This window comes from Triturus cristatus, chromosome 4_2 (genome assembly GCF_964204655.1).
Source record: "Triturus cristatus chromosome 4_2, aTriCri1.1, whole genome shotgun sequence".
Taxonomy (NCBI): domain Eukaryota; kingdom Metazoa; phylum Chordata; class Amphibia; order Caudata; family Salamandridae; genus Triturus; species Triturus cristatus.
Window position 1 is genome coordinate 851,752,777 of NC_140586.1, and position 288,358 is coordinate 852,041,134.

Consider the following 288,358-nt stretch of genomic DNA (forward strand, 5'->3'; position numbering starts at 1 on the left):
GAAACAATGTCAGTTCATAACCGGTAAGTCTTGCTATGGTCAAGTGTTGTGTTTGTGTTCGGTTCACAAGAACTTCTACTGCATGTGGTACTTGTACTGTCAATGGATGTCCTAACACTATGGCATCGCTTTGTCTGATTGCTAAAGCTGTTGCTGCCACTGATTTCAGGCACGCGGGCAAAGCCTGAGCTACGGGATCTAATGTACTGGAAAAATAAGCACATGGCTTGCGTGATCCTGCTTGATCCTGAGTGAGTACTGACAAAGCAGTACCTTCGCGTTCTGTAACAAAGAGTGTAAAATGTTTGCTATAACATGGTGTTGCTAAAACAGGTGCTTGGCATAAAGCTTCCTTTAGGCTTTCAAAAGCGTGTGTATGTTCCTGAGTCCAAGGGAGAACAGTCGATGTGGCTGCCTCCTGTGTGGTTAACTGAATGAGTGGTTTTGCTAGAAATGCGTACTGAGGGATCCACTGCCTACAATATGAAGTGAGGCCTATGAAAGCCCGCACCTCCTTTTGTGTCTGGGGTATTGACATGTTAGCAATTAACTGGATGCGATCTGGTGTAAGCTGCCTTCCCTCCTTGGACAGCGAGTGACCAAGATAAATAACTCGCTGGACACAGAATTGCAGCTTAGAAGGAGACACCTTGTGCCCCTTGTCGGCTAGAAAATGTAAAACTGTCAGAGAAGCCTTTTCACATTCAGGTTCGCTTCTCGCGGTGATCAGCAGATCATCGACATATTGAAGCAGTGCAGTGTTGACTGGCATGTGGATACTGTCAAGTTCTCGTTTCAGTGCTTGGCTGTAGATGCTGGGGCTTTCTGTGAATCCTTGGGGAGCGCGTGAGAATTTAAAGCTGCGCCCATTTAAACTGAATCCGAACAAATATTGGCTTTCCGGATCTATTGGGACGCTGAAAAAGGCATTCTTGAGATCAATTACAGTAAAGAATGTTGCTTCGGAATCAATTGCTGTCAATAATGATGATATATCGGGGACCACAGGAAATTGTGGCACAATGCACTTGTTTAGTTCACGCAAATCAATAACCAATCGGTATACTGGCGGAGCAGTAGGGTCAGTTCGTTTAAGAATCGGAATTATCGGCGAATTACATACATTGGAGTCTGTTTCTACAACTACTCCTTGGGCAATTAACTCATCAATGATTTTCAGCAAAGCCACTACAGCATCTTGCGGTAACTTGTATTGTCGCAATCGTGGTAATACCACTCCTGCCTTGAGTGTAACTCGGTATGGTGTAATGTTCATGCAACCAACATCAGTAGGGCCTTGTGCCCATAGATGTGCTGGTAAAGTCTGTAGTCGGGGATCCATGTCTCTAGACACATAGTGACCTTTAAAATCACGTAAAAACAACCTTACTCCTTCCGGAGAACAACATATTATGGCTCCTAGGGCTTTCAGAGTTTTAATTCCTAACAGATTTTCTGGGCATGATTTAGTAAGCAATAAATCTGTAGTTCGTGTCAAAGGTCCTATCGTAAGGGGAAGAGGCTGTGATACTTCATTAACAATAGGTTTTCCTGAAAAACCAAGGGAAACATTTTGAGAGCCTGAGAGGGGTGCCCCTGGAACTTCACTACGTTTTATAGTTGTTCGACTTGCCCCTGTATCGAGTAAGAATTTTCTATCTTGACCTAATAATTCACTATGTACATAAGGTCCTTCTTGATCTACAGGAATCTCGATAAGCGGTAAGTCAACTTCCCTCTCTAGGCTGGTTCATGCGTAACGCTGATACTCAGGATATTCATACTGTGCAGTCTGATACATTTGTCGTGTTGTGGTTTGTGTGGCAGTAACAGGCAACGGTGGTGCAGCTGGCACAAACTGTATTGGCTGTTGTGCGGCTGGCATGGCCTGGGAATGCGGCATAGCTCCTTGTTCATTCTGATCTTGTCTGAGTGGCCGTGATCTTTCTTGTGTTTTACCTATGGCGATATTATGTTTTAAAACTGGACAATCGTGTACGTAATGACCTGGCTTTTTGCAATAATTGCATGTCCCTTTTACCGGTCCTGCTGAATCGGACTGTGTCATACCCTTTTTATGTCCTTCAGCCGGTACTGTCTGAGACACTAGCATTTTCATTTTTGTATCTTTCATACGTCTTTGTTCGTGTTCTTGTTCATCTCTAATTCTATTGTGATGATACTGTAACATTTGTAGCATTTGTGACGGAGTGTTACTTTGCCAGGTACTCTCGAATTTCAATATTCTATTCTTTACTGGAGGTAAAGCATTTTCTACTAATTTTGTCACAAATAAATGTGGATACGACTCACTACTTGTTTTTATACCACTATTTATTCCAAAACATTTTTCAAATCGGGCATAATAGTCACTTGTGTCTTCATCATGCTTTTGTTTACAGGCCGTGATTGCACCCCAATCTTCCTTTTTCGTAGTTAATAAACGTGGCAGTACTTGTACTAGTAAACCTGGTAATGCTTTGACTTTATCCCCGAGCCCTGAACCTGCAGCTCGGGCCTTTTCTTCCGTTTCTAATGCTGTCCAATCTATCTTTTGGTCTCCCACTTCCCACTCTTTTTCTTTCAGTTTTTCATAAATGCCAGCAGGTAAGAGCACCTTTAATATCGTCATAATATCAGGATAGGTATACTCTCCCATCAGCAACATGTCCTTAATTTCTCGGTGGAAACCCGCTGGGTCTTTGTCATGACTGGGTACTACTTTCTTCATTTCTAACAATTCAATTTTTGATATGGGTGTGTATACAAATACACGGTGAAACTGATTGTCTTCGCCTTTTATTGGGTGCACTTCTCGTAAGGGATTTTGTCTATCCATATAATACGGTGTTCTTTCTCTGCGGGGCAGCGGGAAAGAATCCGGACTTACAAAAAGGACATACTGTTTACGTGACACTAATATTTCTTTAATTAACTTGTTACTAGAACCTCTCCATCTGTTCATGAGTAGTTCCGTTAATATATCAGGTAAAGGACCAGGGTCAGCATGTTGGCTCTTATATAGTATAAGGAGTTGCTGAATCATATAGATTCCAGCTAAACGTTGTTCATCTGCACTAAGGTTAAAAAAACGTGTGTGCTACGGTCTCATCACCGTATTTTTCAGGACTGTCAATCCAGTGAACGGCTGATCTGGCCAATTCTTGCTCATCCATGGAATCGAGGAGGTGGTAACCCCTTCGTTCTCGTAGTAGTTTATCTGCGGCTTGGAACAAATGTTCAGGAGACTTTAAATTTATTACAGGCGTCGGATACGTTCTGCTATTATTTGGACATTCTGAGTGTATGGGATCAGAAAAGCATCTAGTATTATCACAGGATCTTCCTCTGCCTACGTATGCTATGGTTTCTGACTGTCTTGCGGAATTCCCTGATTCGGATACTTCATCTTGCTCGAACTCGTCTGTTTCCAATCTTTCTTCGTGAATACGTTCTATTTCTCTACGGATTTTTCGGCACATGGCTATTATACAGTTTTTCTTATCGCGTCTCCCTTCTGATATATTCTGGCTCCATCTTGTAAGAATAAGCATTGTATTCGGGTCTACCCCCGGACGGTCTTGATTTCTGATCACGCAGTTTATGAGGAAACGTAACAGTTCCCCCTGTATCTCTACTTTCTGGAATTCCATAGCTCTGTTAATACATTCTGGGTCTCGCCCTGTTTGGACAAAATGATATATTTTATCTAGATGCGTAATCATTCCTGGTAACCTCGCTAAATACTCTGCGGCTCGTCTGATACGTAATGATGCCAGGACCATTTCGTCCTCTTTACCGACCACCGGGTCATATCTACAATCTATAAGGAGTTCCTTAAGCGTACGTTCACTTACGAATTTGGGTGTACGTGAATGCGCTGATTCTTGAAAAACAAGTTTATTTATTCTAGGTGGCGTAAAAGTATTGCTTGCACCTCCCGTGGCCCCTTCAGGGGCGTCGGGTGTGAATGGATTCGTCGAACGTGATACAGCAACTATAGGTGTCGATACCACTGTAGAATCGATTGCGGGGACAGATGCGGAAACAGATGTGCTTGCCGGAGCTCGTGTCCGGACTTGCTGTTGCACGGGGACAGATACCTGATCCTGACGTTGAACCCCTCCGCCAGACGGTCTATGTGGTGTGGGGTTAGCATACTCGGGAGCTGCGTCATCTAGATATGAGGAAAGAAAAACATCTTCTGCGGTTCTGGGATGCCCTTTTGGATGTACCTTAATTGGAAATAATGGGGGTGGCAAGTCTTTTGGCATCTCTGGAACAGCCTTAGGTAGTCCTTCGGCTAGGAGGGGATACATACCACTCATAAGAGCGTTTCTTTGTCTATCTACTTGTTCTGATTTCACTCGGATACCTTCCTCAATTAATATATTTTCTTGAACTTCCTTTGAACTCTCTTTACTCCTCTCTTCTTGTCTACGTGCTTTTTCTGTACGTCTATGAGATTCTTTACGCCATAACTCAACAGCGTCTTTCTGTGACTGTCTGACTTTTCTTTTCCATAACTCTTCCTCCACTTTCATGATGCACTCTGCATCCCAGGTTCCCGCTGCGGGCCACCTTTGACTTTCCGGCAATCCCTTGGTATAATCTACCCATAGATCAAGAAACAATATGGCATCTAAGCCATGCTTGTGATACATAAAATGCCCTGGAGTGTCCCTAGGAGGAATAGGAACTGCTTCTTCAAGCACCCCTTTTCTAGTAGTAATCTGTCTTAACTTCGAGAAGAGCGGCATCTTGACAACTGATCTGATACTTACTCTTGAACTCACTTAATACGAAAAAACACAATAATGAACAGTGAACAATGAACAATCATTCATACCACAATATGCAAGGCGTTTGAACAATTTAAACATTAAACATTAAACATTAAAAAAATGACCGACAATGATGACAGTCTGCATAACTAATCACCAAGCTGAATTCTTGACAGTAACTGAATACTTCGGAATACTTGATATACTGCTAAACAGTACATATACACTGCTAAACAGTGCAGACCGGATTTGTGTACCCAAATCCGTCTTGACCGGCACAACCTATGTGCGCGTCAACACGCCTCCCCGGCGATGGTACTCACCGAGTAGCTCCTTGAAACGGAAGGCCTCAGAGAATGGACGGGACTCGATGACTGCGGATAGCGGACCCTCTGGACATCGGGATTTCGAAAACCTGGTGGGCCTCTGTATACCTCGGATCTTGCTCTCTCAGCTAGGCTCTGGTCGGGATACTTCGCACTTCTCACCGCCTCGTCTGGGTTGATCGCAGCCTCAGTCGCCCCCGCTTGACCGGAGGGAGCTACAGGAAATCCTGCTGGTACGCGTTTATGGTCCGTCCAGCTGTGGCAGGAGACCGGGCCTGCAACGCACCGCCGGCGCGTGAGATGAGAAAGTGTCCCTGTTCGGGCGCCATTATGTGGTAAATATTCTTTTTACCTTGACTGAATTTCATACGGAATCTAAAATAAAGTAGAATAGCTCAGAATAACAAGAGGCAGAATCCGTGGTATAAGAGATTTTCTGAATGGGCTTTATTCCAAAATGGCCGACTCGAGTGGCGGCCTTCAGGTTCCGTCACCACGAGGGTTCAGGAAGTGAAGTACAATACTTTATTGACAAGAAGTAACTTTTATAAGTCATACATTACAATGAAACGAATGCAAAAGGCGTAACGATTGATAAGAGAAATGACATAGTGGTACGTAATCGAAACTAGGCGTAATAAGGAGCAGAAAGAAACATGATTGGCTCTGATTATCATGCATAGGTGGATCTATAAGATAATACTTAACATAGATGCGCGCGCAGCAGCATGACGTGTGATTGACGTGCAACTAGGGGGTGAAGGGGACTTGACATTTAGCTCTACATGTGGAGACGAGAAGTCTGGGGGGTCAAGTCAACCTAATCCCAAATCATATCTAACATCCTATGTTTAGAGAACTATGTTATCCACAAGAAAAGGACTCTCGGACAGAATCTATTCTATACTGACTGTGTGTGCGTGTACAAGCGTCTAAGTGTCTATATGAGATGCGAGGGGCAGAAAACTTTCCATGGCAACAGGGCTATGAATTACTTGCAGGAGGACGGAAAGGCCGAGTCCTTTGCTTGTGAGCTAAAGGAAATGTTTACCTAAATCACTAGACAGGAATGCATCGGCTGAAGAGCAAAGTAGATAATTCGAAGGTGAAATACAGCTTCTTGGCAGGCAGGCAAAACTGGCCGAGGCAGGCACCGTTAGCTGCACAGGGAGTAGGACAAAGTTCATGGATACAGATGCGAGCTCAAGCTGAAGCTGTCAGAGACAGAGAGCAGGGAAGGCTTTGAGGACAGAATCGGGCCTACTTGCCTGAACTGTAAAAATGGAGTAACTTAGCCATATAAAGTCGGTGGCCTTTCATACTTAGGAATCGAATATCCAGCCCATTGATGGCGGATCTGACAGAGAACATGTTGACGGTGGACGCACATATGTTTGCGTTTTGGAAACTGGAACTGGAGGGAACATACATGTACTTGTGACATGCACATAGAACCGTTGGGGTCCAAGATAGGGGACATAACTGATCAGGAAAATCCACATTTCCACAGGGTCCTATATTATTTTACAAACTTGCCCGCGTATGTCCCTGCCTCCTTCTTCACTGGCTTGGAAAGACAACTCAGAGACTTCATCTGGGGTAACGCCAGACACAGATTGGCATTGAATAAATGATATCTGCTCATAGACCAGGGCGGGCTGGCGGCCTCCTGTCTAGAGCACTACTACCTAGCTTCTCAATTGCAATGGATGGCACTCAGGCTTTCCGATCGCAACTGCGCAGACACAGCAACCACACAGCCGCCCTACTCCCTGGAATAATAATCCGGTTGTTCTACCCTGGGGCGCGCCAACGATCACCGGAGTCTCTGCACCTCGCGGTAGCTTAAAAATGTTTCCGTAGGAGTTTGCATCTAACACACAGTGTTACCCCCTATGCACCAGCGGTGCCCTTAGTGGGTGCCCCCAGCAGACAATCAGTACTGACAGCGCGCACACTCAGGAACTGGCACGATAAAGGTATCTACAGCCTAGGGGATCTGTATCGGATGGGGTACACACACCCCACGAGGTCCTAGTGGAGGAGGAGGAGCTTCCTCCTGGGAAATTCTTTACACACCGCACACTGGTGGCCTCCCTCACAGCACAATGAGGAGACATCACGTCGGAACTGCACACGCACCTCACAATACAGTACCTACATGTCATGGGGCGAGGCAGGCACCTGACACGCTGGATCGCGGCCTCACTCCACACACATGCAGCGATCAACCTAAACAGACTACGTCACAAGTGGGAGGAAGACCTAGGTAGCCAACTAACTGACAAAGAATGGACTGGAGTGCTTGAGAGCCCCACACGTATCCCCAGAAATATGCGCTTCCGGCAGATACAGCTTTACATTATTTAAAGGGCGTACCTCACACCTGTGAAAATCAATCAGTACTTTAACCGCAGTGATGCAACGTGCCCGCGGTGTGAGGAAAATGGGGCTGACCTGCTGCACATGTTCTGGACCTGACCCCGGATGGGAGAATACTGGAAAGCTGGGGCAGCTAAGCTACAGAAGTGCACAGCGCTGCCATTCACCTGGCCCACATACTTACTACATAATTTCCGCAGAACCGCCCACACAAAGGTCACGTCCAGGTTCATAGATCTGGGGATGATAGTGGCTAAACGCCTGATTAGTAGAAGATGGAAAGCGCCAGATCCCCCGCATATACAGGCCTGGTGTCACTCCATGCTCGCCTGGGCCAAAGCGGAGAGCCTTGCTATTAAATAGGAGAAAACATTAGGATTGCGTACTGTCCCCATTGCCACATATTCGAACACAATCTACCTTACTCTGCAGCATAGCCCAGATGCGCGGACCCCCCATGCCACGCCAGCCCACAATAACACTTAGCCTTGCTAACGCAACAACAAAGACGCACACACTACGCCGACCATTTTCAGATGCGCACAATACGCCCATGAAACTTAGTCGCCACACGCCTTAGGCAAGGCGTAGCAGTCAGACACTGTTCAATACATGCTGCTATGAGTCATGATATACATAGAAGGGAAAGGTCATGGGGGGGAGTCTACGGGTCATTTAGTTGGTTTACTTACACTGTGCATCCCTCCCCTTGGTTTTTCTATCCTCCACCTATTCTTTGAAGTGCACAGTATTTAGTTTTATTGTTAGCAGTGAATCTCTAATTAGAACTTCTTCCCAACTGAGCGCCAAAGCCCCTGCTCACATCATAGGACAATATCCGCACTTGAGTGCAACAACAGACATTAGTCGATATGCATGGCAAAGCAAGAGCCAAACCAGAGGACGGAGATGTGATCGAACCATCATCCCACCACCCTCCTTCCCTGCTCTTGTTCCTTACCTCACCTACACCACATGCCGTGCAAACACCAGTCTGATGTATGTCCGATTGTAACTGTACATCATTCTGCGCGTACGCTGTACATACATTATATGACGTTGCTGAACCTTACATGATACAAGCGATGCCTAACATTGTCAGTTGTTTATCATGCCTTCCGCTGTACCAATATCAAAATTCTAATAAAAACAGATTCACAAGTATAGACCAGCTAGCTCACAGTGCCATGAGAAGACCCAGCCGTAACCTGACCAGGGAGCGAATGGACTCTGTCATCCACTGAAACTGACAACCCTGATGCTTTAGGTTTTGTGGAAACAGTACAGAACATTTCGCTCAGTCACTCGTGCTTACTTACACTCAGAGAAGTATACGGAGAATACACAGTGGGGCGTTTTCAATATATTTATTGAACCAGCGTTATTGTTGTATAGAATACATGTGCTACAATGATCAAGAGAGAGAAGCAAATGAAAGTGATTACAAGCACCAAAAGAGTGAAGAGTAGATACATTTCTACCATGATGCTGAAGCAGTGAATATATGCCGACATATGTGCAAAATGGTAACTAGCATACTCCTACAATGCGGATCCTACTCTAAGTGCACCTAAAGTGTGGGTAGGTGTAAAGCCAAGTATCCCCCCAAGGGACGATCCAACCCCATAACCTGATGGGAGAGAGTAAAGGACCTTGTCCTGATCACGAGTTGAACACAGCTCACGGAGCTTCGGTGTCAGCAGAAGAACGTCCTCCACCAATCTATCCGGATGCTCATTATTTAAACTAAAAAGCAGCCTTGCGATATGCGCATTAGATTGGTGATGTTATGGATACGTAGATGCATAGTCTCCCCGTGGATGAAGATAGGACGACTTTTGTACCCAGTGCGTAGAGAGGCCTAGTATATGCAGTTTGAGGCATCATGATTATGTTGTGCAAAGCTGAATGGGTAAACAAAGTAGTTTCAGAGAAACTAATGCAACATTGTCGTGAATGAAAATGTGTGCAAAAGTTCACAGCTGAAATGCGATTTTTAGGGTACTGTAAGAAATAAGCTGCTTTGCTACATGGGCCTAACTCGTGTATATAACGCCCACTCCTCATACTAAGAGTTGATGTATGAAAGCTATCGAAAAAGCCAGCAGACCATAATGGAATTTTGTTTTTAAAAAAGTTAAGAAATAGTTTTTTAAATCATCTAAAACCAAGCTTCCCTTTAAAATATTCATTTAAAAAGTCTTAAAGTGATTATACTATTTGAAATCCCAAAAGAAAAACAAAAACTGTTTTGAATCATTTTATTTTTAAAAACCAAGCCGAATTGTTCCCTCTCGGAAAAAGGCCAATTATTTTATGTGTTCTGAATTGTCGACGTAACATTGCTGTTGTGCACAACCGCAGACGACAATCCCAGAGGCACACATCGAAGCAGGTTTATAGGGCAGAGGTGCTTTTATCTAGTTCCCACAGCAGACGCAGAGGGAGAGACGGCATCCTGTAGGCGTATCATAGAGCTGATGTCCAAGTCACTAGGAGCCAAAGCATCCCAGGGTGGCTCAAGAAATGCATTCATCAACAATGGAATACGCAGGTGACAACAATACCCATGGGCCGTTAAGGGGTCTATCAGTACTTCAATGTTCAATGACGCAACCAATTGTGATCCTAGGCATAGATACAATACGCATTCATGGCTGCAAAGCAGGCAGCGGAATACAGATTGTATGCAGTGAAGCCAGACAGGCCTGAAGGACAAGAAGCAGTGCTCGTCCAGTTCTCGAAGCCATGGTGCCAAAACTGTGTACCATGCGCTCACGGCATTGCAGCACAAGCAGTGCTGTCTCCATTCCGTTCCAACTCAACCTATTTCCCTCAAATGACAGAGGGGAGAAGTGATATTTTGGATCTGCCCCCCCGAGTTAGCCACCCTAGTGGACATTCTGACAGGTGCCACCAGTTAAGCGGGGTACTAGGGAGTCTACGATAGATCTGCTACATATAGTGATCCACTGGTGTGGCAACATGTTAGAAAACGGAAAGTGATCCACTGGTGTGACAACACGTTAGTAAACAGTCGTTACTTATCACCACGTCATCATGGCCAGAAGAGTGGAATGGGTTGGATCCACCATAAAAAAAGACCGAGGGGTGGACTGCATTGTGGTTAATCTAACGCACCCGACACACACAAAAGCCATGATTCACAGCCTTTGTAGACAAGGGTCTAAAACAGGAATTAAAGTTGTCCCTGAAATAGGAATTAAGGTTGTCCCGCTCCATTTTTTCTATCCTACAGGGGAAACATGTCAAAGGACTCTGAATGTAAATTCGGATCTTTTACCGGCAAAGTTATTCAAATGCCAAAATGTAAATACAACTGTTCCCCTTGCAAACAGATTTGCCTCACTGAGAGACCTAAACAGTAATGATTGACAATCAACTGTAACTGAGAATGGGGAAAATATTGGGAGCATTCCTTCACTAGTAGAGATCATTAATAAACCACGGGCAACAAATTCCACTCAGAGTTAACTACTGTACCCACAACCCTTTGATAAAACAATTTCACCTTTACATTGCTAAAAAGCATATACCCAATTCACAAAAGTGAACTTTGAAAATCATTAGGCAATGAGAGAGGTGATGATTTTGGGGTCACCCCTAACCTAGGGGGAGGACCAAGTAGATGCCTTGAACACAAAGAGCATTTAATGCTGAACGATTCGGTGGTGGTCCCAATCTCACATACCTTTAGTTAAACAACAATTAACTATCTTTACATGCTAAACTGCATATAGTCATTTTGCAAAAGTGAAAATGCAAATATAGCAAGCAGTACCTTTACATGTTAAAGCCTTAAGGGCCCGATGTAGGTAAATATGAAATACCGATTCCTAAATACCGAATTTTACCGATTCGGGATTTAGGAATCGGTATGTCATATGTAGCTAAAAATTTGGTCAAAAATACCGAATCGGTAATATTCGTTATTACCGAATCGGTAATACCGATTCGATAATAAGGAATCACCTTCCCATTCATTCCTATGAGCCTAGAGGCCCATAGGAATGAATGGGAAGCCATTCACTATTACTGATTCGGTAAATACCGAATCGGTAATAGGGAGAGCATATTCAAGGGTGGCAGGGTGTCACATTGACACCCTGTTGCACCCCTGAATCGTGCATTTGTGCACATGTGGCGCACATACATGCCCTAAGGGCATTTATGTCTGCCACATGGCACCGTGAAAAAAGCAAATTATTGCTTTTTTAAAGGTATTCGGTATTTACCACCAACTTGTAGTTGGTGGTAAATAACGAATCCTGAATGCAAAAATGCACTCACTTGAGGGCCTCCTACATAGCTTTTAAGGATTCAGTATTTTACCGATTCCTTAAAATAAGAAATCGGTAAATTACCGAATCCTTAAAACCTGCCTCCTACATTAGAAAGGGCTAAATAACGGTCGGTAACGGGAAAATTACCGATTATCAGCTGTTACCGACCGGTATTTAGCTATCTACATATGGCCCATAATCATTTTCCATAATGCTTTGCAGGGCATTTGGTTGGGATTGTATTTTTTCCCATAACTGTGCTTGGGGTGGTCCTAGGAGAATAGGACCACCACCGAATCATTCAGCATGACGTGCTCTTTGTGTTCAAGACATCTGCTTGGTTCTCACCCTAGGTTAGGGCGGACCCCAAAATCATCACCTATCTCACTGCGTGCTGTAAATTCATTTTCACTTTTGTGAGATGACTATTTACTCAAAGGTGTGTGAGGTTTCTCTTCTATTAACTGACATAGGCAATGTTTTTGATCAACTCTACAGAATTCTTAATCTACCAATGAGCAGGTGGTTCACTGTTCTCATGATCTACAGCAGTTATCTTACCTATTTTTTAAAATGGGCTAGGGATGACCCTGCCTGTTATCGCCCGCCGATTTCTCTGCCTGATTTCTCTATTTGACTCGCCGATTTCTCTGCCTGATTTCTCTACTTGACTCTGCAGCTAAAATCATGTGGAAGGTGATTTTGGATAGCTTAACAATATGGTTAGATGCACACAACATAGTTTCAGACCTACAATACAGTTTTGGAAAAGGGATGAGGATGGGGACAGTGGACCAATGCATAAATTTACTTATGATGATTGGCAAATATACATACGGCAAAAGCGGACGTATGTACATGGCATTCATGGACTTAACATCAGACATTGACATGGATGCCGATCTAGTGGCTATTTTGCACTGGTCCCATTCAAATCTGTCTGCCTCGGCCACGTACAATGAAAATGGCTTGCTTACAGAATCCTGGGTTGTTAAGCGGGGGTGAGGCACGGATGAATTTGAGCCCCGGTTTATTTACCCTATATATTAACAAGTTAGGGGCTGCCCTGTCATCTGCGAGCAAAGACATCCCTACAGCAGGTTCTAAACTCATCCCAGCTCTCTTATATGCAAACGATGCAGTTCTACTTGCTAGGACACCTGTGGCGCTGCAAATTCTTTTAAATACATTTATGGTTTCACTTGACCTTTCCACAAATTTTTCCAAGTCTCACTTAATGTCGTCCGGTAACACAAAGCGTGGCAATCGTACGTTCATATGCAAAGATGGAAAACTGACAAATGTTGCAACATTTCCCTATTTGAGTGTTTTGTTTGATGAAAAAGGGTCATGGGTAGCACATCGAATACTAAAAAAAAATCATTCTGTCTAGAGCAGCAGGAGCGACCATGAGGTGCAATACACTACGACCATTACTGAAAGTCTATAAAGAGGAATATATAGCAATGGCCACATATGCATGACCTCCTCTACCATTTATCACACATTCCTAATGTTCCTTTTTGTAAAAATTGCATTCCAGCCCATTGATTCCACTTTATCCGTCCTGAGCCGGAGATTACGGCTCAAGCCAGAGAGTACGGCCCTAACCGGAGAGTACGGCCCTAACCGGAGAGTACGGTCTGGGTGTCGAGATTCCGGCCTGACTGCAGACGTAAAGATAGGAGTTGTAAGTGATTTCTGTGAATACCAAAAATCGAAAGTGCCTTCTGTGAATATCAGAAGTAGTAATTTTAGGATTTTGTCTCAGATTAGTTCTGTGAATCGGCCCCTCCGTAATGGGGTAAGTACTTTTTGAGTTATCAATTTTTACTGTCAAGCAAAAATGTCACACAAATGCTCTTTTACGTGGTAATGCTTTCCTATAGAGAAAGACATATATCCTGCATAAAAGTATTTGCAATCATATTTCGGGGGTCCTCTTTAGAACTTAAGGTGCTATGGGGTCAAGTTAACAAGATTCACCAGCAGTTCGGGCTTACCTGCCCTGGAGTGTTTCGGTGCAGTGGTGCTAGACGGCTTGGTAGACTTACGCGCTACACTGTTGACAAAGTAGGGGAGGACCTAGAAAAAGGCTGTTTTGGAAGGGGACTTGGGGAGAAGTCTAGGAGCTCCCAACAGGGATCTCAGTTTAAAAACAAGTCCAAAGAAGAAGGAAGGTGCACTCTATCGCAAATCATGCAAAGGCCAACACTTGTAGTAAAAAAAAGTTTCTTCTTTATTCATAGTCTTGGTTAAAAGACAGGCACACAGCCAACGCGTTTCGTTCCCCTGTGCCTTGGGAACTTCGTCAGGGCTGTAATAATTATAGAAACACCCACATAAATACACATATAAAATACATATAAAAAGCACAATCTACAACGAATAAACGTCACTGACAATTATATAGAGAATAAAACGGAAATTTTAAAAAAACCATGAAAGGCTAAGGATTTGTACAATAGACACAAACAACAAACGAATCCAGTTTGGGCAGGTCTTGAAGAGGGGGCACAATCGGTGCTCGAGGACCTGGGCCAGGGAGCTCGGGTGCAGAAAGTTTTGGAAGGCTGTTCCCGTGCTTTTAAGGTGCTCACAGCTCTTGGTCAGACCTGCAGATGGAGACAAAACAGGATAGCAGGGCCACTCTCAGTGATGGCCTCTCTGCTGCAGGAGTCCCATGTAGGTAGGTCAGCCTTTTGCTGGACACTAAGCAAGCCTTGGTTACTGCAAGGCGTCTGGTACCCCAGGTATTGGTGCTGGGCAGCTCCTGGGGGCCCTGGCATCTCCCAACTTGCAAGCAAAGCGACCTCCTCCTGGTTGGCTGCTGCATTGTTGGACCTAGTGATCTGCAGAACGTTGAACCGGACGTTCACTCCAAGTGAGATGCTGGCTGGTGCTGGCTGGTTGGCAAAATGCTGGCAGCCCTCAGAGGCTTTTGGAGGATGCACAGCTGCAGGACTAGTCGGGTCTTTGCAATTGTTGGGACAGGATCAGTGTCGGGTTCTCGGCGATTGCCGTTTCCCGACATCCCACGAAGCACGCACAACATTGCCGGGATCCTCACTTCCGGCTGGAAGCTGAGCCCCGGTCTAGTTCTTCTCCTGCCACAGGCTGGTCCTGGAAGCACTTCCGGGGTAAACGCCTTATCTCCGCGTTTCCCGCCGGCTCGGTGCTTTGAATTCCAGTTCCGAGGCTTCAGCGACGGAGGAGAGTTTCTGTCCGCTACCAACACGAAGGTACTTACGGTGTTGGGGGTTCCCGCGCAGGAGCGCTCTCGTTCTGGCACCATTGCTGAAGTGCTACAGCTGTAGCATTTCGATCGGCAAAGAAGCAGCGCAGCAGCGTTGTTGAACTTGTTTCTGTGGGTGAGCAGCGCAGGAGCGCCTTACTCACATTTCTTTGTTTTGTTAGCAGCGCAGGAGTTCTTGACTGGGTATTCGGAGAGCGGCGCAGGAGCGCCTTACGTGCTATTTGATACACCGCGCAGGAGCGCTTGTTTGTTTGTTTTGATATACCGCGCAGGAGCGCTTTACGTGCTATTTGATACACCGCGCAGGAGCGCTTTGTTTGTTTGTTTTGATATACCGCGCAGGAGCGCTTTGTTTGTTTATTTTGGGACTACCGCGCAGGAGCGCTTTACTTGTTTACTTTGGGGGAGCCGCGCAGGAGCGCTTTACTTGTTTACTTTGGGGGAGCCGTGCAGGAGCGCTATTATTTGGTTACAGTTAGGGCTTCTGCTGAATCACCTTTAGTAGGAGAGTCTCGCTGGATTCCGGAAACAGAAGCACTGGTGAGTCCCGGCAAGAGAACAGTTGTGTGTGTTTTAGGGATAGTCTGGAATAGCCTGGGGTTAGGTTACCAATCCTGTTATTGTTTGTTTTCCAGCTACCCCGGGATACCCTGCACGCTCCATTCCCATACCACCGCCCTACGTCCTTAATCGGCTCCCATCCTTGTGTCCATCTCATCCCTGTTGAGTTTCCTATCCAAGGGGGGTCAGGTTGGTACACGGACGGGCGCTCTTGTCGTCTCTGCGGAATTACTTCACAAGCAAAGGTGAGTCTTGTGGGGTACCTGACAGAATTCAAAGCCCACGTTTACTATTCCACCCAGACGACATGGGCGACCCGGAAGTCACCTTGCAGGACATAGCAGTCATGTTGGCTGCCATGCAAGCCGAGAACCTTAGTCTACGCCATGATGTAACGTCCATCCAGAGTCACATGGCATCCGGGGTTTCCAGTCCTTGGGGCACTACCCCTAGTTCCAGAGTCATACAAGAAGGGCTGTTGAGGCCGCCTACCTTCACCTTTGGGGGGGCCCCCGCAGCTCCCACTCAGAGCTCCGCCATTCAAGTCGTAACACCTCATCAGGTACAACTGGCACCACCGGAACGCTTCTACGGCGATAGTACCAAGTATGGGATATTCCTCCATCAATGTCACCTACATTTCATGGCCAGAAATACGGCTTTTCCTGATGATGCCTCCAAGGTCGCCTACATCTTATCATACATGGGAGGTGACGCCGCTCAGTGGTCCATTTCGTTTGTAGAAAACGACGATCCCATGCTCCACCACTTACCGACGTTCACAGAAGCCATGCGGCGGATGTTCGCTCGCCACACCTTTGTGCAGGCCGCAGATAACGAGTTGCTTGGCTTAAAACAAGGCAACCAAGATCTCCTGCATTACATCACCCGTTTCAGCCGGCTGGTCATCGAGGCTAATTGGCCAGAGGACAAGAAGGTGTCAGTCTTCTATCGAGGATTACGTGATGACCTGAAGGACCTCATCGCACAGTTACCCGACCCGCCTGAGGAAATAGGTCCTTTCATCGACTTGGTGGTGAAGATGAATTTTCGTCTCCAGGAAAGAAAGACCGAGAAAGGGAAGGGCAGTGAAAACCGGTTCTTATCCTTTGGAGAAAAAAGCGTTGAGAAAACAAAGGACGAAGCTTCCCCCCAGGGTGAAGCGTCAGAACCCATGCAGATCGGGGGCATACGAGGGCCGTTGACCGCTCACGAGCGAGAAAAGAGAAGGAAGCAGAACCAATGTCTGTATTGTGGGAAAAGCGGACACTTCGTCAGGGAGTGTCCAGTGAAACCCTCTAAATCAAGGGGCAGACGGCCGTTTGCGTTGCCCATCACAAAAGGCGATCAGATGGGAAACGAGACAACCCAGTAGACAAGGGGATCCGTCCTCTGGGTTCTTCGTATCACACTTCAGTGATCCCCGCAGTATTCGATGGCAGTCATCATGTAGGCATCGAAGTCTCCTTACAGAATCAGGCGGGCAGAACCTGGTTGGTAACCGCCATGCTGGATTCCGGTGCGACAGGCAGCTTCATTGACACCGGTTATTCGAGTGCCTTGGGTATACAAACCGTGGCAAAAGAACAACCCGAAGCAGTCAAGGCTGTTGATGGAACGGACTTGACCTCTGGCCCAATCCGACATCAAACCGAAAAGATGTCCATGCTTCTTGCCAACCAACATGCTGAGTCCATCAGTTTTGATGTTATCGACGCTCCGCAATTCAAGGTTATATTGGGGTTGCCGTGGTTGGTGAAGCACAATCCCCGAATCGATTGGGCGGCCAGAATAATTCACCTGGATTCGGAATACTGCTGTGAGACCTGTTATACGAGGGACAATCGTCTGGGGGCTCGCTCGGTGCAGGCGAGATCACTACCCGTTGATGGCATGGGGTCGGTTTCCCACACAACCATACCAGAGGAATATCAGGATCTGGCAGAGGTGTTCGATAAAAAAGGAGCCAACACCCTGCCACCACACCGGTCGTTTGACTGCCGCATAGATTTAATCCCTGGCTCCACGTTGCCATGCAGCAGAATTTATTCTCTCACAGAAAAGGAGAACATCCACCTTCGATCCTATTTGGATGAGTACCTGGATAACGGGTTTATTCGCCATTCCAGGTCTCCGGTTTCCTCTCCTCTTTTCTTCGTGTCGAAGAAGGAAGGTGATCTGAGGACCTGCATTGACTTTCGGGCGATGAACGCCATCACGGTGAAAAACCGGTACCCCCTGCCTTTGATCACCAATCTACTGGATCAAGTAAAAGACGCCTCCATTTATACCAAACTCGACCTGCGGGGTGCCTACCATCTAGTAAGAGTCCGGAAGGGGGACGAATGGAAGACCGCGTTCCGGACGAAGTTCGGTCTCTTCGAATACCAGGTTATGCCTTTCGGACTCTGTAACGCCCCCGCAGCTTTCCAGTACTTCATCGACGAGGTATTGAGGGACTTTATAGATGTCTTCTGTATCGTCTATATAGACGATATCCTGATTTATTCCCGTAACATCGCTGAACACGTGCAGCATGTGCGTTCTGTCCTCCAACAGCTAGGAAGACATCGTTTGTACGTCAAACTGGAGAAGAGCGTCTTTCATGTCACCTCTGTGGAGTTCCTGGGACACATCATAACACCTGAAGGTATCCACATGGACAACAAAAAGGTAGAAGCCATCTTGTCTTGGCCTTCTCCGGAATCCGTAAAAGGGGTTCAGCGGTTCCTAGGCTTTGCCAACTACTACCGCAGGTTCATCACCGGTTTCTCCGCACTGGTAGCTCCCATAACACGCTTGTTGCGAAAAGGTGTGCCATTCGGGTGGGAGCAGAACGCTGAGAGGGCCTTCCAAGAACTAAAAAGACGTTTCACCATAGCCCCCGTGCTGGTGCATCCGGACACGGAGCAACCTTTCATCGTGGAAGCAGACGCCTCGAAGGACGCTATAGGAGGGGTGTTGTCCCAACGAAGCACCAACACAGGACAACTACATCCGGTAGCTTTTTATTCCAAAAAATTACAACCAGCGGAACGCAACTACACTGTGTCTGACCGGGAGCTGCTAGCCATCAAAACGGCGTTCGAGGAATGGCGCCACTTCTTGAAGGACGCCAAACACATAGTGACCATCTACACCGACCATCGGAACCTCCAGTTCCTGCGTTCAGCCCGTGCCCTCACAGCCCGACAGTTGCGATGGACCTTATTCTTTAACGAATATAACTTCGTGATTACGTTCCGACCTGGAAAGGACAACGCCAAGGCCGATGCCCTCTCACGGCTGGACGACCATGACGAACCTGCTGAAAACCCCGAGCCGGTTCCCATCATATCTGAAAAACATTTCCAGGGCGTTATAGCATCTACAGACTTCCTAGCTCAAGTAAAGAGGGACGTGAAGCGGTCCGATCCGATAGGCCTGGCCACAGACAGCGATGAGGTGACTTGTGTGGACGGATTGCTGTTCAAAGGGGAACGGTTGTGCTTACCTGGGGTACCAAGTCAACAAAAAGCAGTCCGTATGTGCCATGATCATGTCCTTGCCGGTCATCCTGGCTATCACAAGACACTCGAACTAATACAAAGACAATTTTGGTGGCCAACACTGGTGTCCGACACAAGAACGCATGTAACGAACTGTACCATCTGTCTGTTAGGCAAGAACAGCTCTGAGCCGTCGGTTGGTCTGCTGCGTCCCATTCCGGTGCCACCGTTTCCCTGGCACACCGTCTCCATGGACTTCGTGGTTGACCTTCCCATCACCAAGACTGGACACACCACGGTTCTCACCATAGTCGACCACCTCTCCAAAATGGCGCACTTCGTACCCTTGTTGAAAGTACCCACGGCGAAGGACCTGGCCCTGGTTTTCGTGCACGAGGTGGTTCGCCTCCATGGCATTCCATCTGTGGTCATAACGGACAGGGGCTCGCAGTTCGTATCCCGTTTCTGGAAAGAAGTATGCAGACTCCTCGAGATGGACGTGCGCTTATCCTCAGCGTACCATCCCCAGACCGATGGTCAGGCCGAGAGAACAAACCACACTATGGAGCAGTATCTCCGATGTCTGTTGCTGATGGTAGAGAAGGAATGGTCTGCGGTACTATGGTTAGCAGAATATGCATACAACAACAGCAAGCATTCGGCCATTGGCATGTCCCCCTTCTTTTGTCTCCATGGTCGTCACCCTCGCACATCTGCTTGGGAAGTCCCCCGGGACAGCCAGTTGCCTACGGTGCGCGCCTATCATGAGACTCTACATAGACTATGGCAGCAGGCGCGCTTTGAGTTGGCCAAGGCGAAGGACGCCTACAAGGCGCATGCGGACGCCCACAGACAGAAGGAGCCTGAATACAGAGTGGGTGACAGTGTGTGGCTTTCGATTCGGCACATCAATGTGCATGGTCCCAAGAAACTGTTGCCCCGTTTTGTGGGTCCCTTTGCCATCGACAAGGTGGTTAACCCTGTGGCCATGAGGCTCTCGCTCCCATCACACATGCGGATTCACCCTGTATTCCATGTGTCCCTTCTGCGGGCGGTCCGCTCTGACAACCCAATCCCCTCTCCTCCTTCTCCTGTGGTGGTGGCGGGCCATGTTGAATATGAGGTCAGGGCCATCTTGGGGTCTCGCCGGGTGCGAGGTAAGCTTTTCTATCTGGTGGACTGGAAGGGTTACGGTCCGGACGAGCGGTCTTGGGAGCCCTTGTCCCATGTGCGCCATGCTCCCGTTCTGATCCGTGCTTTTCATCTCAGTCACCCCCTGTGCCCTCGCCCTGCTTGTCCCTTCTAGGTCCGGGGGGTTCGGGGGGGGGGGAAGTCTTTTGGGAGGGGGTTCTGTCGGGTTCTCGGCGATTGCCGTTTCCCGACATCCCACGAAGCACGCACAACATTGCCGGGATCCTCACTTCCGGCTGGAAGCTGAGCCCCGGTCTAGTTCTTCTCCTGCCACAGGCTGGTCCTGGAAGCACTTCCGGGGTAAACGCCTTATCTCCGCGTTTCCCGCCGGCTCGGTGCTTTGAATTCCAGTTCCGAGGCTTCAGCGACGGAGGAGAGTTTCTGTCCGCTACCAACACGAAGGTACTTACGGTGTTGGGGGTTCCCACGCAGGAGCGCTCTCGTTCTGGCACCATTGCTGAAGTGCTACAGCTGTAGCATTTCGATCGGCAAAGAAGCAGCGCAGCAGCGTTGTTGAACTTGTTTCTGTGGGTGAGCAGCGCAGGAGCGCCTTACTCACATTTCTTTGTTTTGTTAGCAGCGCAGGAGTTCTTGACTGGGTATTCGGAGAGCGGCGCAGGAGCGCCTTACGTGCTATTTGATACACCGCGCAGGAGCGCTTGTTTGTTTGTTTTGATATACCGCGCAGGAGCGCTTTACGTGCTATTTGATACACCGCGCAGGAGCGCTTTGTTTGTTTGTTTTGATATACCGCGCAGGAGCGCTTTGTTTGTTTATTTTGGGACTACCGCGCAGGAGCGCTTTACTTGTTTACTTTGGGGGAGCCGCGCAGGAGCGCTTTACTTGTTTACTTTGGGGGAGCCGTGCAGGAGCGCTATTATTTGGTTACAGTTAGGGCTTCTGCTGAATCACCTTTAGTAGGAGAGTCTCGCTGGATTCCGGAAACAGAAGCACTGGTGAGTCCCGGCAAGAGAACAGTTGTGTGTGTTTTAGGGATAGTCTGGAATAGCCTGGGGTTAGGTTACCAATCCTGTTATTGTTTGTTTTCCAGCTACCCCGGGATACCCTGCACGCTCCATTCCCATACCACCGCCCTACGTCCTTAATCGGCTCCCATCCTTGTGTCCATCTCATCCCTGTTGAGTTTCCTATCCAAGGGGGGTCAGGTTGGTACACGGACGGGCGCTCTTGTCGTCTCTGCGGAATTACTTCACAAGCAAAGGTGAGTCTTGTGGGGTACCTGACAATCAGGCAGGCAGGGTTTGGTGCCAAAGTCCACAGGTAGTCCACAGTTCTCCATTCTTCGGCTCTTCCTTGTCCTTCTTCTTCAGTCAGGTAAATCTGGGTTCCTGGTGTCAGGTGGCCTCATAAATACTGAATTTAGGGGCAATAAGGGGAGTGAAGGGTAGTAGGCAATGGGCTACTTACCCTTAGCCTCACTATGTCACAGTAGAGAGTGGGCATAACCCCGTCCCAGAGTCCCTAATTCCACTAAAAACAAAATGGCGGAATCCTGCTTTCCTGGAGCACATCAGGCAGCCCACTTTGGGGTATGACTAGCCTGATGGTGCAACACACCTAATTGCATAGCTAACTTCCCACCTATCCTGGTGCCTAATGGGCCTCAGGGCAGGGCGTGGCATCTCCCAGGTCAGGGGAAAGCCAGGGTCGCATATCAATGGCGGCAGGGCCTTTGAAGCCCATGACCTTGATATACTAAATTATTAGCCATCCTGTGGGGAAGGTGTGAACACCTTCTTCCGGGGCATGCGTTGGTTCTGGCCTCAGAGAGCATGGGCTCTCACCTGCGGGGGGTGCAAAACATTTCTGTGCTGGCAGGCTGGGTGAGACCAGTCAGCCAACACACTGAGAGGCTGGTAGGTTTTCAAGGGACTCCTCTAAGGTGCCCTCTTGGTTCATATCCACTACTGGCATCAGTATGGATTTATGAAGACAAGGAGCTTGATACAAAACACAATAGGTTGCAGTGAAGCCATCATGTAGCTAGGGAACTCGTAATGACCAGTGCCCAGTATGTATACTTAAGATGGCTTCCCTGTTGACTTCTACTATCTAACAATTGGACTCAACAGGGGCCTATCTGCTCATGGAGATATGTCCTCACATGGAATATATTGCACACTGCCGTAGGGCTACAAGGCCTGCTGTAGAGGTGACTTACTTATATTGAATGCAGTGTCTGTGGGCATGGCACACAGGGTGTGTGCCATGTGGTGGTTTCACATTTGCTTACATCATTTTATGCAGCCTGCATTGGTAGTCTGCGTGAGTTCAGTGGTGGTTTAGGGTGGCCCAATTAATGCTGAAGCCCTTAGGGACCCTCTTTAGAACCCATGCCCTAGGTACCAGAAGTACAATTTACTTGGTGCCAAAGTTCTTGCCAATTGGGGTGGACACAATTGAACAGTTACCTTACTTTAGGGGAAGAGCGCTGGTACTGGGGATGTGGTTAGCAGGAACTGAGTGCACTTCTATCAAAATTGCATCAAAATCTAGGCAAAAGGTGGCGGTGACCATGTCAAAAAGGGGCACTTTCCTACACTAAGGTCTGCTGCTGATCTAAGTGCTTTTATGATTTTGGAAAGGGGATGGAGCATTCCTGTGTCATGCACACATCACATTAATGGCTAGCAACAATGCTCCAAGTGCTAGCACATCTGCACTTGTCTCTGAGACTTCTGACATTCATGAAAAATAAAGAAATAGCAGTGATTAATTTGTGTTTTTGAGTTTAACTTAAAATTAATTATCAAGTCAAAGCAATTGGCTGCAAATACACTCCTGGATCTCTGTTGCTGAGTCATCTGTTGCGGCGCTGTTTTTTTGCCGTTGCTCTAGGCTTGACTCACACTCTTCACTTCTCCTGAACTCTTCTGCCTCTGGGATGAGGGGCAATCCTTTTTCTTCATCCTCTGTGGACGTCTCTCTGTATTGAACTGTTGATCCTACTGGGGATGGGGAAGCCTCCATGATGCTTGCTAGCTGCCTCATCTCCCTTAGTTTAGTCACCTGGGTGTGTTTGACGTCCGGGCTTCCCATCTCTTCTTCTGACTCCTTGAGCACGGATTAGGGGTTGCAGGTGCTCAGGAGTTTCTTGTGGGTTTATTCGATGTGTGGGAGTTGCTTTGCCTCTTTTTCCTGAGCTCCTGCGTAGACCAAGGGCCTTCTCCCTGGTTCGTCGGGGAAGGTTGGGGGACCACTTTTATTGGCTCACAGGGCTATTTGATGGCAGGTGAGGCATCCTCGGACAACTGTGATTCTGAGGCCCGGATGGCACCCTGGTTGGGTTTGTCCGCTTGGGGCCTTTTCCTCCCCCGGTTTCCTTCACCTTCCTGAGTTCACGGATTGGAGGCCTTGATGAGGGGGCCCCCTCCTCTCTCTCTCTCTCCAGGGTTGTTTCTCCGCCTGAGACTAGGACCGGTCTCTGTGGAAGCAGTCTTTGAAACAGTGGCCTACTTCTCTGCAGAGTTGCAGGCTACCTCAGCTTTGCCGATCCTGTACATGTGCCCCTCCTGCTTGCAGTTCTTGCAAATTTCCACTTTGCAGTTCTTGGTGGTGTGGCCCAGTTTGATGCATTTGTTTCACAGTTTGGCCTGCCCTGGGTAGTACAGATAACCTGAGTCTCACCCTAGGATGAAGCTAGAGGGCGGTGATGGATTCCTTTCCGGTCCAACGGGTCCTCTTCCAGCTTCAACATGACTCTTCTCTTCCCATCCCAGATACCGTCAGTGTCTAGGTTGCGGGAGGGGTATTTTGTCACTGTGCAGTGGCTTCTTAGAAAGGTCTTGTACATTGACATGCTGGTTGTAGACAGGCACGGTCATTTTCATGAGTTCAACTTCTATCACAAGTTGGCATTCCAGGTGGAAGTTGAAGAAGGGATTTTCATCTCACCTTGACCAGCAAATCACCCAGTATCTTCTGCAAATTTGCTCAGACATAAATGTTACCAGGTAGGTGCCCTTTGGTGAGCCGACATTATGCACCAGACCTCTACTGTTGTGAATACCTGTTAGACGGTGACCTCAGAGGAGCCCGGAAAGGGGTCCTGACTTCCCTGAGTCCCACCCGTGCTGTATCGTAGCCGGGCACTGGCGAGAGATTCCCCAGGGGGAGGAATCTCGCAACTAGGATCGTACTTCTGGCACCACACGACACAGAGAGACCACACTGGGTATTCTCAGAAACAAGCTTTATCAAATAGGTATCACTGCAAATATGTACAAGGTGAGCACGGGCTCAAGAGTCTCGGAAAGGTAGGGGGTAGCGGGACAGTCTCTGGTAACGGTTCAAAGCAGGGACGTATCCGGCGCACAGCTCACAATCCTCGAGCTGGGGGATACGTGGTCGGAGTCGGGGTCCGGCGGGACCGTGAGAGTCTGGGGGAGCCGCGAGTCACTCAGCAGGGCTCAGGTACAAGTTCGGAGGTCTTACGATCTTCAGGGAGCCGCGAGTCACTCAGCAGGGCTCAGGTACAAGTTCGGAGGTCTTACGATCTTCAGGGAGCCGCGAGTCACTCAGCAGGGCTCAGGTACAAGTTCGGAGGTCTTACGATCTTCAGGGAGCCGCGAGTCACTCAGCAGGGCTCAGGTACAAGTTCGGAGGTCTTACGATCTTCAGGGAGCCGCGAGTCACTCAGCAGGGCTCAGGTACAAGTTCGGAGGTCTTACGATCTTCAGGGAGCCGCGAGTCACTCAGCAGGGCTCAGGTAGGTTCCAGTTCCAGGAGCCGCGACCACGTCAGCAGGCTCTCGTTGTTCCAGCGTCGAATCTGCCGGACAGTCTCAGAGCACCCCTTGTTATAGGTCGACCCCGCTTTGATGTCCGGAGTCTGCGCAGGCAGGGGTCTTGTCACCTGGGGGCCGCTTGTCGAGGTTTCCTGCTATTGTCTTTTGATCCTTTCAGGGCCGGGTCGGGAGGAGTCCCAGACACCCAGCAGGCACGGAGCCAGCCCGCAGGGAGGCCGGAGGGCCGATCGAAACCCATCGTCCCAGGGGAGTTCAGAGGTGCGATAGAAACTGCTCCTCCCTCTCTCATCCCCTGGAAGCGTGATGTCCTCCAGCCGGAGTGGCGCCTCGAGGCCCGGGTCGCGCTGGGGCCGGGCGGCCATCTTGTTGCAGGGAGTGGGCACGCGGGCCCGGGGTGGCCGAAAGGAGGGAGGCCATGGACGGGGATGTCCGGGGTTGGTGCAGGTGTCCTGGTGGGAAAGGTCGGCTGGGCCGCGTGCTTGGGCTGCAGGCACCAGGTTTCGGTGGTGCGGGGGCACGGAGGGCCTTTCTACGAGGCCGGGTCCAACACGCGTCCCCCCCAGCTGAAAGCCGGAGAGAACTGCCCATCACCTTGGGGGGTTCTCTTCGCTGAGGCGGAAGAACCGGGAGAGGCCGTCAGCGTTGGCGTGGTCCGTACCAGGGCGGTGTTCTACGGTGAAGTCCATTCCCTGGAGGGAGATTGACCACCGCAGTAGCTTGGGGTTTTCTCCTCGCATCTGCATGAGCCATCGCAAGGGCCGATGGTCAGTTTGGACCCTGAAATGAGTGCCGAACAGGTAGGGTCGTAGTTTTTTGAGTGCCCAGACCACGGCAAAGGCTTCGCGCTCTATGGTGCTCCACTTCTGTTCTCGGGGTAGCAGCCGCCGACTGAGGAAGGCGACGGGCTGGTCTAGGCCTTGATCATTCACTTGGGACAGGACGGCCCCAATGCCATGCTCGGAGGCATCGGTCTGGACTATGAACTCCTTGGTGTAGTCGGGAGCCTGGAGGACGGGGGCCGTGCACATGGCCTTTTTTAGAGCATCGAAAGCTTCCTGGCAGGCAGCCGTCCATTGCACCTTCTTTGGCTGTTTTTTAGACGTGAGTTCCGTGAGAGGGCCGACCAGGCTGCCATACCCCTGAATGAATCGGCGGTAGTAGCCCGTGAGTCCCAGAAAGGCTCGGACTTCCGTTTGGGTGATGGGTGGGTCCCAGGCCAGGATGGCGTCGATCTTCGGCTGTAGAGGAGCGACCTGGCCACTCCCGACTTGGTGCCCCAGGTAGACTACGGATCCTTGCCCGATCTGGCACTTGCTGGCTTTTATGGTGAGGCCTGCCTGGCGCAGGGCGGTTAGCACTCTCCGGAGGTGCTGGAGGTGCTCACTCCACTCTGAACTGAAGACAGCGATGTCGTCCAGATAGGCCGCGCTGAACTGTTCTAGCCCGGCCAGGACCCTATTTACCAGTCTCTGGAAAGTGGCCGGGGCATTTTTCATCCCGAAGGGCATCACGCGGAAGTGGTAGTGCCCATCGGGGGTGGAGAAAGCAGACCTCTCCTTGGCCCCTTCGGTGAGCGCAATCTGCCAGTAGCCGCAGGTGAGGTCGAAAGTGCTGAGGAACCGGGCGGCCCCTAGTCGGTCAATGAGCTCGTCGGCTCGTGGAATGGGGTGGGCATCGGCTCGGGTAACGTCATTGAGCCCCCGGTAATCCACGCAGAACCGGAGCTCGGGGGCGACGCCGGGGGCTGCTGCCTTCGGAACCAGGACCACGGGGCTGGCCCAGGGACTGTCAGAGGGCTCGATCACCCCCAGGGTCAACATCTTCGAGACTTCGGCTTGAATACAGGACCGGACCCGGTCAGGAACCCGGTAGGCTCGGTGTCTCACCGGCGGGCTGTCCCCGGTGTCCACATCGTGAACACACCAGTTGGTGACCCGGGGGGTCAGGGAGAAGAGGTCAGAAAATTGTCTGAGGAGTTGGCGGCAGTCCGCTTGTTGCTGGGCAGTGAGGGCTGGGGAGAGGTTCACTCCCTCCACGGAGCCATCCTGCTCCTTGACACACAGGAGGTCCGGGAGGGGATCCGACTCATCTTCGGCCCCGTCATCGGTGGCCAGCAGGAGGCTCAGTTCTGTCCGCACGAAGTGAGGCTTGAGGCGGTTCACGTGCAGGACCCGGAGGGGATCCCGAGGCGACTGGACGTCCACCAAGTAGGTGACTTGGCTCTTCCTCTCAACCACTTTGTAGGGCCCAGTCCATCGGTCCTGGAGAGCGCCAGGCTTCACGGGGGCCATGACCCACACCTGCTGGCCCGGCTGGAACTCGACCAGAGTAGCATTCTGGTCGTACCAGCGCTTCATTTCTTCTTGACTCGCCTCCAGGTTGGCTTCGGCCAGTTCTCGGAACCTCCTGGTCTGGTTCCGGAGGGCCAGGACATATTGGAACACATCTCGGGGGGTGGTCTGGGGTGCTGCCTCCCACCCTTCCTTAACCAAACTGAGGGGACCTCGGACGGGGTGCCCATAGAGTAATTCAAACGGGCTGAACCCTAAGGACTTCTGGGGGACCTCCCGGTAAGCGAACAAGAGGCAGGGGAGCAGGACGTCCCACTTACGCCGGAGGGGCTCTTCTAGGCCAGCGATCATCCCTTTCAAAGTCCTATTAAACCTCTCTACTAGGCCGTTCCCTTGGGGATGGTAAGGGGTGGTGAACTTATAGGACACCCCACATTGTTGCCACAGGGACGTCATATACCTTGATATAAAATTAGTGCCGCGATCGCTCACGACCTCGCGGGGGAAACCCACCCTGGAAAAGATCCCCATCAGGGCCCGGCCAACCACGGGGGCCGTAATGGTGCGCAGGGGAATAGCCTCTGGATAGCGGGTGGCGTGGTCTACTAGGACCAAGATGAAACGGTGACCTTGGGAGGTGGGGGGGTCCAGTGGCCCCACGATGTCGATTCCGACTCGTTCGAAGGGGGTACTGACGACCGGGAAGGGTTGGAGGGGAGCCTGGCGCTTCCCCCCACTCTTCCCACTGGCTTGGCACGTGGGGCAGGACTTGCAGTGTGCCTCTACCGCTGCTTTCATCTTAGGCCAATAAAAATGGGTCACGAGACGGCTGTAGGTCTTGTCCTGACCGAGGTGACCGGCGAGGGGGACATCGTGGGCTAAGCCCAGGAGGAAATCCCGGAAGCGGAGGGGTACCACCAGTACCCGTCCGGATCCCAGCTCCACTGATTTCTGCTCACTATAAAGGATGTTATTTTCCCAATAGATTCGGTGCGTTCCGGTCTGGTCACCTGCGGCTTGGCCCTCGGCCTGGCGCCGCAGCCCGACCAGGGAAGGACAGGTGGCTTGCTCCCGGCAAAATTCTTCCCGGGTGGGCCCGCCCTCGTGGCGCCAATGGGCCAACTCGGGTAGATCCCCCAACTCGGGGACCGGGGCGGGGTCGGATGGTGCGGGTTCGTCGCTGGCGACGGACCCTTCTGATGGGGGAACGGGAGGACCCTCGGCGGGGACGGTACGGGCTTCTTCGACCGGGGTGCTCTCGACTTCTCTCCGGGGAGTGAGTCGGGCGGTCATAGATCGGGTGGTGGCACACACCCACTCGGGGAGTCCCATCATTCCTAGGTGGGCCTTGCGCTCTACGTGCTTCCAGGGAGAACTCTCCAGGTCGTTCCCTAAGAGGCAGTCGACCGGCTGGGAGGTTCTTACGGCCACCTTGAGTTTACCTATCACCCCTCCCCACTCAAATGGCACCAGGGCTACCTGACACATACTTTCCCTATTGTCTGCAGAGATTACGGGGCAAAAGACATTGGGGAGGATCTGCTCCTCGGGAACTAGGTGCCTGAGGACACCGGTGATACTGGCCCCGGTGTCCCGCAGGGCCTCTACCTGGTGGCCATTGATCTTGACGAGCTGCCCATATTTCTGTGTGTTGGACGGTAGGAGGCTACCAGGGATCATTTCCCTATCTCCCAGGGATACTAGGGCCATAGCGGCGGGTTCCCACTCCTCGGCTTCCTCAACCTCCTCCCCCAGGGCTACGTTGGCTATCTGTCTCGCAGGGGTGACTTGGGTGGCCATGGGGCACTCTGGGTCATTGGCGTAGTGCCCGGGTTTCTGGCAACGAAAACATGTAACGGTCACCCGGTGTCCTCGTCTCCCAGGGGGCCCTGTTACTGGTGGGGGGGCGCCGGGAAAGGTGGAGGTGGTGTCTTCGGGGGGCTAGGCTGGGACTCTCTCGGCCCTCCCTGGTTCCCTCCCCCTCTCTGGCGGGGTGGTCCCTGACTGGTTCGGGGGTACTCTCCTACCATGCCCCGGGAGACCCGGGTGTTGGTCCAGCGGTCGGCCTCCACAGCCAGCTTCCGGGGATCTGTGAGCTTGCTATCCAGCAGATGTTGACGAAGCTCTACGAAGCAGTTCGCAGCCAGATGTTCCCATAACATGAGGTCAGTGAGTTCGGCAAGGGTGGTGACCTTGCTGCCCTTGACCCACCCATCGAAGGCCCGACTAAAAAAGTTTACATACTCCACCCAGGTGGTGCCCGGGAACTTCCGGCAGTCCCGGAACCGTTGGCGGTACATTTCTGGGGTGAGGCCGTATCTTGTGAGGAGAGCCTCTTTCATGTGGCTGTAGGAGGTCTGCAGGGAGAGGGGTAGGTCGAGCAGGGTGTCCCTTCCTTCGCTCAGAAACCGCCCCCACAACCCCGCCCCCCAGTCCTTCTGTGGAATCCGATGGGAGGTCATGGCGACCTCGTAGGCCCGAAACCATTGCTGAATGTCATCGTTTTTATAATATTCTTTGACCACATCCTTGGGGATGTGGACCTTCTGTTCCGCTGGGGGGGCCGTCTCTCGGTTCCCCGAGGGCCTCCCGTCCTCATTTCGGGCCTTGAGCTCGAGTTCTTTTAAGCTGCGTTCGTGCTCTAGTTGGAGCTTTCTTCCTTCGTGCTCCCGTTGGAGCTTCTTTTCTTCCAGTTCGCCTTGTACGCGCATTTGCTCTACCGCTAGCTTTTTCTCCGCTAACTTCAATTCGCCCTCGATTTTGAGTTTAGCTAACTCGAGTTCATGACTGCGGCGTCTCTCTCTGTCCGCGAGTTCTCCCGGGGATAGGCCCCCGTCTGGTACAATGCCTTGCACCTGATTGTCGCTGCTTTCACTTGGAGGGGGTTCGGCTTCGTCGGGGCGCTCCCCCGTGCCTTCCGGGCGGGATGCCCCGGTCTCCACCCAAGTTTTCAGTGCTTTCTGCAAGTCTTCCTTAGTGTTGAGGCCAGTGGTAGCTATTTTAAGTTCTTTGCAAATTTTTTTAGCTCTTTGTGTGTGTATTCTTCCAGATGCTCCACCTGGAACACTCTGTTGGCGTTGGTTTCTGCGGAGCTCATGGCGCTTCCTTCTGCCATCTCTGTTGGTCGTGCGTCCGTTGTTCACTGTACGATCTCTAGGTGATGGGCCCGAATCCCGTCGCTTGCCACCAATGTTAGACGGTGACCTCAGAGGAGCCCGGAAAGGGGTCCTGACTTCCCTGAGTCCCACCCGTGCTGTATCGTAGCCGGGCACTGGCGAGAGATTCCCCAGGGGGAGGAATCTCGCAACTAGGATCGTACTTCTGGCACCACACGACACAGAGAGACCACACTGGGTATTCTCAGAAACAAGGTTTATCAAATAGGTATCACTGCAAATATGTACAAGGTGAGCACGGGCTCAAGAGTCTCGGAAAGGTAGGGGGTAGCGGGACAGTCTCTGGTAACGGTTCAAAGCAGGGACGTATCCGGCGCACAGCTCACAATCCTCGAGCTGGGGGATACGTGGTCGGAGTCGGGGTCCGGCGGGACCGTGAGAGTCTGGGGGAGCCGCGAGTCACTCAGCAGGGCTCAGGTACAAGTTCGGAGGTCTTACGATCTTCAGGGAGCCGCGAGTCACTCAGCAGGGCTCAGGTACAAGTTCGGAGGTCTTACGATCTTCAGGGAGCCGCGAGTCACTCAGCAGGGCTCAGGTACAAGTCCGGAGGTCTTACGATCTTCAGGGAGCAGCGAGTCACTCAGCAGGGCTCAGGTACAAGTTCGGAGGTCTTACGATCTTCAGGGAGCCGCGAGTCACTCAGCAGGGCTCAGGTACAAGTTCGGAGGTCTTACGATCTTCAGGGAGCCGCGAGTCACTCAGCAGGGCTCAGGTAGGTTCCAGTTCCAGGAGCCGCGACCACGTCAGCAGGCTCTCGTTGTTCCAGCGTCGAATCTGCCGGACAGTCTCAGAGCACCCCTTGTTATAGGTCGACCCCGCTTTGATGTCCGGAGTCTGCGCAGGCAGGGGTCTTGTCACCTGGGGGCCGCTTGTCGGGGTTTCCTGCTATTGTCTTTTGATCCTTTCAGGGCCGGGTCGGGAGGAGTCCCAGACACCCAGCAGGCACGGAGCCAGCCCGCAGGGAGGCCGGAGGGCCGATCGAAACCCATCGTCCCAGGGGAGTTCAGAGGTGCGATAGAAACTGCTCCTCCCTCTCTCATCCCCTGGAAGCGTGATGTCCTCCAGCCGGAGTGGCGCCTCGAGGCCCGGGTCGCGCTGGGGCCGGGCGGCCATCTTGTTGCAGGGAGTGGGCACGCGGGCCCGGGGTGGCCGAAAGGAGGGAGGCCATGGACGGGGATGTCCGGGGTTGGTGCAGGTGTCCTGGTGGGAAAGGTCGGCTGGGCCGCGTGCTTGGGCTGCAGGCACCAGGTTTCGGTGGTGCGGGGGCACGGAGGGCTTTTCTACGAGGCCGGGTCCAACAATACCATCTTGGTCACCAGGAGGCTGGTGTAGGTCTTCCTGCTCCGGTGTGGTGTGGAACCATCCGGCTCCACCTACCTCTGCAGTTTCACTGTGTTATAGAACTACAGGCTGAGGGGCCTGCTCATAGTGACTTCTGATTATGGCACATCCAGGAGAAAGGAGCCCTTGATGAGACCCAGCGAGCAGGTAATCCTCAGCAGTTAACCAGAGGTTTGCTTCATTTGCAGCCCTGCCAACTACCATGCATTAGGCGTTAGACTAACGCATTTAAGTGTGGTGATACGCATCACCGCATTCAAATGCGAGGTCACACATATTAGCCTATGCCAAAACGCTGTGGCCCGAGCGCTGGCAGCTCATTTTAATTACTCTAAATTTGAGTGGTACAGGCAGGCAGCGCGCGGTGCACACTTCTGCGCAGACTTCTCTGTACTGACTTCATGGGGGCTAAATGAGATGCTTAATGTATATAAGCATGTTTATTGTATGCAATTATGTAGCACTGGATTCAATCACAGCACGGCATACATTACAAAAACTCAAGTAGTGCCTGCTATAATGGCTACTAGAGAGACATTGAGGAGACAGTGTGAATTCTGTCAGACTCACAGTTAAAGGGCGAGTGGGTAGTTATTTAGCCTAGGCTGGCTCCTGGCACGCGAGCGGGCAGCAGTTAAATTCAGAAAAGTGGTTGCTGCCTGATGACTCATGAGCTAATGAATACCTCGGCTCGACTGACCCGATTCAGCTGGGCCACCACGGCTGCCAACAACACTCAGACTCGCACTGTGGTGGCAGGAGTGGGGCCGGAAAGTGCCACACCCTGTACATCGCTTCGTCCACCCGGCCCGCCCTCCTGGTGTTCCTTCGACCTGCCACAAAAGCCTGAGGTAGGATTGCTAAAGTCACCTGAGATGCGGTGCTGCCTCAGAGTCTGGACTAGTGAACTGCCTGTCACAGATCATCCCTGGCAGCCCCCTTACGATTATTCGCATGGTGCTGCCTTGCCTCTTGTCCATGTTTCTTTTCAGCAACTGGCACTGCCCAACAGGTGTAGTGTCAGTGACACTGACACTTTCTGTGGCGGACAGATTTTTGCCTTTAAAACTCACCACTATCCTCCTGCTTGAGTCAAACGTTTAGCATAGTTGAAAGCAAAGGTATGTGTATGTCATGAGATTCATTTTGTAGGTCACTACAGCCACGTGAATCCCCACTGTCCGCATGCTTAGTGTCACAAGTAACTCAATCCCCAAATCTGATTTAGATTCATGAATGCCAGCAGATCCTCCTTCTGTTCACTTTCTGTAGCTTTTCTCATATGACCATCCTAAATTTATCGAACACTGATTCACCCAATGAATGGATGAGTCACATATTAAACAAGCATTGGCATAGCCAATAGGTCTCGCTTTTGGGACCTTCTAAGTATTTAGTTATGCAGCACAATATCCTTGGTGCAGCCACATCAACTGTTGTGTGGCTAAACACTTATAAGGTCCCAAAGGCGAGACCTATTGGCTATGCCAATGCTTGGTGTGGTTGTGTGTGTGGTTGTGAGTGTGAATGTGTGTGTGTGTGGTTGTGTGTGTGGTTGTGTGTGTGTGTGGTTGTGTGTGTGTGGTTGTGTGTGTGGGTGTGGTTGTGGGTATGGGTGTGGTTGTGGGTGCGGTTGTGGGGGTGGTTGTGGGGGTGTGTGTGGTTGTGTGTGTGGTTGTGTGTGTCTGGTTGTGTGTCTGGTTGTGTGTGTGGTTGTGTGTGTGGTTGTGTGTGTGCGGTTGTGTGTGGTTGTGTGTGTGTGTGGTTGTGTGTATGGTTGTGGTTGTGTGTGGTTATGTGTGTGCTTGTGTGTGTGGTTGTGTGTGTGCTTGTGTGTGTGGTTGTGTGTGTGCGGTTGTGTGTGGTTGTGTGTGTGTGTGGTTGTGTGTATGGTTGTGGTTGTGTGTGCTTATGTGTGTGCTTGTGTGTGTGGTTGTGTGTGTGCTTGTGTGTGTGGTTGTGTGTGTGGTTGCATGTGGGTGCGGTTGTGGGTGCGGGTGTGGTTGTGGCTGTGTGTGTATGTGTGGTTGGGAGTGGTTGGGTGTGGTTGTGTGAGTGGTTGTGTGTGTGGCTGTGTGTGGTCGTGTATGTGGTTGTGTGTGGTAGTGTGGTTGTGGGTGTGGTTGTGTGTGTGTTTGTGGTTGTGTGTGTGGCTGTGTGTGGTTGTGTGTGGTTGTGTGTGTGGTTGTGTGTGTGGTTGTGTGTGTGGTTGTGTGTGTGGTGTTGTGTTAATGTGGTTGCGTATTTGTGTGGTTGTGTGTGTAGTTGTGTGTGGTTGTGTGTGTGGTGTGTGGTTGTGTGTGTGGTTGTGTGTGGTTGTGTGTGGTTGTGTGTGTGGTTGTGTGTGGTTGTGTGTGTGTGTGGCTGTGTGTGGTTCTGTGTGTGGTTGTGTGTGTGTGTGTGGTTGTGTGTGTGGCTGTGTGTGTGGGTGTGGTTGTGTGTGTGGTTGTGTGAGTGTGTGGTTGTGTGGTTGTATGTGTGGGTGTGTGAGTAGTTGGGTGTGGTTGTGGTTATGTGGTTGTGGTAGTGTGTATGTGGTTGTGGGTGTGGTTGTGGTTGTTTGTGTGGTTGTGTGTATGTGGTTGGGGTTGTGAGTGTGGTTTTGTGTGTGTGTTTGTGGTTGTGTGTATTTCTGTGTGGTTGGGTGTGGATGTGTGTGGTTGTGTGTGTGGTTGTGGTTGTGTGTGTGGTTGTGTGGTTGGGTGTGGTTATGTGTGGTTGACCCCCTGTGCCTCCACAGCCGGTCGCTCCTCTCCCCTGCTCTGCCGCTTCCTACCCCCTGCCTGCTACCGCCGCTCACCACTGTCACTGCTGCTGACCTTCGCCTCCCGGTAGGTGCCGCCTCCTGCTCCCTGCCGGCCGCTGCCCCTTGTTTTCGCCCTTTTTACCGCCGCTGCTGCCCCTGGCTAGTTTCTCTCGCTTTTCCCGCCGCTGACCCCACTGACCCGCCTCCCCTCGCAGCCCATTGGCCACCCCGCTCCCGCCTCCCAGCTGACCCCCCCTCCCGGCTCCTTACTTATGACGCCCCCAGAGCGACCCGTCTGCGCCCGTCCGCGCCTGGACCGCGCCCAGCACCAGACCCCCTGGTGCCCGCATCCGCCACCCCCCCCCGTAGGACCTACGATGCCGCCACACTCAACGCACTCAACACCGGCCGAACCCCCGGATGCTACCGAGCATCCCCGCCACGCACCCATGGACCCTTCGTCTGCCAATCCTGCAACTTCTCCTGCCTCCGACCTGGCACCGCGCCCACCAAGACGGACAACATCAACCACCTCAAGTGCATCTTGCTCAACACCCGCTCCGTCCACAGACACGCCGTGGAACTCTGGAACCTCCTCGACACCGCATCTCCAGACGTCGCCTTCCTCACGAAAACCTGGATGAACGCCTCCTCAGCCCCCGACATCGCCATAGCCATCCCGGACGGGTACAAGATCATCAGGAAGGATCGCATCAACCAGACCGGAGGAGGCATCGCCATCGTACACAAAAGCACCATTCGCCGAGTACCTGCACTTCCAGATCCACACCGACCCCAAGACTACCCTCAGAGGCACCCTCATCTACAGACCCCCGGGACCGCGTACACAGTTCTGTGAAGACATCACAGACTTCATCAGCCCACACGCCCTCCCCTCCACCGACTACATCCTCCTCGGGGACCTCAACTTCCACCTGGAGAACAACAACGACCGCAACACCACCGCCCTGCTGGACAACCTCGCCAACCTCGGACTCAAGCAACTGGTCAACACCCCCACCCTACTACGCCGGCCACACGCTCGATCCCGTCTTCTCATCCAGCAAGCACATCACCTTCAGCCACTCCACCGGACTTCACTGGACTGACCACAGCTGCATCCACTTCAGCTTCAAGAAAGTACACGATCCACCACCACCCTAAGCAGGTTCCCCACAGAAACTGGAGCAAGATCACCACCGACCAGCTTGCCACCTCCCTCAGCCAGAGCCCACCTGTCAGGACAACGGACCCCAATGCAGCAGCCCGCAACCTCACGCAGTGGCTTACCTCCTGCGCCGACGACCTCGCCCCACTGAAGAACCCACCCACCAAGCCCAGAAGCAAGAAGGCCCCCTGGTTCACCGACGAACTCAAGGACTCCAAGAAGGCCTGCCGCTCCCTCGAGAAGGTCTGGCTCCTCGACAAGACCGCCGACAAGATGATCGCCCTCAAACTCGCCACCCGCAGACATCACCAGCTCATCCGCACCACCAAGAAGAAATCTCTGAAGGAACGACTGGACAACAACGCCCATGACAGCAAGGAGCTCTTCAACAGGGAAGGTGCCTCCTTCCCTGAACTCGGTAGGAGTCCTGAGGTACCGACGGACAGGTCAGTGTATGCAAATCAATGGGTGATGATTTACTGAGCCTAGGACACGTATTTCCAGCAGTTGGTCCTTGTATCCAGCAGGCTTAAAAAATAATTTAACATAGCTGCAATTGTGATAGTTGCTATTGTATAGTAGTGAAGTATTTTGACACGGAGTGAACGAAAATATGTTAAATCTGTGATTAAGATCGTAGCGGAGTCCTTTGGGCCATAATATAATACAACCTATAGGAGAGCCATGAGGTCTGAGTATTACATCAGAGGCGCATAGCAAGGAGATTTTATGACTGCGCCTCCATTGTACAATATGAGTAGACTCGATCCAGGTGGGTCTATGACATCCAACAGGATTTTGTTCTTCTGAATAAGAGGGTAAAGCTGAGAAGTATAATTAGATATCCTACTTTAACGGACCCTATACTTTGGATGGGGGTTTCCTTGGTTTTTTAAGCCTGATCTTGGCTAAAGAGCCTACACTTTTTCTTTTATTTCCCCCTGTTTCACTGTAGAGCGGGGCCTCATCTATACCCGAGGAAGGTTCCTGGGAGGTGAGGTTTGGACCTTGAATTATCAGGGTAAGCTGACACATCTGAGTAATCAAGGACGTAATAATATGCCTGTTGTTCTCTGATGTCCCACATAGCACAAATTATGATAATTGGTTTATCTCCTTGTAGGTGATGATTGCATCCTGAATATGAAGGCTTCGCACCAGGCGAGGTTGTATGGTTTCTTACAGTTTTGAGAATTTCTCTTTAATTATTATGCAGTAGCTTTTGTGTTTGGTCCTGATGAAAGCCTGGATCACTTCCATTTAGGCTGAAACATGTTGACCTCAAAGAAGAAGTTATAGAGCTCTACTATGAAGCAATAGCAGGAGCCAGATCTAACTCCTTCAGGTTTTAATAGGTGTGAGGAAAGAGACATTGCTTCTACATCTTTTCTCATAATCTTTTTATTATTTACCGCACTGCACCACATAGTTTTTTCATGGTTTTTCTATGTTATTTGCTGGCATGAATTGTTTGCCTGGGTGGGGAATGGCATCCACTGTGAGCACTTGAGCTCGCCACGGAGGAGACCCTTACGTTCTAACGGTCATCCTCAAGGATGTGGCAGATTACCACGTGATAACAATGACTCACAGGGCTTAACATTTAGCTCTATCACTTTAAATAATTTGATGGCAATCATGCTCAGCTCGGATTGCCAGGGATAACACAAGGCCTTCAGTTTGCAGACACATCACTTACTGTGCTTTTGTTAGACCCCCGGTCCTTTTGTATTGTTGCATTAGTTGGATTAGGGGATTTGGATCTGGGTGGTCTTTAAATTATTCTCCCTTAGACCCTCCCTTACCTGTTGTATGAATGTTCTTGAGCAGCTTTATGGCTGCGGGTCTGTTTCTTAAACTACACTAATTGGTAGTTTCACTTTACACAAGGTCATTTGTGACCTTTTTTCTTTGCTCTCACTTTTTTGCCTTCTCTTTAGACCTTTTTCCTGTTTGAGTGTCTTTGGACGCGCTTTTTTTGACCTAGAATAATGGCAGAATTTAGTGGCTTAGCATACGATGATGCAGTATATCAGTCGATTCTAGACAACATGCCAAGTATTTTGGACATAGCTAGCACTTCCGTGCCGGACACTAGCAATGACTGGGGAAAAGTTTTGTTTCTAAAAAAATCTCACTCACGGGCCTCTATACATGGCGCAATAATGGCGGAGTATTTGCGAGCAAACTGTGCCCCTCCAGGCTTGATAGTTAACAATGCACCAAGACTGTTTCTAGAGGACAAATCCTTTCGAAAGGATTGGTCACTGATAGCCTGGCGGTGCACCAGAGATTGGCTCATTTTAATAATCAGTACCGCTAAACGAGTTGCAGACTCTATCCTTGTAGAGATACAGATATTGGAGGCGCAAATTAAAACTACTGTGACAGCAACTCTCTTTAAAAAGAACCTGGAAGAATCGAATAAGAATAATAAAGAGTTCAAAGATTCTATATTAATGGCCAAAATAGAAAAGTTCAAAAAGGACTTAGCTAAATTTAAACATGAGAGAGTATACCCTTATACGAGTGAAGACTATTCACCACCAGAATTCAGGAGTACTGGTAAAAGATATGGATCAACTTACTCTGGATCCAGCTCTGAGGATCTCTCGAGTGATGGTGAGGAACCCACTAATCTCCGCCCCAGAATGAGAGGTAGAGGGCGAGGTCCGCGACCATTTAATCAACGAGGTCCGTACAATCCACACTTTCAACAATGGTGGCAACCACCACCTCCTTGGGGTTTTCAAACACCTATGTTCCCTACTCCCATGACACCATACCAAACGACATATGAGGACCAGTCTTTTTTAGGCTATGGCCCCCCAAGGCCAAGGGGCAAAAGAAGAAACCCACAGGCCCAGGTCCATTGGGAGCCAAGCACTGGCCCACACACAGGGACCAGGAGCAACACCAGAAGAAACTCCGCTCAGACAGGCCCATAACAGGACCTAGTCTAGTAGTGAATTTGAGCAGACGCACCCTATCCGAAGATGAAGAACGGGTGCTAAATAGAGGTTTAGGTTTCGTCATAACATCTGACGGCGATCCTTTCCAAATACAATGCGAGCTCGCTAAGTTTTTCCGGAAAATCCGGCTGCATTACTTCTTCCATGGTAAAGAGACGATAACAACAGAGGAGAGTGAACGGAACACTGGCTTAAGAACCAAATCAACGTTCAATCCTCCTAGTCATGTGGTCCCACCACAAGTCTTAGTTTTTGAGAACACAGTCAGAAGTGAGATCAGTGACTTATGCACTCAACGCAACCACAGTTACAAGAACTTACCACGATCAGAACAGCGGGCTCTCCAAACCCTAGCTAAAGATGAAGACATTATCATCAAGCCGGCGGACAAGGGCGGGGCTATAGTCATCTTAAATACTGATGACTATAGAACTGAATGCCTTCGCCAAGTACAAGATTCCAATTCTTACAGGCTATTGCATGATGACCCTACGATTAGATTAAAGACAACCATTCTTGAATGTATTGAAGAGGCGCTCCACGAGGGATGGATTACAGCACAGGAAGCTCAATTTCTAACAACTGCTTTTCCAGTCATTCCCTATTTTTATATCCTCCCGAAGATACATAAGGAGCAAAGACCCCCGCCCGGAAGACCTATTATCTCGGGCCAAGGCTCTATCCTAGAGCCTTTGTCAACTTTTGTTGACTTTTTCTTGAGGCCCATAGTACAACAGATGCCGACGTATCTTCAGGATACTAAGGATGTACTGAGACTTTTACCAACAATTGAATTTGATGAGGAAAAGGACTACTTGGTCTCTTTTGACGTAGAGTCCCTTTATACTTCGATTCCTCAGGATGAAACTCTGGAGACCATCATGTCTATTCTAGAGAGCACTGATTTACATTCTATAACCCCAGTTCATTTCATTATGACACTGGCACGCCTAGCCATGAAAGAAAATTTCTTTAAATTTGAAGACTCCCTATACTTGCAAACCTCCGGGACAAGTATGGGAAGTGTCTTTGCGCCTAGTCTGGCTAATCTTTATGTACATGCATTTGAACAGGAACATGTCCTAGCTCCCACAAATCCATTTCGTGCATCAATTCGCTTGTGGAAGCGGTACATTGACGATGTCCTGGTTGTTTGGCGTGGAGACCTCGCCTCCATTTCTGAATTTCACCAATGGTTAAATGCACAAAACGCTTTCCTCAATTTCACAGTGGAAGCGAGCAAAACCAGATTGTCATTCCTGGACTTGTCCATTTTTCCAACTTCTCATGGGCTAGAGAGTGAGATTTATAGGAAACCGATGGCGAGAAACTCGCTCCTTAGATATGATAGTCAACACCCTAAGGCACTTAGAGATAATTTACCTTACGGGCAATTTCTTCGAGTGCGGAGAAACTGTTCCACAACGGAGGGTTTCGAAATACATACTAAGTTGTTGACTACCAATCTTCTGGAAAGACATTACCCTCAGGGGTTGGTCAGACGCGCCCGCAAGAGAGCTGCTAATAATCATCGTGAGTCTCTTCTAGAGTTTTCAACGCAAAAACCCCAGGCAGATAGACTCACTTTTGTACACACCTTTAGTACACTCTCAAATCAAGTACAGAAGTGTATCAGACATCACTGGCGCTTACTGAATTCAAGCAAAGACAAGATCCCTCCTCCCTTGTTTGCTTTTAAAAGAGGGAGTAACATCAAGGACAAATTGGTCCATACACGCCCTAAGACACCGTTACCCAGACAATTGGGCACGCTCTGGGGCCTACCGGCGGCCACCGGCCACCATCCTTGTGGCGAATGCTCAATCTGTCCGCAAACCTCACACTCAACAACTATCGACATAGGTACTGACAAACCTTGGATTCAGTATTGCTTTACTAATTGTAATAGCAGCAATCTGATCTATTTGATCACTTGTCCGTGTAAAACTAACTATGTCGGGATGACAACTCGAAAGGTCAAGGCACGGATGTTGGAGCACAAAAGCACCTTTAGATGCAAGAAACTCTCCACCAAACTCATGAGACATTTCAATGAACATCATGAACCTGAAGAGTTTAAGTGGACAGTTCTTGAGAAACCGATTATACCTTCATCGGTTAGCGACATATCAAGATATTTATTTGTGAAAGAGCAGAAATGGGTGTACAGACTACACAGTGACACTCTAGGTTTAAATGACGACATTCCTTGGGTTAATTTATAGTCAGGCCCAATTGATTCTGAGAACCCTTCACTAATCTGTCTGTGATCAAGAACACTTGGGGACATCATTTGTATAGAAGGCTCACACCAGGCGTAGTCTTTCATTCCTTTTACTATCCCCTGTTTCAGTGCTTTTTCACTTCGGTGATGATTAAGGTCGTTTTACACTGACCTAGTGTTAATCTCTCACCTTTTTGACACACTTAATGATTATTGCAGATTTACAAGTATGATTACGCAGATAGTTCCCCTAAATAAGATCTGAAGTCTAGGGTAGCTTCTAATGCAATAAGAATCTAAAAAAGAAAACGCCCGCTTTATCATTAATAGTTTACCAGGGGCGCTTTATTATACCTTCCTGCCTACTAGCATAACTTAATGTGAATTGGGTGAGATGCGCGTACTATTACCGTTCGTCAATATACCTTTGCGACAACACTGCACTTTAAAACCTAACGTTAGGCTTTTACGCGGTGATAAACTACAGAGCGAACACGTGTGACGTCACTCTGTAGTTCAGCGGCGCCGCTCTGAGTGTCACTGAGCGCGCGCCGCTTTCAAACTACAGATGGGACGCGTATGACATCATTTTGTAGTTCGGCGCGGTTGCGCCGTTACCTACAGGAGCGCGCGTTTTTTAGAAACCGGATGTGGTTTCATCATAACACGGGGTATTTAAATCTTGACTGTTCGAGACTCCGGTGCCTCCTTCCCTGAACTCGGTAGGAGTCCTGAGGTACCGACGGACAGGTCAGTGTATGCAAATCAATGGGTGATGATTTACTGAGCCTAGGACACGTATTTCCAGCAGTTGGTCCTTGTATCCAGCAGGCTTAAAAAATAATTTAACATAGCTGCAATTGTGATAGTTGCTATTGTATAGTAGTGAAGTATTTTGACACGGAGTGAACGAAAATATGTTAAATCTGTGATTAAGATCGTAGCGGAGTCCTTTGGGCCATAATATAATACAACCTATAGGAGAGCCATGAGGTCTGAGTATTACATCAGAGGCGCATAGCAAGGAGATTTTATGACTGCGCCTCCATTGTACAATATGAGTAGACTCGATCCAGGTGGGTCTATGACATCCAACAGGATTTTGTTCTTCTGAATAAGAGGGTAAAGCTGAGAAGTATAATTAGATATCCTACTTTAACGGACCCTATACTTTGGATGGGGGTTTCCTTGGTTTTTTAAGCCTGATCTTGGCTAAAGAGCCTACACTTTTTCTTTTATTTCCCCCTGTTTCACTGTAGAGCGGGGCCTCATCTATACCCGAGGAAGGTTCCTGGGAGGTGAGGTTTGGACCTTGAATTATCAGGGTAAGCTGACACATCTGAGTAATCAAGGACGTAATAATATGCCTGTTGTTCTCTGATGTCCCACATAGCACAAATTATGATAATTGGTTTATCTCCTTGTAGGTGATGATTGCATCCTGAATATGAAGGCTTCGCACCAGGCGAGGTTGTATGGTTTCTTACAGTTTTGAGAATTTCTCTTTAATTATTATGCAGTAGCTTTTGTGTTTGGTCCTGATGAAAGCCTGGATCACTTCCATTTAGGCTGAAACATGTTGACCTCAAAGAAGAAGTTATAGAGCTCTACTATGAAGCAATAGCAGGAGCCAGATCTAACTCCTTCAGGTTTTAATAGGTGTGAGGAAAGAGACATTGCTTCTACATCTTTTCTCATAATCTTTTTATTATTTACCGCACTGCACCACATAGTTTTTTCATGGTTTTTCTATGTTATTTGCTGGCATGAATTGTTTGCCTGGGTGGGGAATGGCATCCACTGTGAGCACTTGAGCTCGCCACGGAGGAGACCCTTACGTTCTAACGGTCATCCTCAAGGATGTGGCAGATTACCACGTGATAACAATGACTCACAGGGCTTAACATTTAGCTCTATCACTTTAAATAATTTGATGGCAATCATGCTCAGCTCGGATTGCCAGGGATAACACAAGGCCTTCAGTTTGCAGACACATCACTTACTGTGCTTTTGTTAGACCCCCGGTCCTTTTGTATTGTTGCAGTAGCTCTTCAACATCGTCAAGGAGTTCTCCAACCCCAGCACCGGCAACAACGACATCACTCCCTCACAGGACCTCTGCGACTCCCTCGCCTCGTACTTCCACCGCAAGATTGCCGACATCCACAATAGTTTCGGCGCTCCACCCCCGCACCCATCGGTCGAACCTACGCACCCCGCCGCCACCCTCCAGACATGGGCCAAAGTGACCCCCGAAGACACGGCCCGCATGATGAACACCATCCACTCCGGATCTCCGACCGACCCGTGCCCCCACCATGTCTTCAACAAGGCAACCTCCACCATCGCACCCCACCTCCGAGACATCATCAACACCTCCTTCGACACAGCCACCTTCCCGGAAAGCTGGAAGCATGCCGAGCTCAGCGCACTGCTGAAGAAACCAACAGCGAACCCGACCGACCTCAAGAACTTCCGCCCCATCTCGCTCCTTCCTTTCCCTGCCAAAGTCATCGAGAAGGTCGTCACCAAGCAACTGGCTGCCTTCCTCGAGACAAACGACTCCCTCGACCCATCGCAATCCGGATTCAGAACCAACCACAGCACCGAGACCGCCCTCATCGCAGCCACCGACGACATCCGAGCCCTGCTCGACAACGGTGAAACAGCGGCACTCATCCTCCTAGACCTCTCCGCAGCATTTGACACTGTCTGCCACCGCACCCTAGTCCAATGCCTCAACGACACCGGCATCCAAGGGAAGGCTCTGGAATGGATCACCTCATACCTCGTCGGCAGAACACAGAGAGTACGCCTCCCTCCGTTACGTTCTGAGGCCACCGAAGTCATCTGCGGCGTCCCACAAGGATCGTCGCTCAGCCCCACCCTCTTCAACGTCTACATGAAACCCCTCACTGCCATCGCACGCCAACACAACCTCAACATCATCTCCTACGCCGACGACACCCAGCTGATCCTCTCCCTCACCAGAGACCCCGACACCGCCAAAGCCAGCCTACACGAAGGGATGAAAGACGTCGCCGAATGGATGAACATCAGCCGCCTGAAACTGAACACGGACAAGACAGAAGTCCTCATCCTTGGACCATCACCCTCCGCATGGGACGACTCCTGGTGGCCCCCGGCTCTAGGCACCGCATCCAAGCCAACGGACCACGCACGCAACTTGGGCTTCATGCTGGACTCCTCCCTATCGATGACCAGACAAGTCAACGCCGTCTCCTCATCATGCTTCCACACCCTCCGCATGCTCCGCAAGATCTTCCGATGGATCCCGACCGAAACCCGGAAGACGGTCACCCAGGCCCTCGTCACCAGCAGACTGGACTACGGAAACACCCTCTACGCCGGAACAACAGCCAAGCTTCAGAAAAGACTTCAGCGTATCCAGAACGCCTCGGCCCGACTCATCCTGGACGTCCCCCGATGCAGCCACATCTCGGGCCACCTGAGAGACCTGCACTGGCTCCCTGTCGACAAGAGGATCACGTTCAGACTCCTCACCCACGCACACAAATCCCTCCACGACCTGGGCCCAAGGTACCTCAACGACCGCCTGACCTTCTACACGCCCACCTGCCAGCTACGATCCGCGTACCTCGCCGCCGTTTCTCGCATCCAGAGAGCCACCGCCGGTGGAAGATCCTTCTCCTACCTGGCGGCTAAGACATGGAACTCCCTGCCCATCCACCTGCGGCTGACCCAGGACCACCTCGCCTTCAGGAAACAGCTCAAGACCTGGCTGTTCGAGCAGTAGCAGACCCCCTCCCCCAAGCGCCTTGAGACCCTTCCGGGTGAGTAGTGCGCGATATAAGTTCCATGATTGATTGATTGGTTGTGTGTGTGTGGTTGTGGGTGTGGTTGTGTGGTTGTGTGTATGGTTGTGTTTGTGTGTGTGTGTGGTTGTGTGTGTGGTTATGTGTGTGTGGTTGTGTGTGTGGTTGTGTGGTTGTGTGTGTGTGTGGTTATGTGTATGGTTGTGTATATGTATGTGGTTGTGGTTGTGTGTGTGGTTGTGTGTGTGTGTGGTTGTTGTGTGTGTGTGTGGTTGTGTGTGGTTGTGGTTGTGTGTGTGGTTGTGTGTGTGTGGTTGTGTGTGTGGTTGTGTGGTTGTGGTAGTGTGTGTGGTTGTGTGTGTTTGTATGTGGTTTTGTGTGGTTGTGTGTGTGGTTGTGTGCATGTGTGGTTTTGTGTGTGGTTGTGTGTGTGTGTGGTTGTTTGTGTGGTTGTGGTTGTGTGTGGTTGTTTGTGTGGTTGTGTGTGTGGTTGTGTTTATGGTTGTGGTTGTGTATGTTGTGTGTATGGTTGTTTTTGGTTGAGTGTGTGTGGTTGGGTATGGTTGTATGTGTGTGTGGTTGTATGTATGGTTGTGGTTGGGTGTGGTTATGTGTGTGGTTGTGTGTGTGGGTGTGGTTGTGTGGTTGGGTATGGTTGTGGGTGTGGTTGTAGGTGTGGCTGTGTGGGTGTGGTTGTGTGTGTGGTTGTGTGTGTGGTTGTGTGTAGTTGTGTGTGTGTGGTTGTGTGTGAGTGGTTGTGTGTGTGGTTGTGTGTAGTTGTGTGTGGTTGTTTGTGGTTTTGTGTGGTTGTATGTGTGGTTGTGGGTGTGGTTGTGTGTGTGGTGTGGTTGTGTGTGTGTTTGTGTGTGTGTGATTGTGGTTGTGTGTGTGGTGTGGTTGTGTGTGTGTTTGTGTGTGTGTGGTTGTGTGTGTGTGGTTTTGTGTGTGGTTGTAGTTGTGTGTCTGTGTGGTTGTGTGTGTGTGGTTGTGTGTGTGGTTGTGTGTGGTTGTGGTTGTGTGTGTGGTTGTGTGTGTATGGGTGTGGTTGTGTGTGTGGTTGTGTGTGTGGTTGAGTGTGTGTGGTTGTGGGTGTAGTTGTGTGTGGTTGTGTGTGTGTGGTTGTGTGTGTGGTTGTGGGTGGGGTTGTGTTTGTGTGTGGTTGTGAGTGGTTGGGTGTGTGGTTGTGTGTGTAGTTGTGGTTGTGTGGTTGTGTGTGGTTGTGTGGTTGTGTGTGGTTGTGTGTATGTGGTTGTGGGTGTGGTTGTGTGGTTGTGCGTGTGGTTGTGTGTGTGGTTGTGTGTGTGGTTGTGTGTGTGGTTGTGTTTGGGGTTGTATGTGGGGCTGTGTGTGGTTGTGTGTGTGTGGTTGTGTGTGTGGTTGTGAGTGGTTGTGGGTGTGGTTGTGTGTGTGTGTGGTTGTGTGTATGTGTGTGGTTGTGTGTGTGTGGTTGTGTGTGTGGTTGTGTCTGTGGTTGTGGTTTTGTGTGTGTGGTTGTGTGTGTGGTTGTGTGTGTGTGGTTGTGTGTGTATGGTTGTGTGTGTGTGGTTGTGTGGATGGTTGTGGTTGTGTGTGTTTGTGTGTGTGGTTGCGTGTGTGCTTGTGTGTGTGGTTGTTTGCATGGTTGTGAGTGTGGTTGTGTGTGTGGTTATGTGTGTGCAGTTGTGTGTGGTTGTGTGTGTGTGTGGTTGTGTGTATGGTTGTGTGTGGTGGTGTGTGTGCTTGTGTGTATGGCTGTTTGTGTGGTTGTGTGTGTGTCTGTGTGTAGTTCCCCAAAACGTCTCCCGGCTCATCCCCAGGGTTCCAACTCAACCTATTTCCCTCAAATGACAGAGGGGGGAAGTGATCTTTTGGATCTGCCCCCCCGAGTTAGCCACCCTAGTGGACATTCTGACAGGTGCCACCAGTTAAGCGGGGTACTAGGGAGTCTACGATAGATCTGCTACATATAGTGATCCACTGGTGTGGCAACATGTTAGAAAACGGAAAGTGATCCACTGGTGTGACAACACGTTAGTAAACAGTCGTTACTTATCACCACGTCATCATGGCCAGAAGAGTGGAATGGGTTGGATCCACCATAAAAAAAGACCGAGGGGTGGACTGCATTGTGGTTAATCTAACGCACCCGACACACACAAAAGCCATGATTCACAGCCTTTGTAGACAAGGGTCTAAAACAGGAATTAAAGTTGTCCCTGAAATAGGAATTAAGGTTGTCCCGCTCCATTTTTTCTATCCTACAGGGGAAACATGTCAAAGGACTCTGAATGCAAATTCGGGTCTTTTACCGGCAAAGTTATTCAAATGCCAAAATGTAAATACAACTGTTCCCCTTGCAAACAGATTTGCCTCACTGAGAGACCTAAACAGTAATGATTGACAATCAACTGTAACTGAGAATGGGGAAAATATTGGGTGCATTCCTTCACTAGTAGAGATCATTAATAAACCACGGGCAACAAATTCCACTCAGAGTTAACTACTGTACCCACAACCCTTTGATAAAACAATTTCACCTTTACATTGCTAAAAAGCATATACCCAATTCACAAAAGTGAACTTTGAAAATCATTAGGCAATGAGAGAGGTGATGATTTTGGGGTCACCCCTAACCTAGGGGGAGGACCAAGTAGATGCCTTGAACACAAAGAGCATTTCATGCTGAACGATTCGGTGGTGGTCCCAATCTCACATACCTTTAGTTAAACAACAATTAACTATCTTTACATGCTAAACTGCATATAGTCATTTTGCAAAAGTGAAAATGCAAATATAGTAAGCAGTACTTTTACATGTTAAAGCCTTAAGGGCCGATGTAGGTAAATATGAAATACCGATTCCTAAATACCGAATTTTACCGATTCGGTATTTAGGAATCAGTATGTCATATGTAGCTAAAAATTTGGTCAAAAATACCGAATCGGTAATATTCGTTATTGCCGAATCGGTAATACCGATTCGATAATAAGGAATCACCTTCCCCTTCATTCCTATGGGCCTCCAGGCCCATAGGAATGAATGGGAAGCCATTCACTATTACTGATTCGGTAAATACCGAATCGGTAATAGGGAGAGCATATTCAAGGGTGGCAGGGTGTCACATTGACACCCTGTTGCACCCCTGAATCGTGCATTTGTGCACATGTGGCGCACATACATCCCCTAAGGGCATTTATGCCTGCCACATGGCACCTTGAAAAAAGCAAATTATTGCTTTTTTAAAGGTATTCGGTATTTACCACCAACTTGTAGTTGGTGGTAAATAACGAATCCTGAATGCAAAAATGCACTCACTTGAGGGCCTCCTACATAGCTTTTAAGGATTCAGTATTTTACCGATTCCTTAAAATAAGAAATCGGTAAATTACCGAATCCTTAAAACCTGCCTCCTACATTAGAAAGGGCTAAATACCGGTCTGTAACGGGAAAATTACCGATTTTCGGCCGTTACCGACCGGTATTTAGCTATCTACATATGGCCCATAATCATTTTCCATAATGCTTTGCAGGGCATTTCGTTGGGATTGTATTTTTTCCCATAACTGTGCTTGGGGTGGTCCTAGGAGAATGGGACCACCACCGAATCATTCAGCATGACGTGCTCTTTGTGTTCAAGACATCTGCTTGGTTCTAACCCTAGGTTAGGGAGGACACCAAAATCATCACCTCTCTCACTGCGTGCTGTAATTTCGTTTTCACTTTTGTGAGATGACTATTTACTCAAAGGTGTGTGAGGTTTCTCTTCTATTAACTGACATAGGCAAAGTTTTTGATCAACTCTACAGAATTCTTAATCTACCAATGAGCAGGTGGCTCACTGTTCTCATGATCTACAGAAGTTATCTTACCTATTTTTTAAAATGGGCTAGGGATGACCCTGCCTGTTATCGCCCGCCGATTTCTCTGTCTGATTTCTCTATTTGACTCGCCGATTTCTCTGCCTGATTTCTCTACTTGACTCTGCAGCTAAAATCATGTGGAAGGTGATTTTGGATAGCTTAACAATATGGTTAGATGCAAACAACATAGTTTCAGACCTACAATACAGTTTTGGAAAAAGGATGAGGATGGGGACAGTGGACCAATGCATAAATTTACTTATGATGATTGGCAAATATACATACGCCAAAAGCGTACATGGCATTCATGGACTTAACATCAGACATTGACATGGATGCCGATCTAGTGGCTATTTTGCACTGGTCCCATTCAAATCTGTCTGCCTCGGCCACGTACAATGAAAATGGCTTGCTTACAGAATCCTGGGTTGTTAAGCGGGGGTGAGGCACGGATGAATTTGAGCCCCGGTTTATTTACCCTATATATTAACAAGTTAGGGGCTGCCCTGTCATCTGCGAGCAAAGACATCCCTACAGCAGGTTCTAAACTCATCCCAACTTTCCTATATTCAAACGATGCAGTTCTACTTGCTAGGACACCTGTGGCGCTGCAAATTCTTTTAAATACATTTATGGTTTCACTTGACCTTTCCACAAATTTTTCCAAGTCTCACTTAATGTCATCCGGTAACACAAAGCGTGGCAATCGTACGTTCATATGCAAAGATGGAAAACTGACAAATGTTGCAACATTTCCCTATTTGAGTGTTTTGTTTGATGAAAAAGGGTCATGGGTAGCACAGCGAATACTAAAAAAAACTCATTCTGTCTATAGCAGCAGGAGCGACCATGGCCTTTGCAAGGAGAATGAGGTGCAATACACTACGACCATTACTGAAAGTCTATAAAGAGGAATATATACCAATGGCCACATATGCATGACCTCCTCTACCTTTTATCACACATTCCTAATGTTCGTTTTTGTAAAAATTGCATTCCAGCCCATTGATTCCATTTTATCCGGCCTGAGCCGGAGATTACGGCTCAAGCCGGAGAGTACGGCCCTAACCGGAGAGTACGGCCCTAACCGGAGAGTACGGTCTGGGTGCCGAGATTCCGGCCTGACTGCAGACGTAAAGATAGGAGTTGTAAGTGCTTTCTGTGAATACCAAAAATCGTAAGTGCCTTCTGTGAATATCAGAAGTAGTAAGTTTAGGATTTTGTCTCAGATTAGTTCTGTGAATCGGCCCCTCCGTAATGGGGTAAGTACTTTTTGAGTTATCAATTTTTACTGTCAAGCAAAAATGTCACACAAATGCTCTTTTACGTGGTAATGCTTTCCTATAGAGAAAGACATATATCCTGCATAAAAGTATTTGCAATCATATTTCGGGGGTCCTCTTTAGAACTTAAGGTGCTATGGGGTCAAGTTAACAAGATTCACCAGCAGTTCGGGCTTACCTGCCCTGGAGTGTCTCGGTGCAGTGGTGCTAGACGGCTTGGTAGACTTACGCGCTACACTGTTGACAAAGTAGGGGAGGACCTAGAAAAAGGCTGTTTTGGAAGGGGACTTGGGGAGAAGTCTAGGAGCTCCCAACAGGGATCTCAGTTTAAAAACAAGTCCAAAAAAGAAGGAAGGTGCATTCTATCGCAAATCATGCAAAGGCCAACACTTGTAGTAGAAAAAAGTTTCTTCTTTATTCGTAGTCTTGGTTAAAAGACAGGCACACAGCCAACGCGTTTCGTTCCCCTGTGCCTTGGGAACTTCGTCAGGGCTGTAATAATTATAGAAACACCCACATAAATACACATATAAAATACATATAAAAAGCACAATCTACAACGTATAAACGTCACTGACAATTATATAAGGAATAAAACGGAAATTTTAAAAAAAACATGAAAGGCTCAGGATTTGTACAATAGACACAAACAACAAACGAATCCAGTTTGGGCAGGTCTTGAAGAGGGGGCACAATCGGTGCTCGAGGACCTGGGCCAGGGAGCTCGGGTGCAGAAAGTTTTGGAAGGCTGTTCGCGTGCTTTTAAGGTGCTCACAGCTCTTGGTCAGACCTGCAGATGGAGACAAAACAGGATAGCAGGGCCACTCTCAGTGATGGCCTCTTTGCTGCAGGAGTCCCATGTAGGTAGGTCGGCCTTTTGCTGGACACTAAGCAAGCCTTGGTTACTGCAAGGCGTCTGGTACCCCAGGTATTGGTGTTGGGCAGCTCCTGGGGGCCCTGGCATCTCCCAACTTGCAAGCAAAGTGACCTCCTCCTGGTTGGCTGCTGCATTGTTGGACCTAGTGATCTGCAGAACGTTCACTCCAAGTGAGATGCTGGCTGGTGCTGGCTGGTTGGCAAATTGCTGGCAGCCCTCAGAGGCTTTTGGAGGATGCACAGCTGCAGGACCAGTCGGGTCTTTGCAATTGTTGGGACAGGATCAGGCAGGCAGGGTTTGGTGCCAAAGTCCACAGGTAGTCCACAGTTCTCCATTCTTCGGCTCTTCCTTGTCCTTCTTCTTCAGTCAGGTAAATCTGGGTTCCTGGTGCCAGGTGGCCTCATAAATACTGAATTTAGGGGCAATAAGGGGAGTGAAGGGTAGTAGGCAATGGGCTACTTACCCTTAGCCTCACTACGTCACAGTAGAGAGTGGGCATAACCCCGTCCCAGAGTCCCTAATTCCACTAAAAACAAAATGGCGGAATCCTGCTTTCCTGGAGCACATCAGGCAGCCCACTTTGGGGTATGACTAGCCTGATGGTGCAACACACCTAATTGCATAGCTAACTTTCCACCTATCCTGGTGCCTAATGGGCCTCAGGGCAGGGCGTGGCAGCTCCCAGGTCAGGGGAAAGCCAGGGTCGCATATCAATGGCGGCAGGGCCTTTGAAGCCCATGACCTTGATATACTAAATTACTAGCCATCCTGTGGGGAAGGTGTGAACACCTTCTTCCGGGGCATGCGTTGGTTCTGGCCTCAGAGAGCATGGGCTCTCACCTTCGGGGGGTGCAAAACATTTCTGTGCTGGCAGGCTGGGTGAGACCAGTCAGCCAACACACTGAGAGGCTGGTAGGTTTTCAAGGGACTCCTCTAAGGTGCCCTCTTGGTTCATATCCACTACTGGCATCAGTATGGATTTATGAAGACAAGGAGCTTGATACAAAACACAATAGGTTGCAGTGAAGCCATCATGTAGCTAGGGAACTCGTAATGACCAGTGCCCAGTATGTATACTTAAGATGGCTTCCCTGTTGACTTCTACTATCTAACAATTGGACTCAACAGGGGCCTATCTGCTCATGGAGATATGTCCTCACATGGAATATATTGCACATTGCCGTAGGGCTACAAGGCCTGCTGTAGAGGTGACTTACTTATATTGAATGCAGTGTCTGTGGGCATGGCACACAGGGTGTGTGCCATGTGGTGGTTTCACATTTGTTTACATCATTTTATGCAGCCTGCATTGGTAGTCTGCGTGAGTTCAGTGGTGGTTTAGGGTGGCCCAATTAATGCTGAAGCCCTTAGGGACCCTCTTTAGAACCAATGTCCTACGTACCAGAAGTACAATTTACTTGGTGCCAAAGTTCTTGCCAATTGGGGTGGGCACAATTGAACAGTTACCTTACTTTAGGGGAAGAGCGCTGGTACTGGGGACCTGGTTAGCAGGAACTGAGTGCACTTCTATCAAAATTGCATCAAAATCTAGGCAAAAGGTGGCGGTGACCATGTCAAAAAGGGGCACTTTCCTACACTAAGGTCTGCTGCTGATCTAAGTGCTTTTATGATTTTGGAAAGGGGATGGAGCATTCCTGTGTCATGCACACATCACATTAATGGCTAGCAACAATGCTACAAGTGCTAGCACATCTGCACTTGTCTCTGAGACTTCTGACATTCATGAAAAATAAAGAAATAGCAGTGATTAATTTGTGTTTTTGAGTTTAACTTAAAATTAATTATCAAGTCAAAGCAATTGGCTGCAAATACACTCCTGGATCTCTGTTGCTGAGTCATCTGTTGCGGCCGCTGTTTTTTTGCCGTTGCTCTAGGCTTGACTCACACTCTTCACTTCTCCTGAACTCTTCTGCCTCTGGGATGAGGGGCAATCCTTTTTCTTCATCCTCTGTGGACGTCTCTCTGTATTGAACTGTTGATCCTACTGGGGATGGGGAAGCCTCCATGATGCTTGCTAGCTGCCTCATCTCCCTTAGTTTAGTCACCTGGGTGTGTTTGACACCGGGCTTCCCATCTCTTCTTCTGACTCCTTGAGCACGGATTAGGGGTTGCAGGTGCTCAGGAGTTTCTTGTGGGTTTATTCGATGTGTGGGAGTTGCTTTGCCTCTTTTTCCTGAGCTCCTGCGTAGACCAAGGGCCTTCTCCCTGGTTCGTCGGGGCAGGTTGGGGGACCACTTTTATTGGCTCACAGGGCTATTTGATGGCAGGTGAGGCATCCTCGGACAACTGTGATTCTGAGGCCCGGATGGCACCCTGGTTGTGTTTGTCCGCTTGGGGCCTTTTCCTCCCCCGGTTTCCTTCACCTTCCTGAGTTCACGGATTGGAGGCCTTGATGAGGGGGCCCCCTCCTCTCTCTCTCTCTCCAGGGTTGTTTCTCCGCCTGAGACTAGGACCGGTCTCTGTGGAAGCAGTCTTTGAAACAGTGGCCTACTTCTCTGCAGAGTTGCAGGCTACCTCAGCTTTGCCGATCCTGTACATGTGCCCCTCCTGCTTGCAGTTCTTGCAAATCTCCACTTTGCAGTTCTGGGTGGTGTGGCCCAGTTTGATGCATTTGTTTCACAGTTTGGCCTGCCCTGGGTAGTACAGATAACCTGAGTCTCACCCTAGGATGAAGCTAGAGGGCGGTGGTGGATTCCTTTCCGGTCCAACGGGTCCTCTTTCAGCTTCAACATGACTCTTCTCTTACCATCCCAGATACCGTCAGTGTCTAGGTTGCGGGAGGGGTATTTTGTCACTGTGCAGTGGCTTCTTAGAAAGGTCTTGTACATTGACATGCTGGTTGTAGACAGGCACGGTCATTTTCATGAGTTCAACTTCTATGACTAGTTGGCATTCCAGGTGGAAGTTGAAGAAGGGATTTTCATCTCACCTTGACCAGCAAATCTCCCAGTATCTTCTGCAAATTTGCTCAGACATAAATGTTACCAGGTAGGTGCCCTTTGGTGAGCCGACATTATGCACCAGACCTCTACTGTTGTGAATACCATCTTGGTCACCAGGAGGCTGGTGTAGGTCTTCCTGCTCCGGTGTGGTGTGGAACCATCCGGCTCCACCTACCTCTGCGGTTTCACTGTGTTATAGAACTACAGGCTGAGGGGCCTGCTCATAGTGATTTCTGATTATGGCACATCCAGGAGAAAGGAGCCCTTGATGAGACCCAGCGAGCAGGTAATCCTCAGCAGTTAACCAGAGGTTTGCTTCATTTGCAGCCCTGCCAACTACCATGCATTAGGCGTTAGACTAACGCATTTAAGTGTGGTGATACGCATCACCGCATTCAAATGCGAGGTCACACATATTAGCCTATGCCAAAACGCTGTGGCCCGAGCGCTGGCAGCTCATTTTAATTACTCTAAATTTGAGTGGTACAGGCAGGCAGCGTGCGGTGCACACTTCTGTGCAGACTTCTCTGTACTGACTTCATGGGGGCTAAATGAGATGCTTAATGTATATAAGCATGTTTATTGTATGCAATTATGTAGCACTGGATTCAATCACAGCACGGCATACATTACACAAACGTCAAGTAGTGCCTGCTATAATGGCTACTAGAGAGACATTGAGGAGACAGTGTGAATTCTGTCAGACTCACAGTTAAAGGGCGAGTGGGTAGTTATTTAGCCTAGGCTGGCTCCTGGCACGCGAGCGGGCAGCAGTTAAATTCAGAAAAGTGGTTGCTGCCTGATGACTCATGAGCTAATGAATACCTCGGCTCGACTGACCCGATTTAGCTGGGCCACCACGGCTGCCAACAACACTCAGACTCGCACTGTGGTGGCAGGAGTGGGGCCGGAAAGTGCCACACCCTGTACATCGCTTCGTCCACCCGGCCCGCCCTCCTGGTGTTCCTTCGACCTGCCACAGAAGCCTGAGGTAGGATTGCTAAAGTCACCTGAGATGCGGTGCTGCCTCAGAGTCTGGACTAGTGAACTGCCTGTCACAGATCATCCCTGGCAGCCCCCTTACGATTATTCGCATGGTGCTGCCTTGTCACTTGTTCATGTTGCTTTTCAGCAACTGGCACTGCCCAACAGGTGTAGTGTCAGTGACACTGACACTTTCTGTCGTGGACAGATTTTTGCCTTTAAAGTAATTAAAACTCACCACGATCCTCCTGCTTGAGTCAAACGTTTAGCATAGTTGAAAGCAAAGGTATGTGTACGTCATGAGATTCATTTTGTAGGTCACTACAGCCACGTGATTCCCCACTGTCCGCATGCTTAGTGTCACAAGTAACTCAATCCCCAAATCTGATTTAGATTCATGAATGCCAGCAGATCCTCCTTCTGTTCACTTTCTGTAGCTTTTCTCATATGACCATCCTAAATTTATCGAACACTGATTCACCCAATGAATGGATGAGTCACATATTAAAAAAGCTGTGAGACCGGCCTCACGGCGTATGCCCTCTCGATCATCCAGCCAACCTACAACCACCCCCAAGACACGGCATCTCCGACTCCGTCCGCCCCAGCCACACAGACCCGAGGGCCGGCCAGAGCCCCCGACAGACTCAACACCCTACCACGCATGTCCGACCGAGGGAGCGGGAACCCCCGAGCCAGACCAAGAGGCGCCAGCCCAGTCACACCTCGGATCGCCTTCCCCCGGGAGGACTCGATCGGCCACCAGGCCCCTGGGGAGCAGGCGCCTCACCTGCCGAGCGTCTGGGGTCCCTCCCAGACCCACCTGAAAAGACCAAAGAAACGAGCGGCAGGAAATCCCGCCGAACCCCCTCAGTCACCAAAGGCCCCTCTCTGCGAGGACTCCGGACTTCAAAGGGCAGGGGGAGTATAATAAGGGGTGCTGGAGGGACGAATGGCAGAGAAGACCTGGAACCATCGAAGCCTGCTGACACTGTCGCGGCTCCCGAATACCGAACCACCTGGGCCTGCTGAGTGACTCGCGGCCACCAGCCATTTGAACCATCTGAGCCCTGCTGATGCGGTCGCGGCTCCTGAACTCCGAACCACCTATGCCTGCTGAGTGACTCGCGGCCTCCGACCCTCGAACCACCTGAGCCCTGCTGACAAGGTCGCGGCTCCTGAACTCCGACTACCTGTGCCTGCTGAGTGACTCGCGGCTCTCCCCTCGAGGAAGAATTGGCAAAAGATCGCCAAGAGAAACAACACCCTCCAGCTCGAGGATTGTGAGCTATCCGCAGGGACCCTTGCAGAGACACTACATTCAAAGACTGTCCCGCTACCCCCATTCCCCTATCACCGATTTGTAGTCTCTTGTACCGCTGATGTACTACTTATAACTTGGATCATAAAGATCCCTTGAAACCTTCGATAAAGAACCTATCGTCCTACGAAGAATACGTGTGGTGTTCCTCTGTTCGTAGTGTAAGCTCAGGGTGTGCGCGCCTGGTTCGGCCTACTTAGGAGAGGTGGGTCAAAGGAGTGGGCAAGACGTGTATCGAACCCCCCTCCGGCGAACGCCTTTCCAACATTTGGTGGCAGACGACGGGATCCGAGCCGACACCGAAAGAGAGCGTGCAGTGAACGACTGACGCACTACCAAACAGAGATGGAAGGAGAAATCTCCCTGGGTGCCGCAGGTACCGAAATGAGCTTGACGTTCCGAGAGGATCAATTGGACTATTATACGCATAGAGAATTAAAACAATTTTGCAAAGACCTTGGAATCGCTACCACCGGATTAAGCACAAAGGAAGACTTCCAGAAATTATTGAAGACCTGGGTCGAGACGGGGGCGCCCCCGACCCAAACGGAAGGAGACTCCGCCCATAAACCACAAAGCATCCCGGTGAGAAACAGCGGGCCAGAGGGGAACCTGTCCCCCGAGGAACTAGCAGACCGAGAGAGAGGCCGCAACCACGAACATGAACTGGCCAAGCTGAAAATCGAGGGAGAAATAAAACTGGCCGAGAAAAAGTTAGCCGTCGAGCAGTTACGGCTACAAGGGGAACTCGAGGAAAAGAGACACCAAAGAGAGCACAACGAAAAGAAACTCCAGCTGGAACATGAACGCAGCCTGAAAGAGATCGAGTTGAGGGCTAAAAGCGAAGAGTCACGACCCGCCGGGAATCTACCATCCGCTCCCACCGTGGAAGCCAAAGTCCACATCCCCAAGGATGTGGTAAAGGAGTATTACAAAAACGACGATATCCAGCAGTGGTTTAAGGCCTACAAAGTCGCCATGACCTCTCACCGAGTCCCGCAGAAGGATTGGGGGGCTGGGCTATGGGGCCGGTTCTTAAGCAAAGGAAGAGATACCCTGCTGGATCTGCCCTCCATGGTCATGAACTCCTACAGCCACATGAAAGAAGCCCTCGTGGGCCGGTATGGACTCACCCCCGAGATGTACCGGCAACGGTTCCGAGATTGCAAAAAGATACCGGGCACCACATGGGTAGAATACGTGAACTTTTACAGCCGGGCCTTGGACGGGTGGATCAAGGGCAGCAAGGTCTCCACCTTCGAAGAGCTGTTTGATCTGATCGCCTGGGAACATTTAGCGGCCAATTGCTTTGTAGAACTGCGCCAACATCTCCTGGACAGTAAACTCACCGACCCTCGAAAGCTGGCCGCCGAGGCTGACCGTTGGGTGAACACCCGGGCCACCCGAGGCCCCGTGGGAGACTACGGTCGCCACAGTCAAGGACCCCCCCGCCAGAAGGGTGGAGGAAACCACGGCCGACCGAGAGACTTCCAAGGGGGGCCCCCGCACAGCCCTCCCAGCAGCCCACCTGCGGCAGGTCCAGCCCCGCCCCCAGCCAGCACCGGAGCCCCGGGGCGGCTAGGGCCTCGAACCAGGATCACCTGCTTCCGCTGCCAGCAGCCCGGACACTACGCCAATGACCCCCAGTGTCCCCAGTATCAACGAACCGCAACGACCAACCCCCCGGCCCGGCAGATGGCCTCCGTGGCCCTAGGGGAAGAGATAGAGGACTCCGAAGAGTGGGAACCAGCTGCCATGGCCCTGGTCTCCCTGGGGGATCGAGAAATGGTCCCCGGGACACCCTTGCCCGCCAACACGAAGAAGTACCGACAGCAGGTGACCATCAACGGCCACCGAGTCGAGGGCCTCCGCGATACCGGGGCAAGTGTCACCGCGGTCCACCGCAACCTAATCTCTGAAGACCAGATCCTACCCGGTGCCCTCTGTCCGGTCATATCCTCCGCCAATTCCGAGAGCCTTTGCCAGATGGCTCTGGTGCCTTTCGAGTGGGGAGGAGTCTCCGGAGAATTGAAGGTAGCCGTCCGAACATCACAGCCCGTAGACTGCCTCCTGGGCAACGACCTTGAGAGTTCCCCGTGGGGGCAAGTGGAACGAAGAGCCCATCTCGAGATGATGGGCCTACCCGAATGGGTCTGCGCCACCACGCGCTCCATGACCGCGCGATTGCCTCTCTCCGAGGGCGGTGGGGCCCTCCCACTGAACACTGTCCCCGAGAGCCGGGACACCCTACCAGAAACGGACAACCCTCCTCCAGAAGGAGAAGAAGACACTAACCCGGGAGAAGGGCCGGAACCTTCCGCCCCTGAGGCACTGACTGAGCTCGGAGAACTGCCCGAGATGGCCCAGTGGCGCTGTGAGGGAGGTCCCTCCCGTGAAGAGTTCTGCCAGGAACAGGCCACCTGCCCTTCCCTCGTGGGACTCCGACAACAAGCCGAAGCCCAGACCGCCGGTGACCGGTCCGGAACCCACTGGGTCTATTGGGACAATGGCCTCCTATACAGCGAACAAAAGTCAGCCGAGCTAGGTGCAGCCCGAGTACTGGTAGTACCCCTGCGCTTCCGAAGCCTCCTCCTGGGCCTGGCCCACGATGTACCCTTGGCAGGACACTTAGGCCAAGACAAAACATATCAGCGATTAGTTACCCACTTCTATTGGCCCAAGATGCGAGCAAATCTAGAAGTCCACTGTAAATCCTGCCTCACGTGCCAGGGCAGTGGGAAAAGTGGCGGAAAACGCAAGGCTCCATTACAACCCTTTCCCGTTGTGAGTACCCCGTTCGAGCGGGTTGGCATCGACATCGTGGGACCCCTGGATCCGAAGACCGCCCAGGGCCACAGATTCATCCTCGTCCTGGTGGACCATGCCACCCGCTACCCCGAGGCCATTCCCCTCCGCACCGTGACGGCTCCCGTGGTGGGCCGGGCTCTCATGGGGATCTTCTCCCGTGTCGGATTCCCTCGCGAGGTTGTGAGTGATCGCGGCACTAACTTCATATCCCGCTACATGAAGTCCCTGTGGCAGCAGTGCGGAGTAACATACAAGTTCACGACCCCCTACCACCCCCAGGGCAACGGCCTGGTGGAACGCTTCAACCGAACCCTGAAGGGGATGATCCTGGGCCTCGAGGAGCCCCTGCGCCGAAGATGGGACGTCCTCCTCCCTTGCCTCCTGTTCGCGTACCGGGAAGTTCCCCAAAAGTCCCTGGGGTTCAGCCTATTCGAACTACTATACGGACACCCCGTCCGGGGGCCCCTGAGCCTGGTCAAAGAGGGCTGGGAGACAAGCCCCGGGGGGACCCCCCCTGATGTGTTCCGCTACATCCTGGCGCTCCGCAACCGGACCCGGAAGTTCAGAGAACTCGCAGAGGCTAACCTCGAGGCCAGCCAAGAAGAAATGAAGCGCTGGTATGACCAGAACGCAACTCTGGTCGAGTTCCAGCCGGGCCAGCAGGTTTGGGTCATGGCCCCGGTGAAACCCTGCGCCCTACAAGACAAATGGACTGGCCCCTTCAAGGTGATCGAGAGGAAGAGTCAGGTCAAGTACCTGATCGATGTACAGTCCCCACGGAACCCCCTCCGGGTTCTCCACGTGAACCGTCTCAAGCCCCACTTTGTGAGAACGGAGTTGAGTTTGCTCCTGGCCACCGACGATGGGGCGGAAGAAGACACTGAACCCCTGCCCGACCCCCTGTGCGCTAAAGAACTGGATGGTTCCGTGGAGGGAGTGAACCTGTCTACCACCCTCACTCCCCAACAGTCCGACGACTGTCGCCAGCTGCTCAGACAATTCGCAGACCTCTTCTCCCTCATCCCAAGGGTCACCGACTGGTGTGTCCACGACGTGGACACCGGCGACAGCCCACCTGTGAAACACCGAGCCTACCGGGTGCCTGACCGGGTCCGCACCTGCATCAAGACCGAAGTACAGAAGATGTTGACCCTTGGAGTGATCGAACCCTCCGATAGCCCCTGGGCCAGCCCGGTAGTCCTGGTCCCGAAAGCGGCTGCCCCTGGGGTCGCCCCCGAACTAAGATTCTGTGTGGACTACCGGGGGCTCAATGCGGTCACCCGAGCGGACGCTCATCCTATCCCCCGCGCCGACGAGCTCATCGACCGCCTTGGGGCCGCTCGTTTCCTCAGCACCTTCGACCTGACCTGCGGTTACTGGCAGATTGCGCTCACGGAGGGAGCAAAAGAGCGCTCCGCCTTCTCCACACCCGATGGACACTACCGCTTCAGGGTCATGCCGTTCGGGATGAAAAATGCCCCGGCCACCTTCCAGCGGTTGGTAAACAAGGTCCTGGCCGGATTCGAGGAGTTCAGCGCAGCGTACCTTGACGACATAGCCGTATTCAGCTCTCAATGGCACGAGCATCTCCAGCACCTCCGGCAAGTACTGCTGGCCCTGCGCCAAGCCGGCCTAACAGTGAAGGCCAGCAAATGTCAGCTCGGGCAAGGCTCCGTGGTCTATCTGGGGCATCAGGTGGGCAGCGGGCAGGTCGCCCCCCTCCAACCAAAGATCGACACCATCAAGTCCTGGGAGCCCCCCGCCACTCAGACGGAAGTCCGGGCCTTCCTGGGCCTCACAGGATACTACCGGAGGTTCATTAAAAAGTATGGTAGCCTCGCAGGGCCTCTCACGGAGTTGACCTCCAAAAAGCTCCCGAAGAAGGTGCAGTGGACCCCCCCGTGCCAGCAGGCGTTCGACGCCTTGAAAACCGCCATGTGCACCGCCCCAGTACTCAAGGCCCCCGACTACTCCCAAGAGTTCGTGGTCCAGACCGATGCATCCAAACACGGCATCGGAGCCGTCCTCTCGCAGTTCGACGACAAGGGCATAGATCAGCCCATAGCCTTCATCAGCCGAAGGCTGCTGCCTCGAGAACAGCGTTGGAGTACCATAGAACGAGAGACCTTCGCCGTAGTCTGGGCCCTCAAGAAACTACGGCCCTACTTGTTCGGAACCCACTTCCGAGTGCAGACGGACCACCGGCCCTTGCGGTGGCTGATGCAGATGAGGGGAGAGAACCCCAAGCTATTACGATGGTCAATCTCCCTCCAAGGGATGGACTTCACTGTCGAGCATCGCCCCGGGACGGATCATGCCAACGCCGACGGCCTGTCCCGGTTCTTCCGCTTCGGCGAGGAGAACCCCCCAGTGGATGGGTAGTTCTCCACGCCTTTCAGCTGGGGGGGACGCGTGTGAGACCGGCCTCACGGCGTATGCCCTCCCGATCATCCAGCCAACCTACAACCACCCCCAAGACACGGCATCTCCGACTCCGGCCGCCCCAGCCACACAGACCCGAGGGCTGGCCAGAGCCCCCGACAGACTCGACACCCTACCACGCATGTCCGACCGAGGGAGCGGGAACCCCCGAGCCAGACCAAGAGGCGCCAGCCCAGTCACACCTCGGATCGCCTTCCCCCGGGAGGACTCGATCGGCCACCAGGCCCCTGGGGAGCAGGCGCCTCGCCTGCCGAGCGTCTGGGGTCCCTCCCAGACCCACCTGAAAAGACCAAAGAAACGAGCGGCAGGAAATCCCGCCGAACCCCCTCAGTCACCAAAGGCCCCTCTCTGCGAGGACTCCGGACTTCAAAGGGCAGGAGGAGTATAATAAGGGGTGCCGGAGGGACGAATGGCAGAGAAGACCTGGAACCATCGAAGCCTGCTGACGCTGTCGCGGCTCCCGAATACCGAACCACCTGGGCCTGCTGAGTGACTCGCGGCCACCAGCCATTTGAACCATCTGAGCCCTGCTGATGCGGTCGCGGCTCCCGAACTCCGAACCACCTATGCCTGCTGAGTGACTCGCGGCCTCCGACCCTCGAACCACCTGAGCCCTGCTGACAAGGTCGCGGCTCCCGAACTCCGACTACCTGTGCCTGCTGAGTGACTCGCGGCTCTCCCCTCGAGGAAGAATTGGCAAAAGATCGCCAAGAGAAACAACACCCTCCAGCTCGAGGATTGTGAGCTATCCGCAGGGACCCTTGCAGAGACACTACATTCAAAGACTGTCCCGCTACCCCCATTCCCCTATCACCGATTTGTAGTCTCTTGTGCCGCTGATGTACTACTTATGACTTGGATCATAAAGATCCCTTGAAACCTTCGATAAAGAACATATCGTCCTACGAAGAATACGTGTGGTGTTCCTCTGTTCGTAGTGTAAGCTCAGGGTGTGCGCGCCTGGTTCGGCCTACTTAGGAGAGGTGGGTCAAAGGAGTGGGCAAGACGTGTATCGAACCCCCCTCCAGCGAACGCCTTTCCAACACAAGCATTGGCATAGCCAATAGGTTTCGCTTTTGGGACCTTCTAAGTATTTAGTTATGCAGCACAATATCCTTGGTGCAGCCACATCAACTGTTGTGTGGCTAAACACTTATAAGGTCCCAAAGGCGAGACCTATTGGCTATGCCAATGCTTGGTGTGGTTGTGTGTGTGGTTGTGTGTGTGAATGTGTGTGTCATTGTGTGTGTGTGTGTGTGTGTGGTTGTGTGTGGTAGTGTGTGTGTGTGTGGTTGTGTGAGTGTGTGGTTGTGTGTGTGGTTGTGTGTGTGTGTGGTTGTGTGTGTGGTTGTGTGTGTGTGTGTGTGTGGTTGTGTGTGTGGGTGTGGTTGTGGGTATGGGTGTGGTTGTGGGTGTGGTTCTGGGTGCGGTTGTGGGTGTGGTTGTGGGGGTGTGTGTGGTTGTGTGTGTGGTTGTGTGTGTCTGGTTGTGTGTGTGGTTGTGTGTGAGGTTGTGTGTGTGCGGTTGTGTGTGGTTGTGTGTGTGTGTGGTTGTGTGTATGGTTGTGGTTGTGTGTGGGTATGTGTGTGCTTGTGTGTGTGGTTGTGTGTGTGCTTGTGTGTGTGTTTGTGTGTGTGGTTGCACGTGGGTACGGTTGTGGGTGCGGGTGTGGTTGTGGCTGTGTGTGTGTATGTGTGGTTGGGAGTGGTTGTGTGTGGTTGTGTGAGTGGTTGTGTGTGGTCGTGTATGTGGTTGTGTGTGGTAGTGTGTGTGCATGTGGTTGTGTGTGTGTGGTTGCGGGTGTGGTTGTGTGTGTGTTTGTGGTTGTGTGTGTGGCTGTGTGTGGTTGTATGTGGTTGTGTGTGTGTGTGTGGTTGTGTGTGTGTGTGGTTGTGTGTGTGGTTGTGTGTGTGGTGTTGTGTTAATGTGGTTGCGTATTTGTGTGGTTGTGTGTGTGGTTGTGTGTGTAGTTGTGTGTGGTTGTGTGTGTGGTTGTGTGTGGTTGTGTGTGTGGTTGTGTGTGGTTGTGTGTGTGTGTGGCTGTGTGTGGTTCTGTGTGTGGTTGTGTGTGTGTGGTTGTGTGTGTGGCTGTGTGTGTGGGTGTGGTTGTGTGTGTGGCTGTGTGAGTGTGTGGTTGTATGTGTGTGTGTGTGAGAAGTTGGGTGTGGTTGTGGTTATGTGGTTGTGGTTGTGTGTATGTGGTTGTGGGTGTGGTTGTGGTTGTTTGTGTGGTTGTGTGTATGTGGTTGGGGTTGTGAGTGTTGTTTTGTGTGTGTGTGTGTGTGGTTATGTGTATTTGTGTGTGGTTGGGTGTGGATGTGTGTGGTTGTGTGTGTGGTTGTGTGTGTGGTTGTGTGGTTGGGTGTGGTTGTGTGTGGTTGACCCCCTGTGCCTCCACAGCCAGTCGCTCCTCTCCCCTGCTCTGCCGCTTCCTGCCGCCTGCCTGCTACCGCTGACGCCGCTCACCACTGTCACTGCTGCTGACCTTCGCCTCCCGGTAGGTGCCGCCTCCTGCTCCCTGCCGGCCGCTGCCCCTTGTTTTCGCCCTTTTTACCGCCGCCGCTGCCCCTGGCTAGTTTCCCTCGCTTTTCCCGCCGCTGACCCGCCTCCCCTCGCAGCCCATTGGCCACCCCGCTCCCGCCTCCCAGCTGACCCCCCCTCCTGGCTCCTTACTTATGACGCCCCCAGAGCAACCGCGCAGCGGATGCACGCAGCGGGAGCGCCGATTGAGCGCCGAAGGTGCGCCAAAGGTAAGCCCGTCTGTGCCCGTCCACGCCTGGACCGCGCCCAGCGCCAGACCCCCTGGTCCCCGCGTCCGCCACCCTCCCCGTAGGACCTACGATGCCGCCACACTCAACGCACTCAACACCGGCCAAACCCCCGGATGCTACCGAGCATCCCCGCGACGCACCCATGGACCCTTCGTCTGCCGATCCTGCAACTTCTCCTGCCTCCGACCCGGCACCGCGCCCACGAAGACGGACAACAACAACCACCTCAAGTGCATCTTGCTCAACACCCGCTCTGTCCACAGACACGCCGTGGAACTCTGGAACCTCCTCGACACCGCATCTCCAGACGTCACCTTCCTCACGGAAACCTGGATGAACGCCTCCTCAGCCCCCGACATCGCCATAGCCATCCCGGACGGGTACAAGATCATCAGTAAGGATCGCATCAACCAGACCGGAGGAGGCATCGCCATCGTACACAAAAGCACCATTCGCATCTCGACCGACTCCATCGACGCATTCAACGCCGCCGAGTACCTGCACTTCCAGATCCACACCGACCCCAAGACTACCCTGAGAGGCACCCTCATCTACAGACACCCGGGACCGCGTACACAGTTCTGCGAAGACATCACGGACTTCATCAGCCCACACGCCCTCCCCTCCACCGACTACATCCTCCTCGGGGACCTCAACTTCCACCTGGAGAACAACAACGACCGCAACACCACCGCCCTGCTGGACAACCTCACCAACCTCGGACTCAAGCAACTGGTCAACACCCCCTCCCACTACGCCGGCCACACGCTCGATCCCGTCTTCTCATCCAGCAAGCACATCACCTTCAGCCACTCCACCGGACTTCACTGGACTGACCACAGCTGCGTCCACTTCAGCTTCAGAAAGTACATGATCCACCACCACCCTAAGCAGGTTCCCCACAGAAACTGTAACAAGATCACCGCCGACCAGCTCGCCACCTCCCTCAGCCAGAGCCCACCAGTCAGGACAACGGACCCCAACGCAGCAGCCCGCAACCTCACGCAGTGGCTGACCTCCTGCGCCGACGACCTCGCCCCACTGAAGAACCCACCCACCAAGCCCAGAAGCAAGAAGACACCCTGGTTCACCGACGAACTCAAGGACTCCAAGAAGGCCTGCCGCTCCCTCGAGAAGGCCTGGCTCCTCGACAAGACCGCCGACAACATGACCGCCCTCAAACTCGCCACCCGCAGACATCACCAGCTCATCCGCACCACCAAGAAGAAATCTCTGAAGGAACGACTGGACAACAACGCCCATGACAGCAAGGAGCTCTTCAACATCGTCAAGGAGTTCTCCAACCCCAGCACCGGCAACAACGACATCACTCCCTCACAGGACCTATGCGACTCCCTCGCCTCGTACTTCCACCTCAAGATTGCCGACATCCACAATAGTTTCGGTGCTCCACCCCCGCACCCATCGGTCGAACCTACGCACCCCACCGCCACCCTCCAGACATGGGCCAAGGTGACCCCCGAAGACACGGCCCGCATGATGAACACCATCCACTCCGGATCTCCGACCGACCCGTGCTCCCACCATGTCTTCAACAAGGCAACCTCCACCATCGCACCCCACCTCCGAGACATCATCAACACCTCCTTGGACACAGCCACCTTCCCAGAAAGCTGGAAGCATGCCGAGCTCAGCGCACTGCTGAAGAAACCAACAGCGAACCCGACCGACCTCAAGAACTTCCGCCCCATCTCGCTCCTTCCTTTCCCTGCCAAAGTCATCGAGAAGGTCGTCAACAAGCAACTGGCTGCCTTCCTCAAGACAAGCGAATCCCTCGACCCATCGCAATCCGGATTCAGAACCAACCACAGCACCGAGACCGCCCTCATCGCAGCCACCGACGACATCCGAGCCCTGCTCGACAACGGTGAAACAGCGGCACTCATCCTCCTAGACCTCTCCGCAGCATTTGACACTGTCTGCCACCGCACCCTAGTCCAACGCCTCAATGACACCGGCATCCAAGGGAAGGCTCTGGAATGGATCACCTCATACCTTGCCTGCAGAACACAGAGAGTACGTGTTGGAAGGCGGAAAATGTTGGAAGGCGGACCCCGAGGAGTCGGCGAGACCACCAAGGGGGGGGGCCCTCACACTGCATGAAGTAGCCGAGCGCTGCAGAGAAGCCTCCTGAGAGATCCTTCCCCTATCACGTACTAGCACAGTAACACCACCACACAGGACTCAAGGAGGTTGTCTCAAGACGAGCAATTCTTTAACAGCACTTAAAGGTTACGGGATCAATATTTACACGAAAGGGATCGAGGGATCCACCAAAAGTCTCAGTGTCTCTTTTGAAGGGTAGGGGTAGCGGGACAGTCTTTGGCAGGAGCTCGGTACGAGGGTACCTGGGGCCCAGTTCTTATCCTCAAGCTGGAGGACCTCTGGATCTCGAAGGGGTCGAGCCGCGACGGCGTCAGCAGGGCTCTGGCGTTCAGTTCGTGGGGAGCCGCGATCAGGTCAGCAGGGCTCTCAAGATGGTTTCTGCTCAGCTCGAGCCGCGACGTCGTCAGCAGGGCTCCGAGGGAGGTTTCAGCGAGGTTGGGCCGCGACAGCGTCAGCAGGGTCCCGATGTTCCGGGGGGCTTCAAGGTTTCCACAAGAAGGAGCCGCGACGCAGTCTGCAGGGCTCGTGGTAGTTCAAGCAAGAGTTCTTCTCCGTAGGGTCGGCCGCGATTTGATCAGCAGGGCTCTCGACTCCGGGATACAACTGCCGATCTGTGGCGGGGTCGCCCCAGATATAGGTCTGGAGCCCTTTGATGTCCGGACCCTTGCGCCCGGGGGGGCGGAGAGGCCGGGTGGAGGTGGCCAGACGCCCAGCAGGAGAGGCGCCAGGCCCAAGAGAGTTGCAGGGCGATCACACCTAGGGATGGGAGGACAGTTGGGGGTCTCATCGATACTGCCCTCTGCCGGGGGCGGTGAATGGTTCATGTGGCACCCCCTGGCCAGTTCTTGGTGCCTCGATGTCGGGGCTTCGCTGGGGTCGAGGCCGGGTTGAGCGGGGTCGCGCCGGCGGGCGCACAGAGTCACGTGGATGCCAACAAGATGGCGGAGCCCCGAAGGGTATGCGACCTCGTGCGGCTCGGGATGAGGGGTCTCGGTGCAGTTCGGAAGGGTGGCCCGTGAAGGCCGGGGCGGGGAATGGGCACAATCCACGGGGGTAAGGACCACGCCACGAGGCCGGGTCCAACAGGCGTCCCCCCCAGCCGAAGGCATGGAGAGTCACCCATCTCCTTGGGGATTCTCCTCGTCAAGGCGGAAGAAGCGGGACAGGCCGTCGGCGTTGGCGTGGTCATTGCCGGGCCGGTGTTCAACAGCAAAGTCCATCCCTTGCAGCGAGATGGACCACCGCAGCAGCTTGGGGTTCTCGCCCCGCATTTGCATTAACCACCGCAGGGGCCGGTGGTCGGTCTGGACCCGGAAGTGGGTACCGAAGAGATAGGGCCGGAGCTTCTTAAGGGCCCACACTACAGCGAAGGCTTCACGCTCGATGGTGCTCCATCGCTGCTCCCGGGGCAGTAGCCGTCGGCTGATGAAGGCCCCTGGGCGGTCGAGCCCCTTTTCATCGGCCTGGGACAGGACGGCCCCGATCCCATACTCGGAGGCGTCCGTCTGCACCACGAACTCCTTACTGTAGTCAGGGGCCTGTAGCACAGGGGCAGTGCACATCGCTGTCTTGAGGGTTTCGAAGGCTGCTTGGCAGCGGGGTGTCCAGTGCACCTTCTTGGGCTGTTTCTTGGACGTGAGCTCTGTGAGGGGGCCAACAATGCTCCCATAGTCCCGGATGAACCGCCGGTAGTATCCGGTGAGGCCCAGGAAGGCCCGGACAGCTGTCTGGGTAGTGGGGGGTTCCCAGGCCTGGATGGCATCGATTTTTGGCTGGAGGGGGGCCACCTGCCCGCTTCCCACTTGATGGCCCAGGTACGTCACTGATCCTTGGCCGATCTGGCATTTGCTGGCCTTGATCGTGAGCCCGGCCCGCTGGAGGGCGGCCAGGACGGCTTTGAGGTGAAGGAGGTGCTCCGCCCAGTGGTTGCTGTACCCGGCAATGTCATCCAGGTAGGCCGCGCTGAAGGCCTCGAGCCCGGCCAAAACCTTGTTTACAAGTCTCTGGAAAGTGGCCGGGGCGTTCTTCATTCCGAAGGGCATCACCCGAAAGTGGTAATGCCCATCAGGGGTAGAAAAGGCGGATCTTTCTCGGGCGCCGGGGGTGAGCTGGATCTGCCAGTACCCGGCGGTGAGGTCCAGCGTGCTCAGGTAGCGGGTGGCCCCTAAGCGGTCGATGAGTTCGTCGGCCTGGGGTATAGGATGGGCGTCCGTCTTGGTCACCGCATTCAGGGCTCGGTAGTCTACGCAGAATCGTAACTCCGGGGGGTGGCCGGGGGCTGCGGCCTTTGGTACCAGGACGACAGGGCTGGCCCACGGGCTGTCGGAGGGTTCGATGCATCTTCGCTACTTCGGCCTGGATGCATGCCCGCACTCGGTCGGGTACCCTGTAGGCTCGGTGTCGCACGGGGGGGCTCTCCCCGGTGTCGACGTCGTGGACGCACCAGTGGGTCACCCCCGGGGTGAGGGAGAAGAGGGCTGCGTAGTCCTGCAGCAGTTGTTGACAGTCGTCACGCTGTTCCGGGGTCAGGGAAGAGGCGAGTTGGACACCTTTGATGGATCCGTCGTGGACGTTGGACTGCAAGAGGTCGGGCAGGGGCTCGGAGTCGTCCTCGCCCCCCTCGTCGGTCGCCAGTAGCAGGCTCAGTTCGGTCCGGGCAAAGTGGGGTTTGAGCCTGTTAGCATGTAGAACCCGGAGGGGGTTCCGGGGGGACTCCAGGTCGACTAGGTAGGTGACGGGGCTTTTCTTCTCCACCACCTTGAAGGGCCCGGTCCACTTGTCCTGGAGGGCGCCGGGTTCAACCGGGGCCATGACCCAGACTCTCTGGCCTGGCTCGAATTCGATGGTAGATGAGTTCCGATCGTACCACCGCTTCATGTCCTCCTGGCTGGCCTCGAGGTTGGCTTCGGCCATGGCTCGGAACTTGCGGGTCTGGTTTCGGAGGGTCAGGAGGTATCGGTAGACGTCAGGAGGGGCGCCTTGGAGCTTCGTCTCCCAGCCCTCCTTGACCAGGCTGAGCGGTCCGCGGACCGGATGTCCGTACAATAGTTCAAACGGGCTGAACCCCAGGGACTTCTGCGGGACCTCCCGATAGGCAAACAGGAGGCACGGCAGCAGGACATCCCATCTCCGCCTTAGGGGCTCTTCCAGGCCCTGGATCATTCCCTTTAAGGTTCTGTTGAACCGCTCAACCAGTCCGTTCCCCTGAGGGTGATAGGGTGTTGTGAACTTGTACGTGACCCCGCACTGCTGCCACAGGGACCGCATGTATTTGGAAATGAAGTTCGTGCCCCTGTCGCTCACCACTTCGCGAGGAAATCCCACTCGGGAGAAAATCCCCATCAAGGCCCGGCCTACCACGGGGGCCGTTATAGTTCTTAGCGGGACCGCCTCCGGGTACCTGGTGGCGTGGTCCACGAGGACCAGGATGAAGCGGTGGCCCAGGGCGGTCTGGGGGTCCAGGGGCCCCACGATGTCGATTCCGACCCGTTCGAACGGGGTGCTGACGGCTGGAAAGGGCTGGAGGGGGGCCTTGACCCAACCCCCCGTCTTCCCGCTGGCTTGGCAGGTCTGGCAGGACCGGCAGTGGTTGTCCACGTCTCTCCGCATCCGGGGCCAGTAGAAGTGGGTCACCAGATGGCTGTAAGTTTTGTCTTGCCCCAAGTGTCCGGCGAGGGGCACGTCATGTGCCAGGTTGAGCAGGAACTCCCGGAAGCGGAGGGGGACCACCAACACGCGGCTGGCCCCAAGTTCTGCCACTTTTTGCTCACTGTACAACAGGCCCTCGGCCCAGTAGACCCAGTGGGTGCCGGTCTGGTCCCCGTTGGTTTGTGTGGATGCTTGTTGTCGGACCCCTTCGAGAGAGGGACAGGACTGCTGCTCTTGCTGGAACTGCTCCCGGGTGGGGCCCCCTTCGTGTCGCCATTGTGCAAGTTCTGGTAGGGCGCACGGGGAAGCAATCTCCTCGTGGGAGGATTCACTAGGTCCAGGGTCGGTGTCCGCCTCCCCCTCCCCGCCGGCGGGGGGGGCCAAGGACGAGCGGGGGGCCGGGGCGGTCATGGACCGGGTGATGGCGCAGGCCCATTCTGATAGTCCCAGCATTCGGAGGTGCTCTCGTCGCTCTACTTGAGCCCAGGGGGAACTCTCCAAGTCGTTCCCCAGGAGGCAGGCTACAGGTGCGTCGTCGCGGACCGTCACCTTTAGCAGGCCTGTCACCCCTCCCCACTCGAAGGGGACCAGGGCCATCTGGCACAGGCTTTCGCTGTTGTCGGCCGTCCGGACGGGGCACAGCACATTGGGTAGGATCTGTTCGGGGGTCACCAGGTGGCAGCGGACAGCGGTGACGCTGGCGCCGGTGTCACGAAGGGCTTCGGCCCGTTGTCCATTGATGGTGACCTGCTGCCTGTACTTCTGGGTGTTGCTTGGGATGGGGGTGCGGGGCACCATTTCTCGGCTACCCAGGCAGACCAGGGACATGGCTGCCGGCTCCCATTCGGTGGTCCCTCGGTCGAGGGTTTCTTCTTCCTCTTCTCCCTCTCCCAGGGCGGCGGCCGCCAGCTGTCGGGGCGGGGGCCCGCCGGCCCCGCTTCTTTGGTTCAGGGGGCAGACCGGGTCGCTGGCATAGTGTCCGGTTTGTTGGCAGCCGTAGCATGTTACTGGTGGCCGTGGTCCGGGTCTGGCCGGGGTCGCCCCCCTTCGGGCTAGGCTCGGGGAGAGGTGTTGCTGCGGTGGCCCTCGAGGGGGGCTCCTGGGGGCCCCGGCGGGGGGGTCCCGGTTCCTGTTCGGCCCTCCCCCTCCACCGCGTTGGCGGGGGGGTCCGGTGGGGTTCCTCTGGTACTCCCCCATTGAGTTCCGGGGGACTCGGGAGTTGACCCATCGATCGGCCTTGACGGCGAGTTTTCGTGGGTCGGTCATCTTGCTGTCGAGGAGGTTTTGCCTTAGCTCCACGAAGCAATTGTTGGAGAGATGTTCCCACACGATGAGGTCGACCAGCTGCCCGTAGGTGGTGACTTTGCTACCCTTGATCCATCCTTCTAGGGCCCGGCTGAAAAAGTCCACATATTCCACCCAGGTAGTACCCGGGATCTTTTTGCAGTCTCTGAACCGCTGGCGGTACATTTCTGCGGTTAGCCCGTAGCGGGTGAGCAGGGCCTCCTTCATGTGGTCGTAGGAGGTCATCACCTCCTCCGGCAGCTGGAGCAGTGTGTCTCGACCCTCACTCAGGAACCGCCCCCACAGGCCGGCGCCCCAGTCCTTTCGGGGCACCCGATGAGAGGCCATGGCCACCTCGTAGGCCTTGAACCATTGTTGGATGTCGTCATTCTTATAGTACTCCTTGACGACCTCTTTCGGGATATGTACCTTGGCCTCGGCAGGCGGTAGGGTGTCTCTAGTACTGGGGGTGTTGGTCCCCCCGTTCTTGGCCTTGATTTCGAGCTCTTTGAGACTTCGCTTGTGCTCAAGGGTCAGTTTTTTTTCCTCCAACTCTCGGTGCCGTCTCTTCTCTTCTATCTCCTCTTGAAGCCGTAGCTGCTCTAGGGCCAGTTTCTTTTCCGCCAGCTGGAGTTCGCCGTCCAGCTGCAGTCGTGCGAGCTCTAGTTCGTGGTTCCGGACCTTCTCCCGCACTCGTATTTCTTCTTCGGAGAGGCAGGTTTCTAGGCTCTTTCTTCCTCCGGTTACCGGAGTCAGTGCGGTTGATGTGGCCTCAGTCAGGGGCCAGGGACCTTCTTCCTGGGAGTGGCCTGCCTCGGCCTCCAGCCAGGTCCTCAGGGCTTTCTGCATCTCCTCTTTGGTACCTAGGCCGGTGGTTGCAATGCCTTTGTCCTTGCAGAACTGTTTCAATTCCTTGTGCGTATATTCCTCCAACCGTTCGGGCTGGAACTCCATGGTCGCGTTATTTTCCTGGTTGCTCGTGATTACTGTTTTGACTGGATGGGTAGCCAGTGGGTACTGACTGGTACGTACTGCGTTCGGCTCGGATCCCGTCGCTGGCCACCAAATGTTGGAAGGCGGACCCCGAGGAGTCGGCGAGACCACCAAGGGGGGGGGGCCCTCACACTGCACGAAGTAGCCGAGCGCTGCAGAGAAGCCTCCTGAGAGATCCTTCCCCTATCACGTACTAGCACAGTGACACCACCACACAGGACTCAAGGAGGTTGTCTCAAGACGAGCAATTCTTTATCAGCACTTAAAGGTTACGGGATAAATATTTACACGAAAGGGATCGAGGGATCCACCAAAAGTCTCAGTGTCTCTTTTGAAGGGTAGGGGTAGCAGGAGAGTCTTTGGCAGGAGCTCGGTACGAGGGTACCTGGGGCCCAGTTCTTATCCTCAAGCTGGAGGACCTCCGGATCTCGAAGGGGTCGAGCCGCGACGGCGTCAGCAGGGCTCTGGCGTTCAGTTCGTGGGGAGCCGCGATCAGGTCAGCAGGGCTCTCAAGATGGTTTCTGCTCAGCTCGAGCCGCGACGTCGTCAGCAGGGCTCCGAGGGAGGTTTCAGCGAGGTTGGGCCGCGACAGCGTCAGCAGGGCCCCGATGTTCCGGGGGGCTTCAAGGTTTCCACAAGAAGGAGCCGCGACGCAGTCTGCAGGGCTCGTGGTAGTTCAAGCAAGAGATCTTCTCCGTAGGGTCGGCCGCGATTCGATCAGCAGGGCTCTCGACTCCGGGATACAACTGCCGATCTGTGGCGGGGTCGCCCCAGATATAGGTCTGGAGCCCTTTGATGTCCGGACCCTTGCGCCCGGGTGGAGGTGCCCAGACGCCCAGCAGGAGAGGCGCCAGGCCCAAGAGAGTTGCAGGGCGATCACACCTAGGGATGGGAGGACAGTTGGGGGTCTCATCGATACTGCCCTCCGCCGGGGGCGGTGAATGGTTCATGTGGCACCCCCTGGCCAGTTCTTGGTGCCTCGATGTCGGGGCTTCGCTGGGGCCGAGGCCGGGTTGAGCGGGGTCACGCCGGCTGGCGCACAGAGTCACGTGGATGCCAACAAGATGGCGGAGCCCCGAGGGGTATGCGACCTCGTGCGGCTCGGGATGAGGGGTCTCGGTGCAGTTCGGAAGGGTGGCCCGTGAAGGCCGGGGTGGGGAACGGGCACAATCCACGGGGGTAAGGACCACGCCACGAGGCCGGGTCCAACAGTACGCCTCCCTCCGTTCCGTTCTGAGGCCACCGAAGTCATCTGCGGCGTCCCACAAGGATCGTCGCTCAGCCCCACCCTCTTCAACATCTACATGAAACCCCTCGCTGCCATCGCACATCAACACAACCTCAACATCATCTCCTATGCCGACGACACCCAGCTGATCCTCTCCCTCACCAGAGACCCCAACACCGCCAAAGCCAGCCTACACGAAGGGATGAAAGACGTCGCCGAATGGATGAACATCAGCCGCCTGAAACTGAACAGGTACAAGACAGAAGTCCTCATCCTTGGACCATCACCCTCTGCATGGGACGACTCCTGGTGGCCCCCGGCTCTAGGCACCGCACCCAAGCCAACGGACCACGCACGCAACTTGGGCTTCATACTGGACTCCTCCCTATCGATGACCAGACAAGTCAACGCCGTCTCCTCATCATGCTTCCACACTCTCCGAATGCTCCGCAAGATCTTCCGATGGATCCCGACCGAAACCAGGAAGACGGTCACCCAGGCCCTCGTCACCAGCAGACTGGACTACGGAAACACCCTCTACGCCGGAACAACAGCCAAGCTTCAGAAAAGACTTCAGCGTATCCAGAACGCCTCGGCCCGACTCATCCTGGACGTCCCCCGATGCAGCCACATCTCGGGCCACCTGAGAGACCTGCACTGGCTCCCTGTCGACAAGAGGATCACGTTCAGACTCCTCACCCATGCACACAAATCCCTCCACGACCTGGGCCCAAGCTACCTCAACGACCGCCTGACCTTCTACACGCCCACCCGCCAGCTACGATCCACGTACCTCACCCTCGCCGCCGTTTCTCGCATCCAGAGAGCCACCGCCGGTGGAAGATCCTTCTCCTACCTGGCGGCTAAGACATGGAACTCCCTGCCCATCCACCTGCGGCTGACCCAGGACCACCTCGCCTTCAGGAAACAGCTCAAGACCTGGCAGTTCGAGCAGTAGCAGACCCCCTCCCCCAAGCGCCTTAAGAACCTTCCGGGTGAGTAGTGCGTGATATAAGTTCCATGATTGATTGATTGATTGTGTGTGTGTGGTTGTGGGTGTGGTTGTGTGTGTGGTTGTGTTTGTGTGTGTGTGTGGTTGTGTGTGTGGTTGTGCGTGTGTGGTTTTGTGTGTGGTTGTGTGGTTGTGTGTGTGTGTGGTTATGTGTATGTGTGTGGTTGTGTGTATGGTTGTATATATGTATGTGGTTGTGGTTGTGTATGTGGTTGTGTGTGTGTGTGGTTGTTGTGTGTGTGTGTGGTTGTGTGTGGTTGTGGTTGTGTGTGTGGTTGTTGTGTGTGTGTGTGGCTGTGTGTGTGGTTGTGTGTGTGGTTGTGTGGTTGTGGTAGTGTGTGTGGTTGTGTGTGTCTGTGAGTGGTTTTGTGTGGTTGTGTGTGTGGTTGTGTGCATGTGTGGTTGTGTGTGTGGTTGTGTGTGTGGATGTTTGTGTGGTTGTGTGTGGTTGTTTGTGTGGTTGTGTGTGTGGTTGTGTTTGTGGTTGTGGTTGTGTATGTTGTGTGTATGGTTGTGTGTGGTTGAGTGTGTGTGGTTGGGTATGGTTGTATGTGTGTGTGGTTGTATGTATGGTTGTGGTTGGGTGTGGTTATGTGTGTGGTTGTGTGTGTGGGTGTGGTTGTGTGGTTGGGTATGGTTGTGGGTGTGGTTGTAGGTGTGGCTGTGTGGGTGTGGTTGTGTGTGTGGTTGTGTGTGTGGTTGTGTGTAGTTGTGTGTGTGTGGTTGTGTGTGAGTGGTTGTGTGTGTGGTTGTGTGTGGTTGTGTGTGGTTGTGTGTGGTTGTATGTGTGGTTGTGGGTGTGGTTGTGTGTGTGGTGTGATTGTGTGTGTGTGTATGTGGTTGTGGTTGTGTGTGTAGTGTGGTTGTGTGTGTGTTTGTGTGTGTGTGGTTGTGTGTGTGTGTGGTTTTGTGTGTGGCTGTAGTTGTGTGCCTGTGTGGTTGTGTGTGTGTGGTTGTGTGTGTGGTTGTGTGTGGTTGTGGTTGTGTGTGTGGTTGTGTGTGTGTGGGTGTGGTTGTGTGTGTGGTTGTGTGTGTGGTTGTGTGTGTGTGGTTGTGGGTGTGGTTGGGTGTGGTTGTGTGTGTGTGGTTGTGTGTGTGGTTGTGGGTGGGGTTGTGTTTGTGTGTGGTTGTGAGTGGTTGTGTGTGTGGTTGTGTGTGTAGTTGTGGTTGTGTGGTTGTGTGTGGTTGTGTGGTTGTGTGTGGTTGAGTGTGTGGTTGTGTATGTGGTTGTGCGTGTGGTTGTGTTTGGGGTTGTATGTGGGGCTGTGTGTGGTTGTGTGTGTGTGGTTGTGTGTGTGGTTGTGTGTGTGGTTGTGTGGTTGTGAGTGGTTGTGGGTGTGGTTGTGTGTGTGTGTGGTTGTGTGTATGTGTGTGGTTGTGTGTGTGTGTGGTTGTGTGTGTGTGGTTGTGTCTGTGGTTGTGGTTTTGTGTGTGTGGTTGTGTGTGTGGTTGTGTGTGTGTGGTTGTATGTGTATGGTTGTGTGTGTGTGGTTGTGTGGTTGTTTGTGGTTGTGTGGATGGTTGTGTGTGTTTGTGTGTGTGGTTGTGTGTGTGCTTGTGTGTGTGGTTGTTTGTATGGTTGTGAGTGTGGTTGTGTGTGTGGTTATGTGTGTGCAGTTGTGTGTGGTTGTGTGTGTGTGTGGTTGTGTGTATGGTTGTGTGTGGTTGTGTGTGTACTTGTGTGTATGGCTCTTTGTGTGGTTGTGTGGTGTCTGTGTGTAGTTGTGTGTGATTGTGTGTGGTTGTATGTGTGGTTGTGTGTGCGGTTGTGTGTGGTTGTTGTGTGTGTGGTTCTGTGTGTAGTTGTGTGTGGTTATGTGTGTGTGGTTGTGGGTGTGTGTGGTTGTGTGTTTGGTTGTGTGTGTGTGGCTGTGTTTGGTTGTGTATGTGGTTTTGGTTGTGTATGTGGTTGTGTGTGTTGTGTGATGTGGGGAAGGGCCGAACGTATCCCATCCTTGGCCCCTACAGTGCAACCACAAACACCCACCTGCAGGCGCTAGGGCCCGGAGTTCTGAGAGGCACCAGGCGCCCTTCAGAAAATTAAACGCCTCCTTCCATGTTCCGCCCCTACAGGAACCACTCGCGCAGGACATCGCGAGAGGAGACGGGAGGAACCCCGGAAGCAATTGTGGAGACGAGATGAAAACGGACCAATCCCAGGAAGGCGGGCACGAAGAAGCCGGAGGAAGGAGGAAGCCAGTATACGACGAGACGGCGAGAGAGGAAGACACGGAGTCCGGAGAAGACGTGGAACTGGGAGATAACCGGAATGAAGAGGAAGACAAAGGCGAGAGGTGGTACGAAGACTTGTGTTCACCACAGGAGAAGGCTGGGGAGCGGGGGAGCCGGTGAGTGATTCGGGACCGGAAAGGGGAGGAGAGGGGCAGACAGAGAAAGGGGGAGGAGGGGACGGTGATAGGGACTAAGAATAACCACGAGGGCAAGTTTTAGGGTCATGAGAGCACCTTCTCCACTTGCACTACCCCCTTCCTGTGAATAGAGCGCTAAAAGTAGTAAGACAGCCTGAAAGAGAAGCTCCTGTCACGAGTAATCACCATATATTGTTCACGCATATTTCCAAGTTCCCCAACCCCAAGAGTAACCCTTCACGGTCACAGAGACGTATAAATCCAGCACTTGGGTACGGTGAAGGGACTATCCTAAAATAAAGCGGGCATATATACTGACGGCTCCCTTTTCTTTTGTTTGCTCATGAGCCTCCGTGGGGGAACCACACCCAGAGAAGAAGACGCTCCGAGAGAAGACACGACGGAAAACGACACCTCCCAGGAGAACAAAAAGAAATCCGAGGACGTCAAGGAAACACCAACCCCTTCGAGCCCTTTAAGTGAAGCCTTAAATAAAAGTCGCCGACGGGCATCCTATATACTGCCTCCCCATCTGTTTATTCGGCCCGCGCTCCCACAAGTGGTGTCAGAAGTGGGATCGGCTGTAGACATGGAGGCTGTACTCGCCAAAATGGCTGAAAACCAAGAAAGCCTGGGAAAGGTCATGGAGAAATTCCTGTCGGTGGTAGAAGAGGACAGAGACAAGTTGCACCAGGTATTGTCTGAACAAGGACAATCACATGATACTGCCATGGGGAAACTCGCGGACGCTATCAGACAACAGAGGACCCGAAGCACCTTACCGTCGGTCATCCTACAAAAATACGTGACCGGAGAAGATCCGGACTATTTTTTTAACAATTTCGAGAGAATGGCGCTAGCAGCAGCATGGCCTGTAGATAAATGGGGACAATACCTAGGTCCTTTACTGTCGGGAGAACTACAAGCGTCCTACCAAGCAGCCAGCATTCAAGGTACTACCCCATACGCCGAAATCAAACGATGCATCCTAGAAAGGCTAGGCGTAGATGACGAAACCTATAGGATGCGGTTCAGACAAATAAAGGAGGGTCCCCAAGAAACCCCCAGAGACTTGTATTTCCGTATAAAAGATATGGCTGATCGGTGGCTGAAGCCAACCACCACCACCAAAGAAGAGATCATGGCTAAAGTATATCTGGAACAATATCTAACCTCGCTCCATCCACCCATACAGAAATGGGTAAGACAACACGCCCATCTCACCTTGGAGACCGCAGTGGAGATCGCAAGCGCTTATAGTAGAGCCCAAGAAGCACAAAAAGTACGGGAAGAAACCCCTTGGAAAACCGGGGTTAGCGGGCTACATCGTCCATCTCGACCACCCTTGGTTCGAAAACCAGAGCCGGCGACTGTCGTTCCGGGACCCCCAGTGTTCAGAGTACCCGGTCCCCCTGTGCTAAGAGCCCCTGTGCCTGGACCTCAATGTTTCAATTGCGGGGTATTGGGACACATACCACGCTTCTGTCCACAAAAAGAGGAACCTATGGAAATAGGGGTAGCGAGGAACTTCTGTTGTCTGTCACAAACAGAATGCTCCCCAACCTATCGTTGTGGTATAACTGTGAATGGACGAACCATGACAGCCTTAGCCGACACCGGATGTCGACAGAGTGTGATCCGTCCTCAACAGTTGGGGCCTGAACTAGTTGCATCTGAGGGAATAGTGAATATACGATGTGTCCATGGGGACACTAAGCAGTATCCTACTGTATATGTACGTATACAACACGCCACCGATCCTGGGTCTCAATTGAAAGTCGGTCTCATTCCAAGGCTACCAGAACAGGTCATATTGGGAAATGACTATCCACAATTGTCTCAATTGCTCAAAAACACAAAACCGGATGATACAGACTGGTGGGCCGATGCCCCCTTCTCCCAGGATGACCACCCTGAGTGGCCCCCTTCCAAGCCTAGGAAAACAAAAACCCAAAGGTGAAAAGAATAAAAAAAAAAACGCCATAGCACTGCCAGTCCAACTGGAAGATAGCCCCTGGGGAGATGACAGGAATTTTCATGCGGCACAAAGAGAAGATCCCGTCTTACAAGAAGCCTGGAATCAGGCCCTGCCAAACGAGGACCCTTTACATGTATGTCCCTATTTTTTTATTAACCGAGGACTATTGTATCGAAAGGCTGGTGCCAACATAGTGCCTCAGTTGCTGGTTCCCGGCCCTTTTCGGGGTAAAGTCCTATACATGGCCCATAGTCATCTATTGGGGGGGTTACTTTAGTGATGAAAAAACCAAACGCTCGATCACAGAAAGGTTCTACTGGCCAGGGATATACAGACATGTGAAACAATATTGCCAGGAATGCCCCATTTGCCAAAAGAATAGCCGATACAGACCCCCTAAAGCTCCGCTCCATCCCCTACCTATTATAGACAAACCCATCCATAGAGTTGGGATGGACATTATCGGTCCTCTTCTGCCCTCTCGTAGTGGAAGTCGCTACGTATTAGTCCTAGTGGACTATGCTACGCGGTTTCCGGAGGCCATCGCCTTAAGACGCCCAGACGCCTCTAACATAGCCAAAGCCATGATCACCGTCTTTTCCCGAGTAGGTTTTCCAAAAGAGATCTTAACCGATCAAGGGACCCCGTTCGTATCAAAATTAATGAAACAAGTGTGTACCCAATTAGGTATCAAGCAGATACGAACGGCGGCCTATCACCCCCAAACGGATGGTCTGGTCGAGTGTTATAACGCTACCCTTAAGCTCACGTTGAAAAAACTCCTGGCACTAGAATCAAGACGGTGGGAAGATTTACTGCCCTTGGCTTTGTATGCTGTTCGTTGTAAACCTCAAAAGAGCACGGGGTATTCCCCGTTTGAGCTGCTTTATGGCCACCAACCCCGCTCTCTGTTAGATATGACACTTGAGAAATGGGAAACTGAACCGAATAACACTACCCCCCTCATAGAATATGTAAGCAACCTAAAAACACATCTACACCAAATACGTGCTATAGTCAGGAACAATATGGAGAGAGCACAAGAGGCCCAAAAAGCCCACTATGACAGAAAAGCCAAGACCAGAGTCTTCGCAGTAGGAGACGCAGTGTTATTAATGATGGCATCATCCGATCATAAACTTATAGGGCAATGGCAGGGACCCTATATGGTGTTAGAACAGGTAACTCCTGTTACCTATAGACTAGAGCTCGACAAAACCCGAGGGACATCACAAGTATACCATGTTAACCTTCTAAAAAAATGGGAGGGACCCCTCCCGACCCTCGTGGGGACCTCTGGAGCTTTTACGCCCTATATGATCAATGTATCGATTCTGAGCTACCAAACCCCTTTAAAACCGTACTAGTCAGTGTCTTATCACCCTTACAAGAAATCTTTTCCCTAACCCCTGGGAGAACCACCCTGCTAGAGCACTCCATTAGAACCCTTCCAGGAAAAAAAGTACGTCTCCAGCCATATCGGGTTCCTGAGGCCCGTAGAAATACCATCCGGGAAGAGGTACAACAAATGCTCCACATGGACATAATAGAACCCTCTACGAGTGAGTGGAATTCCCCTATCGTTCTGGTGCCTAAACCGGACGGTTCCGTACGTTTTTGTATTGATTTTAGGAAAGTAAACAAAATCTCAGAGTTCGATACTTACCCTCTTCCAAGAGTGGATGAAATGATCGAACGGATAGGGAAAGCTAAATACATCAGCACCCTTGATTGGTTGTGTGTGTGTGGTTGAGTGTGTGTGTGGTTATGTCTGTGGTTGTGGTTTTGTGTGTGTGGTTGTGTGTGTGGTTGTGTGTGGTTGTGTGTGTGGTTGTGTGTGTGTGGTTGTGTGTGTGTGGTTGTGTGTGTGGTTGTGTGGTTGTGTGTGGTTGTGTGTGTGGTTGTGTGTTTGTGGTTGTGTGGATGGTTGTGGTTGTGTGTGGTTGTGTGTGTGCTTGTGTGTGTGGTTATTTGTATGGTTGTGAGTGTGGTTGTGTGTGTGGTTATGTGTGTGTGGTTGTGTGTGTGTGTGGCTGTGTGTATGGTTGTGTGTGGTTGTGTGTGCGCTTGTGTGTGTGGCTGTTTATGTGGTTGTGGGTGTGGTTGGGGTTATGTGTGTGTGTGGTTATGGGTGTGGTTGTTTGGGTGTGGTTGGGTGTGTGGTTGTGTGTGTGGATGTGTGTGTGTGTGGTTGTGTGAGTGTGTGGTTGTGTGTGTTTGTGTGGTTGTGTGTGTGGTTGTGTGTGTGTGTGGTTGTGTGTATGGTTGTGGTTGTGTGTGGTTATGTGTGTGGTTGTGTGTGTGTGTGTGTGTGCTTGTGTGTGTGGTTGTGTATGTGGTTGCATGTGGGTGCGGTTGTGGGTGCGGGTGTGGTTGTGGGTGTGTGTGTGTATGTGTGGTTGGGAGTGGTTGGGTGTGGTTGTGTGTGTGGTTGTGTGTGGTCGTGTATGTGGTTGTGTGTGGTAGTGTGTGTGTGTGTGGTTGTGTGTGTGTGGTTCTGTGTGTGTGGTTGTGTGTGTGTGGTTGTGGGTGTAGTTGTGTATGTGTTTGTGGTTGTGTGTGTGGTTGTGTGTGGTTGTGTGTGTGTGTGTGTGGTTGTGTGTGTGTGTGGTTGTGTGTATGGTTGTGTGTGGTTGTGTGTGTGGTGTTGTGTTAGTGTGGTTGCGTATTTGTGTGGTTGTGTGTGTGGTTGTGGTTGTGTGTGTGGTTGTGTGTGTAGTTGTGTGTGGTCCCAGTCCACCCACGACCAAATGATAATGGGCCATAAAGGTGTGTGGTTCACTCCAAGTAGCGGCCTTGCAGATCTCAGCTATAGATGCCCACTGAAAACAAGCACAGGAAGCAGTCATACCCCGAGTCGATCTCCCCTGAACCGACCCAAGCACATGTACTCCACTGGGCTCATCATAAGCCGCCCTAATAGCCCATCTCAGCCACCTACTGAGAGTAGCACCAGAAGGCTTCAGACCCAGGCCAGTCAGGCCAAAAGTCACAAAAGGAAAATCCATCTTATGAAACGGCCGGGTACAAACCAAGTACACCCCTAGAGCGTGCTTAACAACAAAACTGTGCAGCCGCACCTCATCCTCAGACTGCGGATCAGGACACAACACGGGCAGAACAAGATCCTCCGAGCAGTGAAACAAGGAAGGAACCTTGGGAACAATGGAAGGATCAGTTCGGAGAACCACTCCGATCTGGAAAGAACCTCAAAAAGGGCTCAAAGCAACAAGCCTAACTCCCCAACCCTTCTGTCTGAGGACATAGCGACCAGGAAAAGCATCTTGATCATCAACAAATGCAGAGACACCTCCTCAAAGAGGCTCAAAAGGAGAAGACTGCAAAAGCCCTCAGCACCAATGGAAGATCCCAACCCAGCGCCAAGGACTTAATCATTGGTTTCTTGAGAAAACAACTCCTCAACAGCCGGGACACTAAAGGCACAACAGACTCACAGGCCAGTCCCTTAAAGGCCCTCACTGCAGCCCACTGAGACCGCAAAGAGGAAACAACCAGAACCAACTCTAACCCATCCTTGAGGAAATCCAAGACAGGCACAGATTCCACCTCCGAGGCAGACCAGCCCCTATATGCACACCAACCCTGAAAAGACACCCAATGCCGGGCATAACATTTAAGGGTAGAAGGGCGACAGGACTGTTGGATGAACTGAGCCACCTCAGGAGAACATCTCATAGTCACGAGGTTCATTCTGTCAACAGCCAGATGTAACCGGACCAGACAATCCCAGGACAAAGGAGGAAATGACAGGGGACAGGGATCTATCGGCAACAGCCAGCGAAGCCCCACCACCAACTTTAACACAGAGGAAACCAAGGCCTCCTGCTCCAGGCTGGTGCCACCATAATCACCAATGCCTGGTCCAACTTGACCTTCAGACGGACCCTCTAAATCACAGCAATCGGAGGGAACGCATACATCAAGCACCCCTCCCCCCCCCCCGCAAGGATAGAGCCTCCAAACTGAGTCAGACTTACTCAAAGCGCAAAACTTCTCCCTCAAGGCGTTCTCCGGGATCGCAAACAGGTCCACCACTGGTACCTCAAATGTCCTCATGAGCACTCCAAACACCCCCTGATCCAATCACATCTCCGACAGGTAGGGAAACAAAAGGCTCAAATGATCAGCCTCTCAGTTCAATACCTCTGGCAGATGTAACACCCTCAGAAACAAGTTCAACTCTGCCCACTGATAAATCTGCTGTGCTAACAAGTTGAGGGAAGCCACCTTCGCACTCCCCTGGTGTTTGACATAACATACCACCACCATGTTGTCCATTCACAACAGTATACCCTGCTGCAGGGCCCAAGGAAGAAAATGCACCCAAAAATAAAAGTCCTGGGGTGACCCCCAACATGACCCCACTCTGGAAACGTCATATAGTCATTATTTTGACGGACCTAGAGCTCCCGAGAGTCTCTGCTGACCCCGGGATTTGTGGAAGGAAGGGACACCCTGGCCACGTCCCATACCACGAAAGGGATGAGCGGCCATCTTAGACTGAAAACCTACTCAAATGCCGGTTTATATGCAGCAAATTTTCCCTTCTGCGACAAGCGGACCGGAGCCAACAACTTTTTGTCCTCTGCCATTTTCTTTATCAAAGCCTCCAACGGTTCCCGAAACAGTTTGCAGCCCATGAAAGGAATCTTCATGAGCGCAGTCTTCTGCGCCGCTTTAGCCTTCCAAGGTTTAAGCCACAATTGTCTCCTAGTTGCCACCAAGGCACCAGCCGCCACAGCTGAAGCACTAAGGGAATCAAAGGATAAGTCAGCCAAGAAATGCAACTGCTGTTCCAACATTGTCAGGGACTCAGAGGGATCCTCCTCCTGCGACAGTTGCTCTGAAACAAACTGAGAGTTCTTCAGCAGAGACTGAACCAGAAAACTAGTGTAAGCGGCTGAACTAACAGAGAGGTTGGAAGCCGCCAAGGACCTTTCAAAGGCCCTTCAACCTTCTTGTCCCCAATATCAGGAGGTATTTCATCCTCTGAAACCACCAGGGTTTGCAACGCCAGTCCAGCCAATAGAGAATCCACCTTTACCACTGAAGGGAATTCCTCTGAAAATCCCTGCAAAGGATATATTTTAGCCTGAAACCTGGGAAAGGCATGTTTATCCATATCCTTCCATTCTCCTTCTAGTACATTGCGTACTGATTTATGAACAGGAGACATTCAGGTTCCTGCCTCTGATAATTGGCGAAGAAGTCCTTTGACTCCTCACCCTCTAAGGGATCAGGGAACCCCAAACTGTCCCGCACATGTTGAAGGATATTGTAAAGGTCCGCCCCATGAATAAACCAACCCTTCACTTCCTCATCCGAATTCTCGTCAGGATCAGGGGCAACAGGGGCATCCAACTTCTGCCTTTTAGGCCCTTTGGACACCCTAGCCAGAAATGCCGCAGCCACAGCGGCCTCAATCATCTTTTGAACGTCAGCCAAGGAAGGTGCAGTGGAGGATCCAGCAACCACCTCCTCTTCCTCCAAGTGCTTACACTTCTCTGACCGTTTAACATCATCCATGATGAGTCAAACCCAGAGGCAGCCCCTCCAATACCTATAGCCAGACCACTCATTATCAGAAAAACCAAGACCAATCAAAACCATCCACCCAGATGTCCAACCAATTAAAATAAGGCAGGAGAAAAAACCCCAGGCGGCAGCCAATCACAGAATCTAAAAATTCCAGAAAGCAAGTGGACTTTCAAAACCCCTTGTCCCCTCCATGTACGTGGCAGAGTTCAGGAAGAACAGTAATGCGCAGACACTCCATCAAGTAAGCAGACTGCCAAACATGACAAGATCCTACAATGCCCATTTTCTAATGTAACGCCTCAGACCACCGGCATCTCACCACTCAGTCAGAGTGGGAGGGCCAAGAACGTCAGCCACCCCCTCCCCTCGAACCAATCTGTTGTGATGTACCAGACTTAGCCGAGGAGTATCTTTGTAGTTTCTTGTAGTTTTTTGTAGTTTCTTTATTAAGTATAAGTTACAGGTTGGTGTCCATGTAAAGCAGCCCCACCAGGAGCACTTTGCCTGCTGCTCAGCCTGTTTTCAACTGTCACACTTCACACCTCACCACCTCACCACATACACACCCAAACATTCCATGCATCTCCATCACATCAACATTCCCCTCAGAACACTCACATTGGCTGAGCAGCTAGGAGCAAGGTAACCTAGGAGAAAGATTAGTACATAGGCAGGATATAACACAATCACAAACAAGTGAGCCCCTTGCTCCCCGAGCCCCGGCCTTGATAAACCGGCCACTCTCTTAAGCAGCCGCGAACTACCGCCACCGGAGATAGACTTCACCTCCAATCTGAAAACTCAGCGATCCCGCTCATACTGGACTCTTGCCTCCTACCCCCACTGTAAGTGGCTGACGCCCAGTGCCCCTCTACTTCGAAGAGGGGCCTCCCCGCCAGGCCCCAGGCGGGCTGTTACAGTGCTGCTAAAACAAATCCACACTACGCCACACCAGGAAGTCCCGCTGAAGCAGGGACCTCACCAGCAAGCACGCTCAGGGCTCTTAGCCACCTCCCCCCAGGAACACCTTAGGTGACCGGAAGGGGAAAAGGGGAGTCATACCCATACTTGAGAATTGAACAGTCCTGCTACATCACAGACTCCTATTAACCCAGAAAATAACAGTTGCTACAGCAAACCGTTCACACTTACCCAATTCAACGAACCGGAGATTAACAGAGAGTTCACCTGTTGGACCTGGCCTCGTAGCCTGGCTCTACTTGTCCCCGCACCACCTAACCTGGTACCTGCAGCCCCGAGCACACGGCCTAGCCGTGCCTTCCCACCAGAACACACGCACCCGACCCGGACATCCTTGTCCATGGCCTCTCTCCTTTCGGCCACCCCGGGCCCGCGTGCCCACTTCATACACCAAGATGGCCGCCCGGCCCCAGCGCGACCCGGGCCTAGAGGCGCCACTCCGGCTGGAGGACATCACGCTTCCAGGGGATGAGAGAGGGAGGAGCAGTTTCTATCGCACCTCTGAACTCCCCTGGGACGATGGGTTTCGATCGGCCCTCCGGCCTCCCTGAGGGCTGGCTCCACGCCTGCTGGGTGTCTGGGACTCCTCCCGACCCGGCCCTGAAAGGATCAAAAGACAATGGCAGGAAACCCCGACAAGCGACCCCCAGGTGACAAGACCCCTGCCTGCACAGACTCCGGACATCAAAGAGGGGTCGACCTATAACAAGGGGTGCTCTGGTACTGTCCGGCAGATTCGACGCTGGAACAACGAGAGCCCTGCTGACGTGGTCGCGGCTCCTGGAACTTGTACCTGAGCCCTGCTGAGTGACTCGCGGCTCCCTGAAGATCATAAGACCTCCGAACTTGTACCTGAGCCCTGCTGAGTGACTCGCGGCTCCCTGAAGATCGTAAGACCTCCGAACTTGTATCTGAGCCCTGCTGAGTGACTCGCGGCTCCTTGAAGATCGTAAGACCTCCGAACTTGTACCTGAGCCCTGCTGAGTGACTCGCGGCTCCCACGGACTCTCACGGTCCCGCCGGACCCCAACTACAACAAGCGTATCCCCCAGCTCGAGGATTGTGAGCTGTGCGCCGGGTACGTCCCTGCCTTGAACCTTTGCCAGAGACTGTCCCGCTACCCCCTATCCCTGCCGAGACTCATTGAGCCCACGCTCTCCTTGTACATATTTGCAGTGCTAATCTGATTGATAAAGATTGATTCCTAAGAACGCACGGTGTGGTGTCTCTGTGTCGTGTGGTGCCAGGGGTACGATCCTAGATACGAGATTCCTCCCCCTGAGGAGTCTCCCGCCAGTGCCCGGCTACGAGACTTCGAGGGTTGGTCTCAGGGTAGTCAGGACCCCTTTCCGGGCTCCTCTGAGGTCGCCATCTAACATCACCACTCGCCTAAACTGCAGAAAAAAACAACAGGATGTGGTTCAGTAGGTCTGGTGTTATGTGCCACAGGATGTGAGAGTGGCCTGGAGGGCAGGGATGGGACCATGGGAGATTTTTCGCTTGGGATTTCTGTGGGGAGGAGCTATTGCTCATATGTTAACGACTGTGACAGGGAGGTCTGATGAGGAGGTAATAAGAATGGACACGAAGCGTTTGAGAGCCAGATCTGGTTTGTTCTTTACAGGGGGCTTGGGTCTCATTAACAGATGAGTAACAGCACTGCTTTTATGGTTGTGTCTGCCTTTCAAAGGTGATTGCGGTAACATGCGTGCACAGGCCTATTTATCTACCGGTGACGACCCCTAGACATAAAAAGGGATCGCCATGAATACATCCGAAAGGCCTCACAGGGACCCCATGGAGAGGGCAGCGGAGACTGAGACAGGGTGAGATAGAGGCATGTGGCGATGCAGCATTTAACTGGCCAGAACGTCACTTCCTGTTACCGTGGGGTGTCTCCAGCTCTGCCTGAGTCGTGCAGCAGCCCTCAGTGCTTACTGGAATGTTACTTTTTGGTATATCATAGATGTGTTTTCTTCATAGAAAGGGGCTGGTCAGCTTACAGATGACCCAGTTTCAACATTTTTAACCAAACAAAGTTTTATTAAAAAAACCCAGATTTTACTGTGCTGATAAAAGCAACTTGTGTAGCTTTTGCTGCTACGATTTAATACTTTAGGATTGATATGTATGTTTCCTGCTGGTGTGTTAAACCACCATCAAATCACAAACGTGTCACATTCCCACATCCTTTAGGTCAAGGTCAATGGTGGGCACCCCCTTCTTAATGCCCCCTGTCTGGGCCATTCTCAAGGCTAAGGAAATGAGGGTGTTGTCTAAGGAGGTCAGACTTCAAGTGTATCTAATGGCCTTGCTACAATGATGGGGCACAACAATCAAGGTGATGCAACAAGTCTTCAGTCTGCCTTCAAAGGGACACATCCAAGCTGTCCGTTGGCTCCCGGTCAAGGGGACGAATCCCCTCTGTTAAAAAACAAGGGGTACTCCATGCACCCATGTCCTTCTCTTGATCCCCCAGGAAGTCTTCACATTTCCCCAAACCCCCATGCACCCGCTGTACAAACACACACATGGACTTCACTGACCCATTTTACCAGTTTTTCGGCAGTTCCGCGTGAAGGGCCTACATTCTCCTGTGGCATCTACAGGCTGCACTATGGAGACCAGGGACTTGCGTAAGAAGCAATTAATAGTTTGGGGGGAGTATATATTCTTAGCGCTGTGCAAGATGAAACTCCACAATTATACATTCTTCCCCAATATCGCGTTTAGTACTGACAGACAGAATAGCTGGTTTTGCTGTCTGTCGAAGTGTTCGGTGTAACTCTGTGGGATCTCCCTGCCCACGAGCAAGTAAGACCGCAGCATTTTATTTTTAACTCCATTAGGCTGTCTAGCACCTGTCAATGTGTTTGTGACAGAGAAAAGGCAGCCCCTCTGTTCTTGAAGGAGCACCTCTGTCCTAAAAGATAGATATAGAAAACTAACACAGACCCGAGACACAGGAGACAGTCCAGTAGATTGGACTGAAGAAGAAAGATTTCATAGAGCCAAAGGGAGTTATGGTCCTATAGTGTTGGACAAGGAGCAGAGAGGGAAGTTGTGTGTGAGACGTTATCAGACTTATTATGAAAAGGGTACGGTGGGACAGAGTACGTGTGATCATGTCTTCACCATGGAAGATTCTGCTAAGAACTTTTTGCAAGGCTCTGTACAAGTGATTCCAACTGTGTATTATGTATGTGGAAAGAATGCCTATGTCAGGTTTTTAATTATTTTGTATTTTTATTTTATAAAATTTTATATAGCGCGAACCAGATCCCGAGGGATATCAGAGCACTTTACAAAAGGAAGGAAGGGAGAGTACTATTCCGGTAACGATATCAAGTAAAAATGCCAACCAGTAGTAGTCAAAAAAAAAAAAAATCACATACAAGTGATACACAACAGAAGGGAGGGAGAATACAGCTCCCGTAACGATATCAGATAAGAATACCAAACAATTAAAGTCACAATAATCACAGGCAGGTGGTACCTAGCGAGTAGTGAAATAAACAGAGCAATAACAGGCTGCTACGGGGGCAAGCCTTACATCTGAAGGGGCAGAGAGCAGAAACACAGGATGGTAAAAAGGATGTAGAGTCAATAAACATCTGTTGTAGGATCAGTGGTTGCGCGCGAATGCACATCGCCCAAATTAAGGTAAGAATTTGTTCATTAGGAATCTTTTGGCTTCAAGTTTGAAAGCGGTTATTGATGATATTCTGCGCAAATCCGGTGGAAGAGAGCTCCAGATCTTTGGTGCAGCACCTGAAAAAGCTCGACGACAGGTACTCTTTTTATTCATGATAAGTGTTTTCAGGAGGAAGTTGTTAGTGCTTCTTGAAGGTTGCCTGCGAATTGGTATGGTACGTGTTACTTGGGAATTATTTTCCCAAAGATTCATCATGCAGAGGATTTGGAGCTTTTGGAGGAAGGACAGCACTCAAGAGTGAAAAGAGCTGAGAGTAGTGATTGGAGATGTCTTTGGAGCAATGATACCGAGTTTGGGTGTGGTTTTGAATGATGTGAAGATCGGACGATTGGCGACTGTAGTTGATGAGTTGTCGATGAATACAGCAAAGTCCCTGTTACTTGTGGATGGAGAGATGTTATCAATAAGGACAATGGTTTTGCAGAACCGCCTTGCTTTAGATGTATTATTAGCAAAAGAGGGCGGGGTCTGTAAATTACTGAAGGTCCAGGAATGTTGCACGTATATTCCAGACAGCAGCAAGGATCTGGAGAAATATATAAGCAACATTACTACGATCCATCATGAGATAGAGGACTTGACTCAAGAGGGTGTGTGCCTGTGGGAAAAAGTTGGTAAAGAATTTAGGGGCATATTATCAAGCACGGCGTTAAAATTATCACTGCTTTAGCAGCAGAAAACTGCCGCTAAAGAGGCAATAAAGGGCTTGATAATATGACGCAGAGAATTCCAATAGAAGCCCATGTTGACACCAGAAAATGGGCTTCTATGGAAATTCTCAAGGGCATATTATCAAGCCCATTGTCGCTTTAGCAGCAGTTTTCTGCCGCTAAAGAGGCGATAATTTTAACGCCGTGTTTTGATAATATGCCCCTTAGTCGAGTTTGAAGTTGGTTTGCCAATCTCGGGAAAGGGTTCCTTGGCTTTGTGTTAAGACCACTCATTATTGTTGTGGTTTGTGTGGTTTGTTTGTGGGGATTCATCAGAGCCTATAAGTTGTATAAAGGAAACAGAGTTGAGAGAGCTCCTAGAGCGAGTGAAGTGCGAATGGCCAGACTGCAGGACAGTCACTATCAGAGGCTTAAGAATATGGAGAGACTCCGACGGGGGAGGATGGCAACAAGTACTGTTTAGGTCGGTTCTTTCTCCAAGGGAATTGTGAAATGGTGTGATGACAATAGTCATCAAAGGGGGGAACTGATAGAGCGCCATGTTATTCTGAAATTTGTAGGGGTGCACCATAATCACTGTTAGTCCGCACCCATATATTTAATGGAATTATATTAACGTGTGACTTAGAAATGTATTACTAAAATCTGCTTATAATAGTACAAATAGGAATGTAATCATGCCATTTATGAAGTTCAATGTAGTGTTTAAATGAAAATGTATTTTAGATAACGCATAATGATTGGTTTTTGTATAATGTGATGTATTAGGTTTAAGCGTGCACCATATTAAAGTCTGCACGTGTAGTTGCTTATTCATATATGCGGTATAATGAAATCAATGCTTATAGTGTGGAATTAGAAGAGTGTTTAAATTGTGTAAAGGCCTGATCGCATGCACATTTAAGAGAAAGGCCTGTTTGTTTCTTATGTTAGGTAAATATTGTAGGTCGAAATGTTTCCCTTGGTAAGGCTCTGGATTTCAGAGGTGTAGAGAGTCTCAGAGAAGTGGAGAGTTTCTCGTTCCCATGTTTCTGTTGCAGGTGCAAGAACACCTAGCTTGTTAGTGAACTAACTCTTTGTTTCAGGAGTTAGGATGGCATGAGAAGCCAACATGGGAGTATACCGGAATGCAGGGATGATACTTTCGGCGGGGAAAGTGCCTGGGACCCAAGGACGAGTAAAGTTTCAGTGGAAAACTACTGAGAGAAGACCTGGCTGGAGAGGTGTGCCGGAGGGCGAGTTCTAAGTTTTTGGGATTTTAAATTAGGGACAATGCCCCGTGGGTTGAGCAGTTGAGGATTAGATGGGAAGCTAGACGGAGCATCTTAGGACGAGCTCTGACAAAGTGAGTGTACTTCTAAGGAAGTCTTCACTTCTGACACCTTTTATCCTATTGCCTGGGAAAAATACTAAGTAGGGATGTCACCTTAGAAATAGAGTAGGGATAGACTAATTGATTTCTTTTTAGGTTAATGACTTCTGACATAGAGATTGGAGCCATTATTGCTTGTCTAATGATACTAGAACTGACTATTCTTCTTAATCTGAGTCGGTTGAGACTCCTACGTAGACTCTTTTTTGTATTAGTGCCCCTTTATTTTCTTAACCTCGTGCTGAGGTGCTTGTATGTGCAATTATTTTTAGCTTTGTAATAAATCCCTAAAATTTGAGATTCGGAGTCAGTGGCCCTTTAGAGTCCAAATTCTATTTCCTTTGATTATGTGTTAAATATTGGATTTCCTCCCCTCTACACTATTTGGAAGATAAAAAGATCCTGTCAACCTGAGAGGATTCTTGATGATGGTAAGACAGATAAGAATCCGGCTTTAGCAAGATCTTTCATAATTTGTTAGGAGCTTTGCATGACCTAGCGAAGCATTCCCTAAAATGTTTACTGTCATTGGGGTCTTATAAAAAATTACACACATATAATAGGGCAACTTTAAATTATAATCCGTTGCCTCTGTTTTATCAAGATAGTGTACTCACAACCTTAGTTACTCCTTCTAGTGCCATGTGAATGATTGTAATTACCCTGTATCGTTGACAATTTTTTTAATTGAAATGCAGTGGCTTCTGGGTCTTCAGATTGCCAGATGCGAACTGTTTGTAGCCAGACAGCCTGCCAGTGCCCTCTAATAACAAGCACCGGTAATGCATCGGTTTCTCCTACGGACGAATAATAAGCTGTTTTGGTCGAGCCTAGAGCAGCGCGTGGAGGCATCTTGTACCCAGGGTATGGATATTCAGCACGCCCATCGCTTTTGATTGGCTTCTTCCTGTGTTTTTCAAAAATCCTTTATTTCCATTGGCTTACAGCTGTCCCACTTTCTGCTAGTTTAGTGACACTTTGGCGACTAGCCCTGTTTCATGCATTATTATTATTTTAATGCAGATTTATTGAGCGCAAACTAAACCCGAAGGTATTGAAGCACCGGTTACGTTACACAAGGATACATTCAGGCACAGTGAAATTAAGTGATTTGTCCAGAATCACATGATGTGGACGCGGGGCTCGAACCTTGGTTTAAAGCACCAAAGTCGGCAATCTAGCTGACAGACCACATCCTCTCCCGATATATGGCCCGTCATGCATTAGTGCATGATGGACCATATAGGTTAGTATCACGCACTACTTTTTTCCTGCTGGGTGGTGCCCACTCCCTGCAGCCTCATCATGATGCATGTCCATTCGTGCGTCAAACAAACTCAACAACTGAGGTGACATCGGGGCGCACTTCCTGCAGCAGTTACGGTTATTCCTCCTGCTGTGGGCGCATGCATGCGTTGAAGGTGAAGGGGAGTTTTATATCCCAGATTATGTTCCTTTTTCTCTTACAATGTGCTAACTCTCTTAAGGTTCCAAATAGAATTAACTTTCCCCAGCAGTGTTTTCACGGTACAACAGTTAAGAATTAATGTTATTTTAAATGCTTTATGTTTTAAATCTCTGTGTTTTACATCAGATCTTTGCAGATTCGGGAGCTCCGTTGCACAATAGGGATTTCCTGGAAGTCCGCGTCTCAGAACATACTCGCTCTCCCATTGGGTGTCAGCTGTGTCACGTGACATCCTCAAGACGTAGCCCTAGCCCTAAGCTTTATTCTCATAGGCAGCTGAAACCAGCTAGGAATGCTCCATGTTGACGGTGAAGCCCAGGCGGCCCTGAGACCATTGCCTGGCAGACATGTAACGTTAATCCCAATAGAAGTGTTTTTTTTTCAATTTTATAGTTGCTTCTCAGTTACATGGTTTGATGTGATGTAATTGTAAATATTAAGAGGCAGATTTACAAGCCCCTGGCAACACTTTTGCGCTGCCGATGCGTCACTTTTGTGATGCAGCATCAGTCTAAAAATGCAGGCAATTTACAACGGGACGCATCTAGGGAGATGCGTCACGTTGTAAGGCCCTGTGTCACATTTTACCTGCATCAGGTATAATGTATGCAGGGTGGGCGTTCCCACACAAGAAAAGCTTGTAAAAGTGACGCAGTGAAATCTACAAGATTTCACTGCTTCACTTCTAGGATGCCACTGCGTCAGAACCTTACGCCTGCTTTAAGCAGGTGTAAGGAGTGACGCAGTGTAGTGGGATTAGGCCTCAAAATGCATTTGCGTTGTGCTTGCGACATGACTCCAGCAATGCGTGACTTTTTCCCCAACCGATGCGCCAGAATTTCTGAGACATCTGTCAATCCTTGCGCCACGGTGCATCGTATTGTTAATACGACACACCCATGGTGGCGCAAGGGTTTCTCAGGGTGGCGCTGGGAAAGTGACACATCTCTACAGATGCATCACTTTCTGTAAATCTGCCCCTGAGAACGAAGGAAGGCAGGTACATACTGCATACACACACCAAGTTGATGTCGAAGCCCTGGCAGCCCCAAGGCTACTGTTCTGCATGGAGACTTCTCTTACCCACCCCACTAAAAGCTGCACCGTCCCTCCCCCACCACTCAAATCACAGACACTGCTGTGAGTAATGTGGTAATAGCTGCCATCAGCCGTAGACGCAGCCAGGGCCTTGAATTGTACTTTCCCCGGTGCCCTTCCTGCAGGCCCTTCCTGTGTTTTCTACCAGACCTGTGCTTCTCTTTCTCTCAAAGCCCTCGCTGTCTGGCAATGAACGGTTTATCTGCTTAAATATGGGTAAACCAAGCCCTATTTACAGCTGCTTTCCTTGCTTCTTGTGCACGGACATAATATCGAGGATTTTTTCGACCTACAGAAATATTGAGTTTTAAATATTGTAGGGATAAAATATCGACATCAAGAATATCGGTGACTAAAATACCGACCATAAGGTAAGAAATAGAGGGGCATATTATCAACGGCCAGCGATAATTATTGCTGGCCGTGCTTAGCGATAAATGTATTATTGTAGGCTATCTCTGGAATTTATCACCATAGTAGCGCATTATTAACAACACGTTTCTCCAGGGCGATAAAAATTCCAGAGATAGTGAGGTTATCGACGTTTTGCAGGGAACATCGCTGGTTTTGCAGCGATGTTCCCTGCAAAACGGCGATAACATTGCTGATACGACCCTGTGATCGTATCAGCATCATCCACCCCTATGTCAAACATAGGTGTCAGGATTTTAGCAGACGTTAGATTTTGGCGAAAAATCTGAGGTCTGCTAAAATCCCGTGGGCTGCCTTGTAAATATTGCGATGTGAACATCAGCGATATTTGCAAGGTAGTCCATCCGGGGTACGCCCAGTGATGCCCACTTTGCATCTCATTAGAGATGCAAAGGGAGGCGTTGGGAAAACGGGTGCTAACATGCGATTATGCATGTTTGCACTCTCTTGTAATTAGGGCGTTAGTTTTATCTCCGCTTTTTAACCCAAAAAAGCAGAGATAAAGCCCTTGTAAATATGCCACATAGTTTTTGTTACTATCGAAGTTAGTAATATCGTTAGGAAAAATATTGTTGTTAATAATATCGATGTTTATGTTAGTGTTATGTATTTTAGCATGTATTTTATATGTATGTTTTCCACATTTTTTGTTATGTTTTGTATATTTTTTTAAATATATGTATTAAATGTTTAGAAGTAAATTTAGCATTTTAGTTCCGTAGCGGGTTGTGGGTTTATAGGGGAATAGGGTGGGAAGTAATTTAACTGTAATTAAGTAATTACTAATTTTTAATTATTGGTATTGATAATTAATTTATTGTTAAATAATTATCAATTGGTAATTAATTGTTATGAATTTATTTATTGATAATTATATTAATTGTGTTAATTTTTAGTTGGAGCGGGTTATGGGTTTATAGGGGAATAGGGTGGGAATAAAATTAACTGTAATAAAGTAATTAGCATAAAATATTTGGCATTGATAATTAATTTATTGTTTATTAATTGGTAATTAATTTTGTTTTTTAAATATTCATTGGTAATTAATTTTTATTAATTGATTAGTTGAGAAAGATATTGTGTTAATTAAGTTTAGGAGTGAGTTGTGTGTTTATGGGGAAATAGGGTGGGAAGTAATTTTTTATAATTAAGTAATTATTAATTTTTATTTATTGGTATTGATAATTATTTTATTAATGATTGATGATTAATTTGTATTAATTGATTAATTGATAATTATATTAATTGTGTTAATTTGTATGTGGAGCAGTTGTGGATTTATAGGGGAATAGGGTGGAAAGTAATTTAGGTGTCGATTCCGATCCTGTAAAACCCGGGTACGAATCGTCGTATGGAGCGTTTTCTCCATACGACTCGTACCCGGGAAAACCACCTTACAAACAAGCAAGTACGATTCGTACAGAAATAACATTTCTGTACGAATCGTAAAAAATTACGAGCGTGGAAAAAATACCCACAATTCTGATCCGGGACATCGCGGACGTGACGTCTGGACGGAGTCAGGCAGCGTTTTACGAACCAGCAAGTACGATTCGTGCCCACGTCACTCCGCACGGCTAATATTTTACGGCAGCCAAAAACTGCCGGGAAATCGAGGACGACGCGAAGAAGGAGCACTGGTACGTGACGGACAGCCATGGCCCCATCCTACGTGTCATCCCGGCCCTCATAGCCTACGACCTGGTGCACAGAAACCCACGCAGACGCCGCAGAAGGTCAGCACAACACCCAGGGGCAAAGGGGGGGCGATGGGCCGGAAACATAACCCCCACCCAAGTAAAAATGTCACAATGACCTGTACATACATGACCTCCAGGCTCTGGTCACTTCGGGGGGGCGTGTCCACAAATTCCCACGTACCATCACAACGGAAGTGGACGTGGACGCGTACCCGTCACCACGATGATGGTGGTACGGACCGTACCCACGCCCCCAGAGCGAGGGTACAGCCCGTACCACCATTGCAGTGGTGATGTAGGGGTACACGCCGTACCCACGCCCCCAGAGCGTGGGTACGGCGCGTACCCATACATCACCACTACAATGCTGGTACGGGCCGTACCCACGCTCTGGGGCATGGGTACGGCGCGTACCCCTACATTACCACTACAATGCTGGTACGGGCCGTACCCACGCTCCGGGGGCGTGGGTACGGCGCGTACCCCCACATCACCACTACAATGCTGGTACGGGCCATACCCACGCTCTGGGGGCGTGGGTACGGCACGTACCCCTACATCAACACCTCAAAGGTGGTACACTTCAATGGTGGTACGGGCCGTACCCACACCATGGACCCCATCCTATGTGTCATCCCGACCCTCATAGCCTACGACCTGGTGCACAGAAACCCACGCAGACACTGCAGAAGGTCAGCACAACACCCAGGGGCAAAGGGGGGGGCGAGGGGCAGGAAACAACCCCCACCCAAGTAAAAATGTCACAATGACCTGTACATACATGACCTTCAGGCTCTGGTCACTATGAGGGGGCGTGTCCACAAATTCCCACGTACCGTCACAACGGAAGTGGACGTGGACGCGTACCCATCACCACGATGATGGTGGTACGGACCGTACCCACGCCCCCAGAGCGTGGGTACGGCCTGTACCACCATTGCAGTGGTGATGTAGGGGTACGTGCCGTACCCACGCCCCCAGAGCGTGGGTACGGCGCGTACCCATACATCACCACTACAATGCTGGTACGGGCCGTACCCACGCTCTGGGAGTGTGGGTACGGCGCGTACCCCTACATCACCACTACAATGCTGGTACGGGCCGTACCCACGCTCTGGGGGCGTGGGTACGGCGCGTACCCCTACATCAACACCTCAAAGGTGGTGCACTTCAATGGTGGTACGGGCCCAACACACGCCGTCAGAGTGTGGGTACGGCCCGTACCACCATTGTAGTGGCAATGTAGGGGTACGCGCCGTACCCACGCCCCCAGAGCATGGGTACGGCCCGTACCAGCATTGTAGTGGTGATGTAGGGGTACGCGACGTACCCACGCCCCCGGAGCATGGGTCAGCTCAACAACTGTGCAACTCCCTGCAGGGAAGATGTCAGGTGCCACAGAGGAAGGGACATTCCTTGAAACAATGTCTCCAAACACTAAGAGCATACACGACCAAAGAATCATTGCAGAGACCTTGTGATGGCACGCAGAAACCAGCCTCCACCCCATGAGCGCCAGACTCAAACATTTCCCATACACCTAACCCATGATCACTACCACAACTCATGGAGCATCAGCACCAACATCAATACCTGAAAAGAAATTGTGTTCAAAGGAAAAACAAAATGCTTTATTCAGCAGTAAATAAAAAGTGGCAAAGGGTAATATTTACAAAGGCCATAGGCCAGTCCAGTTCATAAGTCCTGGGGGGGACACATCGCAACGTGTCTCCCCTAGCTTGCCTGCACATTTGAAACCTCTGGTTCATCCACTAGGGTGGGGGCATCCTGTGGGGAAGGACCAGGCACCGCAGGGACAGGAGGGGGAAGGGTAGGTGTTGTGGGTGCAGGGACGGATGACTCCACCACAGGGGGTGGGGCAGCGCCAAAGGTGGATTCAAGCACGGCGCTGCACACTACTGCCAGGTTGGCCAGCGTCTCCCCTGCACCCGAATAAACCACAGGCCCCAAGGAGGGGGGGGTTGGAGGGATGGGGTGCAGCGCCACTGGGGGAGGGAGTGGACAGGGGGGGAGACTCAACTCCCCTACCCGTGGAGTGCCTTGCCCGTTTGCTCGCTGGTGAGCCAGTGGGGCTGAGGCCCAGCCCAGCCAAGTAGCTCTCCTTCTCCGATAGTGGGGCAGGGGAGCCGAGGGGAGTGCGATAGGAGGGACTGGGTGGTGAGGCATGCGGAGTCGGAATGTGGCTGCGTGTCTGCCTGTGTGCCCTAGACCCAGTGGGTGTGCCTACTTCCCCCTGAGTGTGCGTGACAGGAGGTGTGCGCTTTCCCTTCCCTGTTGGTGTGCTGCCTGTGTCTGGTGGGGTGCCTGCCGTGGAATGTGTGTGTGTGCCTGGGACAGGCATGGGAGTGGGAAGTGTGGATGGTGCAGTGGTAGGTGGGGGGACGAAGCGCTGCAGTAGACTCACTGCTGCCGTCAGTGACGAGTCCATGGACCTCAGCAACATCCGTTGGTCAGACATCGCTGATGACATGCCCTCCATGTACGACACCATCTGTGTCAGCAGTCTGGTGTGGCCATGGAGGACAGTCAGGATCGATGTCTGCCCAACCTGCAACTGCCGCTGAATGTCCACAGACTCGGCAGTGAGGGCAGCAGGGGGGACAGGGGCAAGGGGTGCGGTGCCTGTCACGAAGGAGACACGGTGTTGCCTAGCACGGACAGAAGGGACCGGAGCAACTGGGAGGGTGGTGATGGGAATGGAGGGGGCGGTGACAGGTGTAGTGCTGCTGCCAGCTGTTGGAGCAGCCTCCGCCCCCTCAGGGAGTTCAGCCTCGGACCCGTCTGCGTCGTAGTCGGTGTTGGTACTACCCAGGTCCTCCTCCGCACTCCCCTCGCCCTCCGTGCCACTTGATGCTGACGACTCGCCAGGAGTGGTGGCACTGGTGCTGGATCTCTCCTCCATGTCCGTGCAGGTGTCTCCCTCGGTGTCCCCCGATGATGCTGTGGGCAAAGTGAAAAGACACGAAATAATCAGTCACCTGTGTACATCTGACACATGAGTACAAACTAAATAGGTCACAGTGCATATCAGGTAATGCATCATGAGTAACATCTAGAATACTCCGCACATATGTAAGCCCTGCACTCCCCAGTTGTTTCACCCACCATGCCAACTCAAATAATGAAAATCAGGACACAAGAGCAAAACACTTGAGATCCAATTATACAGAGCAGCCAGTGTCTGTGAACAGTGGAGCACAGCCAGACTATGAAGGCATGCCACCTCTTGGTCGCTGTGAACGAAACAGTATTATTGCACCCAATGCCAAATAACAGACGCCAATGCTGAAGGGGTCCCCACACTCAGAGACCTGTGAGTACCTTAGAGAAACCAATTAAACACTTTCTGAACCATTGGGAATCACAAAACTTTACCCAATTGACATGTTTGGAATGTGTGAATGTTCCACTTGTGGAATAGAACACACATGTGCATGAATATCAGAAGTCACACAAGGAGGTGCACACAGAACTACATTTACACAGTCATTAAATGAGCTGCCAGCCTAATGCCAAGAAGCCATTGTTAAGAAGAAATGTGGAATCAGGAAGTACATATACATGGCACCACGGTGGGCCGGATGACTTGACACCGCTAAGTTGGCATCAGCAAAAACCAAGGACTAACCCAAATGCTAACACACTGTGGGAACATGGATATGTCTAATACAACAAGAAATTATTGTCAGAACAGTGCCTTTGTTTGAAATGTGCCAGCGTCTTCCCCCAAAGTGTAAAGGTGGTCTCTTGTGCACTTCCTTGGGAGACATCTTCATGCAGGCACATAATTGTCCTTCAGAAATATCAAAGGGAAGCATATAAACTATTGGGACATGTTGACAAATGTAGTGAGAGCCAAGGTACAAGACTTCATGAATAACAACTTAAAACATGCCATCTGTCACATGGCCATCCGTACCATGATGACACAGTTGGCAACACATCTGACACACTACCTGTCATGTGGATTGGCACACATGTCCAGACACAGGACAATGCATTAGCCAATGGCCCTGAAATAGTGTTGGAATAAGGAGCACCTGCACCGAGGAGACACCCTCATGGGAAAGAAGAATGTCCACACAGATGTCAGCACGCACAGACAAAACTACATAGCATCTGGAGCACCCACCAATGATGGATGAGCAGGAAACATGTCTTTTGACTTTTGACACATGCTGCAAAGCACAAACATTACGCCCTGCACAACATGCCTGGGTCACTGCACCTTGAGTGTCTGGCCAGAAAATGTCCCATACAGGTCAGACCTGGCAAGGAGACATAAGGTTTGGACATGTAGGCCGTCCATGCACAAACCCCCACACATGAGACAATGTGAATGAGACAGAGCAAGTAGGTACACCTCTGAATCTGTGTTTACTAAAAGGGGAATCAAGACCTCCTAAATGGACTCAACATCATTCGTGAGGTTGACCACACATATTTGTGACAAACAACCATCAACTGATAGTTGTACATAGACACACAGGCACTGCCCAGTGTGAGTATGCACAAGCATAATGGGGTCACCCTGTACAGTGGACACATGTCGCACACTTTACGTAAATACAAATTAGGGCAGGGAACAATGCCACAGAGGCCAAGCTACGCTGAACACACAGAGACTGGCCACAGTGTGTGATTCCACAAATGATTCCTAGGATAAGGTGTCTCAGGGGACAGTAGTGGGCACACAGCTCCATGGTCCTGGAATGATCTGACTGTAACAGGAGCTACCGTCCCGGCCCTATGCACATCTCCCACTCATGCACACCATGTCTGATGCCACTACATTGGTCATGCATGCTGCAAGTCTGTGTATTTTAAACCTCACACTCCTATGTGGACCCTCAGGCCAGTGCCAACACTTATGGACACCCAAATTAGTGGACAGGACAGGGCACAGGCAAGGTACCAACAGATGTCACAGACCACCCCCACACATGATGCAGAAAGCATAGTGCACCTTAATGACCTTGCAGCCTAGATGACCATGTGCAAAAGTGAGTACACACAGACCAGGGAACACATGCAAGGAGGGGAAGGGAGGAAGAACAGCAGCGGTTTACTTTGGGGAACAGGATATGCACTGCACATATAAACCCTCGCAGTGCATCCATGCGACTGAGCACTTCCAAAAGCTGGTGACACACAACAAACACACATCTACCTACCCCCTTCCTGCTACTGCTTCTCCTGTAACCGCCTATCCAAGTCAGGGAAGACCACCGCCAGGACACGCTTCATGTGGTGGGTCAGGCGCCGACGCCCGCCGTGGGGGCGTGGAGGTGAGTCCCCCAGCAGGACCCGGGCGATCCTCCTGGTCCAGCACCGGATGTCCTGCCAGTGTTTCCTCACCTGGGCCAGGCGCCGACTGCGACCCTCAATGGAGATCGGCCCTGACGGCCTGCTTCCAGATCTTGCCCTTCTCGTAGGCGGTTACCTGTGAGGAAGACAAAGTGAGAATAGATCACTACACCTGTTCCATGTCACAGAGACACACATTAGAACATCTTTGATTTGTTGAACAGGGCATCGGATGCTGCTAACTAATAGCACCTTTGTCATAGGGACATTTGCCTTTGTGTAAGCCCCAATGCACTACATGGCACTGAAAGTACACAGGTGGCATGAGGGGTGCGACACACTCCCCGATCATGGCACACACTGTACATCACAGGCAACACAAGGTTGATGGACAGCACCTCCAAGCAATCACATGCCCCAGGCCACTGACCCAACCTCAGCAGAGTACACAGACACACACAGGCACAGATCATTCACCTGCCAGTGGCAACAGGGGCAAAAGAATCTCACTCTGCACATGTGCCACTTGCCTGGGGGGTGTCACAGGTGTGGGGCTAGCCCACCAAGTCAGACACACAGCACGGCTTCCTTCACACGTCAGATGGGTAGAGCAGTTGGCCCCTCCATGCAGCTGTGGTGCAACACTCCACATAGACACTCACCCACATGACAAGGAACATTCACACACATCAATGTCCAGGGGGCGTACACATCATTTGGACACTCTCACCACAGCTCCACTCAACTCACACACATCTGTGGGTACAGTCACCTGTCACACCGGGGGGAACACAGATTCACCTGAGGACTATAGAACTAGAATGGGCAAGAGGATTAGCCATGCTGAATGTGCCATGCACCATGCAGTGAATGTCACAGTAAGCACAATGCAAGTGAGGAGTGCAGACATTATCCACATCATGCTCTGCATGACAGACATGAGCCATTCACCCCCCCCCCCTGAAACCCACTCTAGACTACATTGCATGTCTCTCACACCTGGGCACAATGCCAGAAGTGCCAGTCAGAACAAGAAGTGGCACAGTCTAAGCTAGCGGAGTCAGCACTCACCTGCTCCCCTGGTCGACCATACAGGCAGGGGTACTGTGGGAGGATGAGGTCCAGCAATGCCTGATTCTCTTCCACAGTCCGCGACATGGTGCCAGAGGTAGCCAAGACAGCAGCAGTGGTGTTGAATCAAAGGTTGTGCAGGCAAGTGCCCTCTCATGGGTTCTGGCTGACTTATATCTGCCGTGCTGCCCTATTTCATGTACAGGAGAACAGAGTGATTGGTCAGACTCATTTGCATCCTACGTTTCCTTCAATCCCTTTGAAAATACACCAGTGACAGCATTAGTATTTTTTCAAATTTTCAGCATCATGTCAGGTCAACAACCACTTTCTAACAATGTATAATGTGGCCAACTGCTTTTTCCAGGCCACATGATGGAAAAATTTGAACTTGGAACTGGGTATCTATGATAACCAGCATGCATTTAGGCCCTAATACTTGTCCCTTATGTGTCCCCTTTGTAATTTTAAAATCCACACACAGGTACGGTGCGTTTCACACGTACCCCTAGGGCAACACTACTCCAGTGATACGGGCCGTACACGTGCGTGTAGGGGTCGTATCCCTATTGTAGTGTAGCCGTAGGCGTACGCCATAGTGATACGGGCCGTACATGCGTGTGTAGGGGCCGTATCACTATGGCGTACGCCTACACTACCATAGGGATACGACCCCTACACACGCGTGTACGGCCCGTATCACTATGGCGTATGCCTACGGCTACACTACCATAGGGATACGACCCCTACACATGCGTGTATGGCCCATATCACTATGGCGTACGCCTACGGCTACGCTACCATAGGGATATGACCCCACACACGTGTGTACGGCCTGTATCACTATGGCGTATGCCTACGGCTACACTACCATAGGGATACGACCCCTACACATGCGTGTACGGCCCGTATCACTATGGCGTACGCCTACGGCTACACTACCATAGGGATAGGACCAGTGTGTACAGGTACGTGTACTATGGTAGTACATGTACGTGCACACACTGCTCGTACACGTACGTGTGTTTGGTCCGTACACACACGCGTACCCCTACCCAACCCAAATACAGTGATACGACCGTACACACGCACTCAGGGCGTGTGTACGGTGCGTTTCAGAGCTCACACTGGTGATAGGAGGTGCACAGGAAAGGAATGGAGATGTCATACTCGCACAAGGCTGGACATCAAGTCATTGTCAGTGCTGTCCTTCATGTTTAGGGCCTAGGTGTGTCAAGCAGTGATGTGGCACATCTCTCCTCATGTGTCAACCCAATAGATGTGTGATGACCTGTGTACACATGTCATGTGTGATGGGGCACTATGTGGCACACTTCCCCTTCACACCTTTAACATGTGTGCATGTAGTACGAACTTGTCAAGCACTGCATCACTGGTATGGCACAGTGACCAACACCCGCAACTGTCCCCGATGCCAGATTCACGGATAATGACACCAGACATCTAACCACCAGCGTGCCACGATGTGACTATGTCATGTGTGTGTCATGTGTTCCCATGAGCATGCTGTTGGTGTTCCGTCAACTGCAGATGCTGTTGCTGCATCCAACATGTGTCTGTGTGCAGATGGCCATGGCACACAATTACGCACACCAGGGCACATGTGGAATCACATGTAACGTGTGTCTGCATGCATAGAACATGGACTTTTTAGCAGAGGACAAATCTGCGTAGTCTCAATGTATGTGTGATCAATTTTGACATGTACCCCTTCATGGCAAGGTGTGTGGTCTGAATTTTTTGAGGACATGTGACCTGTGCGTGTAGCTTGCCACCAGCTGTCTGTATGAGATGACATCCTTCTAATGCACATATGTGGATGTATGTCACTCCTGTAATGTGGCTGGCTGTTCACTTACACTGGCCCACAGCTAGTTTCATGGCATGGCATGTGGACGTTGAGAATCCACGTTTGTGGCTGGCTCTTGGTAGGAGTATCACCTGGCTGGCATACGTGTCCAGGATGTATAGCACAGACCAGACTCTGTATGTGGCATATGTGTATCAGCTGTTGAACATGTGCTCAGTTCATTGCCATTGGTGTTGTAATGTACTCACTCTTCGTTATCCCTTCCATATATCTGCAGGGCACCGCCCCTCCCCCGACCAATGCCAGACTTGGCTGCCCTGAGGGAACGTGACTGCATACGCCGCTACCGCTTCTCGCAACAGTTGATTGAGAACTTGACCGCAAAGCTGGCGCCACACCTCCAACCGCTACACAGGTATCCTACTGCGCTGACCCCCAAGATGAAGGTGATGGCAGCCCTACATTTTTTTGCCACCGGTACGTTCCAATTCACCATAGCTGATGTTGGTGGCATGTCCCAGACCATGTTCAGCCGTGTCCTGCATGATGTTTTAGAAGCCATGTTGGTTCACCTGGATGAATTCATACATTTTACAACTCGTGAGCAGGTGTCACGGGTGAGTTCTATGCCCTGGGAGGGATGCCCCATGTAATTGGGTCTATTGATGAGACACATGTGGCTTTGGTACCACCACAGGCACAGGAGGTAGCCTATAGAAACCGCAAACATTATCACTCCATTAATGCCCTTATGGTGTGTCTTGCTAACATGCTGATTTCCCATGTCTGTGCACGTTTTCCAGGGTCAGCACACGATGCCTACATCATGAGGCGTAGCAGGGTGCCCGAAATGATGCTGCAGCTGTGCAACGACCGAGCATGTCTTGTTGGTGGGTATACTCTGTTTGCCCTGTACTTAGCGGTATCTTTGTATCTAACAGCTTCTCCTGACCCACTACTGTACATGATGTTTCCATGTAGGGGACTCTGGCTATCCCAACATGCCATGGCTGATTACGCCTCTCCGCAACCCCAGAACAGCTGCAGATCAACGTTACAACAACACCCATGGCCAGACCAGGCGAGTGATTGAGAGGGCGTTTGGCCTCCTGAAGAGCTGCTTCAGGTGCCTCCACAAGACAGGCGGCTCCCTCCCATATGCACCGGTCAAGGTCTGCAAAATCTTCATCGTGTGCTGCATGCTGCACAACATGGCAGTGGAGAAAGCTGTGCCACTCCTCCTGGATCCGGATGAGCAGGAACATCCACCCATGGAGGATGAAGAGCTTGGTCACGAGGCAAGTGATGATGAGGAGGAGGACATCTGGAGTCAGCTCATACGCAACTTCTTCTCATGATGGTGAGTCCCTGGATCTGAGTGTGCAGGCTTGGGGCCTTGTGTGGCATGTGTTGCAATGTGTGTGTCCAGCTGCATGTATGCTAAGTGACTTAGAGGTATGTTCTGATGTGTCACTCGAGTGATGATGTAATTCCGCGACTTTTCGCAGAGACACTCAATTTTCAACTAGCATGGTGACAACCTTATACATGTAGAGTAACTGACCATGCGTGCAGATGAGCATCTTTTAGCTGACTTCTTGTGTGTCTTTCATCCCCAGGTATTTGCGCATGCTGTCTGCTCGTGGCATCGTTGGGCTCCTGCTATTCCTCATGAGTATTGCAACGTGTGCAGAATCAGCGTTACATGCACGGACATGGTGAAAAGTCTCCTTTGGGTAAGGATTTCGGCACGGCATTTTGGGTGTGGTAGTTGTTTAGAATGTGTGTGCACTGCTCCTGTGCATGTTTTGTTACTATGCATACATGTTGACTCACCATGGGGCACATGACATGGAGCATGACTCACATGAATTGATAGTCACACTTGGTGACAGTCATCTTTAATGGGCTTGTGGAATGTGATGAAGGCATCAATGTGTGTGGAACTCCCCTCTGAAACATACGGGATGCTTTGGGTTGACATATAGTGTGAGACATCCCCATTAGAGGCTCAATGGGGAATAGCGGCCTCTCCGTGTGCAGAAGGGTGTGTTTGGCTGACCCCCGTCACTTGTGTGGCAGTTCAATGGATTTACAGCATCTGTGGTGCAAAGGGGGGGGCCAGTGTAGGTCCCACATGTTAATCCACATGACCTGTGCCTCAGTTCATATTGATGCATTTGCCTAGGTGTGAGCCTGAGTAATAAAGGTGTTCCTCGCCATCCAAGGTGCCTCGTCTCTGTCGATGCAGGTCTCTTGCCACTGTGCATGCAGCATCTCTGGCATATTTGTCAGAGATTTAGCATATGAGTCTATGTGTAGATTAGCAACATGCATACTGTTCTTCATGGATTTGATTCTCTATGGTGCATGGAGTCCATGGCTGAGTATGTATTTTGGCATCTCTGTCCACACAACGGGCCCTCAACACCTGCTGAGGGTGTGTTTCCTGTGCGCAGCTCGGCCTTCAGTTTCCTGATCCACTGTCAGTCATATTTGTTGATTGTGCATCCATTGTCTCTGTGTGTGCCATGGTGAACCGGACACTCCTTCCTTTACATACACCTGTTGCAGTTGTCCTTTCTGACATCCTTGTATTTGTGTGCAACTTGTGGCATGGTTTCAAGGACATGCCGCCTGCTGCAGCAGGCCCTGCAGCAAGGGGACACAAAATTTCCGGATTTGGCAACACACACGCCTCTAAGATGCTCCTCCCTTCCTCCCTCCACCCATTAATTTGGGTGTCATCAGCTTGTCAGTGACACAGTTGCGGCCACACGGTGCCAACGGCTGTACCATCTGCACATGCAACGTGCACATTGCACGACCCTCATGTCCTTGCATGTCCCACATCACACTACAGTCTGATGTTGCAGCCACCCACCAAGCAATGTCCATCCGAAAAATCTACCGCCTGCACTCAGGCATACACTAAGCGCGCACACAACACCTTTGCATGATGAGTGTGCATCTCCAACTGCCAGGCCCTGTCACTCCAACCAGGTCATGTCCCTCCTACTCCCCACCGGCTCTGTACCCCAGCAAGGCCATGGGAGTGGTACTCAAGGCCTCTGCATGTAGTATGGTGTCGTTGTCTGGCACATGGCAGAGGTATCATCTCTCAGCGTGTCAATCTACAATGTGTCCATGAACCCCCTCTACAACATCACATGCGCACAGCACCTCATCATCATCTTGTGTGCCATTGCCAGCCAGGTGCTCCTCACACTCAGCAAAGATGCAGAACTTGCCAGTTCGCATATTCAATGATGCATGAGGTCCAATGGCGGATGGCTGGACATCAGCCACCTGATGCTGGACTTGCACAGGACTGAGGTCAGCATCTGAGAATTGACCCCTTACAGCTGGCTCACATGCTTGTGTCCCACCCGCAAGAGCCCTGCACAAACACCCAGTGGCTACGCACACGAGCTGGTGTGCATCATGTTTTGGTCGCTCACATTTGCCATGCTAATCACCAGCATCTGTACCTCAGGCTGCAACACCCTCTGCATTATGCACATGATCCCCAGATCGATCCACTCCAAGGCAAGACAGACCATCCACCATGTCCACGACGACATCCGTGTCAAATACTGCCCTGCCCTCTACGGAGCAAGTACATTAGGACTCCAAGGATACTTGTCCACATCCAGGGTGCATCTGCACAGCTCAGCTTCAACATCCAGCGCCCCAGCCACATCACCGTCCAGCAGAGATAGCTGCAATGGATCACTGTCTGCTGCAGGATGGCCTTCAGACTCCACAACCACACTCAGGAGGCAGGCCACGACCCGACCCCAAACCAACCTTGTACCACTGCCATCCAAGACCCCATTGGGCCATCTCCGTGCATCCAACCTTGCCCTGGCCACCATTCTTCACATCCACCTTACTCCAGCATGCAGGACATAGTTCTCCCACCTGGCCAAACATACCTGGGACTCCCTCCCCATGAAACTCCACATCAGCCATGATCTCTGCGCCTTCATGATACTCTTCCACATAGGTCTGTCCGCACAGTATTGCAAGCCCCCCCTCAGCAGGTTGAGCCCATCACGGGTGAGTATTGTGTTCCATGTCTGTATTGAATGATACATTGTGACCCATGTGTGTCCTGTGCCAGACTCAGATCCCAGGGTATGGATGGGTGGAGTTAGTTCAACACTCAGGCATAGTTTGACATTTACACACACAGATGTTGTGGACTAATGCAAACTCACTGCAACATCTCATGACTTAAATAAGAATTTATTTGCGGTGGGATAAGTATTTTGTGGGATACAATGAGGTGCTCGCCGGGTGCCTAGAATCCAAAGTTCACAGGGGGAGATGGGATCCTTGGCATTGGAAGTCATCAGAGTCCAGACCACAGTGTTGGTCATCATTGGTCAGACTGTGACCAGCAAGTCCATGTGGCAGAGAATGTCATTGAATGAGGTGCTGCTGTTGCACCAGAGGGCCAAGTGCCAGGCCACGTGACCTGGGAGATGTGGATGGTCCGCTGACTCTCACGGTCTTTTCCGTGGACGACCCACCTTCCTCCGGGGACCCTCAGATGCAGGCCTTGACGATGCTTGTGATGCTCCGTCGGACGAATCCTCCTCCTCCTCATCCCTCCCTGTGGCTGGTGGTGGTCTTCGCCTGGTATCACAGGCAGGGTTGCCAATGTTGTCGGCGATCCGACGGAGTGAACGGCTCATGTCCGTTTGCACCGCCAGGAGCTCAGCCAGTCTTGCCTCCATCCATCCTTGGTGTCGTCGTTGACTGGCATGTTGCTCGGCCTGCAGGTTCTTCATCTCGTCGAGGGTCCCCTTGATGTCTGTGAGGGTCGACACTACCTGGCTGATGCCCCTGGTGTCACGCCGGTATGTGTCCAGGATGTGGCGTATGTGCAACATACCGGTTCCCTCAGCTGGCTGGTCAGGTTCTCGCCTCCGCCTGCCTCCACTCCCACCACCCCTGCCCACACGAGCCGGGCCTGCCGTTGTGGGCACATCGGGTCTACGGAACCCCTGAGGGATGGCATTTGCGTGGTTGTCTGCCTCCTCCTGGGTGCCCGGAGAACCTTGTCCCTCCTGGTCAGACAGGCTCTGTTGTTCAGTGCGAGCAGGGCTCCTGGGTGTTTCCTGGGATGTGGCAGGAATGGGGGTGGTGGTTGGCACAGATGTACCTGAAACAGGTGCTGCAGGGGCTTGGGCACCAGAGGGGCCAGGTTCGTCGGGGGTCATCCACGGAGTGGTGAGAGTCGTCGCTGCCGGTGGGATCTTCTTCACGCCGAGCCTAGGCCTGTGATTCTTCCCCCCCAGTGTTGGGGGGAGATCCATGACGTTGCCCTGTGTGTGAGAGAGAGACAATGTTAATGGTGTTTCATGCAACATCCATGTTTCATGCATATTCAAGTTGCCACAGTTCCTCTAGATAGTTGGATATGGCTAGCATTCCTCTCAAAGTACACTTGTGGATGGGTATGTTGCGGGGGAGAGTTTGATATGTTCTCCAGGGTCTTTGGCCTGTCTAATGACTGCTAGGATGCTTATTTGGCTATGGATTGGTCTGGTTGTGTCACATGTCCATTGTGGGAGTGGCTGAATCCGTTGCCTGCGGCGGGGGTGGGTGCTTGTGTAAGGGGTGGGGGGGTGTGACCGGGCATGCTGTTGTGTGTAGTGTGATTTTGCATTGGGTCTCCCAGGTGCTGTGTCTGCCCCCTCATGGTGCATGCTGGCATGACAGTGAGTGTGAGTTCCTGTGCTCGGTTTGTGGCATGTGGAGTTGGTGTTTGAGTGTACAGTGGTCACAGGAGGGCATTGTGCTGTCTACAGCGGGGCCAAGTGTCAGCTACCTTGTCAGTACTTGGACAGTCCCTGTGCATTGAGCATGGTGCATGGGTATGTCCCTAGGCCATATGGGCTGAGGGCATTGGTGTCTGCTTCAGAGTTGCACGATGTGTTTGGTGAGCCCCACCCTCCCAGCATCGTGGACATCCAGTCCTGGGTTTGTGTTTCATGTAGCCTGTGACTTGGCATGGCCTTGCTTGGTGAATGGGGCATGGACCCGTTAGTGGCATGTGAGTGGTTGTGTCCGGTGAGGGCTTTGGGGTAGTTGGGTGCATTAGCTGTGGTTGGGGTGTGGATGCCGTTCCTCCCATGTTACGTGCGTTGTTTGTGTACTCACCAGGCTCTGCGACTCCTTGAAGTCCATGTACTCCCACCGGTTAAGGTGTGAGTAAGGTGCAGTTGTTTGTCTGTGGTGTCTGTCAGCAGTGAGTCTGTTGCAAAGGCTCATGGTTTGTGTGTGTGGGCCCTTTTTATTGGTCCATTTGTGGGTGTGGCTGGGTTTGAACTTTTGGTGGGTGTGTTATAAGAGGTGGTTGTGGCTTTGGCCTCTGTTTGCCTGTCTGGATGTGCCAGGTCAGTGTTTTTGATGTATTTTATCGTGTGGACGTGTTTTGTGGTGTTGTGCCTTAGAATTGACCCTCCTTGTGCTGTTTGACAGTGTTCTGGTTCAGTACGAGTCGTTTTTGCGTATGTACGGTACGTACATACGCTATGTTGTTGTACAGTGGTCACATATGCAATGGTGTTGTACAAATCGTACATACGCGATGCTGGGTGAGGGTGCTGGTGTACGTGCCTGGGGTACGGTGCGTACAGGCACGGGCTGGGGTACGGTGTTAAGGTACGGTGCGTACAGACACGGGGCTGGGGTATGGTGTTGGGGTCCGGTGCGTACTGGCACGGGCATGGTGTACGGGCCTGGGGTACGGTGCGTACAGGCACGGGGCTGGGGTACGGTGTTGGGGTACGGTGCGTACGGGCATGGTGTATGGGCCTGGGGTTCGATGCGTACTGGCACGGGCCTGGGGTACGGTGCATACAGGCACGGGGCTGGGGTATGGTGTTGGGGTACGGTGCACACGGGCATGGTGTACGGGCCTGGGGTTCGGTGCGTACTGGCACGGGCATGGTGTACGGGCCTGGGGTACAGTGCGTACAGGCACGGGGCTGGGGTACGGTGTTGGGGTACAGTGCGTACGGGCACGGGCATGGTGTACGGGCCTGGGGTTCGGTGCGTACTGGCACGGGCATGGTGTACGGGCCTGGGGTACGGTGCGGACAGGCACGAGGCTGGGGGTATGTGCTGGGGGTACAATGCGTACATACGGGGGGGCTGGGGGTACGGGGCGTACATGCAGGGGGCTGGGGGTATGTGCTGGGGGTACGGCGCATACATGCGGGGGGGCTGGGGGTACGGCGCATACATGCGGGGGGCTGGGGGTACGGCGCATACATGCGGGGGGGCTGGGGTACAGTGCGGACATGCGGGGGTACGCTGCTGACATATGCGGGGGGAGGAGGGGCTGTGCAACTCGTACACAGGCACCAGTTTAGCCGTGTACATGTGTGGTTCAGCGTTCGCTCCGTACGGGCCATTTTACATGCGTTTGTATATTCGTAAGGACGGGACAGATCGTACATGCGCGCTCGCACTTCATTTTTACGAATTGTACGTAAAAATGTACGGGGACGTGTCTTGGACTTTTCCCGATCCGAGGACGTGTCGGGGAATTTTCTCGATACGATTCGTATGTATTTTCCACATACGAATCGTACTTGGCCGTTTGTACGGGACTTGTACGACTCGTACGTAAAAAAATACGGATACGAGTCGTACGGGAAATATTTTTACAGGATCGGAATCGACACCTTAATGTTATTCAAGTAATTATTAATTTTAATTTATTGGTATATATAACTAAATTGTTGTAAATTTATTAATAATTCATTATTTAATAAGAAAATTCTTTAATTGATAAGTATGACATTTTTAAGCCCTACGCTAGCCAACACTTTCCCTACTGTTGCACTCACTGGAGTGGGAATAGTAATTTTTACCCCTACGCCATCCAACACTTACCTTAAATGCGATGTAATGGTACGCGTTGTAATGGTATGCCTTGTAATGGTATAAAGCGATGTAATGGGATGCGTTGTAAAGGTAGTTTCTAAAAATGCTATGTAACGGCATGCGATATAAAAGAATGCGTTGTAAAGGATGTTGCGATGTAAAAACTGTGTTGTAAAGGCATGCGTTGTAAATGTATGTGTTGTAACGTCATACATTCATATGCGCCACATGGCACTTTGAAAAATGCAAAAAAGTGCATTTTTCTAGGAAATCGTGAATTACCACCAACTTGGAGTTGGTGGTAATTTACGATTCCTTAAGGCCAGATCGCACATTTCGGGTTCTTCCAAAAATGCATTGCGATTCCTTAAATGCATTTGGAAAATAGGGAATCACACATTTTGCGATTTCTTATTTTGCAATGGCCTTTTGGGATGATACATCCTAAAAGGCTTTTTCCCGTTCGCAAACCGGACGATTCTGTGAATCGGCCCGTTTGGGAACGGGAAAAATGCTTCATACATCTGGCCCTTAATCTCTCTATGTGATAAGTTGTGCTATATAAATCTGCTGCAAGACGAACAAGCATTTACAGTGCAATAGGTCTCGCATTTGCGAGAGTTTGAGCTATTGACATTGTAAGGCAAGGAAAGCAAGAGTAAGGTTGGAGCTGGGACTTACCCGTCCGGACATTACCTGCTTAGGGGACACAGTAAAATATTACATTAGCACCTTGCGAGCTCCAGCAACGTCTCTAAAAACGCAAATCAAAATAATTTTTGAAGAAGGTGGTTTCCCATGGCAGGTGCAGCTGACAGCAGGCACAAAATTGTTGGAAATAGAAGTGCAAAATTTGCACAACCCAAACATACCAGTTGCTGCATGGAAAAGATCAGTGAATAGACAAGTCAAGAAAATATCCTATGAAAGAGATCTGGACAGTTTACACCATCAATCCAATCTCTTAGCACTGGACACCTCCTACATAGTGAGTAAACCACAGCCTTATTTCGAGCAAGCACTGTCAGTCCCGGCCTGGAAAAAAATCACTTACATGAGACTTCTTGCATTGCCCATTGTGGATTTTAATCAAGCCTGGGCCCGGCAGGACAATCTAGCAACATGTCGACTCTGTAATTACCATCGTGAATCCTGGCTTCATCTGCTGTGCTGTTGCCCTAAATTAGCCAGCGAGAGGCACCGACTAGTTCATCCAATCTGCAGAGCCCAAGGTCTCGTACGATGCAGTGAAGTCTCTGACTTGTGTTTCTCTGCTATAACAGCTAAAACAGTAGCGCGGCTGGGGAAATTTATAGAATTAATCTGAGCCGCTTTGATGCAGAATATAGAGTTACAAAAAGAAACCAGTCGGCTACCAAGCAAGACAGACCTTGACAAAATGTTCCTTTAAGTCTAATGCATTTGCACTTTACAGCCAGTGTTGATTTTGATTTTAAGGTTTCATGTTCTATCAGTTTGCAATAACATGCTTAGGATTTTAACTCTGTTCTTTTTAATAATGATAGTATGTTGTTGTTGTAGTACTTTATTCGACATATAAAAAATATCATAAAAGTTCTGTACAGCATATATTTAAAACAGTTAAGAAAGACATACTACAACAAATGGTTACTTTCCATATATGATTAAAAAGATTAAAAAAGATAAAACTGCTTGTATATACACATATCATAATCAGATATCCCCTATAATTAGTAATGTAAACAATAATGGGCTGCAAGAATCAAGAATGAGGGTGATTTACTTGTGAATGCTGCGCCTTAAGTAACCTGCGTCTTAACCTCCAAGCCCAACCCAGGTATTTAGCGGTCCCACAGGTTACACTTGGAACAGATGTATCATAGGTCAGAATGCGCAGTGCCTCTTTGGCAGACCTTATACCCAGATTTTTACAGACAGGTTTTAGCCACCTTAGTCTAGGTTGTCTGTACGCCTGACAGGCAAACATAAAGTGGCCAATAGACTCTGTAGGCGAGGCACAGCCTGGGCAACCTTTTAAGGATGTAATTGCCTTGCTCCAACTAGTTTGGAAATCATGTAGTGGAAGTGTGCCATATCGCAAATTAAGATATAATGATCTGTCTTCAGGTAATTCAATGAAATCCAGAAAAGGCTCCAAGCTAGGAGCCGGTTTCGCATCCAGGAAGTTCACACTAAGCACACCCTCCTGTTTTCTTAGGGTTTCAGCCATGACCCAATCCCAATAAGTTTTTTTTATCATTAGTTTGGGGGGAGGAGCCTGGCTCACCCAGGCTTCTTCCAAGCCAATTTCTTGCAGTTGTTTTTTCAAGTTCATTACCCAGGGGATCTTATGATCAGCTCCCAAATTTAGTAACTCGTCCAGGGCGGAAGCATAATGGTGGAGTTCAGGGGATCTTCTAATCCTTGCCCAGTACAGTATCGGGCGCAACCTGGCCACGTTGCTGATGGTTTGTCTACCAAGGTCGCTGCGAAGTGGAGCTAGCGGGGTGGACATGGGAAGCGAGACTAAGTCTCTAAAAAACGTATTCTCGGATTTGAGTAACTCTGTCGAGTTTTCAAATCCCCACAGTTCCGCCCCATAGAGGGCTGCTGACAGTGCCTTCCCTTCGTAAACCTTAACGGCCGCCGCTATTGGCCTACTAAGTGAGAGCCTCTGATGTTTCAATATTGCCCCTGCAGTTCTTTTATGGGCAAGGAGCATTTTTGAAAGATGGGGAGCCCATTTAAGCTTGTTGTTGACCCTCACTCCGAGGTAATCAAAAGCGTCCACTAGCTCGAGTGTTGTGCCATTAAGTTTGATATTATTCCTGAAGTTTTTTGAGGGGGATAGTGCCATCAGCTTAGTTTTTGATGTGTTTATTTTGAGCCCCCTAATGTCACAAAACTGGGAGAAGCGGGACAGCAGTGTTTGTAAGCCCATAGGGCTGTTCGAAATCAAGAGGGTGTCGTCGGCGAAGAGCAGGGTAGATATTTTTTCCCCGCACAGGGTTGGGGCGTTGACCCTGTCACCTCGCAAATAGTCTGCCACACCATTTATATAGAGAGAGAACAGGGTCGGGGCCATAACACAGCCCTGGCGCACTCCTTTCTAGACAGAAATCCTCTCTGTAAGCTGTCCCTGATGTCCCCACCTGATTTTGGCAAAATTGCCTACATGGAGGCGTTTGAGGAGGCCCAGGGTTAGGGGAGGGATACCCAGATCATGCAGTACCTGCCACAGCTGTAATCATGGCACCAGGTCAAAGGCTGTTTTTAAATCAATGAATGCCAAATAGAGGCTGCCTTTTTCGATGACCACAGATTTCCAGTAAATGATACAAAATCTAAAGACCTGGTCAATAGTACCTACTCCCTCCCTAAAACCTGCTTGCAGATGGCTCAAAATACCCTCCTCATCTGTCCAGGCCTTGACCCTGGTTAAGAGGACTCTGCCAACCACTTTTTGAATTACATCGATTAAACTAATCGGTCTGTAGTTGGCAGGGTCCCCTCTATCCCCTTTCTTGTAAATGGCCACCACCTCCGCCCCCTTCCAGGAGTCCGGAATTGGACAGCCTTGGGCTAGATGTTTAAGAATCCGGAGGATGAATTCTGCCCAAAGATCTTTTTTGTGGAGTAATAGGTCACCTGGGAGACCATCAGGGCCAGCTGCTTTCCCCGGGGCAATCATATTTATTGCGGACCGGACCTCATTTAGGCTAAAATCGGCCTCCAACTCCAGAAGTTCAGAGTACTCCGGTTCCGACAACTGCTCCTCGTGGTCCACTCTTTCCCTAGATGAATAAAGGTTTGTAAAGTGTGAGTGCCATTGGGAGCCTGTTATATGGTTCGGGATTAGATCAGCCCCGCTCCTGGTGTTGACATTTATAAGTTTCCAGAAAAGGGACGAATCTTTTAGCAGGGCTGCAGCCTTTAGGTCCTGCCAGTGGGACTCGTCCCACAATCGCTTTGCATTCCTTATGGTAATATAGTACATTTTCCGGGCCTTAGTAATAGCTGGCTGGTCCTTGGATTTGATAGCTCGGGATAGGGTCTGTCTCATAACCATACAATCTTGTGAAAACCAAGGGTTTCCTGTTTATGGGGGGTGCCGCTTGTGGTCACCCTTTACCTGCGTCTCGAAGAAGTTCCCAATCCTTTTTACCGTCCTTTGATAGACTTCTATAAACTCATTGGGGGGGAGGGTGTTCGAGGGGCAGCCCGTGGGCAGATCCATAGCTACAATACCATCTACAATTAGGCTTCTGATTTTACACAGGTCCAGCTCTCGCTTTGCCACCCTAGGCCACTTGAGGCGCCTATTGCAGTTTGAGGGGGCAACGTCTCTTGCCCCGGGCCTTTGTTCAATTAGCGGCTCGATGGAAGTAGTGACCAAGCCCCGTCTGAGTTGCATGAACAGGGGATTATGGTCACTCTCGGGCCTATCAACCACAACCATATCAATTAGGTCCGGCCAGAGCTCTGTGCTCAGCAAGATATAGTCGATACGTGAGGGGACACCAGTTCTCGTGAATGTGGGAGCACCCGAGCCATCTGAATGGGTTTGTCCGTTTGTAGCCCTCAAGTTGAACTCCAAAGTGAGAGCATTAATTTGTACTGCTCTCTTAGACCATTTCTTTAACGGTGGAAGCGTTAGTTGGGGTATGCCCTGTTTGGAGTCAATATCGCCAGTGCCCAGGATGTCATCGCTGCTCAGGGGCTCAAAGGTACAGTTTAGGTCCCCGGCAGCTATGACACCCGCCTTAGGGGAGATTACAGAAAGTTCAGACTCAAGAGCTGAAACAGTCGGGCTAGTTTTTCCGCCAGAAGTGCCCCTAGCATAGATGTTAAATATTTCTAGGGGAAGTTGATGGGTTGACCCCTTAATAGAAATGTGCAGGAGGTCATAAGATGAAATTGGGTGCCACTTAGCTGTCCAATTCAAGCTAATATTGACCCAAATTAAGAGACCCCCAGATGGTCGGCCTCGTGTAGATCTAACAGCTGGAATGAAAAAGGTAGTAAACCCTGATCTGTGCAGGGGGAGCAGACTCCAGGTTTCCTGAAAGAGGATAACATCGAACTTGTCGATAAAATCACTCCAAACAGGATCTGTGAGGTTCCTCCTTAGCCCTGCAATGTTCCAAGATAGTAACTTGATAGCGGCCGAGGGGGATGGCAGCAGGGGGGTCCCTAAATCTACCGGCGTACTGACTTGACAACCCTCATCTGTTTCCAGCCTATCAGCTACTTCGCCCAAGTCAATTATAAGCGGGTAAAGAGCTGAGATGGTATTGGGGGGTGGACCCGCTGCAGAGTGAAGAGTAAGTGGATATAAGGGAGATCCTGTGTTTGCATTGAGTAGTCAGTCAACTTGCCTTAAGCCAGAATCCTCTCCCTCTCTCAGGTGGTTCCAAACAGGAAGCTTGCGGATCTGGATTGAAGAGTGTGCAGGTGGTGAGGTCCTAAACTCAAGCAAAAGTAGGTTTTCAGCTAAATCAGGGTCCCTAAAAACAATCTCTATACAATCAGTGTCAGCATCCACCCGTGAGAGCCTCCTTACCCTTATAATGTCCTCTCTGATGACAGATCTGCATCCTCTTACATATCTTAGCCAGTGTATGACTTTATTTTGTAAAGATTCACTGTTTTCAAAAGCATAACGTGATGACAATTTTGGAGCATGGGTCATGAAAACAGGAAAGCTGTTATACGCAGGATGGGGGGTAGCCGAATGAGCTGAAGTGTAAAGTAAAGGGTTGTCACTACCAGATGAAAAAGAATTATAGGTACATCTAGGGGAAGGGATTACAGTGGGTGCGCTTGGTGATTCATGTCGTCTCCGCATGTCTAGATGTAGCTCGACATGATTGTTTGCTCTAGTAATGTTCCCCTTATTATGAACACCCGTATTTACAATATCAGCATTAGTTGTTGGGGAAAATGACTTTGGTAGGTCAGTTTTTTTCATGGAGAGAACTGCCCCAATAGCAGGTGGGAAAACCGGGGAAGTTGAAGGGGGGACCTTACTCAAGGTGAGACTCTCTACTTTCTTACTAAGATCAGCCACCAGCTCCTCTAATCTCTCAATTCTACCATAGAGCACAGCCAGGTTATCAACATCAGACCTGGTAACAATTACAGGATCAACTGTGGGCTCAATGGCCTGGCTAGTTGGATGTAGCAAGTCAGGATCGAGGGAGGCAAACCTGTTAGTACATAGTAGGACTTGAGGGACAGGGTCCGGGTTTACTGGGGCTACTTCAGGAGCATTCGTGGTGACCATAGATTGTGAGGGAATGAGATGCAAGTCAGAAATGGCAGTGACGATGGTCGAATCAGACCTTTGTTGTTTTGTCAACCGCTGGCTATGAAACATAGATGGTATTGTGGCAACTTTAGCTATCTGGTTCCCCTCTTGTTCATCGCGCAGAGTGTCCTCACAATAATGCACAATCTCCTCTATTCTAGTCAGGACGAAATTCATAGCAGCATGAACGTTCTTTTTGGGCTTTTTCCCCTTTTTACTAATACTCATCTGACCCCCCTCCACGGCTTTTCTTTTGCCCTTGATTTTAGCAGAGCAGTGATAACAGGGCGCGAGGTGAAGGTAAACAAACAAGCAGATAGCAGGAAAAAGTCCAATGATCCACCACAAAATAACCGAAACCCACACACTACCACAAAGTCAATTGCCGGTGCACAGTACCTTCTCGATAGAGTGTGTAGGTGATGCCAATGACTCCACGTTGGGGGAGTGGCCCAGCCCGGCCTCCTCCGTCCTCGGATGGCCTCAGACAGTCCCGCCCTTGTCCCGGGCTTCTCCCGGCGCGTCCCGCGCGCGTCCTCGCGGGACGAGGGACCGGGCTGTGCTTTGTAGCGGCCTCCTGGCGCGCTAGGGTTTCTGGGTCAGCAGCGTCACCTAGCTGGGAGCTGCGGGGCTGCTGGGCGTTGTAGTCCGGTCAAGGGGCGGAGCTTCGGTCGGGGGGCGGAGCCTGGCCCGGCCGGCGCTGGAGCCTGGAAATGATGCACTCCGGCGCCTCGGCGGGTCTCGACACGTCTGCTGGCAGGTAGGTGCCCCAAAGGATAGTGACTCTTATTGCTCGGAGGATGTGAATACTGGTTGTTCAGCCAAGGAAGAGCTGAATGATAATCTATCGCAGCTTCTAAGCGATGTTGAAAACCGATGATGCCACAAGTTAAAATCCAAGTCTGTACCGAAGACTATCACAAGTTCCAAACGCAAAGCTGGTGCCTGATTTGAAGATTCTACTGTCAATTGTGAATCCTCCTGCTGTCTCAGACAAAAAGCCATGGGTCAGCGTGCAGTATATTGTAATGATTTTAAGTAATTGAACCATAAAACTTAATACATACTTAAAAGTGCCTCCTTTTGGAGTTCGGGAACACAAACATAACTCTGAGAAAATGGGGATGATGCCTGGGACGGTGATCTAATACATGGAGAAAGACTCATTGTGTGAAGAAGATAAGGATTCATGAAGGGCGACAGGGGTAAGTAAAATTAACGAGCGGAAAGGAGGATTGGTGTCCCTACGAAATGTGGAGAAGTAATCCAAGGTCACTTGAATTAATTTGATCAAAGAAGAAGAGTGTGTCTGCCAAGAGAATGCTCTTTGAAGATGGTTGTTAATTGGACCTTTGGCACTGATTTACAAGGGTTTTTTGTGACTATAACTAGGTGATGCTGCTTGACTTAGCAGCAGAGATTTCCTTTGGACTGGTAGAGGTACACAGTAGACCACTATGCGTTACTCGATTGTGTGGCTTCATGGTATGCAATGCGTTTGCTTTACGGACCTTCTACAGAAGTTCACCTATGCTGACACCATTCTTTCTATACTTATGGATCTAATTGGGATTGTATCTAGCATTCTTTAGGGTAGGTTAGATTAGGAATCTGAATTCTTCATGTATTATAGGCAGAAAGATTGAAACGTTCATTACTTATCCCTCAGATAAATTTGGATGGCTATACAATGTTTCTAGATTAATTTATATTACTGTGGCTTTGAATTTGCAATAAATCCATACTTAATCTGACTTATCGACTCTAAGCTTTACTGTGTGACCAAATGGGTTGCACTTTAATTGTGAATTTGAATTGACCCTCACTGTTTTATCACTCAAGTCCCCTAAAAAGATCAGTCGCTGAGGGAGGCAAGTAAGGGCCCTCTTCTTCTCTGCATTAACAAATAGTAGCAGAGGATGGTTAGGGTCTTGAGATAGGGAGTAAGGGGTCTTTGAGAAGAATAGTTTCTGACCCCGATAAGTTTGTTCCTGGTCCCGAAGTCCGTAGCACGATCTGAAGGAGTGGCAGAGTTCCAGTGTCCGGCGGCGAAGTAATAGCAACGGAGGACAGAGTATTAATAGTGTTGTGTGCATGGCTCAGGCTTAGCTTGCAGTAATGTGATAATTGTGTGATGTCTTGCAGAGGTGTTGTGAATGTTGTGCTTAACATGATAAAGTTGTTAATGGGTTCGACGTGGCCTAAGATCCTGGGATGGAGAAGGCACTGTGTTGTGATTATCTGCATTAGCTTTTTCGGTTCAATTGTGAAGGGTGATTAGTGCAGTAGATTGTTTGCACAGGAGGATACTGTACTGATCACGGCGATCCCTCACAGGTCAAGGTTTCGCTCAAATGAATGTTTGCGGGGTATTACTTGTGTGATACTATTCTGTTGATTTCCATAGTGACGCAGGCAATCATATTTGTTATTATTATATTTATGTCTGAAGTTGGAAGAGTGCATGCGTGCAGATTGTAAAGGAGGGTGAGCCGCTGCAAGTAGCAAGATTTATGTCACAGTCTTCTGCGCTGGAATTGGTAGGTCGGTTGGTTTGAAGCCATGCTGTTATTGCTTGGTTATGTCATATGGTGCCGCGCTGTTATAGGCTGGTGGCTCAGAAAATAAAGTGTGGAAATTGCTGTTTCTCTCTTTAGATTGGATAATCTTTATTGAGATTGTTGACATATTGAATTAAAAATAAAATGTTTTAAAGGGATAAGATGTAGTTTGGGGAGATGTGCCTATATACCTGTTAGAGACAGAGAGGAGGCACTGCCTGAGGATACCGCAGGTGATTATATGGCGATACATGTAGGGCTACATACTCGTGTTTGGCTCAAACAAAGGCACAAGATCACAGAGAAAGAAGGTGCATTAGCGTTGTGTTATATTTAACATACAAATTATTGGAAATTTGAGGAGGATTATGTACAAAATGAAACCACAACCTAGATCTACAAAGTTTGAAGCACTCAATGTTCTGGAGCGGGCTGCTCACGTGAGGGAAAAAGAGAGGCATCGAGGAAGAGCTAGAAGGGCAGTACGTATGTATGCAGAAGCAAGATGGGATGCAGAACAGAAAGGGTGCAGGACAGATATGATCAAGGGAGCTAAATTATATCAGGCATTGGCTGGTGAGGAGTTTCGGAAAGAAGGACAAGAAAAGTAAAAGAAAGTGAGAGGAAATGGGCTGAAGGAATCAGATGAGTACTTGAAAAATGAAACAAGAGTGAGTTGGGGCAGATGAGGCACTCTATAGAAAAGAAGCCCAATGGGGTTTGAATGATATGGTGGAATGGTGGAATGACATAAACTCAGAGGCTAGCTGCGGGTGGGCCCTTGTGTCCCCGTTAACCTGACGAGATAGGTTCTCTCTTGCAAATGATGTGATGAGACTGGTCTAGAACTGAATAACCTTTCTCCACATGATCCTTTGTCTTCACCTTGCGAAGTATCACTACCAGCCACGGATGGCAATGTCCCTCGACTCAACCCTCCTCTTTAGTCCCAAGCAGATGACCATTATCCTTGTTTGACATAAGTCTCTGTGCATTTGTAAACAACTGAAAATATTTTTTTACTGAATCTCTGACACCATCAAAAGTTATTCCCCTGCGGGACCCAACTTTCTAATCCATAGAGTAAATATTGAGGTCCCATGTGGTGATCCCAAGAAGCACAACGTCAAGATGCATACTACTTCTTTTTTTGTAAAAAAAAAAAAATCTTTAAAAAACATTAAGCAATCACATAGCTAAAACGGATCTCTGTAGGTAATTTTTCAATTTGGGATGGGAGTGGCTATCAGCTTCAATCTCCAGAATATTTTCAGGATTATTAATTGATGAAGACACCACTCTAAGATGGCACTGGTTCTTCCATGTAGTCTGTAACTTCCTGGAATACATGTCCTTCTCATTAAAACACCCCAGAAACATGCTGCAGTGGGGAGATTGGCACACGAGCCCTGTGTGAGAGTGGCTGCCTGCATGTGGGGCTGAAATGCTCTGGTTACCCCATCAGGCTATGTGGGGGTCTCCAATGAATGGACGGACAGTGGATATGGCTTGCACACAACTATTTATGTAATGGGCAGGTGTGAGAATCCACCCTCAGTCACTACTAGACAAATTTCTTTGTGGCTAAATGTTTCAAAAAAGATAGGTAACTGATACAACTTTGACTGAAAGTCTACTGGGTACCTGCAAACCAGGTCCCCAGTACCAGCGTTCTTTCCCTAAACTGTACCATTGTTCCACAATTGGCACCCCTTTAGGCCCCATGTAAGTGCATAGTAAATGGTACCCGCATTGGACAAATTGTGCCACCCTAAGGGATTCCTCACCAAGCTCATGCAAACTGGCATTGCAGCCTGCATGTCTTGGTGCAGAGAATGAATGAATGAATGAATGAAATGAAATTTATAAACGCGCAACTAAGCCCGAAGGCATCAAGGCGCCTAACCAAATAAAATCATAAAAAGGCAAATCCAGAACTAAGGGTAGGCTTTGGCAAATAGCCACGTCTTAAGGGCCCTCTTAAAGACTTGCTTTGAGAAAAGTGAAGAGTCGACATGGAACACATCCCTTTTTGCCATGTCTGCCAGCTCTACGGGGCATATTATCAAGCCCCTATTGCCACCACAACGTCACTTTTTGTGACGTTGTGGTGGCGATAGGGTCAGCGCCCTATTACTAAGGTAGCGTTAAACCACATACCATGACTAAAAGCCACATTAAGTGACTTAACACTGCCTTAGTAATAGGGCCCCTTTCACACTGACATTAGCGTAAAAGGGGTGTGCAGTGGGTGTTGCGGTGGGCGTTCCACCGCAACACCCATTCACTTCAACGCTGCAACCTATTATCAAGAGAGGCGATAATAGGGGGCAGCGCTGAATTTAAGACCAGGAAAATCCTGGTCTTAAGGTGGCAAAACGAGGAGAAATGCTTCATTTCTCCTCGTTTTAGCTTTTTCTATGCATGTTGCCTTGTGCAGCACGTATGGAAAAAGCAACATGCCAAGGTTTGTTTATGTATAGGAAGGTGTCCCTTCCCGTACATAAACAAACCTTTTTTTAAAATGCCATTTTGTAACTTACATGAAGCGGCACACATGTAAGTTATAAAATGCCATTTTGGGTTTGTTTATGTACAGGAAGGGATACCTTCCTGTACATAAACAAACCTCCCTGCTCGGTGACAGCCTTGCACTCAGATGCAAGGGTGCCTGCATTGGCGTTAAGTCGCAAGGGTAAACGTCAGGCTGCAACATATCCTGGGTAATATGGTGCAGCCTGTCGCTTCCGAAGTGGCGATGAGAGGCGTTAAGCCAAGGAGACTAATGACTCTCACCGCCACTTCCTAGATAATATGCCCCTACATATGGTATAGGTAAGTCACCACTTCAGTAAAAGAGGCGCAGTTACTGCCAGCCTTGCTTCTCGTAAGATGGGACTATAAGTACAAAGTGAGTGTTTACGCTTGCAGGTTTTCAAAAGACATAAATAAAAGGAATCGTAGTTTACAATGTCAATAGCTCAAACTCTCGCAAATGCGAGACCTATTGCATTCTAAATGCTTGTTCGTCTTGCAGCAGATTCATATAGCACAACTTATCACCCAGAGAGATTAAGGGCCATGTATGAAACGTTTTTCCGGTTCGCAAATGGGCCGATTCACAAAATCGGCCTGTTTGCGAACGGGAAAAAGCCTTTTGGGATGTATCATCCCAAAAGGCCATCGCAAAATAAGGAATTGAAAAATGTGTGATTCCCTATTTTGCAAATGCATTTAAGGAATCGCAATGCATTTTTGGAAGCACCCAAAATGTGCGATCTGGCCTTAAGTAATCGCAAATTACCACCAACTTCAAGTTGGTGGTAATTCACGATTTCCTAGAAAAATGCACTTTTTGCTTTTTCCACGTGTCATGTGATGCATATGAATGTATGACGTTACAACGCATACATTTACAACGCATGCCTTTACAACTCAGTTTTTACATCGCAACATCCTTTACAACGCATTCTTTTATATTGCATGCGTTACACCGCATTTTTAGAAACTACCTTTACAACGCATTCCATTACGTCGCTTTATACAATTACAAGGCATACCATTACAATGCATACCATTACATCGCATTTAAGGTAAGTGTTGGATAGTGTAGGGGTAAAAATTACTATTCCCACTCCAGTGAGTGCAACAGTAGGGAAAGTGTTGGATAGCGTAGGGGTAAAAATTACTATTTCAACTGCAGAAAGTGCTACAGTAGGGAAAGTGTAGGATAGCGTAGGGGTAAAAATTACTATTCCCACTCCAGAGAGTGCAACAGTAGGGAACGTGTTGGATAGCGTAGGGGTAAAAATTACTATTCCCACTCCAGGGAGTGCAACAGTAGAGAAAGTGTTGGATATCGAAAGGGTTAAAATTACTATTCCCACTCCAGTGAGTGCAACAGTAGGGAAAGTGTTGGATGGCGTAGGGGTAAAAATTACTATTCCCACTCCAGTGAGTGCAACAGTACGGAAAGTGTTGGATAGCGTAGAGGTAAAAATTACTATTCCAACTCCAGAGTGCAACAGTAGGAAAAGTGGGGCATATCAGCAACAACCGGCGATAATTTTCGCTAAGCGCACTTAATGCTAGGATAATTATCGCCGACTAGCGTGAATTTTTATCGCTGAGATAGCGTGCTAATAGCAAGGCTTATCTCAAAAGCGATAAAAATCCTAGCGCTAACTGCCAAACGGGAGATTATCGCTGGAAATCCAGCGATAATCCCACGAAGTTCGGCGATAGCTGGCTGAAAGGGCCTCACATACTTAGCCATGATATCCACCTTCCATTTGATATCATGGCTAATTCAGTTTCAAAGCAGGCGTAAGGAAAGTAGCAATAACAGAAGTTATCGCTAATTTTCTTGTCGCTATGCTGCTTTGCGTGAGGCTTAATAATAGGAGAAATGTCGCTTAGCGACATTTCTCCCGTTATCCTGGGGAGGAACGCCCACTTTGCATCTCATTAGAGATGCAAAGATGGGCGTTAGGAATTCAGGCGCTAAGGCAAGGTTTCACGCGATAGCGTGACCTTGCTAATATAGCGATAAAATTATCTCCGCTTTATAGCCGAAAACAGCCGCAAAAGCGGCGATAATTTTCTATCGCCTCGTTGTTGATATGCCCCAGTGTTGGATAGCGTAGGGGTAAAAATTACTATTACCACTCCAGAGAGTGCAACAGTAGGGAAAGTGCTGGATAGCGAAAGGGTTAAAATTACTATTCCCACTCCAGTGAGTGCAACAGTAGGGAAACTGTTGGCTAGCGTAAGGGGTAAAAATTACTATTCCCACTCCATAGAATGCAACATTAAGGAAAGTGTTGGATAGCGTAGGGCTTAAAAATGTCATGATTATCAATTAAAGAATTTTTCTAATTAAATAATGAATTATTAATAAATTAACAACAATTTAGTTATATATACCAATAAATTAAAATTAATAATTACTTGAATAACATTAAATTACTTCCCACCCTATTACCCTATAAACCCACAACTGCTCCACATACAAATGAACACAATTAATATAATTATCAATTAATCAATTAGTAAAAATAATTATCAATACCAATAAATAAAAATTAATAATTAATTATAAAAAATTACTTTCCACCCTATTTCCCCATAAACACACAACTCACTCCTAAACTTAATTAACACAATATATTTCTCAATTAATCAATTAATAAAAATTAATTACCAATTAATATTTAATAAACATAATTACCAATTAATAATTAATGAACAATACATTAATTATCAATAACAATAATTAAAAAATAATAATTACTTAATTACAGTTAAATTACTTCCCACCCTATTCCCCTAAACCCACAACCCGCTACGTAACAAAAATGCTAAATTTACTTTTAAAAAAATGAGTATCTTCTAAACGTTTAATACATATATTTCAAAAAAATATACAAAACATAACAAAACAAAAAATGTGGAAGACATGCATATAAAATACATACTAAAATACATAACACTAACATAAACATTGATATTATTAACAACAATATTTTTGCTAACGATATTGCTAACTTCGATAGTAACAAAAACTATGGGGCATATTTACAAGGGCTTTATCTCCGCTTTTTTGGCTTAAAAAGCCAAAAAAGCTGAGATAAAAACTAACGCCCTAATTACAAGAGGGTGCAAACATGCATAATCGCATGTTAGCACCCTTTTTCCCAACGCCTTCCTTTGCATCTCTAATGAGATGCGAAGTGGGCATCACTGGGCGGACCTCCGGATGGACTACCTTGCAAATATCGCTGATGTTCACATCGCGATATTTACAAGGCAGCCCACGGGATTTTAGCAGACGTTAGATTTTTCGCCAAAATCTAACATCTGCTAAAATCCTGAAACCTATGTTTGACATAGGGGGTGGATGATGCTGATACGACCACAGGGTCGTATCAGCAAGGTTATCGCCGTTTTGCAGGGAACATCGCTGGAAAACCAGCGATGTTCCCTGCAAAACGACGATAACCTCGCTATCTCTGGAATTTTTATCAACCTGGAGAAACGCGTTGTTAAGAACGCGCTACTATGGCGATAAATTCCAGAGGTAGCCTGCGATAAGAAATTTATCGCTAGGTACGGCCAGCGATAACTATCGCTGGTCGTTGATAATTTGCCCCTCTATTTCTTACCTTGTGGTCGATATTCTGGTCACCGATATTCTTGATGTTGATATTCTGTCTCTACGATATTTAAACTCAATATTTCTGTAGGTCGAATAAAAACCTTGATATTATGTCTGTGTACCAGAAGCAAGGAAAGCAGCTGTAAATAGGGCTTGGTTTACCCATATTTAAGCAAATAAACCGTTCCTTGCCAGACAGCGAGGGCTTTGAGAGAAAGAGAAGCACAGGTCTGGTAGAAAACATGAGATGGCCCTGCAGGAAGTGCACCTGGGAAAGTACAATTCAAGACCCTGGCTGCGTCTACAGCTGATGGCAGCTAGAACCACATTACTCACAGCAGTGTCTGTGATTTGAGTGGTGGGGGAGGGATGGAGCAGCTCTTAGTGGGGTGGGGAAGAGAAGTCTCCACGCAGAACAGTAGCCTTGGGGCCGCCCGGCCTTCGACATCGACTTGGTGTGTGTGTGCAGTATGTACCTGCCTTCCTTCATTCTCAGGGGCAGATTTACTAGAAAGTGATGCATCTGTAGAGATGTGTCACTTTTCCTGCGCCACCCTGAGAAACCCTTGCGCCACCATGGATGTGCCGTATTAACAATACGACACACCGTGGCGCAAGGATTGACAGATGTGTCCGAAATTCTGGTGCATCGGTTGGGGCAAAAGTCACGCATTGCTGGAATCATGTTGCAAGCACGACGCAAATGCATTTTGAGGCCTAATCCCACTAAACTGCATCACTCCTTACACCTGCTTAAAGCAGGCGAAAGTTTCTGACGCAGTGGCGTCCTAGAAGTGAAGCAGTGAAATCTTGTAGATTTCACTGCGTCACTTTTACAAGCTTTCCTTGTGTGGGAACGCCCACCCTGCATACATTATACCTGTCGCAGGTAAAATGTGACGCAGGGCTTTACAACGTGACGCATCTCCCAAGATGCGTCCCATTGTAAATTCCCTGCATTTTTACACCGCTGCCGCGTCACAAAAGTGACGCATCAGCGGCGCAAAAGGATTGCCAGGGGATTGTAAATCTGCCCCTTAATATTTACAGTTACATCAAACCATGTAACTGAGAAGCAACTATAAAATTGAAAAAAAACCACTTTTATTGGGATTAACGTCACATGTCTGCCAGGCAATGGTCCCAGGGCCGCCTGGGCTTCACCGTCAACATGGAGCATTCCTAGCTGGTTTCAGCTGCCTATGATAATAAAGCTGTTAGACGGCGACCTCAGAGGAGCCCGGAAAGGGGGTCCTGACTACCCTGAGACCCACCCTCAAAGTATCGTAGCCGGGCACTGGCGGGAGACTCCTCAGGAGGAGGAATCTCGTATCGAGGATCGTACTTCTGGCACCACACGACACAGAAACACCACACCGTGCGTTCTTAGGAATCAATCTTTATCAAACAGGTTAGCACTGCAAATATGTACAAGGAGAGCACGGGCTCAATGAGTCTCGGAAGGGATAGGGGGTAGCGGGACAGTCTCTGGTAAAAGGTTCAAGGCAAGGACGTACCCGGCGCACAGCTCACAATCCTCGAGCTGGGGGGTAGGCTGGTTGTCGTTGGGGTCCGGCGGGACCGGTGGAGTCTGTGGAAGCCGCGAGTCACTCAGCGGGCTCAGGTACAAGTTCGGAAGTCTTACGATCTTCAGGGAGCCGCGAGTCACTCAGCAGGGCTCAAGTACAAGTTCGGAGGTCTTACGATCTTCGGGGAGCCGCGAGTCACTCAGCAGGGCTCAGGTACAACTTCGGAGGTCTTACGATCTTCAGGGAGCCGCGAGTCACTCAGCAGGGCTCAGGTACAGTTTGGAGGTCTTACGATCTTCAGGGAGCCGCGAGTCACTCAGCAGGGCTCAGGTGGTTCTAAGTTCCAGGAGCCGCGACCGCGTCAGCAGGCTCTCGTTGTTCCAGCGTCTAATCTGCCAGACAGTCCCAGAGCACCCCTTGTTATAGGTCGACCCCTCTTTGATGTCCGGAGTCTGTGCAGGCAGGGGTCTTGTCACCTGGGGGTCGCTTGTTGGGGTTTCCTGCCATTGTCTTGTGATCTTTTCAGGGCCGGGTCGGGAGGAGTCCCAGACACCCAGCAGGCGTGGAGCCAGCCCTCAGGGAGGCCGGAGGGCCGATCGAAACCCATCGTCCCAGGGGAGTTCAGAGGTGCGATAGAAACTGCTCCTCCCTCTCTCATCCCCTGGAAGCGTGATGTCCTCCAGCCGGAGTGGCGCCTCTAGGCCCGGGTCGCGCTGGGGCCGGGCGGCCATCTTGGTACATGAAGTGGGCACGCGGGCCCGGGGTGGCCGAAAGGAGAGAGGCCATGGACGAGGATGTCCGGGTCGGGTGCGTGTGTTCTGGTGGGAAGGATCGGCTAGGCCGTGGGCTTGGGGCTGCAGGTACCAGGTTAGGTGGTGCGGGGACAAGTAGAGCCATGTTACGAGGCCGGGTCCAACACGCGTCCCCCCCAGCTGAAAGCCGGAGAGAACTGCCCATCATCTTGGGGGGTTCTCTTCGCTGAGGCGGAAGAACCGGGAGAGGCCGTCAGCGTTGGCGTGGTCCGTACCAGGGCGATGTTCTACGGTGAAATCCATCCCCTGGAGGGAGATTGACCACCGCAGTAGCTTGGGGTTTTCTCCCCGCATCTGCATGAGCCAGCGCAAGGGCCGATGGTCGGTTTGGACTTTGAAATGGGTGCCGAACAGGTAGGGGCGTAGTTTCTTGAGTGCCCAGACGACGGCAAAGGCTTTGCGCTCAATGGTGCTCCATCGCTGTTCTCTGGGCAACAGCCGCCGGCTGAGGAAGGCGATGGGCTGGTCTAGGCCTTGGTCATTCACCTGGGACAGGACGGCCCCAATGATATGCTCGGAGGCATCGGTTTGGACTACAAAACTCCTTGGAGTAGTCGGGAGCCTGGAGGACGGGGGCCGTGCACATGGCCTTCTTTAGGGCATCGAACGCCTCCTGGCAGGCGGTCGTCCACTGCACCTTCTTTGGCTGTTTTTTGGATGTGAGTTCTGTGAGGGGGCCGACAAGGCTGCCATACCCCCTGATGAATCTTCGGTAGTAGCCAGTGAGGCCCAGAAAGGCTCGGACCTCCGTTTGGGTGGTGGGGGGTTCCCAGGCCACGATGGCGTCGATCTTCGGCTGTAGAGGGGCGACCTGGCCACTCCCGACCTGGTGCCCCAGGTAGACTACTGATCCTTGCCCAATTTGGCACTTGCTGGCTTTTACTGTGAGGCCTGCCTGGCGCAGGGCGGTTAGCACCCTCCGGAGGTGCTGGAGGTGCTCACTCCATTCGGAACTGAAAACGGCGATGTCGTCTAGATAGGCCGCGCTGAACTGTTCCAGCCCGGCCAGGCCTCTATTCACCAGTCGCTGGAAGGTGGCCGGGGCATTTTTCATTCCGAAGGGCATTACGCGGAAGCGGTAATGCCCATCTGGGGTGGAGAAGGCGGACCGCTCCTTGGCCCCCTCGGTGAGCGCAATCTGCCAGTATCCGCAGGTGAGGTCGAAGATGCTGAGGAACCGGGCTGCCCCGAGTCGGTCAATGAGCTCGTCAGCTCGTGGAATGGGGTGGGCATCGGCTCGGGTGACGTCATTGAGCCCCCGGTAGTCCACACAGAACCGGAGCTCGGGGGCGGCACCGGGGGCCGCTGCCTTCGGGACCAGGACCACTGGGCTGGCCCAGGGACTGTCAGATGGCTCGATCACCCCCATGGTCAACATCTTCGAGACTTCAGCTTGAATGCAGGACCGGACCCGGTCAGGGACCCGGTATGCTCGGTGTCTCACTGGCGGGCTGTCCCCGGTGTCCACGTCATGGACACACCAGTCGGTGACTCGGGGGATCAGGGAGAAATGGTCGGCAAATTGTCCTAGGAGCTGGCGGCAGTCCTCTTGTTGCTGGGCAGTGAGAGCTGGGGAGAGGTTCACTCCCTCCACGGAGCCATCCTGCTCCTTGACACACAGGAGGTCCGGGAGGGGATCGGACTCATCTTCGGCCCCGTCATCGGTGGCCAGCAGGAGGCTCAGTTCTGTCCGCACGAAGTGAGGCTTGAGGCGGTTCACGTGAAGGACCCGAAGGGGATCCCGAGGCGACTGGACGTCCACCAAGTATGTGACTTGACTCTTCCGCTCAATCACTTTGTAGGGCCCGGTCCACCTGTCCTGGAGGGCGCCTGGCTTCACGGGGGCCATGACCCATACTTGTTGGCCCGGCTGGAACTCGACCAGAGTGGCATTCTGGTCGTACCAGCGCTTCATCTCTTCTTGGCTTGTCTCTAGGCTGGCCTCGGCCAGTGCTCGGAACTTCCTGGTCTGGTTCCGGAGGGTCAGAACATAGTGGAACACATCTCGTGGGGTGGTCTGGGGTGCCACCTCCCACCCTTCCTTAACCAAGCTGAGGGGACCTCGGACGGGGTGTCCATAGAGCAACTCAAACGGGCTGAACCCTAGGGACTTCTGGGGGACCTCTCGGTAAGCGAACAAGAGGCAGGGGAGCAGGACGTCCCACTTACACCGGAGGGGCTCTTCTAGGCCGTTCCCTTGGGGATGGTACGGGGTGGTGAACTTGTAGGACACTCCACATTGTTGCCACAGGGACGTCATGTACTTCGAGATAAAATTAGTGCCGCGATCGCTCACGACCTCGCGGGGAAAACCTACCCGGGAAAAGATCCCCATCAGGGCCCGGCCCACTACGGGGGCCGTGACGGTGCGTAGGGGGATCGCCTCAGGGTATCGGGTGGCGTGATCCACCAGGACCAGGATGAAACGGTGACCGTGGGAGGTGGGGGGGTCCAGGGGCCCCACGATGTCGATCCCGACTCGTTCAAAGTGGGTACTGACGACCGGGAAGGGTTGGAGGGGAGCCTTGCGCTTCCCCCCACTCTTCCCACTAGCTTGGCACGTGGGACAGGACTTGCAGTGGGCTTCTACAGCTGCTCTCATTCTAGGCCAGTAAAAATGGGTCACGAGACGGCTGTAGGTCTTGTCTTGACCCAGGTGGCCGGCGAGGGGGACGTCGTGGGCTAAGCCCAGGAGGAAGTCTCGGAAGCGGAGGGGTACCACCAGCACCCGTCCGGATCCCAGCTCCACCGACTTCTGCTCACTGTACAAAATGTTATTCTCCCAATAAATTCGGTGCGTTCCAGTTTGGTCGCCTGCGGCTTGGCCCTCGGCCTGGCGCCGTAGTCTGACCAGGGAAGGACAAGTGGCTTGCTCCCGGCAAAACTCCTCCCGGGTGGGCCCGCCCTCGTGGCGCCATTGGGCCAATTCGGGTAGATCGCCTAACTCGGGGACCGGGGCGGTGTCGGACAGTGAGGGTTCGTCGCTGGCGACGGGCCCTTCCGATGGGGGGACGGGAGGACCCTCGGTGGTTACTGCTCTGACTTCTTCGGTCGGGGCGTCTTCGACTTCTCCCAGGGGGGGAAGTCGAGCTGACATAGATCGGGTGGTGGCGCACACCCACTCGGGGAGCCCCATCATCTCTAGGTGGGCCTTGCGCTCGACGTGCTTCCAGGGAGAACTCTCCAGGTCGTTCCCTAAGAGGCAGTCGACCGGCTGGGAGGTTCTTACGGCAACCCTCAGTTTACCTATCACCCCACCCCACTCAAACGGCACCAGAGCTACCTGACACATACTCTCTCTATTATCTGCGGAAATTACCGGGCAAAAGACGTTGGGGAGGATCTGCTCCTCGGGGACTAAGTGCCTGAGGACACCGGTGATGCTGGCCCCGGTGTCCCGCAGGGCCTCTATTTGGTGGCCATTGATCTTGACGAGCTGCCCGTATTTCTTCGTGTTGGAGGGCAGGAGGCTACCAGGGACCATCTCCCTATCTCCCAGGGATACTAGGGCCATGGCTGCGGGTTCCCACTCCCCGGTTTCCTCAACCTCCTCCCCCAGAGCTATGTTGGCTATCTGTCTTGCAGGGGTGTTTTGGGTGGCCATGGGGCATTCTGGGTCATTGGCGTAGTGCCCGGGCTTCTGGCAGCGGAAGCAAGTGACGGTTACCCGGTGTCCCCGTCTCCCGGGGGGTCCGGTTACTGGTGGGGGGGGGTGCTGGAAAAGGTGGAGGTTGGGTTTTTGGGGGGCTAGGCTGGGACTCTCGCTGCCCTCCCTGGTTCCCTCCTCCTCTCTGGCGGGGTGGTCCCTGACTGGCTCGGGGGTATTCTCCTACCATGCCCCGGGGGACCCGGGTGTTGGTCCAGCGGTCTGCTTCCACCGCCAGCTTCCTGGGATCGGTGAGTTTGCTGTCAAGCAGATGCTGGCGTAGTTCCACAAAGCAGTTCGCAGCCAGGTGTTCCCACAACAGGAGGTCGGTGAGTTCCTCAAGGGTGGTGACTTTGCTGCCCTTGACCCACCCATCGAAGGCCCGACTAAAAAAGTTTACATATTCCACCCAGGTGGTGCCCGGGATTTTCCTGCAGTCCCGGAATCGCTGACGGTACATCTCGGGGGTGAGACCGTACCTTGTGAGTAGAGCCTCTTTCATGTGGCTGTAGGAGGTCTGCAGAGAGAGGGGTAGGTCGAGCAGGGTGTCTCTTCCTTCGCTCAGAAACCGTCCCCACAACCCTGCCCCCCAGTCCTTCTGCGGGACCCGATGGGAGGTCATGGCGACCTCGTAGGCCCTGAACCATTGTTGAATGTCATCGTTTTTATAATATTCCTTGACCACGTCCTTGGGGATGTGGACCTTCTGCTCCGCTGGGGAGGCCGCCTCTCGGTTTCCCGGGGGCCTCCCTTCCTCGCTTCTGGCCTTGAGCTCAATTTCTTTCAAGCTGCGTTCGTGCTCTAGTTGGAGCTTCCTTCCTTCGTGTTCCCGTTGGAGCTTCTTCTCTTCTAGCTCGCCTTGCACGCGCATTTGCTCTACTGCTAGCTTTTTCTCCGCTAACTTTAATTCGCCTTCGATTTTGAGTTTGGCTAACTCGAGTTCGTGATTGCGGCTTCTCTCTCTGTCCGCGAGTTCTTCTGGGGATAGGCCCCCGTCTGGTACGATGCCTCGCACCTGATTGCTGCTGCTTTCGCCTTGGGGGGGTTCGGCCTCGTCGGGGCGCTCCCCCGTGTCTTCCGGACGGGAGGCCCCGGCATCCACCCAGGCTTTCAGTGCTTTCTGCAAATCTTCCTTGGTGTTGAGACCGGTGGTAGCGATTCTAAGTTCTTTGCAGAATTGCTTTAGTTCTTTGTGCGTGTATTCTTCTAGTTGTTCCACCTGGAACACCCTGTTGGCGTTGGTTTCTGCGGGGATCATGGCGTTTCCTTCTGCCATCTTTGTCGGTAGTGCGTCCGTCGTTCACGGTACGATCTCTCGGTGATGGGCCCGAATCCCGTCGCTTGCCACCAATGTTAGACGGCGACCTCAGAGGAGCCCGGAAAGGGGGTCCTGACTACCCTGAGACCCACCCTCAAAGTATCGTAGCCGGGCACTGGCGGAAGACTCCTCAGGAGGAGGAATCTCGTATCGAGGATCGTACTTCTGGCACCACACGACACAAAAACACCACACCATGCGTTCTTAGGAATCAATCTTTATCAAACAGGTTAGCACTGCAAATATGTACAAGGAGAGCACGGGCTCAATGAGTCTCGGAAGGGATAGGGGGTAGCGGGACAGTCTCTGGTAAAAGGTTCAAGGCAAGGACGTACCCGGTGCACAGCTCACAATCCTCGAGCTGGGGGGTAGGCTGGTTGTTGTTGGGGTCCGGCGGGACCGGTGGAGTCTGTGGAAGCCGCGAGTCACTCAGCGGGCTCAGGTACAAGTTCGGAGGCCTTACGATCTTCAGGGAGCCGCGAGTCACTCAGCAGGGCTCAAGTACAAGTTCGGAGGTCTTACGATCTTCGGGGAGCCGCGAGTCACTCAGCAGGGCTCAGGTACAAGTTCGGAGGTCTTACGATCTTCAGGGAGCCGCGAGTCACTCAGCAGGGCTCAGGTACAGTTTGGAGGTCTTACGATCTTCAGGGAGCCGCGAGTCACTCAGCAGGGCTCAGGTGGTTCTAAGTTCCAGGAGCCGCGACCGCGTCAGCAGGCTCTCGTTGTTCCAGCGTCGAATCTGCCGGACAGTCCCAGAGCACCCCTTGTTATAGGTCGACCCCTCTTTGATGTCCGGAGTCTGTGCAGGCAGGGGTCTTGTCACCTGGGGGTCGCTTGTCGGGGTTTCCTGCCATTGTCTTGTGATCTTTTCAGGGCCGGGTCGGGAGGAGTCCCAGACACCCAGCAGGCGTGGAGCCAGCCCTCAGGGAGGCCGGAGGGCCGATCGAAACCCATCGTCCCAGGGGAGTTCAGAGGTGCGATAGAAACTGCTCCTCCCTCTCTCATCCCCTGGAAGCGTGATGTCCTCCAGCCGGAGTGGCGCCTCTAGGCCCGGGTCGCGCTGGGGCCGGGCGGCCATCTTGGTGCATGAAGTGGGCACGCGGGCCCGGGGTGGCCGAAAGGAGAGAGGCCATGGACGAGGATGTCCGGGTCGGGTGCGTGTGTTCTGGTGGGAAGGATCGGCTAGGCCGTGGGCTTGGGGCTGCAGGTACCAGGTTAGGTGGTGCGGGGACAAGTAGAGCCATGTTACGAGGCCGGGTCCAACAAAAGCTTAGGGCTAGGACTAAGTCTTGAGGTTGTCACGTGACACAGATGACACCCAATGGGAGAGCGAGTATGTTCTGAGACGCGGACTTCCAGGAAATCTCTATTGTGCAAGCAACCTCACGAATCTGAAAAGATCTGATGTAAAACACAGAGATTTAAAACATAAAGCATTTAAAATAACATTAGTTCTTAACTGTTGTACCGTGAAAACACTGCTGGGGAAAGTTAATTCTATTTGGAACCTTAAGAGAGTTAGCACAGAGAAAAAGGTACATAAGCTGAGATATAAAACTCCCCTTCACCTTCAACGAATGCATCCGCCCGCAGCAGGAGGAATAACCGTACCTGCTGCAGGAAGTGTGCCCCGATGTCGCCTCAGTTGTTGAGTTTGTTTGAGGCACGGACGGACGTGCATCATGACGAGGCTGCAGGGAGTGGGAACCACCCAGCAGGAAAAAAGTAGTGCATCATACTAACCTATATGGTCCATCATGCACTAATGCATGACGGGCCATATATCGGGAGAGGATGTGTTCTGACAGCTAGATTGCTGACTTTGGTGCTAGAAACCAAGGTTCGAGCCCCGCGTCCACATCATGTGATTCTGGACAAATCACTTAGGGGTCGATTTCGATCCTGGTAATTTTTTTCCCGTACGACTCGTATCCGTATTTTTTTACTTACGAATCGTACAAGTCCCGTACAAACGGCGAAGTACGATTCGTACGTGGAAAATACATACGAATCGCCTCGGGAAAAGTCTACGAGACGTCCCCGGATAGTTTTACTTACAAATCGTAAAACTGAAGTCCGAGCGCGCAAGTATGATCCGTACCGCCTGTCCGAAAACACAAGCGCATGGAAAATGCTCCGTATGGAGCGAACTTTGTACGAGCCCTACCCCGAGTACACTTGTGCCCGGGGTACGAGTCGTACGGCCCCCGCCGTATGTATGGCGCGTACCCCCCACCCACGTATGTACGCACCGTACCCCCACCCACGTATGTACGCACCGTACCCCAGGCGTACCCCAATCCTCGCATATGTACGGTCCGTACACACGCGAGGATTGGGGTACGCCTGGGGTACGGTGCGTACATACGCGGGTGGGGGGTACGCGCCGTACATACGCGGGTGGGGGTACGCGCCGTACATATGTGGGTGGGGGTATGCGCCGTACATACGCGGGTGGGGGGTACACGCCGTACATACGTGGGTGGGGGGTACGTGCCGTACATACACGGGCGGGGGGTACGCGCCGTACATACGCGGGTGGGGGGTACGCGCCGTACATACGCGGGTGGGGGGTACGCGCACCGTACATATGCCATGTTGGGGTACACACCATACATGATGACACGTACGATGTGGGTGATGGCGTGTACGTCGCGTAGCGGGCCCCCTTTTCCTCGTGCATCACAGTGTACTTCGCTTTTCCGGCACTTTTTGGCTCCCATAAAAATATAGCCGTGCGGAGTGCTGTGGGTACGATTCGTACTTGCTGGTCCGTAAAAGGCTGCCTGACTCCGTGCGGACGTCATGTACGCGCTGTCCAGGATCGGAATTGTATGTATCTTTTAGCCGTACGGTGTTTTTTACGGTTCGTACGGAAATGGTATTTCTGTACGAATCGTACTTGCTGGTTTGTACGGTGGAATTCCCGGGTACGAGTCGTACGGAGAAAACACTCCGTACGACCATTTGTACAGGATCGGAATCGGCACCTTAATGTCCCTGTGCCTGAATGTTTTCTTTTGTAACGTAACCGATGCTTCAATACCTTCGGGTTGAGTTTACGCTAAATAAATCTGCAATAAAATAATAATAATGCATGAAACAGGGCTAGTCGCCAAAGTGTCTCTAAGCTAGCAGAAAGTAGGACAGCTTTAAGTCAATGGAAATAAAGGATTTTTGAAAAACACACGAATAAGCCAATCAAAAGCGATGTGCGTGCTGAATCTCTATACCCTGGGTACAAGATGCCTCCACGCTCTGCTCTAGGCTCGACCAAAACAGCTTATTATTTGTCCGTAGGGGAAACCGATGCATTACCGGTGCTTGTTATTAGAGGGCACTGGCAGGCTGTCTGGCTACAAACAGTTTGCATCTGGCAATCTGAATACCCAGAAGCCACTGCATTTCAATTAAAAAAATGTGTCAACGATACGGGGTAATTACAATCATTCACATGGCACTAGAAGGAGTAACTAAGGTTGTGTGTACATTATCTTGATAAAATGGAGGCAACAGATTATAATTTAAAGTTGCTCTATTATATGTGTGTAATTTTTTATAATACCTCAATGACAGTAAACATTTTAGGGAATGCTTCGCTAGGTCATGCAACGCTCCTAACAAATAATGAAAGATCTTGCTAAAGCCAAATTCTTATCTGTTTTACCATCATCAAGAATCCTCTCAGGTTGACAGGATCTTTTTATCTGCTAAATAGTGTAGAGGGAAGGAAATCCAATATTTAACACATAATCAAAGGAAATAGAATTTGGACTCTAAAGGGCCACTGACTCCGAATCTCAAAATTTAGGGATTTATTACAAAGCTAAAAATAATTGCACATACAAGCACCTCAGCACGAGGTTAAGAAAATAAATGGGCACTAATACAAAAAAGAGTCTACGTAGGAGACTCATCCGACTCAGAATAAGAAGAATAGTCAGTTCTAGAATCATTAGACAAGCAATAACGGCTCCAATCTCTATGTTTATTTATTTATTTATCTTGTATAGCGCACAGATACCCCAACGGGGTCATTAACCTAAAAAGAAATCAATTAGTCTATCCCTACTCTATTTCTAAGGTGACATCCCTACTTAGCATTTTTCCCAGGCAATAGGATAAAAGGTGTCAGAAGTGAAGACTCCCTTAGAAGTACACTCACTTTGTCAGAGCTCGTTCTAAGATGCTCCTTCTAGTTTCCCCATCTAATCCTCAACTGCTTAATCCACGGGGCACTGTCCCTAATTCAAAATCCCAAAAACGTAGAACACGCCCTCCGGCACACATCTCCAGCCAGGTCTTCTCCCAGTAGGTTTCCACTGAAACTTGTCTCCCTTCCAACGACAGTTTACTCGTCCTTGGGTCCCAGGCACCTTCTCCGCCGAAAGTATCATCCCTGCATTCTGGTATACTCCCATGTTGGCTTCTCATGCCATCCTAACTCCTAAAACAAAGAGCTAGTTCACTAACAAGCTAGGTGTCCTTGCACCTGCAACAGAAACATGGGAACAAGAAACTTTCCACTTCTCTGAGACTCTCTACACCTCTGAAATCCAAAGCCTTACAAAGGGAAACATTTCGGCCTACAATATTTACCTAACATAAGAAACGAACAGGCCTTTCTCTTAAACGTGTATGCGATCAGGCCTTTACACAATTTAAACACTCTTCTAATTCCACACTACAAGCATTGATTTCATTATACCGCATATATGAATAAGCAACTACACGTGCCAACTTTAATATGGTGCCCGTTTAAACCTAATACATGACTGTTGGACCCGGCCTCGTGGCGTGGTCCTTAACCCCCTGGATTGTGCCCGTTCCCCGCCCCGGCCGTCACGGGCCACCCGTCTGAACTGCACCAAGGCCCTTCACCCGGAGCTGCACGTGGACGCATACTCCTCGTGGCTCCGCCATCTTGTTGGCATCCACGTCACACCGTGCACCAGCCGGCGCGACCCCGCTCAACCCGGCCTCGACCCCAGCGAAGCCCCGACATCGAGGCACCACGAACTAGCCAGGGGGTGCCGCAGGAACCATTCATCGCCCCCGGCGGAGGACAGTATCGATGGGACCCCCAACTGTCCTCCCCTCTCGAGGTGTGATCGCCCTGCAACTCCCATGGGCCTGGCGCCTCTCCTGCTGGGCGTCTGGCCACCTCCACCCGGCCACTCCGCCCCCTCGGGCGCATAGGTCCGGACATCAAAGGGCTCCAGACCTATATCTGGGGCGACCCCACCACAGCTCGGCAGTTGTATCCCGGAGTCGAGAGCCCTGCTGATTGAATCGCGGCTGACCCTACGGAGAAGAACTCTTGTCGGAACCATCACGAGCCCTGCTGACTGCGTCGCGGCTCCTTCTTGTGAACCCTTTCTGAACCACCTGGAACATCGGAGCCCTGCTGACGCCGTCGCGGCCCAACCTCGCTGAAACCTCCCTCGGAGCCCTGCTGACGACGTCGCGGCTCGAGCTGAGCAGAAACCATCTTGAGAGCCCTGCTGATTGGATCGCGGCTCTCCACGAACTGTACGCCAGAGCCCTGCTGACGCCGTCGCGGCTCAACCCCTCCGAGATCCGGAGGTCCTCCAGCTTGAGGATAAGAACTGGGCCCCAGGTACCCTCGTACCGCATTCCTGCCAAAGACTGTCCCGCTACCCCGACCCTTCCAAAGAGACACTGAGACTTTTGGTGGATCCCTCGATCCCTTCGTGTAAATATTGACCTCGTAACCTTTTTATTGCTGATAAAGAATTGCTTGTCACAAGACAACCCCCTTGAGTCCTGTGTGGTGGTGTTACTGTGCTAGGACGTGATAGGAGAAGGATCTCTCAGGAGACTTCTCGGCAGCGCTCGGCTACTTCGTGCAGTGCGAGGGCCCCCCTTGGTGGTCTCACCGACTCCTCGGGGTCCGCCTTCCAACATTTGGTGGCCAGCGACGGGATCCGAGCCGAACGCAGTACGTACCAGCCAGTACCCACTAGCTACCCATCCAAACGAACAGCATCATGAGCAGCCAGGAAAACAACGCGACAATGGAGTTCCAGCCCGAACGGCTGGAAGAATATACGCACAAAGAATTGAAACAGTTCTGCAAAGACAAAGGCATTGCAACCACCAGCCTAGGTACCAAAGAGGAGATGCAGAAAGCTCTGAGGGCATGGTTGGAGGCCGGGGCAGGCCCCTCCCAGGAAGAAGGGCCCTTGCCCCTGACTGAGACCGCAGCAACCGCACGGACTCCGGCAACCGGAGGAAGAAAGAGCCTAGAAACCGGCCTCTCCGAAGAAGAAACACGAGAGCGGGAAAAGGTCCGGAGCCACGAGCTAGAGCTCGCCCGACTGCGGCTGGACGGGGAACTCCAGCTGGCAGAAAAGAAACTGGCCCTAGAGCAGCTGCGCCTTCAAGAAGAGATAGAGGAGAAGAGACGACACCGGGAGTTGGAGGAAAAGAAACTAACTCTTGAGCACGAGCGCAGTCTCAAGGAGCTCGAGATCAAGGCCAAGAACGGAGGGACTGACACCCCCAGTACTAGAGACACTCTACCGCCTTCCGAGGCCAAGGTACATATCCTGAAAGAAGTCGTCAAGGAGTATTACAAGAATGACGACATCCAACAATGGTTCAAGGCCTACGAGGTGGCCATGACCTCTCATCGGGTGCCCCGAAAGGACTGGGGCGCGGGCCTGTGGGGGCGGTTCCTGAGTGAGGGGCGGGACACGCTGCTCCAGCTACCGGAGGAGGTGATGACCTCCTACGATCACATGAAGGAGGCCCTGCTCACCCGCTACGGGCTAACAGCGGAAATGTACCGCCAGCGGTTCAGAGACTGCAAGAAAATCCCGGGTACCACATGGGTGGAATATGTGGACTTTTTCAGTCGGGCCCTAGAAGGGTGGATCAAAGGGAGCAAAGTAACCACCTACGGGCAGCTGGTGGACCTCATCGTGTGGGAACACCTTTCCAACAATTGCTTCGTGGAACTGAGACAGCACCTCCTCGACAGCAAAATGACCGACCCGCGAAAACTTGCCGTCGAGGCCGATCGATGGGTCAACTCCCGGGTCCCCCGGAACTCAATGGGGGAGTACCAGAGGAACCCCAACGGACCCCCCCGCCAGTGCGGTGGGGGGGGAGGGCCGAACAGGAACCGAGACCCTCCCGCCGGGGCCCCCAGGAGCCCCCCTCGAGGGCCACCGCAGCCACATCTCTCCCCGAGCCTAGCCCGAAAGGTGGGCCCGGCCCGACCCGGACCACGGCCGCCAGTGACCTGCTACGGCTGCCAACAAACGGGACACTTTGCCAGCGATCCGGCCTGCCCTCTGAACCGAAGAAACGGGGCCGGCGGGCACCCGCCCCGGCAGCTGACGGCCGCCGCCTTGGGGGGAGGAGAAGAGGAAGAGGAGGCCCTCGACCGAGAGAACACTGAGTGGGAGCCGGCAGCCATGTCCCTGGTCTGCCTGGGTAGCCGAGAGATGGTACCCTGCACCCCCATCCCAACCAACACCCAGAAGTACCGGCAGCAGGTCACGGTCAATGGACAACGGGCCGAAGCCCTTCGTGACACAGGCGCCAGTATCACCGCTGTCCGCTGCCACCTGGTGACCCCTGGGCAGATTCTACCGAATGTGCTGTGCCCCGTACGGACGGCCGACAACAGTGAAAGCCTATGCCAGATGGCCCTGGTCCCCTTCGAGTGGGGAGGGGTGACGGGCCTGCTGAAGGTGACAGTGCGCGACGACGCCCCGGTCGACTGCCTCCTGGGGAACGACTTGGAAAGTTCCCCCTGGGCTCAAGTAGAGCGACGAGAGCACCTCCGAATGTTGGGACTGGCTGATTGGGCCTGCGCCATCACCCGGTCCATGACCGCCCAGGCCCCCCGCTCCTCCTCGACCTCCGGGACCGCCCAGCCCGAGGGGCTCACACCCCCTCCCACCAGCAGCGAGGAGGAGGCGGACACCGACCCTGGACCCAGCGAATCCTCCCCCGAAGAGATGGCTTCTCCGAGCGCCCTCCCAGAACTGACACAATGGCGACACGAAGGGGGCCCCACCCGAGAGCAGTTCCAGCAAGAACAACAGTCCTGTCCCTCTCTCGAAGGGGTCCGACAACAGGCGACCGCGCAAGCCAACGGTGACCAGACCGGCACCCACTGGATCTACTGGACCGAGGGCCTGTTGTACAGTGAACAGAAAGTAGCAGAACTCGGGGCCAGCCGCGTGTTGGTGGTCCCCCTCCGCTTCCGGGAGTTCCTTCTCCACCTGGCCCATGATGTGCCCCTCGCCGGACACTTGGGGCAAGACAAAACGTACAGTCGTCTGGTGACCCACTTCTACTGGCCCCGGATGCGGAGAGATGTGGACAACCACTGCCGGTCCTGCCAGACCTGCCAAGCCAGCGGAAAGACGGGGGGTCGGGTCAAGGCCCCCCTCCAGCCCTTTCCCGCCGTCAGCACCCCGTTCGAACGGGTCGGAATCGATATTGTGGGACCCCTGGACCCCCAAACCGCCCTGGGCCACCGCTTCATCCTGGTCCTCGTGGACCACGCCACCAGGTACCCGGAGGCGGTCCCGCTAAGAACTATAACGGCCCCTGTGGTAGGCCGGGCCTTGATGGGGATCTTCTCCCGTGTGGGATTCCCCAGCGAAGTGGTGAGCGACCGCGGCACGAACTTTATCTCCAGGTACATGCGGTCTCTGTGGCAACAGTGCGGGGTCACATACAAGTTCACGACCCCCTATCACCTTCAGGGGAACGGACTGGTTGAGCGGTTCAACCGAACATTAAAAGGGATGATCCAGGGCCTGGAAGAACCCCTCAGGCGGAAATGGGATGTCCTGCTGCCCTGCCTCCTGTTTGCCTATCGGGAGGTCCCGCAGAAGTCCCTGGGGTTCAGCCCGTTTGAACTATTGTATGGACACCCGGTCCGCGGACCGCTCAGCCTGGTCAAGGAGGGCTGGGAGATGAAGCCCCGAGGAGCCCCTCCTGACGTCTACCGATACCTCCTGACCCTCCGAAACCAGACCCGCAGGTTCCGAGCCATGGCCGAAGCCAACCTCGAGGCCAGCCAGGAGGACATGAAGCGGTGGTACGATCGCAACACCTCTACTATAGAATTCGAGCCAGGACAGAAAGTATGGGTCATGGCCCCGGTCGAACCCGGCGCCCTCCAGGACAAGTGGACCGGGCCCTTCAAGGTGGTGGAGAAGAAAAGTCCCGTCACCTACCTGGTCGATCTGGAGTCCCCCCGGAACCCCCTCCGGGTCCTACATGCTAACAGGCTAAAACCCCACTTCGCCCGGACCGAACTGAGCCTGCTGCTGGCGACTGACGAAGGGGGCGAGGACGACTCCGAGCCCTTGCCCGACCTCTTGCAATCCGACATTCACGATGGATCGATCGAAGGGGTCCAACTCGCCTCGTCCCTGACCCCGGAACAGCGCAACGACTGCCAGCAATTACTGCGGGACTACGCAGCCCTCTTCTCTCTCACCCCGGGGGTGACCCACTGGTGCGTCCACGATGTCGACACCGGGGAGAGCCCCCCCATACGACACAGAGCCTACCGGGTGCCTGACCGAGTGCGGGCCTGCATCCAGGCCGAAGTAGCGAAGATGCTGGCCCTGGGGGTCATCGAGCCTTCCGACAGCCCGTGGGCCAGCCCTGTCGTCCTGGTGCCCAAGGCCGCAGCTCCCGGTCACCCCCCGGAGTTGCGATTCTGCGTGGACTACCGAGCCCTGAATGCAGTAACCAAGACAGACGCACACCCGATACCCCGGGCCGACGAACTCATCGACCGCCTAGGGGCCGCTCGCTACTTGAGCACGCTGGACCTCACCGCCGGGTACTGGCAGATCCAGCTCACCCCCGGCGCCCAAGAAAGATCCGCCTTTTCGACCCCGGATGGGCATTACCACTTTCGGGTGATGCCCATCGGAATGAAGAACGCCCCGGCCACCTTCCAAAGACTGGTGAACAAGGTTTTGGCCGGGCTTGAGGCCTTCAGCGCGGCCTACTTAGATGACATTGCCGTGTACAGCAACCACTGGGCCGAGCACCTTCTCCACCTGAAGGCCGTCCTGGCCGCCCTTCAGCGGGCCGGGCTCACAGTCAAGGCCAGCAAATGCCAAATCGGCCACGGATCCGTGACCTACCTGGGCCATCAAGTGGGGAGCGGGCAGGTGGCCCCCCTCCAAGCAAAGATAGATGCCATCCAGACCTGGGAACCCCCCACTACCCAGACCGCCGTCCGGGCCTTCCTGGGCCTCACCGGATACTACCGGTGGTTTATCCGGGACTATGGGAGCATTGTAGGCCCCCTCACAGAGTTAACGTCCAAAAAGCAGCCCAAGAAGGTACACTGGACACCCCGCTGCCAAACAGCCTTCGACACCCTAAAGACAGCCATGTGTACTGCTCCGGTGCTGCAGGCCCCGGACTACCAGAAGGAGTTCGTGGTACAGACGGACGCCTCCGAGTATGGGATCGGGGCCGTCCTATCCCAAGCCGACGAAAAGGGGCTCGACCGACCAGTGGCCTTCATCAGCCGACGACTACTGCCCCGAGAGCAACGCTGGAGCACTATTGAGCGTGAGGCCTTCGCTGTGGTGTGGGCCCTCAAGAAGCTCCGGCCCTACCTCTTTGGCACCCACTTCCGGGTCCAGACCGACCACCGGCCCTTGCAATGGCTAATGCAAATGCGGGGCGAGAACCCCAAGCTGCTGCGGTGGTCCATCTCGCTACAAGGGATGGACTTTGACGTCGAACACCGGCCCGGCAATGACCACGCCAACGCCGACGGCCTGTCCCGCTTCTTCCGCCTTGACGAGGAGAATCCCCAAGGAGATGGGTGACTCTCCATGCCTTCGGCTGGGGGGGACGCCTGTTGGACCCGGCCTCGTGGCGTGGTCCTTAACCCCCTGGATTGTGCCCGTTTCCCGCCCCGGCCGTCACGGGCCACCCGTCTGAACTGCACCAAGGCCCTTCACCCGGAGCTGCACGTGGACGCATACTCCTCGTGGCTCCGCCATCTTGTTGGCATCCACGTCACACCGTGCACCAGCCGGCGCGACCCCGCTCAACCCGGCCTCGACCCCAGCGAAGCCCCGACATCGAGGCACCACGAACTAGCCAGGGGGTGCCGCAGGAACCATTCATCGCCCCCGGCGGAGGACAGTATCGATGGGACCCCCAACTGTCCTCCCCTCTCGAGGTGTGATCGCCCTGCAACTCCCATGGGCCTGGCGCCTCTCCTGCTGGGCGTCTGGCCACCTCCACCCGGCCACTCCGCCCCCTCGGGCGCATAGGTCCGGACATCAAAGGGCTCCAGACCTATATCTGGGGCGACCCCACCACAGCTCGGCAGTTGTATCCCGGAGTCGAGAGCCCTGCTGATTGAATCGCGGCTGACCCTACGGAGAAGAACTCTTGTCGGAACCATCACGAGCCCTGCTGACTGCGTCGCGGCTCCTTCTTGTGAACCCTTTCTGAACCACCTGGAACATCGGAGCCCTGCTGACGCCGTCGCGGCCCAACCTCGCTGAAACCTCCCTCGGAGCCCTGCTGACGACGTCGCGGCTCGAGCTGAGCAGAAACCATCTTGAGAGCCCTGCTGATTGGATCGCGGCTCTCCACGAACTGTACGCCAGAGCCCTGCTGACGCCGTCGCGGCTCAACCCCTCCGAGATCCGGAGGTCCTCCAGCTTGAGGATAAGAACTGGGCCCCAGGTACCCTCGTACCGCATTCCTGCCAAAGACTGTCCCGCTACCCCGACCCTTCCAAAGAGACACTGAGACTTTTGGTGGATCCCTCGATCCCTTCGTGTAAATATTGACCTCGTAACCTTTTTATTGCTGATAAAGAATTGCTTGTCACAAGACAACCCCCTTGAGTCCTGTGTGGTGGTGTTACTGTGCTAGGACGTGATAGGAGAAGGATCTCTCAGGAGACTTCTCGGCAGCGCTCGGCTACTTCGTGCAGTGCGAGGGCCCCCCTTGGTGGTCTCACCGACTCCTCGGGGTCCGCCTTCCAACAATGACATTATACAAAAACCAATCATTATGCGTTACCTAAAATACATTTTCATTTAAACACTACATTGAACTTCATAAATGGCATGATTATATTCCTATTTGTACTATTATAAGCAGACTTTAGTAATACATTTCTAAGTCACACGTTAATATAATTCCATTAAATATATGGGTGCGGACTAACAGTGATTATGGTGCACCCCTACAAATTTCAGAATAACATGGCGCTCTATCAGTTCCCCCCTTTGATGACTGTTGTCATCACACCATTTCACAATTCCCTTGGACAAAGAACCGACCTAAACACTCTTTGTTGCCATCCTCACCCGTCGGAGTCTCTCCATATTCTTAAGATTCTGATAGTGCCTGTCCTGCAGTCTGGCCATTCACATTTCACTCGCTCTAAGAGCTCTCTCAACTCTGTTTCCTTTATACCACTTATAGGCTCTGATGAATCCCCACAAGCAAACCACACAAACCACAACAATAATGAGTGGACTTAACACAAAGACAAGGAACCCTTTCCCCAGATTGATAAACCAACTTCCCACTTGACTATGGGGCATATTATCAAGACACAGCGTTAAAATTATCGCCGCTTTAGTGGCAGAAAACTGGGCTTGATAATATGCCCTTGAGAATTCCCATAGAAGCCCATGATATGGTGTCAACATGGACTTCTATTGGAATTCTCTGCGGCATATTATCAAGCCCATACACTTGAAGTCTGACCTCCTCAGACAACACCCTCATCTCCTTAGCCTTGAGAATGGCCCAGACAGGGGACATTAAGAAGGGAGTTCCCACCATTGACCTTGACCTAACGGATGTGGGAATGTGACACATTTGTGATTTGATGGTGGTTTAACACACCAGCAGGAAACATACATATCAACCCTAAAGTATTAAATCATAGCAGCAAAAGCTACACCAAGTTGCTTTTATCAGCACAGTAAAATCTGGAGTTATTTAATAAAACTTTGTTTGGTTAAAAATGTTGACACTGGGTCATCTGTAAGCTGACCAGCCCCTTTCTATGAAGAAAACACATCTGTGATATACCAAAAAGTAACATTCCAGTAAGCACTGAGGGCTGCCGCACGACTCGGGCAGAGCTGGAGACACCCCTCCGTAACAGGAAGTGACGCTCTGGCCAGTTAAATGCTGCATCGCCACATGCCTCTCTCTGACCCTGTCTCACTCTCCGCTGCCCTCTCCATTGGGTCCCTGTGAGGCCTATCGGATGTATTTATGGCGATCCCTTTCCATGACTTTGGGTCGTCACCGGTAGATAAATAGGCCTGTGCACGCATATTACCGCAATCACTTTTGAAAGGCAGACACAACCATAAAAGCTGTGCTGTTACTCATCTGTTAATGAGACCCAAGCCCCCTGTAAAGAACAAACCAGATCTGGCTCTCAAATGCATTGGGTCCATTCTTATTACCTCCTCATCAAACCTCCCCGTCACAGTCGTTAACATATGAGCAATAGCTCCTACCCACAGAAATCCCAAGCGAAAAATCTCCCTTGGTCCCATCCCTACCCTCCGGGCCACTCTCACATCCTGTGACACATAACACCAGACCTACTGAACCACATCGTGTTGTTTTTTTCTGCAGTTTAGGCGAGTGGTGAACTCTCTGTTAATCTCAGGTCCGTGGAATTGGGTAAGCGTGAACGGTTTGCTGTAACGACTGTTCTTTTCTGGGTTAAAAGGAGTCTGTGATATAGCAGGACTGTTCAATTCTCAAGTATGGGTATGACTCCCCTTCTCCCCTTCCGGTCACCTAAGGTGTTCCTGACGGGAGGTGGCTAAGAGCCCTGAGCGTGCTTGCTGGTGAGGTCCGTGCTTCAGCGTGACTTCCTGGTGTGGCGTAGTGTGGATTTGTTTTAGCAGCACTGTACCAACACGCATGGGGCCTGGCGGGGAGGCCCCTCCTCGAAGTAGAGGGGCACTGGGTGTCATCCACTTACAGTGGCTGTAGGCGGCAAGAGTCCAGTATGAGCGGGATCACTGAGTCCTCAGATTGGAGGTGAAGTCTATCTCCGGTGGCGGTAGTTCGTGGCTGCTTAAAAGAGTGGCCGGTTTATCAAGGCTGGGGCTCGGGGAGCAAGGGGCTCACTTGTTTGTGATAGTGCTATATCCTGCCTATGTACTAATCTTTCTCCTAGGTTACCTTGCTCCTAGCTGCTCAGCCAATGTGAGTGTTCTGAGGGGAATGTTGATGTGATGGAGATGCATGGAATGTTTGGGTGTGTATGTGGTGAGGTGGTGAGGTGGTGTGGTGTGAGGTGTGACAGTTGAAAACGGGCTGAGCAGCAGGCAAAGTGCTCCTGATGGGGCTGCTTTACATGGACACCAACCTGTAACTTATACTTAATAAAGAAACTACAAATAACTACAAGAAACTACAAAGATACTCCTCAGCTATGTCTGGTACATCACAATAGATTGGTTCGAGGGGGGGGATTGCTGACGTTCTTGGCCCTCCCACTCTGACTGAGTGGTGAGATGCCGGTGGTCTGAGGCGTTACATTAGAAAATGGGCGTTGTAGGATCTTGTCATGTTTGGCAGTCTGCTTACTTGATGGAGTGTCTGCGCATTACTGTTCTTCCTGAGCTCTGCCACGTACATGGAGGGGACACTCTTTATTTAATCTCCAGCTCCCTCAATATTCTCTCATGCTCAAGTTTCACTTTCATAATTTCAAATTCTAACTTCTTGTTCTCTAGGTCCCTCTGACCATCCATTTTAAGCTTAGCCATCTCCATATTATGCCGCCTATCTTTCTCCCTGTCCTCCATCTCTTCTGAAGACAGACCCCTTGAGGACACACTAGTGCCCGGGCTGGAAACTGCTTTATCTCCCACCAAATCTACTACTTCATCCTGCTGCTCTCCTGCATTCTCTCCCCCCTCCACAGGCTCTCCCATATTCCTAGGGGCATCCCTGGCTTCTAGCCAAGCCTTCAGCGCCTTGTAATACTCTTCCCTTCTAGTGAGACCTGTGATAGGGACTGTGAAGCATTTGCAAAAATATTTGAGCTGCTTGGCATTGAAGGTTTCTAATTTCTCTTCTTCCCAGGAGAGATCCTCAGAGGCTTTGGATCTGGGCTTGCCCATTGTAGCAAAAACTGGCACTATCAATCAAAAATAGAAAAAACCTCATAAACGTACGTGGTTACGTTATGGTCTGCACTCACTAGTAGTGTACACTATAATTACTGTATGCGATCATAAATGCAAGACCAGATCCTCACCGATGACCACCAATGTTAGAAAGGGCGGTCTCTAGTAGGCAATGGCTGGCCACTGTCCAAGTAGGGGCCCTTCTTCCTAAGTCAGAGTAAGCAGACTACACCCTTTGATAACCCCTGCTCAACCCTGTGGTAACGTAGCACGAGCAGCTAGGCTTATCTCAGAGGCAGTGTGTGAAGCATTTATGACCATACACAGTAACACAGTGAAGAACACTACAAGGAGACACCACACAAGTAGTTATAAAAAATAAGTATCTTTATATATAAACTTAACACAAGACCAATAACAGTAAAAAGTCACAATACTAGAAATATAGGGTTACTCTTAAAATGCTGCAAAAATTGTTCAAGTGTGCAAAGAGGAGTTCAGTTCAAAGCAGTGGTCTCTGCGACCCTCCTACTTACAAAGTACCTGGATTCTGTAGCAAAACAACCAAAATGTCGCTAAGGAGCTGTAACGATGATTTTCCTCACGCGAGATCAGCGATGCAGTGAATCCTTGCCGCAAGGGAGGATGATGCGCTGATCTGCAGAAGCGTGTGGGACAAAGCGACAAACTTCTCCACGCTAAGCCGGCGATGCGTTGAAATCCTTGCCGCGAGGGAAGATGATGCGCCGAGCCTGTTGCGTGTGCGATCTTGTTGCGATAAAAAGAAATGGCGCTCCGCGAGGGAGCAACGATCCTGATGCGATGCGATGAAAATTATGGTCGCCCGGCGTCCATGCTGCGATTTCGTGAAGCGATGATCTTTGGTTAACGAGCACTTAGAGGCCCGCAAACATGCGATGCGATAATCTTTGGGTTAGCGAGCAGTTGGCTGCCCGCAACTGCGCGATGCGATGATCCTCGGGTTAGCGAGCCTTTGGCAGCCCGCAAACGTGTGGTGCAATGATCTCCGGTAGCGAGCACTCAGCGGCAGCAGTGCGATGATTTTCCATACGCTCTTCAGCTGCGGGGGCTCGCAAACGGGCTTTAGCGACGATTTTCAGCACTGTCTTCTCTGCAGTAGAACTAGAGGCCCTGGAACTCACAGGAGCCTCACCTGCAGATAGAAATCCTCGCTGGTACGAAACAGGAGACTGGTGGTGGAGTCTGATGTGCCTGAGACTCCAGCAGGAGGCTAGCTCTCTTCTAGCCCTTGGGTGATTGCTGTAGCAAGATAAAATAAAAGTTCCTTCAAAGTCCTTTTCCTCTTCTTCCAAGTCCAGTAGTAACCACTGCAGGCCAATCCAGGGAACAGCACACAAGCACAAGGACAGTCACCTCCTGCAGCTTCCTTCAGTTACACGGACAGAGGTTCTTCTTGTTATCCAGGAGCAATACAAATTGTAGGGGTTTCAGCACAGATATGTATACCCCAAAAGTCTTTGTTCTCAGAAGCTACAAGTCACTAAACCCAGCCAGAACCAGATCTGCCCTATCCTGGAGCACTTTGTTTACCAGGCTGCATCCTCCCTTTCAGAAAGAGGGGGTCTGCCATCAGACGCACAGTGGGAGGTGGAGCCAGCATTCACCTTGCCAGGCACAGCCCTTCTGGTTCTGGACTGTACACAGACTCTGCAGTGGCAGGTCTGAGACACACTTTACAAGCTGCTTCTGTGGGTGGCACAAACCAGCGCTGCAGGCCCACCAGCAGCATTTGGTTTACCAACCCTGGGCACACACAGGCCACGATACTAGGGACCAACAGGCAAACCAAATAAGCCAATCATGGATATACCAATTCACATGTCATATTTACACAGGGAGCATTCGCGCTGTGGCACCGAATGGCAGTGGCACAGCGCCCAGAGCATCTAATACCAGCAAAAACAGAGGAGACAACAGCAAAAAATGGAAGGGAGACCCACGCCAATGGTGCCAGCTCTAACACGCGTCCCCTCCAGCTGAAATGTGGGGAGAACTACCCATCCCCTTGGAAGTTCTCATCACTAAGGCGGAAAAATCTGGACAGACCATCAGCATTGGCGTGTCCTGTACCAGAGCGGTGTTCCACCGTGAAGTCCATACCCTGTAGCGAAATGGACCACCTCAACAACTTGGGATTCTCACCCCTCATCTGCATCAACCATCTGAGGGGCCTGTGGTCTGTTTGAACCCGTAAGTGAGTCCCAAACAGGTATGGCCTCAGCTTCTTCAGTGCCCAGACCACAGCAAATGCCTCACGCTCAATTGCACCACACCTCTGTTCCCGTGGAAGTAATCCCCTACTGATTAAGGCTACAGGTTGGTCTAGTCCCTCCTCATTCATCTGTGACAGAACAGGCCCCACCCCATAAGATGGGTGTAGGAGAGTAGGGTCTGCAATCCTATGATCACCCAGATTTTTTGCTTTTGCTTCATTGGTTTACGACTTTCTCCGGCTGTGGGCCTGCCAATCAGACCCACAGCCTAGCTGTTCTCTCTCGAAATTAACACACATGTACATTAGGTGCATCCACTAATTGGAACTGGGCCGCCTTGTCAGTCCCTGTCTCAGCATACCACAGGTATCCAGGGCATCGGTGTACCCAGGGCCTACCAGGGGCTGAAGCATGTATTATGCCACCCCTGGAATGGCCGCCCAAATCTGACACAACTGGCTGCACGACAGCTGGGGCCACGTGGTGTAATCACCCGTTGCTGCAGGTGTAGTATTCCTACACCTAACCCTAAAATGGACACATGGATTCCTATCAGTCACTCCTATGGCAGGCCTTATCAATCCTGAAGGCAGAGTGCAGGGAGTCATGTGGGATGGTGCTCTGGCGCGAGCTGAGCCCGTCGACGGCTTGCGGAACCAAGTCCTAATAGCCGTTCCATGGTGACGCGGGCCAACTACTTTTACTGCATTATAATCCTTGCGGTTATTTGCTAACTTTGGCATCGCATCACCTACACATGTCGAGTAAGGTGTCATACGAATTGGAATACGAACCCCTCGCTAGTCTGGCGACGGGGTTAGCATTCCCCCCTTCTAGAGGGGCACGACATGGAAGTAACCTTGAACCCCGGTTAAAGTTGACTCAAGCCTCAGCATCACAAAATGGATGCTGCCACCAGACACAAGTCTGACCTCCTGCTGCTGGGAGACCTTCCAGCGAAGGGAGTTTGGACAAAGGGTTTCCTGTCGAGGGCGGTGTTAGCACCATCCCAGACAGGGTTTGTGTATTCCAGGTAGGCAGGGCTGAAAGGAAGGTGATTGCAAGTGGCACCCCGGTGCTCACTGTGCATAGCCCGGCTCAAACCAGTTTCGGGGGCACACCAGCCCCTGAGCTGGCGCGAAGCCGGACAAAGGATAGGGGTGTAATCACCCCCCTCCTGGCTCCACCCATAGGTAGAACCTAGTCACGGGCCAACCCCTTTTTCTTAGAATAAAGGTAGGAGCGAGTCCCCTTCCCAAATTGGATAATCGGATAATCAGATAATCGGATAACTCTGAATCTTGAACTACTTTCCGCGAAAGGAACTCTTGACTATTTCTGAAGACTCTCCCTTGTGGCTAAGGAGTAGCCACCCTGCACCAGCAGGCACCACCTAAGCGCTTGCGGTTTTCTGTAAGTCTCTCCTACAGATCAAGACTGCCCAGCTCGACGAGACCCGAGTCCCTGCCATCTCTGACCTTTTACCTACCTCATCAGCCCAGCTGAGAGTCGTAGGTGTGACGAGACCTGCGGGACCGGCCATCTTCAGAACCTGCACGACGCTTATCTAGCACGCCCACCGAGGGACCCTCGAGTGAGTGCACCTAGGGTTTGAGAAGCCCTAACCCTGAGCAGCTCCAGCATCGAAGTCTGCCTCCCCAGCATCCCCGAGATCTGCGTGGGGGCCCTTCCGCTCCTTGCTGTTCACCGCGTTGTTCGACCACTTGCCGACCGGCTTGTGGCCCTCTTCACGACGCACCACGATTGTTTCATCACTAGTCTGGTTGCTCCAGACTGGCTCTTGCTCCCCTCCAACAGAGGAGTACCACGGACTCTCCTAGTCCACTCCAGACGCCATCTTGACTCCACCACGTGGGCTTGCAACTGCCAAGATCCGCTGCCCCATTCCTGGGCCCAGCATCATCGACAGCAGACACCTTCGTGGGACAGCTCGCCCTCCATCCTGGTCGCCGCCGCGCCTCCTAGACCGAGGAACAGCCGAGTCCGACGTCATCCACTCACCTGGTCGAGGTGACTTCAGCCGGTACCCTCCTGGTACCCACACGATCGCTGGCTAGCGGTTGAGAACTGAGTCCCCTCTGCTTTCAGGTTTCCTTCATCACCGATCCAGGCTTGGATCTCGCTGAATATCGACCCTGGTCGCCTGCCAGCAACTCTTCTTTCAGGCTCCTGAGACTACAACGAGGACTTCCGACATCTTGCCGAACCTTCCACAGCCGCAGCCTCTGGGCTAGGTAACACGAGCATTTCGGTGCTCCATCGCAGGTTCGCTTTACAAGTGTCCAGTTCCTTTTTCGTTTAGGTCCCCCTGATCGGATCACTCCGGAATCAGTAACTTTAGACTTTCTAAACCTCTCCCCTTCCACTTGCAGTGTAATGGTTTCCTGCCCTCGGGCATTTGTGTAAATTGTGCAACCAGAAGTATTTTCCTAAGAGTTTTGTATTGTGCTTAGCTCCCTGACTCATAAAGAGCCAGGGTAGTCTTGTTATAAATAAATATCCTTTATTTTCATAACAACTTGTGTGGTGTCCTTTCACTTGGTGTTCAAGGGGTATATGTGATGGTAAACAGCTGGCTTAACACGCCCTCTAGAGTTTAGCCTAAGACTGCTCGTATCCACGCTACTAGGATAGCTGGTCTATAAGGTTGACTTACAACCAATCATCAATAAGGGTCGTTTGGAATGATACACAGTGATCACTAGAATAGTGAGCACTACATATCAGGCCAACTTCTCACATTGGTGAGCAGCGGTTGGGATTTGAGCTTGCTGTTGTTTTACCACACACGTATCCTAAGAATATCGCAGTGAAAGATCACATAAGTACCCAGGTACATATAACTTAACTTAGAATACTCCGAGTTCTACTGAACCGGCTGTTGTAGTGTAACAGGGCTTAGCACACCCTGACTACAACTCTTAGCAAGGGATCAGTAGGTAAACACATAGTGTAGGTAGGTGCATCACTTACACCTCACTAGACAAGCATGTCGGTCCACGGAGAGTCCTCGCAGACTCCCTTAGTGGTCAGTGACCCTCCACAGGTCGTGTCACGATATGCAACTCTTAGCTTCAAGGAGATGAGACAACTGTGTGCCTCCAGGAAGCTAAACCAGGGTTCTAACCCTACCATCGCAATTCTGATAGGTCTCTTAGAGGCGTACGATGCTAGGAGGTCCTCTAACACAGGTCCCCCCAGTGCAGATGGGAACATGCCTCCCTTAGAGGGAACCCTCGGTGACCCAGACCTCGACCTCCACACAGAGGAGGAGGACGAGGACGAGTTATCGGGAGACGAGGCAGACAAAGGTCCAGTGGTAGTCAGCAGGCTTACAAGGACCAACTTAAGCAGGCATGAGAATGGAACTGGGGGAGCCCCGGGCCCACGCTCAAGCAGGCTTAACCTTGGGAACGGACGAGCTAGGTCTCTCTCCAGAGGCTCCGGCAGATCGGTTCATACACATGTCTCTCAGGCATCTTCTCAGAGAGCAATGACTTCCCCTCAGAGGAGGGAGCATGAAGCGAAGATGCGGGAGGTCAATCTGAGGATCGAGCGGGAAGAACTTGCCCTCGCCAAAGAAAGACTTGCCCTGGCCCGAGAGCAGAAATTAAGTGGGTTAGATCCCACTGGTGGCAGCATTCTCAATAGAGAGAAAGACAGGGGTATAGACACTAGACACCTGAGTAAAATAGTGCCCCCCTTTAAACAAGGGGACGACATCCACAAGTGGATAACTGCCTTGGAGAGGGCCTGCACTGTCCAGTGCGTCCCCCCAAGTCAGTGGGCAGCTATACTGTGGCTTTCCTTTGAAGGTAAAGGAAGGGACAAGCTCCTCACTACAAGAGCTGAGGATGCTAACAACTACCAAGTCCTGAAGAACACACTGATTGATGGGTTCGGCTTAACCACGGAACAGTACCGGGTGCTGTTCCGGGACACCCAGAAAATTCAGTCTCAGGATTGGACTGACTTTGTTGATTGTGCCACTAAGGCTTTGGAAGGCTGGTTGCTGGGTAGCAAGGTTACTGATTACACAGGATTGTACAATCTTATCATGCGAGAACAGATTTTAAACAACTGTCAGAACCAATTGTTGCATCAGCACCTTGTCGACTCGGATCTGACCTCTCCCCAAGAATTGGGAAAGAAGGCAGACAGATGGGTCAGAACAAGGGTCAAGCAGAACCAGAATCAGAACCAGGGTGGTCAGAAGAAAGCAGACCAAAAGGGTAACAAGAACGAACAAAATGACCAGAAGTCTTCGACAGGTCCCCAACAAACCAAAGAGGGTGGGGGTCAGGCTTCACAGAAGAAGAAGACTCAAGAAGGCCAGTCAAAAAGGTGGTGCCAATACTGTAAAAGTAAGACTCACTGGTTTAGTGAGTGCACCAAGAAAGGAGGGCAAACTCCTACCACTGCAGCCCCTAAGGCACATGCGCCCCCTAGTACAGTCAGCAGTGGTAGTGCGCCTCCCAAGGCATTAGTTAGGTTAACCTTGGGAACCGAGGGGAGTGACGACTTAGTCGGCACGCTCACTCAGGCCGTCCTTGTCTGTACAGGGGATATGGATATGTCCCCTGATGCCAGTCCCAATACTTTGGGCAAATACAGACAGACACCTTTGATCAATGGAAAAGTGGCTCAGGCCTACAGGGACACTTGTGCCAGTGTCACCATGGTGACGCCTAACTTCGTGGACCCTGGACAGATCATGCTAGGTACCAGTTACCTAGTGACCAATGCCAGCAACGTCACTACCAATCACAGTATGGCAGTTGTTGATTTCTCCTGGGGAGGGGTAAGTGGCCCGAAAAAGGTTGTGGTTAGTTCAGACCTCCCCGTAGAATGTCTGTTGGGCAATGATTTGGAAACGTCACAATGGTCAGAAGTGGAGCAGAGGACTCACATGGAGATGTTAGGCTTGCCAGCACATGTCCTTGCTGTGACCAGGTCACAGGCCAAAAGATGCCCCACTGAACAGGTGCTGGATCCTGGAAGAACGGACCAGACACCTTCCAAGAAAAGGAGCAGTAAGGGTAAGGCTTCGCCTTCCCCCTTGCCCCAGGTCGTGGATCAAGTCTCCGAGGAGGCTGACCTTAAAGAACTGAGGGAAACTGAGCCGCAAGAGCTTGAACCTGGTCAGGTTGAGTTTCTGGGCTCAGGGGGACCCTCCAGGGAAGACCTGGGGAAGGCACAGTTAGACTGCCCCTCACTTGAGCCCCTCAGACAGCAGGCCGCTGCTGAGGCTGCAGGGAATGCCACAGGTACCCACAAAGTGTACTGGGACGATGGACTCCTGTACTCTGAGGCAAGAGACCCCAAACCTGGTGCGACCAGGAGGCTGGTCATCCCCTTGTCTCTGAGAGGTTTCCTTCTCACCTTGGCCCACGAGATTCCCCTTGCAGGTCACTTAGGCCAGAATAAGACTTGGGACAGAATTGTTCCACACTTTCACTGGCCCCACATGTCCGAAGATACGAAGGAGTTTTGCCGCTCCTGTGTCACTTGCCAAGCCAGTGGTAAGTCAGGTGGCACGACAAAGGCCCCCCTCATACCACTACCAGTGGTGGGGGTACCCTTTGAACGAGTGGGGATCGACATTGTCGGACCAATGGAACCCCAGACGGCATCAGGGCACAAGTTTATACTGGTGGTGGTGGACCACGCCACTAGGTATCCTGAAGCTATTCCACTTAGGACCACTACAGCACCTGTGGTGGCACGGGCCCTACTTGGAGTGTTCTCCAGAGTGGGCTTCCCTAAGGAGGTCGTCTCAGACAGAGGTGCAAACTTCATGTCGGGATATCTGACTGCTATGTGGAAGGAATGTGGTGTCAACTACAAGTTCACCACACCCTATCACCCACAATGCAATGGGCTTGTTGAGAGATTCAACAGGACCCTAAAAGGGATGATTCACGGACTACCTGAAAAGCTTCGGCGGAGATGGGATGTCCTGATACCCTGCCTCTTGTTCGCCTACAGAGAGGTCCCGCAGAAGGGGGTTGGCTACAGCCCTTTTGAGCTTCTGTTCGGACATCCTGTAAGGGGACCCCTTTGTTTGGTAAAGGAAGGATGGGAGAGACCTCTCAGAAAGCCGGCATCAAACATTGTGGACTATGTGCTCGGTCTCCGCTCGCGGATGGCGGAGTACATGGAAAAGGCGTCTAAAAACCTTGAGGCGAGCCAAGAATTACAGAAAGCTTGGCACGACCAAAAGGCTGTCCTGACTGTGTACCAGCCTGGACAGAAGGTGTGGGTGCTGGAGCCAGTGGCCCCAGCAGCACTCAAAGACAAATGATCTGGGCCCCACACGATCATTGAGCAAAAGGGAGAGGTCACCTACCTGGTAGACCTGGGAACTCCCCGGAGCCCCCACAGGGTGCTCCATGTAAACAGGCTCAAGGCATATGTCGACAGGGAGGGCATGGGCTTGCTCATGGCCACAGATGAGGGACAGGAGGAGGAGAGTGACCCTCTCCCGGACCTGCTCTCTCAGAACCCTGACGATGGATCAGTAGATGGTGTTGTCTTTTGTGGCAGCCTCTCTGGACATCAACAAAAGGATTGTAAACAGGTTCTTCAATCCTTTCGACATATGTTCTCTCTGACACCCAGTCAGACCAATTGGTGTACCCATGAGGTCGACACTGGGGACAGTCTACCCGTAAAGAGTAAAATCTATCGCCAACCTGATCACGTCAGAGACTGCATCAAGACGGAGGTGCAGAAAATGTTGGAGCTGGGAGTCATTGAACCCTCGGACAGCCCCTGGGCTAGTCCCGTAGTGCTCGTGCCGAAACCTCACACCCAGGGCGGTAAGAAAGAGATGAGGTTTTGCGTGGACTACAGAGGTCTCAATGCAGTCACTAAGACTGACGCCCACCCGATACCAAGAGCAGACGAACTTATCGACCGGTTGGCCTCGGCCAACTACTTAAGTACGTTTGACCTGACAGCTGGGTATTGGCAAATCAGGTTAGCTGAGGAGGCCAAGCCCAAAACAGCATTTTCTACCCCGGGTGGGCATTATCAGTTCGTGGTAATGCCCTTTGGTTTGAAAAATGCACCTGCCACCTTCCAAAGGCTGGTGAATCGAGTTCTCACTGGGTTGGACGACTTCTGTGCGGCGTATCTGGACGATATCGCTGTCTTTAGCTCCACCTGGGAGGATCACCTGGTCCACCTGAGGAAAGTGTTAGAGGCCCTGCAGAAGGCAGGCCTCACTATCAAGGCCACCAAGTGCCAGATAGGGCAGACACAGGTTGTATACCTGGGCCACCTTGTAGGAGGGGGTCAGGTTCAACCGTTGGAGAGCAAAATACAGGCCATCCAGGACTGGGCTCCTCCAACCACCCAGACTCAGGTTCGAGCTTTCTTGGGCCTGACTGGTTATTACCGGAAATTTGTCAGAAATTATGGATCCATTGTGACCCCGCTAAACGACCTGACAAGTAAAAAGATGCCAAAAAAAGTTCAGTGGACAGCAAGCTGTCAGAAGGCATTCGATGACCTAAAGCAGGCCATGTGCACAGCACCTATCCTAAAGAGTCCAGACTACTCCAAACCATTCATTGTCCAAACAGACGCTTCGGAGCTGGGTGTGGGAGCTGTTCTATCTCAACTGAATTTTGATGGTCATGACCAGCCCATAGCTTTTATTAGCAGGAGGCTGACCCCCAGAGAGAAGAATTGGTCAGCTATTGAGAGGGAGGCCTTTGCTGTGGTTTGGGCCCTGAAGAAGTTGAGGCCATACTTGTTTGGCACTCACTTCAAGATTCAGACCGACCATAAGCCCCTCTTGTGGCTAAATCAAATGAAGGGTGAAAACCCCAAACTACTTAGGTGGTCCATTTCCCTACAGGGGATGGACTTCACAGTGGAGCATAGACCTGGCACTGATCATGGCAATGCAGATGGGCTCTCCAGGTATTTCCACTTAGAGCAAGAAGACTCACCTGGTCAAGGTTAGCTTATTGTCCCAAAGTTTGGGGGGGGTCATGTAGGAGAGTAGGGTCTGCAATCCTATGATCACCCAGATTTTTTGCTTTTGCTTCATTGGTTTACGACTTTCTCCGGCTGTGGGCCTGCCAATCAGACCCACAGCCTAGCTGTTCTCTCTCGAAATTAACACACATGTACATTAGGTGCATCCACTAATTGGAACTGGGCCGCCTTGTCAGTCCCTGTCTCAGCATACCACAGGTATCCAGGGCATCGGTGTGGCCGCCCAAATCTGACACAACTGGCTGCACGACAGCTGGGGCCACGTGGTGTAATCACCCGTTGCTGTAGGTGTAGTATTCCTACACCTAACCCTAAAATGGACACATGGATTCCTATCAGTCACTCCTATGGCAGGCCTTATCAATCCTGAAGGCAGAGTGCAGGGAGTCATGTGGGATGGTGCTCTGGCGCGAGCTGAGCCCGTCGACGGCTTGCGGAACCAAGTCCTAATAGCCGTTCCATGGTGACGCGGGCCAACTACTTTTACTGCATTATAATCCTTGCGGTTATTTGCTAACTTTGGCATCGCATCACCTACACATGTCGAGTAAGGTGTCATACGAATTGGAATACGAACCCCTCGCTAGTCTGGCGACGGGGTTAGCATTCCCCCCTTCTAGAGGGGCACGACATGGAAGTAACCTTGAACCCCGGTTAAAGTTGACTCAAGCCTCAGCATCACAAAATGGATGCTGCCACCAGACACAAGTCTGACCTCCTGCTGCTGGGAGACCTTCCAGCGAAGGGAGTTTGGACAAAGGGTTTCCTGTCGAGGGCGGTGTTAGCACCATCCCAGACAGGGTTTGTGTATTCCAGGTAGGCAGGGCTGAAAGGAAGCTGATTGCAAGTGGCACCCCGGTGCTCACTGTGCATAGCCCGGCTCAAACCAGTTTCGGGGGCACACCAGCCCCTGAGCTGGCGCGAAGCCGGACAAAGGATAGGGGTGTAACCACCCCCCTCCTGGCTCCACCCATAGGTAGAACCTAGTCACGGGCCAACCCCTTTTTCTTAGAATAAAGGTAGGAGCGAGTCCCCTTCCCAAATTGGATAATCGGATAATCAGATAATCGGATAACTCTGAATCTTGAACTACTTTCCGCTAAAGGAACTCTTGACTATTTCTGAAGACTCTCCCTTGTGGCTAAGGAGTAGCCACCCTGCACCAGCAGGCACCACCTAAGCGCTTGCGGTTTGCTGTAAGTCTCTCCTACGGATCAAGACTGCCCAGCTCGACGAGACACGAGTCCCTGCCATCTCTGACATTTTACCTACCTCATCAGCCCAGCTGAGAGTCGTAGGTGTGACGAGACCTGCGGGACCGGCCATCTTCAGAACCTGCACGACGCTTATCTAGCACGCCCACCGAGGGACCCTCGAGTGAGTGCACCTAGGGTTTGAGAAGCCCTAACCCTGAGCAGCTCCAGCATCGAAGTCTGCCTCCCCAGCATCCCCGAGATCTGCGTGGGGGCCCTTCCGCTCCTTGCTGTTCACCGCGTTGTTCGACCACTTGCCGACCGGCTTGTGGCCCTCTTCACGACGCACCACGATTGTTTCATCACTAGTCTGGTTGCTCCAGACTGGCTCTTGCTCCCCTCCAACAGAGGAGTACCACGGACTCTCCTAGTCCACTCCAGACGCCATCTTGACTCCACCATGTGGGCTTGCCACTGCCAAGATCCGCTGCCCCATTCCTGGGCCCAGCATCATCGACAGCAGACACCTTCGTGGGACAGCTCGCCCTCCATCCTGGTCGCCGCCGCGCCTCCTAGACCGAGGAACAGCCGAGTCCGACGTCATCCACTCACCTGGTCGAGGTGACTTCAGCCGGTACCCTCCTGGTACCCACACGATCGCTGGCTAGCGGTTGAGAACTGAGTCCCCTCTGCTTTCAGGTTTCCTTCATCACCGATCCAGGCTTGGATCTCGCTGAATATCGACCCTGGTCGCCTGCCAGCAACTCTTCTTTCAGGCTCCTGAGACTACAACGAGGACTTCCGACATCTTGCCGAACCTTCCACAGCCGCAGCCTCTGGGCTAGGTAACACGAGCATTTCGGTGCTCAATCGCAGGTTCGCTTTACAAGTGTCCAGTTCCTTTTTCGTTTAGGTCCCCCTGATCGGATCACTCCGGAATCAGTAACTTTAGACTTTCTAAACCTCTCCCCTTCCACTTGCAGTGTAATGGTTTCGTGCCCTCGGGCATTTGTGTAAATTGTGCAACCAGAAGTATTTTCCTAAGAGTTTTGTATTGTGCTTAGCTCCCTGACTCATAAAGAGCCAGGGTAGTCTTGTTATAAATAAATATCCTTTATTTTCATAACAACTTGTGTGGTGTCCTTTCACTTGGTGTTCAAGGGGTATATGTGATGGTAAACAGCTGGCTTAACACGCCCTCTAGAGTTTAGCCTAAGACTGCTCGTATCCACGCTACTAGGATAGCTGGTCTATAAGGTTGACTTACAACCAATCATCAATAAGGGTCGTTTGGAATGATACACAGTGATCACTAGAATAGTGAGCACTACATATCAGGCCAACTTCTCACAATGGGATATAAAACTCCCCTTTACCTTCAACGCATGCATGCGCCCGCAGCAGGAAGAATAACCGTAACTGCTCAGGAAGTGCGCCCCGATGTTGCCTCAGTTGTTGAGTTTAAATTCATAAAAATAATATGAAGTGATCAGTTGGTGATTCCTCAGGACCAGGAGACTAAAAAACTATCTACAGTGGGTGGTGTGGTGCAACGCTACCTACCACTCTTTCCATCCGAGGGTTAATGCCCCAGAGACGGGCAGCAAACCTAGAGTACAAGAAAGGAGAAAGATCAAAAACCATGTCAAGCTAATGGCAAATGATCCTGGTTAAATGCAGTGGATGTGTCTCACTATATACATTCTCAAAGTTAAACATGTAAAAACTTTAAAAACACACAGTGCTGTCATGCAAACCCATCGAGCTCTGTGTGTGCCTTCATATATACATATATCCCCTGTGTAACCGTATTCAAGAAAGGTCATGGTTCAGATCATGGTGGGCGAGTGAACATATGCTCACTTCTTTTGTTTTTCTATGTGCTGCCTCATCAGATCACAGTGGAGTAATTTGGACACACAGTGTAGTGTATCTGTTGTATAAAGAGGCAAAGAGTATCAGCTAGAAGTAGGCTGCAAGCACTTCAGATAAGCGCTCACTTCTTGGCTCTGGTTAACTATATTACGATGTGCAGGAGGTATGGATCACGGTGGACTAGGCCCGTAGTGGTAAATCTAAACATATGACACGATTATTCAATATTAGGGTGCTCAAGTCAGGCCGGTGTGTCTGGTAGTCTCGCCGCTTTCTATGCCCCTCAATTAAAATAATAATGAGGCACAGTGTTTAGCGCCTCCAGTAACCCGGCAGCGACTAGGGCGGGTATTAAAAAATAAACAAAGTTGTCAGTATGCCATTTAAGACTTAAGGCTGCTAACACCACTCCCCAATACCTCTTACCTTCGTTAGTTGCCAGTGTCAGAGTTGGCCTCCAAATGGTAGTGCTTACTCACCTGCTCCCGCTCAGAGCTTCATGGCTCACCTACCCGTTCCGCTGCATCAGAAAGGTACCGTGTAACAGACGGGACCTGTTTTAAATACCTGCCTCTGAAGCCGCCGAGCAGGGTAAATTGGCCGCAGCTGAAAGAAATTAGCCTGGTGGTATCGAATTACATCATATTTGACGGAATCATGGTGGCCATCTTAGAGTGTAGTTTAAATCAATGAAAGCTATCTCAGTATGCTGTAGGCGCACCCCTTATTAGTTTATAAATACGTGGTAATTAAGAGGTCATTTTTTATAAGTAAAGCTGATGCCTACTCTTATGAAGTGCAAAAATTGAAAAAATTCAAGAAATGTCTTGTTTCATTATTAAAAAATACTGTTGTTTGGACTTCTAAAAACCCCAAGTCATAAAGGATGATAACATGTCTGCCTGTAAATTATTGGCGCTTGGTTATCTCAGTGTGTCTCTGCCTTTTGAGGATAATCGGTAGCCTTTGATAACGGCAACATCAGGTTTTTGTGGGTGATGTCAGTTAAGGAGCTCTTGTGGCGGCCATCTTGGAGTGTAGTTTAATGCTATGTTGTATCTGTATTCTTATTACGCTATTTCTCTGTAGTGATAGATATGGGAAAGATGTCGTAAGTCAAAACAAAATTGACAGAGAGGAGATTCCTATACAGGTCGTGCTCATGTATAGTGGTTTGTGTTGGGCACAATAGCTATATGCATGTAAATAAACTGTTAGCTGATGGTGCTCCATGGGATGTCATCGTTCAATCCGCTGTTGGCTAAGTCAAGTCGAAACACCCACCTCTGTTCAATCCTGAACAGTGCTGTGTGTGTTATTTGTTGGTGAGACTCAAGGATAACTCAGCGCAAACTCTCTAGGGGATGTCTTAGTTCTGAAAAACGGGTATATAGTTTGGTGTTTGTTTTCTGACAGCGAATACTGCTCTTATGTTCAGTGATTCTGGTCTTAATGGGCCTCATGGTCATGCCAACGTATCTCTTCTCACAGGGGCATGTCAGCATGTACACACAACGTGATGTGTTACAATTGGTGTGTTTGGTCAGCGTCCATGTAAATGTGTCTGAAAGAACCAGTTGTTTAGTGTGTTTAGTCTGTGGACACACAGTACATGAGCCGCAGGGGTAGTGTCCCGTGACTGGGGGGAGGTCCCACAGTTGTCTCTGGATAGAATTATTCTTGTTCTTGGGTCTCGTAGTATTAACATATCTTTCAAATTGTTAGTACGCTTGAATGCAAACCTGGGTTTAGGTATTGTCAGTGTACCTGCGTTCAAGATCTCCCAATGTTTGCTCGCTGCTTTTTTTATCAAGTTGGATCTTAGTGTGTATGTAGTTACACATGTCAAAGTATTAGAGGGTTCCTTATCATGTACCTCCACAAGGCTTTCACGGTGATTGTTTCTTGCTCGTTTCATACAGGCATTGATCTGTTTTTTAGCATATTGCCTTTTCAGCAGATTGTCTGACAGTATCTCTGCTTCAGACTTGCTTGTAGTCATCTATTGAACTACAATTCCTTCTGATTCTTAAAAATTGGCTGAAGGGAAGGTTGTTTTTCAGAGTTGTTGGGTGATAACTGCTGTACCACAGCAAACTGTTCCTGTCAGTTGGCTTTTTATACAGGGTTGTCGTAAGTTTTCCCTCTTGTAGTCTGATGGTGAGGTCTAAGAAGGCGATTTCTGACGGTGATATGGTGTGGGTGAATTTCAAATATTGGCTCTTAGTATTGATCCACTCACAGAATGTTTTGCATGTATGTATACCCCCCTGCCAAAAGATGAGTATGTCATCTATATATCTCTTCCATAGCCTCAGGTTACCTTTGAAGGGGTTACTGGCATGTCGGATAGTCTCATGTTCAAATGCCGCCATGTAGAGACATGCCACACTGGGATCAAATGTGCTCCCCATCGAAGTACCCTGAGACTGATGGAAGAGTTGGTTGTCAAACTCGAAGAAGTTTCCTGTTAGTGCCAGAGTGGCTCATTGCTTAATGAAAGAAACGGGAGTTGTTGCCGTCCATTCAATTGCGGTAAGTGCAAATTCTATCACTGTGTTTCTCTCTGTGGTATGTTGGTAGATAATTGTTCCACATCAAGGGTGACCTGAGGTTGATATCACTTGTGTTTTCCAATTCCCCTATGACACAGAGAATATCTGTTGTGTCTCTGATGTACGAGGGCGTCTGCTTGACCAAAGGCTGGAGGTAGTGGTCGCAGAATTTAGACAGGGGTTCTAGGAGCGAGCCGATCACTGAAACTATTGGTCTGCCCGGGACAGGGGTAGTCCCCTTATGTATTTTCGGCAGAGTATAAAAGTAAGGTGTTTTGGGATGTTTGGTGATCAAAAAGTCTGCTTCTTTTTTACTAACCCACCCATTACTCTCTGCCTCGAATACCATAGTCGCAATTTCAGTTGTTAATCGAGTCGTTGGGTTTATTGTGATGGGGGTGTAGAATTTTCTATTCTGTAGTTGGCGTAAGCACTCTGTGTTGTAGTCCGTGGTGGACTGTATGACCGTTGCTCCACCTTTGTCAGCTTGTTTTATTGTGATACTTTTGTCCTCTGTCAGCGATCTAATAGCTGCATGTTCCTGGTTAGAGAGATTATGTAACGGTGCTCTGATTTTTCAGTTCTTTAAGCACAGCTTTTTCAAAAGTCAGGACCTCCCCGGTATCATGCCCATAGTAGGCGTGAAGGTCGAGGGATTACGTAGGCCTGAATCTAGTCTGGCTGGTTCTTTCTTATCCTCAAAGTAAGCTTTCAGGCGTACTTTTCTGAACAGGTTCTTGATTGCGCACTGTTCCCGGAATCTGTCATTTTTGGCGGTGGGGACATAACCGAGCCCTTTCTCAAGTACTGCCTGTTCCGTGGATGTTAGTTGTCTATGAGATCAGTTAACTACTAGACTCTCCTGCCCAGTGTTTTGCTCCTGGTTTCCATCATATTGGGTTGTTGGTCATGCCACTGGACTTGTTTTTGCCCTCCTCTTTTGCGCCCTCTTCCTCTGCCCCAGCCTCTGCCTAAAAAAGGTGGGTTGCTGGCAGGGAAAAATTGAGGTTGGCCATGAGGATACATCGAAAAAGGCCAATACGAAGGTTGTGGGCCTTGAAAGTTCTGTATCGGGTAGTTAGGAGTTTGTAGGTAATTGTTGCTTCTCTGATTAGGACCCCTCCAACTCCCACTACTGGAATCACTGCTGGCTGAATCTCTTCTGTCAGTGTCACTATTTTCATCAGAAGAGTAGCTGGTCTTGGTGTTAGTGTAATCTGCCTTTAGATATGGTATGTTTTTTCTTTGTTAAATCTATTTATATCTTTCTGAAGCTTGCTGACCTTCTGCTTCATCAGGAATTCTTTGTGTTCCGCAATCTCATTATTGAGTTCAGTCAATTTTGATTTGAATAAGGTAGCGTGAATGGTAGTCTTTATAGCCCCTTCGGCCACCTGCATTTTAATGAGGAGAGCATCAGCTATCCTCTTTGCCAAGTTATTAATGAGGATAAGTAGATACCTGGTGCATTTCCATGCTACCAGGGACCACTCCTTTTTAAAGACTGCATCATCGAGGAAGAGCCTAGGGAAGTTCTTAACTATCATGCCGTTGGGTGCGATATTGGCCCTCAAGTACTCCGTCATCATTGCTCCGTGGAGAGTTATTTTTACCCAGTCTCTCTTCATGTTAGTGAGGGTGGTCCAGTCTTCAGATGGTGTCCCAGAGGCTGAAGAGCCTTCACCCCCTAGAAGGTGTACGAAGGTGGAATCTGACTATATGGTTGCCCCCACTTTGTGCCTGGTGTTTTGCTGGTTTATGACTTAGTTGGACTAGGATCCTGCTATTCAGGGCCCCAGTCTATCTGCTTTCTCTGTAAAATGATTTCCATGTACATTAGGTACATATCTAATTGGATTCTGGAGTGCCTTATAAGCCCCTAGTATAAGGTATACTATGTACCTAGGGCATAGGTACCTCAGAGGCCTACCACGGGCTGAAGCATGTATTATGCCACCCCTGGGAATCACTCCAAAATGGCACCACAGGTCTGCTACTGCAGCCTGGGTAAGGGTGTGCTTGCACCCCTTACAGTGGAATAGGCTACCTATATCACTACCATTGCACACACATATAAAACCTATAAGTCACTCCTATGGCAGGCCTTAACAATCCTGAAGGTAGAGTGCTTGGTTTTTATGTGAGATGGTGCCCCTGCATGAGCAGAGCCCCTCTGCAGCATTCGGAGTATCTCCTCTGATGCTGTTTGTGGTGCAGCCTGACCATATACTCTTAAGTGCATTATAACCTCGCGGTAAATGCTAACTTTGGGATGGCTGCACGGAAACATGTTGTGTTTGGTGTCAAACGCTTTGGAATGTTACCCCCCCCCCCCCGCCAGTTCTGGTGGCGGGGGTAGCATTCCACCCTTCTGGAGGGAGAGACATGTTCACACTGGTCCATCCCGGTAGGACTTTCTGGAGCCCTGGCATCACAAAATGGATGCCTTTGCCACAGACACGGGTCTGGCCTTCTGCTGCTGACCGAAACTCCGACAGGGGAGGCCTGGACAATAGGTTTCCTGTCCCAGGGAGGTGTAACCAGCTCCTCAGACAGGCAGATGTGTATTGGGGCTGGGCGGGAGCACTCTCTGGTGCTTTGAAGTCCTGCACTGGGGGCACATTTGGTGTCCCTGTGCATAGCCCAGTTCAAACCGGTTGCAGGGGCTACCTGCCCCTGCTCTGGCGCGAAACTGGACAAAGGAAATGGGTGTAACCACCCCTCTTTCCAAACCCTCCCATAGGTGGGTCCCTAGAGTATGTCCAACCCCCAAACTTAGTATAAATATGGGAACCCAGTCCTTATGACTTTAGATTACCCTGGACGAAACTCTGCAACTTATATCCTAGACCTTCGACTTTCTATCACCGACTAGAAGACGGAAGAAATCTCCCTTGGGGTCAAGGAGTGACTCCCCTGCTTGGCAGGCACCAAAAAAGCAACTGACCAGTCTGCATCGCTGAAACTGCTGCCGGAAGCCGAAGTCTTTGCATCACCAGAGGTAGATTTCCAGACTTCCCAGAGGCTACCCTGAGTCCACAGCAAAGCTGAGGCCCGTGGCTATCGTGGGTGACGTGGAACCGTGACCCCTGGACACCGTGATCTTTTGCAGCAACAGCATCTTCCTGGGCTTCCTCGAAGTTGTGCTTTGGGCTCCGAGTAGCCCCAGCCTTGAGCACCTCCTGCACCGAAGATTGCTGGGCTCCACTCCTCGAGTGACCCGTGGGCCAGTTTCAAGTGCAACCGCTCGAGGCTCCTTCGCCATCACTAGCCCGTTGCAGGTCCCCACGAAGGCAACTCCTCTTCTACTTGGGCTTTCCTGGTTGCGCCAGACGTGCCCTGACTTACCCTTGCTGGGTGAGTCCCTAAGACCTTGCTGGTCTGCACCGCAGTCCTTTCTCTGAATTCCTGTGACTTGCCGTTGCCAAGGCTTGTTGGGTCCATTCTGGTCGTCGACACCGCAGCACTCGACAGACTTTGTGGGACAGCTTGAATCCGGCTCGTGGACTTTGTCGACGCCTCCTGGACCTCATGGCTGAAGAGTCAAGACACCCATCAACTCACCTGAAGCACCCGACATCTGTGGGCATTGCCCTTGGTCACTGGCTAGTGACCCAGACTCTGTCCCCTCTGCTTTCAGGTTCCTTCTATCCTAGATCCAGGCTTCGATCTCTTTGGACACTTCTCCTCTTCACGGCAGCAGCAGTTCTTTGCAGGCTTCCATTGAAATCGACGACGCGACCCGACACCAAAAGACACCTATGCACCCGGCTTCCCTGGGTGAGGTAACTCGAGTACTCTGGTGCTCCCGTGGGTGCTAGCCCTAGAACTTCTTAAGTCAAAAAGGGTTTGGTCCTGACTCGATTCGAAGTGTCTCTAATCTTTAAATTCACATACTGCATTCAGTCCCCGTGGGTCCCCTGTGTCACTACCTTGGGTGGTTCCTTGGGGTCCCAGCGATTCTACAGGCTCTAGGCCTTGTGTCTATCCCAGTCGTGGTTCTTATACCACTTTTTGGGTATATGGTTTGGTACGCCCCTAGGGCCCAAACGTGTATTTGTGCTATTACTGATAATTGCTAACTTGTAAACAAAGTACTTCGAACTCCAGCCTCATAAAGAGACTAGAGGGGTGTGTTTTATCCTAAATACATATATTTTGAATATATACCTGGTGTGGTTGTCCTTTCATTTGATCATTCAAGAGATTATAAATTGGTAAAACAAGCTGCTTTACATTCCTTCAAGACTTAGCCTGAAAGCTGCTCTCCATAGCTACCACTAGGATAATTTCAATAAAGGTTGTCTTTAACCATTCACCATAAGGGGTTGTTTGGACTGATACAAGGTGCCCACTAGAACTAGTGGACAGCATATTTCAGGCCACCTTCTCACAGAAGGGATGGCGTATTCCTGAGAATTTCTGCGGCCATCTCATCACCGAAGCGAAGACCGGGGTAGTCATCCATGATGACTGATATGAAAGGGGATATTGCTTAAAAGAAGGCAGAAAAAAGGAGGAAGACAGAGACTGAAAAGTGAGTCCCAAAGAATGGGCCAATTAAGGTAGCTATCCTTCTGGTAATCTGGCAAGTCCCACGGGGGTATCCGTGCAGTATTGAATCAACAAAGAGAGGGACAGCTAGGGCTTAATAGAGGTCCAACCTACTTGCCCTGAGTTAAGCTAGAAGACAATGAAAGGTACGGAGTTTCTCTGTGGCAAGATGGCCACCTGGTGTGTACTCAAGGTAGTGAGGAGGTGGGGGGTACCTCCTGTCGGAACTAGGACCCTCACACACCCAGCAAGCTATGTGTCATGCTTCATCATATGGGTCTGCTCCTCGTCGAGCCGGCACTGCAATGCTCGACGGGCACCCATAAAGGGGCTCTTTTTCAGAGATCTTTAGTTCCTTGCCATATAGGTGCCGTGGGTATGAGGGGCCTAGAGGCGTGTAGATGTGGTGTGTGGATTAAAACAGGTAAGGGAATCCTTTGTGATTATTTTTATTCTAGAAAGGTCCCAACCTGACTAAAAAGGAAAGAGGGGGGGCGACTTTTTTGTTTTAATGTCAGAAAAATTCTCTCTACCCCACTTCTTTGTTAATGCAAGAATTTCTGAATTCACATGACATAAAACATTTAGAAGTTGCTTTGTATTCTCCTTCTTCATATGGCCTCGTTGAAAGGATGAATAGGTTTATAATAGAAAGTATTCAATCTGCTTTGGCTTGTAATCTCCCACTAGATGATTTTCTCAGAAAGAAAATGTGGTCATATATTATTACCCCTTACTCAACAACTGGCATATCTATTTTCAGACTTCTTAAAAAATGGGATTCAAATTGTAAGACACATTGCTGACCTGTGTGAGAAGACCACCTGCCACCCCTTGGAGCTGTGATCAGTAGAGGCACTCCTGCGCACAAATGTAGGGAGATCTGCATTGCATAACACGTGCCCCCACTACACCGGGCTGCACAGACAAGATTGGCAATGTTGAGCCAAGCCTCTCTGCATCATAGGTTGGAGAATGTGGCACTGGCCGGACGTTGTGGAGGGTGGGGCCTCTGAGCTGCGCTAAACTTGTGTGGCGGTAGCGCTGCAACTTCACGCTTAAGGGGGCCCTGTGGCATCAACTGCATCGGGAGGTCCCCCACGGACTTGGCGGCCACTGCTGTACCCAGGCTTGTGAAATCCTGCCTGGCTGAGGCTCCTGCTGACTGAGTCACAGATTTGGTGAGAGCGCAGTGAATTGAGCCCCAGTGTTGATGTCCAGATTTGGAGAAGGTGGGACACAAAGCGGAGGAGGCCCAGGGGTCGAGTCGGGCCCAGGCCTAGCACCAGTGGGTGGCGCACATTGTGCCCTGAGCAAACCCTGCACTGCGGCTGACCAACATCACTGAGGGCACTCCACAAGACTGGTGGGGGACGCCACTAACTGGCTCTAGTTGCTGATATCGGCCGTTTGTGGCGGTGGGTGCCAGGGGCATGGGGGTCGGGTCAGAACCTTGGTGCGCCTCTTGATCGGCCGTCACTCACCAAGGAACACGGAATCCAGTTACCACAGTTAGATCAGAGGAGGCAACCGGGTGGTGCTGCCTTTCGTCGCCCCCTGGTAGCGAGCTCTTGGGTGTACAGGGGATTTCCATAAGTGCCGCCTGAACGAAGATTCCTGGGTAGCATACACCTGACTGGAGGAGAGGGCCCGGCTGACCACGGTGCACTGCACCGCATGTAATATATAGTGCTTGGGAATCTAGTGCAACGATGGCCGGCCTGCAGACGGGGGCGCGTCGACATTTTGCCGCTCCTGTGTTGGTGAACTGAGCGGCTGGGGATCGCTGGCCACCAGGGCAGGTGACAATGGACATCCTGAACTGCAAACTAGACTCTGTACTCTCAGCGGATACCTCCCTCGGACAAGCGGGCACTTCCTTTGAGGGCCGCATAGACAAAATCACAGTCAACTTCACCCCTGACTGCGCAGATCATCACAAGCTGACTTAGGAGGTACATGACACTGAGCAAGAACTGGCCAAAGTCCCTCCGAGTACCCTGAGCACAGTTTTGGATGTGTAGTAGCTAATGGCACAGGTGAAGAGACAGGACAGAACAGCAGAGAATACGGATGGACGCTCCCAGCATAACAACGTAAGGGTGCTGGGTCTGCCTGAGGGAGCAGAAGGTGCTGATGCAGTGGCATATGCTGAGACATGGTTGCGTGACCTACTGCCAGCAGGTGCACTCTCCCAATTCCATGTTGCGGAACAGGCCCATCGAGTGCCGGCGAGCTTCATGCTTCCGGGGACAGCTCCTAGACCATTTCTCTTCCGCCTCCTACAGTGATCATGATGCTGGCCTGAGGGAGGTACGCAAGCTGGGGGAGGGGAAAGAGGATAATGCCAGAGTTAATTTCTTCTTTGACTATGCCATTGGGTGCAGAGGCAGAGGGGCTTGTCTCTAGAGGTCAAGCGATGCCTCAGCGAGTTAGGCATCAAATACTCCCTCCTCTACCCGTAAAGGCTGCGAGTGATCTCAGTTGTTGACACGCAAATCATTGATGCCGCTGAACAGTGCTGGACCTGGCTGCAATCTACTGGTCGCCAGGTGCTGCAGACTGGGAGTGAAGGGTCTGCACAACAAGCTGTCATTCATGGAGCCAGTTGTACTGGGAGGCGTAGGAGGCATCCCCACCATAACTACAAGTCACCCCCAATCTGCAGCAGGTTGTACAACAGAGGCGGAAGGAACTGCATGCCGCACCAACGATGCGCTATCACACTCAGTGACTGGATCCCGACACTTCCCCTGAAAGCTCCCCCAGCGACCTGGGCTCCACTGTGATGTGGTCATCCAGTGCAGATGTTAATTACACTCACATAGGGGAGTTACTTTTTTTGCCCTGAAGAAAGTCCTGGACCATTTTTTGGCCCCTTTTCGGACTGAAACATGTCGGCACTAGGGTCATAGGACCATAACACTCCTAAAAAGACCCAATTTTTTAAGTATTTTAATTACCCGGGCAGACCCAAGAATAAAGGGATACTGGGGATCTGTCCTAGGTATTTTATCTAGTTAACTCCCTCTGTCGTAGAACATATTAAAAGCACTCCCAACACTGTGGTCGAGCCCACCCGGACTTCTAGGGGTCTGGGTGACCCGATGATGAAGCATGACACCACTAGGGTGTGTGAGGGTAACTTAAAGAAAGACTTAGTTTCCCCACGACCACGGTTGTATTAGGCACAACCTTGAATTCTCATTTCTCTTCCCCTATTCCCTTATTTTACTAGATCTCCATAGATCTGTTAGAGTATTTTTTGTGCACTATAGTTTATATGGGAGGATATACTCTACACAATCCTGCCTCTCTTACCCCCCTAGTCATTGGGACTTCCCAATACTTCTGATGTGTTATAGATTATTGAGCAGCGCACAGCTGTGGGTTTAATATCCATTCTCCTGAGATCACAACCGGCTTTCTCAGTGATTTATATAGGAAATAGCATAGCACCTCCGTCTCCTTCACTAGTTTTTATACCACCACCTTAATACTCACACTGTGAATCAACATACATACACCACACCCCTGCCATGGCTGAACAACTAGGGATTGGTTATACAGACGAGATGGCGTCTGCCATTTTAGCAGGACCATCAGTACTTCCAGATACCAACATTGGACAGAGCCTCTCCCAAGCACAGAATTGGGACGAATTAAAGGAACTAAAACGCTGTCAAATGAGGACCCTCCTGCACGGAGCGATCATGACAGAATATCTCCGTGGGAATATAGCGCCAACAGGCTTGTTGGTCACGAATGCACCCAGAATCTTTCTGGATGACCCTCTTTTTAAAAAAGAGTGGTCACTCATTGCATGGCGCTGTTCGAGGGATTGGCTTATCCTAATAATTAACACTGCCAAGCGCTTATCAGATGCAATACTAATTAAGATCAAAACCAGCGAAGATCACCTCATTACAGAAATTAAACTATCACTGTATAAAAAGAAGCTTGAAGAAGTGAACAAAGAGATCATTGAACACAAGGAATATCTCATGCAAAAAAAGATTTCCAAATTACAAAAAGACCTAAAAAAATTCAGCCATGAGAAGGTATACCCTTACATTAAGGATGATTATAAAGGAGAGGACAATTCAGATTCAGGTTCCTCACGCAATGACCGGTCGGGATCTTCTGATTCCGAACAGGACAGTTGGTCTAGTGATGGCTCATACAAAAACTGGCAGAACAAACCGAGAAGACCGCGACGCGGGAACTTCAATCAGAGATTTGGTCACCCCCAAATGTACCCCTGGTCTGGCCCATTTGGTCCAGTCCCATTTCAAGGACCGCCTCAGTTTCCAATGGGTCCTTACTTCCAGCCCGAATTTAACCAGCATTTTTTAGGACAGGGTGGAAGAAGAGGGAAACGAGGAAGACGTGGCAACAGGAGAGTACAGTGGGAGGAGGACAGGCCAGGACCGAACACGAGGAGCAACTCCAGAGACCAACCACAACCGGGGACAAGCACAATGAGGGATTAGTAGTTAACTTAACAGACATAACCCTCACCGCAGATGAGATGTCAGTCTTGGAGAAAGGCCTCGGATTTGTTCCAACTACCCACCTAGACAAATTCCAGTTACGCTGTGAACTTGGGGAATTTTTTAGGAAAATTAGACTCAAGGTCTTCTTCCAAGACAAGGAAGAAGTCATTAGCGATGGGGAATACACTGATCTAAGACCCAAATCAACCTTTTACCCACCTTCAAACATGATGCCACCAGAAGTACTGACTTTTGAAGAAGCAGTTGTCAAAGAAATAGAGGAACTACAACCCAGAGCTGATTCTTTCAATAACCTGAGCAACAAAGAACGTCTGGCTTTGACTAAATTGCAAAATCGCACAGAAATAATAATAAAACCCGCAGACAAAGGGGGTGCCACAGTCATCCAAAGTTCGATGGCATACAAGACCGCATGCCTCACCTTGCTGGCTGACACTAAATTTTACAAGAAAATCAACAGAGATCCCACAAACAGACTAAAGACAACTATATCGGCTCTGACATCAGATGCACTTGGGAAGGGGTGGATCACTAAAAAAGAACACGCATTTTTGAACCAAGAGGAACCTAGAGTTCCGCTATTTTACACAATTCCTAAGATCCACAAGGGTAAGGTGCCTCCCCCAGGGAGACCCATAGTATCAGGAATTGGCTCGATTTTGGAACCTCTATCCCAGTATACCGATTGGTTCCTACGCCCCCTGGTAAAACAGATAACGTCATATGTACAGGACACAAAACATCTCCTGAATCTCCTTACCAACATTGAGTATGACCCAACGAATTGCTTTCTAGTGAGTCTAGATGTGGAAGCACTTTATACAAGTATACCCCAGACCGAAAGCATTGGAGTCATTGAACAACTTCTGGAGAATGAGGAATGGCAATGGACTGCACCAAAAGAATGGATCATTACATTAATGAGATTAGCACTAACGGAAAATTTCTTCAGGTTCGAATCCCAGTTGTACTGGCAAATCCATGGAACTTCTATGGGAAGCACCTTTGCTCCTAGTATAGCATGTCTATACATGAGCCATTTTGAAAACCAACATATTTGGAATGCTAACCCATACACTATTAACATCTGTAAGTGGTATCGCTATATTGATGACATTCTTTTGGTATGGCGAGGCGATACCCAGAGCCTTTCTAACTTCAGCCTGTGGATCAATGATCTTAACCCTCATTTACGCTTCACCGTCAACAAAGACAGAAAAACCATCCCGTTTTTGGACATCAACATTATTGCAAAAGATGGCACTCTGTGTAGCTCGCTATATACGAAACCGACTGACAGGAACAGCCTGTTGAGATTCGACAGTGCCCATCCGCGATCTCTCAGGGAAAATCTCCCGGTAGGACAATTCCTACGCATACGTAGAAATTGTTCTGAAATTCGAGACTACAAAAAAGAGGCAAAGACACTCACTAACAAACTGAAACAAAGGAACTATCCAACAAAAATAATCGAACAGGCTAATAAAAGAGCACGGAACTGTGGTAAATAATTTAATTACCGGGACTTAATTTGATACAGAACATAATAGAAATAGCTCAATAAATAAGAGGCAGAATCCGTGGTATTAGAGGTTAGGAACGGGCTTTATTCCAATGGACGATTTCGAAATCGTGGACTCCAGGTTCCATCACCACGGAGGCTCAGGAAGTGAAGTACATACATTATTGATAATTAATTACTTTTATACAATAGGCATTACAGTGAAGCAAATGCGAGAGGCGTAACAATTGATAAGGAAGATAACATTATTCATGCGTAATGAAAAATGGGCGTGATTGGGCGTAACAAAGGAACGTCATCAGGCATGATGTCATAATGGGGTGGTTCCATGAAAGAATTTCGCAATGTCAGCAGAAATACTTGGCAGAAATGCGCGCGCAGCAGCATGACGTGTGATTGACGTGCAGCTAGGGGGTGAAGGGGACTTGACATTTAGCTCTACATGTGGCGACAGATGTTTGGAGGGTCAAGACAACCTAATCCCAAATCATATCTAACATCCTATGTTTAAAGAACTATGTTATCCAAAAGAGAGGCCTTCTTGGAGTAGAATCTTATTCTATACTGACTATACTGACTGTTAGTGCGTGTACAAGCGTCTAAGTGTCTACACTAGATGCGAGGGCAGAAGTCTTCCATGGTAATAGGGCTATGAATTACTTGTATAAAGACAGAGAAGCCGGGCCTCTGCTCGGTAGCTGGCAGAATGTTTACTTAAACTACTAGACAGGAATGCATTGGGCAGGGAACGGAGCAGATAATTTCGAAGGTGAAATACAGTTCTTGGCAGGCAGCAAGCTGATGTCAGGCATCGTGAGCCGCGCAGAGGATGAGACAAAGTTCATGGTCACAGATGCAGGCTCGGACTGGAGCTTCAGAGACAGAAAGCAGAAAGGCTTGATGACAGAATCAGGGCCTACTTGCCTGGACTGAAAAATGGCATAAGTGAACCATATAAAGGCGGTGGCCTTTCGTACTTAGGAATGGAATATCCGGCCCATTCATGGCGGATCTGAAAGAGGACATGTTAACGGTGGACGCACATGTATTTGCGTCTTTATAACTGGAACTGGAGGGAACATACATGTACTTGTAACATGCACATAGAACCGTTGGGGTCCAAGATAGGGGACATAACTGACCAGAAAAATCCATATTTCCACATTCCCTCCTTGTCCCCTACTTGCCCGTCAAGAGATATCAATCTTCATCAATCCATTGATCTGTTCATATAGCATCATTTGTTCTTCTTTCTTCTTCCGGGATTTTGAACGAAAATCTTGATGTGGAATACACGATGTGGCACACAGACCACAAATCGCGGGTCCATATTGTAGGCATAAGCAGCAACTGAATAGTATGAGAAGGCCAATACCTAGGAAGGATAGAACTCTCCATCCCCAGGCTGATAACACGCTCCAAAACCACCCGGACCAAGTCCAAGTGCCTGGATTCTGGTGTATCTGGCTCACAATCTTATGAAGGCGGGTTATAGCTTTATATACAGATGGCGAATTTTCTGGTATGAAAATGCAACAGCTTGATCCGATGACCCTACAAGCTCCGCCCCTATCGGCCAGGATGACGTCAAGGACAAGACGATTTTGAAGCACAACAATCCGCATAGCAGACTGCTCTTCCGTTAAATTGCCTAAGGCGGAAATAGTTTCGTTCACTACTGCTTCAAGGGTTCTAGTTAATCTACGTATCAGCTTACTATTAGTAACGGTACCTATATAGGGAAAGAGACCTTTATTGAAATCTGTGTATTTTTCCCATGCTGTTTCAGTGTAATCGACAATTGGGAGATCTCTCCTTTCTCTATTGTGTACTAAATGAGTATTTCTGTGATAATCAGGAGGAGCTAGAAAAACAGGTGGCAAAAGGAATCCAATGTAGCAGGTACCATCCCAATCTAGAGGCAAACGTACATATGCCGTCTGACCACGTATAAAATAGGAATGGCGGGAAGCTCTAAATGTCGACTTGCCTTGATCACTGAATTCTATTACAGTGGTGCATCTACTATGGCCCATATGTATGGAACCATTCTTTCTTACACATAATTCACCTTTTACTGGGAATACTGACATGGCGGGCAAAATTGGAGTAGCTTCGGATTCGATATTTTAGGATCATAAGATTAAGCGTAAAGTTACCTAATCCATATACTTCATTTTCTAGATCAGTTCCTGTTCTTTTGGGAAGTCCCTCCTTGTTGGGGTGGCAGACTTTAAGTAAAACTAAGTTCAGATTTCCCCATACCCAGTTGTCTTGATAAACTGCAGAATTTGAATCTAAGGAATTAATTAAGCTAAACCATGCTCCACAGGAGCCGTTGTGTGTGAACGGGTATGGAAAAAGAGGTAGAATTCCTTTATAGTTCTGATAGGGAGGGAGTCGGCCACATATCCAACAATTTGTAGCATTGCTAACCTGATGGGAATGATGTAACATACTAATAAAAGTGTTATTGCGCAGCGCAAATCTGTATGACAATTCATGCGGAGGTAATTCACTAAAAGAATGTTCAGCAGTAACATTATAAACATGTCTAGAAATAGGATAATATATGTGCAACAATATACTTGCAATAATTATTAAAAGACTTAAGAAAAACAAGATTAATAACGTCACTGTGCAATGACTACGCAGTGATTTACAGTATGCATGTCGTTTCAACATTTTTCGGGTTTTTTCTCTATTCAGATCTAAGGGATACATGTCAGAGACAAATTCAACCGCTTCACCTTGGAGAGGACTTAAACAATCAAATTGCCCGACTGGTTAGATCTAAGTTTTAGTTTGTATTGTTCGTGACTGCTTGAGTCAACCAAAGGAAGTTTTGAGTCAATGGGTGAAGACACGCAAGGTGTGGTTTTCACATCCGATGGTAGTCCATAAAATTTCTTGATATGACTTGAATGTACCCAGCCTTTTCTGCCTTCGATCTTCACGGCTGTCCTTGTGGTGAGCAAGACCAATTGCGGCGACCTCCACCTAGGATCCAGCTGAGTCTTTCGATCAAAGTTCCTCACTAAAACGAGATCCCCCGGAATTACGTCATGGGGTTTCACCTCAGTGTTGTCAGGAAAAGCTGCAGCTACCTGTGAACGACAAGATTGTAGTGCAGACATCAAGGAAGCCAAATAATCTGTCAGCATATTACAGTCAATATCAGTTATTTTACGTGGTATGGGCGTCCCCCACATATTTGGTGGTCTGCCAAAGATCACCTCATACGGGGATAGCCCTGTTCGAGAGTGTGCTACCATTCTCATGTAAAAGAGTGCAACTGGTAATGCTACTACCCAGTCGACACCTTTCTCCCTGCATATTTTGGACAATCTAATTTTCAGGGTCTGATTATGTCTTTCCACGAGACCTGCTGCCTCGGGGTGTCGGACACAGTGGAATTTCCACTGATAGCCTAACAAAAGTGAAACGTGTTTCATTAGTTCGGATGAGAACGGCTGGCCGTTATCTGAGTAGACAGCACGTGGTAAACCGTATCGTGGGAAGAATTCTCGAACTAACTGTTTGGCAGTAGTCGGGGCAGTGTAATCTGAAACCGGGTAAGCCTCTGTCCAACGGGAAAGAGCACAGACAACTACGAGAACATATTTGAATCCTCGACATCGTTCCATCTGGATATAATCCATCTGGAGGATTTCAAAAGGGTGATCAGGAGGCTGAATCCACCCTGCTCTATGGGAATGCTTTTTCCTGGGTTGAACTGACAACAGATCATACAGGTACGAACTTTTTGTTTCGCTGCTGCTCGTAAATGCTTGTTGAACCAAATATGTTGAATACTGTCTAGCATAGCTTTCTCTCCTAGATGCGCTGGACTGTGGATAGTGTTAATAATGACTTGGACCATTGAATCAGGAAGGAACCACACAGATTTTTCCTTCGTCATCCATCCTTGATCCGTTTGGATCCCTCCTAATTCAGTCCATTTCCTTATTTCGTCTGGAGTAGCATGTGTCTGTATGTCAATTACATCAAGAGCGGGATCCTTAACCATCATGCAATGTGTTGGTGTCTGGACTATTGTCTTTGTCATGTCGGATGTTTGAGTTTGAGCAGTCTGTTTAGCTGTTCTGTCAGCTAGATCATTGCCTTGAGAAATGATATCAGTAACTTTCGTATGAGCTTTGCATTTCATAATCGATATTGCAGTGGGTAAATGTATTGCATCTAATAAGGCATGAATAAGGGGTCCGTGCTGAATGTGGGCACCGTGAGAAGTTAAATAACCTCTCTCTCGCCACAGCACGCCGAAGTCATGTACAACACCGAATGCATAACGTGAATCAGTGTATATGTTGACTCTTTTATTTGTGGCTTGAATACAGGCTTGTGTAAGAGCGATGAGCTCTGCTGCTTGAGCGGACAAGGTATTTATACACTTGGTTTCAATAATTTCAGTGTCTGTTGTGACTGCATAAGCGGCCACTAACTCTCCTGTACCTGTTCTCATACATGAACCATCTACATACAACGTCAGGTCTGGGTCTGACAATGGGACATCTGTCAAGTCTTGTCTGGGTTTCGTCGTTATTGTAATGACTTCAATACAGTCATGAGCTAGTGGGTCTGTTCCATTTACAGGTAAAAGTGTGGCAGGATTCAATGTGTTACAACGTCTGATTTCTATATGTGGTTGAAACAATGTTAATTCGTAACCTGTAAGTCGTGCTATAGTCAAATGCTGTGTTTGCGTTCGATTCACAAGAACCTCTACTGTATGTGGTACTTGGACTGTCAATGGATGTCCTAACACTATGGCATCGCTTTGTCTGATTGCTAAAGCTGTCGCTGCCACTGATTTCAGGCACGCAGGCAGAGCCTGAGCTACGGGATCTAATGTACTGGAAAAATAAGCACACGGTTTGTGTGATCCTGCTTGTTCCTGTGTGAGTACTGACAAGGCAGTACCTTCTCGTTCTGTAACAAAGAGTGTAAAATGTTTTCTGTAACATGGTGTTGCTAAAACAGGTGCTTGGCATAGAGCTTTCTTTAAGCTTTCAAAAGCTAGTGTGTGTTCCTGAGTCCAAGGGAGGACAGTCGATGTGGCTGCCTCCTGTGTTGTTAATTGAATGAGTGGTTTTGCTAAAAATGCATACTGAGGGATCCACTGCCTACAATATGAAGTGAGGCCTATGAAAGCCCGCACCTCCTTTTGTGTCTTGGGTATTGGCATATTAGCTATTAACTGAATGCGGTCGGGTGTAAGCTGCCTTCCCTCCTTGGACAGCGAGTGACCAAGGTAAACAACTCGCTGGACACAGAATTGCAGCTTAGAAGGGGACACCTTGTGCCCTTTTTCGGCTAGAAATTGTAAAACCGTCAGTGATGCTTTTTCACATTCAGGTTCGCTTCGGGCGGTGATCAGCAGATCATCGACATATTGGAGTAGAGCAGTGTTGACTGGCATGTGTATACTGTCAAGTTCTCATTTCAGTGCTTGGCTATAGATGCTGGGGCTTTCTGTAAATCCTTGAGGTGCGCGTGTGAATTTAAAGCTACGTCCATTTAAACTGAATCCGAACAAGTATTGACTTTCTGGATCTATTGGGACGCTGAAAAAGGCATTCTTGAGATCAATTACAGTAAAGAACGTTGCTTCGGAATCAATAGCTGTCAGTAATGAAGAGATGTCTGGTACTACGGGTATTGTGGTACAATACATTTATTTAATTCGCGCAGATCAATAACCAATCGATATACTGGGGGAGCCTTTGGATCAGTTCGTTTAAGAATCGGAATTATCGGTGAATTACATATATTGGAGTCGGTCTCCACAACCACTCCTTGGCCAATAAGCTCGTCAATGATTTGCAGCAAAGCCATTACAGCATCTGGGGGTAACTTGTATTGTCGCATTCGTGGTAGTACCACTCCTGCCTTTAGTGTGACTCGATATGGTGTAATGTTCATGCAACCAACATCTGTAGGGCCTTGTGCCCATAAATGTGTGGGTAAAGTCTGCAGTCGGGAATCCATATCTCGAGACACATAGTGACCTTTGAAATCACGTAAAAACAATCTTACTCCTTCCGGAGAACAACATATTATAGCTCCTAGAGCTTTCAGTGTTTTTATACCTAACAAGTTTTCTGGACATGATTTAGTAAGCAATAAATCTGTAGTTCTGGTCAAGGGTCCTATCGTAAGTGGAAGAGGCTGTGATACTTCATTAACAATAGGTTTTCCTGAAAAACCAAGGGAAATATTCTGTGAGCCTGAGAGGGGTGCCCCTGGAACTTCACTACGTTTTATAGTTGTTCGACTTGCCCCTGTATCAAGTAAAAATTTTCTATCTTGGCCTAATAATTCACTATGTACATAAGGTCCTTCTTGGTCTACAGGGACCTCGATAAGGGGTAAGTCAACTTCCCTCTCTAGGCTGGTTCATGCGTATCGTTGATAATCAGGATAGTCATACTGTGCGGTCTGGTACAGCTGTCGTGTCGTGGTTTGTGTGGCAGCAGCAGGCAGCGCTGGTGCGGCTGGCACAAACTGTATAGACTGTTGTGGAGCTGGCATGGCCTGTGCATGCTGCGGTGCTCCTTGTTCATTCTGATCCTGTCTAGGTGGCCGTGGTCTTTCTTTTGTAATACCTATGGCGATATTACGCTTCAGGACTGGGCAGTCGTGTATGTAATGACCTGGTTGTTTACAATAGTTGCATGTCCCTTTTACAGGTCCTGCTGAATCACCGGACTGTGTCGTACCCTTTTTATGACCTTCAGCTGGAACTGTCTGGGAGACTAGCATTTTCATTTTTGTGTCTTTCATACGTCTTTGTTCATGTTCTTGTTCTTCTCTAATTCTATTGTAATGATACTGTAACATTTGTAACATTTGTGATGGGGTATTCCCTTGCCAGGTACTCTCGAATTTTAATACTCTATTCTTCACTTGGGGCAAGGAATTTTCAACTAATTTTGTCACAAACAGATGTGGGTATGACTCGCTACTTGCTTTTATACCACTATTTATACCAAAACATTTTTCGAATCGGGCATAGAAATCACTAGTGTCTTCATCTTGCTTTTGTTTACAGGCTGAGATTGCACCCCAGTCTTCCTTTTTCGTGGTTAATAAACGTGGCAATACCTGTACTAGTAAACCTGGTAGTGCTTTAGTTTTGTCCCCAAGCCCTGAACCTGGACCTCGGGCCTTTTCTTCATTTTCTAATGCTGTCCAATCTATCTTTTGGTCTCCTACCTCCCACTCTTTTTCCTTGACTTTTTCATAAATGCCAGCAGGCATTAATACCTTTAATATTGTCATAATGTCGGGATAGGTATACTCTCCCATGAGTAACATGTCTTTAATTTCTCGGTGGAAACCCGCTGGGTCTTTGTCATGACTGGGTACCACTTTCTTCATTTCTAACAATTCTATTTTCGATATGGGCGTATATACATATACACGTTTAAACTGATTGTCCTCGCCCTTTATTGGGTGCACTTCTCGTAAGGGGTTCTGTCTGTCCATGTAATACATCGGTCTTTCCTTGATGGGCAGTGAATCATGTTCTGGACATACAAAAGGAATGTACTGCTTTCTGGATTCTAGTATTTCCTTAATTAACTTAGTACCTGAACCTCTCCATCTATTCGTGAGTAATTCAGTCAATATATCAGGTAAGGGACCAGGATCTGAATGTTGGCTTTTATATAGTATAAGAAGTTGTTGAATCATATAAATCCCAGCTAAACGCTGTTCATCTGGGGTGAGGTTCAAAAATGTGTGTGCTACTGTATCATCACCATATATTCCGGGACTGTCAACCCAATGAACGGCTGACCTGGCTAATTCTTGTTCATCCATAGAATCGAGTAAATGATAACCCCTTCGTTCTCGGAGTAGTTTATCAGCGGCTTGGAACGAATGCTCGGGGGACCTCATATTTATTATAGGTGTTTGGAAATTCCTGTTATTATCTGGACATATCGGACGTATCGGGTCAGTAAAGCATCTAGTACTATTACAAGATCTTCCTCTACCTACATAGGCTATGGTTTCTGACTGTCCTGCGGACAGTCCTGATCCTTCCTCCTCCTCGTTTTGTTCAAACTGATCTACCGCTAATCTCTCTTCGTGTAGGCGTTCTATTTCTTTACGGATCTTTCTGCACATGGCTATTATACATTTTTGCCTATCATGTCTCCCTTCTGATATATTCTGGCTCCATCTGGTAAGAGTTTCCATTGTTTCCGGGTCTACCCCCGGTCGGTCTTGATTTCTGATCACACAATTTATGAGGAAACGTAGCAGTTCCCCCTGTATCTCCACTTTCTGGTATTCCATAGCTCTGTTAATACTTTCAGAATCTCGCCCTGTTTGGACAAAATGATATATATTGTCTAAATGCATAGTCATTCCTGGTAGCTTTCCTAAATACACCGCGGCTCGTCTAATACGTAATGATGCCAGGATCATTTCGTCCTCTTTGCCGGGCACAGGGTCATATCTACAATCTATAAGAAGTTCTTTAAGCGTGCGGGAATTTATGAGTTTGGGGGTACGTGGATGTGCTGACTCTTGAAAGGTAAGTTTATTTATTCTGGGTGGCGTAGAAAAAATATTGGTAGCACCTCCAGTAGCCCCGTCTGGAGTATCGGGCGTGAAAGGATTCGTTGAACGTGATACAGCAACTATAGGTGTGGACACAGCTATAGAAGTAGCTGCAGGAACAGATGTGGAAACGGACGTGCTTGCCGGAACTTGTGTCAGGATTTGAGGCTGTAAGGATACAGATACAGGATCTTGGCGTTGAACCTCCCCGGTCGACGGTCTATGTGGGGCAGGGTTAGCATACTCGGGAGCTGCGTCATCTAAATATGAGGAAAGAAAAACATCTTCTGCAGTTCTAGGATGCCCCTTAGGATGTACCTTTATTGGGAATAACGGGGGTGGCAAGTCTTTTGGTATCCCCGGAGTAGCCTTAGGTAATCCCTCGGCCAGAAGGGGATACATACCCTTCATGAGGGCATTTCTTTGTCTGTCTACTTGTTCTGATTTCACTCGTGTACCTTCTTCAATTAATAGATTTTCTCGGACTTTATCTGAATTCTCTTTACTCTTCTCTTCCTGTCTACGTGCTTTTTCTGTGCGTCTATACGATTCTTTACGCCATAATTCAATGGCGTCTTTCTGTGACTGTCTGGCTTTCCTTTTCCATAACTCTTCCTCTATTTTAACGATGCAATCTGCATCCCAGGTCCCAGCTGCGGGCCACCTGTGACTTTCTGATAATTCCTTGGTGTAGTCTACCCATAGATCAAGAAATAATATAGCGTCTAGGCCGTGTTTATGATACATGAAGTACCCTGGAGTGTCCCTAGGAGGAATGGGAACAGCTTCTTCGAGTACCCCTTTTCTAGTTGTGATCTGTCTTAGTTTCGAAAAGAGCGGCATATTGAGAACTGGTCTGATACTTGGTCTTGAACAAACTTAATACAATAAAAACACAATAATGAACAGTCATTCACACCACAATATGCAGGACGTATTAATACATTTAACATTTAACATTTAAATGAGCAGCGATGATGATGACGATGATCTAAGAAAACTTAATCACTAAACATAATACTCGGCATTAACTGAATTATTCTGAATTTATATACTTGATATACTAGATATACTGCTAAACAGTACGGATACACTGCTAAAACAGTGCAGACCGGATTTGTGTACCCAAACCCGTCTGGATCGGCACAACTTATGTGCACGCCAGAACGCCTCCCCAGTAATGGTACTCACCGGGTAGCTCGGAACGGAAGGCCTCGGAACGGAACTGAACTGAACTGAACTGGACTGGACTCGACTTGAAAACTTCGGACACTTCAGGACATCGGAAATCTGGTGGGCCTCTGTATACCTCGGATCTTGCTCTCTCAGCTAGGCTCTGGTCGGGATACTTCGCACTTCTCACCGCCTCGTCTGGGTGTTGATCGCAGCCTCAGTCGCCCCCGCTTGACCGGAGGGAGATACAGGAAATCCTGCTGGTACGCGTTGTTGTCCGTCCAGCTGTGGCAGGAGACCGGGCCTGCAACGCACCGCCGGCGCGTGAGATGAGAAAGTGTCCCTGTTCGGGCGCCATTTATGTGGTAAATAATTTAATTACCGGGACTTAATTTGATACAGAACATAATAGAAATAGCTCAATAAATAAGAGGCAGAATCCGTGGTATTAGAGGTTAGGAACGGGCTTTATTCCAATGGACGATTTCGAAATCGTGGACTCCAGGTTCCATCACCACGGAGGCTCAGGAAGTGAAGTACATACATTATTGATAATTAATTACTTTTATACAATAGGCATTACAGTGAAGCAAATGCGAGAGGCGTAACAATTGATAAGGAAGATAACATTATTCATGCGTAATGAAAAATGGGCGTGATTGGGCGTAACAAAGGAACGTCATCAGGCATGATGTCATAATGGGGTGGTTCCATGAAAGAATTTCGCAATGTCAGCAGAAATACTTGGCAGAAATGCGCGCGCAGCAGCATGACGTGTGATTGACGTGCAGCTAGGGGGTGAAGGGGACTTGACATTTAGCTCTACATGTGGTGACAGATGTCTGGAGGGTCAAGTCAACCTAATCCCAAATCATATCTAACATCCTATGTTTAAAGAACTATGTTATCCAAAAGAGAGGCCTTCTTGGAGTAGAATCTTATTCTATACTGACTATACTGACTGTTAGTGCGTGTACAAGCGTCTAAGTGTCTACACTAGATGCGAGGGCAGAAGTCTTCCATGGTAATAGGGCTATGAATTACTTGTATAAAGACAGAGAAGCCGGGCCTCTGCTCGGTAGCTGGCAGAATGTTTACTTAAACTACTAGACAGGAATGCATTGGGCAGGGAACGGAGCAGATAATTTCGAAGGTGAAATACAGTTCTTGGCAGGCAGCAAGCTGATGTCAGGCATCGTGAGCCGCGCAGAGGATGAGACAAAGTTCATGGTCACAGATGCAGGCTCGGACTGGAGCTTCAGAGACAGAAAGCAGAAAGGCTTGATGACAGAATCAGGGCCTACTTGCCTGGACTGAAAAATGGCATAAGTGAACCATATAAAGGCGGTGGCCTTTCGTACTTAGGAATGGAATATCCGGCCCATTCATGGCGGATCTTAAAGAGGACATGTTAACGGTGGACGCACATGTATTTGCGTCTTTATAACTGGAACTGGAGGGAACATACATGTACTTGTAACATGCACATAGAACCGTTGGGGTCCAAGATAGGGGACATAACTGACCAGAAAAATCCATATTTCCACAGAACACTCCTAGAGAGGCCCTGCTTGAGACTCAAGAAAGACAACAACCTCAAAATATGATCTGTGTCACCACTTTTAACTCGTCCTCTAACGATGTTAAAAAGATCATAAATAAAAGGTGGTCCATTCTCACCTCCAACAAACTTTCATTGAACAAACCCATGTTCTCCTTTAAAAAGAACCGTAGTCTGAGAGATACCCTGATCCATACAGATTCTTATGGAAATGTGGGTCACGTTCAAACAACACTATGGGGTACCCCCCCAGTGACTGGACATTACCCTTGCGGGTCCTGTGTAGCTTGTGAATTCACTAGAGCTAGCAAAACACTTGAACTCGGCCTCAACACCCCCTGGGAGCAACGATCTCATACCAACTGCAACTCTGAAGGGGTCATCTACCTCATAAAATGTCCATGTGACTTGACCTACATAGGCATGACCAGCCGAAAAATAAAAATTCGGATATGCGAGCATAGAAGTACCATCAGACGCATGGTCACAGCTACTAGACTCACTACACACTTTGTCGAGAAACATCATAAAGACACTGATATACGATGGACAGTCATTGAGAAGATCAACGACACCAGGAACCTACAGAAAAGACTCCTAGAGAGAGAACAACGGTGGGTGTATCGTCTGGGAACACATGAAACAGGATTAAATGACTCTATACCGTGGAGTCAACTTAATAAATAAATAACCCCTCGGATCCTCCACCTGTTGACATTGAGCAACAGACACCCCGTCTGAACCACTTATTCACACTACTGACATTGTACGTCCCCGCCTCTAAACCACTTAGAAGCTGGATGAGTTTTGATTGTCACCGGTATGACAACATACCCTATCATAGAGTCACTTCAGCACTCAAGTAAGATGTCTTCAACTAGATTAATAATGGGAAATTCTGAACCAACCATTCATCCCACGCCTCCCAACCCCTGTATTCTTATCAAACACCAATGTCGAATCATACGCAGACTACTATCGATAAACGAACTAATGACTATTACCATTTTTTTAGTCTTCACGTCTGGGTATTGCTGGCTATTTACGTTTTATTAGCGGCGTTTTTAATATCTGGTTCTATTTAACCTATGTCCCATTCGCTGCTCACTGCACACGAGCGCCCAGACTGGCACCTAAAAACCCCCCCCCTTTTTTTTTAATTCCCTTGTGACCCTCTCCGGGGCACAAATTCACCTATACCCAGCGTAGATCGCTCCGCTTCAGTTCAGCCATCCTTTCCATGATTAACTACAACTCCCATCCACCCCACACGCCGTGACGTCTGACGTCACTTCCTGTAACTAAGGGGCGTGTTTTTCTATCAACCTCCGATTCCGGCGCGCCTTCCCCGCTATATTTACCCGTCCCAGGCTTAACCACCTTGCGAAAGCCGAGGACCAGAACCAAACAGGTAGCGGGCAGGGCGGTTGATCTTAACGGAGTAAGTACTTTTACCCACACGATGTCCCACTCACTGTGTATCAACCCCACCTATGCGGAACGACCTGCTGTCATTTTTTCCAATTTACCGCGTGACACACTTTTCATTCACGGTTCCCCCAGGACAGCCCCATCTGGCCCCTGGTCCTGAGAGATTCAATCTACCTTCCCAATTTGGGTAAAGTATAACTGTACATGTATCACGTATGAATGTGTTGTATGCTTGTGTAGTATGTTTTCTGGTCAGTCACTTATTTACCTGCCCACTCGTAGCATAGTTCTTGGTATCGCCAGGAACATACATGGTTTTTAATATGCACTAGTACCTGGAGACACTGCGTGCACGCTATTTTCAAAAGAACAGACATCACTCTGTTATCGCTAGAATGCGAATCATCTCGCCACACTCACAGTATGTCTGTCACGATATGTTGCAGTCATTATGAGTGGCATGATAGGAGGACACTCCTCCTCACGTGAGCATGCACACGAGGATCCACGCATGTTCACGGGCGGTAAACATTGTACCGCTCTGAGAGAAATGAAATAAGCGGCTATTTGACCGCTGTTACTTTTATATGTTGTTTGTCTCTATTTCTTCCCTTACAGATGGAGCCTGGCAGTTTACACACATCCACTGTTAATTAAATCACGTGGAGCAGCTACTCTGCCCTCACCATACTGACAGGATAGGGACACCCCATAACGTGTTAATTACACTCACATAGGGGAGTTACTTTTTTTGCCCTGAAGAAAGTCCTGGACCATTTTTTGGCCCCTTTTCGGACTGAAACATGTCGGCACTAGGGTCATAGGACCATAACACTCCTAAAAAGACCCAATTTTTTAAGTATTTTAATTACCCGGGCAGACCCAAGAATAAAGGGATACTGGGGATCTGTCCTAGGTATTTTATCTAGTTAACTCCCTCTGTCGTAGAACATATTAAAAGCACTCCCAACACTGTGGTCGAGCCCACCCGGACTTCTAGGGGTCTGGGTGACCCGATGATGAAGCATGACACCACTAGGGTGTGTGAGGGTAACTTAAAGAAAGACTTAGTTTCCCCACGACCACGGTTGTATTAGGCACAACCTTGAATTCTCATTTCTCTTCCCCTATTCCCTTATTTTACTAGATCTCCATAGATCTGTTAGAGTATTTTTTGTGCACTATAACATCCAGTGCAGAGTCCATGCAGTCCCTGGATGTAACTCCTCAGATGGCAGATATCCTAATTAAATGTTGACTGGTTGTGCGTCTCCCCTTCTTCCACAGTTACAGACAGCTCCGGAGAGTCTCTGGCTTTCGGCGATTCCTTGTCTCCAGCTTCCTGTTGCTGAAGTTACGGTCTACCGAGGTCAGCACTAAGAGTGGATAGGGTCCAGTTGTCACCCAAAGGCAACGGAGCAGTTGTCCATGTGAGCGATGCATGTCAGGGGTGGTGGTGGTGGTGGTCTCCTTGGTGCTCCGAGCTGCAATGGCATGAAGTCCATGGCGTTGTTGACCTTGCCAAGGATGAATTGTGGCAGTTCCTCAATTATCCTAGCGGCACTCTTGCAATGCTGTGACGTCATGTGTTTGACGTTCTGATTGTGCAATGTGCCACAGCATGTTTACAAGGCCATGCAATGCCACTTTACGTGGCTTTTCATGGACTTAGAAATATGTGCCCCTTTCATGCATTAAACAGTGTGAAAGGGGTGTTCCATGCAGTGGTGGCCACCATGGCTCGCGGATGACGGGGCGAGGGCTAGTGCATGGCGTTGCGGGGGGTTGCGAGGAATTTCAGGGGGGCGCGATTGCGGGAGGTTGTGCATTATAAATAAATAAAAATTTAAAAATATATAATTTAGCTTGCCGTTAGGTCCTGCAATGCAGCATTGTGATTGGATTTGGCATCCTTGTTCAACGTTCAACCAGGTAATGGGGGCCAGAGCATGTTCTCCATGCAGACTGTAATGCAGCCTGCATGGAGAACGGGTAAAGTGCACATGATTGATTTTGGCAGCCCAGGAGGACCGTTCAAACAGTCATTGCGCACTTAGGAGTGGGCAAACCACTCCTCCCCTGTCCTGCTCTGAGAGCAGAGCAGCCCCACCCACAAAGCAGCACAAATAAAAAAATGTTATAACTGAAAGATATTATCATTTTATGTTTCTTCTTCTCCCACTTCTTGAAAGCAGGGGGCGACGCTCCTCCACCATACTGCCACTGGTTCAATGGGTATTGCTGTGGGCGTTCTCATGCCAAATCAATGACATTTGAAGCATTTGCAGGTTTACGAGAAACCGTAAACCTTCAGAATGCGTCAGAATCTAATACCACCCCAAGGGTGGCATTTGGGAGGCACAACGAGGATAAATGTTTTAATTTCTCCTCTTTTTTTCACTTTTTCTATGTATGCAGCATTCTGCGGCACACAGTACAAGAGGAAATACCCTGGATTGATAGGCTTGTGCAGGTAGGTGTCCCTTTCTGTACATCGACCAACTTTGCAACACAGTCACCATTGCACCATGGTACAAGGGTGCCTGCGTTGGCGCATGGCAGCCACTGTGCGTCAACATAGGGAAAAAATACAGGGGGGCTTATTCATGAGCCCCTATCGACAGTTTAACACCGCTGGTACCTCATTTTCTTGACATTCTTGCTGCGTGAATTTTGCTCCATGTTGTGCCGTTTTACAAAGTGGCGCATCTAGGCATATCCGTGACCTTGTAAAACCCTATGCCACATTATACCTGCATCAGGTATGATGTATGCAGGATGTTCATTCCCACGGAACAAGGCCTCGTAGGAGTGGCGCAGTGAAATCTATCAGATTTCACTGCGACAATTCTAGGTCGCCACTGTGTCAAAAACGTACTCCTGCCTTATGGTAGATGTAAGGGCCATAGGGATAGGCTGGCCCCATTCCTTGCTCTTGTTGTGTCATGCTTGCGACACAATTGCAGCAAAGCGTGACTTTAGTACTGATAGATATGTCAGGATTCCAGACGTATGTCATTGATTGTGACATGGAGTGCCGTACAGCAAACATGGCAGAGCCATGGTGTTGCAAGGACGGCGCAGTGAAAAGTGTCCAATAGCTGTTTTATCGCAGTGATACAGCACTTTTCATGAATGGGGCCCAGAAATGCGCCCTATCTTATTGATCGGGCGCATTCCTGACCTTTCGTAGTGGCGCAGGGCAGCTTAGCAATATTCCTTGCACCGCTGTCCAGCACCAAGACATCTTATATGGGGGCCCAAGTGTTGCACCAATTTTAAGACCACCTATTTTCTGATCTTAAAAAACTGCCTCTAAATTGAGTCATTGCAAAAAATTGGGTTTTCCCAAAAGGCAGGGACCTGGGAATCGAATTAGTACAACAAACAATGGTCCTGACTCAATACTTCACAAATCAGTAATGTGTCATCTCGTTACATTTGGAGCTGAATTACATTTATCATAGCTCAAGAAACTAAATTTGAAGCGATACAACATCCACCATTTGATTAAGCGATATTTATTTATTTACAACAATTCGTATAAAAGTTCGGCGTATGGTTGCTCCAGAGGGAACGTGCATAGGGTAAGGGTGCAGAAAATTCTGTACTGAAAATTGTGATTATATTTATTGATACGTGACCATGACACCTTGTACGGTGAATTGTAAACCGTTTAATTTGTTACTTATCTTAATTCTTCTATTGCTCTTTGAGAATTTTCTCTTCACACACTCACTTCTCAGCACCCTTACCCTATGCACGTTCCCTCTGGAGCAACCATGCGCCGAACTTTTATACGAATTGTTGTAAATAAATAAATATCGCTTAATCAAATGGTGGATGTTGTATCGCTTCAAATTTAGTTTCTTGAGCTATGATAAATGTAATTCAGCTCTAATTTGAGTCAGCAGCAGTTTTGGGGGTTATCGACGTACTGGAATTTCCTTGTAAATGTCAGGAAGTGTGTTTCGCAGCAGTTTTTTCACGGGAACGCCTACCTTGCATCTCATTTTCGTTATGTCCCGCTAACAGAAGTGGCGATCTTGAAAATTCACGTTTACGCTGGAAAAGTGCCGCGAACTGCAGTTAGCGGCAACTTGTAAATAAGGCAATAAAAAAAGCTGCCATAACGTCCAAAAATTGACACTACGGCAGCGTTAAGTTCTTGTAAATAAAATGCCTCTTACTGCTGCCTATAACTAATGCCACCTTTCATGCCAAACTTAGCGTGAAAGGGGCACGCAATGGGTGCTGTGGTGGGCATTCCACCGCAACACCCATTGATTTTGACACTGCCCTCTATTTACAAGAGCAACGTAAATAGGAGGCAGCGCCAAAATTAAAATCAGGGAAAATCTGGTCTTAAAAAAGCGTACTGAAGAAATGCTGTAGTTCTCCTAGTTTTTCACATAGAAATAGCAAAGTGCCTAAGATTTTTTATGTGCAGGACGGTCCCCCTTCCTCCACATAAACAATAATTTTTTTTAAAATGCCGTTTTGCAGCTTAATGTGTGCTTCACTAAGCAGCACACATAAAAGTTACAAAACGGCATTTAAAGCTTATTTATATACAGGAAGGGGTACATTTCTGCACATAAACAATCTTCCCCTCAACACAGGCACCCTTGCACTATGCTGCGAGGGTGCTAGTCAGTTTTAATTTAGGGCTGCACCATATTCTTGTAAATATGGTGCAGCCCTGCGTTGGCAAAGCGTGTCATTAGCCTTCTTGGCTTAACAAATGCTTCGCCACTTTATCGTAATTATAGGGTATATTTACAAGAGAGGCCGCTGACTAGTGTTAGCGGCAATTTTCTTACCGCCGCGTATCGCTGAAAACTATCGGCTTGGTACCAACGTATTTAGAATACGTCGCTACATGGCGATAGTATCCACTAGCCGTGGTGAAAACTGCCACTAACACTAGTGTTAAGGCATTTAAAATGTTGCCGCTAGTGAGAGAAAAGTGACAAAAGGCCAATTAGAGATTTAAAAAAACTCACGTTAGCCAGCCCAACAACACTTTTCTGCCTCTAGAGGCAAAAATAGCCTATAAGTCCACCACCATTAATAAAAATAAAATAAAAATATTGGAATGCAGAATGGAGCAGCCAGGGCCAAGTTCAGTACAGGTAAGCAAACCCTCAAGCCCCCAACAGTCTGGATGACCGGCCAGAGTCCCAGGGGAAGAGGGAATGAAAAATCATGGACAATGAATCACTTTTCATTGTGCTTCCCATGCGACTTCATGGCAGCCGAAGCTTTGAAGCGTGGACAGTCTCCGGGGCCTTTAGCCCTCGCTGGACCTGTGTCTGAGACCTGGAGTTGGAGGGGGAGGTGCTGTGGAGTTGCTGCGGCCTGATGGTGGAGTCGGGCTGCGTTGGGGCCAAGCCTTTGGGCTGTTGCGGTAGAAATTGAGGCATGAGCGATCGCCCTTACCTGGAGGTGAAATCTGGCAGGTCGCATGCAGACACGTTGCTGACCTGTGTGAATAGATCGCCTGGTGCCCCTTGGAGCTGTGATAGGTAGAGGTGCTCCTGCGCACTGATGTAGGAAGGCCTGCTTTGCATAACACATGCTACCACTACACAGGGGTGCATGCAGGAGATTGCCAATGGTGGGCCGCGCCTCTCTGCAACACAGGCTGGAGGATGTGCCGCTGCCTGGACGCCATGGAGGGTGAGGCCCCTGAGATCTGCCACACCTTTGTGAGGGGAACGCTGTAACTTCATGCCTAAGGGTGCCCTGTTACAGCACCTGCATCGGGAGGCTCCCCAGCAGACTTGGCGGTAACTGCTGTACCCAAGCTTGTGAAATTGGTAGATTGAGCTCTGGTGTTGATGTCCAGGTGAGGAGAAGGTGGGACAGGGAGCGGAGGAGGCCTAGGGGTCGTGTCGGGCCCAGGCCTAGCACCTGTGGGCGGAGCACAGTGTGCCCTGAGCAATCCCTGTGCTGCGGAGGAAGCGCATTGTCGAGGACACCGCACAAGACTTGTGGGGCACTCTACTAACTGGCTCAAGTTGTTCAGATCGGCCATTGTTGGCATCGGGTGCCAATGTCACGGTGGCCTATTCGGGCCAAGGCCCTTGGGTATGCTGCTTGATTCGCCGTTTCTTGCTAGGGAACTGGGGAACACGGAATCTGGTCACCACTGTTAGATGGAAAGAGGTAACCAGGTGGTGCTGCCTTTCATCGCCCCCTGGTGTATGGGAGACTGTTACTTAGTGGACTTGCTCTTCCCACAGTGCAGCGCTGTCTGGTAGCTGCTGCTGCTGTCCCCATCTGCTACCGGCTGCTGCTGGATCCTCTGACCCGGAGGTCAGGTGTTCGAGGCCCTCCTTCCCCCGCATGCTCCTGCATCAGCCTCATTGTTGCTGGTCCAGTGGTAGGGCGTCACTGCTCTGCTGCTTAACGTCCCTCCTGTCCCTCATTTCTGCTGTTCCTGTCCCTCTTTCTGCTCTTTTCCATTGCTATCTACCTTTGGCTTTGTTCTTCTTTTTTCTTTGCTTTGTTTGGCTTTCTCTTTCATGTGCTTTTATACAGTTCCTTTTCCCCTGTCCTCTCCCTCGTTGATGCTGCAATCCCCAGCAGCCCCACCCCCTCCAGTGCCGTACCCACATTTCCTGCCTCCCAGCTGTCTAGGCCACTGCAGCACTACTTAATGGCAGCCGCTGTGCGGCCATGCGCAGCGGGTGTGCCACTGGTGCGCCAAATGTGCACCAAAGGCAAGTTCGTCTGCGCCGTCCACACATGGACTGTGTCCAGTGCCTCAACGTGTGGTCCCTTCACAAGCACTCCACAGAAATCTGGGACCTCCTCAACGTCAACTCTTCAGACATCGCTTTTTTCACGTAAACCTGGACCAACCTCTGCTCCAGACGGCTACAACATCATCCTCAAGGACCACCCCGACCGCCCATGAGAAGGCATTGCCATTGTCTATAAAAGAACAGTCTGACTGACCATGCATTCTAATGACACAACGACGACCATGGAACACCTCCACTTCAAGATCTGGACCAATCCCAACACCACCCTCAGCAGGCACCCTCATCTACAGGTACCCCGGCCAATGACCCCCTATTCACAGATGCTATTGTAGACGTCATCGCACCCCAGGCTCTCGCATCCACCGACTACATTATGTTCGGAGACCTCAGCTTCCACTTGGACAACCCCAGTGACTAGAACACCACCACCCTCCTGGAGATCCTCACAACATCGAACTCAAGCAGATAGTCAACGCACCAACCCACATATCCAGACACATGCTCGACCCCGTCTTCTCTGCCAGTAGGAACATTCAACTACAGCCACACCACCAAACTCTCCTGGACCGTCCATCATGTATACATCATGCCTTCACCACGCACACCATACACCACTGCCATCATTGCCTCCTCCCCGTCGCACCTGGATCAACGCCACAGAAGAAGTTCTCGTCAATTCCCTTAGCACCACCACTCCGCCAACGCTTACAGACACCAACAGTACAGCTCACAACTTCCACCAATGGATCTCTAACTGCGCCGACACCCTAGCACCCTCAAGAACATCCAGGCAAACCTATACTCCAAGAAGGCCAACTGGTTCACTCCCGCCCTCCACTAGTCAGATGCACCTGCAGACATCTTGTGAAGAGATGGAGCCACAACATCAATCAACCCCGCAACACAGTCACCCTTGCACCATGGCGCAAGGGGGCCTGCGTTGGCGCCTGCAGCCATTGTACGCTAACATAAGGGAAAAAAGACAAGGGGGCTTATTCATGAGCCCCTTCTGACAGTTAAACCCCGACGGTGCGTAATTTTCTTGACGTACTTTCAGCTTGAATCTTGTACCACGTTGCGCCGTATTTACAAAGTGACGCATCTAGGCATATGTATCACCTTGTAAAGCCCTGTGCCACATTATACCTGCTTCAGGTATGATGTATGCAGGGTGGGCATTCCCACCCAACAAGGCCTCGTGGGAGTGGTGCAGATTTCACTGTGACAATTCTAGAACGCCAGTGCGTCAGAACCTTACACTTGCTCAATGGCAGGCTTACGGGTGACACAGTGCCTTAAGGATAGGCTGGTGTCATGCATTCCTGGAGTTGCGTCATGCTTGTGAAACAACTGCAGTAATGCATGACTTTAGCGCTAACAGATACGTCAGGATTCCAGACGTATATGTCATTAATTGCAACATGGAGCGGCATGCAGTGAATACGGCACATCCATGGCGTCGCAGGAAGGGCGCAGTGAAAAGTGTTGCAGCGCTGTTTTGTCGCAGCAATGCAACACTTTTCATGAATGAGGCCCAGGAATGTGTCCTATCTTATTGATAGTGCACATTCCTGCCCTTTTGTTTTGTCGCAGCGCAGCAACATTCCTTGCAGCGCTGTCCAACACCAAAACCTGCTGAAATGAGGCCCCAAGTGTTTGCACCAATTTTAAGACCAGCTATTTTCTGGTCTTAAAACTGCCTCTAACTGGACTAGCTGCAGTTTTGGAGGGTTAACGCCGGACGGAAATTTCATTGTAAACATCGCGAAGTGGGGTGCAGTTTTTGCACGAGAACACCTACCTCGCATCTCATTTTTGTTAAGTCCCACTAACAGAGGTGGCAATCTTGAAAATTAACGTTTATGCTGGAAAAGTGCCGCTCACTGCAGTTAGAGGCACTTTGTAAATAAGGCGATTAGAAAAAACCTGCTGTAACGTCCAAAAATTGACACTACGGCGCCGTTAAGGTCTTGTGAATATGCCCCTATGCCCCTTAAGTGATTTTGCTTATTTTTGTACCGACCAGTAAATCAAAACACAGGATGAAATCTGACCAGCAGCAGCCCAGCACAGAGGCATAACGAAACTTGAGGGGGCCCCCCTGCGAAGTAAATGGAGGGGGCCCCCTCCAACTACACTCAGGAGCTCTCAGGCCAGGGCAATGTGCTGAGGAGACCCCCTGGAGCTCGGAGGCCCCCCACACCATGGGGGCTGCTGGTGCTTTTGTTAGGCTACTGCTTCCCTTCACAGCCACACGTAATGATATCATGAAACTTTAGAAATACTGCCTGTGCATTTTAAGCTAAATGAAACATTGCTTTTGTTTACATAAACCACCCACTTTGTGGTAAATATTCTTTTTACCGAAACTGAATTTCATACGGAATCCTTAAAATAAAGTAAAATAGCTCAGAATAACAAGAGGCAGAAATCCGTGGTATAAGAGGTTTCTAAATGGGCTTTATTCCATCCAAAATGGCCGACTCGAGTCGCGGCCTTCAGGTTCCGTCACCACGAGGGTTCAGGAAGTGAAGTACAATACTTTATTGACAAGAAGTAACTTTTATAGGTCATACATTTACAATGAAACAAGTGCAAAAAGGCGTAACAATTGATAAGATAAATTAACATAGTGATACGTAATTGAAACTAGGCGTAATAAGGAGTAAAAAGAAACATGATTGGCTCTCATTATCTTACATAGGTGGATCTATACGATAATACTTAACATGGATGCGTGCGCAGCAGCATGACGTGTGATTGACGTGCAACTAGGGGGTGAAGGGGACTTGACATTTAGCTCTACATGTGGAGACGAGAAGTCTAGGGGGTCATGTCAACCTAATCCCAAATCATATCTAACATCCTATGTTTAGAGAACTATGTTATCCACAAGGAAGGACTCTCGGACAGAATCTATTCTATACTAACTGTATGTGCGTGTACAAGCGTCTAAGTGTCTATATGAGAAGCGAGGGGCAGAAAACTTTCCATGGCAACAGGGCTATGAATCACTTGCAGGAGGACGGAAAGGCTGAGTCCTTTGCTTGTGAGCTAAAGGAAATGTTTACCTAAATCACTAGACAGGAATGCATCGGCTGAAGAGCAAAATAGATAATTCGAAGGTGAAATACAGCTTCTTGGCAGGCAGGCGAAAACTGGCCGAGGCAGGCACCGTTAGCTGCACAGGGAGTAGGACAAAGTTCATGGATACAGATGCGAGCTCAAGCTGAAACTGTCAGAGACAGAGAGCAGGGAAAGGCTTTGAGGAAAGAATCGGGCCTACTTGCCTGAACTGTAAAAATGGAGTACCTTAGCCATATAAAGTCGGTGGCTTTTCATACTTAGGAATTGAATATCCAGCCCATTGATGGCGGATCTGACAGAGAACATGTCGACGGTAGACACACATATGTTTGCGTCTTGGAAACTGGAACTGGAGGGAACATACATGTACTTGTGACATGCACATAGAATCGTTGGGGTCCAAGATAGGGGACATAACTGTTCAGGAAAATCCACATTTCCACATTCCCTCCTTGTCCCCTACTTGCCCTTCAAGAGATATCAATCTTCATTATTCCATCGATTTGCTCATGGAGCATCATTTCTTCTTCCTTCTTTTTCCGGCATTTTGAACGAGAACTTTGATATGGAATGCATGATGTGGCACACAGACCACAAATCGCTGGTCCACATTGCAGGCATAAACAACAACTAAAGAGCATAAGAAGGCCAATACCTAGGAAGGATAGAACTCTCCATCCCCAGGCTGATATCACACTCCAAAACCACCCGGACCACGTCCAAGTGCCTGGATTCTCGTGTATCTGGCTTACAATCTTATGAAGGCGTGTTATAGCTTTATATACAGATGGCGAATTTTCTGGTATGAATATGCAGCAGCTGGATCCGATGACCCTGCAAGCTCCGCCCCTATCGGCCAGGATGACGTCAAGGACAAGACGATTCTGGAGAACAACAATTCTCATCACTGATTGTTCCTCTGTCAGATTGCCTAGGGCGGTTATAGTCTCGTTTACTACAGCTTCAAGAGTCTTGGTGAGTCTGCGTATCAGCTTACTATTTGATATAGTACCTATATAGGGAAAGATACCTTTATTGAAATCTACATACTTGTCCCATGCCGTCTCAGTATAATCGACAACTGGGAGATCTCTACGCTCTCTTTTGTGTACTAAATGAACATTTCGATAATAATCAGGGGGAGCTAGGAAAACAGGTGGCAAAAGGAATGCTATGTAACAGGTACCATCCCAATCTAGAGGCAGACGCATATATGCCGTCTGACCACATATAAAGTAAGAATGGCGAGAAGCTCTAAATGAAGATTTCCCTTGATCACTATATTCTACTGTAGTAACGCATTTGCTATGGCCCATGTGTATGGAACCAACTTTTCTCACACATAATTCACCCTTAACTGGAAATACTGACATAGTGGGCAGAATTAATTCAACTTCGGATTTGACGTTCAAAATCATGAGGTTAGGCGTAAAATTACCTAATTTATACACTTCATTTTCTAAATCAGTTCCTGTTCTACTGGGGTGACCTTCCTTATTAGGGTGACAGACTTTGAATAAAACTAGATTCAGATTTCCCCATATCCAATGTTGTTGATAAACTGCTGTGTCTGGGTCTATGGAATTTAGTAAACTAAACCATGCTCCACAGGAGCCATTGTGTGTGAACGGATGTGGAAAGAAAGGCAGAACTCCTTTGTTATTCTGATAGGGAGGGAGTCGGCCACACACCCAACAATTGGTGGCATTACTAGTCTGATGGGAATGATGTAACATACTAATGAAGGTGTTATTGCGCAGCGCAAGTCTATAAGATAGTTCATGTGGCGGTAGGTCACTAAAAGAATGTTCAGCAGTAATATTATAAACATGTCTAGAAATAGGATGATATATGTGCAAAATCACACTCGTAATAATTATTAAAACACTCAATAAAAACAGAATTAATAATGTCCTCACACAGTAGCTACGCAGTGATTTACAATACGCCTGTCATTTCAACATTTCTCTGGTATTTTCTCTACTCAGGTCCAAGGGATACATGTCAGAGACAATTCAACCGCTTCACCTTGGAGAGGACTTAAACAATCAAATTGCTCGACTGTTTGGGCCTAAGTTTTAATTTATAGTTCTGAGAGTCATTCCTTTCAACAAAGGGAAGTTTTGAATCAGTCTGTGAGGGAGTGCAGGGCACAGTGTCTATATCCGAGGATAGTCCATGAAATTTCTTAACGTGACTGGAATGTATCCATCCTTTGCGGCCCTCCACTTTCACGGCTGTTCTTGTGGTCAGCAGGACTAGCTTCGGTGTTTTCCACCTGGGCTCCAATTGGGTTTTCCGATCGAAATTCCTCACAAACACCAGATCCCCCGGAGCAACGTCATGGGGTTTCACCTCAGTGTTGTCAGGAAAAGCTGCAGCTACCTGTGAACGACAAGATCGTAGTGCAGACATCAAGGAAGCCAGGTAATCTGTCAGCATATTACAATTAACATCAGTTATTTTACGTGGTACAGGCGTCCCCCACATATTTGGTGGCCTTCCGAAGATCACCTCATACGGGGATAGCCCTGTTCGAGAGTGTGCTACCATTCTTATGTAAAATAGTGCAACTGGTAAGGCTACTATCCAGTCAACACCTTTCTCCTTACATATTTTAGACAATCTGATTTTCAAAATTTGATTATGTCGTTCCACGAGACCTGCTGCCTCGGGGTGTCGGACACAGTGGAACTTCCACTGATATCCCAACAAAAGTGAGACATGTTTCATTAATTCGGATGAGAAAGGCTGGCCGTTATCTGAATATACAACACGTGGTAGCCCGTACCGTGGGAAGAATTCTCGAACTAACTGTTTGGCAGTAGTCGGGGCCGTGTAATCTGATACTGGGTACGCCTCAGTCCATCGGGAGAGAGCGCAGACAACTACAAGAACATATTTGAATCCTCGACATCGTTCCATCTGGATATAATCCATTTGGAGCACTTCAAAAGGATGATCAGGAGTCTGGAATCCACCCTGTTCTACGGGAACACTTTTTCCCGGGTTGAACTGACAACATATCATACAGGTACGGACCTTTTGTTTAGCTGCTGCTCGTAAATGTTTATTGAACCAAATGTGTTGAATGCTATCTAGCATAGCTTTTTCTCCTAAATGCGCCGGGCTGTGAATTGTAGCTATAATGGCTTGGACCATAGAGTCAGGAAGAAACCATACAGATTTCTCCTTCGTCATCCATCCCTGATCTGTCTGGATCCCTCCTAGTTCAGTCCATTTCTTTAATTCTTCTGCAGTAGCATGTGTCTGTATGTCAATTACGTCAAGTGCGGGATCCTTAATTGTCATACACTGTGTTGGTGTCTGAACTATTGGCTTTGTCATGTCTAATGTGCGATTCTGAGCAGTCTGTTTAGCTGTTCTGTCAGCTAAATCATTGCCTTGAGAAATGATATCAGTAACCTTCGTGTGTGCTTTACATTTCATAATCGATATAGCAGTGGGTAGATGTATTGCGTCTAACAAGGCATGAATGAGGGGTCCGTGCTGAATGTGGGCACCATGGGAGGTTAAATAACCTCTCTCTCGCCACAGTACGCCGAAGTCGTGTACAACTCCGAATGCATAACGTGAGTCAGTGTATACATTAACTTTCTTATTTGTGGCTTGAATACAGGCTTGTGTTAGAGCAATAAGTTCTGCTGCTTGGGCTGACAAAGTATCTATACAATTTGTCTCAATAACTTCAGTGTCTGTTGTGACTGCATACGCGGCCACTAAATCTCCTGTACTTGTTCTCATGCACGATCCGTCTACATACAACGTCAGGTCTGGATCTAACAATGGAACGTCTGTCAAGTCTTGTCTAGGTTTCGTCTTTATTTCAATGATTTCAACACAATCATGAGCTAGTGGGTCTGTTCCAATTACAGGTAATAGTGTAGCAGGATTCAATGTATTACACCGTCGGATCTCTATGTGTGGTTGAAACAATGTTAGTTCATAACCGGTAAGTCTTGCTATGGTCAAGTGTTGTGTTTGTGTTCGGTTCACAAGAACCTCTACTGCATGTGGTACTTGTACTGTCAATGGATGTCCTAATACTATGGCATCGCTTTGTCTGATTGCTAAAGCTGTCGCCGCCACTGATTTCAGGCATGCAGGCAAAGCCTGAGCTACGGGATCTAATGTACTGGAAAAATAAGCACATGGCTTGCGTGATCCTGCTTGATCCTGAGTGAGTACTGACAAGGCAGTACCTTCACGTTCTGTAACAAAAAGTGTAAAATGTTTGCTATAACATGGTGTTGCTAAAACAGGTGCTTGACATAAAGCTTCCTTTAGGCTTTCAAAAGCTTGTGTATGTTCCTGAGTCCAAGGGAGAACAGTCGATGTGGCTGCCTCCTGTGTGGTTAGCTGAATGAGTGGTTTTGCTAGAAATGCGTACTGAGGGATCCACTGCCTACAATATGAAGTGAGGCCTATAAAAGCCCGCACTTCCTTTTGTGTCTGGGGTATTGACATGTTAGCAATTAACTGGATGCGATCTGGTGTAAGCTGCCTTCCCTCCTTGGACAGCGAGTGACCAAGATAAATAACTCGCTGGACACAGAATTGCAGCTTAGAAGGAGACACCTTGTGCCCCTTGTCGGCTAGAAAATGTAAAACTGTCAGAGAAGCCTTTTCACATTCACGTTCGCTTCTCGCGGTGATCAGCAGATCATCGACATATTGAAGCAGTGCAGTATTGACTGGCATGTGGATACTGTCAAGTTCTCGTTTCAGTGCTTGGCTGTAGATGCTGGGGCTTTCTGTGAATCCTTGGGGAGCGCGTGAGAATTTAAAGCTGCGCCCATTTAAACTGAATCCGAACAAATATTGGCTTTCCGGATCTATTGGGACGCTGAAAAAGGCATTCTTGAGATCAATTACAGTAAAGAATGTTGCTTCGGAATCAATTGCTGTCAATAATGATGATATATCAGGGACCACAGGAAATTGTGGTACAATGCACTTGTTTAGTTCACGCAAATCAATAACCAATCGGTATACTGGTGGGGCAGTAGGATCAGTTCGTTTAAGAATCGGAATTATCGGTGAATTACATACATTGGAGTCTGTTTCTACAACTACTCCCTGGGCAATTAGCTCATCAATAATTTTCAGCAAAGCCACTACAGCATCATGTGGCAACTTGTATTGTCGCATTCGTGGTAGTACCACTCCTGCTTTCAATGTGACTCGGTATGGTGTAATGTTCATGCAGCCAACATCCGTAGGGCCTTGTGCCCATAGATGTACTGGTAAAGTCTGTAGTCGGGGATCCATGTCCCTAGACACATAGTGACCTTTAAAATCACGTAGAAACAACCTTACTCCTTCCGGAGAACAACATATTATGGCTCCTAGTGCTTTCAGAGTTTTAATTCCTAACAGATTTTCTGGGCATGATTTAGTAAGCAATAAATCTGTAGTTCGTGTCAAAGGTCCTATCGTAAGTGGGAGAGGCTGTGATACTTCATTAACAATAGGTTTTCCTGAAAAACCAAGGGAAACATTTTGAGAGCCTGAGAGGGGTGCCCCTGGAACTTCACTACGTTTTATAGTTGTTCGACTTGCCCCTGTATCGAGTAAGAATTTTTTATCTTGACCTAACAATTCACTATGTACATACGGTCCTTCTTGATCTACAGGAATCTCGATGAGCGGTAAGTCAACTTCCCTCTCTAGGCTTGTTCATGCGTAACGCTGATACTCAGGATATTCATATTGTGCAGTCTGATACATTTGTCGTGTTGTGGTTTGTGTGGCAGTAGCAGGCAACGGTGGTGCAGCTGGCACAAACTGTATGGGCTGCTGTGAGGCTGGCATGGGCTGTTGCTGAACTGGCATGGACTGTCCATGCTGCATAGCTCCTTGTTCATTCTGATCTTGTCTAACTAATCGTGGTCTCTCTTTTGCAATACCTGTAGCTATATTACGTTTCAGGACTGGACAATCGTGTACATAATGGCCTAGTTGCTTACAGTAATTGCAGGTTCCTTTTACGGGAGCTGCAGAATCACCAGAATGTGTCACACCCTTTTTGTGACCCTCTGCTGGTACTGTCTGAGAAACTAGCATTTTCATTTTTGTATCCTTCATGCGTCTATGCTCGTGTTCTTGTTCATCCCTAATTCTATTGTGATGATACTGTAACATTTGTAGCATTTGTGACGGAGTGTTACTTTGCCAGGTACTCTCGAATTTCAATATTCTATTCTTCACTGGAGGCAATGCATTTTCCACTAATTTTGTCACAAATAAATGTGGATATGAGTCACTACTTGCTTTTATACCACTGTTTATACCAAAACATTTTTCAAATCGAGCATAATAATCGCTTGTGTCTTCATCTTGCTTTTGTTTGCAGGCTGTGATTGCACCCCAATCTTCCTTTTTTGTAGTTAATAGACGTGGCAGTACCTGTACTAGTAAACCTGGTAACAGTTTAACTTTATCCCCGAGCCCTGAACCTGCAGTTCGGGCCCTTTCTTCCTCTGCTAATGCTGTCCAGTCTATCTTTTGGTCTCCCACTTCCCACTCTTTTTCTTTCAGTTTTTTCATAGATGCCAGCAGGCAAAAGCACCTTTAATATCGTCATAATATCAGGAAAGGTGTACTCTCCCATTAGTAACATGTCTTTAATTTCTCGGTGGAAACCCGCTGGGTCTTTGTCATGACTAGGTACTACTTTCTTCATTTCTAATAATTCCATTTTTGATATGGGTGTGTAAACAAATACACGGTGAAACTCATTGTCTTCGCCTTTTATTGGGTGCACTTCTCGTAAAGGATTTTGTCTATCCATATAGTACGGCGTTCTTTCTCTGTGGGGCAGCGAGAGAGAATCCGGATTTACAAAAAGGACATACTGTTTACGTGACACTAATATCTCTTTAATTAGCTTGTTACTAGAACCTCTCCATCTGTTCGTGAGTAGTTCCGTTAATATATCAGGTAGAGGACCAGGGTCAGCATGTTGGCTCTTATATAATATAAGGAGTTGCTGAATCATATAGATTCCAGCTAAACGTTGTTCATCTGCACTGAGATTAAAAAACGTGTGTGCTACGATCTCATCACCGTATATTTCAGGACTGTCAATCCAGTGAACAGCTGATCTGGCTAATTCTTGCTCATCCATGGAATCGAGGAGGTGGTAACCCCTTCGTTCTCGTAGTATTTTATCTGCGGCTTGAAACAAACGTTCAGGAGACTTCAGATTTATTACAGGCGTCGGATACGTTCTGCTATTATTTGGGCATACAGAGTGTATGGGATCAGAAAAACATCTAGCATTATTACAGGATCTTCCTCTGCCTACATAGGCTATGGTCTCTGACTGTCTTGCGGAATTCCCTGATTCGGACACTTCATCTTGCTCGAACTCGTCTGTTCCCAATCTTTCTTCATGAATACGCTCTATTTCTCTACGGATTTTTCGGCACATGGCTATTATACAATTTTGCTTATCGTGTCTCCCTTCTGATATATTCTGGCTCCATCTTGTAAGAATAAGCATTGCATTCGGGTCTACCCCCGGACGGTCTTGATTTCTGATCACACAGTTTATGAGGAAACGTAACAGTTCCCCCTGTATCTCTACTTTCTGGAATTCCATAGCTCTGTTAATACATCCTGGATCTCGTCCTGTTTGAACAAAATGGTATATGTTATCTAGATGCGTAGTCATTCCTGGTAACCTTGCTAAATACTCTGCGGCTCGCCTGATGCGTAATGATGCCAGGACCATTTCGTCCTCTTTACCAACCACCGGGTCATATCTACAATTTACAAGGAGTTCCTTAAGCGTACGTTCACTTACGAATTTAGGTGTACGTGAATGCGCTGATTCTTGAAAGACAAGTTTATTTATTCTGGGTGGTGTAAAGGTATTGCTAGCACCTCCCGTGGCCCCATCTGGGGCATCGGGTGTGAATGGGTTCGTTGAACGTGACACAGCAACTATGGGTGTCGATACCACTGTAGAATCGACTGCGGGGACAGATGTGCTTGCCGAAGCTTGTATCGGGACTTGCTGTTGCACGGGGTCGGATACCTGATCCTGACGTTGAACCCCTCCGCCAGACGGTCTATGTAGTGTGGCGTTAGTATACTCGGGAGCTGTGTCGTCTAGATATGAGGAAAGAAAAACATCTTCTGCGGTTCTGGGATGCCCTTTTTTGATGTACCTTAATTGGAAATAACGGGGGTGGCAAGTCTTTTGGCATCCCTGGAACAGCCTTTGGTAGTCCTTCGGTTAGAAGGGGATACATACCATTCATAAGAGCATTTCTTTGACTATTTACTTGTTCTGACTTCACTCGGATACCTTCCTCAATTAATAGATCTACTTGAACTTTATTTGAACTTTCTTTACTCCTCTCTTCTTGTCTACGTGCTTTTTCTGTACGTCTATGAGATTCTTTACGCCATAACTCAACAGCGTCTTTCTGTGACTGTCTGACCTTTCTTTTCCATAACTCTTCCTCCACTTTCATGATGCACTCTGCATCCCAGGTTCCCGCTGCGGGCCACCTTTGACTTTCCGGCAATCCCTTGGTATAATCTACCCATAGATCAAGAAACAATATGGCATCTAAGCCATGCTTGTGGTACATAAAATGCCCTGGAGTGTCCCTAGGAGGAATAGGAACTGCTTCTTCAAGCACCCCTTTTCTGGTAGTAATCTGTCTTAACTTCGAGAAGAGCGGCATATTGACAACTGATCTGATACTTACTCTTGAATTCACTTAATACGAAAAACACAATAATGAACAGCGAACAAGGAACAATCATTCATACCACAATATGCAAGACATTTGAACACTTTTAAACATTAAACATTAAACATTTTAACAATAACCGACAATGATGACAGTCTGCCTAACTAATCACCACGCTGAATTCTTGACAATAACTGAATACTTCGGAATACTTGATATACTGCTAAACAGTACATATACACTGCTAAACAGTGCCGACCGGATTTGTGTACCCAAATCCGTCTTGACCGGCACAACCTATGTGCGCGTCAACACGCCTCCCCGGCGATGGTACTCACCGAGTAGCTCCTTGAAACGGAAGGCCTCAGAGAATGGACAGGACTCGATAACTGCGGATAGCGGACCCTCTGGACATCGGGGTTTCGAAAAACCTGGTGGGCTTCTGTATACCTCGGATCTTGCTCTCTCAGCTAGGCTCTGGTCGGGATACTTCGCACTTCTCACCGCCTCGTCTGGGTTGATCGCAGCCTCAGTCGCCCCCGCTTGACCGGAGGGAGCTTACAGGAAATCCTGCTGGTACGCGTTTATGGTCCGTCCAGCTGTGGCAGGAGACCGGGCCTGCAACGCACCGCCGGCGCGTGAGATGAGAAAGTGTCCCTATTCGGGCGCCATTATGTGGTAAATATTCTTTTTACCGAAACTGAATTTCATACGGAATCCTTAAAATAAAGTAAAATAGCTCAGAATAACAAGAGGCAGAAATCCGTGGTATAAGAGGTTTCTAAATGGGCTTTATTCCATCCAAAATGGCCGACTCGAGTCGCGGCCTTCAGGTTCCGTCACCACGAGGGTTCAGGAAGTGAAGTACAATACTTTATTGACAAGAAGTAACTTTTATAGGTCATACATTTACAATGAAACAAGTGCAAAAAGGCGTAACAATTGATAAGATAAATTAACATAGTGATACGTAATTGAAACTAGGCGTAATAAGGAGTAAAAAGAAACATGATTGGCTCTCATTATCTTACATAGGTGGATCTATACGATAATACTTAACATGGATGCGTGCGCAGCAGCATGACGTGTGATTGACGTGCAACTAGGGGGTGAAGGGGACTTGACATTTAGCTCTACATGTGGAGACGAGAAGTCTAGGGGGTCATGTCAACCTAATCCCAAATCATATCTAACATCCTATGTTTAGAGAACTATGTTATCCACAAGGAAGGACTCTCGGACAGAATCTATTCTATACTAACTGTATGTGCGTGTACAAGCGTCTAAGTGTCTATATGAGAAGCGAGGGGCAGAAAACTTTCCATGGCAACAGGGCTATGAATCACTTGCAGGAGGACGGAAAGGCTGAGTCCTTTGCTTGTGAGCTAAAGGAAATGTTTACCTAAATCACTAGACAGGAATGCATCGGCTGAAGAGCAAAATAGATAATTCGAAGGTGAAATACAGCTTCTTGGCAGGCAGGCGAAAACTGGCCGAGGCAGGCACCGTTAGCTGCACAGGGAGTAGGACAAAGTTCATGGATACAGATGCGAGCTCAAGCTGAAACTGTCAGAGACAGAGAGCAGGGAAAGGCTTTGAGGAAAGAATCGGGCCTACTTGCCTGAACTGTAAAAATGGAGTACCTTAGCCATATAAAGTCGGTGGCTTTTCATACTTAGGAATTGAATATCCAGCCCATTGATGGCGGATCTGACAGAGAACATGTCGACGGTAGACACACATATGTTTGCGTCTTGGAAACTGGAACTGGAGGGAACATACATGTACTTGTGACATGCACATAGAATCGTTGGGGTCCAAGATAGGGGACATAACTGTTCAGGAAAATCCACATTTCCACAACTTCCAAAGCTAATGAGAAGAAACCGGGGGTCTGTATGTTATAGTGGAGAGGTTCATTGATCGCAATCCCTTCTACGCTCTGTTTGCTCATTACTAATATTCAAGGCCACTGGAATTATGTAGCAGGGATGGATCAAATTATGTGGCAGGGTTGACTATATTATGCTGCAAGAAAAGGCAAAGTATGCTGTATAATGCGGCACAATGTTGGGATAGCATTGCCTCATTATTTTTTTATTTTTACTCACGTTATAAATGTTTGGGCAAATGTTTCATCCCATTAATACAAGTTTTGCACCCAAATTCATAAATAAGCAACTGAAACATGACCTGACAACTTTTGTGAAGGTCCTTCTACTGCACAGCAACACATTTTTTGAGTGTTTAGAGACTTGATCCGTTTGAGCTAGAAAACTTTGTGAAAATTTGCAATTTATGCAGCCGGTGACAGATTCTGTGGCAAATGCGGCGTAATTATGCAGAAAACGTTGCACCTGCAGAAGCCATAATGCCAGTGGCCTTGCTAATGTTCAAGTCCACTGCAGAGCTGACTAGCATTTGCACTCTGAAGCCCCACTATGGTACATCCCTGAATTACAGTTGTACATCTGGCCAAAACCACAAACGCTGTTTCTGATCTTTCCATGGTCTGCTATAATTAGGAAAAGCTTTAATGAAAACACGTCCCCGTTATGAACCCCCAACACCTCCTCTAAACACTTTGCTGCCCAATGGGTCTGGTTCTTTCTATTGATAAAATAAATAAATAAAACACTTCACCTCACTATCACCACCTTCTAAAAAAAGTAAATCTGATCTCACAGAGAGGAAATGTTCTGCCGTCTATGTGGGTCATGATCTGGTACTGGGTTTTACCATTATGTCATACTAAAGTCTTCATTAGCCAGTGACATGCAGGAGGTATTGCGGTGCCATCAGCATAGCCCTCCTTTTTTTTTATTTATTTGATTTTTATTGAGAGTTCACTGGTGTCGTAAATAGATTTATACACATACATGATCTTATCAATCCTGTAAAATCATGAGTAAAACACAAAATGAGTTAAACCATAGTACAAGCAAATAATAAAAAAATCCAGTATTGATATAAACATAACAAAGTAATTTGAAAGTACATAATCAGAAAATAGAAGCTGCAGGGACTATGAATTTAAGCTTCTCCAGCTTGCAAGTGGTGCCCATATATTCCTGCCCATTTCCCTTACTTTTTTGCTTTTTAGTTCATATAAGCAAGACTCAATGTTATGTATCCCAAGCAACCTTGCCATCCACAATTGGAAGGAGGGGGGGGAGGGATCTTTCCATCCTGCAGAAATGAGGATACGCAGCACAGCGGCCGAAATAAAGACCAAGGCTTCCGCAGTACTGCACAGATCAACTTTCCTGTCTACACCTAATAACACCTGGGTAGGGGATAGAACAATTCTACATTTTAACAGCCCCGCCAAGAAATTTGAAATTTCCCTATGTATTGTGGATAACTTATCGCAGTAATAAAACATATGTATTAAATCTGCAGGGCCGGTCTGGCACCTAGGGCATTTGTCATTCTCCACCATTCCCCACGCATGCAACTTCGCCGGAGTAAAATACAAATTAAACAATGTTTTATAGTGTTGGGCCCGTAAATTAGATGAACGCAATAGTTTCTGATTTAATATAAGAGCCAGATCAAGATCCACATCCGGATCATCTAATTTAACTGTCAATGCTTGTTCTGTTTTCTCCAGATCATCCTGAATACCCGCCATAAGGTGATTGTAGATGTATTTAATTTTGTTTCCCCCATTCCCTAAGTAGTCCACCAGGGGGAAGCGAGTTGGTGCCGTAATTCTTGGTCTAATCGCCCTCAGTGATTGGGCTAGCTGACAATACAAGAACCAATGAGTAGGCGGAATCCCATATTTAAGCTGAATTGCTTCGAACCCAATAACCTCCTCTCCCTCCAGAACATCCCCTACGGTCCTGATTCCTCGTTCTTTCCAAACTAAGCAATTCATGTCCATGCCCAAATATGGAAACAGGTTGGAGTTCCATAAAAGCAGATACGCATTAAACTTGGGAATCTCCAACAACTTTTGAATGGCTTTCCATGTCCCCCAGACCCCTCCCATAATCTTAAACCTAGCCTTCTTATAATATCTGCGGTCCACCTCCCTCAAAAGTAGCCCTACGGCCTTTTCCCCCAATAAGAGCTCAAAAATAGTTGGGGGGTCCTGACTGTCTCCCTGGGCCACTATTGATCTTACATCTTGTTGTACCAATATTGACATTTGAGCCAAAAGGGATGAGAAATGGTATAATCGTAGGTTTGGAAGGGCCATACCCCCTCTTTCATGCGGGAGTGACATAAGCATCATAGAGCGCCTAGTTTTCCCAAAATGCCAAATGAACCTATTAAAAATTACTTCCAGATTTTTTAGAAGTTTTTCCTCCAACAAGAGGGGGATGGCACGGAACAAATAAAGGACCCTTGGAAAGATTGACATTTTGAGGACGTTTATCCTACCAACCAAGGAAAGATGTAGAACATCAAGTCTTTTTAGCTCTACTTCAATCGAGTCAATAAGGGGACAGTAATTTTCAGTATTGATCTTGTCTACTGCTGCATTAATCCTTACCCCTAGATAAACTGCTGAATTGACATATCTGTTGTCTGACTTGGTGATATTCTTGGTGCAGATAATCTGAGTCTTCCCCTCGTTTAACAGATACCCAGACCTACTGCCGAAATCTTTTGCCAGCTCAACAAGTGCGGACATCGCCTGTTGTGGATGGGTCGTAAGAATCGCCAAGTCATCAGCATAGGCCAAAAATTTATTACTATACCCGTTGTCAATCACTGGGCTAATTCTTGGACAAACCATAATTCTGTGAATCAGGGGATCTATGTAAAGCGAGAAGAGTATCGGGGAGCAAGGACAGCCCTGCCGCGTTCCTCTCTTAATCATAATCTTCTCGGAGCTCTCTCCCATTACCGACACCCTGGCAACCGGATCTTTATACATGGCTCTAAGGGCTTTGATGACCTTTGGGCCGAACCCCCTTCCAGCAAGGATACCCCAGAGATAGTCCCAGGCTACGCGATCGAAAGCTTTTTCTGCGTCGAGGAGGATCATGGCCATCCCCCCCCCCCTAGCAGCGTGAGCATCAAACAAAGCAATAGCTTGACAAGTGTGGTCCGTAGTGCCCCGCCCGGGCACAAACCCATGCTGCCAAGGGGAGACAAGACCGCCAATGATCCTCCCCAACCTCTCCGCCCAAATTTTTGAATAAAGCTTGGTGTCCGCATTAATGAGTGATATAGGACTATAAGAGCCTGGGTTCTCCTTAGGTTTGCCCTTTTTATGAAAAATGATTATATTTGTCTCTTTCCACGAGTCGGGAATATCACCCGTGCACAAAATACCATTAAAAAGATCCAACATGATAGGGACAATCTCTGGTTCAATACTTTTATAGACTTCTAGGGGAATTCCATCGGTACCCGCAGCCTTCCCAGCAGCAAGTTCATGCAATGCATCCTTAATCTCGCTTTCAGTGAAATCTCTATCTAGCTCTTCTCTAGATGGCCCATCGAGAACTTGACCACCACTATCATACTCCCCCGTTTGATGGTCTTGCTGATCAGTATGATGATTCTCGTAATCGTACAATCTTTGATAGAAATGTTTAAAGACTTTTAGGATATCTTTTGACTCTGAATAATTCTTACCATCCTCTTGTATACTTGTAATAATGTTCCTAATTCGATCCTGTCTAATGAGTAATGCAAGAACCCTACCTGCTTGCTCCCCTGTCTCATATCGCTTAGCCCTTGAGGCCTGATAATCACCTACCGCTTTCTGTGTAACTAATTTCAGTATATTAGCTTTAATAATCGCCAAACTACTTAAACTCTCTGACCCATCCATTCCACTGCCTATATCCCTAATATGGAGCTCCTCTGCATTCACCAAATCGACCATAAGGCAGTCGAGCTCTAACTTATCAATCTTCCTTAAATTCACTGAGCAACTAATAGATTCCCCCCTAAAAGCAGCCTTAAAAGCTTCCCAGACACCATTCCTTGAAGTGCTGTAACGATTGGCATCAAAGAACTCCCCGGCCCATTTTTTTAAGTGTTCTACGAATCTATGATCCAGGAGTAACCTTCTTTCGAATGTCCAATTGGTGCGACTTCTCCTAACAGTGTCCAAACTACAAGATAGGATCAGAGGGTTATGGTCGGATATAATTTTTGGGATATTCTTAATACAGACCTTATTCAATTCAGACATTGATATAAAAAAGTAGTCTAACCTAGAATACTTTTGGAACGGGTTTGAAAAGTATGTATAACCCGGGTTCTGTGGTTCCTTATTACCCCATACATCCTCTAACCCGTGAGACTTAATAAGAGAGGAAAAAGCCCGAAACACCTTTGGTTTCCGTCCAGAGTAATTCTGTGCACTATGCCAATCAGTGGAAATATTTAAATCGCCACATACAATCATTGGGGTTGGCCAATCCGCTAACTCTTCCTCAAGGAAGTCAAATATATCCGGATCGTCGCAGTTAGAGCCATATATCGAGCAAATTGTATAACCAAAATTCATTTCAACGATAGCCCACCTGCCCATTCTATCACATTTAAACCTCTTCGCCCCCCCAATGAGGTTCTGCCCAAGATTGCCACCCCCCTAATAGTGGACGTCTGTGTTGTACAGGCTATCAGATCAAACCCTTTTATACAGAGTAAATTACGGCTAGCCCATGGCAGATGGGTCTCTTGTAGACAGATTATGTCTAATCTATTGTATGTAGCAAAATGAGACAACTTTTGGCGCTTTCTCCAATCATTCAGCCCATTAACATTAACAGTGCAGATATTAATATTCAGCATTCTCTGGATTCCGACCCTACCAAATGAAGCCTGTAGGACTTGGCCCTTTTTCCCTCATTTGTTTTCGTTTTTGTAGTATTGCTGCAGATTCAGGGAGCCATTTTACCTACCCCTGAAACTTCTGTCTGAGGGCCTGGAGCACAAAATGGTGGCCACCTGTGACATCACCAGCATCCACTGGAACCTACCAGCACCTTCCAGAACATTCCAGAACCCTGTGACAGTTGGAGGCGGTTTAGAATGTTGGGAAGCTAAGACAGAGAGTTGGCAGTTGGAGCTGGCAGTTGGCACCTGACTGGTGAAGAGTGAGCAGCAGAAACCTGAAGGAGGAAGGAGTGAGGCAGCAGGGGTGGAAACTTGTGCCTGGAGTGGGGTCCATAAACCCACCCTTGATACTAGTCCCTACTGACTGAGCCCAGCCTGGAGCCCTGTGTGGGAAGAAGCAAGAAAAACCATCCTAAGGACCTGGACAGCAGGAACAGGCCTTAGAAACAGAGAACAGCAAGATCCTGACCTGGAAACTGGTTTCCCTGGAGTCCGACGTCGAGTAGCCTGGAGACCTGGAGCCCGAGGTGGAGAAGCGGCGCTGACTGGAAAAGCAGACGTCGTACCCGGAGCCGCCAGAGGTCGAGAGAGGGCGCCGACGGAGGTCGTGAGGAGTACCAGAGGTCGAGGAGGAAGTCACCCGAGGTCGAGTGAGCGGCGTCAACGGGGGAGTGAAGTCCGCCCTCCGGAGTCGTCGGAGACCGAGGTGAAGGGTACCGGAGGTCGGGAGTGGGGGTCGCACTCCGGAGTCGCCGGAACCTGAGAGAATCGTGCCGGAGGTCGGGAGTGGGGGTCGCACTCCGGAGTCGCCGGAAACCTAAGGAGAGGAGCACCGGAGGTCGGGAGTGAGGATCGCACTCCGGAGCCGCCGGAAGTCGACATCGAGTCAAGGCCGGCCGACGACATCGAAGTTGAGGTCGTCATCGGACCGGAGCCGCCCGAAGTCGACATCGAGTAAAGACTGCCCGACGCCATCGAATCGGAGGTCGAGATCGAACCGAGGCCGCCAACATCGAAACCGGAACCGCCTACCGGCGTCGTCAGGAACTGACATTGTGCCGAGGCCGCCGACATCGAATCGGAACCGCCTCACGGCGTCGACACGACTCCAGCGGCGTCGGAGCATCAGAAAAAGGGCAGTAAGTGGAGTAGAGGGCGCCTAAGGCCCTGTGGAGACCTGAGAGACTGCTCTAAGGGGCTAGGGAGGTGCTGGAACCAACCTGACTGTCCCAGGGGTGAACTGGGACTAATCTAGAGAAGTTGTGTGGAGAGAGAGAGCCAGGTCTCTGGTATTTTCCCCCTTTATCTACCTCAGTTTAGGCCTCAGCCTTGACCAAGCCAGGGAGTAGACACCCCCAAGCCTTCCACATCCCCACAAGCTGTGCCTGGGCCAAATCAGCCCTTAGGAATTCAAAAGTGATCTGATTCCATGAGTGTCACTGTCAGCTTTTAAGTATTTATTAGGGGCACTGTATTTATTGTATTTAACCTATTTATTGTTCCACTGTATTTATTGGTCCACAGTATTTATTGATGCACAATATTTATTGGTTACAGTATTTATTGCCTCAGAATATTTAATTGCCTGTCTGTATTGCACTTTTATTTATGCCTTCAGTATTTATGATCACCCCTATTTATTGAATCATTAAGCCAGTATTTATTTGTCCTGCACTTTCTAAAAAGTTTGTATATTGTGATTGTTATTTATTTTCTCCAATCAGCAACTAAGAGAAAAAGAAGATAAACAGATATTTTCATAATTTTTACGGTGTAGAGTCGTTTTTGGAACGGATGCACGCATGGTTATTGTTTGGGTATGTTGTATGCTTAGCACGGAGCCTGATTCCTGACCACTCGAGCCAAGCTACCACAGTGTGTTCGGAAGACCACTACCACCCCTTCTAGTGTGGGAGTGGGTTTCCAACAAAGCCCAACTAAAATCATCATATTTTGTACCAGAAACCAGAAAAAGAATCCCGCAGCTAGAGAGCCTTCAATATATTGGCATCTTTCAAAACAACCTATCTCCCTACAACACCAGATTATCTCTTTTTTTTTTGTTTTTCCCCCCACTCCCGAAGCTCCCACCCCACTCACCCCACCCTCCCCCGACTCCCCAACCCCCCCCTCACCCACCCCAGCATCCCCAAAAACGAGGCGCTCAGAACTAGTCTGAGCATGTGATGTGAGCTCGGTCGCAAGTGAGGAATAAATAAAACAAATAGAACAAAGCAGCCTGACAGAACAGCCTAAAGGCCTATAGAGCATATGAACCAGAAAGAGGAGACAGAGAGAAAATGCAGAACATTTAAAGTAACACCTAGCGAACAAGAGAATCAAACTGTTTCTCTTTGTCTCAGGCTATCAGTTAAACCAGAGAGTCGAGAAACTCCTTTGCCTTTATCTCAGAGGAAAAATAATTGATCTTCCCATCGTTAATAACCTTTAACTGAGCTGGGTTTACCAAATAAGCTTGCAGTTTCTTTTCCTGGAAAGGTTTGATAAGCATGCGGAGTCTCCATCTCCTTTCTACCGTGGCATGGCAGAAATCTGGACGGACAAAGAAAGAGAGCCCCTCACAGGACCTCCTCGCGTCCGGCCTCGCCTTCTCCGCAATTAACTGCCTTAGTACAAAGTTGCCGAGGAATATCAAGATGGCCCTAGGCTTGTCCCCCTCTCTCGCATTTCTCCGCATTTTAAAAGGAGTACGGTGTACCCTCTGAATTTCGCATAGCCAGTTCCAACTGGAGAGCTCGGGGAAAGCTTGACCGAACAGTTTAATAACAAATGCTCTAATATCTGATCCTTCGGCCCCCTCGGGAATCCCCAGGACCCTAAGATTGTACCACCTCAGTCTGTTCTCCATGTCCTCGAGTTTCCACTGAATGTCTGACAGCTGCGAGCTATGAGAGTCTACTTTGGTTACTGCTTCAGTAGCCTGGGCCTCTGTTGACACGACCCTCTCCTCCAGGTTCGAGACTCTGTCGCCTAATGTCGTACATGCCTTAGACAACTTCCTCACGGCCCCTTGCATTTTCCTTAGGGCAGCTTGTGACTTCCTACTGTCTTGGCGAGTCTCCTCTCGGTGGGCAATAATTTCTTGATGTATTGCTTCCAATAATGAAGCTTGAGAAACCTCAGAGCTAGGGCCACCCTGCAGTGGCATGGCCGAAGAATGATCCCATCTGAGCTCCTGATTGACCTGGCTCTTAGAGTTTTTAGAGCCGGCAACGGGCCTTACCACCGTAATAGGGAGCTCCTGTTCCAGATCGCTTCCTGAACCCTGCGTACTGCCCTCCGGTAGGGAGCTATGCTCGTCCGCATCGTCATCTGACCATTCTGCCTCCTCAGAAACTGAAAAGAAGCATTCACTCGGGTCCTTTTCCACTGGCCCTCGCCACACATCTTCTGGGGTGACCTTGCTGAGAGCTAACTCAAGGTTTCCACAATCCCCCTGATTGTCAGTGTCCTGAACCACCTCCTTTCCAAATTGCTTGTCACTGTGTCCGGGGGGGTACAGACTGCTGTTGTGCTGACCTACTTTAGGAGCGGAACCTGCTTTATTAATATTTTTATTATCAGCGACTACTCCACCCACCAGTGTTCCTCCTATAGCAGAGCCCACGACGAAACCAGTGAGAGAAGCGGGGGCTGCGATGGAAATACCCCCTTGCGCAATCCCGCCTTCATCTTGGGGGGCAGCGGAGGCATGTTGCTCGCCTGACGGCCCCTGAGAACTCCCAGAGACCTCCAACAATGAGCTCCCCTTAGCCCCTTTCTCCTTGCCAGATTTAGCGAACATATCAGCGATTATAGCAGAAGCCTGGCGAGTCTTACCAGCCATCTGCTGTTTCCTGGCGGAGGGTGAATGGGTTCTTGCGGAGTGATCTGATTCATCCTGCACCACCGTGCCTTCTTCCACCCCTCCTCTCTTTTTGGATGCTGCCGGCTTCGAGTTGACAAGTTTTGGAGCCATAACAACTGGTCTCATCGTACGGTCTCTTCTTCTGGTCATAGGGGGTCGCCGGCACAAACACAGACAGCGCAAATCCAAAGCACGAATCTGACTCCTCTCCCCGACTCTATCCCCCGACCTCACACGGAGTTCCGCACCGCTTCGCAGCCTCCGCCCACAGATCGCAGCTGAACGCCAGCGGCGAGAGGCGCGCGCAGCTACAGCAGCCAGAGCCCACAGGAAGGAGCCGCCACAGCCGGTAAGAGAAAGGATCATATTTCCATTTTCGAAACTAAACTCAGATCAATAAGCCAGCGTAACCAGTCTTGATCCTTAAGTTCTGTCAGTAACAGCTACAACCGACATCCTCCTTGCGACCTGCTACTACCGGCTGCTTCTACGCGGCCGCCATCTTGCCTCCCCCTAGGCAGCAAATTCCTTCGCCCTCCTTTTGCAAAAAAATATTCAAAAGAGGTGAGATTTGTGTGCAGCCTGGAATGGTGAAACTTTTTTTTAAAGTCGTCAGTTTGTCATAAAGGTCAGAGTTTTCATGAGGTTGTATATTCCCATTTTGTTAATGACCCTGAATTCTGTGGAAGGTAAGTGATTGCTGGCCCCATTTCCAATTTCTGACCACATGGGACTGTTCTGTCTCATCTAGTCAAGCTTATACCTATCTCCCATAAATGCAGCCATCGACTAACACTATGCCATCTGTTTTCATAAATGACCCCAGCTCAGAACAGGAAGCTGGACCGCTTGGGTGGTCATCATTCTAACCCCAAGCTACCTAGCAGCTGGTATAAACCATTGAGTTCAGAGTCCTCACACACACAAACCCATGCCCACAGTCTAATAATGTTACACTGCAATCTGATTTTCTGTGGCAGGAACTGTCCTAACAATAGAAGTTGCTCTCTTCAATCCCTTAACCCGCATCCTTCTTGAAACTAAATCCTCAGGTCCTGGGCTAAACTCAGATTTTTGCAAATGCCAAACTTTGCCTCTCGCTGCAGTGATATATATCATAAACAGCTACAAATAAACAGCCACTACAATTTGGCAAAGTAAAGACAAGCTTTGAAACGCTAGGAGTCAGATTGGGTCAACCAATGGGGCTGCAAAGCAGTCGACTGGGATTGCAAGCAACAAGAGTGGTAGCAATTGCTTTCACAGCCTTCTTTTCTTGTACTACCAACACTTATCTCCTCCTCAAGTCTTGAAAGAAATTTAAATAAGATTCCAGGAAGGGGTCATAGAGAAACATTCATTTTGTTCTAATTCTTAGCTAGTTGTTCTCCTTTAAGGTATTATTACAAAATAAAATACATAGTTTTGCTATTGGATGTGGACAGGGTATGTTATGTGTTTATCCCTTTCTATGCAAGTTTAAAATAAGCTTATCCTACTGTAGAGGGTGGGTGTAGACACATTACATAGATTGGCTTTTCAGTCCCAACATGCAAAGCACTGTTGTCGAAACATCCAGGACTGTATTACCGTACTTCTGATGACATGAGGCAAGCTGGTAATTCAGGCTCAGCAAGCACTGAAGCACGACTGGGACATGTGGCGCCTTCAAAAGAGGCCGCAGAATATTATCTGCTGGCCAGTTAATCAGCACCCTTCTCTTTAAAGCAGCCTCTCCTCTTTCACAGCTTCATGCTGACATTTCTTGTGGGCAAGAAGTTAATAGTGGCTAAGAGTTGGATAGATCGGAGGAGAGGGGCAGAAGCAAGGGTTAAACAACTCAGCTGTTAAGACTGGTCACCCCAGTCGGATAACTTGGATTCCCTCCTTGGGTTTCTAGTAACTTCAAAGGTGTCCCACAGTCATGTTCTTTGCGACAGAGTGCATGGTCAAGGGGATAGACCAGTGGTGACATGAAAAGACACATCTGCGGTCGTAAACACTACATACAAAAAACGATTTTTAAGAGATGAAGGGGAATCACTAGGGAGAGAAAGAATGAGAACTTGGAGGAGAAAAGAAGAACCAGATAAAGGGATCTTGAAGAGGGGCTGTGAATGGACTGAACTGATGGAGAGCCTAGAAGATGGAAAGGGGTGAGAAGGTAAAAACAATGACACAAGTGGGCAGTGCAGGTAGTGCGGAGAAAGAAGATGGTGATGAGCGACAGTAAGGATGGGGTATAATAGGAAGACCTAATGAGGAAAGAAAAGGAAAACAGTGAGGAGATGTTATCTCATTTATAATGAAGAGCCTCTCTAAGTCCCGGCCAGGGCCCGGGCGTGCGCACCATTTAATTAATGAAGAGGCTTGCTGCTGCCTGCTGGCTCACTGAGAGAAGGGTCCCCGCACCCCCCTCCCTTGCAACGTGGGGGCCCGTGTTACTCCCTGGGCCTACACTATGTTTTACTTTTATTCCCGGCCGGGCCCCACCATGATGCTCTCCTTTTTACTGATATCTATCCAAGCAGGTGTTTTTTCTTTCCTTCTCCGCCCACTCCCTGGCTCTCTGCCCACTCCCTGGCTCTCTGCCCCCATTGTTCCGTCTCCATCCACTTTACTCTACCTCTCCCTGATTCACTTTCTACCTGTCCCCGCCTCGCCAATCCGCTTCCCACCCCCCTTCTCGCCTCCCCTCTGTCTCACGCTTCTGTCCTCCCACTTTCCCTGCTTTGCACGTTCTACACTACATCACTTTCTACCTGTGGGTCTGATCTGCCACCCACCCCATCAAGCGCGTCTGTGCACGTTCCATTTTCTTGCCCCTCTCCCTATTTCCATCTGTCCCGAATCACAATCTTTGCTTCCCGGTCCCATTTGGTCTCAACATCTTCGTCTGCCCCCCCCTTTAATCAACCTCTCGTCCGACCTACTAGTTCGACCCCTCACTTTCCACTTCTGAAGTCTGACCGTCTCTCTCCCACCCATCAACCTTCCAGTCCCCCCACTGTCAGCTCGCCAATAGCATGACTTTCAAACCCCCACTTATTTCTTCTCTCACCATAACCTTCTACCCGCTTCCCTCATGGTTGTATGCATGCACAGCGCTTACTACCCCTAAAGCGAACCGCAGCCCCCTCGCCTCATCTTGCAGCCCTCCCACCTTGCGGGTGCCATCTTCATCTAGGTCACCAGGTCATTAACCTTTTAAGTCCCGACCTTATCCTGTTGATAATGATTGTCCTGATGCGCTGTAGTCCGTTTGGTGCCATTAAAGAAACAATCACTACAGCTCCCAGAACCCATCGGGCTGTCAAATCAAATCCCAGGACTACTGCAGTTTAGCCTCGTTTTGTGCGCCATCTCGCCCTCAGGGGGCGATTCTCGTCTCCAGCTGTGCCTGTACTCTTCCCCCACCCCATGTTGTACCTCCTCTTGCCATCTGCCTCCGCTCCCCCTCACTTCCTACTTCCTTGTCTCCCACTTCGCCGCAGCTCTCCTAGAATTTGCTCGCATGCTCGTGTATTTATCTTTTATCTGCTACAGCCTCCTTTCTTCCCTGGTCTACACTACCGCAATCCCCAAAACAACCCCTCCCAGCCTCAAACTTCATTGCCCAAAAGCCTTATAAACGCTCGCATCCGGACCGCCCCCGCCCCATGGAGTTGATCTTCAGAGACCACGTGCAGTGAAGGCTAGATGAGGGAGGGAGGCAGCGCAGTCATTGAGTGGGTGTTGGGGGGCCTGTGTAATCCGGGGAGGGGGGTATGTACCCGAGAAATCTGCAGTGTGGGAGGCGGGAGCCGTGCAGTAATCAGAAAATGCAATTGCCTGAGGAGGAGTGAACATCGGGGAGCAAAAGCGGGCTCCGACAGAAGTCATGCAGCACCGGGGGATTTTAAAAAATGGAATACATGTTAAAATAAAAAAGTAGGGGTTAAGCAGTGCAACGAGGAAATGAAAGCAACTCTAGAAAGGTGCGCTATGCCTAGAAGGCTCAGCATCCTGTGATTCTGGACAAATCACTTAATCTCCCCGTGCATACCAAAAATGAATGTGTCCTTGTGCAACGTAACCGGTGCTCATGTAAAACGCCCTAATACCTTTGGGTCGAGTTTGCGCCTTTAAAATCTTACAAGGAAAAAAGAGGGTGACATGCTAGAAGACTATGAGAGCTGCCCCTCCCTGATTCCAAATTATCTAATTTGATTACCACCCTGCCATCACCCACGGACCACTCTGTCTCGGACAGACGCACATGACCTGAGGGCTGGCCTGCAGCTTCAGAGGCAGGCGCGAGGCGTGCGGGCAGCAGAAGGCAGTGCAAGGCTAGCCAGGGGGTAGTAATAATTAAAATTATGGCCGGTGACAGACGGTCTTTTTCAGTCTCGGGCGTGGCGTGGCTGGGTCCTGAGATGCCTCACCTCACAAGTCTCACGCGCACTTTTAATTGCGCGCTCTCTGCAATGCGCATGACCAATTCAATGGCATTGGTCACCAGCCCCACCCTGAAGACCGCGCAGACGCGGAGAGTGACAACTGCGCGCCGCGTGCACCCAACCTCCATTTAATTAATGGCGTGGTGCGCACTCACGCCTGGGCCCCGGCTGGGCCACAGAGGGCCTTCATGAATTAAATGGTGCGCACACCCGGCCTCTTAATGCGCACCATTTAATTCATGATGAAGAGGCTTCCTGAGCGAGGGGGCACCTGGAGCGCGGGGCGGGGGCTGCGGGGGCCTGTGTTACGCCCCTGAAAACCGGAGCACTTCATGGTTTCTCCTAAACACTCTCTTTACATATTGGTTAACCAAGAATTTCCCCTCCTTCACATGCGTGTCACTGTATGCCTAAGAGGGAAAGAGCACAGCCCTTAGAGGCTGCATACACATAAAAATATACCAGTAATGTATATTTGATTTAGTGATTAAAAAACAATGGACAGCTTCCAACATTGTTCTTCTGTATGTTATGCAATTAATTAAACTCCTAAATCTATTACTTTTTAGAGGCGGAAGCTACCATGTAAAATTTCAGCGCTTAAGCATAGTTTTATCTAAAACTAATAATTTTTAAAAAGGAATTCAAATACCTGTTCTGGCTTCTTGGCTATGGAAGTTTTCCTATTTGGTACAATTCCCAGTTAGGGGGTGATTTCTAAGAACTATTTAACCCATGTGCTAGTTACATTAAACCTTTCATAAGATTTTGATAGAGTTTATTCTTTAAATACGTATGTAATTTTCATTAGTTAGCAGAATGTCTCTGTTTCTCTGATCATAAATTGTGTATATTGCTCATTCGTCTGCGTTGCCCGTTAAATCCAGACCTGCGAAGTGAGGCATCGTTTTCATAATGCAAAAATGTTATAGTTCTGTTCACTTTGCAGAATTGTGACCAAAAATGTAAACTGTCCAGACAAGTAATGCATGATGCTTTCATTCCATATTGCAAAATCACAATCAAAGCCATGACCTAAAGCTTTGGCAGCAGAATTCCAGATGCTTATTCTAGAAGGCCCCGTTAAGTAAAGTTTGACCTTTTCCTCAACTCTGACAACTTGTTAAACGGTACATTTTGAGGAGAACTTCAGTGGACTATTGTTTTTAGTATTACATTATTTGGGTTCATGCTTTACAACCACCACAAGCAAACATTGAAGGATAGTGGCCTCAGAGGGCCTTCATGAATTAAATGGTGCGCACGCCCGGCCTTAATAAGAGGCCGGGAGTGGTCACCATTTAATACATGATGAAGAGGCTTCCTGAGCGAGGGGGACCCCTGGAACGCGCCCCCCCCCTCGCAACGCGGGGGCTGCGTAGGGTGACCAACTGGCATGGGTGCAAATTCAGGACAGTGAGTGTAAAAATTCAGGACAAAGGGTCAAAATTCAGGACAAAAATTCAGGACAGGAGGTCTAAATTCAGGACAAAAGGTACGTTTTACGAACACATCAGAGGGGGTTGCGCAATAGTATATAAGTAAGTAAATAGACAACCACTTAAGTACAAGTGAAAATAACTGGTGCACTACAAGGAGGAGCTTAAATTTGTGCTAGCCACTATGGGATCCGGTAAGATTCCATGGTTGGCCTTTGTAAAAAAATCACTTATCTTGTCTGGGCTCGAGGAACTCTGGTTTAATCCTGAAATCTCCTGCCCAGCCATTTGTAAACAAACTATGATAAGTATGATTAAAGAAAAAAATTTAATGAACCTCTTTAGCTCCACAAAAAGTTCCAGTCTGACCGATAATTTCTTGGACATCAAGTTTTCTTATAGCTTTGAGTCTGTGATTGACCAAATTCAACCCACACTGGCGAAGAAATTGTACTTACAATTTAGATATGGTACTCTACCTCTCTTTCAGATAATTGACAGTTGGAAAGGGGGCACTGTACGACCTTGCCCAGGCTGTCTACATGAGAATGAATCTCTGGTACATGTTATGCTCTTTTGTCCAGCTTATTCCTACATTAGGAAAAAATGGATAATTCAGCTATGTAAGAACTTGGGCATGAGGCGACACTTGGCCTTTTTTAGGGTTCTGAAAACAGATACTGACGCATTGATCGCCTTTACTGTAGCTAAATATTTACACTCTATGTGGATTACACGAAGGAAGTTGATAAACGACACTGTAGCACTTTAATAATAAGTATATGACCAACAAGTCCCTAGACCTACCTTTTTATATTTTTAATGATCTGTTTCTTATCAATTTTACTACTTTTTAACTTATTTAAATTATTTTAAATATAATGTCTAATAATCATTCAGGAATATGAGATTCATGTATCGAAATGTATTAATCGACTTGTGATTTGTTTGTATTCTTTTTTTTCTGTGTATGCTTTTATGGTAAATCTAACCGCAATAAAGCTGATTTGAATTGAATTGAAAATAAGTTTGTATTAGGCTGAGACTATTGTGAACTTCATGGTTTTCAGTATGCGTGCAGCTTGAAGCAAATGTACAGGTCTCTTTGTGGAAACAAAACTGCCCCCACCCCACCTTTCCAGCTCGCTGGGAAACACCCAATGCCCGGTCCGGCCAATCAGACCATGCTACCACACTCCAATGGTGCCCCTCATCTTCACATAGACCCTCCCTCATGTGCATTTAATTTATTTTATAGTGCTACTCATTCAACGTATGTATGGCAGGGTGTCGGAGTGAGTTACAGTACACGCATAATATATAGAGACAGACTGATATAAATGTGAAAGTCAATGTATAGAAACTGTTGCTTAAGATAATGGGGCTTACAATGTGTAATCATACTTTCATCCATCATTCAGTCTTTGACCATTCATTCTGTCCTTCCATCTGTGTGCCCATCCATGTCCATATTCAACCATTTACAAACCTATCCATCACGTATCCTTCCATCCATCATTTCACTCATCTATCCCTCCATCCACCCTTTTACTCATCCATCCATCCTTTCACCCTATCCATCCGTACACCCATCATCCACTCTTCCACCCATCCATCCATTCACTCATCCATCCAGCCATTTACCTATCCATCATCTATCCTTCCATCCATCCATCATTCCACTCATCCATTCCTCCATCCACCCTTTCACTCATCCATCCCTGCATTCATCCTTTCATCTTATCCATCCGTACCCTCATCCATCCACTCTTCCACACATCCATCCATGCACTCATCCTTCCAGCCATCTACCCTTTCACCCATTCAGGAATCCTTTCACTTACTCTTTCATTCACTCATCCTTCCACCCATTCAGTCATCCATCCACCCATCCTCCCTTTCTCCCTCCATCCCCCTTTCACTTAGGCCATCCATCATTCCATCCACCCACCCACCCATCCATCTACTCATTCACTCATGAATCCATCCATTGAACTTATCACTCATTCATCCTTTCACTCATCCATCCATCCTTTCTCTCACCCATTCACCTATCTATCCATCCTTTTGTCCATCTACCCGCCCTTTCACTCACTCATCCAGCCTTACATCCACCCTTTAACTCATCCGTCCATCCATTCACCCTTTATCTTATCAATTCATCAATCAATCCATCATTTCACTCCTCCATCCACCCATTCACTCACCCATCATCCACCCATTCACTCACCCATCATCCAACCTTTCACTCATCCATCCAACCTTTCACTCATCCATCCACCCTTTCACTCATCCATCCATCATTTCACTCATCCATCCATACACCCATCCCTTTACTTTCTTACACTCTCACCGTTTCACATTAATTATGAGCTGAGCCTTTGTCTACTCTACAGAGTTGCAGACAGAAGAGGCCCATCAAGAACTTCACCCTCGCTGTAGTTCCTAAAGCAAGGGGTGGGGGAGGGTTCACTATGCCCCTGCACATAGGCAATCTGAAAAAGTGGAAGGCATGAGTCATGCATGATGCACAGTGCCCGGATGTGAGGCGACTGTGACATGGTGTTTGTTCCAGGGCTTTAAGTGAGATGAAAAAACTATGGGGTTCTCTCCAAAGGGGATGTATGTTGTAATTAAGGGTGTGACTTAAAAAACCTAAGCTAAAAATATGTACTTAGTATAATGTGCCGCCCGACTGGTATTTGTTTTGCTTCTGTCATTGCACCAAGATATATAATAAAACAAGTAAGGTTACACCTACAACAAGCCAGAACTATTGGCTTTGTCAAAGGTTGTTAGTTGCATAAAATAAAAAAGCAGCAACCTTGGCTTCCTTGAATATAATATTGAAAATGCTTCAGTTTAAAATGATGACACTATGAAATAACTGTAATTCTTTCCTTTGAACTTCTTTCACCGTCTTCCTTTCGTTAACTGGATTCTCACCTAGCAGCAGCATGGGCGTTTTTTGCACTTCCATGTGACAGAAAGCCCTGCCCTAGACCGAGGCTGGAGGAGGCCACCACATGCTGTGCCAGCCCAGACTGGCCCATTGTCATTCTGTATGTAGCAATCAGCCCCACACAGAATGACAATGGGCGGCACTTGGGATCAGAAAAGTGCGAGGCGCCCCATGAGGGGGCTGAGGCCTCTCACAGGGGAACAGTTCTGTTCCCTGAAACGCCAAAAATTAGGGACAAAAGCGTCCGTAAAAGGGTTCCTCACGGACAACGGACGTGAGGTCCACGTTACGGACGATCCGTGAAATTTACGGAAGGTTTGTCACCCTAGGGCTGCGGGAGCCTGTGTTACGCCCCTGGCCCAGCACAAATAACCCAACACTCACTGCAGCACTTCGGAAACGCCATTCATTCAGGAAGAAAGTACAGACCAGGCAGATCTCGCGATACTTCCTGTGCAGTCCCTCAGTGCATGACTACAGGTCCAGCGAAAGTAGCGTTGGATAGCATCGTTACAATGTACCAGGGTGCAATACCACGGATCGTCACTGGGCGTCTCTAATCAAGTCAGCTAGGCAACACACTGTATAGACACCAGGGTTCAGTACCACGTTGTGTCACTAGGCGTCCCTAATCAAGACAGCCTCGCCCCACACTGCTTAGATACCAGAGGTGCAGTACCACGGGTCGTCACTAGAAGACCCTAATGTTTTGCCTTAAGCGACGCTCTTCAGACAGAGTTTACCAGCAATCAAGGAGAAAGAATGTGAACGAGCATCCGCCTGCCCACAATGCATTGCAAATATATAAATCTATACCCAACCCAAACCCAAAACAAAATGCATTTCTTGTTAGTTAGAGTTTATTTTAGTAGTTCTATGCACAATATATACATGTTTTTCCCTCTACCTTTCAGTGTCAACATCGAACAGTTCGCCGCCCTAGTATTCATAGAACTCTTAATTATACCACAGTTCAGAAAAATCTAGTTATTGTATGATTTCTTGTCTTTTTTCCGTTGAGTTAGTTGCACTTCGTGTGGTGACTGACGTCAAGGTATTTAAAAAGTCAAATTTTTGGAAGATCTCTGCAGATGCGAAGATCTGAATCTGAATGGTTGTAAGAAAGCGAATAGTAGTACATCTTAAGGAGTTTCAGATACAAACGTTACTGAATATATTTTAAGAAAAATTCTCCGATGGTTATCGGTGCTGTCCGCACTCGTGTAGGATACGGAAAATCCTGTAAAACGCATTTAAAGTGGCATAGCTGCCAAGGTTTCCGATTGGTATGTGTGACATATTTTATGATTTCAGTGTAATTATGAGTGACATTTCAACCACCATGAGTGCCCTTGTAAACTGATGGTAGTTTTTGGAATATGTAATGTATCATTGGTACAGTCAAGGGCTTTCAACAGGGATATTTAACCCTTCTCTGTTCGAAAACACTGAGTTAGCGATAATTAAATTATACCTTGGGGCAGATTTATGTTGCACTTGCGGCACTTTTGCGCCGCCGTTGCGTCACTTTTGTGACGCAGCAGCGGCGCAAATCCTGCGCCATGGTGCGGGGCATTTACAAACGTGACGCATCTCCCAGATGCGTCACGTTGTAAAGCCCTGCGCCACATGTAGGCGTTCCAGGGCAGGTGGGGGCGTTCCGGCGCAGGAACGCCTCCTAAAAGTGGCTGAGTGAAATCTACAAGATTTCACTCAGTCACTTTTAGGCCCATGCTGCGTCAAAACCCTGCGCCTGCTTGAAGCAGGCGTAAGAATTGACGCAGCATTGTACAGATAGGGCCCCCCAGATCATTGCTGGAGCTGCGTCGCGCTTGCGACGCAACTCCAGCAATGCGCCACTTTTCGGCACAGATGCGTCACGCATCTGTGCCGTTTTTGCCCCATGGTGCGCCGCATTATAAATGCGGCGCATCCATGGTGGCGCAGCTGTGGCGCATAATAACTGGCGCATCCCTGCTGATATGCAGGGATGCGCCAGTCGTCATAAATCTGCCCCCTTGTCTATAGTAAAGTCACAACACTAGCAGTGCTGCACCTGGGGGGGGGGGGTGAATAATGGAGCTGCCATGTCCTTGAGAAGTGTCTCTATGTGTGTTTACTGTTACCTTCACTGGCTCAGCCGGCTGCATACACACACTCAGCTGCTGTACAGTAGCGAAGTGAGTCTGTCCCCAGTCACGACGCTGGTGAGGACTTCTGGGTGCAAGATTGGTCACTGGGATGCATATTTGTATTTTGCGCATCACTGGGAACTTTTTTTCTGAATTACCAATGCTTTGCTTTCACTAGATTTGCAGTTACGGAGAAGTGTTTTTTAGATGCAACTCATTGATCACTACAGTCAATACATCACCTTCTCTCCCAGGCACTTACTGATTATTCATCATGATCGTCACTGGACAGCTGTGCTCGGCTGGTGGCGCTGGGTCCGGTTGCGTGAGATATTACGGGGCATATTATCAAGGGCTGGCGATATAATTATCGCCGCTTTAGCATCCGTTTTCAGGCAAAAAGCGCCGATAATTATATCGCAATATCATCAAGGACATGCTAGCGCGTGTTTTCCTTACTTAGCGCCCGATTCCATCATGCCTACCATCGCATCGCTAATGAGATGCAAAGTAGGCGTGGGTGTCGAAACAACACAGGTAAATATCGCAAAGGCAGCTTCACAATATTACCAAAGAGTTGCAGCGATAATTTTAATCGCGATAACTCTGCCTTATCGCAGGAATTTAGGGGCATATCAACAACAACCGGTGATAATTATCGCTAAGCGCACTTAGCGCTAGGATAATTATCGCTGGCTAGCGTGGATTTCTATCACTGAAATAGCGCGCTTTTAGCAACGCTTATCTCAAAAGCGATAAAAATCCTAGCGCTAACTGCCAAACGTGAGATTATCGCTGGAAACCCATCGATAATCTCACGTACTGTGGTGTTAGCTTGCTGATAGGGACTCACAAACTTAGCCATGAAATCCTCCTTCCATAGGATATCATGGCTAAGTCAGTCCTGAAGCAGGCGTAAGGAAAGTAGCGATAACAGGGGTTATCGCTACTTTTCTTGCCGCTATGCTTCATAGCGTGGGGCTTGATGATAGGAGAAATGTCGCTTAGCGACATTTCTCCTGTCATGTCATGAACGCCCACTTAGCTGGGCGTTAAGATTTTGTACGCTAAAGCAAGGTTTCACGCGTTAGCGTGACCTTGCTAATTAGGCGATAAAATGATCACCGCTTTTCGGCCGTAAACGGCCGAAAAAGCGTTGATAATTTTCAATCGCCTCGTTGTTGATATGCCTGTATACGACTGATAAATTCCTGACAAAGGCATACCTTACATGGGGGGTGGATTGTGTGGCTAAGGCCACAGGGCCTTATTATCAAGCCTATTGCCGTTTTCCATGGAACATCGCTGGGAAACCAGTGATGTTCCATGGAAAACCCTGCTATAGCTGGATTTCTTATCGCCTTTGAGATAAGCGTTGATGATACAATGCTATCTCGACGATTTAATCCAGTGATAGTCAGCGATGAAAATAACAGCGCTAAGCGTGTTTTGTGATATTTATCTCAACTCCTTGGTAATATGCCCCTACAGCTTTACCGCAGATGGCGGTATCAGCAGCTTTTAGCCTGGCCCGCAGCCCTGCACTGCCTAAAGCGGTATTTTTACTCCTCTATAGAGCGCTGAAAACGGGACAGTATTGCAAGAAGTTTGGAACAACGGATACGTTGAAATGTATCACTCTCAAAAGTCATCTCTGACTGAATCAAGTTCACCAAACAAGTTTGCCTCTCTGATCCAGGTACACCGTGTCCGCCTAGAGAGGTCGGAAACGCCAGCCCACAGACATCTCTTTGAGCCTCTCGAAAGTCAGCTGCAGCAGTCCTGCCAAGTATCACGCATCACACGTAAGTCTAACGCATTTCAGTGTGGTGATCCCCATCACCGCCCTGAAATACATTGTCACGCATTATAGCGCCTCATCAGCTGCTACCCGGAGTGCTCCTATGATGCACCTGAACTGAGCTGCAGTGCCTGTCAGCGCGGTGCACGCTGCTCCCAGCAGGCCGAGGCTACTGGGGCTGACTAGATCTGCTGAAGCTCTGTAAGTTCTGCTACAAAGTATCCAAGTTGTAGAGACGCACCCGGGCCGACGTGTGGCACCAAAGTGAAACTGACGTCACTGTAGTCAGTGCCCACTGGTGAAGCTGACTTCCCGCCGCCCGGGCTTCTTGAAGTTCTGCGCAGCTCATGCTCCGCAAGTACTGCTACAAAGTATCCAAGATGTAGAGACACACCCGGGCAGACATGTGGCGCCGAACGTAAACTAACGTCACTGCAGTCAATGCCCACTGGTGAAGTTAATTGACTTCCTTCCGCCCGCGCTTCTTGAAGTTCTGCGCAGCTCCTGCTCCTTCTGACCTCGCCGCTCCCACCCCAGCAGGGCGGCAGGATGAGGTGATAGATTTCCGACATAATAACCAACGTCGACTGCAGCTGACTTTTGAGAGGCTCAAAGTGATGTCTGTGGGCTGGCGTTTCTGACCTCTCTAGGCGGACACGGTGTACCTGGATCAGAGAGGCAAACTTGTTTGGTGAACTTGATTCAGTCAGAGATGACTTTTGAGAGTGATACATTTCAACGTATCCGTTGTTCCAAACTTCTTGCAATGCTGTCCCGTTTTCAGCGCTCTACAGAGGAGTAAAAATACCGCTTTAGGCAGTGCAGGGCCGCAGGCCAGGCTAAAAGCTGCTGATACCACCATCTGCAGTAAAGATGTAATATCTCACGCAACCGGGCCCAACACCACCAGCCGAGCACAGCTGTCCAGTGACGATCATGATGAATAATCAGTAAGTGCCTGGGAGAGCGGGTCATGTATTAACTGTAGTGATCAATGAATTGCATCTTTAAAAACACTTCTCCGTAACTGCAAATATAAATTGCAGTTACAGTACTGAGCTATGTGACTAGGTCAGCTAGGTCAGTGTATAGTGCGCTAACATTTGCAGTGCTTGCCTATGTCTATTTCCTCCCTCAGCCTCAGCCTCAGCCTCTGCCCCAGCCCGGGCCCCTGGTAGCTGCAGTTGCCTACTGACGACATTCGAACTCCTCATGAACGCTGCTGAGTCCGGACGAGGCTGAGCAGGTGGTGTTTAGGGCAGGCACGCCTCTGATACACACCTAGCAGGGAACTGCAAATCCAGTGAAAGCAATTTTTAACAGAAACCTTGCAGGTTTGAAGCATCGGTAATTCAGAGAAAAAGTTCCCAGTAATGCGCAAAATACAACTATGCATCCAGGTGGCCAACTTTGCACCCAGAAGTCCTCACCAGCGTCGTGACTGGGGACAGACTCACTTCGCTACTGTACAGCACCTGAGTGTGTGTATGCAGCCGGCTGAGCCAGTGAAGGTAACAGTAAACACACATAGACACTTCTCAAGGACATGGCAGCTCCATTATCCACCCCCCCCGCCCCCCAGGTGCAGCACTGCTAGTGTTGTGACTTTACTATAGACAAGGTATAATTTAATTAACTCTAACACAGTGATTTCGAACAGAGAAGGGTTAAATATCCCTGTTGAAAGCCCTTGACTGTACCAATGATACATTACATATTCCAACAAGCATTTACAATGCAATGGTCTCGGCATTGGTAAAGTTAGAGCTATTGGCATTGCTCATGACATTATTTTTGTTTATGTTTTTGTTTTTAAAACATTTAAAGAAACGGCATTGTCATGAGCAATGGCAATAGCTCTAACTTTAACAATGCCGAGACCGTTGCATTGTAAATGCTTGTCATGTCTTGTTAGCCTCTGTCTGTGAGCGCACCAAGGCCACCCCCTGTGCCCCACGGCCAGTCCTGTCCTGGAAGTACCCCTCTGCCCTCTTGCATTGCCAGTTCCGCCCTCCCTGTAAACCAGTCCAGCCCTGTCCTCCTTTCTCCCCCACTTGCACTCCTGTTTCCACCCCCTCCCCCACCCTATGCTTCCCTCCTGTTTCCACCTCCCTCCACCCTATCGTTGTTTCTAGGCCTACATTATCAATGTTAAAATAGACAGCTACTAAGCAGAATATCTTGAATTAGTCTTGTGTTTCTTACATTGTTTTGATACAATTATGAATTGTATAAAAGCTGATAGAGCAAGGTCACATGTGGAACTTTTTTGTTTATGTAACTGACTCAATAGCATTAATTTGCAGGTTCTGCTGCCAGTTTATATTCCAGTTTTCTGTAATCACTGTTTTTTTTATTTTATTTATTTTTAAAGGATTTGGATAAGCAGATGGAATCTCTGTGTATTTATTGGAAGGTTGTATTTTGTGCAAAATCTATATTATGCTGTCGGTTTTTCTTAGGGTGAGTATAATTAATTGTTGATTGTAACAACTGTGTGGCTTTTTAGTTTACACACTGGCTCTAAAATATGCAGAAAGCATACTTTAGAAAACACCGTTAGATTCTGATGTCTAAAAATGTTTTTCACAGAGTGGGAAAAAAATCAAAAATGTTTATAAATAACCTGCAGTCACCTACCTACATGACCTGCTCCGTTGTAACGCGGTCATCAAAACCTCTTCTACCTGTAGCTTGGCGCAGAGTGCTGGCCATAATTATATTCGAGAGTTGGCACGCTAGCTATTTATTCGCACCATGCGGGCGTCACCTTGCCCTCTTCTATGTCGATAGCAACTATCGCTTTGCATTAACGGCGATGAAGTCTCAATGAGAGGCTTGTTTGTCGTCCTTCTTCTCTTTTTGGTACACTGAAGTGTTTGTCCCGCCGATCTCTGCCTCCATTACGCCCATTGGTTACACAGAGCTGTCTGTTAGGGCCGCTCGGACCCGGAAGCGGGGTGTCAATGGCCAGAGAATCTACCTAGCAACCGGGAAGCCGGGATCGGAGCGCTAAGTTTGGTTTCACCCCCCGCCACCCTTTCCCGGTGGGGGCGAGTGTGTGACCCCACATACTTCTCGGTCGGTCTTCTCTTTAACCCCCCCATTTGTTCCAAAAACTCATCTTTCCCCGGGCCACGCTTAGAGCGTTACCCGGGAACCCCCTCGCTTGGGGCGACAAGAACATCAAGGAAAGGCCGAGGCCTGAGGCCTACCTCGGAGCTGGGAGGAGGTGAGTCCGGCCTAAGAGCCTAATCATTTGTGATTTTGTAATGTATGCAGATGTATAAACATAAATATTCCGGCCCATAGAAGTTTACTCCTCCGAGTGGACTTTTGATGCACTTAATTCTCAATATTCCACCTGGGGTGAGCGCAGGCTGACTGCCTTGTTTTAGGATAATTCACATTTTACAGCTCTAAACCACGAATACCTGCTCTATGCTGTTTGAATTTCCTGTCAGCGGTGGGGTTGTGGGAAGGGGAGTCTCTCGCCTGTAAAGTTGGAAATCCCTACTTTGTTAGCGTAAGTAGGAGAAAACCTGTCATTACTGGAGCGCTTTACAGTAAATCGATATGAGGAACAAGGCAGAGCAAAATGCACACCACCGCCTTTCTCCGAGGCACAGCAGAAAATGCCTCGGAGAAACGCCACGTCCTTTTCGGATTTGGGGGCGTGTTTTGCTGTTGTCTCCTCCCTGAGACTTCTCGCAAAAAACACGCCCCCCGATCCGAAAAGGACGGGGCTTCAACGGAGTGACTGGACCTCTTCTCCAGTGGCTGGCCAGCATTTAAGAGGCCAGCCAATGGAGAACAGGAGAGAAGAGGGGCGGGTGCAAGCCCCTCTTCTCAAAGTCATTAAATCTCGGAGCGAGACTGCGCAAGCGCAGCCTTCGCAGCCGAGACCTAAAAAGGAAGGGAAACCGTAAGACCATGAAAAGAAAACAGCAGAAAGCTGCCAGCCCCCCTCCCCCTCCCACCCATGCTGGGAAGCAAACGGCACCCACACAAGCCAGGGCCACAATGCTTGGCGCCCTGCCAGACAGAGCCCCTGCGCCCACACTGGCTCTCTGCAGTGACTCCACAGAACAATCTTTCACAGTCCCATCACAAGACAAGAGGCGAGTCATAACAACCGGTGCCCCAAATAAATGCCACCAAGATACCAGCCTGGGACCCTCTGTCGTGGCTGTGCGGACAATGCGACGCTGGCCCATTCTAAAATGTCCCTTTAAAGGCACTGAAATCACTCGGAGGACATCAGAAAAGGTTTGTTTTTTTGCTTTAAAATTTCCAAAAACGATGGTAATTTTCCCACCTTTCCGACCCAAAACGTGCCTGTTGAAGTGTTGGAGCGAAGCACATTGAAATGAGTAAAGCCACAAAACCACGAACAACAGTAACATTTTTTTAAAGATATTTCAATTTGCTTCGGCCTGTTCCAAGCAGCACACGCAGTCCCGAAACAGAGAGGGTTTAAGTGTATGCTAATTAATACCAATAATATGAAAGACCTTTACAGCACAATGTATGTAAAAAGCTGTTAAATGCATCGTACACTCGTATTAACATCACTAGTAACCTACGGAAGAAACATGGAAAAAAAGACATTTGGCCAAAGGCCGTGTGAACGGGCCTGCGCATACATGCCGCCCTTGAAACATTACAATCCAGCCTCATTTGCATGTGCACAGTGGGTCGGTCTGGTTCACACAGCTGCTCTGTGCGAGCCTGTTCATTAACCCATTCATTAATAAGCTTTACAAACACTAGTTGTACACTGGACGCAAACGTTTAGAACAGAATTAACTGAGAGCCATGCAAGCGACACATGCCAACATTTGGAAGCGCTCAAGGCGAGGCTAAGGGGGCGGGGTGAGCGGGGGTCCACTTACTCCATATACTTGCAAAGTCTAGAAACAAACATTTTTGACAAATGTCTGCAGATCAACGAACGCTGTTTTTTTTTTTTAATAATCTCATTCGAGTGTTTACAGTCCCAGTTTTTTTTTTTTAAATAATCTCGTTCGAGTGTTTACAGTCCCAGATTTTTTTTTTTTTTAAAATAATCTCATTCGAGTGCTTACAGTCCCAGATTTATAATGGCTAAGAAAAAATTCAAATAGCAAACAAGACGCAGTTTAAGAACACTATTAGAACAAAAAAGAGCGAAGTCTGTTTCCTAAAACTAGAGCGCTGTATGCTCTGACGTGCTTCACATGCAGAATAAAGCGCTACACAAAATATCAAGTTAAAAGTGATTAATGCGTGCACAAAAAAGCTGCCGGTACCTGAGAAGGTAACCAGAGGGGCACATGCCATGAGAGCAGGCAGCCAAACAGCCCAGCAGTTCACAGAGAGAGTGGAGGGTGGCACACATCCCAGACATTTGTAGTGATAGCGCAGGCAGGCACACGTCCTAACAGTTCACAGAGACAGGGCAGAGTGGCACGCATCATAGCAGTTTGTAGTGACAAAGCAGCCAGTCACCGAGTCTAGCAGTTAAGAAACAGAGCAGGCAGACACGTAACCCAGCAGTTCAGAGACAGAACAGGCAGACAGATAACCAAGCATTTCAGAGACAGAACAGGCAGACACGCATCCCAGTAGGTAGCAGAAATGAACAGACAGGGAAGCAGGTAAGTACTTCTCAGAGCAGGCAGGCACATTTCCCAGCATTTCAGCGATAAAGCAGTTAGGCAGACCTCTTAGCAGTTCAGAGATAGAACAGGCAAGCACACCTCCCAGCGGGTCGCACAGGTAGAACAGATAGTCACTTATTTCCGTTATTTACCACGGAGATACAGCAGGCAGGTGGAGCAGGCAGGTTCGCACCCATCATTTCACAGAGATAGAACAGACAGGCACGCTCCCAGCAGGTCACAGAACCAAGACAGCTAGGCACAGATTCCCAGCAGTTCACAGCGATAGAGCAGGCAGACACACACCCCAGCAGTTCACAGCGGCAGGGCAGACAGGCAAGCACACACCCCAGCAGCGCACATAAGTACTTAAACAGTTCACAGAGGTAGTGCAGTCAGGCGCACACCTCCATCAGTGCACAGGGGCACAGCGCGCAGATGCACACCCCCAGCAGTGCACAGAGGTAGAGAATGCAGGAAGGCACGCCCCCAGCAGTGCACAGAACTTAAACAGTGAGGCGCACACTTCTAGCAGTGCACAGAGGTAGAAGAGGCAGGCACACTCCCAGCAGTGCACAGGGGTACAGCACGCAGGTGCACACTCCCAGCAGTACACAGGGGTACAGCACGCAGGTACCCCTCCCTCTCCCCCACAGCAATAGTGCACAGAGGTAGAACAGGCAGGCATACCCCAGCAGTAGTGCACAGAGGTAAAGCACGCAGGCCCACGCTCCCAGCAGTGCACAGGGGTACAGAAGGCAGGCACCCGCAACAGTGCACAGGGGTACAGAAGGCAAGCAGGCACACCGCCAGCAGTACAGAGGTACAGCACGCATGCCCCCCCCCCCACATCCCCCAGAAGTGCACAAACGTGTTTGTCCCGCCCATCTCTGCCTCCATTACGCCCATTGGTTACACAGAGCTGTCTGTTAGGGCCGCTCGGACCCGGAAGCGGGGTGTCAATGGCCAGAGAATCTACCTAGCAACCGGGAAGCCGGGATCGGAGCGCTAAGTTTGGTTTCACCCCCCGCCACCCTTTCCCGGTGGGGGCGAGTGTGTGACCCCACATACTTCTCGGTCGGTCTTCTCTTTAACCCCCCCATTTGTTCCAAAAACTCATCTTTCCCCGGGCCACGCTTAGAGCGTTACCCGGGAACCCCCTCGCTTGGGGCGGCAAGAACATCAAGGAAAGGCCGAGGCCTGAGGCCTACCTCGGAGCTGGGAGGAGGTGAGTCCGGCCTAAGAGCCTAATCATTTGTGATGTTGTAATGTATGCAGATGTATAAACATAAATATTCCGGCCCATAGAAGTTTACTCCTCCGAGTGGACTTTTGATGCACTTAATTCTCAATATTCCACCTGGGGTGAGCGCAGGCTGACTGCCTTGTTTTAGGATAATTCACATTTTACAGCTCTAAACCACGAATACCTGCTCTATGCTGTTTGAATTTCCTGTCAGCGGTGGGGTTGTGGGAAGGGGAGTCTCTCGCCTGTAAAGTTGGAAATCCCTACTTTGTTAGCGTAAGTAGGAGAAAACCTGTCATTACTGGAGCGCTTTACAGTAAATCGATATGAGGAACAAGGCAGAGCAAAATGCACACCACCGCCTTTCTCCGAGGCACAGCAGAGAATGCCTCGGAGAAACGCCACGTCCTTTTCGGATTTGGGGGCGTGTTTTGCTGTTGTCTCCTCCCTGAGACTTCTCGCAAAAAACACGCCCCCCGATCCGAAAAGGACGGGGCTTCAACGGAGTGACTGGACCTCTTCTCCAGTGGCTGGCCAGCATTTAAGAGGCCAGCCAATGGAGAACAGGAGAGAAGAGGGGCGGGTGAAAGCCCCTCTTCTCAAAGTCATTAAATCTCGGAGCGAGACTGCGCAAGCGCAGCCTTCGCAGCCGAGACCTAAAAACTATCATCAGTTTACAAGGGCACTGGTTCAGTGACCTTCTATTTCTGTGATTTCCAGCAGTTTTAAGATTTTCTTGTTGCTCAAATGGGTGTAATTTCTGATATTTATATATATTTCCCCCGTCTTTACTGCTTGAGTTTCCTCGTGAGAAAGTGTCACTCTTGGTGGTTTAAATGTCAATCATAATTACACTGAAATTATAAAAATGTCATACATACCAATTGGGATCCTTGGCAGCTATGGGAACTCCAAGGAGAGAATGTGGCCTTACGGGTATAGCGGTCGACCTCGACGCTGGGGGAACCGGGTTCGCGACTCAGCGACGGCAAATCGCTTTAGCTCTAAATGACTGACGCCCAGCGTGCCCGAAATATGCATTATGCAGTAATGGGATTAAATACACCAGCTAATAAATGAAAGACTAACTTTTAGAACGTACTTTAACTCTTACACTAAATACAGTTTTATTATTCATGGTAATTTTTTTAACAGAAAGTATGTGGATTTCTTATTTGAAAAGAAATTCTCCGAAAATTTTAAGCAGGAGTTCCGCGTTTCACTATCCCACGAGGTATCAGTGAATTGCGAACGAATCTCCTTTTAGAAAATTCAGAGGGCAAGTTGAAACGTGATGCGCGTAGTGGTGTCAAGACACGTCACTTGACACTATTAGTGCAGCCTTGATTGTTCATTTGAAATTCAATAATGTGAATGCACATGTATACGTTTTCAGTTACTCCTCCAGTAGAACCCATGTATATGTCTGTTTTACCAGTGACAATGAAACGGAAATGTTTATTGCAGTGGCTTCTGGGTATATGCAGATATTTGTTTGCAGCGGAAACACTGTCCTCTAGTAACCATAAATGGTACTGCGCTGTAGCAGCGTCTAGAGACCGCCTGAAAATGAGTAAGAAGGCCCAGATTTAGAAAACGGTAACACAAAACAGCGCAGCACTTAAAGGGTCTCATTTAGATAAGGTGCATTCCCTGTGCAGGCACACAATGCGCTGCCATGCGCCAACACATGCACCCTTGCACCATTGCAGGGCTGATTGATTTTGTGCAGTAAGGGACACCTTCCTGCACAAAATCAATCACAAGAGGTGATTTCCACTTTCTACGGGCCTCATTTATGAAAAGTGTTGCATTGCTAGTTAAAAACAGAGATGCAACACTTTTCATTGCGCCCTGCTTGCGACACCTTGGATGCGGCGTATTTACACTACGGCGCTCCATGTCACAAGGATTGACCAGATACGACATTGCAGGAGTATGTCACAAAACAGACACAACTCCAGCAATGTGTCATTACACATGGGCGATTCCCATGTAAAAGGGCCTGTGTCAGTCCTTACGCCTGCTGTGAAGCAAGCGTAAGGATTTGACGCAGTGAAGTCGTAGAAGTGGTGCAGTGAAATCTCATAGATTTCACTTCGCCACATCTACGATCCTTTTTTACCGGGGAACGCCCACTCTGCATTCATTATACCTGACGCAGGTATATTGTAGCGCAGCGGTTTACATTTGACACATCTGCCTAGATGCGTCACTTTGTAAATAAGGTGCATTTTTTATGCCGCTGCAGCGTCACAAAAAGTGATGCTATGGCAGTGTAAGCCCTTCATAAGAAAGAGCCTATGTGTGCCGCATAATGCAGCACACTCAGAAAATGGGAAAAACAAGGAAAAATGAAAGCATTTCTCCTCGTTGCGCCACACTAACGCCACCCTTGGGTTGGTGTTAGATTCTGACGCATTCCCAGGTTTACAAAATGTTGTAAATCTGGGAATGCTCCTTTGTGAAAGGGGCACATATTTACAAGGCCATGAAAAGCCATGTAAAGTGGTTTCATGTGGCCTTGCAAATATGCAGTGGCACTTTGCGCCACTGGAACATAAAAAAGTGACGCTTCGGTGGTGCAAAAGTGCCGCTAGAGCCTCATAAATGAGGCCCAAAGTTGCTGGCTCCATAGCTACTAAGATAGGGCACCATCCTACTCTCGCCCTTGCGCTGGTGCCGAATTATCCTGCCAGCGCCACACAGCGTTTGCTCTACAGTGCAAAGATGTCTGCGTCTTGTCTAACTTAGATTTTGAACAGGAAAGTTAAATTTTCAGTACAAAATACTACCCTTACACAAACTAAAACTTTTTCAGCAACGGATATGTGCTGTGCAGTGCAGCAAACATGCAAAGTCGGAAAAGTTTGCAGAAATAAAAGCATTTCTCCTTTTTAATGCATGCTTTCAAGTGGCGTTATTTTTTGCTGCATACCTCGGTCTACTATTATTAGTAAATATGGTTTTGGATCAAAAACCATGTGGCATATTTCCTAAAAGTCCATGCAATGCAGATCAACATTCAAAGTTGCTGAGCTGCGTTGCCTTGAATGGGAAAAAGCTGAACAGTGCCATATAAACTAAGGTATGATGCTCTTCAGCTCTCTATCTGTGCGGACACGCTCGAGGCTGCCTAATGCTAACACAGGCACCCTTGCACCATGGTGGAAGGATGCCTGAGTTACAGGGCGCATTGTTTTTGTGCAGGAAGGCATGGTTGTAGTTGGGCAGCAAGGCATGCTTTGCTGCACAAAAACAAACCTAAGAGACACTTTCCTCTTTCTATGTGTGATACAGAAAGCGTCACACATAGAAAGAGGACTTGAGAGGAGAAGTAAGCATATTTCTCCTCTTTACGCTATGGTTGGGAAGTGTACAATTAAAAGCCCCTTTACGTGGCTTTTCATGGACTTGTAAATATGTGCTCCTTTCATGCATTAAACAGTGTGAAAGGGGCGTTTCATGCAGTGGAGGCCCGCATGGCTCGCAGGTAGCGGGGCAAGGGCGGGGGCAGTTGGTTGCGAGGGGTAGCAAGTACGGGAGGGTGTACATTATAAAAAAAATATAAAAAAATATATATAACTTAGCTTGCCAAAGGGTCCCGTGTCTCTGCTCCTGCTCTCCCCAAGGAACAAGAAGCACAGCCAGGCCCCACTGACCAATCACAAGGCTGCAATGCAGTATTGTGATTGCTTTTGAGCGTCCTGGTTCGACACTCAACCAGGGAATGGGGGCCTGGGCATGTTCTCCATGCAGGCTGTAATGCAGTCTGCATGGAGAATTGGGAAAGTGCGCATGACTTGTTTTGGCGGCCTGAGAGGACCAGTCAAACAGTCATTCCGCACTTAGGAGGGGACAAACCACTCCTCCCCTGCTCTGCTCCGAGAGAAGAGCAGCCCCGCCCGCCCGCAAAGCAGCACAAACATAAAATGATAATACCTGAAAGTTATTATCATTTTATGTTTCTACTTCTCGCACTACTTGAAAGCAGTGGGGCGATGCTCCTCCGCCATAGCAGAGGAGCCACCACTGGTTCAAAGGGTATTGCTGTGGGCGTTCCCACGCCAAACCAATGGAATCTGATGAATTCCCAGGTTTACGAGAAACCGCAAACCTTCATGATGCATCAAAATCTAATACCACCCCAAGGGTGACGTTTGGGAGGCACTACGAGGATAAATGTTTTCATTTCTCCTCTTTTTATCACTTTTTCTATGTGTGCAGCATTCTGCAGCACCCAGTGAAATAGGAAATACCCTGGATTGATAGGTTTTGTGCTGGTAGGCGTCCCTTCCTGCAAAACATCAATCAACTCCACCCCTGCACCATGGCACAAGGGTGCCTGCGTTGGTGTATTAATTGGTAATACATTTTTATTAATTGGCAATTAGTTTTTATTAGTTGATTAATTGATAACTATGTTAAGTGTATTATTTTATTATTGGAGTGTGTCGTGCGTTTATAGGGGAATAGTGTTGGAAGTAATTGAAATCTAATTAAGTAATTATTAAATTTGTTGTTGGGTATTGATAATTAATTGGACATTAATTATTAATTGATAAATATTTTAAGTTATAATATTTTGGTTATGAAAAATAATTTATTGTTGATTAATCATTAATTGTGAATTAAATATATCTGTAGAATCTGGATTATTGCACACAAACTTTATCGGGACCGATAATTACCAGATTATCTCCCTAGTAGGTGGCCGTTTTAAAAACATCACTCTGGTAAATTTGTACAATAACAACCTTAGTTCTCGCCATGACCTGGTCCTTAATGGCCTAAAGGCCGACCTAATTAAAATTGAGTCTCACCTTAAGACCGACATGTTGCTCATCTGGGTAGGGGATTTCAATTGCCCACTGTGTCCACTCAGCAATGGAGGCACTTGTGGTCTGGATTCCATCAGAGGTGACACCTCTCCCCATTTTTCGCATACCAAACTAGGAGACCTTCTAAACGGTTTAATATTTCATTTTAATTTATCCTATATGAATGAGCTGTGTAATCCATCGAAGTGTTTCAAACCAACCTTCAATGGGAGAGGTTGCCACTCTATAATTGATTATACTTTGATATCCTCCAGGTACCCAGAGATTATATCAAACTGGGAGACACTTGATTGTGCCATTAGCGACCATTACCCAATAATGGCGACCTTAAAACTAACCCTTGTTGCTGACGAAGATGTAAGGGTGAAATTGTACTACACCCCGCCACTTGCTTTGGGAACTACCATGGGGCTCTACCTTAAATGGGATAAGGTAGTTCCCCCAGTTTTTCTCAACTCTCTGATTAATAACACATACGAGCATATACAGATATGTCTGTCTACTATAGAAAGCCCTCAGGCAATCAGGCACTCTTTCTCCGTTATTTCTTCGGAGATTTAAAAAACTACTCTCTAGAGCACCGAGGAAAACCTTACAAGGCAGCTCTGGTTGGTTCAATAGGACCTGCTCAAAAGCCCTGAAACATTTAAAAATTACTTTAAAAACTAAACCAAGAAATCAGCTGGAAATACGGCAGGCCAGACAACAATATCGCGCAGCACGGCAGATAAGAAAAAAACAGCTGAAAGCAGAGGCCTGGTTAGCTTTACAGGAAGCCTCCAATAATAGGGATAACACTGCTTTTTGGAAAGCAGTTAATGCACCCTTTCTTAAGTGCACACAGCCCACGAAGATTGATATGGCTATAACCGCTGAAACCTGGGTCAGCCACTTTGGCACCTTATACGATCTAACAGACCACACAGTGCATGCGGATACTTTGGATATTCATCATAATCCTCATAAAGAGCCGATTGCCCCTAGCTCTTTTCCCTTAGATCTTACCTTTGATTGTGCTGAGGTGCTTGTGGCACTGATAGAAAGCCCTTCCGGGAAGGCTCCTGGCCCTGATTGTGTGCCAATCGATGTTTTTAAATCACATCTGGACTTCTGGGCCCCTCTGCTTACTAATGTTTTAAACTCCTTGAATATTACAGGCTTCATTGATACATGGCCCGAAGCGGTTGTTGTGACGATTTTTAAAAAAGGCGACAGGAATAACCCTTCTAACTATCGCCCTATCTCACTGCTTGACTCTCTAATGAAAGTCGCAGGGCGAATTATTTTAAATCGCATTCACGATTGGCTGGGCGAACAAGATATAATTTCCAACTTACAATACGGCTTCAGACAGGGTAGAGGTACCATCGAGCAGGGTTTGAACTTGACCCTTATAATTGCCAAGTACACCCAGGCAAAAAAGGGGAATCTCTTTGTGACCTTTGTAGACCTCAGCTCTGCATTTGACTGCGTCGATCATGAGCTCCTTTGGGAATCCCTTGTTGAGATTGGCATAGAGCCCCCCATCCTTGCATTTATTAAAGAGCTTTATAGGGGAGCATTAGCTCGTGTCAGATATGGTAGGCAGGGAGAGTGTTCCGACAGGTTTTACATCAGAAGAGGTGTAAGGCAGGGATGCATTTTAGCCCCTCTACTCTTCACCCTTTATATAAACTCTGTCGGCCATTATCTTAATAGGAATTATCATGACTACCCTACCATAAATGGGAAACCCATACCTATACTTCTCTATGCGGACGACGCAGCAATTATGTCACAGACCCGCATGGGGCTTCAAAGAGCAGTGAAAGATTTTACTGAGTTTATGTTACAGAGAGGTTTAAAAATTAATGCATCCAAAACCTTTACTATGTCCTGCGGCCTAGGAATTGGAAAAAAACAATGTTCCGTCTTTATAAATGGCAGCAAGCTTGAAAGTGTTGACAGGTTTCCCTATCTGGGCATCACTTTCGAGAAGAAGGGTACGTGGCGGGCTGCCGCCGAAGCTAGAGGAGCTGCATTTTCTAAAGCCTTAGGTGCATTGATTAACTTTTCTAAAAAATTGGGGGGACGCCCGATCACCCCCTTATTACTGATTTACGGAGCCAAGTGTGTTTCGACTGCCATATATGGATCTGGAATTTGGGGAATTGAGCAGGCTGATCACATCCAGCGCTCTGAGAATTTATTTCTGCGCTATCTTTTGGCTACCCCTCGTTGCACTTCCATATATGTAATGCATAATGAACTCGGCCTGACATACATCACAGATATTATAAAATCTGCTCCTATTATTTTATGGCATAAAGTCTGGACCACCCCTGAAACACACTTCAATAGGGAAATTATCACCGATTGTCTCAATCTGAATGAGGCTGATGACCTTAAATGTTTGAATTACGTTAGAAACTTGTCACGTGATATAGGGCACCCAGAATTTTTCACTGACCCCTTAACTTTAAACAACATACCTAGAGTTACCTTAAAATGATTAGTCGCTACCCACCTGGCTAATCGCCGCTGGTCCCTTGAAAATTTTAAGTGCACGGTTGTGGAATACCAACATTCTACCATCGTTGAAGGGATGCAGCAATATCTATCCTTAATTCCATCCCCCTTCACCCGCATGCTCGTGACTCGTTTCCGTACTGACACCTTTTTCCGATTGTTAACATTCCCCAATCAGAACTGTTGGTCCAGAAATTTGGAGAAATGCCCATGTGATGGTTTGTCATTACAATCTAATATTCATTGCATTTTATTCTGTACATTTTACCAACTGCCAAGGGTCACTTATTTGAAACCACTGCTTAAATCATGGGGATTACGTTCTTGTAGGACAGCTTATCACAAAATGAAAGCACTAGACAACCCACGAGCCATTGCAGTGGTTTCTCTTTATTTGAAAATGATTGTAAGAATAAGGGCATCCATGCAACCTTGATGATTAATGTTTTCCTCTATGTTACGCATTCTTTTACACACAAATGAATTTGATAACGGGTTGCTATAATATTGAAATCATGCTCACTATTATCCTCTCTTTTAAATTTTTATGTCATTTATGATATTTGAACCATGATTTGTATTGTACTTTTATGACAATGTTTTTACATTTCGAATAAAGAAATTTGAATTGAAATTGAATTAATTATAATTAAATATTATGTATTGATATTTCTAATTAATATATTAATAAGTAATTATTAATTGGTAATTAATGTTTAATAATGATTATTTTGGGGTATAAAAAATATTTAATAGTTCAATATTTTTTAATTGGTAATTAATGTTTCATAATTATTATTTTGCGGTATTTGTTTTTTAAATTGTTAAATATTTTTTAAGTGGTAATTACTTTTTAATAATTCATATGTTTTTGGTTATGAAAAATATTTTATTGTTTAATATTTATTATTTGGCAATTAATATTTATTAATTATTATTTATTGGTATTTATTATTAGTGTTTTGTTAATTAATTATTCTTTGGTAGTTATGTTTGTAATAATTATTTATTGGTATTTGTAAATAATTTTGAGTCATTTAATAATTAAATCACTAATTATTTTAATTAATTATTTTATTTATAAGTATGTTATATTTAACTTCTACGCTATCCAACACTTTCCCTACTGTTGCACTCTCTGGAGTTGGAATAGTAATTTTTATACCTACGCTATCCAACACTTTCCGTACTGTTGCACTCTCTGGAGTTGGAATAGTAATTTTTACCCCTACGCTATCCAACACTTTCCGTACTGTTGCACTCTCTGGAGTTGGAATAGTAATTTTGACCCTTACACTATCCAACACTTTCCCTACTGTTGCACTCTGTGGAGTTCGAATAGTAAATTTTACCCCTACGCTATCCAACACTTTCCCTACTGTTGCACTCTCTGGAGTGGGAATAGCAATTTTTACCCCTACGCTATCCAACACTTTCCCTACTGTTGCACTCTCTGGAGTGGGAATAGTAATTTTTACCCCTACGCTATCCAACACTTTCCCTACTGTTGCACTCTCTGGAGTTGGAATAGTAATTTTTACCCCTACGCTATCCAACACTTTCCCTACTGTTGCACTCTCTGGAGTGGGAATAGTAATTTTTACCCCTACGCTATCCAACACTTTCCCTACTGTTGCACTCTTTGGAGTTGGAATAGTAATTTTTACCCCTACGCTATCCAACACTTTCCTTACTGTTGCACTCCCTGGAGTGGGAATAGCAATTTATACCTCTACGTTATCCAACACTTTCCCTATTGCTACACTCCCTGGAGTGGAAATAGTAATTTTTAGCCCTACGCTATCCAACATTTTACTTACTGTTGTTTTTTTTGGAGCTGGAGTAGGAGTTTTATTGTCGGTGCTATTTAATATTTTTTGTATTATTTTAGCTAATGTAATATATAATTAATTTTAACAATATTCAAATTAAACGTAATTTTTTAAATGTGTTATATATAATTATTTAATTTTTATTCATGTTATTGTTTTATGTGTATGATGTATTTGTAATTTATAATAATTTTTAATAAGTTATAAGTTATTAAAACAATTATTAAAACTGATTATTAAGGTGCCGATTCCGATCCTGGAGAAACCGGGTACGAACCGTCGGACGGAGCGTTTCCTCCGTCCGACTCGTACCCGGGAGAAATACCTTACAAACATGCAAGTACGATTCGTACGCAAACACCATTTGCGTACGATTCGTAAAAACCACCGACCGAACAAAAAATACCCACAATTCTGATCCGGGACACCGCGGACGTGACGTCCGGACGGAGTCAGGCAGCGTTTCACGAACCAGCAAGTACGATTCGTACCGACGTCACTCCGCACGGACAATATTTTACCGGAGCCAAAAACTGCCGGGAAATCAGGACGACGCGCACATGGAGCACCTGTACGCGACGGACAGCCATGGACCCCAACCTACGTGTCATCCCGGCCCTCATTGCAGTCCACCAGGTGTACAGGAACCGACGCAGACGCCGCAGAAGGTCAGAACAACACCCAGGGGCAAAGGGGGGGGGGCAGGGGCAGGAAACATAACCCCCACCCAAGTCCAAAATCAAACATGCCCTGTACATAACTGACCCCCAGGGCCTGGTCACTTCGGGGGTGGGGGCGTCTCCACCAAGGCCTGCGTCCGCCACAACGGAAGTCAACATGGACGCGAACCGGCTACACAACAATTGTGGTACGCACCGTACCCACGCCTTAAGAGCGTGGGTACGGGTCGTACCACGCCCACCCCTACGTCACCCCAAGAATGGCGGTACGGCCCGTACCCACGTCCCAAAGGCATGGGTACGGGCCGTACCGCCATTTTTGGGGTGATGTAGGGGTGGGCGTGGTACGACCCGTACCCACACTCGTAAGGCGTGGGTACGGTGCGTACCCCTACGGCACCCCAACAATGCCGGTACGGCCCGTACCCATGCCTTTGGGACGTGGGTACGGGCCGTACCGCCATTGTTGGGGTGACGTAGGGGTGGGCGTGGTACGACCCGTACCCACGCTCTTAAGGCATGGGTACGGTGCGTACCCCTACGGCACCCCAACAATGGTGGTACGGCCCTGAAGAACCAGAACCTTATGGGCCTGGCGGTGCAGGGTACGCCTTAATCTCCGGGGTTCTCCTGCTTGGCTACACAGAGACACGGGACACTCTGTCAGGCGTAAAAGATCAGGTTTATTTAGCTGCAGCTAGTACAGTTGTCCTAGAAGTACACACGGTATGTTCTCAGGAGACTGACACTTCACTCTGTGGCGCACAATCTTTTATAGTGCATGTAGGAGAGTAGGGTCTGCAATCCTATGATCACCCAGATTTTTTGCTTTTGCTTCATTGGTTTACGACTTTCTCCGGCTGTGGGCCTGCCAATCAGACCCACAGCCTAGCTGTTCTCTCTCGAAATTAACACACATGTACGTTAGGTGCATCCACTAATTGGAACTGGGCCACCTTGTCAGTCCCTGTCTCAGCATACCACAGGTATCCAGGGCATCGGTGTACCCAGGGCCTACCAGGGGCTGAAGCCTGTATTATGCCACCCCTGGAATGGCCGCCCAAATCTGACACAACTGGCTGCACGACAGCTGGGGCCACGTGGTGTAATCACCCGTTGCTGTAGGTGTAGTATTCCTACACCTAAACCCTAACATGGACACATGGGTTCCTATCGGTCACTCCTATGGCAGGCCTTATCAATCCTGAAGGCAGAGTGCAGGGGATCATGTGGGACGGTGCTCTGGCGCGAGCTGAGCCCGTCGACGGCTTGTGGAACCAAGTCCTAATAGCCGTTCCATGGTGACGCGGGCCAACTACTTTTAATGCATTATAATCCTTGCGGTTATTTGCTAACTTTGGCATCGCATCACCTATACATGTCGAGTAAGGTGTCATACGAATGGGAATACGAACCCCTCGCCAGTCCTGGTGACGGGGTTAGCATTCCCCCCTTTTAGAGGGACACGACATGGAAGTAACCTTGAACCCCGGTTAAAGTTGACTCAAGCCTCAGCATCACAAAATGGATGCTGCCACCAGACACAAGTCTGACCTCCTGCTGCTGGGGGGCCTTCCAGCAAGGGGAGCTTGGACAAAGGGTTTCCTGTCGAGGGCGGTGTTAGCACCGTCCCAGACAGGGTTTGTGTATCCCAGGTAGGCAGGGCTGAAAGGAAGGTGATCGCAAGTGGCACCCCGGTGCTCACTGTGCATAGCCCGGCTCAAACCAGTTTCGGGGGCACACCAGCCCCTGAGCTGGCGCGAAGCCGGACAAAGGATAGGGGTGTAACCACCCCCCCTCCTGGCTCCACCCATAGGTAGAACCTAGTCACGGGCCAGCCCCTTTTCTTAGAATAAAGGTAGGAGCGAGTCCCCTTCCCAAATTGGATAATCGGATAATCAGATAATCGGATAACTCCGAATCACGAACTACTTTCCACGAAAGGAACTCTTGACGATTTCTGAAGACTCTCCCTTGTGGCTAAGGAGTAGCCACCCTGCACCAGCAGGCACCATCTAAGCGCTTGCGGTTTGCTGTAAGTCTCTCCTACGGATCAAGACTGCCCAGCTCGACGAGACCCGAGTTCCCTGCCATCTCTGACCTTTTACCTCCCTCATCAGCTCAGCTGAGAGTCGTAGGTGTGACGAGACCTGCGGGACCGGCTATCTTCAGAACCTGCACGACGCTTATCTAGCACGCCCACCGAGGGACCCTCGAGTGAGCGCACCTAGGGTTTGAGAAGCCCTAACCCTGAGCAGCTCCAGCATCGAAGTCTGCCTCCCCAGCATCCCCGAGATCTGCGTGGGGGCCCTTCCGCTCCTTGTTGTTCACCGCGTTGTTCGACCACTTGCCGACCGGCTTGTGGCCCTCTTCACAACGCACCACGATTGTTTCATCACTAGTCTGGTTGCTCCCGACTGGCTCTTGCTCCCCTTCAACAGAGGAGTACCACGGACCCTCCTGGTCCACTCCCGACGCCATCTTGACTCCCCCGCTTGGGTTGCCACTGCCAAGATCCGCTGCCCCTGCCTGGGCCCAGCATCATCGACAGCAGACACCTTCGTGGGACAGCTCGCCCTCCATCCTGGTCGCCGCCGCGCCTCCTGGTCCGAGGAACAGCCGAGTCCGACGTCACCCACTCACCTGGTCGAGGTGACTTCAGCCGGTACCCTCCTGGTACCCACACGATCGCTGGCTAGCGGTTGAGAACTGAGTCCCCTCTGCTTTCAGGTTTTCCTTCACCACCGATCCAGGCTTGGATCGCTCTGAACATCGTCACTGGTCGCCTGCCAGCAACTTCTTCTTTCAGGCTCCTGAGACTACACGAGGACTCCCGACATCTTGACGAACTTCACGCCGCCGCAGCCTCCGGGCTAGGTAACTCGAGCATCTCGGTGCTCCATCGCAGGTTCGCTCTACAAGTGTCCAGTTCCTTTTTCGTTTAGTCCCACTGATCGGATCACTCCGGAATCAGTATCTCCAGACTCTAACCATTCGCATTTCACTGTTAGTGTAGATGGTTTCTCGTGCCCCTCGGGCATTTGTGTAAATTGTGCAACTGAAGTATTTTCCTAAGAGTTTTGTAGTGTGCTTAGCTCCCTGACTCATAAAGAGCCAGGGTAGTCTTGTTATAAATAAATATCCTTTTATTTTCATAACAACTTGTGTGGTGTCCTTTCACTTGGTGTTCAAGGGGTATATGTGATGGTAAACAGCTGGCTTAACACGCCCTCTAGAGTTTAGCCTAAGACTGCTCGTATCCACGCTACTAGGATAGCTGGTCAAAAAGGTTGACTTACAACCAATCATCAATAAGGGTCGTTTGGAATGATACACAGTGATCACTAGAATAGTGAGCACTACATATCAGGCCAACTTCTCACATTGGTGAGCAGCGGTTGGGATTTGAGCTTGCTGTTGTTTTACCACACACGTATCCTAAGAATATCGCAGTGAAAGATCACATAAGTACCCAGGTACATATAACTTAACTTAGAATACTCCGAGTTCTACTGAACCGGCTGTTGTAGTGTAACAGGGCTTAGCACACCCTGACTACAACTCTTAGCAAGGGATCAGTAGGTAAACCCATAGTGTAGGTAGGTGCAACACTTACACCTCACTAGAAAAGCATGTCGGTCCACGGAGAGTCTGCAGGGACTCCCCTAGTGGTCAGTGACCCTCCACAGGTCGTGTCACGATATGCAACTCTTAGCTTCAAGGAGATGAGACAACTGTGTGCCTCCAGGAAGCTAAACCAGGGTTCTAACCCTACCATCGCAATACTGATAGGTCTCTTAGAGGCGTACGATGCTAGGAGGTCCTCTAACCCAGGTCCCCCCAGTGCAGATGGGAACATGCCGCCCTTAGAGGGAACCCTCGGTGACCCGGACCTCGACCCTCACACAGAGGAGGAGGACGAGGACGAGTTATCGGGAGACGAGGCAGACAAAGGTCCAGCGGTAGTCGGCAGGCTTACAAGGACCAACTTAAGCAGGCATGAGAATGGAACTGGGGGAGCCCCGGGCCCACGCTCAAGCAGGCTTAACCTTGGGAACGGACGAGCTAGGTCTCTCTCCAGAGGCTCTGGCAGATCGGTTCATACACATGTCTCTCAGGCACCTTCTCAGAGAGGAATGACTTCCCCTCAGAGGAGGGAGCATGAAGCGAAGATGCGGGAGGTCAATCTGAGGATCGAGCGGGAAGAACTTGCCCTCGCCAAAGAAAGACTTGCCTTAGCCCGAGAGCAGAAATTAAGTGGGTTAGATCCCACTGGTGGCAGCATTCTCAATAGAGAGAAAGACAGGGGTATAGACACTAGACACCTGAGTAAAATAGTGCCCCCCTTTAAACAAGGGGACGACATCCACAAGTGGATAACTGCCTTGGAGAGGGCCTGCACTGTCCAGTGCGTCCCCCCAAGTCAGTGGGCAGCTATACTGTGGCTTTCCTTTGAAGGTAAAGGAAGGGACAAGCTCCTCACTACAAGAGCTGAGGATGCTAACAACTACCAAGTCCTGAAGAACACACTGATTGATGGGTTCGGCTTAACCACGGAACAGTACCGGGTGCTGTTCCGGGACACCCAGAAAATTCAGTCTCAGGATTGGGCTGACTTTGTCGATTGTGCCACTAAGGCTTTGGAAGGCTGGTTGCTGGGTAGCAAGGTTACTGATTACACAGGATTGTACAATCTTATCATGCGAGAACAGATTTTAAACAACTGTCAGAACCAATTGTTGCATCAGCACCTTGTCGACTCGGATCTGACCTCTCCCCAAGAATTGGGAAAGAAGGCAGACAGATGGGTCAGAACAAGGGTCAAGCAGAACCAGAATCAGAACCAGGGTGGTCAGAAGAAAGCAGACCAAAAGGGTAACAAGAACGAACAAAATGACCAGAAGTCTTCGACAGGTCCCCAACAAACCAAAGAGGGTGGGGGTCAGGCTTCACAGAAGAAGAAGACTCAAGAAGGCCAGTCAAAAAGGTGGTGCCAATACTGTAAAAGTAAGACTCACTGGTTTAGTGAGTGCACCAAGAAAGGAGGGCAAACTCCTACCACTGCAGCCCCTAAGCCACCTGCGCCCCCTAGTACAGTCAGCAGTGGTAGTGCGCCTCCCAAGGCATTAGTTGGGTTAACCTTGGGAACCGAGGGGAGTGACGACTTAGTCGGCACGCTCACTCAGGCCGTCCTTGTCTGTACAGGGGATATGGATATGTCCCCTGATGCCAGTCCCAATACTTTGGGCAAATACAGGCAGACACCTTTGATAAATGGAAAAGTGGCTCAGGCCTACAGGGACACGTGTGCCAGTGTCACCATGGTGACGCCTAACTTCGTGGACCCTGGACAGATCATGCTAGGTACCAGTTACCTAGTGACCAATGCCAGCAACGTCACTACCAATCACAGTATGGCCGTTGTTGATTTCTCCTGGGGAGGGGTAAGTGGCCCGAAAAAGGTTGTGGTTAGTTCAGACCTCCCCGTAGAATGTCTGTTGGGCAATGATTTGGAAACGTCACAATGGTCAGAAGTGGAGCAGAGGACTCACATGGAAATGTTAGGTTTGCCAGCACATGTCCTTGCTGTGACCAGGTCACAGGCCAAAAGATGCCCCACTGAACAGGTGCTGGATCCTGGAAGAACGGACCAGACACCTTCCAAGAAAAGGAGCAGTAAGGGTAAGGCTTCGCCTTCCCCCTTGCCCCAGGTCGTGGATCAAGTCTCCGAGGAGGCTGACCTTAAAGAACTGAGGGAAACTGAGCCGCAAGAGCTTGAACCTGGTCAGGTTGAGTTTCTGGGCTCAGGGGGACCCTCCAGGGAAGACCTGGGGAAGGCACAGTTAGACTGCCCCTCACTTGAACCCCTCAGACAGCAGGCCGCTGCTGAGGCTGCAGGGAACGCCACAGGTACCCACAAAGTGTACTGGGACGATGGACTCCTGTACTCCGAGGCAAGAGACCCCAAACCTGGTGCGACCAGGAGGTTGGTCATCCCCTTGTCTCTGAGAGGTTTCCTTCTCACCTTGGCCCACGAGATTCCCCTTGCAGGTCACTTAGGCCAGAATAAGACTTGGGACAGAATTGTTCCACACTTTCACTGGCCCCACATGTCCGAAGATACGAAGGAGTTTTGCCGCTCCTGTGTCACTTGCCAAGCCAGTGGTAAGTCAGGTGGCACGACAAAGGCCCCCCTCATACCACTACCAGTGGTGGGGGTACCCTTTGAACGAGTGGGGATCGACATTGTCGGACCAATGGAACCCCAGACAGCATCAGGGCACAAGTTCATACTGGTGGTGGTGGACCACGCCACCAGGTATCCTGAAGCTATTCCCCTTAGGACCACTACAGCACCTGTGGTGGCACGGGCCCTGCTTGGAGTGTTCTCCAGAGTGGGCTTCCCTAAGGAGGTCGTCTCAGACAGAGGTGCAAACTTCATGTCGGGATATCTGACTGCTATGTGGAAGGAATGTGGTGTCAACTACAAGTTCACCACACCCTATCACCCACAATGCAATGGGCTGGTTGAGAGATTCAACCGGACCCTAAAAGGGATGATTCACGGACTACCTGAAAAGCTTCGGCGGAGATGGGATGTCCTGATACCCTGCCTCTTGTTCGCCTACAGAGAGGTCCCGCAGAAGGGGGTTGGCTACAGCCCTTTCGAGCTTCTGTTCGGACATCCTGTAAGGGGACCCCTTTGTTTGGTAAAGGAAGGATGGGAGAGACCTCTCAGAAAGCCGGCATCAAACATTGTGGACTATGTGCTCGGTCTCCGCTCGCGGATGGCGGAGTACATGGAAAAGGCGTCTAAAAACCTTGAGGCGAGCCAAGAATTACAGAAAGCTTGGCACGACCAAAAGGCTGTCCTGACTGTGTACCAGCCTGGACAGAAGGTGTGGGTGCTGGAGCCAGTGGCCCCAGCAGCACTCAAAGACAAATGGTCTGGGCCCCACACGATCATTGAGCAAAAGGGAGAGGTCACCTACCTGGTAGACCTGGGAACTCCCCGGAGCCCCCACAGGGTGCTCCATGTAAACAGGCTCAAGGCATATGTCGACAGGGAGGGCATGGGCTTGCTCATGGCCACAGATGAGGGACAGGAGGAGGAGAGTGAACCTCTCCCAGACCTGCTCTCTCAGAACCCTGACGATGGATCAGTAGATGGTGTTGTCTTTTGTGGCAGCCTCTCTGGACATCAACAAGAGGATTTTAAACAGGTTCTTCAATCCTTTCGACATATGTTCTCTCTGACACCCAGTCAGACCAAGTGGTGTACCCATGAGGTCGACACTGGGGACAGTCTGCCCGTAAAGAGTAAAATCTATCGGCAACCTGATCATGTCAGAGACTGCATCAAGACAGAGGTGCAGAAAATGTTGGAGCTGGGAGTCATTGAACCCTCGGACAGCCCCTGGGCTAGTCCCGTAGTGCTCGTGCTGAAACCTCACACCCAGGGCGGTAAGAAAGAGATGAGGTTTTGCGTGGACTACAGAGGTCTCAATGCGGTCACTAAGACCGACGCCCACCCGATACCAAGAGCAGACGAACTTATCGACCGGTTGGCCTCGGCCAACTACTTAAGTACGTTTGACCTGACAGCTGGTTATTGGCAAATCAGGTTAGCTGAGGAGGCCAAGCCCAAAACAGCATTTTCTACCCCGGGTGGGCATTATCAGTTCGTGGTAATGCCCTTTGGTTTGAAAAATGCACCTGCCACCTTCCAAAGGCTGGTGAATCGAGTTCTCACTGGGTTGGACGACTTCTGTGCGGCGTATCTGGACGATATCGCTGTCTTTAGCTCCACCTGGGAGGATCACCTGGTCCACCTGAGGAAAGTGTTAGAGGCCCTGCAGAAGGCAGGCCTCACTATCAAGGCCACCAAGTGCCAGATAGGGCAGACACAGGTTGTATACCTGGGCCACCTTGTAGGTGGAGGCCAGGTTCAACCATTGGAGAGCAAAATACAGGCCATCCAGGACTGGGCTCCTCCAACCACCCAGACTCAGGTTCGAGCTTTCTTGGGCCTGACTGGTTATTACCGGAAATTTGTCAGAAATTATGGATCCATTGTGACCCCGCTAAACGACCTGACAAGTAAAAAGATGCCAAAAAAAGTTCAGTGGACAGCAAGCTGTCAGAAGGCATTCGATGACCTAAAGCAGGCCATGTGCACAGCACCTATCCTAAAGAGTCCAGACTACTCCAAACCATTCATTGTCCAAACAGACGCTTCGGAGCTGGGTGTGGGAGCTGTTCTATCGCAACTGAATTTTGATGGTCATGACCAGCCCATAGCTTTTATTAGCAGGAGGCTGACCCCCAGAGAGAAGAATTGGTCAGCTATTGAGAGGGAGGCCTTTGCTGTGGTTTGGGCCCTGAAGAAGTTGAGGCCATACTTGTTTGGCACTCACTTCAAGATTCAGACCGACCATAAGCCCCTCTTGTGGCTAAATCAAATGAAGGGTGAAAACCCCAAACTACTTAGGTGGTCCATTTCCCTACAGGGTATGGACTTCACAGTGGAGCATAGACCTGGCACTGATCATGGCAATGCAGATGGGCTCTCCAGGTATTTCCACTTAGAGCAAGAAGACTCACCTGGTCAAGGTTAGCTTATTGTCCCAAAGTTTGGGGGGGGGTCATGTAGGAGAGTAGGGTCTGCAATCCTATGATCACCCAGATTTTTTGCTTTTGCTTCATTGGTTTACGACTTTCTCCGGCTGTGGGCCTGCCAATCAGACCCACAGCCTAGCTGTTCTCTCTCGAAATTAACACACATGTACGTTAGGTGCATCCACTAATTGGAACTGGGCCACCTTGTCAGTCCCTGTCTCAGCATACCACAGGTATCCAGGGCATCGGTGTACCCAGGGCCTACCAGGGGCTGAAGCCTGTATTATGCCACCCCTGGAATGGCCGCCCAAATCTGACACAACTGGCTGCACGACAGCTGGGGCCACGTGGTGTAATCACCCGTTGCTGTAGGTGTAGTATTCCTACACCTAAACCCTAACATGGACACATGGGTTCCTATCGGTCACTCCTATGGCAGGCCTTATCAATCCTGAAGGCAGAGTGCAGGGGATCATGTGGGACGGTGCTCTGGCGCGAGCTGAGCCCGTCGACGGCTTGTCCTAATAGCCGTTCCATGGTGACGCGGGCCAACTACTTTTAATGCATTATAATCCTTGCGGTTATTTGCTAACTTTGGCATCGCATCACCTATACATGTCGAGTAAGGTGTCATACGAATGGGAATACGAACCCCTCGCCAGTCCTGGTGACGGGGTTAGCATTCCCCCCTTTTAGAGGGACACGACATGGAAGTAACCTTGAACCCCGGTTAAAGTTGACTCAAGCCTCAGCATCACAAAATGGATGCTGCCACCAGACACAAGTCTGACCTCCTGCTGCTGGGGGGCCTTCCAGCAAGGGGAGCTTGGACAAAGGGTTTCCTGTCGAGGGCGGTGTTAGCACCGTCCCAGACAGGGTTTGTGTATCCCAGGTAGGCAGGGCTGAAAGGAAGGTGATCGCAAGTGGCACCCCGGTGCTCACTGTGCATAGCCCGGCTCAAACCAGTTTCGGGGGCACACCAGCCCCTGAGCTGGCGCGAAGCCGGACAAAGGATAGGGGTGTAACCACCCCCCCTCCTGGCTCCACCCATAGGTAGAACCTAGTCACGGGCCAGCCCCTTTTCGTAGAATAAAGGTAGGAGCGAGTCCCCTTCCCAAATTGGATAATCGGATAATCAGATAATCGGATAACTCCGAATCACGAACTACTTTCCACGAAAGGAACTCTTGACGATTTCTGAAGACTCTCCCTTGTGGCTAAGGAGTAGCCACCCTGCACCAGCAGGCACCATCTAAGCGCTTGCGGTTTGCTGTAAGTCTCTCCTACGGATCAAGACTGCCCAGCTCGACGAGACCCGAGTTCCCTGCCATCTCTGACCTTTTACCTCCCTCATCAGCTCAGCTGAGAGTCGTAGGTGTGACGAGACCTGCGGTACCGGCTATCTTCAGAACCTGCACGACGCTTATCTAGCACGCCCACCGAGGGACCCTCGAGTGAGCGCACCTAGGGTTTGAGAAGCCCTAACCCTGAGCAGCTCCAGCATCGAAGTCTGCCTCCCCAGCATCCCCGAGATCTGCGTGGGGGCCCTTCCGCTCCTTGTTGTTCACCGCGTTGTTCGACCACTTGCCGACCGGCTTGTGGCCCTCTTCACGACGCACCACGATTGTTTCATCACTAGTCTGGTTGCTCCCGACTGGCTCTTGCTCCCCTTCAACAGAGGAGTACCACGGACCCTCCTGGTCCACTCCCGACGCCATCTTGACTCCCCCGCTTGGGTTGCCACTGCCAAGATCCGCTGCCCCTGCCTGGGCCCAGCATCATCGACAGCAGACACCTTCGTGGGACAGCTCGCCCTCCATCCTGGTCGCCGCCGCGCCTCCTGGTCCGAGGAACAGCCGAGTCCGACGTCACCCACTCACCTGGTCGAGGTGACTTCAGCCGGTACCCTCCTGGTACCCACACGATCGCTGGCTAGCGGTTGAGAACTGAGTCCCCTCTGCTTTCAGGTTTTCCTTCACCACCGATCCAGGCTTGGATCGCTCTGAACATCGTCACTGGTCGCCTGCCAGCAACTTCTTCTTTCAGGCTCCTGAGACTACACGAGGACTCCCGACATCTTGACGAACTTCACGCCGCCACAGCCTCCGGGCTAGGTAACTCGAGCATCTCGGTGCTCCATCGCAGGTTCGCTCTACAAGTGTCCAGTTCCTTTTTCGTTTAGTCCCACTGATCGGATCACTCCGGAATCAGTATCTCCAGACTCTAACCATTCGCATTTCACTGTTAGTGTAGATGGTTTCTCGTGCCCCTCGGGCATTTGTGTAAATTGTGCAACTGAAGTATTTTCCTAAGAGTTTTGTAGTGTGCTTAGCTCCCTGACTCATAAAGAGCCAGGGTAGTCTTGTTATAAATAAATATCCTTTTATTTTCATAACAACTTGTGTGGTGTCCTTTCACTTGGTGTTCAAGGGGTATATGTGATGGTAAACAGCTGGCTTAACACGCCCTCTAGAGTTTAGCCTAAGACTGCTCGTATCCACGCTACTAGGATAGCTGGTCAAAAAGGTTGACTTACAACCAATCATCAATAAGGGTCGTTTGGAATGATACACAGTGATCACTAGAATAGTGAGCACTACATATCAGTCCAACTTCTCACAGTGCATATATCACATATACATTAACTAAGAACACACCTAAAACATACAGAGAGAGCCAATACAAGAAGTTGAAAAACAGAAAAGAACCAATAGGAAAGGTTGGAAAACAAAAGTTTCAAGTGACTCGAAGAAGCCTCTCCCCCAACTGTGTTTGTCACCCCTCCCTCAAACTAATTCATTAACGGATTTGTAACTAACTTGCAGGTGGCGAGATACGTTTGTGTGTGTTGGAGGACAGTTGTGAAACGAGAGAATGCTAGTAGAAGACAGTGAAGGCCAGGTGATAAGATAAAGTCAGAGAAGAATAGTGTGAACCAACAGATAGTTGAGACGGGGATTAGAAAGACCAGACAGGGATAAGTGTACTCTGCCAGTCCTAACACCAGCTTTGCAAATAGAGGCAGAAGGGTTATTTCGACACGAAGCTGCAGAAAGAGCAGAATAGACTTTGTTCGCCGTGCTGCCTGAGTGATGGCAACACAAGATGGCGGCGGAGCACAAAATGGCGGGTCGATTCGATCGTGATTGAAAATCGAAGTTCCTCAGACCCTCCTTTTGCCAGACCTCAGGCAAGATACATAGATTAATCTGAGTCAATGTCGATGGCCATGAGGTCATCGAGCTGTTGCTGTAGCATCATTCTAATATTCTCTTTTCTTTGTGATTCGGGTTTAGGAATGCACATACTAGCACATAGGTCACAAATGGCGGGACCACAGTGCATACAAAGGCAACAAGAGAATATGATGGCTAAAACTACTCCAAGGAATGTCAATACATTCCAACCCCATTTGGACAGTAGTCCCCAAAACCACTCCGAAAAAGACCAATCTCCTTCGTCCTGATGTATCGACTCAGAGATTATATGCAACTCGGAAATAGCTTGGTATACTGTCGGAGCGTCATCAGGTATGAAAATACAGCAACTTGACCCGATTAATCTACACACTCCACCACGATCTGCGAGTACAAAGTCTAAGGCAACTCGGTTCTGTAAAGTCATAAGACGATCCGCCTGTAGTTCTGCCGTGATATTACTTAAGGCTCCAACAGTGATGTCTATTGTGGTCTCTACGACACGAACCAGCTGCCTTATATTTCTGCTGTTTGCCATAGGACCCCAAAAAGGAAGAAATCCTTTGAGGAAATCTCCTCCCTCTTGTCCTGCTGTGTCTTTGGAATCAACAATCCCTCTGCCATATCTATTTCTATGATGATTTGCAGAAACGGTGTATGTAGGGGGAAGAAGAAAAGCTATATACCAGGTACCAGAAAAATCAGTCGGCAACCACGTGTAAGCCCTATCATGACAGATAAAGTAAGTGCCCTGAGATGGTACTAGAGGTGGCGAATTCTGAGAGGAATAGACATATGTGTGGGAACAGTTGTTTCTTTGTACGGTGTCAGTAGACTGACCATTGATTTGCAGACAGAAACCTCCCTGTTGAGGTATAATCCAAATCGGTGGAGATTTTCCCTGTTTAAATTTATCACTAAGGCTGACGACATAATGGGTGACATTCCAGTTGGTATATGCTTTTCTCTCGTCAATGGAAATCGTACTATTTTCCATGATTTTAGCCATAGCTACCATTCCCTTTATCAACGAGCTGTGACTATTTTTCTTCCCTTCGACTTTGACTGCTGTTCTCGTGGTCAAAAGCACCAAACGAGGCTCCCTCCACCTGGGCTCCAAATTTCTCGTCCTTTGGAAATTCTTGGTGCAGTCCCAGTCACCTGGCCGAATGGAATGACCTGGGTCTGTGGAGGCCTCTGGTAAAGCACTCTGAACCTGTTGATGGAGAACACGCAATTTAGTTGTAAGTTCATGCAAGTAGTCAATCAGCATTGGATATGGCAAGTCTGAGTATTTCTTAGGGCGAGGGACTCCCCATACATTAGCCGGGCGTCCAAAAACCACTTCGTAAGGGCTAAGTCCCAAACGAGAGTGTACAGCAGTTCGGGTGGATAGGAGAGCTAGGGGCAAAGCATCGGGCCAATTAAGTCCTGTACTAGCTTGGACTTTTGCCAATTTTAACTTTAATGTACCATTGTAGCACTCTACCAAACCCGCTGACTGTGGATGGTTTGGCGCATGGAACTTCTGCTTTATGCCAAGTCCCGCACAAACTTTTTGCATGACCTGTCCCACAAATTCGCTCCCATTGTCACTCCAGACAACGTGCGGCAAACCAAACCTGGGGAAAAATTATTTTAATAAGATTTTGGCTGTGGATAAGGCTGTGTTGTCTTTTAGAGGATAGGCTTCTATCCATCTTGAAAATGCTCATACTACCACCAGAACATATTTTAGGTTGTTACACCTTTCCATGTGAATCTAATCAATTCGTAATACTTCAAATGGATATGTCGGAGGAGCAAAGTGACCTGCTGGAGTTGAGGTTCCTTTTCCTGGATTATACATTAGACAAATAATACAATGTTTCACTACATTGTCTGCACATCTCGGAATTCCTTCGTTTTGCCACACTGGAGCCAGAAGCTTGCATATTCCCTTCGCACTTAAGTGGGCTGGACCATGCGCCACAGTAACTACTGGTAGTACATAGGCATCTGGTAACAGCCAACGTTGATGTTCGGACAATTCCACCCAACATCCCATCTCATCTAACATTCCTGTACTTTCTTTCCACTTGCTTAATTCTTTCTCTGTAGCCTCTTTCTGAATCAACCTTACACTTTCTACTGTATCTTCATACATTCCTCTCTCTCTAATCCAATTCGCAGGGCACACAACATACATTCGACTTGTAGCATCTCTCGCTGTCTTTTTCGATACTTCATCTGCAAATGCATTCCCTCGGCCAACATCGTCTGTAATCTTTTTGTGTGCACTACACTTCACAATCGCTATCTGAGCAGGCAAGGCAAGTGACTCAAGAAGGTCAGTTACCAACTGACCATGCTGTATTTTAGTGCCATGTGAAGTAAGGAATCCCCTTTCTTTCCACAGACGCCCAAAATTGAACGCCACACCGAATGCATACTGACTGTCAGTATACACATTCACTCTTTTTCCTTTTGATAATACACATGCTCTCGTCAAAGCTATCAGTTCTGCTGCTTGAGCTGAATTATGTCTAATGCGTGCTGTTTCCACAACTGTATGTAAAGTAGTAACAGCATAGGCTGAAGTTGTATCTCCATTAGGAAGCTTGAAACAAGAACCATCTACCCATAGAATTCCATCCGGATTCTCTTGCGGTGTGTCTTTTAAGTCAATTCTTCCTTTTGTCTCTTCCTCAGTACAGAAGAAACAATCATGTTGTTTCTGAACACCCTTCTCTACGGGAAGAGGCAACAAAGTTGCTGGATTCAAAGTGTTACATCGTTTGATATGCACGTGACTAGCCAAGAGCGTCAGCTCATATCCAGACAAACGAGCACTCTTCAAATGTTGCGTCTTTGTTCTGTTTAATAAGGTATCCACTGCATGTGGCACCATAACAATGAGAGTGTTATCTAGCACTACTCCAGCAGACTGTCGAATAGAAATGGCTGCTGCTGGTGTCGCTTTAAGACAACTAGGCAATGCTTTAGCTACTGGATTTAACGTAGCCGAAAATAGGCACATGGCCGCTGTTTGTCTCCAAAACGCTGCGTTAAAACTGACAACGCACAACCCTCTCTCTCATGGACATAGAGCATGAACGGCTTACTGTAATCGGGAGTACCTAACACAGGAGCAGAGCACAAAGCAGAACGTAAGTCAGAAAAACTCTTTTGACATTCGTCAGTCCACGGAAGGGGCTGAGGTGTATCTTTCAAAGTAAGTGCCAACAGAGGTTTGGCCAACAAAGAGAAGTTAGGAATCCACTGCCTACAATAAGAAGTAATACCCAGAAAGGCACGTACCTCTCTTTATGTGGATGGCAAGACATTTGAGCAATCGCTTGGATTCGTTCTGGGGTTAATCGCCGTCCCTCCTTTGATAGGAGATGACCCAAATAGGTAACCTCTCGGCGAACATATTGTAATTTGGAAGGTGAAACCTTATGATTCAGATCAAACAAGTGACGCAACAATGCAACAGTCACATTCTTGCAGATCTCCTCTGAATCGGCTGCGATTAACAAATCGTCCATGTACTGTATAAGAGCAACACCAAACGGCAAATGAAAAACATCAAGATGACATTTTAAGGCTTGACTGTAAATAGAAGGACTTTCACAATAGCCCTGAGGTGCGCGCTTGAACCGGAAACTTCAGCCTCCAAGAGAGAAGCAAAAAATATCCCTACTCTCTTCTGCAATGGGAATACTAAAGAAGGCATTCTTTAGATCGATAACGGAAAACCAAGTCGCTGTAGAGGGTTTCATTGTCAATAGAGCAGTGATATCTGGGACCACCGGAAATTGCGGTACAACAATTTTGTTTACCTCCCGAAGATCAATTACGAAACGATAAACAGGTGGTTGAGAAGGATCAGTGCGTTTAAGAACAGGAAGAATAGGGCTGTTACATATGTTTCCTCTTGTTTCTTCAACCACACCCTTCTGAATCAAATCATGAATGATTTCCAAAAGCGCTTTTTCACCTTCAGTGGAGATTCTATATTGCGGAATGCGTGGTAATTCAACATTAGGTTCGAGAGTGACAACATAAGGTGGAATCTCAAGACAACCCACATCATTCGGACCTGTAGCCCAAAGCTTTGCCGGAAGAGAAAGTAGTTCAGGTGGAAATTGATCTTTAGACAAGTACATTGGAGAAACTAGTTTCTGTCCTAAAGTAAAATGTACGCCAGAAGGAGAACAATATATCGTAGCATACATTCTTTTCAATAAGTCCAAACCCAACAGATTCTCACCACAACCATTCGTAAAAAGAAGTGGAGCTTCCAAATCATAAGGGCCAATTGAAATAGGCATGGGGCAAGAAACCGGATTACGAACAGGGGCGCCAGAAAAACCTACAGATACATTCGTTAAGCCAGACAAAGGTGCCCCAGGGAGTTTAGAATGAATGATTGAACTTCTCATCGCACCAGTATCTAAAAGAAATGGCTCTGAAACACCCATTGTAGTGACATTAACATAAGGTCCATTCTGATCTACTGGAATCGACACAACTCCCTTACTTTGTCCATGGCTCTCCTAGTTAACATGAAGACTTTCATTCTCGCCTTCAATATAATGGTCTTCATTGTAGTACTGTGTGGATCTAACATTTTGCTGATCAAAGTAGTTCACGGAGTTAGGAGGAGGAAGGGAACGCTGTTCTTGAGTCAATACACCTCGACCTCTACCTCTGTTTGCTGACTGGAGGCCACCACGACCTCGTGGAGCAGATAATGCTCCATTGCGCTGCAATAAAACCGGACAACTACTCTTGAAATGACCTTCTTCTCTACAATAGGCACATTGATTAGGTCCTAAAAAAGGTCGCGGAATATACGGCTCAGGCCTTTGATACACCCTCTGAAACTGTGGAGGCTGTTGAAACTGAGGCTGAGCATAACGAGGAGGATAAGCTTGTTGCAAGAGAACCTTCGTTTTTAATTCTTTCGTCTTTTTCTCTTGCTTTTCTTTTTCTTCTTTATCTCTGTTTTCATAATATTGTGTAGTAGCCAATATCTGGGCAGAAGAAGAAACGGCCCATGAACTTTCAGAATCTTTCAATTTGTGTGACAGCTCGGGAAGCAAATTAAATACAAATTTGTCCACAAATAATCGCTGTCCACCCTCTGTAGCCATATCTTGACCACTGTGATCGATAAATGTCTCCTCAAAACGAGTGAAGAAATCAGAGACACTCTCATCTTTCTTTTGTTTGCATGCCGCTAATTTATCCCAGTTAACTCTCAAGGCAGGCATCATCGTTTTCATTAATGTGATAATTCTACCAGGAAGTTCTGAAATCAAAACTTCAGGCTTAGCACCACCCACTTGAGCTGCGTCTGCGGCAGTAATAGCATTCCAATCACCACCCAATGCTTGAACATGATCCTCTCTACGAATTTTAGCCCATAATGCTTGTGGAACTACATTTCCCATTAACATATCAATATCGGCTAAATTCATGATGCAAGCATCAACCGTCTGTGATAATTCTTTATAATAACCTGAAGGGTTTTTACGAGGATCCGGTAGAGTCTGTTTAAGTGCTAAAACTTCAGATCGTTTCCAAGGAACATTGTTAGACGGCGACCTCAGAGGAGCCCGGAAAGGGGTCCTGACTTCCCTGAGTCCCACCCGCGTAGTATTGTAGCCGGGCACTGGCGAGAGATTCCCCAGGGGAAGGAATCTCGGAACTAGGATCGTACTTCTGGCACCACACGACACAGAGAGACCACACTGGGTATTCTCAGAAACAAGCTTTATCAAATAGGTATCACTGCAAATATGTACAAGGTGAGCACGGGCTCAAGAGTCTCGGAAAGGTAGGGGGTAGCGGGACTGTCTCTGGTAACGGTTCCAAGCAGAGACGTATCCGGCGCACAGCTCACAATCCTCGAGCTGGGGGATACGTGGTCGGAGTCGGGGTCCGGCGGGACCGTGAGAGTCTGGGGGAGCCGCGAGTCACTCAGCAGGGCTCAGGTACAAGTTCGGAGGTCTTACGATCTTCAGGGAGCCGCGAGTCACTCAGCAGGGCTCAGGTACAAGTTCGGAGGTCTTACGATCTTCAGGGAGCCGCGAGTCACTCAGCAGGGCTCAGGTACAAGTTCGGAGGTCTTACGATCTTCAGGGAGCCGCGAGTCACTCAGCAGGGCTCAGGTGGGTTCCAGTTCCAGGAGCCGCGACCACGTCAGCAGGCTCTCGTTGTTCCAGCGTCGAATCTGCCGGACAGTCTCAGAGCACCCCTTGTTATAGGTCGACCCCGCTTTGATGTCCGGAGTCTGCGCAGGCAGGGGTCTTGTCACCTGGGGGCTGTTTGTCGGGGTTTCCTGCTATTGTCTTTTGATCCTTTCAGGGCCAGGTCGGGAGGAGTCTCAGACACCCAGCAGGCACGGAGCCAGCCCGCAGGGAGGCCGGAGGGCCGATCGAAACCCATCGTCCCAGGGGAGTTCAGAGGTGCGATAGAAACTGATCCTCCCTCTCTCATCCCCTAGAAGCGTGATGTCCTCCAGCCAGAGTGGCGCCTCGAGGCCCGGGTCGCGCTGGAGCCGGGCGGCCATCTTGTTGCAGGGAGTGGGCACGCGGGCCCGGGGTGGCCGAAAGGAGAGAGGCCATGGACGGGGATGTCCGGGGTTGGTGCAGGTGTCCTGGTGGGAAAGGTCGGCTGGGCCGCGTGCTTGGGCTGCAGGTACCAGGTTTCGGGGGTGCGGGGGCACGGAGGGCCATTCTACGAGGCCGGGTCCAACACGCGTCCCCCCCAGCTGAAAGCCGGAGAGAACTGCCCATCACCTTGGGGGGTTCTCTTCGCTGAGGCGGAAGAACCGGGAGAGGCCGTCAGCGTTGGCGTGGTCCGTACCAGGGCGGTGTTCTACGGTGAAGTCCATTCCCTGGAGGGAGATTGACCACCGCAGTAGCTTGGGGTTTTCTCCTCGCATCTGCATGAGCCATCGCAAGGGCCGATGGTCAGTTTGGACCCTGAAATGAGTGCCGAACAGGTAGGGTCGTAGTTTTTTGAGTGCCCAGACCACGGCAAAGGCTTCGCGCTCTATGGTGCTCCACTTCTGTTCTCGGGGTAGCAGCCGCCGACTGAGGAAGGCGACGGGCTGGTCTAGGCCTTGATCATTCACTTGGGACAGGACGGCCCCAATGCCATGCTCGGAGGCATTGGTCTGGACTATGAACTCCTTGGTGTAGTCGGGAGCCTGGAGGACGGGGGCCGTGCACATGGCCTTTTTTAGAGCATCGAAAGCTTCCTGGCAGGCAGCCGTCCATTGCACCTTCTTTGGCTGTTTTTTAGACGTGAGTTCAGTGAGAGGGCCGACCAGGCTGCCATACCCCCGAATGAATCGGCGGTAGTAGCCCGTGAGTCCCAGAAAGGCTCGGACTTCCGTTTGGGTGATGGGTGGGTCCCAGGCCAGGATGGCGTCGATCTTTGGCTGTAGAGGAGCGACCTGGCCACTCCCGACTTGGTGCCCTAGGTAGACTACGGATCCTTGCCCGATCTGGCACTTGCTGGCTTTTACGGTGAGGCCCGCCTGGCGCAGGGCGGTTAGCACTCTCCGGAGGTGCTGGAGGTGCTCACTCCACTCTGAACTGAAGACAGCGATGTCGTCCAGATAGGCCGCGCTGAACTGTTCTAGCCCGGCCAGGACCCTATTTACCAGTCTCTGGAAAGTGGCCGGGGCATTTTTCATCCCGAAGGGCATCACGCGGAAGCGGTAGTGCCCATCGGGGGTGGAGAAAGCAGACCTCTCCTTGGCCCCTTCGGTGAGCGCAATCTGCCAGTAGCCGCAGGTGAGGTCGAAAGTGCTGAGGAACCGGGCGGCCCCTAGTCGGTCAATGAGCTCGTCGGCTCGTGGAATGGGGTGGGCATCGGCTCGGGTAACGTCATTGAGCCCCCGGTAATCCACGCAGAACCGGAGCTCGGGGGCGACACCGGGGGCTGCTGCCTTCGGGACCAGGACCACGGGGCTGGCCCAGGGACTGTCAGAGGGCTCGATCACCCCCAGGGTCAACATCTTCGAGACTTCGGCTTGAATACAGGACCGGACCCGGTCAGGAACCCGGTAGGCTCGGTGTCTCACCGGAGGGCTGTCCCCGGTGTCCACATCGTGAACACACCAGTTGGTGACCCGGGGGGTCAGGGAGAAGAGGTCAGAAAATTGTCTGAGGAGCTGGCGGCAGTCCGCTTGTTGCTGGGCAGTGAGGGCTGGGGAGAGGTTCACTCCCTCCACGGAGCCATCCTGCTCCTTGACACACAGGAGGTCCGGGAGGGGATCCGACTCATCTTCGGCCCCGTCATCGGTGGCCAGCAGGAGGCTCAGTTCTGTTCGCACGAAGTGAGGCTTGAGGCGGTTCACGTGCAGGACCCGGAGGGGATCCCGAGGCGACTGGACGTCCACCAAGTAGGTGACTTGGCTCTTCCTCTCAACCACTTTGTAGGGCCCAGTCCATCGGTCCTGGAGAGCGCCAGGCTTCACGGGGGCCATGACCCACACCTGCTGGCCCGGCTGGAACTCGACCAGAGTAGCATTCTGGTCGTACCAGCGCTTCATTTCTTCTTGACTCGCCTCCAGGTTGGCCTCGGCCAGTTCTCGGAACCTCCTGGTCTGGTTCCGGAGGGCCAGGACATATTGGAACACCTCTCGGGGGGTGGTCTGGGGTGCTGCCTCCCACCCTTCCTTAACCAAACTGAGGGGACCTCGGACGGGGTGCCCATAGAGTAATTCAAACGGGCTGAACCCTAAGGAATTCTGGGGGACCTCCCGGTAAGCGAACAAGAGGCAGGGGAGCAGGACGTCCCACTTACGCCGGAGGGGCTCTTCTAGGCCAGCGATCATCCCTTTCAAAGTCCTATTAAACCTCTCTACTAGGCCGTTCCCTTGGGGATGGTACGGGGTGGTGAACTTATAGGACACCCCACATTGTTGCCACCGGGACGTCATATACCTTGATGTAAAATTAGTGCCGCGATCGCTCACGACCTCGCGGGGGAAACCCACCCTGGAAAAGATCCCCATCAGGGCCCGGCCCACCACGGGGGCCGTAATGGTGCGCAGGGGAATAGCCTCTGGATAGCGGGTGGCGTGGTCTACTAGGACCAAGATGACGCGGTGACCTTGGGAGGTGGGGGGGTCCAGTGGCCCCACGATGTCGATTCCGACTCGTTCGAAGGCGGTACTGACGACCGGGAAGGGTTGGAGGGGAGCCTTGCGCTTCCCCCCACTCTTCCCACTGGCTTGGCACGTGGGGCAGGACTTGCAGTGTGCCTCTACCGCTGCTTTCATCTTAGGCCAATAAAAATGGGTCACGAGACGGCTGTAGGTCTTGTCCTGACCCAGGTGACCGGCGAGGGGGACATCGTGGGCTAAGCCCAGGAGGAAATCCCGGAAGCGGAGGGGTACCACCAGTACCCGTCCGGATCCCAGCTCCACTGATTTCTACTCACTATACAGGATGTTATTCTCCCAATAGGTTCGGTGCGTTCCGGTCTGGTCACCTGCGGCTTGGCCCTCGGCCTGGCGCCGCAGCCCGACCAGGGAAGGACAGGTGGCTTGCTCCCGGCAAAATTCTTCCCGGGTGGGCCCGCCCTCGTGGCGCCAATGGGCCAACTCGGGTAGATCCCCCAACTCGGGGACCGGGGCGGGGTCGGATGGTGCGGGTTCGTCGCTGGCGACGGACCCTTCCGATGGGGGAACGGGAGGACCCTCGGCGGGGACGGTACGGGTTTCTTCGACCGGGGTGCTCCCGACTTCTCTCCGGGGAGTGAGTCGGGCTGTCATAGATCGGGTGGTGGCACACACCCACTCGGGGAGTCCCATCATTCCTAGGTGGGCCTTGCGCTCTACGTGCTTCCAGGGAGAACTCTCCAGGTCGTTCCCTAAGAGGCAGTCGACCGGCTGGGAGGTTCTTACGGCCACCTTGAGTTTACCTATCACCCCTCCCCACTCAAATGGCACCAGGGCTACCTGACACATACTTTCCCTATTGTCCGCAGAGATTACAGGGCAAAAGACATTGGGGAGGATCTGCTCCTCGGGAACTAGGTGCCTGAGGACACCGGTGATACTGGCCCCGGTGTCCCGCAGGGCCTCTACCTGGTGGCCATTGATCTTAACGAGCTGCCCATATTTCTGTGTGTTGGACGGTAGGAGGCTACCAGGGATCATTTCCCTATCTCTCAGGGATACTAGGGCCATAGCGGCGGGTTCCCACTCCTCGGCTTCCTCAACCTCCTCCCCCAGGGCTACGTTGGCTATCTGTCTCGCAGGGGTGACTTGGGTGGCCATGGGGCACTCTGGGTCATTGGCGTAGTGCCCGGGTTTCTGGCAACGAAAACATGTGACGGTCACCCGGTGTCCTCGTCTCCCAGGGGGCCCTGTTACTGGTGGGGGGGGCGCCGGGAAAGGTGGAGGTGGTGTCTTCGGGGGGCTAGGCTGGGACTCTCTCGGCCCTCCCTGGTTCCCTCCCCCTCTCTGGCGGGGTGGTCCCTGACTGGTTCGGGGGTACTCTCCTACCATGCCCCGGGAGACCCGGGTGTTGGTCCAGCGGTCGGCCTCCACAGCCAGCTTCCGGGGATCTGTGAGCTTGCTATCCAGCAGATGTTGACGTAGCTCTACGAAGCAGTTCGCAGCCAGATGTTCCCATAACATGAGGTCAGTGAGTTCGGCAAGGGTGGTGACCTTGCTGCCCTTGACCCACCCATCGAAGGCCCGACTAAAAAAGTTTACATACGCCACCCAGGTGGTGCCCGGGATCTTCCTGCAGTCCCGGAACCATTGGCGATACATTTCTGGGGTGAGGCCGTATCTTGTGAGGAGAGCCTCTTTCATGTGGCTGTAGGAGGTCTGCAGGGAGAGGGGTAGGTCGAGCAGGGTGTCCCTTCCTTCGCTCAGAAACCGCCCCCACAACCCCGCCCCCCAGTCCTTCTGTGGAATCCGATGGGAGGTCATGGCGACCTCGTAGGCCCGAAACCATTGCTGAATGTCATCGTTTTTATAATATTCTTTGACCACATCCTTGGGGATGTGGACCTTCTGTTCCGCTGGGGGGGCCGTCTCTCGGTTCCCCGAGGGCCTCCCGTCCTCATTTCGGGCCTTGAGCTCGAGTTCTTTTAAGCTGCGTTCGTGCTCTAGTTGGAGCTTTCTTCCTTCGTGCTCCCGTTGGAGCTTCTTTTCTTCTAGTTCGCCTTGTACGCGCATTTGCTCTACCGCTAGCTTTTTCTCCGCTAACTTCAATTCGCCCTCGATTTTGAGTTTGGCTAACTCGAGTTCATGACTGCAGCGTCTCTCTCTGTCCGCGAGTTCTCCCGGGGATAGGCCCCCGTCTGGTACAATGCCTTGCACCTGATTGTCGCTGCTTTCACTTGGAGGGGGTTCGGTTTCGTCGGGGCGCTCCCCCGTGCCTTCCGGGCGGGATGCCCCGGTCTCCACCCAAGTTTTCAGTGCTTTCTGCAAGTCTTCCTTAGTGTTGAGGCCAGTGGTAGCTATTTTAAGTTCTTTGCAAAATTGTTTTAGCTCTTTGTGTGTGTATTCTTCCAGATGCTCCACCTGGAACATTCTGTTGGCATTGGTTTCTGCGGAGCTCATGGCGCTTCCTTCTGCCATCTTTGTTGGTCGTGCGTCCGTTGTTCACTGTACGATCTCTAGGTGATGGGCCCGAATCCCGTCGCTTGCCACCAATGTTAGACGGCGACCTCAGAGGAGCCCGGAAAGGGGTCCTGACTTCCCTGAGTCCCACCCGCGTAGTATTGTAGCCGGGCACTGGCGAGAGATTCCCCAGGGGAAGGAATCTCGGAACTAGGATCGTACTTCTGGCACCACACGACACAGAGAGACCACACTGGGTATTCTCAGAAACAAGCTTTATCAAATAGGTATCACTGCAAATATGTACAAGGTGAGCACGGGCTCAAGAGTCTCGGAAAGGTAGGGGGTAGCGGGACTGTCTCTGGTAACGGTTCCAAGCAGAGACGTATCCGGCGCACAGCTCACAATCCTCGAGCTGGGGGATACGTGGTCGGAGTCGGGGTCCGGCGGGACCGTGAGAGTCTGGGGGAGCCGCGAGTCACTCAGCAGGGCTCAGGTACAAGTTCGGAGGTCTTACGATCTTCAGGGAGCCGCGAGTCACTCAGCAGGGCTCAGGTACAAGTTCGGAGGTCTTACGATCTTCAGGGAGCCGCGAGTCACTCAGCAGGGCTCAGGTACAAGTTCGGAGGTCTTACGATCTTCAGGGAGCCGCGAGTCACTCAGCAGGGCTCAGGTGGGTTCCAGTTCCAGGAGCCGCGACCACGTCAGCAGGCTCTCGTTGTTCCAGCTTCGAATCTGCCGGACAGTCTCAGAGCACCCCTTGTTATAGGTCGACCCCGCTTTGATGTCCGGAGTCTGCGCAGGCAGGGGTCTTGTCACCTGGGGGCTGTTTGTCGGGGTTTCCTGCTATTGTCTTTTGATCCTTTCAGGGCCGGGTCGGGAGGAGTCTCAGACACCCAGCAGGCACGGAGCCAGCCCGCAGGGAGGCCGGAGGGCCGATCGAAACCCATCGTCCCAGGGGAGTTCAGAGGTGCGATAGAAACTGCTCCTCCCTCTCTCATCCCCTGGAAGCGTGATGTCCTCCAGCCAGAGTGGCGCCTCGAGGCCCGGGTCGCGCTGGAGCCGGGCGGCCATCTTGCTGCAGGGAGTGGGCACGCGGGCCCGGGGTGGCCGAAAGGAGAGAGGCCATGGACGGGGATGTCCGGGGTTGGTGCAGGTGTCCTGGTGGGAAAGGTCGTCTGGGCCGCGTGCTTGGGCTGCAGGTACCAGGTTTCGGGGGTGCGGGGGCACGGAGGGCCATTCTACGAGGCCGGGTCCAACAAACATGTACCCATATACGCTGAAAATGAGCGGGAAAGCTGGATTATTGCCTACTGCTGCAACTTCTTCCTTCCACACCGGAGGAACTTCTCTCATAGGATAATTCTTTAATGTCAATCTAACCGAAGGATCGGAGTCAAAGAAAGTTTGGGAGAACAATATAGACCTAACGGTAATAAGTGTCCTTACAGCTCTCTCAACCTTAGAGCCCACAATAAGTCCTTTGTCGAAGTCAACCTGAACATCTAACAAACCCTGTGGAACCGAACTCGAATTCACATCCTCCCATTCTTTAATGAGAATATCACACATTACATTAAAAACGTATCTTTGCGTAGGCGCATTCAATTGTACACTATACCCGATATTATGTCCACCATTTACGTGCGAGAGAGTCCAATTTTTCTCGTTCCTCGGAATCTGGGAACTGACTACGAGATTGTCTTCGAGAAAAAGCCGGAGACACATTTAAAGCTTCAAAGAAAGGAGATAAAATACCAGTGACAGTGTCCGTGAGTCTCTTACGCAGAGACGGAGAATTGGACATAAGGATAGGAGACAAGGTATTAGGTGAACTAACAGAAGGAGAACCAACGACTGCAGGAGGAGCAGAAGGTGAGCGCAAAGAAGTTGAAGGAAAAGCTGGTAGGGGCGGTAATACTGGAAGGGGCAAATTCGGAAGAGCCGGAGCAGGCGGAGGTACCACTGGCGGCTGAAAAGGCTGTAACACCTGGGGTGCATTAATACCTTGCGCATAGGGCGGAGGCAATCTCAATAAGTGAGACATCAAAGGATCTTCCTCTAAATCCTTTCTTTTATCAGAGGCGGAAGCAGGCAACACCGGATAGCATTTATCTATCGCCATACAATGCTGTCTCTCTGAAATTTCCATCGCATTATCAATTTCATCATTTTTGAATTGTTGGGCAGCCTGTATAATTGTCATACCCTGTGCTTTCTTATCTCATTTTGCTTGCTTAATTTCTCTCTGTTTGGCTTCCTTACGCCAAAGGCGGAAAGAGTCAAACATTGCCGGCCGGGCTTTTCTTTTGAATAAAACTGCTTCCAAATTATCTAGCACATCAGGCTTGAAACTACCATTTTCTGGCCATTTTAATACACCATCTTTCTTTGTATATCGGGTCCATGTCTCGTTAAAGGCAATGGGGCCAACACCATGTTTAGAATAGAGCTCATATTTGGGAGTTCCAACCGAAGGAATCGGACAAGAGTCCTCAAGCCGGGAATCCCTATTACAACCAAGGCAACAAATTTTACCAAACTTAGTCAGACCAGGCATCTCTTGATGTCACCGGACTGTTCACAAACTTCAAGGGGGTAAAAAACTCTTGTTTTTACGCAGCGCAAATGCAATTACCCTCGGCTACGGCTATTGCAATAGTCGAATCTAAGGACCACAAAGAAACAAAGGAACCAAAAATTGTGGGCGCGACCCACGAAAATACTTAACTAAGGACGTCTTCTTACACCAACAGAGGCCCGTCTATTGTCTCGCCTTACCATACATCATCATAGGAAGGGCCAAGGCAGGGCAGTAGTCAGGGCAGCAGTCGTCAGTAGCCGTCAGGAAGGAGTAACCACGCTGCAAAAGACCTTCGGACCACTTCGACATACAGGGGTCGCTTGATGTGGCTCGCGATTCCTCCAGAATTGTCTTGCGGGGTTCCTTACGACCTTCAGGCAGAACCACTACCTCTGATACTGCCCCATGTTGGCGGCGCAGGGTACGCCTTAATCTCCGGGGTTCTCCTGCTTAGCTACACAGAGACACGGGACACTCTGTCAGGCGTAAAAGATCAGGTTTATTTAGCTGCAGCTAGTACAGTTGTCCTAGAAGTACACACGGTATGTTCTCAGGAGACTTCCACTTCACTCTGTGGTGCACAATCTTTTATAGTGCATATATGACATATACATTAACTAAGAACACACCTAAAACATACAGAGAGAGCCAATACGAGAAGTTGAAAAACAGAAAAGAACCAATAGGAAAGGTTGGAAAACAAAAGTTTCAAGTGACTCGAAGAAGCCTCTCCCCCAACTGTGTTTGTCACCCCTCCCTCAAACTAATTCATTAACGGATTCGTAACTAACTTGCAGGTGGCGAGATACGTTTGTGTGTGTTGGAGGACAGTTGTGAAACAAGAGAATGCTAGCAGAAGACAGTGAAGGCCAGATGATAAGATAAAGTCAGAGAAGAATAGTGTGAACCAACAGATAGTTGAGACGGGGATTAGAAAGACCAGACAGGGATTAGTGTACTTGGCCAGTCCTAACACCAGCTTTACAAATAGAGGCAGAAGGGTTATTTCGACACGAAGCTGCAGAAAGAGCAGAATAGACTTTGTTCGCCGTGCTGCCTGAGTGATGGCAACACAAGATGGCGGCGGAGCACAAAATGGCGGGTCGATTCGATCGTGATTGAAAATCGAAGTTCCTCAGCCCGTACCCACGCCCCCAGAGCGTGGGTACGGCCCGTACCACGCGTACCCCTACGTCACCGCCACAATGGTGGTACAGCCCGTACCGACGTCCCACAGGCATGGGTACGGCCCGTACCACCATTGCAGTGGTGATGTAGGGGTACGCTTGGTACGAGCCGTACCCACGTCCTAAAGGCATGGGTACGGTACGTACCCCTATGGCACCCCAACAATGGGGGTATGGCCAGTACCCACGTCCCACAGGCATGGGTACGGCCCGTACCACCATGGCAGTGGTGCTGTAGGGGTACACTTGGTACAAGCCGCACCCACTTCCTAAAGGCATGGGTACGGTCAGTACCCCTACTGCACCCCAACAATGGGGGTACGACCCGTACCCATGCCTTTAGGACGTGGGTACGGCTCGTACCAAGCGTACCCCTACATCACCACTGCAATGGTGGTACAGGCCGTACCCAGGCCGTAGGACGTGGGTACGGGTCGTACCACGCCAGTGGACAGACACATAGGGGTGTTTGGCCATCAGCCCCAGCAGTGCCCAGACATAGGAGGGGTGGGTGCAGAGTCCTCCCAGCAGTGCCCAGACATATGAGAGGTGGGTGCCTATCACACCCAGCAGTGCCCAGACATATGAGGGGTGGGTGCCTATCACTCCCAGCAGTGCCCAGACATATGAGGGGTGGGTGCAGAGTCCCCCCCAGCAGTGCCCAGACATAGGAGGGGTGGATGCCTATCACTCCCAGCAGTGCCCAGACATAGGAAGGGTGGGTGCAGAGTCGCCCCAGCAGTGCCAAGACATAGGAGGGGTGGGTGCCTATCACTCCCAGCAGTGCCCAGACATAGGAGGGGTGGGTGCCTATCACTCCCAGCAGTGCCCAGACATAGGAGGGGTGGGTGCAGAGTCCCCCCAGCAGTGCCCAGACATATGAGGGGTGGGTGCCTATCACTCCCAGCAGTGCCCAGACATAGGAGGGGTGGGTGCAGAGTCCCCCCAGCAGTGCCTAGACATAGGAGGGGTGGGTGCATATCACTCCCAGCAGTGCCCAGACATAGGAGGGGTGGGTGCAGAGTCCCCCCAGCAGTGCCCAGACATATGAGGGGTGGGTGCCTATCACTTCCAGCAGTGCCCAGACATATGAGGGGTGGGTGCCTATCACTCCCAGCAGTGCCAAGACATATGAGGGGTGGGTGCAGAGTCCCCCCAGCAGTGCCCAGACATAGGAGGGGTGGGTGCAGAGTCCACCCAGCAGTGCCCAGACATATGAGGGGTGGGTGCCTATCACTCCCAGCAGTGCCCAGACATAGGAGGGGTGGGTGCCTATCACTCCCAGCAGTGCCCAGACATAGGAGGGGTGGGTGCAGAGTCCCCCCCAGCAGTGCCCAGACATAGGAGGGGTGGGTGCATATCACTCCCAGCAGTGCCCAGACATAGGAGGGGTGGGTGCCTATCACTCCCAGCAGTGCCCAGACATATGAGGGGTGGGTGCAGAGTCCCCCCAGCAGTGCCCAGACATAGGAGGGGTGGGTGCAGAGTCCCCCCAGCAGTGCCCAGACATAGGAGGGGTGGGTGCAGAGTCCCCCCAGCAGTGCCCAGAGATAGGAGGGGTGGGTGCCTATCACTCCCAGCAGTGCCCAGACATAGGAGGGGTGGGTGCCTATAACTCCCAGCAGTGCCCAGACATAGGAGGGGTGGGTGCAGAGTCCCCCCAGCAGTGCCCAGACATAGGAGGGGTGGGTGCAGAGTCCTCCCAGCAGTGCCCAGACATATGAGGGGTGGGTGCCTATCACTCCCAGCAGTGCCCAGACATAGGAGGGGTGGGTGCCTATCACTCCCAGCAGTGCCCAGACATAGGAGGGGTGGGTGCCTATCACTCCCAGCAGTGCCCAGACATAGGAGGGGTGGGTGCAGAGTCCCCCCCAGCAGTGCCCAGACATAGGAGGGGTGGGTGCCTATCACTCCCAGCAGTGCCCAGACATAGGAGGGGTGGGTGCCTATCACTCCCAGCAGTGCCCAGACATATGAGGGGTGGGTGCAGAGTCCCCCCAGCAGTGCCCACACATAGGAGGGGTGGGTGCAGAGTCCCCCCAGCAGTGCCCAGACATAGGAGGGGTGGGTGCAGAGTCCCCCCAGCAGTGCCCAGAGATAGGAGGGGTGGGTGCCTATCACTCCCAGCAGTGCCCAGACATAGGAGGGGTGGGTGCCTATAACTCCCAGCAGTGCCCAGACATAGGAGGGGTGGGTGCAGAGTCCCCCCAGCAGTGCCCAGACATAGGAGGGGTGGTTGCCTATCACTCCCAGCAGTGCCCAGACATAGGAGGGGTGGGTGCTGAGTCCCCCCAGCAGTGCCCAGACATAGGAGGGGTGGGTGCCTATCACTCCCAGCAGTGCCCAGACATAGGAGGGGTGGGTGCAGAGTTCCCCCAGTAGTGCCCAGACATAGGAGGGGTGGGTGCAGAGTCCCCCCAGCAGTGCCCAGACATAGGAGGGGTGGGTGCAGAGTCCCCCCAGCAGTGCCCAGACATAGGAGGGATGGGTGCAGAGTCCTCCCAGCAGTGCCCAGACATATGAGGGGTGGGTGCCTATCACTCCCAGCAGTGCCCAGACATAGGAGGGGTGGGTGCCTATCACTCCCAGCAGTGCCCAGACATAGGAGGGGTGGGTGCAGAGTCCCCCCAGCAGTGCCCAGACATAGGAGGGGTGGGTGCCTATCACTCCCAGCAGTGCCCAGACATAGGAGGGGTGGGTGCAGAGTCCCCCCAGCAGTGCCCAGACGTATGAGGGGTGGGTGCCTATCTCTCCCTGCAGTGCCCAAACATATGAGGGGTGGGTGCATAGTCCCCCCAGCAGTGCCCAGACATAGGAGGGGTGGGTGCAGAGTCCCCCCAGCAGTGCCCAGACAAAGGAGGGGTGGGTGCAGAGTCCCCCCAGCAGTGCCCAGACATAGGAGGGGTGGGTGCAGAGTCCTCCCAGCAGTGCCCAGACATAGGAGGGGTGGGTGCCTATCACTCCCAGCAGTGCCCAGACATAGGAGGGGTGGGTGCCTATCACTCCCAGCAGTGCCCAGACATAGGAGGGGTGGGTGCCGAGTCCCCCCAGCAGTGCCCAGAAATATGACACATGCATACCCACCCCTGGTGCTGGCAGCACAATACACACAATGAGAGCATGCAACAAGACTGTATACTCATGTGCCACCCTACTAAACTAAGAGACCCAAAGGGAACACACACTGTCACGCACATTCCAGGACTGATAGGAATGTACAGGTGCTGGGGCAGCCAACAAGTTGTTGCCTCTCATGGAAGGAAAAGGGTGGAGTACCCACAGATACAATGCCCACAATTGTCAGTCAGGTGACCAAAGACCCTGCAGAACACGTAACACATGTGTGCGAGGCTGGGAGTACACACATGCATAGGGCGTAAAAGGGAACATGTCCACATGAAGTCATGTCAATATACTCCATACACTAGTACAGTGACCACCAAGGATGCCACAAATGATGCAGGTGGAGACATTGCTGAGCAGGCATGGCCAAAGTTGAAAGGATCCGTCACACACCCAGGATATGTAGACACAGATCAGCACAACAATTGGGAAACAGCCTGCAGGGAAGATGTCAGGGTCCAGGAAGGAACACACCTTGGGACAATATCACCATACAGTAAGAGCACACATGACCAAAGATTATTTGCAGAGCCCTTGTGATGGCACACAGATACCAGGGTCCACCCCATGAGCAGCACACTACAACATTTCCCAGACACCTAACACATTATCACCACCCCAAATCATGGAGCAGCACCACCAACAGCAAGTCCAGGAAAGCATTAGTGTGCAAAAGAAAAACAAAAAGCTTTATTCAGCATTCAAAAGAAAGTTTTAAATGTCCACTATTTACAAGGCCCATAGGCTAGGCCATCAGCGAAGTCCTGGGGGGGTACACATCGGGGCGTGTGTCCCCTAGCTTGCCTGCACAGTTCACATGTCCATTTCATCCACAGAAGGGGGGGCATCATGTGGGGGGGAAGGACCAGGCACCGCAGGGACAGGAGGGGCAAGGGTAGGTGTTGTGGGTGCAGGGACGGACGACTCCACCACAGGGGGTGGGGCAGCGCCAAAGATGGTGGTGAGGATGGCGCTGCATACAGTGGCAAGGTCTCCCAGCGTCTCCCCTGCACCCGAATGAACCACAGGCCCCAAGGAGGGGGGGGGTCGGAGGGATGGGTTGCAGCGCTCCTGGGGGAGGGTGTGGACAGGGGGGGGGACTCAACTACCCTGGCCAGGCACTGCCTCCACCGCTTGCGGGGTGGTGCCACACTGGGGCTGAGGGACACACTGGCCACGAAGGACTCTTTATCTGACAGTTGGCCAGGAGAGCTAAGGGGAGTGGCTTTGGAGGAAGTGGGTCGTGAGGACTGCGGACTCCCACTCTGGCTGCGTGCCTGCTGTTTGCCCCCAGGCCCAGTGGGTGTGCCTACTTCCCCCTGTGTGTGCATGACTGGAGGAGTGCGCTTGGCCTTCCCTGGTGGTGTGATGCCTGTGTCTGGTGGGGTGCGTGCATGGGGACGTCTGGGTGTGCGTGGGACAGGCATGGGAGTGGGAAGTGTGGATGGTGCAGGGGTAGGGGGGGACGGTGCGCTGCTGGAGATCCACTGCTGCAGTCAGTGACGAGTCTATGGACTTCAGCAACATCCGTTGATCAGACATCGCTGCTGACATGCCCTCCATGTACGACACCATCTGTGTCAGCAGTGTGGTGTGGCCATGGAGGACAGTAAGCAGCGATGTCTGACCAACCTGCAACTGCCGCAGAATGTCCACAGACTCGGCATTGACGGCAGCAGGGGAGACAGGGGCAGGGGGTGTGGTGCCTGGCCCGAAGGAGACCTGTTGGCGCCTAGCACGGAGGGAAGGGACCCGAGCAAGTGGGAGGCGGGTGATGGGAATGGAGGGGACGGCGACAGATGGAGTGCTGCTTTCAGCTCTGGGAGCAGCCTCCGCCCCCTCAGGGAGCTCAGTCTCTGACCCGTCAGCGTCATAGTCGGTGGTGGGACTGGACAGGTCCTCCGCCGCACTCCCCTCGGCCTCCGTGCCACTCGCTGAGCCAGACTTGCCAGCACTGGTGGCACCGCTGCTGGATCCCTCCTCAAGGTCCGTGCCTGTGTCTCCCTCGGTTTCCCCCGATGATGCTGTGGGCAAGGTGAAGAGACAGGAAATAATCAGATACCTGTATACATATGACACATGATTCAAAACTACATAGGTCACAGTGCATAGCATGAAAAGCAACATGAGTAACATCTACAATACTACGCACATATGTAGGCCCTGCACCACACAGTTGGTTGACCCACCATGCCACTGAGAAACAATGGAGAGCATGACACAACAGCAAAGAACTTGATATCAAATTAGACAGAGGAGCTAGTCTCTGGGGACAGTCGAGTACAGCATCTGGACCACACACCGTAGCCAAAACAGGGATGAGCAGGAACCATGTCTTTTAACTTTTGGCACATGCTGCTTAGCAAATACATTAAACCCTGCCCAACATGACTGGGTCACTGCATTTTGAGTGTATGTTCAGACAATCATCACACACAGGCCAGACCTGGCAAGGACACATACGGTTTGGACATGTAGGCCTTGCCCGCACAACCCCCCCCCCCCGTACCTGAGACAATGTGAGTGACACAGAGGAAGTACTTACACCTCTTACTCGGGGATTACTAAAATGCCCTTCAATAAATCCAGAATGTACACGAACTAACCCTCGTGCGCCTGTCCACACATATAATTGACAAACAACCATCATCAGATAGTTGTACCAAAACACACAGGCACCGACCACTGTGAGTATACACAAGCCAAATTGGGTCACCCTGTACAGTGGACACATGTAGCACACTTAACGTAAATACAGATGAGGCCAGGGTACAATGCCACAGAGCCCAACCTATGCTGAAGACACAGAGAATGTCCACATTGTTGGATGACACACATGATACCTAGGAAAAGGTGCCCCAGGGGACTGTAGTGGCCACACTCCTCCATGGTCCTGGATGGATATGACTGCAACAGAAGCAAACGTCCCTGCACTATGCATATCTCCCACTCATGCACATCATGTCTGAGGGCACAACATTGGTCATGCATGCTGTAAGGCAGTACACTTTTCAGACACACTCCTATGTCGGGACTCAGCATCAGTGCCAACTAACATGGACCCCACATTGACTGAACTGGCCAGGGCACAGGCAAGGTCCCAACACATGTTACACACCACCCCCACACAAGATGCTGCAAGCATTGGGCACTTGGATTAACTGGCAGCCTAGATAACCTTGTGCAAGAGTGACTACACACAGACCAGAGAACACATGTCAAGGAGGGGAAGGGAGGAGGAACAGCACCGGTTGACTTGGGGGAACAGGATATGTACTGCACATATGAACCCTGGCAGTGTATCCATGCAACTGCGCACTTCCAAAAGCTGGTGACACACAACAAACACACATGTACCTACCCCCTTCCTGCTGCTGCTTCTCCGCTAAGCGCCTATCCAAGTCAGGGAAGACCACCACCAGGACACGCTTCATCTGGTGGGTAAGGCGCCGCCGCCCACGGTTCTTATGGCTCTCTGGTGAGTCCCCCAGCAGGACCCGGGCGATCCTCCTGGTCCAGCACCGGATATCCTGCCAGCGTTTCCTCACCTGGGCCAGGCGCCGCCTCTGACCCTCCACTGACCTCACGGCACTGACGGCTTCCTTCCAGATCTCCCCCTTGGCATAGACGCCTACCTGTGAGGATGACAAAGTGAGACAACATCAATACACCTGCTACATGTCACAGAGACACACATTTGAACAATTTGGCTGGTTTGAACAGGGCATAGTATGCAGTAAACTCATTGCACCTTTGTCATAGGGACATTATCCTCTGGGGAAGGCCAAATGCACTACGTGGCATTAAAAGTACACAGGTGGAATGAGGGGTGCAACACAATCACTGATCCCGGCTCACACTGTGCATCACAAGCTACACCACGATTATGTACAGCACCTCAAAGCAGTCACATGCCCCAGGCCACTGACGCAACCTCAGCAGGGTACACAGACACACACAGGCACAGGACAATCACCTGCCATTGGCAACTGCGGGTACAAACATCACTCTGCACATGTGCCACTAGACTGGGGGGTGTCACAGGTGTGGGGCAGGCTCAGCACATCAGACACACAGCACTGCTCCCTGCTCACATCAGATGGGTAGGGTATATGCATCCCTCATGCAGCTGGGGTACAACACTCCACATAGACACTCACCCACATGACAGGGGACTTACACACACCAATGTCCAGGGGACGAACACATCATTTGGACACTCTCACCACAGGTACACTCAACTCACACACATCTGGGGGTACAGTCACCTGTCACACTGGGGGGACCACAGAATCACATCAGGACTGTAGAAACAACATTCCCAAGAGGATTAGCCAGGCTGAATGTGGCATGCACCATGCAGTGATTGTCACAGTAAGCACTATGCAAGTGAGGAGTGCAGACATGCACTACAGCATGCTCTGCATAGGTGAGATGAGGCATCCTCCCCCCTGGGACCCACTCTAAAGAACATTGCATGTCTGTCACACCTGGACACAATGGCAGAAGTGACAGTCACTAAAAAGGGGCACAGTCTAAGCTAATGGAGTCAGCACTCACCTGCTCCCCTGGTCTCCCATACAGGCAAGGGTACTGTGGGAGGATCACATCCAGCAGGGCCTGGTTCTCCTCCTGTGTGAATGGCTGGGCCCTCTCCACAGACCTGGACATGGTGCCAGAGGAATCACGAGCAGCAGCAGTGGTGTGGAATGAAAGGTTGTGCAGGCAAGTGCTCTCTCATGGGGCCTGGCTGCCTTATATTTGCCTTGCTGGCCTGTTTCATTTACAGGAGTACAGAGTGATTGGTCAATCTCATTTGCATCCTACGTTTCCTCCAATCCCTTTAAACCTACCCCAGTGGGTGCCTTTGCATGTTTTAAAAAATGAGCATGATGTCAAGTCAACAACCACTTTGCAACATTGTATATTGTCTCCAACCGACTTCTGCTGGCCACCTGATGAAAAAATTTGAACTTGAAACTGGGTCTCCATGACAACCAGCATGCATTAGGCCCTTATACTTGTCCCTCATGTGTCCCCTATGTAATTTCACTATACACACACAGGTACGGTCCGTTCCACGCCCCTAGGGCACCACTACTCCAGTGATACAGTCCGTACAGGCGTCTGTTGGGTCCGTATCACCATGGTTGTGTCACCGTACGCGTACGCCATAGGGATACGGTCCGTACACGCGTATGTAGGGTCCGTATCACCATGGTTGTGTCGCCGTACGCGTACTCCATAGGGAAAAGGTCCGTACACGTGTGTGTAGGGTCCGTATCACCATGGTTGTGCCGCCGTACGCGTACGCCATAGGGATACGGTCTGTACACGCGTATGTAGGGTCCGTATCACCATGGTTGTGTCGCCGTACGCGTACTCCATAGGGATACGGTCCGTACACGCGTGTGTAGGGGCGTATCACTATGGCGTACGCGTACGGCGACACAACCATGGTGATACGGACCCTACACACGCGTGTACGGACCGTATCACTATGGCGTACGCGTACGGTGACACAACCATAGTGGTACGGACCCTACACACGCGTGTACGGACCGTATCACTATGGCGTACGCGTGCGGCTACACTACCATAGTGGTACGGACCCTACACACGCGTGTACGGACCGTATCACTATGGCGTACGCGTACGGCTACACTACCATAGTGATACGGACCCTACACACGCCCTCAGAGGGTGTGTACGGTGCGTTTCACACCTTACACTGGTGACAGGCGGCACACAGAAAGTAATTGAGCTGTCATACATGCCCAAGAGTGGACATCAAGTCATTGTCAGTGCAGTCCTACATGTCTCGGGCCTAGGTGTGTCAGGCTGTGATGTGGCACATATCTCCTCATGTTTGAACCCAATAGATGTGTGATGAGCTGTGTACACATGTCATGTGTGATGGTGCACTATGTGCCACACATCCCCTTCACACCTTTGACATGTGTGCATGTAGTACAGACTTGTTGAGCAATGCGTCACTGGCATGGCACAGTCGCCAACACCCGCAACTGTCCCATGATGCCAGTTACCCGGATAATTACACCTGACATGTGACTACCGGAGTTGCACAATGTGAGTATGTCATGTGTGTGTCATGTGTTCCCATAAGCTTGCTGTTGGTGTTCCGTCAAATGCATCTGCAGTTGCTGCATCCAACATGTGCCTGTGTGTGGATGGCCATGGCACACTATTTTGCACACCAGGACACATGTGGAATCAGACGTCACGTGTGTATGTATGCATCGAACATGGACTTGCGAGACAAGGACATATCTGCGTAGTATCAATGTATGTGTGATCAGTCTTGACATGTACCCCTTCATGGCAAGGTGTGTGGTCTGTCTTTTTTTCAGGGACATGTGACCTGTGCCTCTAGTGTTCCGCAACCTGTCTGTATGAGAAACATCCTTCTGCACATATGTGGATGTCTCTCACTCCTGTAATGCGTCTGCCTGTTCACTTACACTGGCCCACAGCTAGTTTCATGCCATGTAATGTTGAGCTTGAGAATCCACGTTTGTAGCTGGCTCTTGGTAGGAGTGTCACTTGCCTGGCATACGTGTCCAGGATATATTGCACAGACCTGACTCTGTATGTAGCATATGTGTATTGGCTGTTGAACATGTGCTCAGTACATTGACATTGTTGTTGTACTGTACTCACTCTTTGTTATCCCTTCCAAATTACTGCAGGGCTCCGCCTCTCCCCCGACCAATGCCAGACTTGGCTGCCCTGAGGGAACGTGACTGTATACGCCGCTACCGCTTCTCCCAACCGTTGATTGAGAACGTGACCGCAAGGCTGGCACCACACCTCCAACCGCTACACAGGTATCCTACTGCACTGACACCCAAGATGAAGGTGATGGCAGCCCTACATTTCTTTGCCACTGGTACGTTTCAATTCACCATAGCTGATGTTGGTGGCATGTCCCAGACCATGTTCAGCCGTGTCCTGCATGATGTTTTAGAGGCCATGTTGGTTCACCTGGATGAGTTTATTCATTTCCCAACTCCTGAGCAGTTGACAGGTGTCAAGGGTGACTTCTATGCCCTAGGAGGGATACCCCATGTCATTGGGTCAATTGATGGGACACATGTGGCTTTGGTACCACCACAGGCACAGGAGGTAGCCTATAGAAACAGGAAACATTACCACTCCATTAATGCCCTTGTGGTGTGTCTTGCTAACATGGTGATTTCCCATGTCTGTGCTGGTTTTCCAGGATCAGCACACGATGCCTACATCATGAGGCGTAGCAGGGTGCCTGAAGTATTTAGCGTCATCTTTCTGTCTTACTGCTTCTCCTGACCCACTTCTGTCCATGATGTTTACATGTAGGGGACTCTGGCTATCCCAACATGCCATGGCTGATCACGCCTCTCCGCAACCCCAGAACGGCTGCCGATCACCGGTACAACAACGCCCATGGGCAGACCAGGCGAGTGATAGAGAGGACCTTTGGCCTCCTGAAGAGCCGATTCCAGTGCCTCCACAAGACTGGCGGCGCACTCCCATATGCACCGGTGAAGGTCTGCAAAATCTTCCTTGTGTGCTGCATGCTGCACAACATGGCAGTGGAGAAAGCTGTGCCACTCATCCTGGATCCGGATGAGCAGGAACATCCACCCGTGGAGGATGAGGGGCTTGGTGACGAGGCAAGTGATGTTGAGGAGGAGGAGGAAGAGGACATCCGGAGTCGGCTCATACGCAACTTCTTTGCTTAGTGGTGAGTTGCAGTGTCTGAGTGTGCACGCATTGACCCTTGTGTGGCATGTGTTGCAATGTGTGGGTCCATCTGCATGTATGCTAAGTGACTGAGAGGTGTGTTTGGATGTGTCACTGGAGTGATGGTGTAATAAAAGGATGTTTTTCCTGAAACACTATTTTGACCTAGCATGTTGACAACCTTATACGTGTCGAGTACATGCCCATGCATGCGAATGTGCTTCTTTTGGCTGACTTCTTGTGTGTCTCTCATCCCCAGGTATTTGCGCATGCTATCTGCTGGTGGCATCGTTGTGCTCCTGCTATCCCTCATGAATACAGCAACGTGTGCTGAATCAGCGTTACATGCACGGACATGTTGTGAATTCTCCTTAGGGTTATTGATGCAGCACGGCTTTTTGGGTGTGGTATTTGTTTGGAATGTGTGTGCACTGCTCCTGTTCATGTTTGGTTACTTTGCATACATGTAGATTCACCATGGGGCACATGACATGGAGCTGGATTCACATGAATTGATAGTCACACTTGATGACAGTCATCTGTAATGGGATTGTGGATTGTGAGGAAGGCATCAATGTGTGTAACACTGCCCTCGGAAACATACGGGATGCACCGGGTTGACATAATGTGGGACAACCCCATTAGAGGCTCGATGGTGAATTACAGCCTCTCCGTGAGCAGCAGGGGGTGTTTAGCTCAAATCCGTCACTTGTGTGCCAGTTCTGTGGATTTCCAGCATCTGTGGTGCAAAGGGGCGTGCCAGTGTAGGTCACACATGTTCATCCACATGACCTGTGCATCTGTTTATATAGATGCATTTGCCTTCCGGCGAACATGACTAATAAAGGTGTCCCTCAGCCTCCAAGGTGCCTCATCTCTGTCAATGCAGGTCTCTTGCCACTGTGCATGCGGCATGTCTGGCATAGTTATCACATATTGTGCATATGAGTCTATGTGTAGAGTAGCAAGATGCAAGCTGTTTGTCAGGGATTAGAATCTGTATTGTGCATGAAGTCCATGGCTGTGTGGGTATTTTGCCATCTCAGTCCCCACAACGGCCACTTTGCTGATTGTGCATCCATTGTCTGTGTGTGTGCCATGTTGAACCAGACACTCCTTCCTTAACATACACCTTTTGCAGTAGTCCTTTCTGACATCCTTGTCTTTGTGTGCAACTTGTGGCATGGTTTTCAGGACATGGCGCCTGCTGCTGCAGGCCCTGCAGCAAGGGCACACGAAGTTTCTATATTTGGCCTCACACACACGCCTCTGAGATGCACCCCCTTTCCTCCCTGCACCCATTCATTTGTGTGTAATCAGCTTGTGTGTGACACAGTTGCGGTGGCATAGGCTGGACCGTCTGCACATGCTACGTGCACATTGCACGTGCCTCATGTCCTTGCATGTGCCACATCACGCTACACCATGATGTTCAGGCCACCCACCAAGCAATGTCCATCCAATACATCTGTTGCATGCACTCAGGCATGCACTAATCGCCCACACAACACCTTAGCATAATGAGTGTGAAACTACAACTGCCTACAGAGCGCTGGCACGCCTTCCAGGGCCTGTCACAACAACCAGGTCATGTCCCTCATACTCCCCACCAGCTCTGTACCCCAACAAGGCCATGGGAGTGGTACTCCAGGCCTCTGCATGTAGTATGGAGTCGTTGTAGGACACATGGCACAGGTATCATGTCTCAGCGTGTCAGTCTACAATGTGTCCAGGATCCCCCTCTACACCATGAAAAGCGCACTGCATCTCATCATCATCTGGTGTCCCATTGACAGCCAGGTGCTCCTCACCCTCCCCAAAGACGCAGTCCTTGCCAGTTCTCATATTGAATGGTGCATGGTATCCATTGGCAGATGGCTGAACATCAGCCACCTGATGCTGGACTTGGACAGGACTGAGGTGTTCATCTGTGGATTGTCCCCTTACAGGTGGCTCAACTGCTTGTGTCCCACCTGCAAGGGGCCCTGCACAGGCACACAGTGTCCACGCACACGAGCTGGTGTGCATCATGGATTGCTTGCTCACATGTGCTATGCTGATCACCAGCATCTGTACCTCAGGCTACAGCACACTCTGCATTATGCACAAGATCCACAGTTCGATGCACCTCAAGGCAAGACAGACCATCCCCCAGGTCAACAACAACATCCGTGTCAAATCCTACCCTGCACTCTACGGAGAAGTACGTTACAACTCCCATGATACTTGTCCACATCCAGGGTGCATCTGCACAGCTCTGCTTCAACATCCGGCGACCCAGCCACATCACCGTCCAACAGAGATAGCTGCAATGGATCACTGTCATCTGCAGGATGACCTTCACAATCCACGCCCACACTCAGGATGCAGGCCACGACCCCAACACAACCTTGTACCACTGTCATCCAAGACCTCATTGTGCCATCTCCATGCATCCAAACTTGGCCTGGCCACCATTCTCCACATCCACCTGACTCCAGCATGCAGGACATAGTTCTCCCACCTGGCTACACATACCTGGGACTCCCACCTCAGGACACTCCACATGATCCCTGACCTCTGCGCATGACTGTTGCTCTTCGAAATAGGTCTGTCCGCACAGTTGAGCAGGCACCCCCTCAGCTGGTTGAGCCCATCACGGGTGAGTATGGTGCTCCATGTCTGTATTGGATGATACATTGTGACCCATGTGTGTCCTGTGCCAGACTCAGACCCCAGGGTATGGATGGTTGGAGTTACTTCAAGACTCAGGCATGGTTTGACATTACAACACACACATGTTATGGAATAATGCAAAATGACGGCATCATCTCGTGATTTTGATGAGTTTTATTAGTGGTGGGGTACGTGTTTGGGGAGATGAAAAGAGGTGCTCGCCGGGTGTCTAGAATCCAAAGTTCACAGGGGGAGTTGGTATCCTTGCCATTGGAATTCATC